Source organism: Notolepis coatsorum (genome assembly GCF_963971535.1).
Source record: "Notolepis coatsorum genome assembly, chromosome: 8".
Classification (NCBI taxonomy): domain Eukaryota; kingdom Metazoa; phylum Chordata; class Actinopteri; order Aulopiformes; family Paralepididae; genus Notolepis; species Notolepis coatsorum.
In genome coordinates this window covers 62093561-62381918 of record NC_140172.1, presented here as the reverse complement: position 1 = coordinate 62381918, position 288358 = coordinate 62093561, and the positions used below count along the sequence as shown (strand labels likewise).

At 45.0% G+C, this 288358-nt stretch overlaps 5 protein-coding genes across 5 annotated transcripts in view; 2 read left to right on the top strand and 3 right to left on the bottom strand.

Moving 5' to 3' along the window:
• ucp2 (uncoupling protein 2) overlaps positions 1–6887 on the bottom strand; it is a 27926-nt gene extending 21039 nt beyond the window's left edge. The window contains exons 1-4 of the mRNA XM_084319613.1: positions 6714–6887; positions 6367–6519; positions 5634–5848; positions 4375–4573 (exon numbers count right to left, since the gene is read on the bottom strand). Coding sequence (XP_084175739.1) covers positions 4375–4573; positions 5634–5759 — 325 coding nt within the window. The 5' untranslated portion in view covers positions 5760–5848; positions 6367–6519; positions 6714–6887. The remainder of the gene's footprint in view (positions 1–4374; positions 4574–5633; positions 5849–6366; positions 6520–6713) is intronic.
• A 3844-nt stretch (positions 6888–10731) lies between these two features.
• On the bottom strand, positions 10732–15165 carry LOC311232809 (dicarboxylate carrier UCP2-like). Its single transcript, XM_084319612.1, has 8 exons — positions 15082–15165; positions 14682–14801; positions 14242–14467; positions 13948–14155; positions 13542–13739; positions 13285–13386; positions 11767–11947; positions 10732–11123 (listed from the first exon to the last, which is right to left on the bottom strand). Exons 3-8 carry the CDS (start codon positions 14365–14367, stop codon positions 11009–11011), a joined length of 930 nt encoding a protein of 309 aa, XP_084175738.1. The 5' UTR covers positions 14368–14467; positions 14682–14801; positions 15082–15165; the 3' UTR covers positions 10732–11008.
• An 89723-nt stretch (positions 15166–104888) lies between these two features.
• itpkca (inositol-trisphosphate 3-kinase Ca) lies at positions 104889–186969 on the top strand (the record flags this gene model as incomplete). Its single annotated transcript, XM_084320441.1, has 6 exons — positions 104889–105181; positions 177499–177723; positions 179570–179774; positions 182041–182142; positions 182734–182805; positions 186763–186969. The coding sequence occupies 6 exons, from the start codon at positions 104889–104891 to the stop codon at positions 186967–186969; spliced, it is 1104 nt and encodes a 367-aa protein (XP_084176567.1).
• An 11683-nt stretch (positions 186970–198652) lies between these two features.
• On the top strand, positions 198653–200362 carry kcnk12l (potassium channel, subfamily K, member 12 like; the record flags this gene model as incomplete). Its single annotated transcript, XM_084319968.1, is given in 5 exon segments — positions 198653–198950; positions 199368–199808; positions 199811–199969; positions 199972–200133; positions 200136–200362. Coding segments are annotated over 5 exon segments (1287 nt in total).
• Positions 200363–205975: 5613 nt separating this feature from the next.
• Positions 205976–224505, bottom strand: ppm1nb (protein phosphatase, Mg2+/Mn2+ dependent, 1Nb (putative)). Its single transcript, XM_084319875.1, has 6 exons — positions 223717–224505; positions 222516–223087; positions 218963–219080; positions 211170–211284; positions 210521–210584; positions 205976–207564 (listed from the first exon to the last, which is right to left on the bottom strand). The coding sequence occupies exons 1-6, from the start codon at positions 224162–224164 to the stop codon at positions 207547–207549; spliced, it is 1335 nt and encodes a 444-aa protein (XP_084176001.1). The 5' UTR covers positions 224165–224505; the 3' UTR covers positions 205976–207546.
• Positions 224506–288358: the final 63853 nt, after the last annotated feature.

Sequence of the window (288358 nt, the reverse complement as noted above, 5' to 3'; positions counted from 1 at the left end):
CCAGGATCTCCCGGGGTCTTGGTGAGCCCGATCTTTTGGCCGGGTAGGGCAGTCGGCGATACGGTGTCCCGCACCTCCGCAGTAGAGGCAGAGACCGGACCTGAGCCTTGCCTGACGCTCCGCCTGGCTCAGATGAGAGCGTCCCAGCTGCATGGGTTCCTCCTCGCGCACCGGACGGGGAAGCCTGTTACCCACAGTAGTGTTGGGGACGGGGCGTCCAGGAGTCCGGGGTGCTTCAGGAGGTGACAGTCGGGCCCTCTCGCGCCTTCTCTCCAGGAGGCGTCCGTCAATACGGATGACAAGGCTAAACAGCTCCTCGAGGGAGTCGGGCACCTCCCTGGTAGCGAGCTGGTCCCGGACTGCGTCACTGAGCCCCCTTATGAAGGTTAGGCGAAGAGCAGGTTCGTTCCATCCGCTCTCCACCGCCGCCAGTCGAAACTCCATGACATAGTCCGTCACCCTGCTGCTCCCTTGCCGGAAGGTCCCCAACCGGGCTCCAGGGTCCAGACCTCGGGCTGGATGGTGGAACACTCTGCGGAGCTCCGCCACGAAGTCTGGGTAGGAGAACAAAAAATCTGCTTCCATTGCCCAGGAGGATGTGACCCACTGGGCAGCATGGCCTGAAAGTAGGTTGGTTATATAAGCCACTCGGGACCCATGAGCTGAAAAACAGCTTGGCTGATGACGGAAAACCAACTCACATTGCATGATGAATGTGGCACACTCCTCGGGATTACCGTCAAACAGCCGTGGGACGGAGAGAAGGGGTTCCCGAGGTGCGAGATCTGCTGGGGCTGCGGGGAATGTTCCTGGAGGGTGTGAGAGATGAAAAGTATTAACGGCGTCGCCCAGCGAGTTAAGCTGGGCGAGAATCTCGGACTGTTGTCCCGCCATAGCGGCCATTGAACCCTGCATAGGCAGGACCTGGTCCCTGAGGTTCTGCACCGCAGCCGCAGCCCGCTCTAGTTGGAGACCGTGATCCCTGGTCAACTCGACTTGAAATGCAAGTGCGGTTCTGACCCCCTCTGTGTCGGCTGGGGTCGTCATGGTTGGTTCGTAATGTTGTGGTTTGACACCGACCCCAAACGCTAACGACACAAGAGAGTTGGATTCAGAGTTGCCAAATACGAGGGCTTGTTTATTTGATAATAGGAATAAGTGAAACAGGGAAAGCAGGTCAACAAGAACAGGTACAATGAACAAGGGGGCAAAGTTCCGCTGCTCTGCAGCTTCTCCCGGAAGGGTAGTCTTGGGAAGCAGGAGCAGACCTCTGTACCGCTCTGCAGACTCTCACGGCGGACCTCTCAGATGTTGTGTAAGACCGAGAGAGGGAGAGAGGGAACGGGTCAGTGACAGAGCAGACTTGAAACGAGCTGGAGGACAGGGTGTTATATTCTTCGTGTTAAACAACACAGTGATGTGCAATATTCCAAAAAAAACCCAAGTGAATATCTTCATGTAAACACACAGTGAGCAAAAATCCAAACACCGTCCAAATGTGAAATACTATCTTCGTGTAAACACACAGTGAGCAAAAATCCAAACACAGTCCAAATGTGAAACAATATCTTCGTGTAAATACACAGTGAGCAAAAATCCAAACACAGTCCAAATGTGAAATAATATCTTCGTGTCAATACACAGTGGGAGGTGGAAGATCCCAAAAATATTATTCCAAAAAAGGAAAGAGCAAAAACGATAATGGCTGGGTGAGTGACTGTCTGACAAAAAGGTGGTAGACTTCAGTGTAAAGGTTTACACACGAAAATCGGAAATAGGTCAAGACAGTCAATCTAGAAAAACTCACCCAGACGAGCTGCGTAAAGGAACAGGAACAACAGTGGAGGCGAGCGCGTGCCACGGAGCAGGTATCCAAGCGAAGGCTTCTAGGAATTCCTGGAGAATAGCACAGTGAAACAGAAGCAACGGGGAAAAACATCCAGCGACAAATCAAGACGAACCAACAACTTAGGGTGGGGAAAACGGGGTATAAATAATGAGGGATCGATTGATTGAAAGGCAGTGACAGCTGGGGAATGTGATTGAAAAGCGTGGGGAAGTGAGGGAACCAATCAGCGACGTCTCAGATGACGTCAGCGGGGAGAAACGTGTGAACGAGGGAATTGAAATACTTGACAGAAAAAATGAATGAAAACAAAGCGAGGGTGGTTAAAGGAACAGAACGAGTGAGAAGGCAAGGACAGAAACCTCACATTTGTATAAGTTTGTTATCTTGGTCATGTGTGGACAGTACACCCCAAAAAACCATAACGTTCACCACAACCTCCTCTGCTATGTTCATTCAAATGTCTTTGCCATGGTAACACATCAGCCTCCCGAGTCTCACGCATAGAACGTGCACCAAACCAACACTGAATTCCATGATGTCATAAGCACACATTCTATGGCAGGCATTTTAGGGGGTGCCATCTTAAATATGTTATTGTTTATTTTGAAAGTCAAATCAAATCAAATCAAATTTATTTGTAAGGCCCGACAACACACGTTAATGTCCCCATGGGCCGTACACGTCTTCTTTAAACAAGTCAAGAAGAAACATCACAATAAGTCAAGAACAAAACAAGAACACCATAAGGTCCAAAATTTTATAAATAAATGCTAAATAAATAAATGCAACACTCCCAGACATACCCCATGCGAAGGTAAGGAAAAACTCACTAAAACCTAGCAATAGGAAAAAATGCACCACAGGCAATGTGGAGGAGAGAAACCTTAGAAGGGCCATTCAAGGGGGGATCTCCTTTCTTAGATGTCGGTGATAGTAGTGTTGCAGTAAAAACAGTTGGTAGGCATGCACTCATGTGTGTAGTGAAACACAGATGAGTGCATGCGATAGCAACTGAACATTTAAAAAAATTTAAGATAGAGCTGATAGTGGATCTATTTGAGGCACAGGGGCGGCGCAAAGAGGGTCTTGATCACGGGAGGACGCAATATTAAAAGCTATATTATCTCATGAATCTTATGATAAATCTCATGATCCTGCTTGGTAAGTTTCACCCTCACCAGATCCGGACCCATCACACTCACCATCAACGACTCCACCATCACCCCCTCCCCCCTAGTCCGCAACCTTGGTGTCCTCCTTGACCCCACCCTCTCACTTGACCCCCACGTCCGCTCCATCGTAAAAATATCCTACTTTCACCTCCGCAACATCGCAAAAATCCGTCACTGCCTCTCCCCCCCCGCTGCTGAATCCCTCATTCACGCCTTCATCTCCTCCCGCCTGGACTACTGCAACTCCCTCCTCACTGGTATCACCTCCCGCTCCCTCCATAAACTGCAAATGGTCCAAAATTCAGCCTCCCGCCTCCTCACTAACACCCGGTCCCGCGAACACATCACTCCTGTCCTCCACTCCCTCCACTGGCTCCCGATCAAACACAGCATAAACTTTAAAACACTACTCCTCACCTTCAAAGCCCTCCACAGCCTGGCCCCCCCCTACCTGACTGATCTCCTTCTTCCCTACCGCCCCACCCGTTCCCTCCGGTCCTCCTCCACTGCCTCCCTCACTGTCCCGACATCCAAGCTTAAAAACTTCGGAGATCGGGCCTTCTCTCGTACTGCACCCCGACTCTGGAACTCCCTCCCCCAGTCCATCAGAGACTCCCCTACACTCTCCACCTTCAAAGCTCGCCTCAAAACCCACCTGTTCTCCCTTGCCTTCAACCCCCCCCACCCTTAAACCCCCCCTCCCCTCCAACCTGATTGATGTCTGTCTCCAGTCTTTTTTGTGCTATCAGGCTGTCTCCCCTGTTCCCCCCATGGTCTCATGTTCCTTTTGTTTTTGTTTCTTTGCTTTCGTTTCTTTGTTTGTACTCCTGCTCCCGACTACTCAATAACCCGACTACTCAATAACCCGAAGTCAGCGACTTCGGGTTATTGAGAAGCGCTATATAAATTAAATTAATTATTATTATTATTATATATCTAAGTCATCCCCCTGTTTAAAGTTTTTTTAACGCAGTCTCTGAAACATGTAAATAATAAGAAAATGTTATCTACCATACATAATTATAACCAATTATTTGGTGATATCTGGTGTACAATCTTAAAATGCTGTCTTTAAAAAAAATCTCTTTAATAATAGTGTTAGACTGTTATTTTCTTGTTTTTGTCTGTTGATCTGTGAAATATAGGATGTCTAACATTGTACCATTTGTTTTCTCAATAAAAATAAATAAATAAATAAAACATTTTAGGGTGTGCCAGTCAGATGACCGTTCATGGATGTAGACAAGAACAGGTACGGCCAGTCTATCAATTCAAGTTATGTGGACACAGTGTGCCCTCCACTGGATCAACAATGCAATGGAAAGCGCCTCATGATCTGGGTACAGTACTTACGGTCGGAGCCTTTAGTGTAGAACTGCTTCACAGAGTCGTAGAGGCCAATACGGACCGAGGCGAAGCTCATCTGCCTCTGGAGTCCTGCCACCAGGCCGTTGTAGAGGCTCCGGGGCCCTTCCGTACGCACCATGATGTTAATGGTGCCAAACACTCCCCGGTACTTTACACCTGCTCTGTTTCCAGCCTCCCCCTGGATCTGTGTGGAGTAGAGAGACATGGAGGCTTAACAGATGCTACAGGAAAAGACATGGGGACGACACCGGGAGAACAGTGTGAAGAGAGTCCAACAGTGGGACCGGTCTGACACAACCTGATAATACAGGCTTCTCCTGAGGAAGATTTCCCTCCATTTAAGGCAGGCAAGTAGACATAATTAGAAGTAATACATTGTGTTATAATGGGGCAAACAGACTTGTATGTTTATACTGATTACAGATGCATAGACAAGCCATTAAACAGCAGACAGTTAAAGAATTGAGTATACTGTGTTTACCACCATTAAAAAAAACTATATACTGGATGCTGTGAAACTACCGAAGCTGCACACTGGGTCTACTGGTTCTACTGAATCTACTTGGTCTACTGGGTCTACTGGTTCTACTGGGTCTACTGGTTCTACTGGGTCTACTGGTTCTACTGGTCCTAATGGGTCTACTGGTTCTACTGGTTCTACTGGGTCTACTGGTCCTAATGGGTCTACTGGTTCTACTGGTTCTACTGAATCTACTGGTTCTACTGAATCTACTTGGTCTACTGGTCCTAATGGGTCTACTGGTTCTACTGAATCTACTTGGTCTACTGGTTCTACTGAATCTACTTGGTCTACTGGTTCTACTGGGTCTACTGGTCCTAATGTGTCTACTGGTTCTACTTGGTCTACTGGTCCTAATGGGTCTACTAGTTCTACTGGTTCTACTGGTTCTACTTGGTCTACTGGTCCTAATGGGTCTACTGGTTCTACTGGGTCTACTGGTTCACCTGGTTCTACTGAATCTACTTGGTCTACTGGGTCTACTGGTCCTAATGTGTCTACTGAGTCTACTGGGCTTAACCCTTTCACTACCACACTACCAAAGTGTTAACCCTTTCACTGCGACAATACAGAAGGTTAACCCTTTCACTGCCACACGACAAAGGGTTAACCCTTTCACAACCACACTACAGAAGGTTAACCCTTTCACTACCACACTACAGACAGTCCCATGGTGGTCAGTGGAGGGGGAGGGACTTGGCCTCTAGAGCTTGTTCAGGTGTACCTGCAGCCGCACTTTGGCTGTATCCAGGGGGAAGGTGAACAGGTCAGCGATGCAGGCTGCGGTCCCAGCACCCACAAACTTCACCGCGGCTGTCGGAGGAACATCGGCAGGTCCAAATCCAACCATTATTAACGAGACTAAGCGAATGTGAGAGTTGACGAGTGCCTCAAAGGGAGACGATGTGTGAACACAAGGCAAGGATCTCTGTCCCAAATCTGAAAACAAGTAGAACAGGAACAGATTCAATAAAAAATGCAGTGCCCTCTAGAACTGAAGGCGCTGGCCCGCGAGTGGCCAATTGTGGCTGTGTGACGTAAGAGTAAACACTTCTTGTCTGGGTGATTAGAACAACCAAGAGTACAGTGTGTTCCCTCTAGACTGGAACGTGAATGTGTGTTCCCTCTATACTGGAACTTGATGTCTTGCCAGAATGTACGCAAACCTCTACTGTCTACCAAGTACACATGTACACACAACACTCTTAACTTACCATCTTTAGATAATAAAGTTTGAAAACACTTTTTGTCTGAAAACTTCAAACTATACCATAAAAGGAGACGTCTGATGCTGAATGAGATAACATAATTTCATTGTCTTCCGAGTCTATAACTGTGTGTGTTAATAAAAAGCCTTGTACACTCAACACAGTGAATAACTATAGAAAGTACATTGTACAGAAAAAGATCTTGTGCAGCCAGACCTTTTGTTTACACTTGTGTTACTTAACTCTTACCTTGAATGGAGAAGCCGGAACTGTGATGCCAGAGATCAGGATTCTCTGAATGCGTCCCTCTGACTGAATTTACTATTAGCTATTGTCCGATTGTCTTGTTCTTCCATAGAAAATGGCTTAAAGACTGTATGTCTAAAAAACATAGTCCACATTCTGAAAGGAACAGGAAACAACATTGTAAGAACAAACAAAAACCAGCTGAACAAGCCAAAAACAATAGCAACCGAAAACAAAGAGAGAGAGAGAGAGAGAGAGAGAGAGAGAGAGAGAGAGAGAGAGAGAGAGAGAGAGAGAGAGAGAGAGAGAGAGAGAGAGAGAGAGAGAAGATTTAAATGCAACAAGCTTACCGTGAATTTACTTGTGGAAGTTGTTGAGTTGGTGCAATGTATTTCTCAGTGCCAGCAGTATGTGGATGTGGATAGTAAACTGAAGACTGGATCCTGGAGGTTTTGTGGAAGCAACAAGCTGCAGCTTTTTATAAGCTCCTTCCTTGAACAGGCTTGTTACGTCACTGCACAGCATCTGTATGTGTTTTCCTGGCACACTGCGCGGCCACACAATGTACAATGTAGTCACAGACAGTACAATGATAACTGGTGGACTGTTCCAAAATGTACGGGCGGTAGAAGTAGCCTAAACAGAACAATATGATAGGAGGCTATAATAATAATAATAATAATAATAATAATAATAATAATAAGGATAAAGTGATTATGCAATTATGTTTTTCTATGAGTTATAGTGAGAAAAAAAAGATGTACGTGTAGGCTTTCGAAGTTAACACGTTATTAACGCGTTAACACCCAATTCTGGAAAACACTTTATAATAACACTCAGTTATAAGACCTTTATATAAGGTATTTGTAGATAATGAACTAATCATGAACAACCATTTATATACATTCGTAAATTATTATTAAATCATTTATAACTATATTTGTGTAACATTTACAAATTAGTTATACATTATTTATGACTCATTATCAACATTGTTTGTACTTGATTTGTTCATCATTAAATAATGTTGTTTAAAGGTACTTTTGTACACTGCTGAGTCATGATAAGAAACCAGGATCCTGCTTCCCCTCAGAATCACATCCAGATGTTCAAGATCTCACCACCAGGTTTTGTCTTCTCCATTGACCTATTATTATTACACATCCTATGACATCTTATGTAAAAAGCTACTGCACAAAGCGCTTTAACATTTTTTTTTTCACATTCATTCACACACCAATGGCAGAGGCGACCATGCAAGGTGCCAACCTGTTCATCGGGAGCAATTAGGGGTTAAGTGTCTTGCTCAAGGACACATCGACACGCTGCCCGGGAGGAGCGGGAATCAAACCGGGAACCTTCCGAGTACCAGGTGACCGCTCTACCTCTTGAGCCACTGTCACCCCTATTTAACAATCAATACTTATAAATAACATGAGACAAAAAGAGTCATACAGAAACGATTACCCCTTAACCTGTTGCTGTAGCCCTATTTTCAGAAATTCCACCTAAAGGTACATGCCCAAGTAAATGGAAGATTGCTCCATGTCTACAAGGTCAATTTGCATGTTCTCGGTATCTAGGAGCATCTAGGGACCTGGGGGTATATATTTCCAGTGTCAGAAATATTGTGTCTGTTACTAGGCTTGAGTAAATCGTGATGAAACAAAGGAGAATATAAATTATGATTTTTTTTGCATCTTTGCCGGTGAATAACACCATGTTATAATTGTGCCGCAGCCGACCTCGCTCACTGAGCTCATTCAGCACCTTCTTGAGATCAAGTGTACAAAATCTAAGCAAATGAATAAAGGGAAGATGATTAAACAGAAGGATTTGTAGATAAAGTAATATATTATAAATAATACATTTGAATTATAAATTCATATTTGACCTTGAACTTGACCTTGACCTTATTATGGCCAAATCATACAGCCATGGATAGGGAAAATGCTCCTCTTTCCAATGGCAGTGGTAAATCTGGATTTAGTCATTTCCTCACGGTTTTACGATAAAAGAGATATAATTCGCATTTCTTTGATCAATTCATATTTTCAAGTCAATGTCAATCTTAAAAACATTGGTAAAAATTTAAGTATACACTTTGACTGCTGTTTTGATAGGGTTAAGGTCTTTGCCGACCTCTAGTGGCTCGGGTGTGCATTTCTTGTATATATACAATTAAAGCCCTATTTGTTGCCTGTCGATTGCCATTTCAGGCGACAAAATCCGTTCAGCGGTTCTCGAGTTACATGCCGATATGTGAGGTGTATGCCAAAGTACACGGCAAAGTACACGACACGTACACGACTCCCGGGGCTCTAGCTCCGTCAATCATTTGGCGATCTCGAGGATTTTTGAACAGGGTTGTAGCCAATGAGTGTGGCTTTCCAATGATACCCCACGTGGGGATCTATTACGGTCTCTATTGATCGATTTATGATAAAAAAAAAGCAGGATCCCCTTATAAGGGGACCTTATAGCTTAACATTGTTCTTTCTTCTTTCTTGAACTGAAAGATATTTGTACTTTAAATAATTCCAGAGTTTTACACCACATACTGGAATACACATCTGCTTTAATTTAACGTACTGATGGTTAAAATTACATTTTCCTTCTATGGTTCTCGCCCTTGGAGCTAAAAACAATACATGTTACATGTGTACAGTATGTGTGTGTGTGTGTGTGTGTGTGTGTGTGTGTGTGTGTGTGTGTGTGTGTGTGTGTGTGTGTGTGTGTGTGTGTGTGTGTGTGTGGGGTATGGGGTTAAGTGCTGTGCTACACACTAGGTGTGGGGGAAGGGAGTTCTCTGTCCGGTGTCAAAGTCATACTTTCTAAAAGCTGTGTTTATGTGTCCGGATGCCTCTGCTACAATGCCATGTCTAGATTTCTCCATGTGTCATTCCAGATCGTCAAGTACCCACCTCATGTTGTGTAAGCCTGGACAGGGAACATATGTAAGCCTAGGGGTGGTGACTTAAAGGTTGAATCTGTAATGACCTCCAGGCAAAGGTTGGTATTGCATTTTGTTAAACAAAATTGTTACTATATAGCTATAATAGGGTACAGTATATATTAATAAACAAAAATATATAGCTATAATATTATGCTATATATAGTAATGTATTATGAATTTCTCTAGACCTTTCTTGGCAGAGCCTGAAGAGGTCGCTGTTTGACAACATTACAGATTCTACCTTTAAAGGGTGCTTGACACTTTTGACAACTGTTTGGAAGGGGTCACGAGAAATGTATCATTTATCCTCTGGCAAAAGATTCTGTCTATCTATGCTAACAAAACACAGAATGTCCCAATTCGCTCCCAATTAGGGTTCGGTGATGTGGAAAAAAAACATCACAACATTTAGAATTACTTTTCTTAAAACTATATCATGATATCTGCGTAGGTATAGAAAATGATGTTTTATATAATCAGATTGATGATCATCATATTGCACTATGGTTATGGGAAGTGTGACGGAAACAGGATTTTTTTCTGAAATAGTTTTGTGTGAAATTCAACTTCATATTTTCATGTATTGTTAATCATTTGGACAACAAATTATTATTGGGATTTTGCAATATTCAAAATATCCCATGATAACGCAGATTAATGATACATTTATTTTAAGATCTTGCGTTGTTTTATCAAGTAATAATACTACTGACAAAAAACTGGTCCCAATGACTTAAAAAAATAAATCAGGGTGCGGCCGGGTAGTGCAGCGGATTAAGCGTCTGTCTACCACCACAGAGACAGTGGGATCGAATCCAGCTGTGGTGCTTCCGGGTTGGCCGACCGTCCATACTAACACAATTGGCAGTGTTAGCGGGTGGGAAACCCGGCAAGGGTGGGTCCTGGTCGTTGTAAAACAGCGACTCCTACAGTTCGGTCAGGGCACCTGCACAGCAAGGCAAGGATCTAAGAGAGGTAGTGTGACCTTCCACACGTTACACTCCCCCAGTGAGAGTCCGCGCTGCCAGGTGAAAAGAAGCGGTGGGCTGGGTAGACATGTGTCTGAGGAAGCATGTGATAGTCTCTGCCCTCCCGGACCGACGGTAGGGGGTAGAGTGTGCAACGACCAGGAAGGGGATTGGGAATTGGCATAACGACTAACATTGGGATGGGAGAAAAACGGAAAAAGAAGGAGGAAAAAGATAATAAAAAAAATAAAAAAAAATAAAATAAAAATCAGATTCAAAAAACTTTATTCACCTAGTACAATAAACACACAGGAATTTGTCTTGACAAACATGACATTTGTGCAGAGATATACAATGACACATGGTAAAGTATAACATTCTATAACATTCTCTTTTATTGCATACAATCACAACTTATTGACCAGCAATAAACCACACGTCCCTACCGATGAATAAACATCTCTGTAAACAAGGAATTTGTAAAGAGCTAATTTCCTGCACCGTAAAAACTGTAAACATCATTTTGCACAGTAAATATAAAAGAGGGTGGGGTATGAGGAGGATAAAACCTCAGACTGTGCACCATTCAAGTGGTCATTACATCACAATCCCTCTGCCAGCACAGCATTCCTTCCTGCTTGAGTCAGAGTCCTCTTGCTGCTCCTCCGCGCCCGCGCGGCCCTGTCCAGAGGTACAGTATAGTGTTTCAAAAGGTCAGAGGTCAGCATGGAGCCTCCCAAGACTGTTGAGCCCTGGTCATGGCCCGTTTAATCTGTTCAAATGACACGAACATCACAATGTTCCAGGACCCCAGTCGCAGGAAGGAGGGCATGAACCTGAGGGAGACAAACCAAGAAGGCAAATGAAGCAAGTCTCCTTAAAGGGGCACTTCACCAAAAAATACAACACTGCTGATTTATTTTGCACATAATCTCACACACATCCAAATAAAACTATAGTGACACATCCAAATAACCAAATAACACATCTCTTCAATCAATATCTGGAGAAAAAAAAAACGAACCTCCTACTGTCTTTTACTATTATATACCTTACCACTATGTACTATCCTTATAGTACTACCTATCATGCTAATATGTCTATACAACTATGCACTCAGAGTGTAACACTCAAGTTCGACACTATTTGACGAACAATACTACTTACCCTTAGCTGCCAGAGATGTACCCCTCCTCTTGACTTGTTGTTCACAATTTGTAAGTTGCTTTCTGATAAAAGCGTCAGCTAAATGACTAAATGTAAATGTAAACAAGGGTTCAATGTCCCCGATGACCTTACTGCCGGTCCTATTCAAACTCAATAACTGTCAAACTAAATGAATGTGTGCAAAACTGTTTTATTGTATTTGGATATATGTGAGATTATGTGCAAAATAAATCAGCATTGTTCTTTTTAGTTTTTTAGTTTATTATGAATATGAATATTACTATAAGTACATCTTGATGATCACATGCTTACCCCTTATAGAAGGCTTTGGGCCCCTCTTTACTCAACATGGTGACAGCGCAGTTTATGGCGCTGCCATACTGTCCCGGACTGGAATTCATGAAGCGTGTCTTGACCACGTCTACCGGCGAAGCCACGATCGTCGTGCAGAAGCCTGCGCCGAACGCAGCCGTGACGTGGCACGGCAGGTTGTCTGTTGGTGGACGGAGACAATGACACACACACTATAGTATTAGCTTATGTTATTTAACTATGCTACATTTACAGGTTATTATAGTTATAGTTATTATAGTTGTTATAGTGGGGGAGCTTATGTTAAAAGTGTAATTGGATTAGATTAGATACAACTGTATTGTTATTATACAGCACAAGTACAGTACAACGAAAAGAGGTTTGGCATCCAACCAGAGTGCAAATGTAACAGTAAAGTGCAATAGCAATATACAATGTACAGGTGATTAAACTGGATATAAAATATATAAATGAGTACTACTGAGTAATAGTGCTAATTAGATGTATGTACAGTATTATTATGTACAGTGATACAGGTATAAATACACTATGGTAGTAATTCATACTGACCAGCAGCGTATACAAAGAGTAGTTAAGGGATATGTACAGATATAGTATCTACAGATATGTAAAAAGGATTATACTATAATACTTTTTACATATCTGTAGATACTACAGACACGACATATTATGCAGGTATATACAGACAGATGTGGATAATATATATACGGTAAATATATATATATATATATTGTGGCAACACCAAGCCACCACTGCCAAGTCGGAGTATAAGTTAAAGTCAGTTAGAGTAAGGAGAACAGTGGATTGTTTTGTTTGATTTGAAAATTAAATAAAACTATTATTTTGGGAACCACAACTCCACTGTCTGTTGTTTTATTCTGCACCCTTACACCTGGAATAGCCACAATATATACAGTAGCTATATACGGTCTATACAGCATTATTGTATGCTATCATACAGGGGGGCAGCTATCACCGGAGCCAGGCCCTCTTTGCTATAGCACCAAAAACTGAATTCGGAAGTGGATTTTGTATATTTAGAAATGCAAATGTACTGATGCAGAAAAAAGGGGAAATAAGACGGAGGAGAAAAATTACAAAAGATTAGGCTACTCAGTGAATTAGCCAAATTTGGTACAAACGTCCAATTAAATTACCTTAAAGTTGCAGTAGGCAACTTCAGAGAAATGACCAAGGGTCAATATACAGTAGGCATTTCTCTGCATCACTTCTCAAGCCCAAAGTCTTTAGACAGACTCAGCTTTAAGCTGAACTTTTCCGGAAAATAATTAAAGTCCATGAAAAACCTTTGTTGCTGGGGATCCCCTGGAACTCCCTCAAGGACCCCTGATGGTCCCGGGACCCCACTTTGACCATATTCTGCATTTATTTCCCTACTGAATGACAATTTGTCTCCGTTTTTTAGGCTAAGCTCCCCTACTAAACACCAGTGTCTAGGATGAGAACATACTTGTTGCATTTGATTAGGCCTCTTACCTGTCATTAAGCCATGCTTCAGAATGAGTTCTTTAAAGATGTCATAGGTCACCAGCTCCGCACAGTTGACGATGGCATTGCGTGTTATGTTTGGCATACAACCTTGAACAACAGCAGAGGGAAGTGAGTGTCAGACTTTCTCTTCAAAAACCAGAGTTAAGAAACATGAACAGAACAAACTTTAGCCCCTTCACCACTATGTCAAGTAAATCTTTTGTCTTTGAACATGTATATGTGTGAATCAGGAGGAGGACTACCTTTCCAAAGCCCCCGCACTCCCTCCTCGCGGGCAATCGTCCGGTAGGCGTCCATGGTGCCGTTGTATCTCCTCACACCATCAGACGGACGTACCTGGGCCTGGAAACGCACCTTGACCACATCCGTGGGCTGGGCAAAAGCCACGGCCATCGCTCCCGTGGTACATCCCGCCATGAGTCGAGTAACAATCCCAGCTTCTGCAGATAAAGCACATTACCTTGAATAACCAAACACATCCGTTTCTGGAGATAAAGCACATTAGTCTGAATAACTAAGACATCAGCAGCTTTTGGAGATAAAGCACATCAGTCACACTGAAGAACTCAGTTCTGAACACATCAGTGAGAGAACGTGTTCAGTCTCTACCACTCCCGTCTGCGTGGCAGAACACTAGGTCCAACTCACTCTCTGAGCCTCTGGCGTAGAACTGCTTCATGGAGTCGTAGAGGCCAATGCGGACCGAGGCAAAGCTCATCTGCCTCTGGAGTCCCGCCACCAGGCCGCTGTAGAGGCTCCGGGGCCCCTCCAGACGCACTATAGTGGTTATGGTGCCAAACACCCCCTTGTACCTCACCACGCTGCCGCCCTGCACCACTTGAACCTCCCCTTGGATCTGGGGAAAAACAGAGACACCCGTGAGAAACGCTGAGCCACAGTGAAGATCTGATATAGAGCTTGGACATCTGTCACACCGCTAACCTGTAGTCTGACTTTCGCGGTGTCCAAGGGGAATGTGACCAGATCGGCGATGCAGCCTGCAGTGCCTGCACCAAAGAACTTGATCGTGGTGGACGGTGCCAGGTCTGTTGGTTTCATGCCAACCATTGCTCTGCCGGAGTCAAATGTACGTACAGAGAATCCAACTCTTTTAATACAGGACCAACATTCCTCCAGGGGCTCTGTGTGTGTCTGTCTCTGTGTGTGTCTGTGGGGACACAGGCAAAAGTCACTAGCCGTTTAGCTCATTCAGACGAGAAGGACAGCAATACAACTAATAGAATTTCCTCTACAGACGATAATGTCAAACCCTATTTTTAGTTTTGTGTAATTGTAATACTTTGACACTCATGCTGCACCCTGGCCTTAAGCAAGCTTTTAAAATATATGCAGTGTTTGAACCCCTCAGGACTTTTTCATACCTGTGAGTGACAGTATAGAAGAACTTCAAGTTTCTTCCAGGTTTTCCTGGTGTTTTCCTATTGAAATGCCTCGGGCCATAAACTCAGCGTGAACTAAGCGGAACAGCATGCCACTGCTACCTGTAAAAATGAACAACAGTCAATTATTTAAACCGCAATAAAAGATGGATTGTGTGTTATGATTACGCTGAAAATTCATTGATACAGTATACCCCCCTTTGTTGCTTTCCATGTACATTTCAGCACAAGGCTGTATAATCACAATAAATAAAAATAACAATCTTATCAAAAGTACTTAAAGATAATTGGGGACTACCTATATTAAAACAACAAAACACACATGCATAATACAAATATGTTTATTAATGAATTAACTTGATTTAACTGAATCTAATTTTACCTGAGTATAGTTTCCAGGAAAATTATAATCCAGTATAGAGACAAATAATCCTGAGGCAATTGGTCCTATTGGTGTGCTTCACGCTTGCTGAATGAATACTGCTCTGTCTCTAGAGGCGTCAGCATTTATAGGCTGCTCTTACGCACACCAGTGTGGCCGCCTGACTACAAATTGTGACTAGAGTGTACACTTGCTATGTTTATCTCCTGTTTACTGACTGGACGACGCAAGCTGTGACTTGAGCAGTTGTTGATCTGCACCCTTAGGATACGGTGTCATAATGGTAGACTAAATATGGCACTTGTTGGTGACCTCTTTCCTCTAGTGCCACCATCAGGCCAAACCTTTGATTTCAGAATTAGTGTATCTTCAAATAGCTTTCATTCTAATATTTTCACATTTGTGATGCACATTCAGTACCCCTATACAATAAAATACAATACATTTTGGTGACTCCATGACCTTTCCTCTAGCGCCACCATCAGGCCAAACCTAACATTTTCGAATTAGTGTATCTCCTGATCCATTAGTTAGATAAATAAAATGAAATAAAATGTATTTGTATAGCCCAAAATCACAACAAATTGCCCCCATGGGCTTTACAGATCAAGAAGAAACGTCACAATAGATCCAGAACAAAAACCACCATAAAATCCACATTTTGCAACACCCCCAGACTTTCCCCAATGAAGATAAGGAACGACTCCCTAAAACAATCAATAGGAGAAAAAAACAGCATAGGCGCCGTGGTGGAGAGAAACCACAGATGAGCAGTTCAAAGGGGATCCCCCATCAGGATGTCATGATATTATAGTGTTGCTATGGTAGATGGATGGAGAATAGAACAAGCAAATAATTGGTATGTGTACGTATTTATTAGGGCTGTCCCCGACTAAGGATTTGGATGGTCGACTATGATTGGCCAAAATTTGCCATTAGTCGACTATTGGTCGAAAAAAAAAATATATATATATAATATTTTTTTTATTATTATTATTATTATTTTATTTAAAAAAAAAATTATCATTCTATTTTGGCTGTGGGGGGTGCTTAATGTCTGAAGGAGTCGACTGAAGGCTTCTTGTCCTCTGCAAAAGCATGCAAGTGGTCCACTGATGGATACATCTTGATATTTGTCTAGTCTAGTGTGTTCATTAGATGGGTGAAATCCTCTTTCAGCGCCTCTGTGCCTGTTTTCGTAGGCAGTTAGCCTCTGGTATGCGTGCCATTAGCGTTAGCCACGCTTCTAGGCCTCTTTTCTTTTGGAAAGAATGATAAAAAAAATAATAATAATAATAATTATAAATATATATATTTTTTTTTGTATTCGACTAAGAGGTTGGCTAGTCGACTACGGCTCATTTCGACCAATTTGTCGACGAATCGACTAATAGGGGTCAGCCCTACTAAAACGCGAGGCACGGCGCTGGGAAAAGGAGCACGCCTGTCACGTCTGTAGCATAGAAATGAATGAGAGAAAGGAGCTGACAACTCCTAAAAACGTCCGCTGTGGACACAAGCCCTAATAGAAACACAAATGTTCTAGAATGTTTGGTTATGACATCATACGTGACATCCCAAAGGTTCTAGAATGTTTGGTTATGACATCATCACAAATGTTCTAGAATGTTTGATTATGACAAATAAGACGGTTCAATGACTTTATCTAAATCCAATCAATATTCCTAATGCCGTTTCAATGTAAGGTTATAAAAATAAACATATAAACATTCATATAATACAATAACCTAAAAAAGGGGTGGCACAGTGGTCAACACTGCTGCCTCACAGCAAGAAGGTCCTGAGTTCGAACCCCAGCAGGGGGCCTTTCTGTGTGGAGTTTGCATGTGCTCCCTGTGTTCGTGTGGCTTTCTCCCCACACCATAAAGAGCTCATTAGCTAATTCTGGCACATTTACATTGATGTGGAAACTGAAGATGTTGATTAATGTGCACTGTCCCTGGAAAGAAAAAGTATAGTATTTTAATTAAACATGTAGCCTATTATTATTACTATTATTATTATTATTATTATTATTATTATTATTATTATTATTATTATTATTATTATTATTATTATTATTATTATTATTATTATTATTATTATTATTATTATTATTATTATTATTATTATTATAATATCATGTGCACCAGTTGGTGGTGCATGGTGGTGCTCCACTTATGAAAATATAACCTACATTAAGCTAACCAACACAGAATTAACCACATCATCAAAACGTCATCATCCCACTATGCCAGGGTGTCCCTTACACACAGAAGTTGTGGCGAAACCACCCCGGCAATTTCTCTATACCTGAAGACGGCATAATGCTGCATCAAATTTGACCCCCCCCCCCCCCCCCCCCCATCCCGTGTTCGTTCCTTTCACACACAATAGCATGCCAGCATAATGGGGTTCAGTTACTGACTTAACGGGCAGTGTGAGAAGCGTTAGGGTTAGATCTGGACTGTGAGGATCACTACTGTGACATTTAAATGTTATTTTCCCAACGTGTCTTTTGCCATGTTCACATTTCACGTGATGGCAGAGGCTCACGTTACCAGATCTACCTCCTGGAACACACACACACACACACACACACACACACACACACACACACACACACACACACACACACACGCACACGCACACGCACACACAGACACACACACACACACACACACACACACACACACACACACACACACACACACACACACACACACACACACACACACACACACACACACACACACACACACACACACACACACACACACACACACACACACACACTCACACTCACTCACCCCAGTTTGAATACCAATGAGGCTCACTTCCTATTCCTATTGGTCTGGGTATATGGCCAATCAGGCAGGGAGGCCTGTCTGGATTCCAGGGGTGTTTTCACAGGGTATCATTCGGGTGTCAGTTTGAGTTGTATACGGTTGCTAGTGAGTGACCCTCACAAAACCTTAGTTGTGGTTATAGCTCTTTCACAATAACAGCTCTGTTAACAAAGTGAACTCAGATTTTGTAATGCAGCTTTTTGCTTTTACATGCAATTTGTTATGGTGGTTTTATTTGGCTTTTTATCTGTGTGTGTGTGTGTGTGTGTGTGTGTGTGTGTGTGTGTCAGTGGCGGCGGGGGGGAGGGGCTAGCAGGGGCTTAAGCTCCCTCTGAAAAAGGCTTAGCCCCCTCTAAGCCCCCCTCCCAGTTATGTTTTTTATTTTATTTATATATAAAATACATTACGAATTCCGTTATATTGGACATTTGTATTAATTATATCAAGCGAAGAACTGAGAAATTTGGCAGAGAGAGACGGCAACATTATCGTGGGTTTGCGTGATGACTAACTCCACCTCCCAACGACTTTCTGCTGGATTTGCGAGAGCATGCAGCTGCAGAGCCGCAGACAAGCAGTGTTTTCAGCACCGGTCTGGGGACCGCTCAGAAGCGCCCCCCACCCAACAGCGCCCCCCACCCAACAGCTGAATTACCAATGGCTGAATTGGAGTATTGCACTGTGCGGGCACAGCTGGTGGGTTCTGTGGCTCTGCAGCTGCATGCTCTCGCAAATCCAGAACTAAGCTCCCGCTGACACATCGTTGTCATTATTATACCTGCTTGGTGAAGCAACGATGAAACAAATGTAATGATTGTTTCGTTCATCGCATAGGCTATTTCATTTTAGCCTATTTTAATACAATTCAAATAATCAAATTGTGCTTAGAGGGAATTATTTTCACCGGACATTATGACCGAAGCTTTATTGGGTTATTGGGTGCTTGCATTGGTAAACATTTAGTAACGTGCATTTTCAATGATGTAGCCTATATTAGCCGTTATTTTGTTTGTTATTGTTTGTTGCATTCAAATTCATTAGCACCTGCTATAAACAATCCAGCCCCCCCAGAGCTCCCCCAATGCCAATTCTCTGGCGCCGCCACTGGTGTGTGTGTGTGTGTATACCACGAAACATGCCTGAAATCCCCCTGTTGGGTTATGAAGTGTGACCGCTGATTCTCACCTCTCAGCCCTCTCTCAAAGCTAGTGGTCAAAGGAAGAGCTGGGAATTAATTGGGCCTCATTAGAATGTGTTTACAGACAACACAGAGCTCAGATCCCTGTTGGGTTGGATCAATCAATGTATCATGCTGGCTCGCGCCTTATATCACCTGTTTTGAACAAGGTGAAGCGCCGCGCAGGGCCATACAGTGAGTCCACTCTTCCCACTCGTGTTATGTCAGAACGACGGGGAATTAGGAATTTAGAGATATGTGTATATATATTTATATGTATATGGTATATTGTAAATACAATTTTCAATCAATATGTTTCATGCTGGCTCGCACCCTGCATCACCTGTTTGGACAAGGTGAAGCGCCGTGGGGCTGTGTCCACACTTCCCACTCGTGTTGTGTCACGACGACAGGGAATTATGGATTTAGGCATATATATATTTATATATATGTATATGGTAGATTGTGAATGGGGTACAGTGGGGTAAATAAGACTATAATGTCTTTCCCTGGTCTGCATCCCCCTACCAATTGTGTGTACCCATTCTGCAATCTGTTGATACGATTTTCAATAATAATAATAATAATAATAATGGATTGGATTTATATAGCGCTCTTCATGACACCCCAGTGACCCCAGATCGCTTACAGAGTCCATTATTCGTTCATACACAGTCATACCGGTGGTGGTAAGCTACAATTGCAGCCAGAGCTGCCCTGAGGAAGCGTGGCGAATAATCATCACCTACGGCCCCTCCGACCACCACCAACATTCATTCACATGCATACACATTCATACGAGGCAAGTAGGTTAAGTGTCTTGCCCAAGGACACAACGGCAGTGGGATGGACATGGGCTTGAGCGGGATTCGAACCACCACCCCTTCGATCATTGGACGACCCGCTCTACCCCTGAGCCACGCCGCCCCACAAATCACTATATCATGATTATCACCTGTTTTGAACAAGGTGAGGCACCGCGGAGCCATGCAGTGTGTCCACACTTCCCACTCGTGTTATGTCATGACAACGGAGAATTATGGATTTAAGCATATATATATATATGGTAGATTGAAAACTAGGCATGCTCGATATTGGCTTTTTTACCGATACCGATATAGCGATATTGTCCAACTCTTAATTTCCGATACCGATATCAACCGATATCACATTTTAATGCCGATATCGGCCGATAATATCGGTAGGCCGATAATATCGGACATCCCTATTGAAAACCATTTACCATGTCTGATGTGGTGCCAGACAATGGGTGCACCACGATTAACTTTTCTCCTAGGGGTTGAAAAGCTAGCTGGTAGGCGTTTTTGCATGTCTCTTTATCAACAGGGGACTGTTGTATGGTAGGTTCGTCCAGTGACCCCCCACGCCTATTATTGTTGTAATATGATTTGATCCCACTGCCTCCTGGCATTTAACCCAGAGAACAGCGAGCAGTGTTTGAAGTTCCATTTTGTCTATTGAAGACTTGGTACTGGCGTTACACTTGGCGGGGGTCCTTTGAACCTAATCATGTGTGTTGTGGTATGACGTTTTAGTCATATCCCCCATGGGAATATGCCTGACATGTCTCTTGTTTTTTCCGTCAGCGGGTCCTTTTTCAGTAAGGAAAAATGACTGTCTGATGTGCTGGATTTGGTCAGTGACCCCGCCATCCTATTATTATTGTAATACGATTTTAACCCGCTGCCCCCTGGCGTTTAGCCCGGAGGACTGCGAGCGGTGCTTGGAGTTCCATTTCTTTCTATTTGAAGACTTGGAACTGGCGTTACACTTGGCGGGGGCCTTGAACTTAATCGTGTGTGTTGGATATGACGTTTTAGTCATATCCCCCATGAGAATATACCTGGTGTGATTCCCGACAGCTTAACGCCATTGTGGGGAGGTACAATGGTAGCGTGTCCTGTGCCTTTTTTCATCGACAGGTCTTTGTTCTGTCTGATGTACTAGATTGTTCAGTGACCCCACAGTCTGTATTATTTATAATAACATTGAAGCCACCATTTCCGGTGGCGCTCAGCCCGGAGGCAGGCGGGCGGTGCCTGGTCCCATTTTTTCAACTTGGGACCAGCGTTATGCCTAAGGGCGGTCCTTTACAATCTATTCGTATGTTACTTGTTATATGACGTTTCAGTCCTCTCCCTCGGGAGGAAGCCTGATGTGATGAGCCGAGCGGAACGCCGCGTTGCCGCTCCTGTGGGGAGAAGGTAGGCGGTGACGTATTGTATGTCTCTCGATTCAGCTGGGTTTTTAACCGCCTGAGTCTGTTCGTGCGTATTGTGATATGATACTGTCTGGACAGAGAAAGCTCTGTAAAAGGGTGTTTCTCTTGGTGGCAAGTGTAACTCAGGTGTCACTTGTATGTTAAACTGGGGAGGGACGTCGCTACGTTCCTCACGTAGTGACGTGTACGTGGAAGTCCCGCCCAGGCAGGATAGCCTGCCGCCGTGTTTGGCGCCTGGGCTGTATTTACATATCTGTATTTACATATCTGTTTTTTGCATAAAGGGGGTTCCCCGCTATCCGTCGGCGGATATATGGGGATCCTCGCTGGCTCTGGCGTTAGCAACCAGGGGAGTTGCGTGCGCACTTCCCTGGTTCGAGTTTTTTACTCAAGGCTCTTTTTCGTCTCGCGCTGTTTCTGGCTCTGCTATGATAAAGCAGGTGTCACAGCCACGACGACCAGACAAAATCGGTTTCATTCTGAATTTTGTTGGCAAAATAGGTCGATTTTCCGGTCCCAGCAATGGGACCTAGTTTGAGGGTCTGCCCCCGTTTTCTGTGAAAACGGGGGGGGGGGTTCAGACCCATGCCACGCATGTCTCCCGATCGGTTGATTTTAAGTGGAGACATAGTGAAGGTTCCCATCCTCGGTGTAGGCAGCCCCCCTCCTGCTGATAAGCGGGATGACGTCTGCCCGCACTGTGGCCCTGCCTGTCATCCGAATATGGGGTGGAAGAACGCACAGTGGTACTGTGCTGTGTTTTTCCCCCTACTCATGTATGGTTGGATGATGAGTAGAGTTTTTAGACTGAGTTCCACATCTCTGATCGTTCTTAACAGTTGTGTGTATTGAGCGTGCGGTGTGGTACCCGTTCTCCAATCTGTTAAGTTAAGAATGGAAAAGTAATTTTCAATTGGTTGGTCACTCATTGATGTGGGACCTCTGCCACTGGGTTGTGTCACATCTCATGTGGCGGACTTCGCCGACTCCCCTTGAACGTGGGGTGCCGGGCCAATACGGTGGGGATAGTGGGCCTATTTCTGCCCCCCTACAGCCTGACGTGTTGGTAATTGGAAGTCAGTGCTTCTGGGTTCCGGGTGTTTGTCAACACTGCCGTTGGGAACCAGGCAAGCCCCCAGATCTGTCGGAACGGCATGAAACTGCGTTTTCTATGCGTACAGATGGGGACGAGTTTTTTTTAAATAGGTTTCCCTCTTTCCAGGCAGACAATCGAGCTCTGCTCTTACTGAGGTATTGGTCAGCCTGTAGGTCTCTGTAACCCCTGGGGGGCTCTGTGAGAGGGCTTGTCTGGTTAGACGCAGCCAGGGACCCCCAAGGGAGGGTAACAGGGCAGGCCTGTGGTCACAGGGGGGGGGGGCCCACCTGTGGGTGGGCCAGTGGAATGCTGCTCTCGGGTGGTCAGTCCCTCTAGCGCCTCTGTGACTTACGGCCGAAACGCACACCCCCTGTCTGTTTTACGGGGGCAGCTGCGTTAGGGGACACAGGACTCATCCTGGCCTCGCCGGGCGGGGTCGGTCTTAACCTAGTGTCCACCAGGTGTCAGCCATGCTCTGCTGTACTGGTCACCTGTAGGCCCCAGCATTCCAGGAGGCTCACTGGCGGCTGCCTCGGCAGGCCTGGCTCAGAGCTTCCGGTGTGGGAATGGGTGGGGCAGGCTTGCCGTCTCTCTGTTTCGGAGCTGGCCCCCGTGGCACCCTCTGTGACTCATCGGTCAAGCACGTGCGCACTCCTTCTCTCTGCGCTCGGCTCGATAGGTAGCGCAGTGGCCCGGGGGCGGGGGGGGGGGGGGGGGGTAGGACGCTGTCATACATCCGGGAGAGGGCCTTGGTCCTCATCGGAACTTTCGGGGGGGTTCTGTCTCGCGGCCGTGGCCGGGGGCCCCGCCTCTGTAAGGAAGAGGTGCGGCTCTTGGAGCTGGAACCCCTTCTGCATCCCGCTGCCGGGCAGCTGGCGGGGTGCATGGTGAGGTAGACAGCGGTTTCTCGCATGATCTACTCACCTTGTGCGTTTTGGGATAACTGCGCCCCACTACGCATGATTGGAGTCCTACCCCCCGCTCCTCGTTAGGAGGGGCGAGGGGGCCGGACCCCACCCGTGTTTTTCTGATGGTCGTGAAGGGGACCTCAGGGGGTGCATTTGTCGGGGCTACACGCCCTGCTTCGCTCGTTGTCCCATAGCGAAGCAGAAAAGCGTAGCCAATTGAAATATAACGAAGGTTATCCGATAACCCTAGTTATATGATTGGGGTAGCTTTACATGCAGCCCTGCTGACCCTTGGCTGTGTTTCGTTGAAATTCAGACTCGGAAGGGGGAGTTGACCGCCACACCTGGGCTATAAGCTGGCCGGAGGTGGCCGTGGTCGGACAGATGGAAGGTGCATGTGAAAAGTTTCAGTTGACGCGCACAGGCGCTGAGTGTGATCCCATGCGAAGCAGAAAAGCTACGCCAATCATAGGGTTTTCGGATAACCTTCGTTATGCTGTGATGGACATCTGGATCTCCCCTCTGGGATAAATAAAGGTTTTCAATTCAATTAAATTCAACGTGTAAAAAAAAAGAAAAGAAAAGAAATGCAATAATTCTGATTAACTAGATGGAGATACCTTTAGATTAAATATATGGCCACTACAGTGGTAAAGCCAATGGAAATAATGGTCCGTTTTTATTCATTGTTCTTGTTTATTGTCTCAGAGGGTTCAATTAAAGGGGCACTTCACCAAAAAACTAAACTCTAAACTGTTTTGTGCACATTCATTTAGTTTGAGAGTCAATGAGTTTGAATATTTCCTCCTGTGATGTCATCAAAGGACAATGAGTCTGTGTGTTAATTACAGCTCCACGGAATTATGTAGATGAAAAAATAGCAATCCCTATTGCAATTATTATCTCTATTTTTCATCTACATAATTTCATTGCTGTGATTAACACTGCACAAGGAGTCAGTGTCCCCCGATGACATCACAGGGAGTAGATATTCAACCTCATTAACTCTCAATAACTGTCAAACTAAATGAATGTCTGCAAAACAGTTTAGAGCCTTGAAATATGTGTGAGATTATGTGCAAGATAAGTCAGTGTTGTCCCTTTAATATCAGTAAAAAGAACACCTGAGATGTAAACAGATACATATAATTTCATTTGGTTGTTTGTTTGGTGTGTGTTTTAATTATTTCCCTTACCTCTGTGATGTATGTATTCTTTTATTTCGTTTTTTTGTACCCTTTCCCTGTTACCCTTCAAGGGGCCCTTTTGTCCTCTCGCCAGGTCGTCATTGTAAATAAGAATGTAAATGGCTGCTTTTTTATAAATGGCTGCTTTTTTATATAACGCTTTTATCCAAAGCGTGTTACAATTTGTTACTCACATTTTACCCATTCCACACCGACGGTGGAGGCAACCATGCAAGGTGCCAACCTGCTCATCGGGAGCAATTAGGGGTTAAGTGTCTCAAGGACACATCGACACGCTGCCCGGGAGGAGCGGGAATCGAACCGGGAACCTCCGGATTGCCAGACAACTGCTCTACCTCCTGAGCCACTGTCGCCCCGTTCTGTTCTTAATTGACCTGTCTGGTTAAATAAAGGTTAAATAAGATAAAATATCTACAGTATTCTATTGCCTGAAGCATCAGCTTGCCCTGTGCTCGTCATACCACAATGCTTATACAATACCTCACCAAAAAAAAAAAATGTAAGATCCTTATTATGAAGTTCGAAGCAAGAGGACTGCCGCATCTCTCAGCCAATCAATACATCGAGTTAGGGTGGGTGGATGTATGGGTGGACACTGGACAGAGCATCTGTATGCAATCAATCAGGCCTCAGCATCTGGCAGGGGAACCTCGTTACAGTGAGGGAGTTGGCTGGAGGGGTGGTGTTTGGTTGGATGGCCTGGAGTGGGGTGGGGTGCCATGCTTATACACGTGTATATATCCCAAACCCATTCTTACTAGTTAATACCACTGGCCAGTATGGCTTACTACATAGTATATTTATACCTATATGCATTGCATACCTATGTACCTGTATCACTGTACACAGGGCCGCCTGGGAGAAATGCGAGGCCCTGTGCAAGATTTAAACGCGAGCCCCCCCCCCCCCCCCTAAAGGTAAAACAAATATATATATATTATATTATTATTATTATTATTTTTTATACAGTCAACATATTCTTAAATAATAGCGCTGCCCGAGGCTGGGCATGATACAGTCAACATATAGCAAGAGAGAGAGAGAGAGAGCGAGAGAGCGAGAGAGAGCTCCCGTTCTACAGTCAATATACAGTGTGTTGGAGCCAAAAAAGCCTTTCTGTTTATTTTATTTTATTTGTACTCACAGTGCAGAGGTGTGGCATTTTCAGTCACCATGGCAACCACCACAGGGGTTGGTTACCTATTTATACTGATCAGTGGGTGACGAGCGGCAGGTGTGCAAGGGGATAGCCAAACAGTTTTTGACCGTGTTCGTGTCGATGTGCCGTATAGGTTGGCGTTCAGTGTTATTAGTAAAAAGAGTTTTTGTATATATTTTTTGGTTGATAATGGTCAATAAAAGGATTGGCATATCGAAAATGATACGAGCTCTCTGGACATTGAATTCTTCAAGCACGCGTCTAACTCAAGCCAGCCCACTTGTCCCTCGCAGTAGGCTTATAGGTAATGGTTCTACATTAGTCAAAAACTAAGGCTCTTCGTTTGAAATGGACAATTGCCTTTGTTATTTATTGGAAGACGAGGATAATCGCGCTGGGCGCTCAAGATTCATTCAAACAGCTGATCAGCGAGACAGCGCGCTCTGCGCTCAAGATTCAACAGCTGATCAGCGGGACAGTGTTTTGATTTTTGAGGCCGCTGAAAGACATTAGTGACAACTGTTTGGTTCACCGTTTCGCTTGGAATTGCGCGGAACGTGGACAATCTGGACCAAGCTGCCCAGCACCGTCGGGGAGCGGACGGACCGGGAGGAGCTGCCCAGCACCGTCGGGGAGCGTACGGACCCGGAGGAGCTGCCCAGCGCCGTCAAGGAGCGGACGGCACCAGCTGAGCTGCCCCAGCACCATTTGGGCGAGCGGACCGATCGGGAGCTGTCCACGGTACCACCGTCAAGGAGCGGACGGCACCACCTGCCCCAGCACCATTTGGGCGAGCAGACGGATCGGGAGCTGTCCACGGTACCACCGTCAAGGAGCGGACGGCACCACCTGCCCTAGCACCATTTGGGCGAGCGGACGGATCGGGAGCTGTCAAGGAGCGGACGGCACCACCTGCCCTAGCACCATTTGGGCGAGCGGACGGATCGGGAGCTGTCCTGCGCGCAAGCAGTTTATTGAATAGCGTTCGGACAAGGAGCGCTGTTTGAAGACTTTTCGAAGTTCAAAAAATTAAGTCAAACGGCCCCGACAGCGCTGCGCAACGAACAGGTATGTAGCGCGCTACCGGTATATCTTATATGGCCATATAAAAAAACAAATGTGTGCACACAGGGTCAATTGAGAAAAATATAAAAAGGGAAAATTCCAATGCATTGGTGGTATATGGTTGTGCAACCCGTTCGTGTGTGTGTGTCAAGGTTTGGTTAGAACGTCATGTGATGATTAACTGTGGGTTTTGTTTATTGTGATTTAACCAAAGGTACCGTTTCATATTGAATCTGTTGGTCTTATATTGCTGATATGAATTCTGATAAAGGTGTTCAGAATCCAACAGAGACCAGCGTTATGGTTGAACAGCCCGCCACGGCTGAAACTCATTGTAAAGAACCTTCATTGGTTGAAAAGTCACAGCCCACACCCACAGTGGCTAAAACACAGTCCGAGGTGGACACAGGTCAAATCACACACAATGTTGATACCGATCAGCAGGTCACAAAACGCAAGAACAAATTAACACCAAAAGCCCTATTGGATAAAATTGACACATTACATAAATTACATAAATCTAAATTTAACAAGGCTTCTAACTTGCAAAAAACTATTTTGGGGTTAATGCAAAGTGGATGCAAACAGGAGGTGCAATGCGCATTTATGCAATATCTCCACATATGCAAGGAAGCAGCAGCAAATAGTACCTCCCGAGGAAAGGGGAAAACATGACATTTGGTTCAAAGCCAAAATGATCAATGTCAATGACTTTATTGATCACATGAATGCATGGACAAAAATGACCAAACCTGTGGAAAGTGTTAATGAGGATGAGGAGGACGTGCAAAATCTAATTAATCCAAATGACAGCATTTCTAATGTGGAAAGTGTTAATAAGGATGAGGAGGACGTGCAACATCTAATTAATCCAAATGACAGCATTTCTAATGTGGGAAGTAAAAAATCTGCTCACAAAGGTCACACAAGGTCTGGTACCAGCAGGTCCAGCAGGTCCAGCAGATCTTCTACCTCAGCAGCTCGCTTACAGGCCGAGGCAGATGGAGCTACACTTGTGATTCGCGCTGCAGCGTTAAAGGATAAACACGCTCTGGAGGAGCAGGAACAGATCCTGAAAAAGGATAAACACGCTCTGGAGGAGTTTAAATACGCTCTGGAGGAGCAGGAACAGATCCTGAAAAAGAAAAAGGAAACGATGGAGCTTGATGCACAACTGGCAGCTAGCAACGCAAGAATAGCAGTATTACAATCCCCCAGTCACCAAGCTCTTTCACTCACACAGTCCGATGGAATGGACTCCTACTACAGGAAAGGAACAAGGTTAAAGGAACCCTCAGTCACTCTCAATCCTCATGCAAAAGAATATACATCACTACCACAGCAACCGTCTATGCAGCCACCAGAACCACAGCAACCATCTATGCAACCACCAGAACTGCAGCAACCATCTGCACAGCAATCATATGTGCAACAACCATCACTATGGAAACCACAAGCTATGCAACAGCAACAAGCACCCATTCAACAACCACCACCCTGGCAAATACCACAAGCTATGCAACAGCAACAAGCACCCATTCAACAACCACCACCCTGGCAAATACCACAAGCTATGCAACAGCAACAAGCACCCATTCAACAACCACCACCCTGGCAAATACCACAAGCTATGCAACAGCAACAAGCACTCATTCAACAACCACCACCCTGGCAAATACAACAACCTATGCACTTGATGCAGCCAACACCCATTCAACCGCCCCCATTTTGGCAAAGACAACAATCTATGCTGTTACAGCCAACGCTCATGCAAACACAACCGCCATCTTTACAAAGACAACATGTGTCTTGGGATGGAGAACAGGACAATACAACTCACATGGACCCTCCTGTGCAGCTAACGACCCCAACTGTAATTTCACCTCAAAGCAATGAAACCTCAGTTGTATGCAACCTATTAAAAAGACAAAATGAGATAACAGCAATGCTAGTGGAGCAGCAAACCACTCACTTACTGCCACCAAGAGAGATTCCATATTTTGATGGGGATCCTCTGCAGTACAGAACCTTTGTCAGAGCCTTTGTTCATTGTGTGGAGAAGAACACGAGAAACAGAGGTGATTGTTTGTACTTCTTGGAGAAGTACACCAGGGGTCAGCCTAAAGAGCTTGTGCGTAGCTGTCAACACATGGCTCCAGACAGAGGCTATGATATGGCTAAGTACCTACTTGAACAAAACTTTGGAGATGAATATAAAATCACAGCAGCTTACATGGAGAAGATGCTCAACTGGCCGCTAGTGAAGGCTGAAGACATAAAATCTCTTCAAGCCTATGCTCTTTTCCTTCGGGAGTGCTGTAATGCTATGGAGAATGTCCAGTACATGAGGGAACTCGATATGCCAGCGAACATGAAAGTATTGATTTCAAAGCTTCCATACAAGCTCAGAGAGAATTGGAGAGTCTCTGTATGTTCGATAATGGAAAAACACCATCGCAGACCACAATTCATGGATATTGTCACATTCATTGAGCGCCAGGTAAAGATTGTCTCAGACCCAGTCTTCAGAGACATTCAAAATACACCACCAAATACAGGAAGTAGACCTATGAACATGAACAGAATGAAATCACAAATTAAACCCAAATTCAAAGGAGACAGTTTTGCAACCACAGTTACTACCATCGAAACCCCTGCAAAGCAAAGAAATGCATCTGCTCACAACACCAACACTTGTGTATGTTGCTCTAAAAATCACACTCTGGATCAATGTCCTCAGATGGAGGAGAAGACACACAGGGACAAGATTACTTTTATAAGACAAAAAGTTTTGGCTGCCTTCGCATTGGACATCTTAGCAGGAATTGCGAGAAGCGCTTGACTTGCAAGGTGTGCAGCCAAAACCATCCCAGTGTTCTTCATATTAATCAGAAGGAGAGAGCAAGCAACACAAACCAGCCAAAGAAACCTTCGGTGAGTAATGCACAGATCTCTTTGCAAACATGTGGACAAACAGGGGCCGGAAGCAGCAATGGGACTCTGTCAATCTTGCCTGTACAGGTGAAGTCCAGCAAGGGAGACAAAATCATCACAACATATGCATTTTTAGATCCAGGCAGCACTGACACATTTTGTTCAGAATCCCTAATGAGAAGGCTGAACCTTACAGGAAGGAAAACACAAATCAGCTTACATACCATGGGTCCAAAGGCATCTGTGTCCAGCTACATACTGACTGACTTGGAGATCTCCAGCCTCACTGGGAAACAGTTCTATGACCTGCCCAAGGTCTACACCCAGAAGCGGATGCCCGTAACCACAAGTAACATCATTAGCCAAGAGGAGTTGGCTAAGTGGCAATACTTAGATGGGGTTGCCCTTCCTCGGATTCAAGCTGATGTGGAGTTATTGATAGGTACCAATGCCTCCAAATTGCTTGAACCTTGGGAAGTTGTGAATAGTCATGGCAATGGGCCATATGCCATTAAGACCCTATTGGGGTGGGTCATTAATGGTCCCCTATCAGGCTACAGTGAGCAGCGGAGTGAGAGTGTCAACCCAGCTGCTATTGTTAATAGGATCTCTATAACAAATCTGGAGGAGTTGCTGAACAATCAGTACAACCATGATTTTAATGAAAGGTCATCAGAAGACAAAGAGGAAATGTCGAGGGATGATATGAAGTTCATGGAAATCATGACTGATTCATGCAAACTTCAAGACGGACATTACACCTTGGAGCTTCCCTTTAAAAGGAAAGAAGTGTCTCTGCCAAACAATCAGTTTGTTGCTAGGCAACGCATCCTTGGACTGAAAAGGAGGTTTGGGAGAGATGAGAAGTTCCACCGAGAATACACCAACTTTCTCGACGACGTAATCAGTAAAGGATATGCTGAACGTGTTCCTGAACATCAAGTGGAATGGTGTGATGGAAAGGTATGGTACATTCCACACCATGGAGTGTACCATCCCAGGAAGGGCAATCTGCGTGTCGTATTTGACTGTGGAGCAGAGTATAGAGGAAAATCTCTCAATAAGGAGCTTCTACAAGGCCCTTACCTCACCAGCACCTTGTTAGGAGTCCTCACACGTTTCCGGCAAGAACCTGTAGCCTTAATGACTGATGTTAAAGCGATGTTCCATCAAGTCAATGTGGCACAGAAAGACAGAGATTTTCTTCGGTTCTTGTGGTGGCCTGACGGCGACGTATCCCAAGAACTGGTAGAATATAGGATGACTGTGCATCTCTTTGGGGCAGTGTCTTCTCCTAGCTGTGCTTGTCATGCCCTCCGAAAGACAGCAGAAGATAACCACAACAGTTTCCCTGCTGAGGTACTTGACACGGTCAACAGAAACTTCTACATGGATGACTGTCTTAAGAGCTTGCCATCAGAAGAGGAGGCTGTTAAAATGGTCAAGGATTTGACAGATGTTTGTCAAAAAGGAGGCTTCCATTTGACAAAATGGATTAGCAATAACCGTGGAGTGCTGCTATCCATTCCAGAGGAAGACCGATCCAAGAATTTGCTTGACTTGGATCTCAACAGAGACCAACTGCCAGTGGAGAGGGCCCTTGGACTTCATTGGTGTGTTGATACAGACACTTTTAAGTTCAAGTTGGCACTCAAAGAACAGCCTCATACTCGACGTGGAATTCTATCGATGGTCAGCTCAATCTATGATCCTTTAGGATTTCTTGCCCCACTCACACTTCCAGCCAAGCTCATACTGCAAGATATGTGTAGGAGGAACTATGGATGGGATGATCAAATTCACCCAATTCTCCAACAGCAGTGGACGAAGTGGTTGAGAGACCTGGAAAGAGTGATGGCATTCAAAGTTGAAAGATGCCTCAAGCCGGCAGATTTTGGAGAAACCATTTGTGGTCAACTACATCACTTCTCTGATGCCAGCAAAAGTGGATATGGCACTGTGACCTATCTGAAGATATGGAACAACAGCAACAGGTGTCATGTCTCTTTCCTGTTAGGTAAAGCCAGAGTTTGCCCACTAAAGCAAGTCACCATTCCACGCTTGGAACTCACTGCAGCTGTTCTTGCTGTTCGTGTGGACACCATGCTCAGAGCCGAAATTCAGCTTTGCCTTGAGAAATCTTGTTTCTGGACTGACAGTACTTCAGTTTTAAAGTACATCAGAAATGAAGACAAGAGATTTCACACCTTTGTGGCAAATAGGATTTCTACCATCCGAAGAACATCTGAAGTCACGCAGTGGAGGTACATTCATACCACTCAGAACCCTGCTGACAAACTCAAGGGGAGTTACGGTGGATGGTTTGCTGACCAACAGAAGTTGGATTGAAGGCCCTGAGTTTCTTTGGAAACCAGAGGAAGAGTGGCCAGATAGTATCTTGGAGTACAACATTGCTGCTGATGACCCTGAGGTCAAAAAGGATCTCACCATCAACGCAGTAACTGTCGATGCACCAAGTGCCACACACCAACTGATCACCTACTTTTCTGACTGGAAAAGGTTGAAAAGGTCAGTTGCTTGGATCCTGAAATTACGAAAGACTCTATTGGAGATGAGTCATAAAAGAAACCAACTGAGTCATGAAGATGCAGACAAAGTGGAACAAGAAATGCAACAAAGTAGAGCTGCATTGGGAAAACAGAACTTAACACCAGATGATCTTTCTACAGCTGAGTCTGCCATCATTCGCTTCACTCAACAGCAAAGGTTCCCTGATGAACTTGCTGTGTTGACATCTGGAAAGGGTGAAGTAAAGAAAGACAGTCCCATCTATAAACTGGACCCCATTCTGGAGGATGGCTTGCTTAGAGTTGGAGGGAGGTTGAGTAGGGCAGCAATGTCTGAGGAATCTAAACATCCTGTTATCCTCTCGAAAGACCTCCATGTATCGACTCTCATACTAAAGCACATCCACGAACAGATGGGTCATGGTGGGAGAAACCATGTTCTCTCCAGATTGCGCCGAAAATATTGGATCACTAGTGCCAATGCAGCAACAAGAAAGGTCCTGTCTGACTGTGTCTTCTGCAAACGCCATAGAGGAAAGTTGGGTGAGCAGAAGATGTCAGACTTGCCTCTAGAGCGAATCGTTGCTGATCTTCCTCCATTTACCAATGTTGGAGTTGATTATTTCGGCCCGATTGAGGTCAAGAGGGGACGTTCCTTTGAAAAGCGCTATGGAGTCATTTTCACCTGTATGGCATGTAGAGCAGTCCATTTGGAAGTCGCTTATTCATTGGATACGGACTCCTGTATAAATGCTCTACGCAGGTTTGTTTGTAGAAGAGGACCCATCTCTCATTTAAGATCGGACAATGGAACCAATTTTGTTGGTGCTAAAAGAGAGTTGAGGGAAGCTCTCGCTGCTTTAAACCACAGCAAAATACAATCAGCTTTTCTGGAAGAAGGAATTCGGTGGAGCTTCAACCCACCAACAGCCTCTCATCATGGAGGCGCATGGGAGCGCATCATATGGATGATTCGACGAATACTAACATCAGTTCTACACCAGCAAATCTTGAATGACGAAGGATTTCATACAGTGCTGTGTGAAGTCGAAGCCATTCTTAATGATCGCCCCATAACTAAGTTGTCTGGAGATCCCAACGATCTGGAAGCTTTCACTCCCAATCACATTCTCACAATGAAAAGAATACCAATCTTGCCACCTGGATTGTTTGAGAAGTCTGACCTCTACCTCAAAAGGAGATGGAGACAAGTCCAATACATCTCAGACCTTTTTTGGAAACGCTGGCTGAGAGAATACTTACCTTTGCTACAGGAGCGGCAGAGGTGGAGTAAGGAGAGACAAAGTCTTGTCCCTGGAGACATTGTATTGATCGCAGACGCTACAGCTCCACGTGGTTCCTGGTTACTTGGAAGAGTCCTGGAGACCTATCCCGACAGGAAAGGACTGGTGCGTTCTGCACGAGTGAAGACAAAAACGAGCACACTGGATAGACCAGTAACTAAACTTTGCTTGCTTCAAGAAGCTGCAATTTAAAGCTTCTAATTCAAATAATTGTTTTTTGAGTTCTTTTTTATGAATATATTGGCTCCTTTACGTAAATATTATTTTGAATTGTTCCTGGCCTCCTGCCATTCTCAATTAGGGGCCGGTGTTGGAGCCAAAAAAGCCTTTCTGTTTATTTCATTTTATTTGTACTCACGGTGCAGAGGTGTGGCATTTTCAGTCACCATGGCAACCACCACAGGGGTTGGTTACCTATTTATACTGATCAGTGGGTGACGAGCGGCAGGTGTGCAAGGGGATAGCCAAACAGTTTTTGACCGTGTTCGTGTCGATGTGCCGTATAGGTCGGCGTTCAGTGTTATTAGTAAAAAGAGTTGTTGTATATATTTTTTGGTTGATAATGGTCAATAAAAGGATTGGCATATCGAAAATGATGCGAGCTCTCTGGACATTGAATTCTTCAAGCACGCGTCTAACTCAAGCCAGCCCACTTGCCCCTCGCAGTAGGCTTATAGGTAATGGTTCTACACAGTGTTATCGCTGCACAGACCCGGCAATGCCCCTGACCAGAGGAGAGAGAAATATAATATAGTTAGTAAAAGCTATATAAGCTCAGAACACAGCTCAGAACACAACACAGCTTAGAACACAGCTCAGAACACAGAACACATCTCAGAACACAGCACAGAACACAGCTCAGAACACAGCTCAGAACACAGAACACATCTCAGAACACAGCACAGAACACAGCACAGAACACAGCTCAGAACACAGCTCAGAACAGAGAACACAGCTCAGAACACAGCTCAGCACACAGCTCAGAACACAGCTCAGAACACAGAACACAGCTCAGCACACAGCTCAGAACACAGCTCAGAACACAGAACACAGCTCAGAACACATCTCAGAACACAGCTCAGAACAGAGAACACATGTAGAACACAGCTCAGCACACAGCTCAGAACACAGGACTAGGTACAGACTCAGCGAGCACAGCCTAGCCATCGAACTCAGAACACAGCTCAGAACACAACACAGCTTAGAACACAGCTCAGAACACAGAACACATCTCAGAACACAGCACAGAACACAGCTCAGAACACAGCTCAGAACACAGAACACATCTCAGAACACAGCACAGAACACAGCACAGAACACAGCTCAGAACACAGCTCAGAACAGAGAACACAGCTCAGAACACAGCTCAGCACACAGCTCAGAACACAGCTCAGAACACAGAACACAGCTCAGCACACAGCTCAGAACACAGCTCAGAACACAGAACACAGCTCAGAACACATCTCAGAACACAGCTCAGAACAGAGAACACATGTAGAACACAGCTCAGCACACAGCTCAGAACACAGGACTAGGTACAGACTCAGCGAGCACAGCCTAGCCATCGAGAAAGGCCGCCATAGGCAGACCTGGCTCCCAAGCGAAGACAGACTATGCACCCACTGCACACAAGATGAGGTGGAAACCGAGCTCCACTTCTTAACAACCTGCCCACTATACCAAGACATCAGAGACATATACTTCCCACAAATTGCAAACACCCAAAGAGACTTTGAAAACATGGACAATAACTCAAAACTCCCATACCTACTGGGAGAAATACAAGAATGTGCAAACACAGCAGCCAGATTTGTGAGCTGCTGTGACAAGAAAAGGACATCCAACGGAATACAACCACCATAAAGACTGTACAAGAAATTCCTTCTGTAATGTACTGATTTCTTTTGTTTTATCTGTTTGATTGTTTTGTTTTGTTTGGCTTTGGCAATGTAAACGTATGTTTCCCATGTCAATAAAGCCCATTTGAATTTCATTGAGAGAGAGAGAGAGAGAGAGAGAGAGAGAGAGAGAGAGAGAGAGAGAGAGAGAGAGAGAGAGAGGTGAAAATGTGACAAGGATAATAACAGGTATTGGAGGTGAACTGAATCCATCATTTGTGACGTGCATTTGTTTTCCCCTCTCTCACCTGGTGATGATGGCCAGGTGGGGTGGAGCCATGTGTGGGATATTCTGAAGAAGAATGTTTCTCAGTCAACCGAGGTTTGGATAATAACAAAGGTTTATTAACCAAACAGATAGAATACATAGAGAGAATGGCTGAGGGCTTCCCCCCAGGTGATCAGCTGAATTTACCCAGGTAAGAAGACCTGGATAGATCTCAAGAGGAGATCTATATAGGTAACAGGGGGGGGGGGGTGTGGTCCCATTTGATAGGTCAGATGGGGGGGAGGGGGTACAGGTTTGGGGGACACAGGGGAGGGGGGTGATTCCACAGAGAGGGGGGGGGGCACAGGTAAGGGGAACATATTTACATGAGGACATATTATACCACAATACTCACTTTTCTTTCTTATAATGTGGGTGGGATTAATGTATAATATACCAGGATTGTTTGGAACAGGTAAAAGTGAAAATAGAAAACAATTAAAATAATGAAATTTTTGGCCAATGTGATCTGGTTGTTGGCATAATAGTTTAAAATAGAATTATTTACATACATGATTCATGACATGATCGACTGGACTGCGGTCTGTGTTATTTTGATATCAGAGATGTGGGAATAGATATCACCCTTTTCTTTTATTAATCGCTCAAAATACCTATATCAATGAGTGGTCCTCATCTCTGATATCAAACAACAATTAACATAATCATTAGAAGCTATCGCTGTGCAAATATCTTGGCATACCTTCAGTCGTTCATGTCGTGACTGACGGGGAGCTAATGTGATTGTTGTGCATACAGGCATCGTAATAAACCAATTAAATACATGCACTGTCTCTGTGTGGTCAGAGTGCACAGGGTGAAAAAACAAAATTGTGTGCATAATTATTAGGAATAGGATTTACACATAAGGCTAATGTGTACAAAAACATTTTAACAACCGTTAACCTGGTGGTTAATAAAACTAACATGATTGATTATGGGAAACTGTTCACAAATATATATATATATATTTGCACATTTTATGATGATTCTTGATGAAATTACTTAGGATCCAGTTGTATTTAATCTGAGTTTGAGTGTCACTTTCATCTGTGATTGCCTCAGTTTTGTTGGTCTTTACTTAGAATCAGGCAATTTTCTCCATTTCTTCTCTATAAATGAGGAGATAAAACGTCTTATGCATCGCTTCTGTATGTAATTCTAGTGCATATACTATCAATGGTTCACCATACAGGTGCAAAACAACGTTACATGTCCTCTTCTATGAGAGAATAAAACAACTGATTCTTTCTTGTCTGACAATACAATTTTGTAACCTAAGTAATTCAAATGTGATGTAATACAGTAACACAGTAAAATTTAAATAAATACATAATAATGTGGACAATGTGGCGTTCAGAAGTCTCTTGGTCCACAGGTCTCTGATGTGTCTCTTCTTGACGATGCAGTCGGGAATATTCACTGGTCGCCGTTCATTCCCTGTCAAGGGTCACCTGTAGCAGTCAACTATAGTGGTCTTGCAGACTCTTTTCCTGGAGCCTGCGTTGTTCTCCATCACCACCACACATCCGCCACTGTGCTCACGCTTGGCCCCCATCAGGCCCAGAGACATGGCGGTAGGGTGGTCTTGAACGTGCTGTGTGGTGGTTGGTCCCCCGCTCCCCGTCATCGCGGTACCAGAGGGGCGAGGGTTTGCTGGTGTAGTGGCCTGTTTGTAGGACGCTCTCTCTCACACGGATGACAATCTTGTCATGGGAATCCATCTTGATGGTCGGGGCTTTGGTTCCCATCTGCAGGTGATGGGTTTGGTCTGCCGTGGTCTGCAGTGCCGGGGTGGGGCTGCATGTCGTCCTTTCTGTCTCTGCTCCCCTTCCTTTGGGGACGTCTGTGTTGTGTGGGCTGGTGGTTCTCCCACGGTTGTTGTCGTCGTCTCTGGTTGTGTCCGCAGCTCCTTGGCGGCGTCCCTGGTGGTAGTATGCTGTCGTGGGTCGCTCAGGTCCCTGGGTTGTGTTCCTCCTTGCCTGGTCGCACCGTCGTTCGTGGTTCAGGTCATGCGTCGTCTCACTCGTCCTGTCCTCTCACCAATTCATGATCTGAGGATGATGAAAACTGCCTTAGAAAACCTCCTCACATAAATGATTCAACGCCTTTCTGCTAAAGAGGAAAATCATTTTGGGATTAATTCAATTCATTGTATAATACCATCATGCATTTGATATCGTTTGGATCCGATATTTGCATGGAATCAGAAAAATTTCTTTTTATCTTTATAATCTGTGATTTCAAATTGAAGTTGACCTTACCTCAGGCCGCGTACGATGGTGTGCTTCTTCAAGATACTTACCTCGCCATGACTTCTCGGTTGTTCTTCACATCTCAGTGTGGCTCATCATAGCATAGGAAAAAAATATAAAACCTAGACAGCCAGTTAATTTTGCATGAAAAACAATCAGTCGTTTTGTCATCTAACCCTAACTAACCTTACTGTCATGCACTCGTCCTAATAAAACTAACCTACACTGTAGCACTCAACACTCTGATGAACATTGTTATTCAGCTGATAGAGTTGTGCCCTGCCTGATGTCCTGTCGCACAGAACCTGTGAGTCGCTTTGGATAAAAGTGTCAGCTAAATTACCAATATTGATGTTTCACTGGTGTTCTTGATAATTGCAGTCATAGAAATGTATTAGTTTGTTAAAAGGAAGTCATGCATGTTATTAGTTAGTGAAAAATAGAATTTCCTGACTGCATTCATCAGTTACCAGTGAATCATGGTGTTTGCTGTAGGCATTTGCATTGATAATATCTCATTCATGCCCTACCATTTGGGTTTCAAGTGCCCACGCTGAATAGCTTTGTTCCTGTAGAACAAAATTTACATGTGGGTGTTTGGATGCAGATTGGTTTTAAATGGTCATGCAGATTGGTTTTAAATGGTCAATCGATTGTCTCTCAGCTCTGCACTGTCTCTCGGTTGACATGCAAATTGTTGGATTTTTTGTCTTTTGTGATACAATTTGGGTGTAGTCATGCACTGTTTTGCATCTCGCCTCAGCGCCAGATCTGTAAATACAAACACATGTTAATTTTCCACTCTTTTCTAAGATTCTGGGTGAATCCTCTTTGACTGTCTGTGTGCTCAACAAACATTAGCTAGTCCTTCTCTATTTCATCATCTCACTCATCAATGTTACTGTGGAAAAAGAGGAGGCATGATTTTGGCCTCATTTAAACATTATCTGCATTTATTCATTATCTCTAAAGAAAGGTTGTTATTCTTTCTTTAGCTTTTAGATCAAATCTATCCAATTGATTAGAATCCTATTTAAAACTAGCTTTATGTGACTTATAACGTGTAAATTAAAGCAACATAAACACTCAAGTGATCTGAGATAGTTGTAATTTACTGTAACTGAGATGATAGTTGTGTATGTACAGTTTTTACGTCAAATGACTCCCTTTTCTTGACTCCTTTTGTATCACAAACAGTACTGAATCTGCAAATCTGGTATGTCATAAATGTATAGATGTAGCAGTACTGACTATCTGTATGTCATGTATGTCATATATGTCCTGGTGAATTGAAAATGGGGGACCCTGATGTAAACAAGTCTGGTATTGAAAATGGGGGACCCTGATGTAAACAAGACTAAAGTCTCTCTCTGGTCTGCATCCCCTTAACAATTGTGTATTGAGCTGTGCTGTATTGTACCCATTCTGCAATCTGTTAATAAAGTTTTCAATCAATCAATCAAAGCATCTATATTTATGATTTTCATACTCACCGGGGACAGCTGTTGTGTTGACGTTGGATCCGTTACGTGTCGTCAATGCAATGTTCGGTTCGTTTCTCCGGTGGTCTGGGATAATGCAACCCGCATCTCGCCACCGCAACTCAACATTTTCCAATAGCAGCGCGCACATACATATACAAATAAAACATATACTACAAGTGGATTTCACGCACCTTCGGCCTTGGGCACATTAAACCTTACCGTTCGCCCAATGATAGTTTCATATCGCACTTTTGTATGACGTCATCAGCCCATGCGACGTTCACGCGTTGTCATTCGCCTCGGAAATAACGCTTTGCAATCCTGCATACTAGTTCCGCGAGCTCTCAATAGCCTGGAATTTACCTAAACCAGCGTTTTGTTACCGAATGAACGCGCCTGTGCATATGTGAAACGTAAACAAACTGAAACGATAAAACTATACTTCCCCAAATGGTCGTTCCTGTGGGCCGCGGAAATTACTATCCTAGTTTGTCGCGTGAACTGCACCTCAATGTTATTCTCTGTATAACGGCACTCGTCTCAATGCTCGGCGCGATATCAGTCGGCATATTGTGCAAATACAAACGAGACTTTAAACAGACAAACAAACATTAATACATATAAGTTAACGTGTGTGAATATCTGACTGTATTGGATCGCTGTACGTTTAGTCGGCCAGCACTCTGCTGCGACAAGGCATTTATACCCTTGATCTATCTATACATCGTTATTAAAGTCATAACGACCGAACCTGACTTCGAAATTTACCAGCGATATATTAGATTATATATACCGTTTAATCATTACTCTCGGTCTCTTTTACTCGCGACTAATGTCCTGTTTAATGTACTTTCCGCGACTGATGTCCCGTTTAATGTACATTCACGTACTCTCGGGACATCGCGTAATCATGTACTACTAGGACATCGCGTGATCATCTTCCCGCTATCTGTATTGATCAATTGGTTAATTTAATCCAAAATACATCGTTTTCAGGAATGGAAGAGATTGTGGGCTTAGTTTGAGGTTGAAACAATGAATATTATGACGCTACTCTGGTAATTTCTAATTATGATTCCATCAGCTTCTCGGTCCTAACTTCCCGCCTCTTTGCAAAGGAATCACAGAACGTTTTTAACAGAGTAGCGTTTTCAAGGATATCACATCATAATAAGCTCACGTATCTTCTTTTGTTGCCTATATTTTTAGTCTGAATTAGACTTGGGTTAGCAATCCGACAACCTTAGCTTTTGGTCGGCTCCGACTCGACCTGGAATAGCACTTCAACCTTTGTGCCTAAACTTTTGGGAATAGCACATATAACCCATCCTTTCAGAACCGCCTGATAAGGACCCAGGTGCACGCGCGCCCTGGTAACGATTCTCAATACAGATCAGATATATTAATGCACATTATTCTTACTCAGCCATGATCTCAATATTTGACAACATTCTGTAATGTTCACCTGGCACAGAGAAAAGCGGGAAGGTTTTAATTCCTTTCCATACATTTTTTGGTCGACCAGTCTATTATACTCACTTTTCTCTGTATAGCTGAAATGATACAGCACGCCGGGAGGACGCAAAAAGGTCCGTCACAAGTTCGTAGACGCCAATTGTGGGATATTCTGAAGAAGAATGTTTCTCAGTCAACCGAGGTTTGGATAATAACAAAGGTTTATTAACCAAACAGATAGAATACATAGAGAGAATGGCTGAGGGCTTCCCCCCAGGTGATCAGCTGAATTTACCCAGGTAAGAAGACCTGGATAGATCTCAAGAGGAGATCTATATAGGTAACAGGGGGGGGGTGTGGTCCCATTTGATAGGTCAGATGGGGGGTACAGGTTTGGGGGACACAGGGGAGGGGGGTGATTCCACAGAGAGGGGGGGGGGGGCACAGGTAAGGGGAACATATTTACATGAGGACATATTATACCACACATGCAGGCTGCCATGAAGAGGACCACGTTCTCGTGCCTCGTCTGTCTGTAGTTCATCACCTCCTTCTTAAAAAGCTTCAGGTGGTCCTGGTTGTTGCCATGCCTAGTTAGCTAGCGTTAGCTAACGCTAGTTAGCCTTTAGCTAAGCTACTAGCCGACATGGCTAGCCCGACTGAACCACACGTTAGCACTCGATAGCTAGCGTTAGCTAACGCTAGTTAGCCTTTAGCTAAGCTACTAGCCGACATGGCTAGCCCGACTGAACCACACGTTAGCACTCCCTAACGTAGCTAACGCTAGTTAGCCTTTAGCTAAGCTACTAGCCGACATGGCTAGCCCGACTTAACCACACGTTAGCACTCGATAGCTAGCGTTAGCTAACGCTAGTTAGCCTTTAGCTAAGCTACTAGCCGACATGGCTATCCCGACTGAACCACACGTTAGCACTCGATATTATAGCGTAGCTAAAGCTAACTAGCTGTCCCTGCCTTTAGCTAAGCTGACATGGCTAGCCTGACTGAACTTTCTAACATGCAACAACTTTCATCTTCAGTCCATCTGCCGAACGACCGTCCTCTTCGTCTTGGCTGGCATAACCTCCAATGCTGCACGCGCAAAATAGTCAGACGCAGCTGACGCACGCCGGCCGACTGTACACATGTAACCCCTCCCTTCGTTGAAACCAATAGTATATCTGCTGCAGAGCCTCAGAGCTCTGTGGTATAATATATTGTCCTCATGTAAATATACTCCCCTCCCCTGTGTCCCCTTTACCTGTGCCCCCCCCCCTCTCTGTGGAATAAGACATTCCCCTCCCCTTTCTCCCCAAACCTGTACCCCACACCCCCATCTGACCTATCAAATGGGACCACCCCCCCCCCCCTGTTACCTATATAGATCTCCTCCCGAGATCTATCCAGGTCTTTTACCTGGGTCATTTCAGGTGATCATCTGGGGGGAAGCCCTCAGCCATTCTCTCTATGTACTATTCTATCTGTTTGGTTAATAAACCTTGTTATTATCCAAGCCTCGGTTGACTGAGAACATTCTTCATCAGGATATCTACAAATATCCCACAATTGGCGTCTACGAACTTGTGACGGACTCTTGCGTCCTACCGGCGTGCTGTATTGTTTCAGCTATACAGAGAAAAGTGAGTATAATAGATGGTCGACCAAAAATGTATGGCAAGGAATTAAAACCTTCCCGCTTTTCTCTGTGCCAGGTGAATATTACAGAATGTTGTCAAATATTGAGATCATGGCTGAGTAAGAATAATGTGCATTAATATATCTGATCTGTATTGAGAATCGTTACCAGGGCGCGCGTGCACCTGGGTCCTTATCAGGAGGTTCTGAGAGGATGGGTTATATGTGCTATTCCCAAAAGTTTAGGCACAAAGGTTGAAGTGCTATTCCAGGTCGAGTCGGAGCCGACCAAAAGCTAAGGCACACAATAAAGGTTGTCGGATTGCTAACCCAAGTCTAATTCAGGCTGAAATATAGGCAACAAAAGGAGATACGTGAGCTTATTAGAGTGATATCATTTGAAAACGCTACTCTGTTAAAAACGTTCTGTGATTCCTTTGCAAAGAGGCGGGAAGTTAGGACCGAGAAGCTGATGGAATCATAATTAGAAATTACCAGAGTAGCGTCATAATATTCCTTGTTTCAACCTCAAACTAAGCCCACAATCTCTTCCATTCCTGAAAACGATGTATTTTGGATTAAATTAACCAATTGATCAATACAGATAGCGGGAAGATGATCACGCGATGTCCTAGTAGTACATGATTACGCGATGTCCCGGGAGTACGTGAATGTACATTAAACGGGACATCAGTCGCGGAAAGTACATTTAACGGGACATTAGTCGCGAGTTCAAGAGACCGAGAGTATGATTAAACGGTATATTCACATCTAATATATCGCTGGTAAATTTCGAAGTCAGGTTCGGTCGTTATGACTTTAATAACGATGTATAGGTATATCAAGGGATAAATGCCTTGTCGCAGCAGATGGCTGGTCGACTAAACGAACAAGCGATCCAATACAGTCAGATATACACACACGTTAACTTATATGTATTATTGTTGTTTTGTCTGTTTAAAGTCTCGTTTGTATGCGCACAGTAAACCGACGGATAGCGCGACGAGCATTGAGAGACGAGTACCGTTATATAGAGAATAACATTGAAGTGCAATTCACGCGACAAACTAGGATAGTAATTTCCGGAACCAACAAAACCGGCCCACGGGAACGACCATTTGGGAAGTATAGTTTTATCGTTTCAGTTTGTTTACGTTTTCACATATGCACAGGCGCGTTCATTCGGTAACAAAACGCTGGGTTTAGGTAAATTCCAGGCTATTGAGAGCTCGCGGAACTAGTATGCAGGATTGCAAAGCGTTATTTCCGAGGCGAATGACAACGCGTGAACGTCGCATGGGCTGATGACGTCATACAAAAGTGCGATATGAAACTATCATTGGGCGAACGGTAAGGTTTAATATGCCCGAGGCCGAAGGTATATGAAGTCCACGTATAATATACGACGTCAACACAACAGCTTTCCCCGGTGAGTATGAAAATCATAATATGCCAGAGGCCGAAGATGAAGTCCACGTATAATATACGACGTCAACACAACAGCTTTCCCCGGTGAGTATGAAATATAAATAAACATAAATATAGATGCTTTGATTGATTGGTTGAAAACTTTATTAACAGATTGCAGAATGGGTACAATACAGTACAGCTCAATACACACAATTGTTAAGGGGATGAAGACCAGAGAAAGACTTTCGTCTTGTTTACATCAGGGTTCCCCATTTTCAATTCATCAGGACATATTATGACATACATGACATACAGATAGTCAGTACTGCTACATCTATACATTTATGACATACCAGAATTGCAAATTCAGTACTGTTTGTGATACAAAAGGAGTCAAGAAAAGGGAGTAACTGTACATACACAACTATCATCTCAGTTACAGTAAATTACAACTATCTCAGATCACTTGAGTGTTTATGTTGCTTTAATTTACACATTATAAGTCACATAAAGTTAATTACAATGTCTGTTTCAGAATTATAATACATCTGTGGGCGTACCGATCATACTGACCAATACGGGGAGCTAAACAAACACTCCCGGTTCCCGGTATATGGCAGTACAGGAATTGTAGTCCACATAAACAGCGTTAGATTAGACTTTATACGCTTTTAATGTTGAAAACTTGGGCACAAACAACATAGATTATGTTTAAAAGTAAGATGTTTAGGTTATATTCACTTGAGTTAATGTGTTTATCTAAAGAACCAATGAAAGATAACTAGCCCTTTCCATTATAAGACATTTTTAAACATGATTCAAAATGTGTGGTTCCACATTCATATGATGCTTGTGTACATATGCGATATGATTGATAAATGATAACACTATCATTACATCCTAGGACGGGATGGATGAGAAATAGCTGATGTTTTGTTAAGCTCACAGACAATCAACAAAGAACCCACTCAAATGGTCTTAGGAGTGGAAAATTAACATGTGTTTTTATTTTCAGTCAGGCTCTGAGGCGAGATGCAGAGACCTACACCCAAAATTGTATCACAAAAGACTGAAACTCCAACAATTTGCATGTCAACCGAAGAAAGTGGAGCTGAGAGACAATCGATTGACCATTTAAAACAAATCTGCATCCAAACACCCACATGTACATTTTATTTTACAGAAACAAAGCTACTCAGAGTGGGCACTTGAAACCCAAGGGGTATGGCATGAGTGAGACAAAACAATGCAAATGCCTGCACTCTGACCACACGCTTGGTGGACTCACCTGACAATAGATAACAGGGAACCACAGAATGAAATGTTTTAAAAAACAAACATCCCCCCTTCATTGGTACCTGATGATTGCAGTCAGGAAATTACTCTATTTTTTCCACTAACTAATAACATGCATGACTCTTCTTTTAACAAACTAATACATTTCTATGACTGCAAATATCAAACCACCAGGGGGGCACAATGATTATCAACATTTACATTTACATTGGTCATTTACCTGACACTTTTATCCAAAGCGACTCACAGGTTCTGTGCGACAGGACATCAGGCAGGGCACAACTCTATCAGCTGAATAACAATGTTCATCAGAGTGTTGAGTGCTACAGTGTAGGTTAGTTTTATTAGGACGAGTGCATGACAGTAAGGTTAGTTAGGGTTAGATGACAAAACGACTGATTGTTTTTCATGCAAAATTAACTGGCTGTCTAGGTTTTATATTTTTTTCCTATGCTATGATGAGCCACACTGAGATGTGAAGAACAACCGAGAAGTCATGGCGAGGTAAGTATCTTGAAGAAGCACACCATCGTACGCGGCCTGAGGTAAGGTCAACTTCAATTTGAAATCACAGATTATAAAGATAAAAAGAAATGTTTCTGATTCCATGCAAATATCGGATCCAAACGATATCAAATGCATGATGGTATTACACAATGAATTGAATTAACCCTAAATGATTTTCCTCTGTAGCAGAAAGGCGTTGAATCATTTATGTGAGGAGTTTTCTAAGACAGTTTTCATCATCCTCAGATCATGAATTGGTGAGAGGACAGGACGAGTGAGACGACGCGTGACCTGAACCACGAACAACAGCAGAGGACCACGAAGGACACCGTCAAGGAGCTGCGGACACAACCAGGGCGACAACAACCGTGGGAGAGCCGCCATCCAACCCAGCCCACAGACGTCCCCAAGAAAGGGGAACAGGGGACCACGAAGGAGACTGACCAAGGAGACACTGACGAAGAGGAGATCAACCTTTGACGGCCTCCACCCCGGCACTGCAGACCACGGCAGACCAAACCCATCACCTGCAGATGGGAACCAAAGCCCCGACCATCAAGGTGGATTCCCATGACAAGAATGTCATCCGTGTGAGAGAGAGCGTCCTACAGACAGGCCACTACACCAGCAAACCCTCGCCCCTCTGGTACCGCGATGACGGGGAGCGGGGGACCAACCACCACACAGCACGTTCAAGACCACCCTACCGCCATGTCTCAAGGCCTGATAAAGGTCAAGCGTGAGCACAGTGGCAGACATGTGATGGTGGTGGAGAACAACATAGGCTCCAGGAAAAGAGTCTGCAAGGCCACTATAGTTGACTGCTACCGGTGACCCTTGACAAGGTACACAGGGAGTGGACGGCGACCTCCTGTAGGCCCCCTCTGAATGATGGACCAGTGAATGTTCCCGACTGCACCGTCAAGAAGAGAGACATCATCATCAGAGACCTGTGGACCAAGAGGCATCTGAACGCCACATTGTCCACATTATTATGTATTTATTAAAATTTTACTGTGTTACTGTATTACATCACATTTGAATTACTTAGGTTACAAAATTGTATTGTCAGACAAGAAAGAATCAGTTGGTTTATTCTCTCATAGAAGAGGACATGTAACGTTGTTGTTTTGCACCTGTATGGTGAACCATTGATAGTATATGCACTAGAATTACATACAGAAGCGATGCATAAGACGTTTTATCTCCTCATTTATAGAGAAGAAATGGAGAAAATTGCCTGATTCTAAGTAAAGACCAACAAAACTGAGGCAATCACAGATGAAAGTGACACTCAAACTCAGGTTAAATACAACTGGATCCTAAGTAATTTCATCAAGAATCATTATAAAATGTGCATATATATATATTTTTGGTTTCCCATAATCAATCATGTTAGTTTTATTAACCACCAGGTTAACGGTTGTTAAAATGTTTTTGTACACATTAGCCTTATGTGTAAATCCTATTCCTAATAATTATGCACACAATTTTGTTTTTTTCACCCTGTGCACTCTGACCACACAGAGACAGTGCATGTATTTAATTGGTTTATTACGATGCCTGTATGCACAACCATCACATTAGCTCCCCTGAGTCACGACATGAACGACTGAAGGTATGCCAAGATATTTGCACAGCTATAGCTTCTAATGATTATGTTAATTGTTGTTTGATATCAGAGTTGAGGACCACTCATTGATATAGGTATTTTGAGCGATTAATAAAAGAAAAGGGTGATATCTATTCCCACATCTCTGATATCAAAATAACACAGATCGCAGTCCAGTCGATCATGTCATGAATCATGTATATAAATAATTCTATTTTAAACTGTTATGCCAACCAACATCACATCGGCCAAAATTTTCATTATTTTAATTATTTTCTATTTTCACTTTTACCTGTTCCAAACAATCCTGGTATATTATACATTAATCTCACCCACATTATAACAGAGAAAAGTGAGTATTGTGGTATAATATATTGTCCTCATATAAATATACTCCCCTCCCCTGTGTCCCCTTTACCTGTGCCCCCCCCCCTCTCTGTGGAATAAGACATTCCCCTCCCCTTTCTCCCCAAACCTGTACCCCACACCCCCATCTGACCTATCAAATGGGACCACACCCCCCCCTGTTACCTATATAGATCTCCTCCCGAGATCTATCCAGGTCTTTTACCTGGGTCATTTCAGGTGATCATCTGGGGGGAAGCCCTCAGCCATTCTCTCTATGTACTATTCTATCTGTTTGGTTAATAAACCTTGTTATTATCCAAGCCTCGGTTGACTGAGAACATTCTTCATCAGGATATCTACAAATATCCCACAGCTCCAATAGTGTATCTGCAGAGCCGCAGAGCCAGGAACAAGTCAGAAACATTCTACAAACGTGTCTAATGTGAAATATATAAGCATATAAGCAAAACTAGATTTTAGATATGTGATGAAAAAGGGCCTCGCGGGAAGGGGGGCCTCGCAAAAAAAATAAATAAAATAAAAAAAAATAATAAAAAAAAAACACACCCCCTGAGGCGGCCCTGACTGTACATAATTAGACTGTACATACATCAGTTTAGCATGTATTACTGTGCTGCGCAATGACAATACATTTGAATAGAATCTAATTAGCCATGTTAGGTCACGGCCCGGGTCATTATTCATGTCCATAGTTATATGGTTGACTATGAACCACACCTCTCAGTAAAGGCATTGTCGTATATTCCTATATGAATATCTATTAATTACAGCACAATGAGGGTGCTAACTAGAGGAAGGGAAAGATCACAGTGTGATAGAAACAATGGTCCTCATCTGGACTCCCAAAAATAGCCAGTAGAGAATAAGTGTGTACAGCCAGACAACCAGAAGCTATGGTCCAATATTCATTTAATTGCAGCGTGGGCCGAGAGTGGAATAATGCATTAGTTATATACAGGAATTGTATTTCATTCAAATGACACATGAGTTGTACAAAAGGATTGATGAGGTAAATCACAATAGCCCTCACACGTTGGCTCTCTACATCAAAGACAGTATTGTACATACATATTAGTCATGTCATATTTACGAAATAAGACCATAGTACTCCTTGTCACCACATGATTAAACCTGGGTCTAAGATAGGCATCTTACTCTAGTTATCACAAACAGTGATTATTCCATATACAGTTTACTCACATAGGGACAAAGTAGAAACCATGGTCGGTGGTGGGTGATGGAGGCGCAGACTCAGACCCCCTGGGTAACGGTCGTGGTGTGTCATGAGCTGGCCTGCCTCTCCTCACCAAAACCCACTGTTTTATACCCTGACTTCCCACATAGTTTCCTTGCCTCCCCACATGGCGCCCCTCCCCAGATGGCCAGCCCCCCCTTGACCTCCCCGCCGGTGTCTTCTTCCAGTTCCCAGCAGCGAGGAGGTCCAACGACCTCAGACCTTTTAACATTCCTTTCTGGGGCTTATTTCTGGGGCTTATCGGTCCCAACATGTCCTTCCTCGTGGGTTGTGGCCCCCTCCTTTTTGGTCTGTGGTTTTGTTTCACCGTTCCCCAACTGTCTTCAAGACTCCTTGTATGTGTCACAAACAGTTTTTAGCATGAGGGGGCTTTTATGACCTGCCCCCGGTGTCTCCAACTGCTTTCTTCTAATTGCCGTTGAGTTAGTCATTTTAACATGGGGGGTTGGCCTGAAGGCTCCCCAGAATGTCACACAACCCTGCTGCCTGCTACTGGTTGTTCCATCACTTCTGAGAGTCCATGTGATGAACTATTTACCATAGATATTTTCAGTTTTCAGGGTTAATCTAACATTTTGATTATGAAATCTTAGTCAAGGATACCACAATTCCTCCCTTTCACATTTTACTAATGTCATATTACAAGTACCTTGACTTGATTTCTATACATACTAGTCATACAATTTAACATAATAACAAAAATCATAAATTTTGAATTTTTCTCAATTTTTCTTCTCAATTTTTTCCATTCTTCTTTGGTACATCTCATCAATTCTGGCCTTGTTCTTCTTGTTTTCCCACCTTTGCCCCTGACTATGATTCCCTCCCGGGAGTCCTGGTGACCCATTAATCCAGATCCCCATTTAACCTATTCTGCCTTAATGAAACAGTGTTTACCACTCTTTCATCAGGCCTTGTTCCTCTGGGCACTTTGAATATGCTAAAAACAATTAAAACAATTTAATCTAATCATTACACATTAAAGTATAATCAATCAATTTTTTTTTTTAAAAACCCAATTTCCTTAAATTACAGTATCCGTTTACATGATCTGGGGGAGACAAGATCCATTAGTATCACCATTTTTTCATTTTACATTCATTCTCTGAAATAATCTCTTCTTTCTGCAAATTTTTTCCTTAAGATAGTACAATCACATTTGCATTTTCAATCAATTGCTTCCCATCTATCCTCCCCCCTTTTATGACACATATAATGGTCATAATCTTACCACCTCATGTTTCCACAGCTCAGACTGGCAGAGGAAAGCAGAATTTCAACGAAAATGTCCTTCCATCTACTCTCCTCACTCTGGCCATAACCCCACTATGTGAATGCATCTTTACCTGACCCTGCGTTGTGTAATTTATCCGCCCTTTGTTTGCGCGTCCTACCAAATCAATGTGCACAAAACAAAGCCCATCAGTATCTATTCAGTCTTGTCCCTGTCTCCTACAGTCCAATCACAACTCCACAACTCCCCAGAGAACCTTGTTCACACATTTTCAGCCAGCCCTCAGACTGGCTCCGCCCCCCCAGGCCAGGTCACATGCCCCAGGTCCAGTCATCTATTATCTTATGACAACCCGTCGTCAGACGACTCCTTTTAGCGTGGAAGTTCCTCCAAACTACGTCTGTTCAGTTTTTACAACCTGGCCCCCCCCTTTCATGGGGTCTGTATAGGCGGGGGCGAATGCATACAAGAATCCTCTCACCACCATTTGTAATTGACCACCATTGGACTGCAGAGTAACAGGGAAAAATGAAATCCTACGTTACCGCTCTAATGTAATGTATTCATGTCTCTCCCACCGTTGATCTGCCTTTCCCCTCCTTTACTGAGCTGTTGAAGAAACAAGCACAGAGCAATTCTTTTAACACCATATGTCAACATACTTTATAAGGGAAGCCATTAATTCCATATGCAAATCGTGGTGGCACTACTCATCTTTCATCGATCTGTTCCAATGCATCCCAGCCTTCAACAGTCCTCTCCCGCCAAAACATGTAAAACAGTTTGGGAAAAAACAAAAACCAAACAATTAACCAAATATTTAAATATAACACATCCTCCTACTACATGTCACGCAACTCCTACATGTGAAATTACCATTCATACCTAAAATAGTAAATCAATAAAATCAACACGCTCCAAACGTCCCATCCAAAGTTATCAGAAAGAAAATAAAAACCATGTTTTCCAAAACCATCCATCTACCCTATCATCAATTCTCACACACACCCTCAAACGGAACAGCATCCTGTCCCTGCGACTCGACACCTCTCAAGTCAGCACAATCACCCCTACCGGTTCCATTCAAACACCTTTCAGTCCACACAACTACAGATCAAAACACTTAGAAAATAAATCTACAAATGTACATTCACGCTCACTCATACATACAAAAATTAAACTTAACTGAAAGCAGTGTATCTGTACCAAACCCACCACTGCTTCCAAAATAAAACTTTAAACCTTGACACTCAACCAAATAATATGACATAAAACAAATGCTTTCATCCAATTTCTCATAGTCTCACAACACATTCAATCTTGACATTAGTCCTCAGAAGAAGGAAAAGCAAAACCCAATCAAACATCACAATTCAACATCTCCCACACATCCTGAGCACACCACAGTGGCTGTTACCTTAAACAAAACAAACTCTTTCATTCAAATGATATGGACTGAAATCAAAAATGACACCCACGCTTCTTCCTCACTCCTGCATCAAAACCCCTTTTATACAACATAATCTCTCAATCCCACAATTAAAGTATAATCAACACTCTCCATCATTCTCAGCCACTCCTGTCCTTTCCAACACACATCCTTCATATTATAAACAAATACTTTCACGCTGCTCCCACACTTGTTAATCATCCACATATATAGACAAACAATGATTAGTTTGTTCCTGCTCTCAACTTTCCTGCTCTCATCCAGCTCGTCCTGCACTCAATCTCTGGCTAACACAATCTAACACTCAACCTCTGCACTCAAAGGGTCTAGCGGAACCCCTTTTTCAACCTGAAGTCACCCCAGCCCGCTAGAACTGTGACAACTCCCGGTTATTCCTTCAATCAAACAGGCCGCCCTAATCAAATGTAAATAACCTCATCTGATTTGGCTCCTATTCAACCGTCTCCTACCCTCTTTTCTTAAATTAGCCGCTTTCTGTCTCAACATCTCCCCTGTTGTAAAAGTAACTGCCAACTGTTTATCTCACTTCACAACTGTCTTCTGCATCTTCACCTCTGACCTCTACTTCCCCTGCTTCTAACTGCCTAGCTCCACTCCGTCTTCCTGTCGTATAACCACCCCTGTAACAGCTGCCCCTTCTTGACCCCCCTTGGGCCGTTCCTAAATTACTTTACCCCATGACCCCCCTGTAACTCAACCAGAAGTTAGTCATCACACAAAATCATTTATAATAACTGCTAAAACACAATCTTACATCAAAGCAGCATCTAAACAAACCCCCTGTCACTAAATTATCCCATTGTGACCCAAGGATTTTGCAATCAATCCTAATATAAAACATCAGCTTATGTAAACCAATGGCATTAAAGATATAACAATCTAACAGTATTTTAACATAGCAATGCAACAAAATACATATGCCAACAAGCCTACATCTAAAGACTTGCAGCAACATTAATCCAACAGTGTACCAAAATCTGACATCCTAACATCAATGTATTCTGTACAAGCATCTTAATTCCAGCTACATTTTTAAACTCCAGTCAAACACAACATCATTATTCTAAGCTTACAATTGTACACGTTACACAGATTTAAACAATTACTTTTTTAACACAACATCATTTAAGTAATAAAATTACAACCTAAGCATCACTCATTTCCAATAAAACAACATTCCCAGAAGTGGTCTCAAACGTTTTTACACCAGGTCTGCCCCTAAAGACACCCTGTACACACATGTTTTTTCGCAGTGCACACAGTAGTTCCCTTCTTAAACAATAGTCACTGATAAGGTTAGTTTTGTGAAATCTTAACCTATTACCGGCAACGTTCATCAAATCTAATCATTATGTAAGCATCACTCATTTCAGAAAAACATTATAGTGGTTAGTTCTCAATACTTCCTCATCCATACACGTATCTCACTCTGTTAGAACATTTCACCCAATTCAGCCCATTATTACTCCCAAACTACCGTTTATCTGTATATCATGTATGCAATAAAAGTTATGATGTATTTAAAACGGGGGACTCCGTCTCTGGTCTGCATCCCCTTAACAATTGAATGTTTTTAGCTGTACTATTTTTAATCAATCAACTACTCAATCCCCCCTGGTTAAAAATATACCCCTACGTATCAAAGACAATAATACAATCTACCCAGTTTAGCCGGTTTTATGAATCCCAGCTTAATTCTGGGCATGTATATCAAATCACCCGACAGGCACACTGCAATGTCCGCAACCTCTTCTCAACTTCCTCCCTTAAACCAACCACTGATAATGTTACATCTCTTCCCCTGCGTACACATACTCGTAGTAATAACAACCATAAACAGAACCACTTCCAGATCACTCATATAACATAAAGCAAAAATATCCACACTTACCACCGTCCCCTGAGCGAAAATGAACGAAACAGCGATCCGCACATGCGCAGTAGCAACCGATGCGTTGCTACGACAACCAAAATCTGTCACGACATCCTAAACATGCCACGACATTCCTAAAAATGCCATGACATCCTACCGCGTCCACTACTACTCCCCAAACATTATTTCCCATATTCTAATCATCCCATATGTCGCCCGCAATCTCACAAACCAGCCGCATGCAAGCTAATAGCCTAGCCAGCCTCAATGCGAGGTTCCACGCGTTCCCGGAAGCCCCAAGTTATGCCACGTCCGAGATCTGTACATTCATTCAATCCGCTCAGCACCAATCTAACCCTAAACAATTTACACATGTCTAAATACCCACTTTAAAAGAACAAACTAACGTAAAAGAATTTAAAAACATTCTCATCTTACCAACGCCGTTACACAGATCAACATTAATCCTTTCTCCTACCCTTCTCTCCGCCTGGCTCCGTAGTACCGTGAACGTCACCCACTCTCCATCCAACACCATGACGTCATCATCATGCGACTTCTCTCATTCACGATACTCTCGTACACAATTGTTACCGCATCATATATAACCACTAAAACGGCCCCAATCACCTCAACGAACGCCTCGACTCGCTTCTTAACAACAATTGCTCTCACAGTGTTCCGTAAATTTTTTCACATCGTCGCCCCAACATCTCTAGAATACCGCAGCTCCCCCACAGAGCTAAGCTAGTTAGCCCCAACTCCAATATGATCCACAGACTAGTATCGATCTGATCCACGTCACAACATAACAACCTTCGTCAAGCTTGCTACTAATCACACACATTTACACAAATACATAAATACAAACAAACCGACCCCCCGTACGAGACATCGATTACATGGCGCAACGCTATCAACCTTGGATTCTTGTGTAAGCCGACTTTCCATCTAAAAATTGATCACTGAACATCCTCTAGTGTCCTTTTCCTAAATACCCCATATTTTCCTAATCTCCCGCGTCATACACAGTACCTCCGAGCGGCGAGCCCAGTCATATACTTAATAATACCAATTTCGACCCACTAACAGGGTATAGAATTCCCACTATCACACACTCATCATACTCCTTTACCTAACCCTACACTACATTCTCTTCTTTAAAGGATAACTCCACTATTTTGGGAAATTAGCTTATTTAACATCTTCCCTGGAGTTAGACAAGAAGATGCATACCTTTTTTGTCTCTGTGCGTGCATTTTAGCTTTGGGAATAGATGCCTTACAGTGTATTGCAAGGTCTGACATTGACCAAACTTGATATGCATGACCTTGGTGGGCTCTAGGTCAACTCCTGAAAAGGGGGTCAATGTCAGACTTTGCAATCAAAAGTTAGGGGGCTAATAACCCTTGCCATAATTTCAGTGCGCCCCTAACTTTTGATTGCAAGGTCTGACATTGACCCCCTTTTCAGGAGTTGACCTAGAGCCCACCAAGGTCATGCATATCAAGTTTGGTCAATGTCAGACCTTGCAATACACTGTAAGGCACTGTAAGGCTACTGTCCTGCCTCACTTCCAGTGATGAAGCTAAGCTATGCTAACGGAGCATCTATTCCCAAAGCTAAAATGCACGCACAGAGACAAAAAAGGTATGCATCTTCTTGTCTAACTCCAGGGAAGATGTTAAATTAGCTAATTTCCCAAAATAGTGGAGTTATCCTTTAAGATATGTCTGACTACCCCGCATTATCCATCAATTTTCTCGTCACTTCTCAGTCCCCCTTCCTGCATCTCTGTGACTCAATCCACGCTCTACCACTCCACGCCGGTCCCTTCAAATATTTTACCTAAATTATCCTATACGCTTTGGATCACCTAAGCTCTTGCTTTCACCAGACAGACATACAGATCCGTATACTTTCCCTCACTTAGGCCTGCTCTTGCACGTAGCCTCCTAACTCGACATCTTGTCAATCATCTCCTCAGCGCCTCCTAACATCAGCCCTAGCTTGTCCCTACAATATGACTAATAACTCTCCGTCAGGCCGCCGCTTCTATATAATCAACAAAAATTCGCAAGTTTCATCCTCCTGCTCACAATGACATGGCACAAACACGCTGCTCGCATTCACTGTAATAAAACTCAAAACAAGCAGGTCGACAGCGGCCTCCTGTTTCTAATAACAACACAACCATCAAAAAGCTCATGATTGCCCCTTCACTGAACAACAAGCGCGCTGCCGTTAATTTTGGACATCCTAAATCTAACATCACCACCAGTCCTGTAAGCAAATAATACACATATCCACCCTGGGTCCTACTGTGGCTATACACGACCATAAACATTCCTATATACCCCACGTTCCCTCATCCTCCAGAGAGCCACCAACCACTGTGTACTGCAAATCCCCAACTTCCCAGCTCTTTTTCTGCGTGCTCATTATGTGAACAAATCAGAACGGGTCTCTACACGGCACCAGATTGTCGTATATTCCTATATGAATATCTATTAATTACAGCACAATGAGGGTGCTAACTAGAGGAAGGGAAAGATCACAGTGTGATAGAAACAATGGTCCTCATCTGGACTCCCAAAAATAGCCAGTAGAGAATAAGTGTGTACAGCCAGACAACCAGAAGCTATGGTCCAATATTCATTTAATTGCAGCGTGGGCCGAGAGTGGAATAATGCATTAGTTATATACAGGAATTGTATTTCATTCAAATGACACATGAGTTGTACAAAAGGATTGATGAGGTAAATCACAATAGCCCTCACACGTTGGCTCTCTACATCAAAGACAGTATTGTACATACATATTAGTCATGTCATATTTACGAAATAAGACCATAGTACTCCTTGTCACCACATGATTAAACCTGGGTCTAAGATAGGCATCTTACTCTAGTTATCACAAACAGTGATTATTCCATATACAGTTTACTCACATAGGGACAAAGTAGAAACCATGGTCGGTGGTGGGTGATGGAGGCGCAGACTCAGACCCCCTGGGTAACGGTCGTGGTGTGTCATGAGCTGGCCTGCCTCTCCTCACCAAAACCCACTGTTTTATACCCTGACTTCCCACATAGTTTCCTTGCCTCCCCACATGGCGCCCCTCCCCAGATGGTCAGCCCCCCCTTGACCTCCCCGCCGGTGTCTTCTTCCAGTTCCCAGCAGCGAGGAGGTCCAACGACCTCAGACCTTTTAACATTCCTTTCTGGGGCTTATTTCTGGGGCTTATCGGTCCCAACATGTCCTTCCTCGTGGGTTGTGGCCCCCTCCTTTTTGGTCTGTGGTTTTGTTTCACCGTTCCCCAACTGTCTTCAAGACTCCTTGTATGTGTCACAAACAGTTTTTAGCATGAGGGGGCTTTTATGACCTGCCCCCCGGTGTCTCCAACTGTTTTCTTCTAATTGCCGTTGAGTTAGTCGTTTTAACATGGGGGGTTGGCCTGAAGGCTCCCCAGAATGTCACACAACCCTGCTGCCTGCTACTGGTTGTTCCATCACTTCTGAGAGTCCATGTGATGAACTATTTACCATAGATATTTTCAGTTTTCAGGGTTAATCTAACATTTTGATTATGAAATCTTAGTCAAGGATACCACAGCATGTTACATGACAAGTGATTTGGGCTTTTATTTCCACAAGTAATGGAAGAAAACAACAAGCTTTGCCTCATCCTCAGCCCTGAACCTGCTCAATGTAGACCACCTTTCACTTCAGTGTATTATTCTCTGTATCATTGACTGACCACTGTTCTTGCTCTGTACTTGCTCTCAGCACACATTCTGGCTACTTCAGCATTTCCCCACATATATTTATTTGTGGAAGCCCACCACAATATCAAATCCACTGTAAGGTCTCCGTGTGTGTGTGGGTTACAAGCAGATAATAAGTTATCCGTGTATGAATAACCACTAAACTGCTTACGCAGACATTAACTCATTGGACGCCATGCATTAGCCTCATCCTGTAGTAGCTACCGCCATCGCTGTAAGCGGTGGGAGTCACTCACCTTGTTTGCAGGGCTATAACTATTTAAATATTATAGCTATATATGCAATACTATGGCCCATTTGACATCGAGCATCTATCGTATCGTACATCCTCGTTTTTATACCGTGGCGAATATAAGTATGGTTTTAGAGTGGTCTGGGGTAATTCCTGGGAGGCTAGTAATAGCCTGCGACGCATATTATACTTAATCCATTGGCATTTCGTCCATACACGCTACAATTAAAAATTCAAATGCATATGATCGGTATATTATGTTCCATCATGCATGCATGAAAGGGGGGGGGGATCGTTTCTGATTAATTGATTGTCAATAACGGCATTCGTTAGTACAACAGCATACGCTGATCAGGGCGATGGCAATGAAGAAAATGCACAACCAAGCTGAAATTGACGTTAAATTGCTCTTACCTGTGGCCGATGATATTCCAAAAAGAATATTCCAATTATTTTATTGCCATCTGCTAGATCGTATGTCCATTTGGCCCATGCCATAACCCCCCACAGCATAATGAATCGGGCGTCCCGAAAGCGATTCAATGCGATCGGGTGAATATCTTGATCCATGTTACAAGAAAACTCCGCCCGGATGACTTTCAATGAAAAGTAATTGAAAGGAAGTGCGACATCGGCCGCATACCACCAGGCGGCAGTATCGGGCTGTTGCGATCTCAGACACATTGCCACACAGTACCACAGCCTTCCAGGATGATTTATGAATGGAAATAGCGAATAAAAGAAATAACGATCATAATAAAGAGTATACTCGTTGTTGGCGTCCAACAATTGGCGGGCTAAAACAAGATAACTCGTCGATGGCGGGGAATGAGTTAAGGAGAAGGGGAAAAATAAAACAAAAAACAACCTTTACAGGTGGAAGCCTCAAAGTGAGTATTTAAGAAAATAAGTAAAGTCCAAAAAACAGGACGACATTCATTAACTCATTCAGCGCCAGTCACGAGTAAAGTCGAGTTAACTCGCCAACCGTTCAGCGCCAATCACGAGTAAAGTCGGGTTTTAATTGTTATTTCTTTTATTAGCTATACATTCATTTTTCATCCATCCAGCCTGATGTTATCATTGGGAATAGGTCTGAGCTCGCAAAAGGGCAAATACCTTCCAGCCGGTATTGCACTCTATTAGAAATGGTGTAGTTTCTTTTCTGGGCCGATCTGAGCCGTGCGGGCGGGGTTTAAATACTCCGGCAGGACTAGCCTTTACAACGTTACATCTGCGATGCTGCCCCCCCCCCCCCCCCATTCATATGCAATGCCGGGTGTCACATGTCACATGGTGGAGGGATACTTACTGTCTGTAGTGCATATTCACATTGTGGTTGTAGTGTGTTGTCACTAATGGGTGGTTTGATTGACACACTGTTTTCTTTCTGTTTTGCTTGTGTTTAAAATGGCGCTTTCTAATTGATCACAGGTGTGGTGATGAGGCACCACGCCCTACAAATGCAGAGCAGAGTGCAGGAGCACCCAGCTCCCCACTATTTTTGTCCATTTAAATTAGCTGTGCGAATTAAATATTGTTATTTTTGATAACTCCTGTCTTGTCCTGTGTCCACCACTTTACGCTCAAGGCCTAAACGAGCCATATTGTAGGATTGAACGTAACATGGGGGCTCGAGTCCGGTCTTTCATGTACGGTTAACATGGTGGCTTGGATCCGGTCTTTCACGTACGGCTGACGTGGGGGGCTTTAGCCCAGCTTTCCATGTGCTGTTTACATGGGAGCTTCAGTGTTCTTTTTTTCCATGTGCTAGTAACATGTGCTTGAGCCGGCCTTCAAACAGGTGAGTATGCTCTTAATTTATCATTTTATTTGACTACTTAAAATATTTAGTTTAGTGGACACCACAAGTAGGTAATTTTTCATTGTTTTCTGGCTGTTGTTAGCTTCCTGTGTACCACTTAACCCTGGGGCGGTCATTGAACGGATTTGTACCATATACTTGAGGGGTTTATGGTCGATATGATCTTTGGCTGGTAGCAGGTGTAGTTGAAGAAAGCTAGGTCTACAGTGCATTAGCTTTCAGTATAGGTAGGTTAGGGGGCCAGAAAATATAATTAGTGTGTTAGACCTGATGTAAGTCTTTTTGTTAGATTAGACATGTGGTGGGCCTAGCAGTCCTTCATTGACTGCAGTGTAGATGTTAGAAGCTATTTGTGGTCATATCAGATTATAAGGAGCACCTGTTTGAATTTGTTTGTTGAATTTGTTTGTTGAGTTTGTTTGTTGAATGTTGCTTGAGTGTAACACAAGAGGTTTTGCCTCACTTTGTTTGTGTTACTGAAGAGTATTTGTCCCAATATTTTGGGATAAATGTCTATATATATGAATGACTCCACAAGGTTGGTCTTGTGGGTGGTTAATCTCAGCAGAGGCCTGTAGCTAGTGTCCGGTAGCAGTGTCTGCTGTGATTCTCTAGTATAGGATCTGTATGCGTTTAGTAGTGGTTCATCTCAGCAGAGGCCTGTAGCTAGTGTCCGGTAGCAGTGTCTGCTGTGATTCTCTAGTATAGGATCTTTATGCAGTTAGTAGTGGTTCACCTCAGCAGAGATCTATAGCTAGTGTCCAGTAGCTGTGTCTGCTGTGATTCTCTAGTTTGACTATATGATCTGTATGCATTATTGAGCTTGACTTTTGATCCAGTATAGGTTGCCGTGTGTCTTAAATACAGTGTGATTTAATTACGTGCTAACATGAAATGCTGTGTGTCTTGAAGTACTGCGTGTGAGTTTAATTACATGCTATAGTTATGCCGTGTGTCTTAAATCACTGTGATTTAATTGCGTGCTAACCCTTTTGTGGATACAGGGGAAATTGGAGTTTGAACCCCAGGTCGTAGGAACGGTGGGTGAGTTACTTGTGTTCAGGATTGAACTATATCCCTTTTGTGCTACACCGTTTGAGTGGTGCACAGTTAATTGTTGTATCTCCTTTTTGTTTTGTTGCGAGGCCAACAGTGGAGAAGGTGAAGAGATGTTCAAAGGATGAATTGGTGCAAATAGCTGCTCATTATTCTATACTGAAGTTTGATGCGAGTCTAGAGAAGGAGAGCTTGCAAATTCAATTGCTTGGAGGTTTGTGTTTGGTCGAGTATCTTGACTTATCCTCATTGCCTATAATGGAACAGGAGGGAATAGCAGCTGCTGCAGAGGCAGAGCACATTGAGAGGAAACGAGAACGCGAGGTAAAAGCAGCTATTGCCAAGGCAGAACGAGAGGCTGTTGCCAAAGAGCCTGAGGCCCAGGAAGCTATTGAAGTAGCCCAGGAAGCTATTGAAGTGGCTGCGTTTAACCATGAGATGGCGCAGCGTAGTTTAAGTAGTGCAGGTGCAGGTGTTGTTGTTGAAACCTTAGGAATGCACACTATGAATGTACCTCTGCATAATATTTTTCTTGATTGTGCCCTAGTGTCAGGCCCGGTGGTGGAACCGGAGGTGACGTGCATGCCAGATATTCAGGTGGCAGGAGATGGTCTTGAGAGGCAGTATCTCGAGGTCTTCCCAGCCTGTACGTGGCTGAGTCCACGAACTAATTGGAGGAGAATGAGGAGGATGAGAATGAGAAGGACGCTGTGGAATAATATATTGATCCCCCAACTCTCATGTAAAGACATTCCCCTCCCCTTTATCCCCTATCCTGTGTCCCCCCCCCCCATTTGACCTATCAAATGGGACCACCTCCCCCCTTTTAACTATATAAGGCTCCTCCCGACAGCATTCCTGGTCTCTACCTGGGTCATTCAGCTGATCACCTGGGGCGAGCCCCTCAGCCATTCTCTCTAATACTATGTGTATAATTCTATCTGTCTAGTTAATAAACCTTGTTATTAACTGAACCTCGGTTGACTGAGAACATTCTTCAGGATATCCACGAATATCCCACAATTGGCGTCTACGAACTTGAGACGGATTCTTTGCGTCCTCCCAGCGTGCTGTATTGTTTCATCTATACAGAGAAAAGTGAGTATAATAGAATGGTCGACCAAATATATGGCAAGGAATTAAAACCTTCTCTGTGCCAGGTGAATGTTACGGTATGTTGTCAATATTGAGATCATGGCTGAGTGAGAGTAATGTGCATTAATATATCTGATCTGTATTGTGAATCGTTACGGGGGAAACGCGTGTACCCCGGTCCTTATCAGACGGTTCTGAGAGGATTTGCTATTACCGGTCGAGCTGGTGCCAACCAAAAGTTAAGGCACACCATAGGTTGTTGGATTGCTATCCCTAGTCGGTGCAGACTAAAATATAGGCAACAAGGCAAGAAACGTAGGCTTAGTAGACGTGATATCCTTGGAAAACGCTACTCTGTTAGAAACTGTTCTATGATTCTTCTGCAAATAGGCGGGAAGAACAACCGAGAGCTGGTAGTATCATAATTAACCAGAGTAACGTTGTACTATTCATAGTTTCAACCTCAGACTAAGCCTACGATCTCTTCCATTCCTGAGAACGATGTATTCGGATTAGTTAAACCATTATCATTACAGATAGGCGGGTAGCTGACTACGGGACGTTCCGGTAGGACGTCAGTCCTACATTAAACGGGACATTAGTCGCGTGTGTTTCGAGACTGTGAGTGATTGGTTAAATGGTATATTGAATCTACAAAGATATCGCTGTTAAATTTCGAAGTTCAGGTTCGGTCGTTATGCTTTAATAACGATGTATAGTTAAACCGAGGGTAACCAAGCCTTATCGCAGCATGAGTGCTGGTCGATTAAACGAACAGCCATCCAATACAGACCAGGGCCCTCATGTATCAACCTGACGTACGCACAGATATGTGCTTAAGCCGTGCGTACGACCATTCCTAAGCAAAGTGTGGGATTTATCTATTTGAACTTGCGCTTGACTTTGTGCGTATATTTAAGCACAGGTCGGACCATGCGTAGTTGGCGCCCGGTGGTAGAATATTTTTACAACGCGGAAATAAGCACTGACTGCGCTCCGCGTATCTCAACTCGTTATTATTTTGCGCATATATTGCAGAAATACGGGAACATTTTGATTATATTTAAAAGGCTTTGCCATTGTTAAACGTAATAAGTGGAACCCCGAAGCTGTAAGCAGAATACAAGACATATGAACACCCACGATATAAACGCATTGCAACGAGAACAGACAGAGGTTATTTGTTGAGTGTATGTGTATACAAAACCCTTGCAATAAATGTGTCTTAAATGAATGAAAAGCATACATGCTCTGGACACAGAGCATATATTGTGTGGGTGATATCATGACTTGTATTCTGTGTCAAAGCCTAAATCAAAATGTCCCCGTATTTCTGCAATCTATGCGCAAAATAATAACGAGTTGAGTTCTAACAAAGAACGTATTACATGCTGGTAGGCTGATAGAGTAAACTATGATATGAATATGATATGATATAAAGGTATACTGGTCCGTCCGCGAGGATATCGAGGACTCGAGTTGGGGGACCCTGATGTAAACAAGACAAAAGTCTTTCTCTGGTCTGCATCCCCTTAACAATTGTGTGTATTGAGCCGTACTGTATTGTACCCATTCTGCAATCTGTTAAATAAAGTTTTCATTCATTCAGCCATTAACTGGCGTGTTCAACTTCTGTATGACCCGTAATTCATTATAGTTCATTGTAAAATAGCGACAGTAGTGTAATTATAACGGGCTCATGCGGGAACAAGAGGTTGGCTTGCTTGTTTGGCACGGGGGGCAGAAGCAGAACACCCACCTCCAAACGCCATTAAATATTGTTTCAAATAAAAAGCGACATACTATTATTTTGTGTCATGTTTCCAAATAAGATTGGCCACAACGGAATGCTTTCTACTTCAATTTGTTGATTAGAATAGATTACCTCGCTCCGTTGAAACTTCACTGAGCTCAGCACACAGACATGATAATAATAATAACAACAACAATCATAATAATAGCTTCATTTTACATAGCGCCTTTCAAGAGACCCATGCAAGGTCGCTTTACATAGATGGGGGGGGGGGGAATAACAAAGTAATAAAGATAGTGGACAGACTATGTAAATATGATGATGGGATTCAAGTTCGCGTTTTTATTGATCATAGGCATGCTGTCATAATCAAACATTCTAGAACATTTGTCGTCACAGATCATGTCATAATAGAACATAGGCTACATGGCATGGTCCATCGTGATATTGTGTAGACTGTTATTACTGTACCACCCATTGTGACAACAGCCTTGTGAGCTCCCGCACACAAACATGATGGAATTCAGTTTGAATTGATCACATATCTGACCACACCTAGAGACTCAACTTAGTATAGTAGAAACGCAATGTTTTAAAATGAACTTATCCTTGTGTATTTATTAGGCCTGTCAGTTTATCGCATTAATTATATTAATTAATTACACAGCAAATTATCACGTTATGAAAATTACAAATCCTGTAATTAATTAGATACATTTTTTTAATCGCCTGACAGCACTAGTATTTATACAACTTAACTTAGACACAGGTAATGATGTTGCAGTCATGAAAAAGTACCTATTTCCCATACTAACAGAATAACTAACCAGTTGTTTTCATCATCTCTCTTTTCAAGAAGGCACACGAATTAGAGATATGATTTCTGAATAAAACCAGACAAAGTAGAAGTGCCCGAGATGAAAGATTAATGATGAAAACAACTTAACTTGCAATCTCCTCCTTCTATTCTCTGCGTATAACCACTAAATCCTTGCTATTTCAAATACGTTCCATGACTGCAAATATCAAACCACCAAGAGGTACACAATGATTATCAACAACATTGATAATTTAGCTGACACTTTTATCCAAAGCGACTCACAGGTTCTGTGCGACAGGACATCAGGAAGGGCACAACTCTATCAACTGAGTAACAATGTTCATCAAAGTGTTGAGTGCTACAGTGTAGGTTAGTTTATTAAGTTTCAAGTTCAAGTTTCTTTAATAGTTGTCATACAGAAGTACAGAATACTTTTATACAAAATGCTTCTTACTGTTACACTCCAGAGACTGTGCAAGACAAGATAAGTATGAAATAAAATAACATAGTATAGCATGTAAATTAGAAGTAAAAAAATGAGGTGTTCAGTGTTCAGTATAGACATATGTACAATGTTTGATGCAGAATAGACGTAACTGAGTTACCATATAATATACAATACTATGCAGTGTACTAATATACAATACTATATAGTGCAAGGCAGAAATGGGATGAGGTGCAATTTAGGTACAATTTACAGTAGGTGTACGAGTTGTAGTGCAAATCCTTTATCAATAAATATAAAGTGTGTTTGTGTGATCTAAAGTGTGGAGAGTGGGTGCTGCAGTGTGTTGTTTGTTTAAGTGAGTGTGTGCATGTGGGTGTGTGTGCTGTGTGCATTTGATGGTTGTTGCATAGTGTTTATTGTTCGTTTAGCAGCCTGATGGCCTGGGGATAGAAGCTTCTTCTGAGTCTTTCTGTGCTCGCCTTAAGACTCCGGTATCGCTTGCCTGACCGCAGCAGTTCAAAGAGGCAATTGTTCAGGTGGCTGGAGTCCTTGATGATTCTCTTAGCCTTCCCCCTGCACCGCTTGTTGTAAATGTTCTGGAGGGTGGGAAGCCCCCCTCCAATTGTGTGTTCGGCTGAACGTGTCACTCTTTGTAGTCTGCTACGGTCTTGTGCAGTGCTATTCCCAAACATGGAGGTGATGTTGCCAGTCAGGATGCTCTCTATTGTACATGAGTAGAAGTTCCTAAGGATCTTCTGACTGACTTGGAACTTCCTTAGGCGCCTGAGGAAGTAGAGGCGTTGTCGTGCCTTCTTCACAACACTGTCAATGTGTGTGGTCCATGTCAAGTCCTCGGATATGTGGGCTCCGAGGTACTTGAAACTGTTCACTCTCTCAACCGGTGCCCCGTCGATTCTGAGGGGGCTGTAGTCCTTGACCCCCGACCTCCTGAAGTCCACAATCATCTCTTTTGTTTTGCTGACGTTCAGGGAGAGGCAGGGAGAGGCAAGTATTAGGACAAGTGCATGACATTAAGGTTAGTTAGGGTTAGATTTATTTTTATCAGTTGCAAAAATGCACATGATATATTATAGGATAATTGAATTAATGCTACTTAAGAGTAGATGAGAAAACGAATGATTGTTTTTCATGCAAAATAACTGGCTGCCTAGATTTTATGTTTTTTCCCCCCATGCTAAATTATGATGAGCCACACTGAGATATGAAGAACGCCAGAGAAGTCATGGCGAGGTAAGTATCCAAGCACAACATCATACGCGGCCTGAGGTAAGATCAACTTCAATTTAACATCACAGACTATAAAGATAAAGAGCTATTTTGTCTGATTCCATGCAAAGATCAGATCCAGATGATATAAAATGCATGTGGTGTTACAGTGAATTGAACTAATCCTAAATGATTTTCCTCTTTAGCAGAAAGGCATTAAATCATGTATATAAGAAGTTGCCTAAGGCAGGTTTTTATCATCCTCAGATCATATTGGTGAGAGGACACAACGAGTGAGAAGGAGTGACTCATGATTGATCTGAACCACAAACGACACCGCCAGGGAGCTGCGAACACAACCAGAATGACGACAACAACCGTGGGAGAGCCGCCATCCAACCCAGCCCACATGACACAGACGTCCCCAAAGGAAGGGGAGCAGAGACAGAAAGGACGACATGCAGCCTCACCCCGGCAGCCCACGGCAGACCAAACCCATCACCTACAGAAAGGAGCTGGAGCCCCCGACCATCAGGGTGGACTTCCATGACAAGATTGCCATCCGTGTGAGAGAGAGCGTCCTACTGACTGGCCACTACACCGGAAAACCCTCGCCCTCCACCAAGTGCCCTGTGACCTTTGACGAGGCACACAGGAAGTGGATGGTGACCTCCTGTAGGCCCCCTCTGAATGATGGAGGAGTGAATGTTTCCGACTGCATCGTCAAGAAGATAGACATCATCAGAGACCTGTGGACCAAGAGGCGTCTGAACACACGAGAAATGCCTAACACACATTGTCCACATTGTTATGTATTTATTTACTTTTTACTGTCTTACTGCCACACGACAGGCTCACAGAAACATCAACTGAATGTACGAAACATTCAACACACATCAAGACCACCACAGAAGGACACACCCCTGGCAGAGAACAGCTTGTCAACAGCGAAGCGACATCTGTCAGATTCATGCCTTCACAAACAAGAACTGTTTCACAAATTTCATATGTATCTGGAAAATTATGAACTAAGAATGTGAATAACAAGCAACAATGGAGTGCTAAAGGGAAGAATGATCACAGAGTCAAAGTGCATCACATTCGAACAGCCTTAAGTGCCAAATTATATTGTTAAACAGGACATAATCAGTTGGTTTATTGTCTCATAAAAGAAGACACCAAGTTTTGTTTATGACCATTGATAGTATATGCACAATATACTAGAACAATGCATAAAACCTTTTATCTAAATTATATACACATATAATAACACGGGTACCATAATCATCTTTTATGTCCGTTTTTATAAAAAAAATAAAAAGTTCTCTTTATACACATTAGCCACTAAGGTAATGTCTATTGTAAATATTACTATGTTTGTATGTGAACAACCATGATCTTAGCTCCCATAGATATTATCATGAAGACACATAGTTACCACTTAAATGTCTGATTCGTGACGTGAATGACTGGAGGTAAGTGCCAAGCCAAGATATAGGCACAACTAGAGCTTCTAACGATTATGTTGTCTGGTGTTTGATATCAGAGTTGAGGACCACTCATTGATATAGGTATTTGAGATTATTAATAAAAGAAAAGGGTGATATTCCCACATCTCTGATATCAAAATAACACAGACTTTAGTCCAGTCAATCAAGTCATGAATCATGTATGTAAATATTTCTATTTTAAACTGTTATGCCTACCACCAGATAACACCAATAATTCGGTAAACCAACAGATCACATTGGCCAAAATTTTCATTATTTTAATAGTTTTCTATTCATTCATTATCTGATAACCGATTGATTACAGCGATCCCATTCTTGTACCATGTCTATTCACTTTTCAATATTTTACCTGTTCCAAATAATCCTGGTATATTATATATTAATCTCACCCACATTATGAAGAGAAAAGTGAGTAACTGTGGAATAATATATTGATCCCCCAACTCTCATGTAAAGACATTCCCCTCCCCTTTATCCCCTATCCTGTGTCCCCCCCCCCCCAATTTGACCTATCAAATGGGACCACCTCCCCCCTTTTAACTATATAAGGCTCCTCCCGACAGCATTCCTGGTCTCTACCTGGGTCATTCAGCTGATCACCTGGGGCGAGCCCCTTAGCCATTCTCTCTAATACTATGTGTATAATTCTATCTGTCTAGTTAATAAACCTTGTTATTAACTGAACCTCGGTTGACTGAGAACAGTCTTCAGGATATCCATGAATATCCCACAATGCTATGAGGAATGTTGCTAATTCATGTGGCACCATTCTGGTTAAAGAGGCTACAAGGCCAGAATTAGGCTGCCAGCCTTCCTACAGTAGCTCTACTGTTCATGATGTCTCACTTGTCAGCAGTGATGATCCCAGTATGTCAGTTGATAATTCTGATATTGATTCACGTGGCCACACTGACTCTCTGACAGGCACTGGGTATGCTAGGTATGCTAGTCAGCCTGGTTACCTGTGACCTGTACAGGAGCAGCCTTCACAACCTAGCCTAAGGTGTGGCAACCATTTTGATCGTGATGGTGTTGATGTGTGTGCCACCATTTTGTGTCATGACAATGTTACTGTGTGTGCCACCATTTTGGCTCATGACAGTACTCATTTTTCTGATGCCATTTTGTTTCATGACGAGGTTGATGTGTGCCACCATTTTGGATCCTGACGCTGTTGCTGTGTGTGACACCATTGTTGCTCATGACAGTGCTATTTTTGTGACACCATTGTTGCTCATGACAGTGCTAATTTGAGTGACACCATTTTGGATCCTGTTGATGTTAATTTGAGTGACACCATTTTGGGTCCTGTTGACGTTATTTTGAGTGACACCATTTTGGATCCTGACCATGTTATTTTTTGTGACGCCATTTTGAATGGTGATCCAAATGCTTTTGTGACCGATGTGTTGCTATGTTCCAGGGACGGTGAGGACGTACCTGAGGCGGTACATCCTACTCTGGATGTTCATGAATCACAGTCTCCTGTACTGACAGTGCAGGGAGGGAAGGAGATGGGCGCTGTGATGGTACCAGGGAAATGTGCTGATTTTTGTTTCCCTGTTTGCTGTCCTGTTAAGCGCAATGAGTTTAATTTTGTTCAAGGAAATAATTCGAGTTTGCTGTCTCCTTTTGACAGGTCGGTATCGGTGGAGCGGCCTGTTGGAGTAAAGTTTGTTGCTCATGACTCATGCACCATTTTGAATGGTGAGGATGTCATGACTGTTTCTATGAATAATGGTTTACTGTGTTCCAGCAGTGAGGATGACGTGCCTGTGGCGGTTCATCCAGCTTTACTATCTCCTGAACTGGTGATGCCAGGAGTGGGGGAAGCGGACTCGGTGGCGGTGCCAGGGAGACATGTTTCTTTTTGTTTTCCTGTTTTCTGTCCTGAGCGCAGTGAGCTTAGCTCTCATGCTGATTCCAGTTTATTGTCTGTTAAAGTAAAGTTTTTGTTTTGTGATGCTCTGTTGGTGGGTGGATTGACTTCTAGGTCTTACGCCTCAGAGGAGGTTGGACCTGCTCCACTCCAGTCAGTTACCGCAGTGGTGGGACCTTTTGTGAGGTCTCATTTGCCCGAGAGTCGGGGAAGTGTTGTTTATATTAAACAACATTGTAGAATGTTATCGAGTAGGGAGCATTTGACAAAGTTAAAGGTCGTGTTCGACAGGGGCCGATCCATTAACACTCTGTGGTAGTGACTCACGGCAGTTCCAAATTTGTGGGTTTTTGTGTGGTGCACAGTTGAGTGTGACTCTTGACCGGGGCTCACACTCAATGCCGTACAGGCACTACACATGTTACACATGTAGTTGCATTTTTGATAGGTAAGGTTGATAAGTATACCCTTATTTATTTTAGTTTATTTGCTTGGTGATGGTTTCTTTGGGCTATAGTTGAGAGAAGAACATACATTTTTGTGTGGGGGTGTTACATATTACTTGCACATGGTGGAGGGATACTTACTGTCTGTGGTGCATATTCACATTGTGGTTGTAGTGTGTTGTCACTAATGGGTGGTTTGATTGACACACTGTTTTCTTTCTGTTTTGCTTGTGTTTAAAATGGCCGCTTTCTAATTGATCACAGGTGTGGTGATGAGGCACCATGCCCTACAAATGCAGAGCTGAGTGTAGGCTGCAGTTGTCAAGTCCTCACTTCACAGAGCTCGTCCTCATCACAGCTCTCCAGCATCTCACCTGCTCTCACTGCTTTATTGTATTTTTGGCTTGTTCTCTTTTTTCCTTTGTGCATTCCTTTTTGTTATCGAACTATGGAGTCTGGAGCACCCAGCTCCCCACTCTTTTTGCCCATTTAAATTAGCTGTGCGAATAAATATTGTTATTTTTGATAACTTCTGTCTTGTCCTGTGTCCACCACTTTACGTTCAAGGCCTAAACAAGCCATATTGTAGGATTGAACGTAACACCGGGCAATGTGGGACGGACCTCCACGAGCAGTATTTGGAATGGCGATCAGATAATTGGATTCTTTCTTTTGCATTACATCAGAGACCAGGTAAGGACTGTTACGCTCTGGTTCGCTGACTGCTGTCTGAGAACCACCCACCATTCTGACACCTGTCACTTGGCTCCTGTCACTTGTCTCCCCTGTCACTTATCGTCTGGGTCTCCTGATTGGCTGTCACAAGAGTGTGTGTGGTATGTCGGAATGTGGCCTATATTTAACCCTTCTCTCTCTGTTTGCTCTTCGTCAGGTCTTCACAATAACGTTCGGAGATAACGTGGCGGTTCCTGTTTCTGGACCCCATTAAGCTTCATATTATTCCCTCTATCTATCTTGCCACTCGGCGACTGTATCGTAGTATTACTCTTTGTGTTCTTTACTATTAAATTGAACCTATTGAAGAGTATACTTTCTCCGTCTCATTGATTGCATACCACAACTGGAACACATCTACCTCCATCCTGACAGAAGACCTGACCATCATCAAGTTCCATGGATGCAATCTTGGAGATGCTCCAGGCACAGAAAGGTGCGCTTGGACGGACATCAACAACTAGTCAGCGCCGAGCTGGTTCGGCTGGGCGGGCTCGCCATTACTTCCCAGGAGACAGCGCATTCGGCGTTGCTCGCTGCCCAGAGGGCGCAAGTCGAGGTGGCAGGAGTGAGGACAACGGTGGCAGAGGCGGCGTCGGGAGAAGCGGCGGTCAGCCGCGAAGATGGTCGGGGAGCTTTTGGTCACCACGAGCGGGTCCAGGAGCCACGGCTATCTCCACCAGGCCACTACGCGGGATCACCGGAAGGATGTCGAGAATTCATCACCCAGTGTTCACTTGTGTTCCAGCTGCAGCCACATTCATTCCCCTCTTCCAGGTCGCATATGTCATTACCCTTCTCACCGGTCGAGCACGCTCCTGGGCTACGGCCGAATGGGAAAGTGGGTCAGTAATCTGCAACAGTGTGGACGCCTTTACCGGGGAGTTGAGAAGAGTCTTCGATACTTCCCGAGTACTCTCGGGCCTCCGCACTGTCTCAGATTACGCCATTGATTTCCGGATCGTGGCCCGGGAGGCAGCTTGGCCGGAGATTCCCTGTGTTGTCTTGTTTGTCCAGGGGCTCTCCGTACGGATGAGAGACGAGCTCTCCGTACGTGAGATCCCGGAGCGGCTGGAAGTGCTCATCAACATGGCCATTCGCATGGACAATCGACATCGGGAGAGAGAACGGGAGAGTGAAACTAGTGCTCAGGTACGTGTACCTTCTCCTCCCGGTGTTGACAGCTTCCTGCGCTACACGGGTGATCCACTGGGTGATGAATCCATGCAGCTTGGGGCGCTGTCGTTCTCGGACGAGGAGCGGCGGCGCTTCATTTAAGAGAGACGCTGCTTCCGGTGTGGCTACGCCGGTCATCGCTTCGGCAGCTGTCGGGGCCAGGCCGGCTCGACTCGGCGCCAGTCGGGAAAAGGAGGAGCCCGCTAGGCCCTGAGAAGGCGCTAGCAGGTGGGCTCACCTCAGCACAACCTAGTGACACACATACTTTTTTGGAGGTGGTGGTTAACTGTGGGGGTAGCATTAGGGGAAACAAGGCTCTCATTGACTCAGGGGCGGCGGGCAATTTTATACATTTGGGGTTGGTGAGGGAGTGGGGGATCCCGGTCGAGGGGTTGGGGGTTCCCATCCCCATCTACGCCCTGGACGGTCAGCCCCTGGGCAGTGGGAGCGTCACACAACGCACTGTTCCTGTTCACATACGGGTGGCGGGTGGGGGGTGGGAGTGGGTACAATTGTTTGTCATTGTCTCCCCCTATTCTGTTGTGGTGTTGGGTCATCCCTGGTTGGCTTCTTGCAAACGTGATATTAACTTGGGCACGGGCGAACTCTCAACGGAGGACGACGTGAAGTCGGTCGTCGGCGAGGGTTTGCCCCCCCCCTCTTCTCTTTTGTCTCCTCCTTCTCTCTCCAGGATTGTGGGGAGCGTCGCAGATTCTGTCATACCCTCTAATCCCGATTTGATAGGTGTTCCAAAGATCTATTGGGACCTTGCGGATGTTTTTAGCAAAACGCGTGCTAAAGCACTACCGCCTCATAGATCATACGACTGTCCCATTAATCTCCTACCCAGTACCTCCCCGCCCCATGGGCGTATGTTCTCTCTCTCGCGCCCCGAGACCGTGGCCATGAACACCTACATTGAGGAGGCATTGCTTGCGGGGCACATACGTCCTTCCACATCTCCTGCCGGCGCTGGCTTCTTTTTTGTTGGTAAAAAAGATGGGGGTCAGCGTCCGTGCATTATAGGGGATTGAATGACGTTTCCATCAAGAACCGATATCCGTTACCTCTCATGGACACCGCCTTTGAGTGCTTACAGGGGGCGCAGGTCTTTTCTAAACTTGACTTAATGCATACAATCTGGTCAGGATTAGAGAAGGAGACGAGTGGAAGACTGCATTTAATACGCCTAATGGTCACTATGAGTATTTGGTCATGCCCTTTTGTTTGGCTAATGCTCCGGCAGTCTTTCAAGCCCTGGTTAACGACGCTGCTAGATTTGATTGGGGTGTCGGTGTTTGTTTACTTAGATGATATCCTGATTTTTTCTCGCGATATGGTGCAACACCAACTGCACGTTCGGGAGGTGCTAGACCGTCTCCTCAAGCATCAACTATTCGTTAAGGCTGATAAGTGTGTGTTTCACACTGACACCGTTTCCTTCCTGGGCTTTGTGTTAACGAAGGGTGATCTTCGCATGGATCCAGCCAAGGTGAGTGCAGTCTTGGACTGGCCACGGCCTTCGTCGCTCAATGGGTTACAGCGTTTTTTGGGCTTTGCACATTTTTACAGGCGCTTTATTCGCAGCTTTAGCGCCTTAGCCAATCCGTTAACAGCTCTCACTAAGTCCTCTCTCCCTGGCTTTGAATGGTCGCCTAGGGCAGAGTCTGCCTTCTGCGATCTCAAACGTCGGTTTACCTCCGCCCCTGTATTGGTCCGCCACGATGCAGAGGTTCTGTTCATTGTGGAGGTGGATGCTTCTGACATCGCGGTAGGGGGGGTGCTCTCTCAGAGATGCTTAAAGGATGGGAAAGTGCACCCGTGCGCTTTTATTTCTCGCCGGCTGTCGTCGGCCGAGCGTAACTACGACGTGGGTAATCGGGAGTTATTGGCAATTAAATTGGCACTGGAGGAATGGAGACATTGGTTAGAGGGGGCGGCACATCCCTTCATTGTTTGGACTAATCATAAGAACTTGGCTTACATCCAAGGGGCTAAACGCCTTAACGCTAGCCAGGCCAGGTGGGCGTTATTCTTCACTCGATTTCGATTTTCCATCTCCTATAGGCCCGGTTCCAAGAACATCAAACCTGACGCGTTATCGCGTCAGTTTGATCTTCCTGGTCGGGAGGAGAAGCCCCATCCCATTATTCCACCGGCCTTGATTTTGGCACCCGTGTCTTGGGGCATAGATAAGGTGGTAAGATCGGCGCTGACACTGGAGTCCGATCCTGGTGGGGGCCCTCCGGGGCGGTTGTATGTGCCCAAGGCGGCACGCTCACGTTTGCTGCAGTGGGCACATGCCTCATCCCTCACCAGCCACCCTGGGGCCACCAGGACCCTGGAGTTTATCCGTAGGAGGTTCTGGTGGTCGACAGTGGAGGGGGATACGTGTTCCTTTGTGGCGGCCTGTCCGGTGTGCTTGCGCAGTAAGACCTTTTGTGTGCACCGGCAGGTGTCCTCCGGCCGCTTCCTATTCCTAAACGGCCCTGGTCGCACATATCCCTGGACTTTATTTCTGGCCTTCCCCTTTCAGACGGGTTCACCACCATTTTGGTGGTGGTGGACCGTTTCTCTAAGGCGGCCCACTTTATTCCTCTTCCCAAGCTTCCCTCGGCCCGAGAGACGGCTGATCTGGTGGTACAGCACGTCTTTCGGGTCTTCGGGCTTCCAGTGGATATCGTGTCGGACCGGGGTCCTCAGTTCGCCTCCAGGTTCTGGAAGGCGTTTGCCGCCGGCCTCGGCGCCTCCGTCAGCCTTTTGTCTGGGTTCCATCCGCAGTCGAACGGGCAGACGGAGTGCGTCAACCAGGACCTGGAGGGGGTCTTGAGGTGTTACGTTGCCGGGCAGTGGAGTAGGAGGTTGGCCTGGGCTGAGTACGAGCATAATACCCTCCTCTCCTCCTCTACCGGTATGTCTCCCTTTCAGTGTCAATATGGTTTTCAACCTCCTCTGTTTCCCGAGCAGGAGCAGGAGGCGGAGGTGCCCTTGGCCCAGGCACATGTGGCTCACTGCCGCAGGACGTGGAATCGGGTCCGAACGGCGCTGCAGAAGGTTTCTGTTAGAACCCAGCGGCAGGCGAACCGCAAGCGCTGTCTGGCTCCGGTTTACCGTCCTGGGCAGCGGATTTGGCTTTCCACCCGGGATCTCCCTCTCTGGGTGGAATCCAGGAAGCTGGCTCCTCGCTTCATAGGGCCCTTTAAAGTGGTGCGTCGGGTGAATCCTGTGGCTTACAGGCTACGGCTTCCGAGCTCGATGAGGGTTCATCCGACGTTTCATGTGTCCCCATGAGCCATTCCTCTCATCGCCCTTGGCCCCGCCACTACCTACGATTCCTGTTTCTGGACCCCATTAAGCTTCATATTATTCCCTCTATCTATCTTGCCACTCGGCGACTGTATCGTAGTATTACTCTTTGTGTTCTTTACTATTAAATTTAACCTATTGAAGAGTATACTTTCTCCATCTCATTGATTGCATACCACAACTGGAACTCACCTACCTCCATCCTGACAAAGGACTCTATATATAAAATCTTGCGTTGATCTGATATTTCTTTCTACCGCTATCGAAGCTGTGTGTGTGTGTGGCTGTTTACCATTGAGTGCAGGAGGTGGCGGAGGGAGCGCCGCGCTATGAGGGCCATTTCATGTATGCATGAGGAAGGATAATAATGATAATCTAGCGTTGATTTCAGGAAGATTCGATAATCAGGTGAAAAGCGTGTTTAGTGTATTCCACTAAAGGGCTATTATCGCGTCTTTTCCAAGAATCACCAAAACTATCTATATCTAGGTCGTCCTCGGACGGGCCCTCCATCGGTGCTTCCAGTCATCCCGATCCTCCATGCATCTGGCTAGCTCGCCGGTGCATTCTGTTCCCGCATCTCTCCTGAGTACGTCCACGTAGGTTAATATGGGACGTCCTCGTGATCGATGCCCGTGTGTTGGTTCCCACAGCACAAGTTTGCTGGTTGGCATCTCATGATGTCTCTGGCAGTGAGCTGCCAGCCTCATTCTCCTGACTGCCACTTTCTCGCTTACCCTTAGCACCCCCCCATACAAGTTTGCATTAGTGACATGCTCATCCCTGTTGATGTTGAGCACCACACACATCATTCTGGTGTAGCACCCATCCAAGGACTTCTGCAGGGTGGGCTTTAAGGTCCAGCATTCACTGCCATACAAAAGGACAGACTCAACTGTTGCATGAAAGAAGTTGAGCTTGATTTGACGGGGATTTGACCAAAACTATACTCATATTCAAAACGGTATAAAACGGAAATGTACAGATGAAAAAAAAATCAGATTTGTGCATGTTGACTGGAAGCAACTCACTGACAATCGACAGGTGTATTAGACCCATAGCTATAATATAAGATATATTTTAAGCACTTGCAAATCTCGCAGTCTCCCCATTGATTAAAGCAATGGCGTTGGCGCTGAATGAGTTAAAGAGGTATTGTAGAAAAATAAATAAGCCACAAAGGCAACTCCTAAAAACAGAGTTAATATTGAAAACATAAAACAATAAACCTCCACCAAGGGACTTTATGTGCAAAGGACAGTGTTGTATCTGATAATGATACTAGGTACCCGCGTTGTTGTCAGATCAGCAATATACTCTTGTGAAGAATGGGATGTCCAGACATGCGCTCCTGACTTTCTTGAAAGTTTATTAACAAAAGCACACAATGACTGCTTTTAAAAACACTTGCTGTCGCTCAAAAACACTGGATGTATACAATAATTCAAGGTTTGAATCGGCGTTCTCCAAACTAATCTAACAAGAATGTCCGCTGATCGTATCCCGTCATTGGCAATGTGGATATAGCTTATCCTTTACCGATGGGGCAGTCCGTCCGACGTAATCTTCTTCTTCTTCTTCTTCATCATCTTCTCTTTCAACTCTCCTCTAGTGTGTTGATGGCCCTGTATTTGTAGCAGGCCTGGGTCCAGCCGATGACATCATAACAGGTTTTCCTCCAATCCACAAACAGTTAGTTTTCAGTTTGAAAATGTAGGTGTGGCTTAACGCTAACTGTCCTGCTGAAGACAGTATTTCTTTCCAACTCATTTTAAGACTAAAACATTGTTACTATTACATTTACAACACATGATATATGAATATTAAGGTACTTCTCTCAAAGACACATAGTTCAACATAACACATTAACGAAAGGTTATGACTATAACCTAGTTATATGAGTACTGGCTGAGCGTCTCGCACCCATGCACTTGACCAGGCCCCGCCCCAGTGTCCCCTATAAGACACCGGACATGGTCATACTCGTCCTTCCTCTGGAAAAAGTTTCCATCATAGAAAACCCAACCAAGGGACCTCAGGGCGCGCTAAGAGCGAGACGCTCAGCCAGTACTCATATAACTAGGTTATAGTCATAACCTTTCGTTATATAGCGTACTGGCCAATCGCGTCTCGCTCTTCGCCATACCGAGATATGGGGCAGAGAGCAGACGCGTGGCCCGACAAATGTACCCCCTGAGGACCCGCAAGCCCTACCACCAGGGGAGAGGGGAGTCCCGTCCACCCACCCTTCCTAGTGAAGAGGGGTCGGCAGTCAACTCCACCAAAGTGCGAAAAAAAAGGGAACTAGAGACCCCTAAAAACGCACAGCACAGGCGGGACCACGTGTGACACATCACCCCGTGGCACACACCCACACACCCCAGCTAACCCACCGAAGGGCGGGACACAGGGGAGGTCCCAGACCTCAGAACCCCCTGGGCGACAGAACCCCCAGTCATGTCCATGAGGTAAAACCTAACGAAGGGACCCGGGGAGGACCAAGAGGCCGCAGCACAGATGTCCTCCACCGAGGCCCCCCCTAACAAGGCGGCAGAGGCCGCCACTCCACGAGTGGAGTGCGCCCTGACACCCCCAGGGGGGGGCCAATCCAGCCAACATGTAGCAAAGGGCAATGCCCTCGCACAACCAATGTGACAGGCGCTGTTTGGACTGTGCCTTACCAGCGCGAGAGCCACTGTAACAAACAAAGAGCTGATCGGTAGCCCTGAAGTCCTGAGTCCGACTGAGGTAAACCCCCAAAGCCCGGACGGGACACGACAGGTGAAGGCTCGCCTCTAACTCACCAGCGTGAGGAGGCGGATGAAACGCCTGAACCACAATATCCCTGGAGCGAAAAGAGCTCAGGATATTTCTTTGGCACGAAGACTGGATTAGGCCTCAGAGTCGCACCGCTATTGAATAGACAAGCACTCAGGCCGCACCGAGAAGGCACACAGCTCACCCACGCGCTTAGCGGAGGTGATGGCCGGCAGGGATGCAGTCTTGAAGACAGCTATTCCAAAGATGCCTGCTCAAGAGGCTCAAACAGGGCCTCAGACAACCGGCCGAGGACCAGTTGGAGGTCCCAACTCGGAGACAGAGAACGTTCCACCGGCTTAAGATGCCGAGCGCCAAGCAGGAAACGCTTCACAAGAGGGTGGCTGAACAACATAACGCCCTCAAACCCCACATGACAAGAGGATATAGCCGCGGCATATACCCTCACCCTCAGACTGAAGGAAGGAAAGGACAGCGCCCAGGGGGCAGGACACCGGGTCCAAGCCCCCCACTCTACACCACTCTTGGAAAATACACCACCTACCCGCGTAAGCCGTGGTAGAGGACGGAGCGTGTGCCGAATAGCGTTAACCACAGAATAGCCAAGACGCATCCCCACCAATTCACACTGACAGCAGCCAAGCCTAGAGGCTGCCCCAGAACAGGAAGGCAGAACAGAGTTCCGCATGCCTGAGAGAGGGCCCACGGTGACCACGGAACAGGCCACGGCGGCGCCACACAGAGCTGAATCAGGGCCGGGGACCAAACAGCTGAGCCCCGGCCCAGCACGACCAGGACCAAGTCCTGCGCTCCCGACGTACCCGCCCCAACAGCTGAGCTATCAGGTGTAAGGGGGGGAAAAAACATACAGAATCCCGGACGGCCACGGAATCTGTCCCAGACCTGCCCGACTATGTCCGGACGTAATCCCCACTCGTCAGGGTGAGGACCGCCCCGCGACATCACACCTGCACCCACATTCACCCTGCCGGGGATGTGGAGAGCCCTCAGGCTGCGCAGATGGAGAAACGCCCATAGCCAGCCGAACGCCGTTTGAGGACCAGAAGGACTGCCTTCAATTCCAACACATTGAATGTAACGCAGATTGGGCAGCATGGTCTTGCCAGCTGCCCCCTACTGCATTGGCCCGACGCGTCCCCCACCCCAGTGAGGGATGCGTCGGTGAATACCGTGACGTGTGACAGCCTGCTGCCCATGGGGACCCCGCTGGTGAGGGCCCCAGGCCCTCCCCAGAGGGCGAGGTCCCCCAGTACTGACATGGGAACCTTAGCAGCTTCCACTTGCCTCTCACCGGGTCTATTTCCATACTGGAAAACCACCTCTGTATCCTCCTCATGAGGTGAAGAGGAGGCCAAGAGGGACCACGGAATGAGCAAATGCCATCATACCGAGCAGGCGCATCACGGACAGCGCCGTCACCGTCCTAGGACGGAACCTCCCGAGCGTGCATTGTTTTCGTTAATGCAGTACAGTAGGTACTGGAGATAGGGGTATATCTCGGTATGGCGAAGAGCAAGACGCGATTGGCCAGTACGCTATATAACTGTTTTGTCCCAGAGTAAACCACAAAGCTGACATTCACAGGAGTTATTTTTAGCTCAGAGTATCAAGATCTATATTACCTTATTCATTAAACTTATTTACCTAGATTTCTTTAAAACTGAGCTTTTCTAAATAATTATCTTAAATGATACTAATTCAACCAGTTACCCTTGATACTGTGGAATAATATATCCATTCCCCCCTCCCCTCCCCTCCCCTTTGTCCCCTATCCTATGTCCCCCCCGCCACCCATTTGACCTATCAAATGGGTCCCCCTCCTCCCCCTTTTTCACTATAAAGGGCTCCTCCCGACAGCAATCCGGGTCTCTACCTGGGTCATTCAGCTGATCATCTGGGGCGAGGCCCTCAGCCATTCTCTCTAAATACTATGTATATATTTCTATCTGTCTGGTTAATAAAGCTTGTTATTAACTGGATCTCGGTTGACTGAGCACGTTCTTCAGGATATCCAAAATATCCCACAATTGGCGTCTACGAACTCGTGACGGACTCTTTGCGTCCTCCCAGCGTGCTGTATTGTTTCATCTATACAGAGAAAAGTGAGTATAATAGAATGGTCGACCAAATATATGGCAAGGAATTAAAACCTTCCCGCTTTTCTCTGTGCCAGGTGAATGTTACGGTATGTTGTCAATATTGAGATCATGACTGAGTGAGAGTAATGTGCATTAATATATCTGATCTGTATTGTGAATCGTTACGGGGGAAACGCGTGTACCCCGGTCTTCCTCAGGTGTGAAGAAAAGATTTGCTGGGTTAATGGTACCTGTTCCCAGACTGAGTGGGGCGGCGTGGCTCAGGGGTAGAGCGGGTCGTCCAATGATCGAAGGGTTGGTGGTTTGAATCCCGCTCAAGCCCATGTCCATCCCACTGCCGTTGTGTCCTTGGGCAAGACACTTAACCTACTTGCCTCGTATGAATGTGTATGCATGTGAATGAATGTTGGTGGTGGTCGGAGGGGCCGTAGGCGTTGATTATTCGCCACGCTTCCGTGAGTCTGCCTCAGGGCAGCTCTGGCTGCAATTGTAGTTTACCACCACCGGTATGACTGTGTATGAACGAATAATGGACTCTGTAAGCGCTCTGGGGTCTCTGGGGTGTCACGAAGAGCGCTATATAAATCCAATCCATTATTATTATTATTATTGTTATAGACACTAGCTAAAATATGTACTGGGTCGAAGTGTACTAAACCCTGACTGAGTTTTAACCAGAGACTAGCTAAAAGTATGTGCAATGGGAATGTAGATTTCCTAGTTAGGACCAAGAGGGTGCTAACTAAACTAATATGTTGTGAACAAGGGCTGGCTGACTTAGAAGATATATACTGTTGGTAAGAGGACCGACTTATTATTATACGCATGGCGTGTTAGTAGTGATATTCTTGGAAACGTTACTTGATTCGAATCCATTCTATGTTTTCTCTGCAAATAGGCGGGAAGTAGGACCGAGATGCTAGTATTAAGACCGTGATAGGATTTGCCCCGAGTATTGTTGTATTAATTCCAAGTTCACACTGACTAGACCTGCGATCATTAACTTCATGGAACCAATATAGTCAGGTTAGGTTATCTATTGTCATTACAGATAGGCGGGTAGAGAAACACGGGACATTTTGGTCGCGTTGTTCAGGGACCGTGAATTTTGACTATAGTATATTGGACCTCTATATCATTGTTAATAACGGATTTCAGGTCCGGCCGTGTTTAACAGTGTTTGATTGCTCAACAAGGTGAGATACGTGGGCTTATTAGACGGCAATAGGCGGGAAGAACGACCGAGAGCTGATAGTATCATAAATAGATTTACCAGAGTAACGTTGTAATATTCAGTTTCAACCTCAGACTAAGCCCACGATCTCTTCCATTCCTGAAACGATGTATTTGGATTAGGTGAACCATTTATCAGTACAGATAGGCGGGTAGTATAACAACGGGACGTTCCGGTAGGACGTTAGTCCTAAATTAAACAGGACATTAGTCGCGTGTGTTTCGAGACCGTGAATATTGGTTAAATGGTATATTGAATTTACAATTTAGCGCTGTTAAATTTCGAAGTTCAGGTTCGGTCGTTATGCTTTAATAACGATGTATAGTTAAACCGAGGGTAACCAAGCCTTATTGCAGCATGAGTGCTGGTCGATTAAACGAACAGCGATCCGATACAGATCAGGTATACACACACGTTATCTTTTATGTATTATTGTTTGTTTGCCTGTCTGTTTACGTTTCGTTTGTATGTGCACAATAGTATAGAACCTTATGTTGCTTTAATATACACGTTATAAATCACATAAAAGCTAATCTCAATGTCTGTTTCAGCTTTATAATGCATCTGCGGACGCAGCGGTTGACACAAAGTTGTTTAGGCAGACTGATTTGCATTGTTTAGACACGCACACAGGCAGTCAAAGATAATTCACCCAGAGGACAACAAAAGAAAATAGTGGAAAATTAACATGTTTTGTGTTTGCAGGAACCGAGCAGACAGCCAAGAAGCAAACAGATTTGGCTCTGGGTTGGGGTGCAGAGCGGTGTGGACACTCAAAATTGTATCACAAAAGACTGAAACTCCAATGATTTGCATCTGAACACAGACAGGACGCGACCCCGGTCAGACGCCTCTGGTTTAGCTCCGCAACGATGTACACACTTTTAGCTATTATGTTTTTTTTTTCAATTTTTTTTATTAAAGCAACACTGGCGGGTACGTCATACGACCGCCAGACACTTATGGACCTAAACCCCGGGCTCAAAGAGGAGTTTGGAGACACTTTATGCCTAGAATGGCCAACAGAGATCAGACAGGAGAACGGCAACAAAGAAAGAACAAAGGAAACGGCAAGAAGAGGCAAAAGAGGGAGACGAGGAGGTACCAGGCTGAGATTAAAAAGAGCCGCTTACCGCCCAGCAATTCCATCCATCTTTCTGGCGAATGCACGTTCGTTGGAGGGATGACTTGAGGGCGAGGGTCCGCTTCCAACGGGAGATGAGAGACATCAACATCATGTGTTTCACGGAAACATGGCTCAAGTCAGCGACTCCGCACAACAGCGTCTCTCCCTCGGACGCCTTCACCGTATTACGTGCGGACCACACGGCAGCCTCTGGAAAGAGCGTCGGCGGTGGGGTCTGCCTCCTCACGAACAATGTCTGGGTTAATCCCAGAGAGGTACATGTTCTCTCAAGTTCATGCTCCCCAGACATGGAACATCTCTCAATCCTGTGCCGCCCGTTCCACCTACCCCGTGAGTTTACCGCGGTCATCATGACCGCCGTATATATCCCCCCACAGGCGAATACTGGCAAAGCGCTGGGGGAACTACATGACCACCTCAATAAACACCAGATCAAACACCCAGACGCGGCGACGATCGTGGCTGGCGATTTCAACCAGGCGAATCTGAAGAAAGTGATGCCATCCTTTTTTCAGCACATCGCCTGCTCCAAAAGAGGGAGGAACACGCTAGACCACTGTTATACCCCGTTCAGAGCCGGCTACAAGGCGGTAGCGGCGCCGCCATTGACGGGGTCTACAAGCTCGAGCGATCACGACTCCATCTTGTTATTCCCTGCCTACAAGCAAAGATCACGTGACGCCGTCGTGTCACGTGAGACAAAGAAGTGGACTGACGAATCAGAGGCCACGCTCCAAGACGTGCTCGCAGACACGGATTGGAATATGTTCCAAGGTAGCGCCAGTGACGTCAGCGAGCTCGCAGACACCGTGGTGAGCTATATAACAACAATAGCTGATAGTATTGTCCCCACGAAAAAGGTGCGGGTTTTCCCAAACCAGAAACCGTGGGTGGACAGTACTATTAGAGCAGCTCTGAACTCTCGCACCACTGCTTACAACCTGGGCAGAGAGTCAGGAAACATGGAGGAGTATAAGGCTTCAGTCTATACTCTGCGCAAGGCTGTTAAACTTGCTAAGAGGACATATGCTGATAAACTGGAGACACAAATGGCACAAAATGACACAAGTGGCTTATGGCGGGAACTGAAGACAATAACTGACTACAAAGTCAGCGGCCCCTCAATGGGGAGCGACGACGCCTCTCTCGCGGACAAGCTCAACTCTTTCTACGCTCGGTTTGGTGTAGACAGTGGCGCTGCTAGCTCTCCGGCTAGTGACGTCACTGGCCCGCCGGCTGTTGTGGAGGGGGGGGGGGGGCAACCGCGGGGGGGGCGGGGACGCTCTCTCGTTGTCGGAACACAGTGTGAGAAGAGCATTTATGCAGGTGAACACCAGGAAAGCGGCAGGCCCAGATGGTATAACAGGACGCATACTTAAGTCCTGTGCCAACCAGCTAGCCCCGGTGTTCACCGCCATATTTAATCAATCCCTGGTGGAGTCAGTGGTCCCTGCCTGCTTCAAGATGTCTACCATCATCCCTGTACCGAAGAAACCCTCCCCAACATGTCTCAATGACTACAGACCGGTGGCACTCACCTCTGTGGTCATGAAATGTTTCGAGAGGCTGGTCAAGGACCACATTTGTGCCTCCCTCCCCAGTGATATGGACCCTATGCACTTTGCATACAGGACAAACAGGTCCACTGACGACGCGGTCTCCCAGGTACTGCACAGCACCCTCTCTCACCTTGACCGTCAGAAGGGGGGCTATGTGAGACTGTTGTTCATTGACTACAGCTCAGCGTTCAACACCATAGTCCCCACCAGACTGGTGGACAAGCTGATCGAGCTGGGTCTGAGCTTCGCCCTGAGTGCCTGGGTACTGGACTTTCTGAGTGAAAGACCCCAGGCGGTCAGGGTGGGGGGTCAGACCTCCAACACCATCACCCTGAGCATCGTGTCCCCCCAGGGCTGTGTTCTGAGCCCCCTGCTGTACTCACTCTACACACACGATTGTGTGGCCAAGTTCAGCTCCAACTCCATAGTGAAGTTCGCAGACGACACAGTGGTGGTGGGGCTGATCTCGGACAACGACGAGAAGGCCTACCGGAAGGAGGTTGAGGTACTGGAACGCTGGTGCCAGGACAACAGCCTGCTCCTGAACATTGGTAAAACCAAGGAGCTGATCGTGGATTATAGGAGAGGACAGCAGGAGACACACACACCACTGATGATAAACGGGGCTACCGTGGACAGGGTGAGCAGCTTTAAGTACCTAGTATAATAACAGTAACAGTGTATTGCACTACCTAAGCTACCTAGCATGTCCTATATGCCCTGTAAATAACTATGTACAGATACCGAGATGTCCCACCATGCTACCCGTTACCTGTTACCTGTTACCTGTTTATTGCACAATGTTGTTTTTTATTGGAATCTATTACATGTTGTACCACTGTATTGCACATCGTTGCGGGCAAGACCACCTGCATTTCATTGTATACTTGTATGCCGTGACAAATAAAACTCTTGACTTGGACACAGAGTGATACCAGCTACAATCATTTAAATTGAGACGCCATAATTTACATGTGAACACGAAAATCAGCTGAGGATGGTTTGGAGCTAAAAGACAACCAATTGACCATTCAAAATAAATCGACATCATGTAAATAAGGTTTAGAGGAACAAAGACGATAGCAAAGTGGGCACTTGAAACCCACAAAGGAGGACATGTGGGAGACAAAGAAATGCAAAAGCCTGCACTCTGACCACACGAAGGGGCTCGACTTAGAGAACACTAAAGTATCGGCAGATGCAGATTTTCTCTTTGTCCCCACCGAGACTCACCTGACAATGGACAACAACAGGGAACCACAAAATTCATTGAATGCAATGTTTTAAAATGAACATGCCCCCTTCATTTATTTAACATGAATTAGACACAGGTGATGAATTTGCAGTCATGAAAGGCTACCTTCCCATACTAACAGAATAACTAACCAGTTGTGTTCATCACCTCTCTTTTCAAGAAGGCACATGAATTAGAGATATGATTTCTGAATAAAACCAGACAAAGTAGAAGTGCCCGAGATGAAAGATTAATGATGAAAACAACTTAACTTGCAATCTCCTCCTTCTATTCTCTGCTTATAACCAATAACTCCTTGCTATTTCAAATACTACCTATTGATTTTCTCACTCACTCACCAACTGTCTCCTGTATTAGCCCCCTCTTGTCTCACCTTCCTGTCACCCCCTATGTCCAGCATGCTGCCTTTGATCATGGTTCACGGCCCTGGTGTAAAAATACCTCCACTGTTATCTCTTCTCCAACTGTTCTCTCCTATCTTCACCTCTGACCCCTACTGCCCCTGTTGTCTGTAACAGGTGTTACCATCCCCCCTTGAGCATCCCGTGACCTGTTTTTAAAAGCATTCCTCCCCCCTTTGCATAAAGGCCCTATCTACTCCCTCCGTGAATATAGGCCCCCTGTAAATCATCAAAGGGTTATACACACATCTCATCCCCCAGAGGCAAGCCGCCCTCAGGGTTGAATTGATCACACATTCCTATACTTCTAGGGAGAAGGCTAATCCCCCTCCCCAACGTTAAAATTAACATACATCTGCCTGGTTCTCTCAACAGCCAATATCATTCATCCTAAGCACAGAAACTTTGGAATGAAAGCAATCCCACAGTCATAAAAACATACATCCAATTATTGTAGACAGTGTCATTTAATCATTTAAAAAAACATATAAACAAGCCCCCACCATTAAATTATCCTATTATGATTCAAGGACTTGCAACCAATCTTAAATAAACCATTATTAGTGGTTAGTTCCAACATGCTAAGACTCAAAGTGTTGTAAACAGGATTTCCTGGGAATGTTAACTCTGTACATATGTGATATGTGATTCTACTGCAGATGTATTAATTAAATATAATGCAAGCAATATGTCCTTTTTAGTGTAGAGCGCTTTCCTATAGCTCCTCTCAAACCTCACTTGGTCAAGAATATACACTTGTGTAAAATAACATTGCCTATTTTACAGGTCCAATGTATATATATATGTGCCTCTAATGTAATGATACAGTTACCCCTAATAGCTAAATTGTGAGTTTTAACTAGATACAAGCAAAGTATTCATTAAATCATTTCACCTTAATAGACTCACTGCATTGTCTGCAGTCTACAACCCATAACGTTAGGTTATAACTATAACCAAGTTCTGTTAACACTAGTGAACGCTCAGCGTCTCATGCATAATCTCGCTTCAGCGTATGCACACTGAATAAATTTCAAATGTACCTTTAAATGCCAGCATTCATCTGGCCACACCCCCATCCGCCTACCTACATAAGCCGGGATGGGCCACACACTCATCTCCTTCCCAACAAATTTCATCACAATGAAAAATCAAGGGCCTGCAGCAGCGTCTAGACGCTGAGCATTCACTAGTGTTAACAGAACTTGGTTATAGTTATAACCTAACGTTCTGTGCCACACTAGCTCACGCTCAGCGTCTCATGCATAATAGGAGCTGAGCGGGAGCTAGAAGCTCGACAAATGTACCCTGCTGAGGCCCCCCACAACCATCAGACCAGGGAGGGCCGAGCCCCCCCGACCCACCCTAATGGAGGGCACCCCCCCTATTGGTGGCTTCACGGGAGGGCGACGGACCCGACCGTGCGAAGAGGCACTCAAGCAACTCAACGCACAGGGTGAGCAGACCGTGGCTTGACCCCACGACTACACACACGCACAACCCGCATGCCACCCGGGAACGAACGGAGGAACAACCTCGTTACTGCCCCCAGAATCACGGGGTCAAGGGCAAACCCAACCCCGTGGCAAGGCCGTAGCAGCGGAGCGCGAAGGAAGACCCAGACCCACCAAAAGGACTGGACTCCCTGGAATGGGGGCCCGGAGAAGTCCATGATGCCAGCATCAAGACCCCACCAGGTGGGCACGTAGTGCCCCGCCCCCCACATCGCCAGCGTATTCGGACAAAGGCCCCTCAGTTACTGCACCTGGTATTCCCAGGCGGAATCCCATCCAAGTACTAACCAGGCCAGAACCTGCTTAGCTTCCGAGATCGGACGAGATCGGGCGTGTTCAGGTTGGCATGGCCGTAAGCCGAGCGGGCCCTGTCCCCCCAATAGTACACCGCCTGGCACACTGACCCTGCAGAACAGGCAGTCAGCATGGCCGTAAGCACACAAAAAAGGTTAACCAACGGAAGCAGGCAGCGCACCGGGGAAAAACCAGGCAACAGGCTGTTAACCCTAGCCTGGAGACTGCGGACAAGACAGGCGCCAGAGGGGACAGCTGAACACAGCCACCCCGGCGGAAGGAGCGTAAGCTGGCGGTGTTGCATGACTAAGCCTCCATTTAAAAACCCCCACCCAGAGGGGTCGAGGCAGAGAAGGCTGACACGATCGGCAGACGTCATGAACGTGCAGGGGCACCCTCAAACGGTGAACCCGGGAGTTGACACTGCTCCAACACACCAGGGAATCAACCACCTCGGTGTTACCCAATGCGGTGGTTGTTCCTATAACCCCTCAAGAAAAAACTCCAAAACACACCTGCGGGTATACACCGGCTATACCGCAGTACAAGTGATTCAGTTTTCAAAAAAGGGTTAACCCAGGCCTACGGGTCGACGAAACATTACTTCGGACCGGGCCTGGCGGTACGGGAAGCACAGGGTCACCAGAGGAGGTCAAAAACCACCCCCACAGGCCCCTCTTCGCCATGCGTGAGAGAGGAGCGAAAAAGAATGGAGAACCAGCCCCTAAGCACACCGTACTTGGTATTCCCAGGCGGTCTCCCAACCAAGTACTAACCAGGACCAACCTGTGTAGCGGCCGAGATCCGACGAGATCGAGCGTGTACAGAATGGCATGGCTGTAAGCCATTACGACAGTGCTGAGTAAAAACGTACTCAACCAGGGTCTCCATAGCGCTTAACCCTGTGACACCCGGACCGACCTGGCATTTTTCCCCCTGAAAAAAGCCCAAGTCCCTCAGGGTACCAGAACAGCAGATCTGCATCCCCGGCGGACAACGGGTTCAACTGATCCGGACCAGCGCGACCAGAACCAGTCCCGTGCCCTAACCACGCCGACATGCCTACTCCAGGAGAAGGGCAGATATGCGTGTCGATCTTAACATGAAAAGAAGGCGCCACCCAGACGTTCGGGCGAACCGCGCCTGGTGGCCCACCCCAAGGGCGTGAGACCCCTCTACATATGTTCAGATCCATTCCATCATCATCCCCCAGACATGAACGAGAATCCGTCGAAAAACCAACCCAGGTCGTGGGATTTGGTCGTCGGAAGAGGAAAAACCCCCATCTCAGTTGCTTTATAAAAACACTGTTTCAACCACAAGCAACCAAGGCGTGCCAGTCAGTCGCCTGTTAACAGCGAGCTAGCACTATACGTGCGTCGGGACACACCCCCATCAATGAACAGGCTATTTAGACCTGTCATTGAATCCCCAAGGCGCCCAGGGGAACGACAAGAGGGGTGTGACACTTCCTAACTCCAACACTTTGTGAATAGAAAAGAAGGAAGCATCAACAGTATGTATCCCAGTCTACACAGCCAGGGGTAAAAAAATTTCACATTTTTACATCCCACCACCCTCCCATAGGAAGGAGACGGGGATCCCCAGAGAGACTTCCCACGCGAGCTGTACAGATTGAAAAGAATATATTGCACCTTGAGCCATGTAAAAAATTGGTTTTAGGGCTCTCCGGGGAAGAGGCACTGAACCCATACACACTCAACAATCGAATTGAATCGAATACATATACAATAGAACAGGACACCTTCTAGAGGGTCCACTCACTTTGACAATCTGAGGAGGAAGGCTCTGTACTCTGATGGAGGCTCCCTCACATGGAAGAAGGAGTCCGAACTCACAGAAGGCCCGAATAGGCGCTTGGTGAGGAGGAGCCCTGACCACCCCCCTGAAACAGATCCATCACATGGACCTGAACAGCACACGGAAGTCCTACCAACAGAGACACGCACGGTGACATACTCTATGGTGGGGGAATTCCTGCGGTGCACACGCCCAATATACCAGGCCGTGGGACCAGGAAACTCCCTCCCCCCCCCCCCCCCCCCCCCGTAACGTGCCGAACCGCCACGTGACGGGAACCTTGAAGGACAGGGGGTGTACCCCTGACCGACAGAAACAAGGGGGAGAGGAAAGGTTACCAGTTCACCCCTTTACGACCCCACACCCATGATACGATGTAATGACAAAAAGAGAATATGACACAGTCATAGTCAGCTCTATGAAGCGTTTGACAGCTCCACACAGCGCATGAGCTAACCTGCTATCTGATTCTTACTAAGGAAAAAACACAGAATAGAGAGGGCTCTAAGAGCCCCGGTCCAACATACACATGTGCTTCTGTGGCCAGTCCAACCCAGTTGTAGGTCACATGACACACACAACCCATCATCACCTACAAAAAATGGCAAAAACACTCCACAGAGGAACGCCGTTTTTCACAATGAGAGAATACATCATTCTCGATTAGTATCGGCCACAGGCCTTGCTAAGCACACACGACAGCGACCAAACCATCTTTTCTTTTAGGAAAATAAAGTTTCTCCAGCAGTTTTAGCACAACCTCAGCAATCAAGCTAAGGGTTACATCGCATCCCTACCACACAAAAGACACAATTAGTGCACAAACATGTCTGATAGGAGGATGAAAAAGTCCCCAGGGAACCGGGGGGAAAAACACAATCCTCTTATTTTACCCTAAATACGGCCAGTTAAAACAGGAAAACCTGTTAATATGTGAACACACTGTTCATTGTCATCACAGGCTGAGAAAAGAACATTCTTTTACTCACTTGTCACTAAGCATAGCTTCATAGGTTAGTTACCTTAGTTGTGAGTACACGGTACATATAAACACACATGATGTTTCTCACACAACAAACAGATCATTTTCACATCTGTAACAAGCCGATTTGCACGGAGAAGCTAACTGCCAGTGACAAAGACAGTTCACACATAACTCGCGCCGTATCCTAAATGCATTGCAGCAACACACGTTTTGGGAAAACATCGTCATTCACAAAACATTTAGAAAAGTTAAACCAGAAGACGTGTTATAAGGTCTGGTCAAACCTGGTCCTACCCGGAACGTAGATCAGCGAAGTGCAGTCACAGACACCGTAGGAACACAGCCGATCCTGTGTTGTTCGAACTGGGCAGCGTCGCCGCTCCAACCCGCACTACAGTCCTCTTTGTTGACGCAACCTCGCCGTCCTGGCTCAGGGCAGGGTCGACGAAACATCCCCTGTCAAGGATGACGTCGTAGTCAAGAGTGCAAAACATGTTAAAATCAAAGCACGTTCAACAGAATAGCATCAAGCTAACGGCCGCTCCAACCGTTCGGGCGCTACTGCCCCTGCTCGCGAGACGCCGAGCTAACGACGCACGCGACCAGAAGCGAGCTCACGGCGGCGCGCGAGAAGCTAAAGCTACCCCGCGCCAGGCCATGGCCTATAGCAGCAAGCTAACGTTACCTAGTGATCACGACATGCTAGCACCGCAGCTAACAGCTGACTGGCTAACAGTAGGCCCAACCTGAGCAGGCCATGCAGCGATCCCAGCAGGCTAACGCAGCACTAACAGCTGACTGGCTAACCGTAAGCTAATCAGCTATCACCTGAACATGTATACAATGACATAACACTCACCCAGACAGGCCGCCGTTCTGAACCTCTCCTCACTTTTTTAGAGAAAAGAGAAACAAGATGTCCACACTGCTTTACAACGGTGATTTTACCAACACCCGACGGAATCAGCACAATACCAAACTGGCCTGTGTAGCTGACTTGAACATGGATCTGCCGCTATCGCACATCCATGCACATATCCCCTCGTGAAGGAATACTCTCATTTGGATATGAAAGAAGGGGCTTAACACGGGACAGAGGGAAAACCACTCGTCCAGAAAACACAGGGATCACCAGTGTTAATGGTCGCGGCCCACTAGTTAACTAAAATGGCTTCAGACCAAGGTCTCCTGTCGTCTAGGAGACTGAACAAAGGACCCTAGCCTGGGCCCGGTTTTCATAACATTGTCAATTAGTCCCCATAGCACTAACAGACAAGTGGAGCCTGCCAGCAAAAACACTACTCACCCAACCTGGAACGCACCGCTTCTCACAACAGCGGCGCGCCACTACAGTCCTATACCACTGATCCACACCGTAGTGACGCATCCAATATTAGATTATATTAACCTAAGCACCTTAAGCCCTATCTGCGCTCTCATTCAGAATCCGTCTGTACAGTCGAGGTCAGAGTCGATCCTTGTGCCCTCCCCGACACAAAACATCCCATCCTGGAAGCGCGGTCTAAACGTAATATGTAATAGAACTCATCCCTGCTCTACCGCCCCACCCCCCTGTACCCAAAAACAACATCCACCCCCCGGGCCCCAACTGGTGGCTACTGGCTACACGACCAAACACACAACCCCGTTCTCCCCTTCCAGACAGCAAAAACTCTGCACTGCAACACCTTAACCCCCGGTCCTTTTTACCGCTTGCTCTCAATATGGGAACAATGCAGAACGGGTCTTACAATGGCACCAATCTGTCGTATATTATCAATATCAATATCTAAGGTTATTTACAGTACAATGAGGTTGCTTATCTGGAAAGGAAGAAGGATCATAATTGATAGAATGGTCTCCTCATCTGACTTCAAATATAGCCATTAGAGAAATAAGCTTGTGCAGCCAGACAACAGCGCTATAGTTTAAAACTCATGATTTATTTTGCCTCGGGGCTCAGAGTGAATTCAGAAGGTTGTTTTACATACAAGGATTATTTCATAGTACATCAACACATGTTGTACAAAGGATTAATAAGGTTTGCACATCAAACCTAGTATGCACATAAAACAGTAGTCATGTTAACATCAATGAAATAGAGAATCTTACTGAGCATTACACATGAGTAAACCTGGTTTCAGATGGATATCTGTATACATGTTTATACTAAACCAACAATGGGTCCATGATTTTACTCACATGTAATCAGCAGTCTGTGGGTGGGCGGTCGAGAGATGCAGAAACCCCCTGGGGTTTCTGGCCTGTCTCTCTAACACCGCGCTCTCTGTTATATACCCTGATATCCACCAATAATAACAGTCTAGTAGTACGTTTTGGTCCAATCAGGTTTGTCTTCTGGGAGGGCGGTCCGCCCCCCCTGTCTTCTTCTTCGTCGTGTGTTCTTCCAGTATATCAACAGCGGGGGTCTTCATGTGACTTTTTGATGACTGGACAGTTTTAACACTAACCTTTTCTAATCTGTACCTTAAATGTAAGAAGTTACATATGTATTCAGCATTAACCCAATGTGGAGTTTGTCTATATTTTAATGCCAGATTTCCTATATAAAGTATACTGAATTAATAGTTCTAATGATTTAGTCTCTAGCAAGCTTTACAACCTGAGTGAAATAGCATTATTACTTAAATAACCAGTTTGACATTCTAAATGATATTCAAATCCTTTTATCTAATAAATTAGATAGATTAATATGATATTGTTTGAATTAGTTTCCATGTCTAACATCCCGTAAATACATTCTGCTCTTAACAAGTCTGGGCTGGTCTGCCCTCTGTTCAGACCAGCTGTCCTCTGCACCCAGTGGGGTGTTATCACCACATTAACATACAGTGGGGGTTTGAAATTACTGTTTTCTGTAACACCAGTATCACCTCCTTACTTAGCACTGTAAATCCACTCTGCTGTTAAAAAGGTACACCTGGCTTTTGCATTATGGTTTTCTCTAATTATTCACACATATTAGTTATGAAATACACAGTCAATGTTACCACACATGCATAATGGTATTACACAATGAATTGAACTATGAATTGAATTAACCCTAAATGATTTTCCTCTTTAGCAGAAAAGCGTTGAATCATTTATGTGAGGAGGTTTTTTAAGGCAGTTTTCATCATCCTCAGATCATAAATTGGTGAGAGGACAGGACGAGTGAGACGACGCGTGACCTGAACCACGAACGACAGCAGAGGACCACGAAGGACACCGCCAAGGAGCTGCGGACACAACCAGGGCGACGACAACAACCGTGGGAGAACCGCCAGCCCACACAACACAGACGTCCCCAAAGGAAGGGGAGCAGAGACAGAAAGGACGACATGCTGCGCCACCCCGGCAGCCTACGACAGACCAAGGCCAACGCCGTGTATCTCCACCATCCGTGTGAGAGAGAGCGTCCTACTGACTAGCCACTACACCGGCAAACCCTCACCCTCCACCAAATGCCCTGTGACCTTTGACGAGGCACACAGGAAGTGGATGGTGACCTCCTGTAGGCCCCCTCTGAATGATGGAGGAGTGAATGTTTCCGACTGCATCGTCAAGAAGAGAGACACCAGAGACCTGTGGACCAAGAGGCGTCTGAACACACGAGAAATGCCTAACGCACATTGTCCACATTGTTATGTATTTATTTACTTTTTACTGTCTTACTGCCACACGACAGGCTCACAGAAACATCAACTGAATGTACGATACGTTCAACACACAGCAGGTCACCACAGAAGGACACATCCCTGGCAGAGAACAGATGGTCAACAGCGACGCAGCAACTGTCAGATTCACAAACAAGAACTGTTTCACAAAGTTCATATGTATCTGGAAAATTATGAACTAAGAATATGATGAAATACAATCAGTAAGATCGCATTAACCAATTTTATAATAACAATAAGGAATGATCACAGAGTCACATTGCAAATTATATTGTTAAACAGGACAGAACCAGTTGGTTTGTTCCAAGACACCAAGTTTTGTTTTGACCATTGATAGTATGCACCACAGCAAAATACTAGAACAATGCATAACGATTATCATAATCACCTTTTATATCAGTTTTTTATACAAACCACTAGGTTAACGGTTTTTAAATGTTTTTTATACATTAGCCACTAGGTTAATGCCTATTTGTAAATCCTATTCCTGATAATTATGCACACGATTTTGTGTTTTCACCCTATGCACTCTGACCACACAGAGACAGTGTTCACATGTATTTAATTGGTTTATTACTATGTCGGTATGTGCGACCATGATCTTAGCTCCCATTGATATTATCATGAAGACACATAGTTACCACTTAAATGTCTGATTCACGACATGAATGACTGGAGGTAAGTGCCAAGCCAAGATATAGGCACAACTAGAGCTTCTAATGATTATGTTGTCTGGTGTTTGATATCAGAGTTGAGGATCAAACATTGATATAGGTATTTGAGCGGTTAAATCAGACCATTATTAATAAAAGAAAAGGGTGATATCTATTCCCACATCTCTGATATCAAAATAACACACATACCTCAGTCCAGCCAATCATGTCATGAATCATGTATGTAAATATTTCTATCTTAAACTGTTATGCCAACCAACAGATCACATTGGCCAAAATGTTCATTATTTTAATTGTTTTCTATTCATTCACTATCTGATAACCAATGGATTACAGCGAGCCCATTATTTTACCATGTCTATTCACCTTTCAATATTTTACTTGTTCCAAATAATCCTGGTATATTATATATTAATCTCACCCACATTATGAAGAGAAAAACGGAGTAACTGTGGAATAATATATCCATTCCCCAACTCATGTAAAGACACCCCCCTCCCCTCCCCTTTGTCCCCTATCCTATGTCCCCCCCCCACCCATTTGACCTATCAAATGGGTCCCCCTCCTCCCCCTTTTTCACTATAAAGGGCTCCTCCCGACAGCAATCCGGGTCTCTACCTGGGTCATTCAGCTGATCATCTGGGGCGAGCCCCTCAGCCATTCTCTCTAAATACTATGTATATATTTCTATCTGTCTGGTTAATAAAGCTTGTTATTAACTGGATCTCGGTTGACTGAGCACATTCTTCAGGATATCCAAAATATCCCACAATACTCAAACTTAATTAGTTTACACAATAGTTTTGCACTTTAGTAAAATCACTTGACCTCCCTTAACACTTTCAGTGCCGGCCTCCGTTTCCTATTTACCCCGTTGAATGCCGCCACCACTTCAATGATAGAGCTCTCATATTTGTGAACGCATAAACTATGTCTTAAATTATGGCTGTGTGTCTAATGCGACCGTCGCTTGTCAATGACTTGTTTGCAGTCAACATTGTCGAAACGGATTGTTTTTTAATCGGTTCATTTCCGTTTTATACCATTTTGAAAAACGCTTGTTTTATGAAAGTTCCAGAAAATTTCAGAAGATTCTGTGATAATCGCCCTTTAGTGGAATATACTGGAATACACAAAAAACTTTGTCATTTTTCGGCCTATTTATGAATCGTTTTCAAATAAATGCTAGATTATCGATAGTATATGTGTACTTATGCACGCTATAGAAGCGGGCTGAAAAATCAAGTATCCATTTCCTGATCAGCACACACACACACACACACACGCACAAACACACATAGATAGGGCCCACGTTGATATATACCTGTAGGTGAAAAAAGTTCTGATTATCCCAAGACTGGTAAAATAGATTCCTTACCTCAGATGTTCTCCAAAAAGATTATTCCAATTCCTGATTGCCATTCCAAATATCGATCGTGTTTATTGATCCAATGCTGGGTACTGTAAACACACATTCTCCGCTGTTCTGCGGCTCGGCAATGACTGCAGTAGGCTCGGGTTACTTGTCTGAGAAGTAAAATGAGGAAGCAGGATAATTTTTTCTCCATGCTTTTCATTCAATCCAATCCAAAGGGGTGCAGTACCTCTAGGAGAGACGATAGGGGGCGGTATTTTCCCAATGGAGCTCAGACATAGACCCAGTGGTAATGGGAGGCTAGATTGATGAAATATGAAAAAAATCGCTAATAAAAGAAAACTATCAGAAACGAGATCTCTCGTCTCGTTGGCACTCAACGGTCGGCATTAACTAACGAGAAATCTCGTCTCTGGCACTCAAAGTGTTAATCCTGTACATTTGGCTATAAACCACTCCAAATTTACTATCAAAATGTTTCCCAAGTTAAACACATCATTTAAGTAATAATTGTAGTTTAATCTGGTTTAAATTGAATATAGAAAAATACATTTCTAATGTGTCCTAATCACTAAACATTATCTCCTCCTGTGGTCTGGTTCCCAGCAGAAGTTGGCGCTTTTCACACATCTGAGAGAAGCAGCTGCTGAGCCTGCTTGCATGCAAATGCGTTTGTCTCCCTTCTTCAGTTCCTCACAGCATTTTCTGATTACTTGCATTAATTACAGAATGAGTTATTCTTAAAAGATACTTTATCCCACATAATACTTTGAAGATGTAATACTTTAAATAACTTTTTTAAAAGGCTTTGTTACGTATTACTTTCACATGGTGGAGGGATACTTACTGTTTGTGGTGCATATTCACATTGTGTTTAAGTGTGCTGTCACTAATTGGTGGTCTGTGATTGACACACTGTTTCTTCCTGTTGTTTTTGTTTTCCATGTAATTAAAATGGCCGTTCTTGTAATTATCCCAGGTGTGGTGATGAGGCACCACGCCCTACAAAGCAGAGCAGAGTGCAGGCTGCAGTGTCTCCCACTTCACAAGAGATTTCAGCTCTCCAGAGTCTCACCTGCTCTCACTGCTTCCCTGTCTATTTTTGCTGCTTGTTCTCTTTTGCCTATGTGCATTAGTTTTTGTTATTGAACTTTGGAGTCTGGAACACCCAGCTCCCACTCTTTTTGTCCATTTAGATAGCTGTTCAAATAAATATTGTTATTTTTGATACACTCTAGTCCAGTGTCCTGTGTCCACCACTTTACATTCAAGGCCTACACAAGCCATATTTTAGGCTTGAATGTAACATGGGGGCTCGAGCCGGTCTTCAAACAGGTGAGTATGCTCTTAATTTATAATTTGATTTGACTACTGGTATGCTTTAAAATATTTAGTTTAGTGGACACCACAGGTAGGTAATTTCATTGTTTTCTGGCTGTTGTTAGCTTCCTGTGTACCACTTAACCCTGGGGCGGTCATTGAAAGGATTAGTACCATATACTTGATGGGTGTATGGTCGATATGATCTTTGGCTGGTAGCAGGTGTGGTTGAAGAAAGCTAGGTTTACAGTGCATTAGCTTTCAGTATAGGTAGGTTAGGGGGCCGGAGAAATATAATTAGTGTGTTAGGACCTGATGTAAGTATTTTTGTTAGATTAGACATGTGATGGGCCTAGCAGTCCTTCATTGACTGCAGTGTAGATTTTAGAAGCTATTTGTGGGTCATATCAGATTGTAAGGAGCACCTGTTTGAATTGTTTGAATTTGTTTGTTGAATTTGTTTGTTGAATGTTGCTTGAGTGTAACACAAGAGGTTTTGCCTCACTTTGTTTGTGTTACTGAAGAGCGTTTGTTCCAGTATTTTGGGATAAATGTCTATATGTATGACTCCACAGGGTTAGTCTTGTGGGTGGTTCATCTCAGCAGAGGCCTGTAGCTAGTGTCCAGTAGCAGTGTCTGCTGTGATTCTCTAGTATAGGATCTGTGTGTAGTTAGTAGTGGTTCATCTCAGCAGAGGCCTGTAGCTAGTGTCCGTTAGCAGTGTCTGCTGTGATTCTCTAGTATAGGATCTGTATGCATTATTGAGCTTGACCTTTTGATCCAGTACAGATGCAGCACTGAAAAATCGAACCTCTGCTGCTCCTCTGCTGCTGCTCCACCACTCCACGGGCCAAACTGATTTTGTGACTCCTATTGTTCTGGACCGGGCCAGATTTCACACCTCCACTGCCTCCCACAGTGTATCACTGGGGAGACTTTTTCATTTTTTTTACTTATCATGCATTGCAACTAGGGGTGTAACGGTACGTGTATTCGTCCCGCGAATTTACGGTACGGCCGTCACGGTGCGGTACGCGCACCCATGCGACGAATACGCCCCACAGCGCAAACACACCCACATGCAGGCACTCATGAGGTCCGTGCGAAAACAGCGCGTGTGGCCGGGCACACCGAGTTCAGACTTCAGAGTGGTGAAAGTGCATGGAGGAGAAAGGCACATTTACAATTGGAACAGCTGCAGGGTTATTACAGTTTTCTTTCGTTTTCTGAGACTGAGACTGAGTCGTGACGCTACCTCATATCGCAGATCTGATTGGTTATAGTAATTTAGCGCACTGCTCTGCTCGTGAGAGTTGAACTTGTGACGCTACCTCATATCGCAAATCTGATTGGTCAAAAAAAACACAACAACATTACAAGCGAACTAGTTCAAGATGGAAAGCAGTAAAAAGAAACGGACCTGCAGTTACAACCAAGACCTGGGCGTGCTCTTTGACCCCGAGTTTTCCTTCAATAGGCAGGTAAACTCGGTGGTGAAGGGGTGCTTTTTCCAGCTCCGGTCCATAGCCAAGATCAACGCCATTCTCTCCCCCTCAGACCTGGAAAGAGTAATTCACGCCTTCATATCCTCACGCTTAGACTACTGTAACTCCCTGTACCTGGGGCTAAATAAATCCACCATAGCCCATCAACAACTCCCCCAAAACGCTGCCGCTAGACTGCTCACAGGTACCCGGAAGAGAGCTCACATCACCCCTGTACTTGCCTCCCTCCACTGGCTCCCGGTGCGCTTTAGAATAGACTTCAAGGTCCTCTTAATGGTTTATAAAGCCCTAAATAGTAAAGCCCCTGCTTACTTAGCAGACCTCCTCACCCCCTATACCAGGGGTGGCCAACCAGTCAGAGACTAAGAGCCACAAAAAAATGACTGTGGTACCACAAAGAGCCACACCATATACCAGCGTTTCTCAACCTTTTTTTTCAGTCACGGCACCCTTCATGTGTTTATAGGTCTCACCCTCTGGCCTCTGAAGTTGCTAATGTCTTTTTTATTTGGGCCTCACAGGGTTAAAAGTACCCTGTGAGACCCACGGTTGCAAAATTACAAAATCACTTTTAGCCATTTAAAAAAATAATGTTTATTTAAATTTTTTTAAAGGGGAACTATTTTACTATTTCTTTCACTATTTGGGCACTTTTACACAATTCCTGTGAGTCTATGGAACACCTAGGTTTTAAAAAAAAAATGCATTGTTTTGTATTTCTAATCAAGTACTAAAAACCGCATTTTTCTACCTCAAGATCTTAAGCCGTTTTGAGGCTGGGCTCCAACCACTGTGTGGCCTGGTGCCAACTGCCACATCAACTGCCACATTATTATGCAGCTGAGAAATCTCTGACATCACAGATATGCACATTTTCAGATGACTCAGTTCAGTGAGGGTGAATATTGTGAGAGGAGAATTGGAAGAATTCGCCAATATGAGAATTAGAGACATATATCCTATTAATATAAGTCCACATAGCTAAGAAACAATGGTAAACACTGAAAAAAGCCATTTATAAGATAGTTCCCCTTTAAGCACATGTATAGTCAATTGGTCCTGTTGTTCAGCCTCACAATGCTATTTGATAGTAAATGTGTTTATATGTCCCACCCTCTGGCCTCTGAAGTTGCTAATTTCTTTTTAATTTGGGCCTCACAGGGTTAACCTCTTAAGCCCGAGATATACAGTAAAAGTGTATATTTTCAGCATTATGTTTGTTTACCAATTATTTTAACTGTTATTAGTGAAATATAAGATTATAGAAATCTCAGGGCATTGAGTCGGAAACCGGCGCATATTGACAGGAGGAAGTGGCACAGCCAAAAGTGAGTGTAGTCTTTTGAAGGAAGAGACTCAGGGCTTTCAAATTTCGAAAAACTACCCTACCCAGCTCACACCAGCCCCTGTCAATCATCTGACTTCTGGATTTACTTTTTAATTTCTCTTATTTTTTGGGATTATCTCCCACAAACCTGAACGTTATTGCCATAAAACAGAACGCAGTTAGTTTCTCTACCTTTCTGTGAACGTCTTGCAAAAAACGGTGTTGCAATATGATGAAAAATGGTGGAGAAATTTACATTATAAAAAAGATGGCAGAATTCAGTACTGTATCTACAAAACCTTCTGTTTAATCATCTTCCCTTTATTCATTTGCTTAGATTTTTCAGGTCTGGTCAATTTTAGCATGGTGTTATTTACAGTCGATGATAATTTTTTTTTAAATAGAATTGATATTCTCCTTTGGTTCATTACAATTTACTCAAGCCTAGTAACAGACACACTATTTCTGACACTGATCCATATATGTCCCTAGATTCAGATACCAAGAACATGCAAATGGACCATTTAAAAAAAAAATTTAAATGTTTATTCTACGTCCTTATGGAATGAGTGACATAAAAAAAAAAAAAAAAAAAAAAAAAATTGTGGATGGAAGAGCCGCACATTGACGGGCAAAGAGCCGCATGCGGCTCGCGAGCCGCGGGTTGGCCACCCCTGCCCTATACCAACGCCAGGGCCCTCAGATCGGCTGATAAGGGTCTCCTAACCACTCGTAGGTCTAACTTCAAGTCTAGGGGGGGACGTGCTTTTGCGGTCGCAGCCCCTGACCTCTGGAACAGCATTCCCATGTCCATCAAATCTGCCCCCTCCATCAAGTCTTTTAAATCAAAACTCAAAACCCACCTATATCGCCTAGCCTTCCCTGACTCACTTTGACTCTTGCCGTACTTGTTGACGTGTTGTTCTGTTTTTCCTTTGTTTATCCGTTGATTTTATTTTATTTTTCTGTTTATTTTATACTTTTCTTTGTACTTAGCTTAGCTATGTGAAGCACTTTGGTTGACAAGCGTCATGTTTAAACGTGCTATACAAATACATTTGATTGATTGATTGATTGAAGACTGGCAAACGACACATGACTGGGTGAGGCAGATGGCAGGCAATCCGCAGCAGGCTTTCTGTGTTTTGTGTCATAGTTCATTTTCAATTGCGCATGGAGGAGAATACGACTTGAAGCGCCACAGTGGACGTGAGTCTCACTTGAAAGTGGCTCACCAAAAAGAAACATCCAGAGTTTCTTTTTAAACCAAACAATGATAGCCAGACGGACAAGGTCACTGCAGCTGAGATAACAAGTGTCTATCACACAGTACAACACTCCCATTCATACAGGTCAGCCGACTGTAGTATGAAACTAGCTCCTGTCATTTTGCCAGACTCAGATATTGCAATGGATGTACTGGCACCTTCCTCAGTGGAGAGTTGTTTGATCGAATTAAAAACCCCAATGGTCCCAGATGACCAAAACACACCATTCTTTTCGGTCGCTTCTGATGCTTCCAATCATGGCACCATAAAACTGTTCCCTCTGTCACTGAGATATTGGACACCCGAGCTAGGTTTGACGAGCCAAATCTTTGATTTTTATGAGGATAGTGACGAATCGTCTGCTGCCATACACTGCCAGATTATGAAAAAACTGACAGAAAATGATCTCAATCCGGATAGGATTTCAGCGTACACTGCCGACAACGCAAGCGTAAATTACGGCAAACATAATTCTGTTTTTCAGAAGCTAAAGGCAGATAACAGTGGCATCATAAAGGCAAACTGTGTTGCTCACATAGTGCACAACTGTGCGAAACATGCTGGAGACAAGCTGGACATCGACATAGAATCCACAATCAACAAAATATTCAGCCACTTTTCATCATCAGCAAAACGCACAGAGGAATTGAAACAGTGTTTGCATTTGTGGAAGAGGACTATATGACTGTGCTGAGGCACGTACCCACAAGATGGCTAAGCATATGGCCAGCTGTGAAAAGACTACATGACAGCCAGGCACGCGGGAAGTAATTTATACTTGGGGGTGCGGTTGGAGTCAGATAAATAATAATAATAACGTCATATTAAATGCATGCGCGAAGCGCATCATTCGTGATTTTCCATTCATTTGAAAGATCAATATTTTACAATACAACAGACAAACTTGAACACCAACATGTGGACAGTTCACACACGAAATGCAGCAGTTTTTCTCTAATCAGAAGACGATTTATTGTCGATTTAGACGCAAGCCGCCCGCAAGCGTCAACAACTAGCGTTTGGAATTTCGTTTCGCACACCGCACAGGATCGTATAACCAATGCAGAGTATAGATTAAACAGATTAATGATGTATATTATATTAATGAATATAGGCTTCCAGTAGCGGCTCGTGGGTTCTTCTCCACTAGGGGCGCTATACCAAACATTTTGCAAACATGTACAAGGCACGCATTGGCGAATATTATCACCATTGCCATCGATCAATATATGATCACAGTCAGTCAAATGCAACCACGTTTCCAATAGCCCAACACAAACACGCACAGCTCTCTCTCTCTCTCTCTCTCTCTCTCGCTCTCTCGCTCTCTCGCTCTCTCGCTCTCTCGCTCTCTCGCTCTCTCGCTCTCTCTCTCTCTCTCTCTCTCTCAGATGATGTCAGATCCATTCAATAATAAACACATTTGTATATCTTGTCATTTTAAACAAGTTACCATTCATTGTCTGAGTGGTTATGCCCCACACGCGGCGAAATTAGAGAGAGAGAGAGAGAGAGAGCGAGAGAGCGAGAGAGAGAGAGAGAGAGAGAGAGAGAGAGAGAGAGAGCGTTAGTTAAGCATTAGCTGAGTGGCTAACAGCAGCTAAAGTTAGCTGAGTTGGCTAAGAGAGAGAGAGAGAGAGAATTAACTCACTTTGTTTAATTGAAACGTGGTCCAGCCGGAGGGCTTAATAAAGTGTATGTCCACACACTGTTGTCGATGTATATCCATTCCACTCACTGCCCTCTGTCCAGACTCCAGACTGAATCACAAGTTCACAACACACAGCTTCGAACATGTTGCAAACTGTGGCTAAGGAAAAAACTGGCATCGCCGCGTCGGCCAATCAGAGAGCGTCTCCGCGAAATGCGGCTATGGAAATTCTAGACGGAAATTCTAAACGCTTGACTAGACCGCTTCAAATCGCGCCCGGATTCCAACATAATAGTCATATTTCAACGCACAACGCGTTACGCACTGATTGGCTGTGACGGATACAGCGATCGAACAGTGACGCGCACTCAGAGCGCTATCGCGTCTAGCCCGGGCCGAGAAATATATAAAAAAAATAAAAATAAAGTGAGTCACTTCCTGTTCCTGAAAACGAGTATTTTTTATTTTATATAGTAACGTTATATTGTGCATTGGAAACACAAACATACTTAAAATGAGTAAATATTATTCATTTTAAACATGTTTATATTATTTATAGGGCTATAAAACAAAAAACTAAAAAATAATTGTTCTTGTTCTCATATAACCAGGGCAGGGCCTGAGGGGGGGCGGCGCCCTAGCGCCCCCCAGTGGCGGCCGCCACTGTAGGCTTCTAACAGTCAGCGCGCTAGTGACAATTTACACATTTTTGTGACAGAATGAAGTAAACAAACAGACACGCAACCATCCGAAAATATTCATTTCTTTATTTGAAATATTTATTTCGAACATGTAATAATAGTATACAAACTAAGAGTAACTGAACTTTGTGTGCGTGTGTGTGTGTGTGTGTGTGTGTGACTCTGTCACAACAGTCGCTGTCCGTGGTGCTGAAACATTAACCAAGTGAGCACGGCGCACTGCGCAGGCGGCAGGAGCAATAATAAACACACATTATCTATTCCAAAGACGGTAGAACACCTGTCTGTGCAGTCTTCTGATCTTTGGCAACAGCTTGTGAGAGCAACGCATTAATTGGTGTTTGTTTTAATGCTGCCAGTTTGTTGATGGCTTCTATATGTTGATGGAACTTCTCGTGCTCCCTAAATCTTTCCCCTGCCTTTCGCCAATTGTTAAACCCTACTTTAACAAAAGTCCCAGGCCTGATCCTGTCTGCACTGATGAGCTTCTTCTCCATAGCAGAGCAACATAAGAAGCACACCGCCTTATCACTTTGGCTTAGATAGTGAAGCCATGTCCAGCGTTTAAACCACAATGAGTTAAATGATCGAGTGAATGTTTCCTTTCCAAACCGCCTGGCAGGGAATTCAAACTGAGTGGACTGGAAAGGCTCTTCGCCGAGTCCGACTCCATTGGCATTGTCAAGGGAGTTGTTGTTGACAGAGACGACAGCTGTCACTGACACTGGCTGTGTTCTCTCCTCCGGAGGCTCCGGGATGCTGCTGGCATCTGTTTCCATCGGCAGGGACTCAGACTCTGAGTCGAGTGTATTTATTTTTTAGCCTTTGGCTTTGGGCTGATTATTATTAAAGAAATCGGATATTCATTTTTGAGACATTTCGAGACACAAGGAAGTAAACACACTACTGTTTATTATTCAAACTCAAGTCCTCATCCTTCGCGCCGAAACCAAGTCACGTAGTCGACGTAGTAGACGTCGGCGCGTCGCCGATGTGTGTGAGACTGTGCGGCGCGCTGCAGCGTCACAGACAGTCAGACTCAGATCAGATACACAGAAAATATCATTAAATAGTGGATTTTAACCATTAAAAAAAAAGCTTTTTTGTAAATCTTCTGACACAGCTTGCAGTTACACTCCCCGCCAGCAGGGGGTGCTGAAGCACCCGTCGCACCTCTAGTTCCCGCGTCCTTGATGACAGCTGGCCAGCTATCAAAAGCTACTTCTTGTCACTGGGAGAGGACCAATGCCCAAAGTTACTGTGGCGGTTATTTGAAAAGGATCAGGACGGAGATGGACAACCCCTTGAGCTACAGGCCTATCTGTCCTTCCTCCAGAATGGGCTGAAGACATTCCATGATGTTGTGCTGCTATTGGAGGGAGATGGTGTGACTGTCTGTGAGCTATATGAGATCATGTCCACTCTCAGGACCAAGCTCCAGCAGCGACAGGTGGATGCATTCTTTGGAGTGGAGACCAGTGCCACTCTCCAAAGATTTCCGACCACAAAGGCAGCAGCAATCAAGCAGGATTTTTTAAAGTTCTACAAGTCTGCACTCACCTACCTCGAAAAGTTCTCTGACGACAACTACCAAAAGCATGTGGCAAGTATGGCACTGAAGAGGGAGGTCACATTCTCCCATCTGTGTGATGCTGCGGAGGCCCTCCAGATCAAACAAAAACTGGACATGGACGAACTCTACGAAGAGTATTGTCTGACACTGCCACGACAGCGAGAAATTGTGGAGAGAAGAGACGGTGTTGTAGTGAAGTGGTCAAGCATGCTTAAAGGCACAAAGACCCCAAATATGACTGCCCTTGCATCCTTTCTCCTCAGCATCCCCGTTACTAACGTGTTTGTTTGGAGGGTGTTTTCCCTGATGGTAATGGCGTGGACCGACCAACGAAACCGGTGCAGTGTGGCGCTGATTAAGGCTGAAATCCAAATCAAGACCAACTTCGGATACAGTTGTATTGAATTCTACAGTTGCGTACTGAAGAATAAGGCTCTACTGGAAGCTGCACGCTCAAACAAAAAATATAAAGTGAAGAACAATTAAGGTAAGATCAAACTTTGTTTAGATTAGAACAACTAGATTGTATTAGGGGTGGACGGTATAAACGGTATACGGTATAAACGGTATGAATTTGCTCTACGGTATGGATTTTGAGTATACCGTGTAACCGGTAGTGCAGCTCTAAAATAGCAATGACGTCATGTAACCACAGCGCGACTATTTCACTGGCATTTGCCCCTAAAAATAGATAGAATTAGTCATAGATAATAGATATGTGCGAACTGGAAAAAGTTATTTAGGAGGCTTCGCGCAGTGGGCGTGCCAGCCCCTACCGCACGCATGTAAACACGGGTCTAGTAGTCTAGTGGGACGGGACACGGGAGCTGTCGGCGTCTCCCTGAGCTAACGTTAGCTTAGCTACCGTTACAAAATGACCCAGTCAACTATTCACTTTTAGTTTAATACATGATGGGGCATTGTCTAACCGAACGGTATCTAGTCGGCCAGCTACCGATAGCTCCTGACATCAACAAACGCTCCACAAAGTCTAGTACTAGAGACGTGTATGCTACCTGTTAGCTCACGTTAACACAAGTTAGTTCACCGTTCAAAACGAAATGTCCCATTGAACTAAATAATTCACTGAGGCGTTGTATTAACGTTATATATGCAGTAGCTACAGATAGCTCATGATATCAATGTCTTATAACACTGATTCGATGCGTATTCGAGCTGAGGGCTTGCTAACGTTATAATACCAATACAATAGGGTCCAGGTGCAGCGCCGGAGAATCCTGGCCGTAGCTCTGCTCGAGGCTACTCGAGTATAGGTCCAGGTGCAGCTCCGGAGAATTCTGGCCGTAGCTGGAGGCTACTAGAGTACACACAGACAGTGGAGCTTGTTGCGTGGTGGCGATGTCTCGCAGATAATACCAGTACAAGTCTAATTATATAATATATATATTTTATAATAAAAAAAAATTATATAAAATAAAAAAAAAAATTTTATCAAAAACGATGATACCGTGATATATACCGTTACCGTCTATGCTTCAAATTATACCGTGATATAAATTTTAGACCATACCGTCCACCCCTAGATTGTATCATAATATATTGTATTACCAATGCAATGCCACGATGCTATAATAATGACTCTGCCGGTGTGTGTTTCAGCCAGGTGCTTTCCATTGTTCAAGCTGGCTGCCAGTACCAATACTAATGTGGAGGGACCAGTTATTCTAATATAGAAACACAATTTATTTGTATTATTATTTTTGTATTATACTACACTGTTTTCCCTAGTTCTGTGTTAACAGGGAATATCAAACACAAGACATTCCTGTCAAGTGATGACGTTTGAATATTTAAAACAGATGTTAGGTGGTATTTAATTTGTATTTATTTTGATTTAACCTTTAACATTTGATTTAAATCTATTCAGTGAAGACCATGGCAGTTATTCTAATAGAGAAACACAATTTATTTGTATTATTATTTTTGTATTATACTACACTGTTTTCCCTAGTTCTGTGTTAACGGAATATCAAACACAAGACATTCCTGTCAAGTGATGAAGTTTGAATATTTCAAACAGATGTTAGGTGGTATTTAATTTGTATTTATTTTTATTTAACCTTTAACCTTTGATTTAAATCTATTCGGTGAAGACCATGGCAGTTATTCTAATAAAGAAATTTACATTATCTATCTGTCCCACTTTGTCCCACCAAAATCTTACTGTTGTCCCACTTTGTCCCACCAAAATCTTACTGTTGTCCCACTTTTGGACTTTTTGCATCTGGTCACCCTAAATGGGGGAGGCGGACTCGGTGGCAGTGCCAGGAAGACATGTTTCTTTTTGTTTTCCTGTTTTCTGTCCTGAGCACAGTGAGCTTAGCTCTCATGTTGATTCCGGTTTATTGTCTCTGTTTGACAGGTCTGTATCGGTGGAGAGGCCTGTTGGTGTGGAGCTTGTGTGGGATGATTTGTTGGTGGGCGGATTGACTTCTAGGCCTTGCGCCTCGGAAGAGGCTGAGTGGGGTTTAGTTGACCGGATGGTGAAGCCTGATCGGGTGGTTCCACCAGCTCCACTCCATTTGGGTCCAGCAGCATACGTGTTGGAGGGGGCTCACTTGCCTGAGAGTCGGTACAGTGTTGTTTCTTGTCTTAAACAACATTGTCGAATGTTCTCCAGTGGGGAGCGACAAAGTTGAATGTCGTGTTCGACAGGGGCAGATCCATTGTCGCTCTATGGTGGTGGCCCTTATAAGTTAATGGGTCACACATTTTTTTGGTGCGCAGTTGAGTGTAAGTCTTGACCGGGGCTCACACTCATCACCGTACATACTCTACACGTGTTTAGCATGTGTAGTTGTATTTTTTATATAGGTAAGGTTGGTAAGTATCCCCTTATTTATTTATGTTCATTCTCTTGGTGATGGTTTCTTTGGGCTATAGTTGGGAGAAGAACATAAATGTTGGGTGTGGGGGTGTTACGTATTACTTTCACATGGTGGAGGGATACTTACTGTCTGTGGTGCATATTCACATTGTGTTTAAGTGTGCTGTCACTAATTGGTGGTCTGTGATTGACACACTGTTTCTTCCTGTTTTTGTTTTCCATGTAATTAAAATGGCCGTTCTTGTAATTATCCCAGGTGTGGTGATGAGGCACCACGCCCTACAAAGCAAAGCAGAGTGCAGGCTGCAGTGTCTCCCACTTCACAAGAGATCTCAGCTCTCCAGAGTCTCACCTGCTCTCACTGCTTCCCTGTCTATTTTTGCTGCTTGTTCTCTTTTGCCTATGTGCATTAGTTTTTGTTATTGAACTTTGGAGTCTGGAACACCCAGCTCCCACTCTTTTTGTCCATTTAGATAGCTGTTCAAATAAATATTGTTATTTTTGATAAACTCTTGTCCAGTGTCCTCTGTCCACCACTTTACATTCAAGGCCTACACGAGCCATTATTTTAGGCTTGAATGTAACAGGCTTGATTCAACCAGAAGCTTTATTTTATGATTATATCTTAAGTAATTTTCAAAGAGCAGCCTAGCTGCTCACATAACACAGCTGTTTATCACATATACATGAGATTTGAAAGTTATCACCGTTATTGGCCGAATCATTGTTTTGAGTCTTCGGGGGTGAATCATATCCCTTTTCCTTCTGTTGTGTGTTGCTTTGAAGTAGGGCTGCACGATTAATCAATTTTTAATCGAAATCGCGATTTGGAATGATGCAATTATCAAATAGCACAAAATAAAATATCGCATTTTTCTTTATTTTTTATTAAATTATAATTTTTTTTAACCAGGAAGTCCCATTGAGATACAAGATCGGTTTTGGAGAGGGAGGTAAGGGGTTTTAGATTGTGTGTTGTGAAGTTTAGACTTCAGAGAGGGAGAGTAAAGTACAGAAAAAAGGTATCGTTGGGTACCGGTATCGATTCCCAGGTAAAAAGAAACATTTTCAGGCTCAGTGTCCCAAAAATACCCACCTCGTAGGCCAGATGCAAGCCGCATTTTACAATAAACCTCTGTGGGGCTGCTTAATTTTTTTTTTATGATAATCGCAAATTTTATCGCAATCGCAATATCTGGCAGAAAAATCGCAATTAGATTATTTCCCAAAATCGTGCAGCCCTACTTTGAAGCTCGCTGAGGTGTTCTGTATACAAAATTGGTTTCTGTGAGACATCCTGGCTCGCGTGACCTGGGACAGCTGGTCCCTATATTGATTTAGCTGTTTAAGGTCACGGGAAGATTTTCTCTAAATGGCTTCCTGAATTCCAAATGGGAGGTAATAGTTATTTAAGAATATGTATAATTTAACAGTCAAATTATACTACAACAGTTCAAAAGGACACAAGAAAACACTACCATAAAGGGCTCAGCCTCTATAAAATAATGTGTAAAATAAGCCAGTAGCCCAAAACAACGATGGCTGCAAAGAAGGCTAAATGCTGAATAGGGCAGCACTACACTTTAACATAATAAGCCTGACCAAAAAGATAGCCAACACAAGGAAATGAAAAAGCAGTTGACACTGCGAGCTCCAAACTTAAATAGACTTAAATAGCCGTAGGCACAATTGCACTGAATCAGGTGCAATCAAGCCCACACACCTGCCGACCCATGAGGCAATCAACCACAGAGGCCAATGATTGACAGCTATCCCTCACAGGAGACGAAATAGACAGCTGTCTCTCACAGAAAGGAAAAATAAAGCAAAAACCATGACAGGACCCCCCCTCTAGGGAGCAGCTCAAGACACGTGTCCGAAATTGCAGAACAAGCTCAGGGTCCAAGATCTCCCTGGCCGGAACCCACGTGCGCTCCTCTGGCCCATAACCCTGCCACTCCACTAGGGTTATACACTGTATACCCCTACCAACCCACCTACTGGACAGGATACGCCGTACAGCAGGGGTCTCAAACTTGCGGCCCGCGGGCCAATTGCGGCCCGAGGGATGATATTTTGCGGCCCCCTACTTGACGTCAACGTTTAGTGTTAATGCGGCCCGCACGCAACTGTTTGCCGAGTCGTTGCGCGAGAGTTGGACGTTTTATTTATTTTATCACTTGTAGGCTACCATAGCGCAGGCTCATGACAGCAACGTTATGTTAGTGACTTGGTTGAAACGTGATTCCGGAGTGATATCAAGTAAAGTGGAAGGAAAATATATCCTCGCTATCTCCTCTGACTGCGAGCAGTGCTCTGCATGTCCGGCTGCACTGCCACTGTCTGTCTGTGTACGAGTCTGGTCCAATCACATTCCGCATCCAGTCAGCGTTTTCCCCCCTCACCCACAGTCTGTGAATCAGATGCAGAGTAGGGCGGGTCTTCACGGAATGCATGTCGTCTCTCTCTTTCAGTAATAGTCAGAGCAGAGTTGACAGCGCATCTACAGTAAACTCGCTCCCAGTTTTATCTCTGTGAGATTAATCATAAATGTAGCTACTAGCCTAGTTTCGCCAGCAGGCAGCCAGCAGAAAAATATGGCATTTTCAAAGATGGTCAGTAAAAGAAAAGTCGACTGCAATTCAAAGGTGAATGGACTGAAAAATATGCGTTCATCCCGAGTCCCAGCACCAAACCAATGTGACTATATGCCAAGAAACGGTAGCTCTTGTGGAGGGTGGCAATTTGAAAATAATGTATGACTGAGTGATGGAGACCATGTATGAAGGCAAACAAAAGCAAATCCCCCTCAGATCGCACAGCAACCAGAATAACTGAAATACTGACTGGTGATTTGATTAAACAGCTTTGTGATAGAATAATAAAAATGCACAGTGCATTTCCATAGCTGTGGATGAGTCCACTGACACCACTGAGAAGCCTATGTTCTGAAGAACCATTCATGTTCTGAAGAACTGTTCATGTTCTGAAATGTTATTGCTAAAGATTGAGAAGATTGGATCAGTTGTACTTTTTTTTTGAATACTTGAAACCCTTTTTTTGTGGAATATTTGATGCGGCCCAGCCTCACCCAGACTCTACCTCCAGCGGCCCCCAGGTAAATTGAGTTTGAGACCCCTGCCGTACAGTATACACAGGTTGGCCATCAACGAATCGAGGGGGAGGTGGAGGTCTCTCTGCAGGAACCAACCTGCTCCTCCGAACCGGCTTATGACGGGATAAGACGGGAAGATGCATCGTGACCGGGTTTATCTTGCGAACAATAGTGAAAGGGCCCACAAAATTGGGAGCAAGTTTGCGCGACTCAACCCGTAATGGAAGGTCGCATGTGGAAAGCCACACCTGTTGGCCCACACGGTAGGAAGGCGCAGGGCGACAGTGTACATCCGCCAACCGCTTGTGCCGGGCTGCAGCACGCACAAGAGCCGAACGCACCCTATTCCATGTTGCCCGAGACCGATGGATAAACGCCTCGGCAGATGGCACCCCCATGTCCCTCTCCTGTTCAGGAAACAGTGGAGGCTGATAACCAAACTGAACCTCGAATGGGGAGAGACCAGTGGATGCATTGCACAATGAATTATGTGCATATTCTGCCCATGCCAGTTGGTGACTCCAAGTGGTCGGATTGGAGGAGGCCAAGCAGCGAAGCGTACTCTCCATAGACTGGTTGGTGCGCTCTGTTTGCCCATTGGTCTCCGGGTGGAATCCTGATTACAGGCTAACCGATGCACCCAGGATAGCACAGAATGCATTCCAAAACCGTGCAGTAAACTGGGGTCCACGGTCCGACACCACGTCCTGGCAGATGCCATGAATTCGGAAGACATGGTCAACCACCAGTTGGGCGGTCTCCTGAGTAGATGGCAGCTTGACCAGCAGAATGAAGTGAGCTGCTTTGGAGAACCTATCCACCACTACCATGATGACACTGTGACCATCAGAAGGAGGCAGACCAGTCACAAAATCCATGGCGATGTGGCTCCACGGACAACTAGGGATGGGCAAAGGATGAAGCAGCCCTGGTGGTGACTGTTGAGACACTTTGTTCCGTGCACAAACGGGACAGGCTGCCACAAATTCCTGAACGTCCTTCATCATACCAGGCCACCAGAACCTTCTGGCCAAGAAGTCATGAGTTCTGTGCACTCCGTGATGTCCTGTCAGCCGAGAGGAGTGGCCCCACTTCAACACCCGGGAACAAATGCTGTTTGGCACAAATAACCGACCCGGGGGAACCCCAAACGTTGTGCCCTCTGCACAGCAGAGTCAATGCTCCATGTCACAGGAGCTAGGATCTGTCCTGCAGGAACATCAGGAGGATGGTCCTCTTCTGACCCATCATATAACCGGGAAAGAGCATCCGGCTTGATATTTTTAGACCCGGGACGGTACATCAGGAGGAAATTAAACCGAAAGCCTGTCAGGAGTTTCTCCTCTGAGCACCCTGGATATATTCCAAATTTGTATGGTCTGTCCAGACCGTAAATGGGTCCAAGACACCCCCCCTGATAAAGCATGTCATGACCGAAGGAAAACACAAATAGCCCGTGTCACACCGCCATGCATGGCGACGAGAATGCCACCCCTGCGGGCCACCTCATCTCACAGTGTGCAGTAAGACTGTGGCTGTGGGTGAAGTGAGTGTTGAGCTGTGCATCAAACCAGTGTACAGTTGCCACAAAGTAATTATACTGAATAGTATAACTTATTTGCGATTGTTTTAGACACAATCCCTGACTTGAAAGTGACATTAAGGCTTGATGTGGAACATAATGTACAGGCAGGCAATGGAAAGTATTGCAAGAATGTGCTTGGGTAACAAGAAGCAAGCCGGCACCCTCTAGGAATATCAGAATATCAAGAGGCTTTACAGATCCAGCTCTTAGAAATCACACCTCTACTGCAAGGGTGCAGCGTTGTTAACACCTGAAAATGGGAAATACAAATAATCATATTGTGTTAGAGTTCATCATTCAGTCTATACTTGACTGTGTCAGGGTGTCGCAAACAGGCACCCCTGTGTTTTTAGGGGCCGCAAACCAAAAAGCTTGAGAACCACTGGGTTAGACACTGTAATGGTCTTTTTCACATCTCCATCCAAAAAAACACATAGGCAGCTCCAGCTCTTTCAGAATGCTGCTGCTAAGAGTTCTAACAGAGACTAAGAAAGGTGACCATTTTACACCAGTTCTCAGCTACTGGTGTGTGTCATAGAACCGACTACTAAATACTGCTCCTCTATAAATAACTCCATGGCTTACAGAGCCCAAATACATCTCTGAGCTGCTTCCATGAATGGTGTAGATCTCTTACGTCATCTGGGAGCAGTCTGCTGACTGACAAAAAACTAAATATGACAGAGAAGCGTTCAGTTGTTATGATGCATCTCACAACAGCAAAACACGTGTATGCTCACCACTGCCTGAAAAAAAAATTGTGAGTGAAAATTACACTTAGACTTTTATTATTTTTCATACTCTTCATAATCTCCTTGTATTTATTTGTATCTTCTTTATTCCTCATGTACAGCAAAGCACTTTGACTTGCCTCTGTGTCACAAAGGTGGGGTGTATGACCCAGGTGCAGGACAAAGGAGGTAGAGGTTGGTTCTTAAGCCAGACGGGTCCAGTACCGGTCCCAAAATGACATCACGTCATAAATCAATCTCTATTTCAAATTGCATGTGTCCGGATGGCAGAATTCAGTACTGTATCTACAAAACCTTCTGTTTAATCATCTTCCCTTTATTCATTTCCTTAGATTTCCTGTACACATGATCTCAAGAAGATCCTGAACGAGCTCAGTGGCAGTTTTTCATGTCTGGACATTTTTTGCATGGTGTTATTCACTGTCAAAGATGCAAAGAAAAATCATTATTTATATTCTCCTTTGTTTCATCACAATTTACTCAAGCCTAGTAACAGACACAATATTTCTGACACTGGGAATACATTACCTGAGATCCATAGATGTCCCTAGATACCAAGAACATGCAAATGGACCTTGTAGAAGTGGAGCTATCTTCCATTTACTAGGGCTTAACAGGTTAATGAAAATTGCACAGGATACAAAACTACACAACTGAAAAAAAGAGTTGACAGCCTGACCAACCAAAAGAAAACAACTACAACATAAAGCTTGATTGACAAGGGGGGGGGGGGGGGGCAGACTAACAATATCTACAGGAAACTGAAACAAGGAATTACAACTATGGAAAACAAGACAGGAGACAAAATACAAGACACTGGTGCAAAACAAGAAAACTACAAAGACGAATACTTAACAGATAACACAATACAAGAAGACTAGACCAAGACAAGAGAAACATATTACATGAAAATACTAAATTAACAGGGGAACATGAATGGGAGGGACAGAGAGAGCAGAGGAGATAGGGGGATAACAGACAGAGAACAGAAATAACACAGAGAGGCAGAATGAGTGGGGGGTTATGAGAAGAAGTCCACGGCCTGGGAGTCCATTGCCTGGCAGGAAGAGCAGATTGTTACACTCAGTGTATGAAATATGCTATACTGTAAATAAATGTGCCTTACCTTTCCTATCGGTCCTGACTCCAACTGTCAAACTGACGCCAATAAAGCAAGATGATATTTCTCATTGCTGTGTATCTGAAAAGTACATCCAGGTATCAAGAGATCAGTCAACCAACAAGAGAATGACAATATGTCTCCATTCCTATTTTTTTTTAATTTTGTATTGGTGGGGTTACCCTTTTGTTTATGTTTAGATTATGGATTGGGCCTTTAAGCCTGAGATGTTTTTTTCTACCGGAATTTAAACAACTCAGTTCAGCTCACAAACAACCCTTTCATATCAAGTCTTTGAGAAGCTAGGCCTGGGGACCGGGGACTTGGCACCTCTGAATGCCTTGTAAGAGTTTGTATCAAGCAGCCAAGCTCTGCTTTTGTTCGTGCTGCTGAGAGCTGGCTGTTCCCAGAGCAAAAACAAAATATGGCGGAGAAGCGTTAAATTTAGGGCTGTCAAAATGAATGCTTTAACTTTGGAGATTAATTAAAATTATTTAAAGCATTACAATAAATTAATCTAGATGAATCTATGGAGTGAAAAATCTTCAACGTTCTGAACTTTCAGCAGTATATTTGCTTGTTCGGATATAAGAAAGAGGTCTAGGTCTAGCTGAGGTTTTGTTGAACATTTGTATTTCACAGGAGAGAAACTGTATTAAAAGAAAGCTATTAAAATAGTCTTTGAATCTAAATTATGTTGATTTTACATTAATTCCATGATTTTACTCAAGTAAATATCTGTTACAAGCTTTGGTTTTAAGTAGAAAAATGCTATTTTTAATCTAGATTAATCTAGATTAATTACAGAAAATTGTGAGATTAATTAGTACTCTTTTTGTAATCTATTGACAGCACTGGTTCAGTTGTTATGATACATTATAGTGGGAACAAACTTCCAGGACATCTCAGATCTGACTCAGTCTCAAAAACACTGCCTTTAATTAAAATGTTGTTATTGTGAGTGACTTTTATTCTTTCTCATGTTTTTTATAATCTGCTTGTATTTATTTGTCATGTAAAGCACTTTGACTTGCCTCAGTATATGAAATGTGCTACAGTACATGCCTTACCTTTCCTACATATAAGGTCCTGACTCGTTTATCAGTCTCTGCATTTTGAATGGAAAAAACTGTCAATCGACAGTTCGATTCCATTCCTTATCTTGGTCCTGACTTGATTATCGGTGTCAGTACGTTTAATTAAACTGAAATGTTTGGGTTCTTGAAATATGTGTGAAAACACATTGGACCTCCTCTGAAATATTTTTTGTATTTATTTATATATTTATACCTACCTACTGCATTCACTGTCTACAACTGTCCTACAGTGTAATCATACACAGTAAATCTTGCAGTCAAATGGGAACAAATACACTCGGGAATAGTGTTAATTTGACACTGCAATATTTAGTGTGTAGAGAGGAGGACTGGTAGAGAGGAGAGGAGGTAGAGTGGAGGACTGGTAGAGAGGAGAGGAGGTAGAGAGGAGGTAGAGAGGAGGACTGGTGTAGAGGAGAGGAGGTAGAGAGGAGAGGAAGTAGAGAGGAGAGGAGGTAGAGAGGAGAGGAGGACTGGTGTAGAGGAGAGGAGGTAGAGAGGAGAGGAGGTAGAGAGGAGGACTGGTACACAGTAAATCTTGCAGTGTCAAATTAACACTATTCCCGAGTGTATTTTTTTCCCATTTGACACTGCAAGATTTAGTAATCACGACTACCTACCTCATACTATATAATAGCATGTACAATAGTGCTGTATATACCATATATATATATATATTTATATTTACAGCATATATATATTATATCCATATTTGTCTGAATATAAATGCATATAATCCATGAATCTATATACCTACTTATACGCATATAACTCATACAACTCTGTATGATAGCATGTACAATAATGCTGTATATATTGTATATATATGTATATATATATTTATTCTTACCATATGTAGTGGCCAAAATCCAAAAAAGTCTGTCTTGTAACTACAATTTGAAGGTTCCTTTTCTTGACCACTGGGGCTGGGAAGCAGTGTCAGACTCGCAGAACAGAAAACCACTGGACGTTTTGGTTGCTCTTTTTGCTTGTTTATTGTCCAGAAAAAAACAAAATATGAAAACAATATTAAACATAGAAATAAACAGGCGATCCTAATAATCTGCCTTGAACATAAGGCTGCGCCTGCGTGTCAATGACGGTATTGCTGCTGCCTGCTGCCTTGCCGTCACACACCACACCTGTGGCTTATAGCTTTAGCCCCGCCCCTTCACCTGAGCAAAGCGCACCTCTCACTGAAATAGAACCATGTACTAGTAAAGGTTCAGAAATCAAAACAAAATTAACTTAAATGTGGCTCCTACAATATATCTATCCACATCTGTCTGTACATACCTGCATATAATCCTTTTTACATATCTGTAGATACTATATCTATATCTGTACATAGGGGTGTAATGGTACGCAGAAGCCACGGTTCGGTACGTACCTCGGTATTGGTGTCACGGTTCGGTATGATTTCGGTACAACAGGAAAAAAATATTTATAATTATTATATATTTATAATTATTATTATAATTATTATTATTAAATAAAATTATATTATATAGGCTTGCCATGGTAGTCAGTGATACTGGTGTCATTCTGTGTCATGTTACACAACAATAGCAGAGGATTTATCAATATTTTGGATTTAAACACAGTAGCAGCAACTGGAGAGGAGCTCAGATGATCAGTCCAAAAGTATGTAGTGCTTTTTTTTTTTATCAGCTGTGACTGAGAAAGTCGGCGTGTGTGTTGGTGACACACCAACTTGGTGTGTGTCTGTGTGTGTGTATTTCCATTGGTTAACATTATTGGGCAAACAAGAAAACAAAAGAAAACTGTAAAATTGTAATGACCGTGCTGTGTTACAAACATGATATAATTAATTCATAGTTTTGTTTTAGGGACACCCGACACCTGTAGTAAGGCAGGGGAGGGGGGAGGGGAGAAACAGCCTGCAGTGCAGAGGGCCAGTGTGCATTGTTTATTTGTTCTGTGCTTGGCATCATGCGGGCGTTTACAAGCTTCAATGTTTTATTCAAATCTAAATTTGGCAATACAAGCTTAATATTCAACGTTAAAGATCAATGTAAGCCAGTGTAAAGTAAAGTAAAGATATTGAGCATAGATTTGTAAAATGTGCAACCCTAGTTTCACCTAGTGATATGAGACGTATTCTTCGTATGGCTGCACATACCGCACCGTCAAGCCTGTACCGTAAATTCGCGGGACGAATACACGTACCGCTACACCCCTAGTAGGCCTACTGTATCCCTTACCTATTCTTACTACACTGCTGGCCAGTATGACTTACTACCATAGTGTCTTTATACCTGTATCACTGTACACACATCTGATTAGCACTATTATTCAGTAGTACTATTTTATATATTTTATACCCAGTTTAATCACCTGTACATTGTATATTACTATTGAACTTTACTGTTACATTTGCACTCTGGTTAGTAAACTTGTGTTCTACTAAAGATGTGTTAAAAGTGAGAGGATATTTCTCATCGCTGTGTATCTGAACGTACATCCAGGTATCAAGAGATCAGTCAACCAACAAGAAAATTACAATATGTCTCCATTCCTATTTCTTTTACCCTTTTGTTTATGTTTGAATTGGAGTATTTTATATGAATTTCGGGAGGAAGCCTGCAATATGACGTGTGCCCCTTCATTTCCGCCTATCCAGCCCAACCAAACCAATCCATTCAATACACGATTTGGCTCCACCGGCATGTTTCTGGAGCGGCTCGCCATTCACCCAATTTCCTGCGATATTCCCTTTAAAATCGCCTCTGTTTCCCTAAAATCCATCAGAGGCCTACGAATACATCAACAATCGATGCAGACCTGATCAAAATCCTGGACGGAATCAAAGGAACAGTGGAAAAGAAACTGGAGAAAATGGGCGATCTGATCTACTTCTACGGAGTAGAAGGTTTGGAACAAAAGAGACAGGAAAGAAGGACATGACACCAACAACCCCTCCCAAGTCCAGAAGGCAAGAAGAAATCCAGTGCCTTGTCAAAGAGAGAAGGGACTTGAGGAAGCAATGGAAGAGAGCCTCATTGGAGGAAAGAGTGGGCATCGACCTCCTGCAAACAGACCTGAAGGGACGCCTGGGAAGACTGCGGAGAGCTGAAAACCTTAGGACTCGACGCAAGAGGAAGGAAAGAGCGAGAACATCCTTCTACAAGGATAATAATAATAATAATAATGCAGGACCTGTTGCAGAGGTCTTTATTCGGCATGCAACGACACTCAATGTTTTAGCGGTACACACAGCGGTTAGTTTTTAGCACACACACCGAAACACACACGCATGCATTGTCTCTTTAGAATCGCAGATGCTCTGCGATTAACCCATCCCGTCGTCCTTCCCCCCCAAGGGCAGCCGGGAGCAGACAGGCGTCAACGTAAGCCGCGCCAGGGGACCAATCCAAGTGCTCCTGTCCGTCTTCGTCAAGGACGCCACAGCGTTAGCGATCTGTTGTTGTAGATAGGGGCCTGACCGTGGAGTGCTCTGAAAGTAAAAGTGAGGACTTTGAAGTGAATTCTATAGTGTACCGGGAGCCAGTGCAGGGATACCAGAATGGGAGTGATGTGACATGATTTTTTTGACCTTGTGAGTAGCCTGGCTGCAGCATTTTGGACCATTTGTAGTTTGTCTGTGGATGATTTGGTGAGACAGGTGAAAAGTGAGTTGCAGTAGTCAAGCCTATAGGAAATAAAAGCATGCATGGACAGTTCTAGTTTGTTGTTAGTTAGATTGCAGAATGGGTAATACAGGGGAGAGAACAGATGGTAGAGTTAAACGGTACTCTATCCCCCCTCCCAGTGAGCTGTGGTGTTCCACAAGGAAGCATACTAGGACCGTTACTGTTCCTAATTTATGCAAATGACATGTCGTCAGCTTGTGCCTGCAACTTGTTCCTGTTCGCGGACGACTCAGCCCTGCTGGTCTCTGACAAGAACAAGTTATAGGTTGAAAAAACCCTCAGCTCAGAACTCGGCAGAATCTCCACCTGGCTCGCTGATAACAAACTATCATTACACCTGGGTAAAACAGAGTGCATTCTCTTCAGATCAAATAACAAACTCAGCAAAACCAACGGCTTCTCTGTTAAACACCTGCTAAACAGGAAAAAGAGGCCTTCATGGCAGGGGACACTGAGCAGGCCAGGGCTGTCCAAAGGGAGCTAAAAAAAGAGCTAAGGGCAGCCACGGTCAGCTACAAGGACAGGCTGGAGGGCAGACTACAGGCCAACAACACCAGGGAGGTATGGGCGGGCGTCAGGAAGATCACTGGGTTCAAACAGAAGGGCACAGCTGTTGAGGGCCCGCCAGAGCGTGCAAACGAGTTCAACTCGTTTTTCAACTGCTTTGACCAGAGTGGCCTCCCCACACCCCTCCCCCACCCATCGACACCAGCACCAGATCACACCTACAAAGCAGCCCCCCCACCCCCCACCCACCCACACCCATCGCACCGGCACCCCACCGCCAACATCAGCAGACTGCCCACCCCCAACCCTGACGATCACAATCAGTCAGGTCAGTAGGCAGCTCTCCAGGATTTGTGTAAACAAGGCCAGAGGACCGGACAACACTAATCCCAGGGTGCTCAAAGTATGTGCGGAGCAGCTGGCAGCACCGCTCCAGCATCTTTTCAACCTCTCCCTGAGGCTGGAGAGGGTGCCCCAGCTCTGGAAGACCTCCTGCATTGTCCCGGTGCCCAAGAAGGGACGACCCAGCACCCTCAACGACTACAGGCCAGTCGCTCTGACGTCACACGTCATGAAGACGTTTGAGAGACTGGTCCTGCAACACCTCAAGCCCCTGGTGCGTGACTCCCTCGACCCTCTGCAGTTTGCATACCAGGCAAACATCGGGGTGGAGGATGCCATCATCTGCATGCTCCACAGAGTGTACACGCACCTGGAGAAGCCGCGCAGCTCAGTGAGGATTATGTTCTTTGATTTCTCCAGCGCCTTCAACACCATCCAGCCGTCACTGCTAGCGGAGAAGCTCTCCGCGATGCAGCTGGAGCACGGCTTGGTGGCCTGGATCAAGGACTACCTCACTGAGAGGCCACAGTACGTCAGACTAAAGGACAGTCAGTCTGACGTACTGGTGAGCAACACCGGCGCCCCCCAAGGAACTGTGCTGTCACCCTTCCTCTTCACCCTCTACACCTCAGACTTCTGCCGCAACTCAAGCGGGTGCCACCTGCAGAAGTTCTCAGACGACTCCTCCATCGTAAGCTACATCACAGACGATGATGAGGAGGAGTACAAAGCCCTGGTGGAGAGCTTTGTGGGGTGGAGCGACAGCAACCACCTCCAACTCAACACCAGTAAGACCAAGGAGCTGGTGGTGGACTTCCGGAGGGGCAAGAAGAGGCCCCCCCCGATTCCCATCTCCATCCGAGGGGTGGATGTGGAGATGGTGGACTCATATAAGTTCCTTGGGGTACACCTGAACAATAAACTGGACTGGTCGGATAACACAGAGGCCCTCTACAGGAAGGGACAGAGCAGGCTGTTCTTCCTGAGGAGACTCAGGTCCTTCAATGTGTGCAACAGACTGCTGCAGTCTTTTTACCAGTCTGTTGTGGCCAGCATCCTCTTCTATGCTGTGGCATGCTGGGGAGGCTACATCAACTCAAGGGACACCAACAAGCTCAACAAGCTGGTGAGGAAGGCTAGCTCCGTGGTGGGAGTCGAGCTACCTAGACTTGAGGTGATGGCAGAGAGGGGGATGATAAGGAAGCTGGCTGCCATCATGGAGAACCCCTACCACCCCCTCTACGACGAGCTAGTCAAGATGAGAAGCTCGTTCAGCCACAGACTCATTCCCCCCCGACACTCAACTAACCGCCTCGGACAGTCCTTCATACCAGCGGCCATCAGGCTCCACAACAGTGGGCAGCGACTAGCAGCCTCCAGGCTCCACAACAGGGGGCAGCGACAGCGACTGCTACCAGACATTGACCTGGGACTTATAGGAACCCAAGGAGGACAACCTACATTACCTTAGGCTTACTGCACCTTAGGTGGATACTGTGATACTGTGATACTGTGAATAATGTATATTCAGTGGATACCGTGATACTGTGAATAATGTATACTCAGTAGATAGTAAATTATAACACTACCTTAGGCATACTGTGTGGCACTGTGAATAATGTGAATATTTCTTCAGCTAGTCAGATAGTAAATTATATTGACCATATTGACCAAATTGTTTACACTGCCTGTGTTGTTTTTACTACCTGTACACTGTGTTGTTTTATACCTGTACCCTCAAGCAGACAGATGTAAACACTGTAATCTGTGTTGCATGTACCTGACAAACTGAACTGTTTGTATTACAGTCATATTCCAACTTAATGCACATGTGTGCATGTGTGTGGACCAGGGGCGGATTTAGGATTGTAGGAGATCCGGGGCTTAGCCCAGATAGGTGCCCGCGTTAGCGGGCACGGATTTTTTTAACTTCGACACCACAATTTTTAACTTATACCACCACCTTGAAAGTGTTAATATGCGTCTTTGTTTACGGTTTGATTATCACTGATACAAAGTAAAATAGTGCAGTGCAATAAAATAGTTGCATGGATCTGGTTTTCAGCGTCCTTTTGATTTATAAATGGCCGTACTTTAGCTATGTTTCTAAGGTGGAAGAATTACGTTTTTATCAACTTGTTGATTGTGATTTAAAGACTTAACTCACTCAAATACAGTTAGCAGCTGGATAGACCACAGATGGAAATTAGCTTCTGCTAAATCTGGTGCAAACATATTTTCATGTAACAATGATGAATTGTCCAAAAAAAAAAAAAAAATTATATATATATATATATATATATATTTTTTTTTGGAAATAGATTAAGGGCTTTTCAGAAAACATTCGGGGCTTGAGCCCAAGTAGCCACCCCCTAGCCCCGCCCCTGGTGTGGACTACTGTACTATTACAGGTATTGAAATGAACAATGCAACTTCCTTATAATTATTATTTTTTAATTACAAATGTCTTTTTTCTTTTTATATAAATATTTAAATATCGATACTTGGAGTCCCTCTATCGATACAGTATCGCCACGCAAAGTATCGCGATACTATTACGTATCGATTCCCCCCCCCACCCCTAGTGACAATATTGTCACAAGGAAAGATGAAATTACATACCTGGGTTCCATCCTAGAGGCAAATCTTTCCTGTGACAAAATGGCATCCAATGTAATAAAAAAAAGTCAACCAACAAACAAGATTTGTGTACCGGATCTCCTCTCTGGTAAACAAGAATACCCTGAAGACTCTAGCAGGAGCACTCATTCAAGGGTACTACGACTATGCTTGCACCTCATGGTACCAAAGCACCTCAAAGGCACTAAAAACAAGATTACAAACATCACAAAACAAACTGGTCAGACTACTGCTTGACCTTACTCCTAAAACCCGCCTCACCCCTGCCCATTTTGACAACCTAGGATGGCTTAGAGTAGACAACAGAGTACAGCAACTTTTAATGGGCCTGGTGTGAGGATTCGCCTGTCCCTGGACCTTTTTCCTGTGTTTTCCCTGTCTACTCTCCTCTACTCTTCACCAGCCCCCACCCTTGCGATGATTTACTCTCCTCTACTCTTCACCAGCCCCCACCCTTGGACATCCTTGATCCTCTACCTTCACGCACCTGTTGGGAGTTTGCAATCACCTCGGGAGAGTACATAGGTTGCAGACTCCCCTCCAGTCCTTGTCGGGTCGTTCTGTGTTCTGGACTCTGTGTTCGTTCTGTATCTGTATCTGTGTACACTCTGTGTTCATGGAGTTCTGTACGTTACCATCCTGTACGTTACCATCACCTGCCGCGTCTCCGGCGTGAGACGACGTGCCAGCCATCACCACCTGTCGCCGTTTGCCTGGAGTGGGACACCGTCTTCGCTCTCTAATTCTCTATGGGAGGTTTTCCAGTGTTCCCACTCCAGACGTCAAGCCGGCTCGTCATCGCTCCCGATTCCACGGGAGGAAGGCGTCTCTTCGTGATCCTCGTTCCTGGGGGTGAGGCTCGTCGTCGCTCCCTAGTATTCCACGGGAGGACGGCGTGTGCCCATCCCGTTCCCCTTGGACCCAGGCTCGTCGTCGCTCCCTAGTATTCCACGGGAGGACGGCGTGTTCCCATCCCGGTCCCCTGGGACCCCCTTTGTTCTGCGCTGCCCGTCTGCAGCATCCGAAGAGGAGGAGGAGGATCTCCGTGCCAGGCCCCACTGTCGGGCCCCTGTTCCCGTGCCAGGCCCCCGCCGTCGGGCCCCTGTCCCCGTGCCAGGCCTCCGCCGTCGGGCCCCTGTTCCCGTGCCAGGCCTCCGCCGTCGGGCCCCTGTCCCCGTGCCAGGCCTCCGCCGTCGGAACCCTGTCCTCATCCCTGTAAGCAGCTCTGGCCCTCGCCCTGTCCAAGGCCTTAACCCTGTTCTCTGTCCCTGTCTCCAGCCCGCCTCTCCGGGCCTCTGTCCCTGTCCCCCTCTCCAGTGCCCCTGTTCCTGGCCCTGACACTTAGCCCTGGTCCTTAGCCCTGGCCCTTAGCCTTAGTCCCTTAGCCTGTTCGCCTCTTAAAGGCACAATGCCGCATTTTCCAGATTTCCTTGACTCTAGTGTTTTTGTGTTTTCCCTTAAAGGGACTGTGCCGCTTTTTGTTCTATAATAAATATTTGCCCTGTTTTGGCTTACTCTCATACCTGTCTTGTGTTGTGCGATTGGGGTCGGTTACAAACCATAACACCTGGTCTACAAGATACACTACACACCACTAAGGTATCTGTTGTTACTATTTTGAGTTTGAAGTCATCTTTGCGGACCCCTATAGGTTTTTGTCGAAGGCTAAGATGTGTTCTACCTCAAAATGCCCTGAGTGGGAGGGTAGTTCTGTATCGTATAGCTCTCGCTCGGCGTCACTCTCTGCACTGTCCTCGCACACGTGCACGCGCACTGAATAAAGACCACAATGTACCTTTAATCCCAATATTTGTCTGACCACACCCCTATCAGCTTACCCATATAAGCAGGGGTGGGGCCACCCACTCGCCTCCTTCTCGCTTTCACCACAAGGAAGTGCCTCGGTAGATCCCCACTTGAAGTGATGTGATGGTAGGAGAAGAGTTGGAAAACAAGGATACGTTGACATCATATCTTTATTTTCTCTCTCACTATTTTCGAGAAAATACGGCGATATTGTCTTCGTACTGGAGTGTCTGGAAGATGAAAAATCCTCCACCGGTTTTCGTATTGGGAGTTCGCGCCGCTATATGCCTTTCCAACTGCAGTCCTTGCTGTGTGCTGGTTGCGGTAAAGACACAGCTGGGCTGTAGGACACGCCGCTGTTGTGAGAAGCGGTGGGTTCCAGGTTTGGTGAGTTATGTTTTGCTGGCAAGCTCCACTTGTCTGTTAGTGTTATGGGGGCTAACTGACAATGTTTACGAACACCGGCCCCAGATTAAGGTCTTTTGTTCAGCCTCTTAGGCAGCAGCGGAAGACCTTGATCTGAAGCCCATTATAGTTTAACTAGTGGGCCACGACCATTAACACTGGTGATCCCTGTGTTTTCTGGACGAGTGGATGTCTCTCTGTCACCGTGTTAGGCCCCATCTTTCATATCCAAATGAGAGTATTCCCTCACGAGGAGATATGGGCATAGATGTTCATTAGCGGAAGATCTGTGTTCAAAGTCAGCTACACAGGCCAGTTGGGTATTGTGCTGGCTCCGTCGGGTGTTGGTAAAATCACCGTTGTAAAACTGTGTTAACATCTTGTTTCTCTTTTCTCTTAAAAAGTGAGGAGGGTTTCAGAACGGCGGCCTGTCTGGGTGAGTGTTATATCATTGTGTACAAGTTCAGGTGATAGCTGCTTAGCTTACGTGCTAGTGGTGGCCTACTGTTAGCCAGTCAGCTGTTAGCTGCGGCGCTAGCCTGCTGTGATCACTAGGTGGCCTACCTGGGTTAGGCTAGGAAACGTTAGCTTGCTGCTATCGCTGCTTAGCTTACGTGCTAGTGGTGGCCTACTGTTAGCCAGTCAGCTGTTAGCTGCGGCGCTGGCCTACTGTGATCACTAGGTGGCCTACCTAGGTTAGTGTTACGACCCCTGTGTGTCTAAGGGTAAAGGGCTGTAACATAACAGTTGGTTGACAGAAAAGATGGACCACGTTTGTAAACAACAATGATATTTATTGAGAGATGCAAAGGAAGCACATGTAGCTCAGGGGTGAGCCCAGGCCAAAACAACAAACAAACACCACTATACTCCAAATAAACCCAATCTAATCTATGGTAAAAGAAATTACATTACCTAAACTACTCTTACCTAACCAAAACAGGAGAAAACAATATCCAAAGGAAATGGCAGCTCACCCCATCTGTGCTTCCTGAGAAAGAGAGAAAAACACATTAATGATACATACAACAAAATGAAAACATAACAAAACAATCTATAGGTAACAATGCTCTCTCTGCGGCCATACAATCACAAAGGCACTTTCACTATTACAAAGGCCTATAAACAAAAAGGGATATTATCAAAGTACAATGCCACAAAATAACACTAGGCCTAGCCTCATGCCAGAGAGAGAGAAAGACTGAAGGGAGAAGCCATGTTTTAACAGGTGTGTGTGGTGATCCATGATTGGGTGGTGTTGATTGAGTGTTGGAGTCTGGAAAACCATCCACCAATCGGTGCTGTGCTGGGTAATAGAGGGCAGGCCTGGCAGGGACCAATGGTGGAGGGAACAATGGCTGGAGGGAGGAAAGAAAAATGGAGAACACACACACATGGAGACACACACTGGGGAATATATACATTGGGATGTAACACCCCCGTACATAAGACAAAAACATGTTTGACACATAACACCAACTAAACATGTTTTTTTTTTTTACAACGAGATCTCCATCTCTGAGATAACATGTACTTCAAAACAAAGAGCTATGAAAAAAACAAAAAATAAGCCGTCGGTACCACAATGAACCAGTCAACAAACAAGTTGACCGCACGAGAGATTTAACTCCGAGATAGAGCATCCGCCAACACATTCTCAGACCCCTTCTTATGCTTTATGCTGAGGTTATAATTTTGCACTATGAGCGCCCAACGCATGAGGCGCTGATTGTGGTTGTACATCCGCGACAGAAAAACCAATGGGTTGTGGTCGGTGTATACTACCACTGGTAATACGCTCGAACCGACATACACCTCAAAATGTTGCAACGCATACAACATAGCCAAAGTCTCCTTTTCAATAGTGGAATAGTTTAGTTGATGTTTGTTAAATTTCCGGGAAAAATAACAAACCGGGTGACTGACACCATCGTGATCTTCCTGTAATAACACCCCTCCAGCTCCCACCCCGCTGGCATCCACCTCCAGCTGGAACGGCAGTGAGAAATCTGGAGCAGAGAGAACAGGGGAACTGCATAAGAGAGCTTTAACACCATCAAATGCATTTTGACAATCAGCTGTCCAAATGAATGGTTTGGACGGGCTACACAGGCTAGTGAGAGAAGTGACGACAGAAGAAAAGTTTCGGCAAAAACCACGGTAATACCCAGCCATCCCAAGGAATCTACGCAATTCCCGCCTAGTAGTAGGCACTGGAAAAGTTGTGATTGCAGATATTTTTGCATCCACCGGACGCACTTGGCCTTGTCCTACCTGCTTACCAAGATAGGTAACCGTAGCCTTGCCGAACTCACACTTGGCAAGGTTAAGGGTCAGGGAGGCTCCAGCTAAGCGGTCAAAGACAGTTTGTAAGGTTGTCATGTGGTCACGCCAGTTGGTCGAATAGACAACCAGGTCATCGAGATAGGCATTACAATTTGGAACACCAGCCAGGACTAGGGTCACCAGTCGCTGGAAAGTGGCCGGGGCATTACGCATTCCAAAAGGCATTACAATATATTGCAAAAAATTGTCAGGAGTAACAAACGCCGAGATTTCCGAGGCACGGGGGGTCAAAGGGACCTGCCAGTAACCCTTTAACAAATCTAGTTTGCTAACATAGGTGGCAGATCCAAGGTTGTCAATACAATCTTCCATGCGGGGCAGTGGGAAGGAATCAGGCACGGTGACAGCATTTACCTTTCGGAAATCAGTACAAAATCTAGGAGTTCCATCCGATTTGGGAGCTAACAAGCAAGGTGAACTCCAGGGACTGCAACTTGGCTTGGCTAAACCATGTTTTAACAAATAGTCAACCTCCTGTTGCATCATGGCCCTCTTGGTGATGTTAACACGGTATGCATGTTGCTTGATAGGCACAGCATTGTTAACATTAATATCATGGGCCAATACAGAAGTACAGGAGGGAACATCACCAAACAGAGCCATGTAGGCCTGAATCAAATTTGCGATGTCCTCTCGCTGCTCCTCAGGTAAGTGTGCTAAGTGAGTGGGCAGGTTCAATAACATCTCAGTGTTGGACAATCTAGCACCCTGATGGGCTGCATTGCACAACTCTAAGCCATCTACATCCTCACCACTAACGTCAGGAGAGTCTGGAACTATTGGAGTTGAGGCAACAGCAGAGACGGCCAGTCCGGCTGTCTGGTCTGAGGTCTTCACCTGCACACTATCTCTGGAAAAATATGGTTTAAGCATATTGATGTGGCAAACACGAGAGTGACGGCAAGAGAGACTGAGTTGACAGCAACATAGAACAAGTCGACAGCAACATACAGTAGAACGAGTCGACAGCAACAGACAACGAGTCGACAGCAACAGACAACGAGTCGACAGCAACAGACAACGAGTCGACAGCAACAGACAACGAGTCGACAGCCTTGATTATTACAGGAGCTGTAATTCTGCGAAGAGGGATAGCCTCAGGGAAACGGATGGCGGTACACATTATTGTCAACAAAAACTGATTGCCGGCTTTGGTCTTTGGCAATGGACCAACACAGTCAACTATGACATGTTCAGATGGTTCACCGACCGCTGGTATAGGACAGAGGGGAGCAGGTGGAATTACCTGGTTTGGCTTTCCGGTGATCTGACAAGTACTACAGGTACGACAGTACTGTGCTACATCGGACTTCAAACCGGGCCAAAAAAAATGTTGAAGTATTCTGTTGTATGTTTTAGTGATTCCCAAGTGTCCAGACCAAGGGTGGTCATGGGCCAAGAACAGTACATGCTGACTATAAACTGCAGGGACAACAATCTGATAAACAGTGCTCCAGTCTGGTACCTGATCTGGTAGCCCTATCTCCGATTGTGCATGCTCTGCCAGTCTAGTACCATGGGACCTCCATGTACGCATCAAAACTCCTTCATCCACAAAATAAGAATGCAACTCTCTCCTCTGTTCTGTTTCAAGAGAAGAGAAACATTTTGCAAGAGAAGGGTCAGCCTTCTGGGCAGTAATTAGCATTTCACGAGTAACGGGTAACTTCAATGCGTCGGAACTAGTTACAGTTGTCTGTGGGGGTACCTTACTATGAGTCGGTGGTTTGTCAGCAGTATCAGAAGTTGGAGCCAGCAACTCCTCCCTGACAAAGGCTGAAGCAAAAACAGAGTCAGACAAATTAATTTCATCACCTCTCTTTTTCAATTGAGCCCGAGTGACAACACTTGCAGAAAAAACTTCAGGGAAGTTCTGTGACAAGTCATCAGGCAGAGAATCTGTGTCTGGGTGATCCAACACTTCCAGCACAGCGTTCACCTGTCCTCCAGCTAAATCATTTCCCATGATAAAGGAAATGCCTTTAACTGGCAAGGAAGGTCTCACCCCTATTTTAAAGAAACCAGTGACCAAATCAGATTGTACATGAATACAGTGTAACGGGGCTGGCACGAAACCCATCTCAATACCTTGAACTAGGACACTAGAACCACAGGAAGATTTCTCAGACAGAGGTAGTACATCAGAGAGGATAAAGGATTGTGAGGCTCCAGTATCTCATAAGATCTGAACCGTACACTGATCTTTTGGATCCCCTGTCAAGGAAACTAAACCCTTGGAAGTAAATGGCCTGAAACAAGGATCGAGAACATCCTGATCATTGTGCATCTGTTGATCGGAATCAGGTGCCATTTTAATCAGACCAACCCCTTTGGGTTGCCTAAAGTTCTGAGAGGACGGTTGCTGCTTACGTTTCAATGTTAAACAGTCAGAAATAACATGACCAGATTTATGACAGTAGTAACATGTCCGCTCCTCTTTTGAGCGTGGAGGTGACATTTTTGGTCGGGGGTGTGTGAATTCTGGATGGTTGGGGACAGAAGGTCTCTGAGAGAAATCATGGGGGAGAAACGAGTCACGCCTATCTACAAACACAGTTTTATGGGTTAGCGCAAACTCATCAGCTAATACAGCAGCCTGCTGCAGAGTGGACACTTTCTGCTCACTCAGGTAAATTACAATACGCTCTGGCAAACGATTCTTAAACTCTTCTAATAGAATGAGTTCTCTGAGAGAGTTATGATCTGAGGCCTTGCTTGCTGCACACCATTTATCAAAGAGAGTTCCCTTCTCTCTAGCAAACTCTACAAAGGTCTGGTTGACAGCTCTCTTGTGACTGCGAAACCTCTGCCTATAAGCTTCGGGCACAAGTTCATATGCACGAAGGATGGCAGCCTTCACAGTATCATACAATAGACTATCTTCTAGGGAAAGTGTTGAACAAACCTCTTGGGCTTTACCAGTCAATTTGCATTGAAGCAACAAAGGCCAGACCTCTCTTGGCCAGCGCAATGAAGCAGCAATACGCTCAAACACATTAAAATAAGTATCAACTTCTGTCTCTCGGAACGGAGGCACCAAAGCAATGTGTTTACTTATATCAAAAGTATGTGATGAATAAGCTGTGGAGGAGGACATACCAGGGCCTTGTGGAGGAGTCGGTGTAGCAGAGTTGGATTCACTCCTTAGGACTTCCAGCTCCAATCTCCGCAGTCTGAGCTCTTTTTCCACTTCATGCTCAAGCTCCAACCTACGAATGTTAACAGCCCTTTCATTTTCTGCCTCAAGCTCCATTCTACGAAGCCGATACTCCGCCTCACGTGCTTGTGCCTTCTCCTGAGCCTCCATCTGGAGACGTGCTATTCTAACCTTGACCTGGGCCCCTTCTCGAGACCCAGTTGACACAGGAGAGGTCAAGTGAAAATGTGGCAATGTGACTTTCACACCTGCCTTCTCAGCACTTTCACCATGAGCTTGCTCCTCAGATACAGAAGGCTGTGCTTCAGTAGGTTCACCAGGAGGACTTGCATGTTCATCAGAGACCACAGGTAAAACAAGCGTCCCCTGCTCCAACAGCTTATCTACCACAAGACACCTGATATCCTGCTTAAGATGCTTCTGTTGAACCGAGAGTTTAAAATGTGTGGCAATCTCCACTAAGTCTGCCTTGCGGCAGCTATCTAGCGCTTCCCAAGTAGGATTGCTCAAGAATTTCCCCAGATCAAAAGTACTAACTGCCATTTTTTTTTTACACAAATGCCATTTTTAGACACAAATCAATTAATTACTATACAAGTGTAAACAAACACAGTTCACCAAATCCATCAACCAACAATTGAACACGGGTTACAAGATCCAGGCAGAGCCCCCATTTATGTTACGACCCCTGTGTGTCTAAGGGTAAAGGGCTGTAACATAACAGTTGGTTGACAGAAAAGATGGACCACGTTTGTAAACAACAATGATATTTATTGAGAGATGCAAAGGAAGCACATGTAGCTCAGGGGTGAGCCCAGGCCAAAACAACAAACAAACACCACTATACTCCAAATAAACCCAATCTAATCTATGGTAAAAGAAATTACATTACCTAAACTACTCTTACCTAACCAAAACAGGAGAAAACAATATCCAAAGGAAATGGCAGCTCACCCCATCTGTGCTTCCCGAGAAAGAGAGAAAAACACATTAATGATACATACAACAAAATGGAAACATAACAAAACAATCTATAGGTAACAATGCTCTCTCTGCGGCCATACAATCACAAAGGCACTTTCACTATTACAAAGGCCTATAAACAAAAAGGGATATTATCAAAGTACAATGCCACAAAATAACACTAGGCCTAGCCTCATGCCAGAGAGAGAGAAATACTGAAGGGAGAAGCCATGTTTTAACAGGTGTGTGTGGTGATCCATGATTGGGTGGTGTTGATTGAGTGTTGGAGTCTGGAAAACCATCCACCAATCGGTGCTGTGCTGGGTAATGGAAGGGCAGGCCTGGCAGGGACCAATGGTGGAGGGAACAATGGCTGGAGGGAGGAAAGAAAAATTGAGAACACACACACATGGAATATATACATTGGGATGTAACAGTTAGGCTAGGAAACGTTAGCTTGCTGCTATCGGCCGAGGCCCAGCGCGGGGTGGCTCCGGCCCCTCGTGCGCCGCCGCGGTTCCCAACTCCCCTCTCCCTCACGGGGAGAGGCGGGGGGGATTCGAAGCTCCCCTCTGGTCGCGTGCGCCGTTCGCTCTGCGTCTCGCGGGCAGGGGCGGTAGCGACCGACGGTTGGAGCGGCCGTTAGCTTAATGCTACTCTGTTGAACGTGCTTTGATTATAACATGTTTTAAACACTCTTGACTACGACGTCATCTTTGACAGAGGATGTTCGTCGAACCTGCCCTGGGCCAGGACGGCAAGGACTGCGTCAACAAGAGGGACCGTAGCGACAGGGTGGAGCGGCGACACTGCCCAGATCGACAACACGGAACGGCTGTGTTTACTACGGTGCCTTGAGACTGCACTTCGCTTGATCTACGCTCCGGGTAGGCAAGGTTTGGCCAGACCTTGTACACTTCTTCTGGCTTTCCCTTCTAAATGTTTTGTAAATAACGATGTTTTCCAAAACGAGTGTTGCTGCACTACATTTAGGATACGACGCGAGTTGTGTGTGAATTGTCTTGTCACTGGTATTTAGCTTCTCCATGCAAATCGGGTTGTTGTTACAGATGTGAAAATGATCTGGTTTGTTGTGTTGAGAAACATCATGTGTGTTTATATGTACCGTGTACTCACAACTAAGGGGGTTAACTAACCTATAAAGCTATGCTTAGTGACAAATGAGTAAAGAATGATTCTTTTCTCAGCCTGTAATGACAATGAACAGTGTGTTCACATATTAACAGGTTTTCCTGTTTTAACTGGCCGTATTAAGGGTAAAGTAGGAGGATTGTGTTTCCCCCCGGTTCCCTGGGGACTTCTTCATCCTTCTTTCAGACATGTTGTTGCACTACATTGTGTCACTGTGTGGTAGGGATACGATGTAACCCTTAGCTTGATTGCTGAGGTTGTGCTAAAAAACAGCTGGAGAAACTTTATTTTCCTAAAAGAAAAGATTGTTTGGTCGCTTTCGTGTGTGCTTAGCAAGGCCTGTGGCTGATACTAATCGAGAATTATGTATTATCTCATTATGAAAAACGGCGTTCCTCTGTTGAGTGTTTTTGCCATTTTTTGTAGGTGATGATGGGTTGTGTGTGTCATGTGACCTACAACTGGGTTGGACTGGCCACAGAAGCACATGTGTAAGTTTGGTACCGGGGCTCTTGGAGAGCCCTCTCTATTCTGTGTTTTTTCCTTAGTAAAAATCAGATAGCAGGTTAGCTCATGCGCTGTGTGAAGCTGTCAGACGCTTCATGGAGCTGACTATGACTGTGTCATACTCTCTTTTTGTCATTACATCGTATCATGGGTGTGGGGTCGTAAAGGGGTGAACTGGTAACCTTTCCTCCCCCTTTTTTCTGTTGGTCAGGGGTAAACCCACCTGTCCTTCAAGGTTCCTGTTACGTTGCGGTTCGGCACGTTACAGGGTGAGGGGGGGGGGGGGGAGTTTCCTGGTCCCACGGCCTGGAATATTGGGCGTGTGCACCACAGAAATTCCCCCGCCATAGAGTACGTCACCGTGCGCGTCTCTGTTGGTAGGACTTCCGTGTGCTGTTCAGGTCCATGTGATGGATCTGTTTCGGGGGGTGGTCAGGGCTCCTCCTCACCAAGCTCCTATTCGGGCTTTCTGTGAGTTGGGACTCCTTCCGTGAGGAGGGAGCCTCCTTCAGAGTACAGTGCCTCCTCCTCAGATTGTCAAGGTGAGTGGACCCTCTAGAAGGAGTCCTACTCTATTGTGTATGTATTCGATTCAATTCGATTATTGAGTGTGTATGGGTTCAGTGCCTCTTCCCCGGAGAGCCCTAAAACCAATTTTTTACATGGCTCAAGGTGCAATATATTCTTTTCAATCTGTACAGCTCGCGTGGGAAGTCTCTCTGGGGATTCCCGTCTCCTTCCTATGGGAGGGTGGTGGGATGTAAAAATGTGAAACATTTTTACCCCCGGCTGTGTAGACTGGGATACATACTGTTGGTGCTTCCTTCTTTTCTACTAAAAAGAGTTGGAGTTAGGAAGTATCACACCCCTCTTGTCGTTCCCCATGGCGCCTTGGGGATTCAATGACAGGTCTAAATAGCCTGTTCATTGATGTGGGTGTGTCCCGACGCACGTATAGTGCTAGCTCGGGGTGTTCTGTAAACAGGCGACTGACTGGCACACCTTGGTTGCTTGAGGTTAAAACGGCGTTTTTATAAAGCAACTGGGATGGAGGTTTTTCCTCTTCCGACGACCAAATCCGACGACCTGGTTTGGTTATCGACGGATTCTCGTTCATATCTGGGGGATGATGACGGAATGGATCTGAACATATGTAGAGGGGTCTCACGCCCTGGGGGTGGGCCACCGGGCGCGGTTCGCCCGAACGTCTGGGTGGTGCCTTCTTTTCATGTTTAAGATCAACACGCATATCTGCCCCTTCTCCTGGAGTAGGCATGTCGGCGTGGTTAGGGCACGGGACTGGTTCTGGTCACGCTGGTCCGGATCAGTTGAACCCGTTGTCCGCCGGGGATGCAGATCTGCTGTTCTGGTACCCTGAGGGACTTGGGCTTTTTTCAGGGGGAAAAATGCCAGGTCGGTCCGGGTGTCACAGGGTTAAGCGCTATGGAGACCCTGGTTGGGTACATTTTTTACTCAGCACTGTCGTAATGGCTTACGGCCATGCCAACCTGTACACGCTCGATCTCGTCAGATCTCGGCCGCTACACAGGTTGGTCCTGGTTAGTACTTGGTTGGGAGACCGCCTGGGAATACCAAGTACGGTGTGCTTGGGGCTGGTTCTCCATTCTTTTTTGCTCCTCTCTCACGCATGGCGAAGAGGGGCCTGTTGGGGTGGTCTTTGACCTCCTCTGGTGACCCTGTGCTTCCCGTATCGCCGGGCCTGGTCCGAAGTCATGTTTCGTCGACCCGTAGGCCTGGGTTAACCCTTTTTTGAAAACTGAAACACTTGTACTGCGGTATAGCCGGTGTATACCCGCAGGTGTGTTTTGGAGTCTTTTTCTTGAGGGGTTATAGGAACAACCACCGCATTGGGTAACACCAAGGTGGTTGATTCCCTGGTGTGTTGGAGCAGTGTCAACTCCCGGGTTCACCGGTTGAGGGTGCCCCTGCACGTTCATGACGTCTGCCAATCGTGTCAGCCTTCTCTGCCTCAACCCTCTGGGTGGGGGCTTTTTAAATGGAGGCTTGGTCATGCAACAACGCCAGCTTCCGCCCCTTCCGCCGGGGCGGCTGTGTTCAGCTGTCCCCTCTGGCGCCTGTCTCGTCCGCAGTCTCCAGGCTAGGGTTAACAGCCTGTTGCCTGGTTTTTCCCCGGTGCGCTGTCTGCTTCCGTTGGTTAACCTTTTTTGTGTGCTTACGGCCATGCTGACTGCCTGTTCTGCAGGGTCAGTGTGCCAGGCGGTGTACTATTGGGGGGACAGGGCCCGCTCGGCTGAGGGGCCTTTGTCCGAATACGCTGGCGATGTGGGGGGCGGGGTCACTAAGTGCCCACCTGGTGGGGTCTTGATGCTGGCATCATGGACTTCTCCGGGCCCCCGTTCCAGGGGGTCCAGTCCCTTTGGTGGGTCTGGGTCTTCCTTCGCGCTCCGCTGCTACGGCCTTGCCACGGGTTGGGTTTGCCCTTGACCCCGTGATTCTGGGGGCAGTAACAAGGTTGTTCCCTCCGTTCCCGGGTGGCATGCGGGTTGTGCGTGTGTGTAGTCGTGGGGTCAAGCCACGGTCTGCTCACCCTGTGCGTTGAGTTGCTTGAGTGCCTCTTCGCACGGTCGGGTCCGTCGCCCTCCCGTGAAGCCCCCAATAGGGGGGGTGCCCTCCATTAGGGTGGGTCGGGGGGGCTCGGCCCTCCCTGTTCTGATGGTTGTGGGGGGCTTTCAGCGGGGTGTATTTGTCGGCCGATGGCTCTCGCTCGGCCTCCCTTGTGCAGAGAGTGACGCCGAGCGAGAGCTATACTATACAGAACGTTAGGTTATGACTATAACCAAGTTCTGTTAGTATAGTGACGCTTGGCGTCCGACGCCGCTGCAGCCCTTGATCTCGCCTTGTGGTGAAAGCTTGGGAAGGAGGCGAGTGGGTGGCCCCACCCCTGCTTATATGGGTAAGCTGATAGGGGTGTGGTCAGACAAATATTGGGATTAAAGGTACATTGTGGTCTTTATTCAGTGCACGTGCACGTGTGCGAGGACAGTGCAGAGAGTGACGCCGAGCGTCACTATACTAACAGAACTTGGTTATAGTCATAACCTAACGTTTATTACCCCATTCAATACCAAGTGCTGATTATCTAAGGGATTGTACTATCTAGTCCTATAAGCTCAACCTTCCTTATTGTATGTTGTGTTTGTGGAAACAGAAGGTACAGTAAGTGTGTCAAATGTCTTTGTTTATATACAATCATTCATTGTCATGTATTATCCGATTCATCCATCTGCATAGTGTATATCCAGAACTTAAGTAAAGGTAAATATTTATATCCTAATGTTTAGAATTACGATAAGCATCGGTAACTATAATTTCCAGTATAATGATTATAAGTTATCCCATTTATCCTCGCTTCGCCATCTACATGTCACTTGTTTAATTATGCTTTCCTGTCATCCCATTCAGACCCGTCCAAATTGGAAAAACAACCCCAAATTGGAAAAGTGTTCATTTTGGCAGCTATTTAAATTCCTTCATTTATTTTTCGTTTAGTCAGTTTTAGTCAACTACAGGTCTGAGCATTTTAGTCTTAGTCAGTTTTAGTCTCGATTTTGTCTTTTTTGTTTTAGTCTAGATTTAGTCGCAGAAAACGGATGACATTTTTGTCTAGTTTTTGTTATCTTGTAATGCAATTCTATGTACCGCTACAGTCAGTCAAATTCACATTAATTCCTATTGGGATCATAGATTCATGTAGACACCCCTCTCCCCACTCCCCCATAACGTAATGAGTTAAAGATGTTAAAGACCTCACCAGTCTTAACACTTTGGATGCCAGCGACGCGTTTTGTCGTTAGTTCATGCCGACCTTTGAATGCCACCAACGCTATATAGCGTTTGTTTGTCGTATTTTTTTATTTATTGGCGATTTGAATTAATATTTCATCAATTGAGCCTCAGGTTAGTGCTGCAGAGTCTCTCTGAGCTCAATTGGGAAGATACCGCCCCCTATCGTCTCTCCCTGTGTAACTGCACCCCATTAGTTTAGACTGATGGGGGGGGGGGCGGGCCAGTTTCCTCATTTTACTTTTCCGTCAAGCCAACTGAAGAGACCCAAGTTGATCGCCGACCCCAGAACAGCGTAGATTATGTATTTCCAGCACCCAACGCTGAATCAATAAACGCAATCGATATTTGTAATGGCGATCAGGAATTGGAATAATCTTTTTGGATAACATCTGAGGTAAGGAATCTATTTGACCAGTCTTGGGATAATCAGAGCTTTTTTCACAGATATATCAACGTGTCCCATATGTGTGTGTGTGCGTGATTGATTGATTGATTGAAATCTTTATTAACAGATTGCAGAATGGGTACAGTACAGTACAGCTCAATACATACAATTGTTAAGGCGATGCAGACCAGAGAAAGACTTTCATCTTGTTTACATCAGGGTCCCCCATTTTCAATTCATCATAACATATATGACATACACGACATACAGATAGACAGTGTGTGTGTGTGTGTGTGTGCCGCTGATCAGGAAATGAAAGAATCGATATTTCAGCCCACTTCTATAGCGTGCACAAGTACACATATACTATCGATAATCTAGCGTTTATTTGAAAACGATTCATAAATAGGCAGATAAAAAGGACAACGTTTTTGTGTATGCCAGAATATTCCAGTAAATGCCGTTTATCACGGAATCTTTATATTTTCCTGAAAAACGAGGGCTTTTCAAAATGCTATAAAACGGAAATGAAGCGATTAAAAAACAATCCGTTTCGACAATGTTGACTGCAAACAAGTCATTGATAAGCGATGGGCAGATTAGACACATAGCCATAATTTAAGACAGAGATTATATGCGTTCACAACGCTATCATTGAAGTGGGTGCTGCCATTCAGCCAGGTAAGTACGACACCCCCTGGTGGCTCTGACAGTGTTAAAATAACAAAAACAGTAAAGTGAACCGAAGGTTTCCACAGCCCATGTAACCACTCTTTTATTATATGGTCATTTGTTACGTGTTGGGTGTCGACAGCGTTATGCTGTCGAGACACTGCCTGGCACAAATTGTTATCCACCCAAGGGCTGTCTACTATTAACCAATCTAAAACATGTCAGCCATTGTAGCTTGCATGTCAAAAACACTAGGCTAACGGGCGAGCTCAACAACCTAGCTCAAAATAACCCGCTAGCCTAAAATACAAACTTGGGGTGAACAAAGCCCAGCTAGCTTATTGCAATACAGTTTTCCAGCCACATGCACATGGTGCACCTAGCTCAACCGAACAGTCCGATGGTCACAAATGGAGGAACTCACCTGACCTAGTTGGCTTCAATATAGTGTATGTTATCCTTCAACCATGAACTATTGTAATTGGAATTTAGTTGGCTTATAGCCAGTGTTAATTTTGTCAGCTATTTTAATTTTTGTTTTAGTCTTAGTCATCAATGTGTGTCAAATGCTCCTTTTTCATTTTCATCATAATAGTCACCTTCGTTTATTTTTCATTTTAGTCTTAGTCAGTTTTAGTCAACTACAGGTCTGAGCATTTTAGTCTCAGTCAGTTTTAGTCTCGATTTTGTCTTTTTTGTTTTAGTCTAGATTTCGTCAGGGGAAAAAGCTTCGTTGACGACCATATATAGTCATCATTTTCGTTGACAAAATTAACACTGGAAGTAACCCATACAATTGATCTCCTTGATTGAAACCCATCATCAGATGAATTCGACACGGCTCACTCCAACCCGGACAAGCTCTGCGACCCAGGAGAAGGGCGAGAGACCCAGGAGAAGAGCAGGTTCTCTCTGCCCCGTACATGAAAAAGCGACTGATCATTGATCTATCTGCCCCTCCGTGCCAAGCATCAATAGCCTCATCCCCTCCCCAGACATTTCACTCCATTACGCATCAATAGACGATGCCATAGCCTTCAACAAAAAGGCGAGGTGCGGGGCGTGCCTCGCAAATGTGGACATAACATCGGCCTAAAAAATCATGCCCCTGAGCCCCAAAGCCTGGCACCTGTTTGGTCTAAGGTGGCGGGAGCTATACTATTTCACCATCAGGCTCACGTTCGGATGCAAAAGCAGACCCAAAATATTGCACACCCTGTCCGAGGCCCTCTGTTGGATACTTCAGAATAACTACCACATTGATTGATTGATTGAAAACATCCACTTTCTCATGCACCTCCTAGACAATTTGCTCACTGTCACACAGTGTTACCCGCAGACAAATTAGCCAGGCTGTCCAGTACCATCGAGGGGTTCCGATCCTCCACCATCCACATGTAGACACCTGAATATGTCTGACAATAATTCAATGTGTCTAATGCTAATTCCTTGCATCCCCTGTGTTCGCGAGGACATTGTGTAACCGGCTGACTGCTCTTGATCCTCCCTATCCTAACATTGACACTTAACTTGCTACCTCTCTTGATCCTCCCTATCCTAACATTGACACTTCATAGTGGGACAGGATACAGGTGCCGCCAGGGGGAGCTGGTGACGACGTTGGGCAGGGAGATACAGGTGAAGAAGGATGGGCTCAGGGCGCAGCACAGACAGAGGCACTTCCTCTCCATCGTTTTCCACAGAGGGAAGAGGACGCACAGAGCTGGAGCTCCGGACCTCGAGCATGCGAGATATAGACCCAGTTACGAAGTGGGTTAGTAATGAGTATGCGATAGCTTAGCTTTTAGTTAATGCGGAAGAGACATTGAGAGCGAAGCAGCAGACGAGCGACTGCCGAAGAGCGTGGTAGATATTGCCCACATTGCATTTTAGCTGAAGTATATGCGTCATGACAGGGGGTTCACCACGACCCACAGCTTAGCTTCAGTTAGGCTAGCACCACAGTTTAGCCCGCGTGTCGCCCCACCCCTTCAGCCCAGCAGCGGACGTCACTACACTGCATGCTCCTCCAGCCCCTCCGAGCCGTTGCCCCAGCAGTCACCTGCCCAACGTCTACCCAGCCCGGCTGCCTGCTATCAGGGGACCTCTGGACGGCCATCTCACCGCACGGACAGTTGGTGGTGGGAGCGGGCCCGCCATTTGGATAAGTACAGCAAGCGCTCAGAGTGCTGAAACTTTATCGGTAGACATTCTCTCACAGCGGCGCGGGCTCTCTAAGGGCGAAGAGAAAACAGTGCTTTGAACTGACGCTGATAACAGTGTCTAGGGGCGCCCGACCATTTATTATTTTGGGGAAAAGCCGGCTATAGATAGGACTTTTATTTGTAACGTGGGCCCACTGTCATTTGGTTTGAGTGTGATAATAACGTGTGTTCTTTTATAAAATTCCCATTCAGTAGCCCTTTATCCTTCTCCCTTCTCCTCCCCTCTCTCCCCACCTATGGAGAAGCGGAACAGTATATAGACCCTTAAAGGGAAGGTGTTATTACTGTGTCTAGCCCAGTGTGGGAAGAATTTTTTTTCTTTTTTGAACAAATGTTTTTTATTTACCCTTTTTTAACATAAAACTAGACAACAATACATTAACAGTAGAAATCCACAATAAATCACAGGACTATGACCGACATACTAATAACAATAATGACAGTCCAGTACTTAAATCAAAATAAATGTAGATTAAAAGATATACACATAATGAATACAATACAATACATATGCTCTCGCTTGCTCTCTCCCCCCCCCCCCCCCCCCCCCCCCCCTCAGGACCCCCTCTTGGACAATCCATCCATTATTCCGTTTAACACCAGGGATTACAAATTCATATGCTATCCTTTATCCTCTCCACCACATCTAACCAGGTTGCTATGCTGGCTTCATTAACACCTAAAATTTGTGCAGTAGATATCTCTAGATAAATCACATCGAGATAGGTAAGAACCCATACCTTTCGGCACATTTTATCCGGTTGAATCCAGCGTGATGCTATCAGCTTTTTGGCAGCCGTAAGACAGGACAAAATTTGTCTCTTTACCTGTACAGAGGATGCTAACTGAGAAACATCATTCAACAACAATACAGAAGGCAGTGCAGGTATGGTCAGAAATAAAAATTCTGATAATTGCGTGGTTACTTCTTCCCAAAATATCTTAACAGGAGGGCATTCCCAATACATATGCATAAATGTACCAATATCACCGTTTAAACATAAGGTGCATCTTGAATGATGTTTTTGAGTTTGCAGTGAATCCACAGCTAAAGAGATTGGTTTTATCGGGTATCACAGTAGCCAAAAAGCTGATCGCATCACGCTGGTTTCAACCGGAAAAAATGTGCCGTAAAGTTTGGTTTCTTACATATCTCGATGTAATTTACCATGAAATATCTACAGCAAGAATTCTGGGTCTCAATGAATCCAAAATGTCAATGTGGTTAGAAGTGGTGGAGAGAATAAAAGCTAGCTTATAATGGTAGTGTCTGGTTAGGTGCGAGGGATAGTGGAGGTACTTCTCAAGGTGGGGTCCGGGAGGGGGGGTTTCGAGCTGAGCATACGTATGTAGGGTTTTTTTTTTTTAGATAACAGGTATTATGGGTATATCTTATATAAAACAACTAACCAAAATGTGATCTCATTGGATGTGCCCTGACAATTAATGCTTGTATATCTTATCGTGTGTTGTCATGTTTGTTTATATGTTTGTTTTAAAAAAGAATAAAAAAATAAAATACAAACATAAGGTGCATCGAGGGTTTTGTTTGAGCCCCATTAGGTGCAAACGTCTAGGAGTTAAGTAAGTCCTATGAATAAAATTAAGATTAATCTGTTGATGATCCGGGTTGCGTGATGACAGCCATACGTTTGCCCAAACTTCATCCCAATCAAAATCTGCTTCCAAGTTTGGTATATCCTTCCTCCATACTACGTCTAGAGGAAGGACATCATATGAGGACGTAAGTAAGTGACGATAAAAGTCAGAGACGAAGCCTCTCGATGACTCCTTTTCATAAAATAATTTGTGATATCTGTGGTGCTCAAGTGGCAACTTTAATGGGACTCCATGAGCCCTTAAAGCTGCTCTTAATTGTAGATAGAAATAATAAGTGGAGTTGGTGAGGTTAAATTTGTTAGATATATCTTTATAGCTGCAGAAACCCCGGTCGTTGAAGATATCCCCCAGTGTATGTATGCCCTTCTTTTCCCATTTGGTAAATCTGATAGGTTGTTGTGCAATAAGGAGTAAATTGTTATTAAATAGCGGAGAATGACTATGCCATTTATGTTGGTTAGTACATTTTCTCTGTGTGTCACGCCATATCCGGATCACATGTGTAATAAGAGGGCCAAATTTCAAGTTGCATTGCTTAATTGATAAGTTGGTGTATACTATATCCTGCAGTCTATGTGGTGCCACTATGTTCTCCTCTAATGGTCTCCAGGATACAGATGCTTGAGAATCAAACCAGGTGATCAGTGGTCTTAAAGAGAAAGCTTTAAAATAGTAGTTGAAGTCTGGAAATGCTAAACCCCCGTTGGCTTTATTTCTCTGTGCAGTGGATAGTTTGTTGTTCCAAATAAATTTATATGCGGCGGAATGTAATTTTTGCCAGTAACCAACAGGGGGGGGGGGGTAACGGCAACATCGAGCTGAAAAAGTTGATTCTAGGTAAAACATCCATCTTAACTATTGATGCTCGGGCCTGTACTGAGTTATTTAGTTTTGACCACCTGCCGAAGTCGTTTGTGATCCTATCTAGGAATCCGGTATAATTATACTTCACCGTTTGGCATATAGTGGGGAATATTTCAACTCCAAGACATCTAAAGTATATGGTATATTTACTGGGAGTGAGGTAGCCTTCGCAGTCACATTAAGTGGAAGGAAGGCCGATTTTGGCCAGTTTATCTTAAATCCCGATAGATTGCCAAAATCATCTATTACCTTGAGAAGATGAGGTAGGGTTTTGCATGAACATTATTACATCGTCCGCATATAAACTGATATGATGCTGTGTGCCCTTAATTGAAATCGGCTCTATGGATTGGGATTGTCTTATATACTGTGCCAAAGGCTCTAGGGATAGAGCAAACAGTCCGGGACTAAGAGGACAACCCTGTCTGGACGAACGCGACACAGGGAAGTTTGGGGAGGCCTCCTTGCTGGCGTCTATCACATGCAGTAACCGTCTAATATTATCCGTGATCAGACGGCCTCTTATGAAGCCTGTCTGATCAGGATGAACTAAAGATGTCATATGCTTTTGAAGTCTGATGGCTAGTACCTTAGCGTACAGCTTAATATCGGTTCCGAGGAGGCTTAAGGGTCTATAACTACCACATTCGGTGGGGTCTTTGTCTTTTTTAAGGAGGACAGATATGAGTGCCATATTAACGTCCCTGGAGAAGTTCCCCTCTTTGATTGAGTATAAAATCATGTCAAGTAATAGGGGTCCGATTACATCCCAACATGAGAGGTACAGTTCTGGTGGGATACCATCCCATCCAGGGGCCTTACCACTTTGCAATTCAGATATAGCCTCCCTAAGTTCCTCTAGTGTAATAGGTGCATCTAACTGTTTAGCGTCTTCCTCTGAAAGTTTAGGTAGGTTAATTTGATCAAGAAATGTATCCAGTTTATTATGATCGAATACCACTTCTGACTTGTACAGGTTGGAGTAAAACGCACTAAAAGTCTTGTTGATTTTCTTGGGGTCTGTAACCAGTCCCTGTTGGTCCTTAATAGCGGGTATATCAGCAAATTGTGCATTGGATCGTATCTTCATAGCTAGTAGGTGACTCGGTTTAGAGCCATGAAAGTAATAATGTTGTCTTGTACTGCATATTTGAAATTCAGATTGTTGTCTTAAAATGGAGTTAATCTCCATTGGGAAGAACTTGAGTCTGTAGTATAGAGCGAGAGCACTAGGTGCCCAGTGTGGAAATAACTTTCATAGAGGTGTAATAATTTGTAACGTGCATCAGACTTCCAGTAAAGGACAAAGTAAATGGGACCACTGTGTGTCCCATGTCTGTTAATGTGCATCTTACCTAACCCTTTCCTTTCCGGGTAATGTTCATTACAATTTAATCCTTTCCCCAACCCCTGCCTATAGTTCATTGTGAAAGGTCTCTACTCATCATTCGGGAAGGGTACTGCTTTGGGGAGCGAATATATCATCCATCTTTACTGCCATCGGGTGTGGGAGGGCCCAGGAAGTATTGGGGGAAGTGTGGGTGTGTGGGGAGCTGCTGTTGATCGCCCTGGAGGGCAAGAAAGACCAGCGCACCATTCCTAGGTTAGTGAATCCTAGGCCCCATCCACTCCCGCTGCTTGACCTCCACTTCAACATTCCTGGCCTACAGTCGGGGACCCAGCTGGACCCAGCTCTGCTGCGTTCTCACTAGCAGGTGGCTGTGTACATCCACTCCCATAAAGCAGGGATAATCCACCCTGCTACACACACAAAACACTACCTCCTTTCCCTTCTTGGCCACCTCAACTTCGCCATGCGCATCATTCCTCAGGGCAGGCCGTTCGTAGCTCACCTCCTGGCTATGGAATCAGCAACCCAGGGCAGTGCCTGCCTCGAGGATCTCCGCATGTGGGCGCTGTTCCTTTCTCATTGGAACGGCATCACTCTATTTTACTACAATCTCATATCCCATCCCCAAGACATAGACCTCTACGCCTACGCAGCCCCCTCAGTAGGATTTGGGGGGTACTACATGGGCAGGTGGTTTGATGAGCAGTGCCCCCCCCCTCCAAGTTCTGCGAGCTCACCCAAGAGTGCTGCATCATTAGCACTCCATGAAATGTATCCAGACATGGTAGCTGCACATCTTTGATTATTCACCTTGGCTCCAAGCGGTTTGGACATTTACCGGGGCCAGTTTCGAATTGTGGCCTCCCGTAGCTGCTCTTTTAGAGCAGTTTTGAAGGTGGGTAGGGATTCACATTATTTTACGGCTGTGGGTAGGGCGTTCCACATTGTTGTGGCATAATTGTGAAACGAGTTTAGTCCCTTGTTTGAGCCGAATCTGGGTTGTACATGATTTGTGGAACTCCCTCTGGTGTTGTGGTTGTGGTATTCACTGACCTTTGGGAAGTATTTCGACACGTACATGGGCAGATTAGATCAGCAGATTAGCCCCTAGCACCCTCGGTTCCTACTGGAAAGACTGGAACACATTTCGCTCCTTCCATGCCTCCCTCTGTCTCCCGTTCCCGTCCTTCGACCTTATCAGAAACATTGCTTTAAACTGGAACAGAGGGTAAACTTTCTAAATCTGTTAGTTAATCTTAAAACTAAACTCAGCCTAGGTTTCAGGTGAGTTCATATTAGGGGGGGTGTTTAAAACTGGCCTTTTGTTCTGCAAATTGGCCATCAACCCCCAGAGTCAGGTGTCACACAGCACACAGGTGTCTGACATCAGTAATTAGTGATAGAGTTTTAAATGCATGCTGGATAAGTGTCAGCGAAGCATCGCGAATGAAGGAGGACAAAGACGAGTTTTCCTACAGGAGTTTTCAGAGGAAGAAACCGACCAGAGTGCAAAAGTAAGTACACCAGTATCCTATTCTTGAAAATGTTCTTTCCCTTCCTTTTTGTAATTTCTCTATCTCTCTTCCTCCCCATCTCATCTGACAACCTCATCTTTCCTCCTGCTACTCACACCTATCCCTTCAACAATGTGTTTCCAACTAATTCCAACACTTTCTTCCACCAGACCAGCTCAAGCCATCCACGCCAGTTTGGGAGCAATCCTGCTAATCTCTCCTGCCCTCCGCCAGCCACAAATATACCTATCACTGTACGTGGAGGCTTATGGAACTGTCAATCAGCTGTCCGGAAAGCAGACTTCATTACTGCCTATGCCCATAGTCAAAACCTCCAGCTTCTGGCTCTTACTGAAACCTGGATAACGGCAGATAATTCAACAACACTGGCAGCCTTATCGTCAAACTATAACTTCTCTCACACACCACGACCCTCCAGACGTGGTGGAGGCACTGTTTTTTTTAGACCCTCATGGTCTACAAACTCAATATCACTTCCAACCCTATCTCCCGAATATCATGCAGTATATCTGTCTCTAATTCATTCCATCTCACCACTGTTACTCTCTATCACCCTCCAGGTCCCCTCGATCACTTCCCAGACGAGCTGGACATGCTGCTAGAAGAGGGCACCCCCTTCCAACCTCGTCTCAGTCAGACACAGTGGTCTCTCTCCTACAATCCTTTGACCTGACTCCCACTGTCATGCCTCCCACTCACAAAGCAGGCAGCTCCTTGAATCTCATATTCTCCCATAACTCAAGCATCATTAACACCACGGTAACTCTCCATCCCAACCCAATCCGTCTCAGTCAGATGCAACCTGTGCTCCCTATCCCCCTCCACCCTCTCTTCTGACACTTTGAGTGAGACTTTCTCTGCTCTCCCCACAGATATGGCAACCTCCACCCTCCTCTCAGCCCTCTCAACCTCCTTCGACAAACTCTGTCCCCTCGCCGAGAGGCTGGCCCGCCATTCCCCACCCAGTCATTGGCCTCACTACTCCTCCACCCCCCCCCCTCCTCTCTCTCTGTCGAAGACTTTGTGATTGAGCATGCGCAGCTGCTTCTCCCAACCCCCGCCCATTCCAAATGCTGAATCAAGAACCTCATCCTTCACCCTGTCATCTTTCTCTCCCATTACAGACACAGAGGCCTTGACACTGGTAATGTTCAATCATCCCACTACATGCCAGCTGGACCTGATACCCTCCCCACTCCAGACCATAGCGCCAAACATCCTCCCATTCCTAACAGCAACCATCAACTCCTCCCTCAACTCGGGAGTGGTTCCCACCTCACTAAAACAAGTCACACTGCTCATAAAAAAACAACCATGAACCCCACCGTCATAGACAACTATTGACCTGTCTCTCTTCTCTCCTTCCTTTCTAAATCACTTGAATGTGCTATATCCAACCAACTTACTGATTATCTCTTACCTCCTAGACCGTAATCAGTCAGGCTTCAGGACTGGTCACTCCACAGAGATGGCCCTCATAGCAGTCACAGAGGCTCTTCACTTAGCATGTGCATCCTCCCCAAGCCGCCTGCATTAGGCTGTTGCATTGTTGCTAATGAACTATCGATTTCGATGGAATTTGTTAAACCTATTCTTTGTGTCTGTTGTCATTGTAAGGGTTGAATTTGTGAATTAGAGCAATATACGAATTTCAGGAGGAAGCCCCTTAATTTCCTCATACCCAGGCCTGCCCCATATTCCCACGGTTCCGCCTATCCAGCCCAACTGAACCAATACATTCAATACACGATTTGGCTCCACCGGCACGGTTCTCGAGCGGCTCGCCATTCGCCCAATTTCCCACGGTATTCCCTTTAAAATCCCCTCTGTTTCCCTTCCTCATTGTCTGTTGTGTTTGTGGAAACAAAAGGTATGTGTGTCAAATGTCTTTGTTTATATACCGATCATTCATTGTCATGTATTATGCACTTTTATCCATCTGCATAGTTTATATCCAGAACGTAAGTAAAGGTAAGTATTGTAATGTTTAGAATTACGATAAGCATCTGTCAGTATAATGATTATAAGTTATCCTGTTTACCCTGGCTTTGCTTGGGAAAAGGTCCCCTTTCCTTTCCCTTCCCTCATCCAAACCCCACTGAGCGCATCTGCCCAGGAGTGCGTGGCTCCATGCATCCTCCCCAAGCAGCCATCAGGCTGTTGCATTCCTGTTAATAAACTATTTAGATGGAATTTGTGTAGAACTTGTGAATTAGGCCTTTAAACCTGAGATGTTTTCCTCCCATGTGAGGGTGTTCTACGGGAATTTGAACAACTCAGCTCAGCTCACAAACAAGTCTTTGAGAAGCTAGGCCTGGGGGCGGAGGACTTGGCACCTCTGAATGCCTTGTAAGAGTTTGTATCAAGCAGCCAAGCTCTGCTTTTGTTCGTGCTGCTGAGAGCACAGTGTTAAGAATGACAGGCATTTAGAGAGAGAGAGGGGGGCTGCTTCCACCTCCGGCTTGTCTCGTCTCTAGTTAGAACTGGTTCCCTCAGCACATTACGTGAGTGACCTTTGAACACACTCTTTCAAAGTCGCTTGTAAACAATTCCGGCGCCCGGCCCATGATCACACGCACCTCCTCCGAAAATGAAACCAAATCTAGGTCTGGCAGTGGTCCATAGATGCTGGTCAACATGTCCCCACGTCACCGTGAAGTGACACAGTGCTATCTGACTCCTTTTAGGCTATAAATAAAAACCATCCAGAGCATAGGTTAATAGAGCACTGACACCAACTGGAAAAATGCATACATGAATAAGTGAATATTCTTAACGTGTATCAGTCCTGCACACTGGTATGTATGTTATGGTATGTGTACTGTACCATACAGTACTTACTGGTATGACTGTAGCGACACTGGCCCTACAGATGGAAATAGTATTTTGGTGGGTGGGTTTTGCACTGCTTTTTTTGTCACACATACACACATTTGTCAGAAAGGGAAAAGTAACCTGGAGGGTAAATTGCTGAGCCATGAACAGTCAGTCCATTGTACTGATAAAGAATACATTAATAGAGGAGGACAATCTGTCCATTGTACTGACAAATAAAACATGAATAGAGGACGACAATCTGTCCATTGTACTGACAAATAAAACATGAATAGAGGACGACAGTCAGTTCATTGTAATGACAAAGAAGACATGCATAGAGTAGAACAGTCAGGCCATTGTAATGACAAAGAAGACATGCATAGAGTAGAACAGTCAGGCCATTGTAATGACAAAGAAAACATGAATAGAGTAGGACAGTAATCCCATTGTACTGATAAAGAAGACATTAATAGAGGAGGACAGTCAGCCCATTGTACTGATAAAGAAGACATTAATAGAGGAGGACAGTCAGCCCATTGTACTGACAAAGAAGTAAAGAGCATGATTTAATTCCCATTCTTGTAGGGAGTAGATGAGGGAGTAGATGACAATCTACTCCCTACAAGAATGGGAATTAAAGATGACAATCTACTCCCTATAGCACCAGAGCTACTCACCATATCTCGCTAGATGTTCTGCACTTCCTTTGCCCAATCCTCCTTCAAATTGTCTACTCCCAGCTGTTGGAACGAGATGCAAAAGTTGTTTACATATGCCTGCAACTGTCACCCAGCCTTTTAACTGTATGAATGAATGAATGAATGAATGAATGAATGAATGAATGAATGAATGAATGAATGAATGAATGAATGAATGACTTTTATTTATATAGCACCCTTCACAGCACGAATGCACAGGGTGCTTTACAATTACACTACAGCTTAGTATATAAAAAACACAACAAAACAAAATCAGAAATAAATGACAACAACAACAACAACAACAGACAGCAGTTAAAAAACAGTGAAACCAGATAAAAAAGTAGAATAAAATAATTTGGATAAAATCATGAGTCACTAATTAAAAAACAAAACTATAGGAACAGTGAGGACAAGAAAGAGTGCCTATGTATGACCAAAGGCCTGTCTAAACAAATGTGTTTTTAGTTGTTTTTTAAAGAGTTTTCAGAGGGGGCAGTTCGCAGGTCCAGGGGGAGAGCGTTCCAGAGCCTTGGTGCTGTCACCTCGAAGGCTCGATCATCCCTTGTTTTTAGCCTGGACCTGGGGACCACCAGGAAGTGCTGATCGGCAGATCTGAGTGAGCGGGTGTTGGTGTAGGGATGGATGAGTTCAGTGATGTAGATAGGGGCCTGACCGTGGAGTGCTCTGAAAGTAAAAGTGAGGACTTTGAAGTGAATTCTATAGTGTACCGGGAGCCAGTGAGGGATACCAGACTGTAAATTGTCTGTTCTGCTTCATGTATTACCAGTGTTGTTGTTGTGAAGGATCAGATTAAACCGAATATATATATTTATTTATGGATATATATTTAATAGTATTTGTATATCGTTTGATATCCCTTGTATATTCCTTGTACATATACACTGAATATCCCTTTAGTCTACTAACAGCCCATAATAGTTTCATTCTACCATTGGACAAGAACCTGGCGCCAGCAGCCAAGCCCCTTGGTTCAAGTTCAATCGTGCCGACGAACATGTCGTTACAAGCCCGGTTCCGCGTAGGAATACGTCTGGCGAAATACGAATGGTACTATTTGTTCACAGCGCATATATATATGGCGCAAGTAAAGTAGAACTTTCTTTTAGTCCATTAGTCCTTTACCCTCCAACCTAGTAACAGACGTGAAGCCTCACCCACGACCCACGTGTGGTGCAGTATGGCCTACTTAGAATAGGCATTGAGACATCGTGTGGATTAATAGTTGAATTGTCATAGTTTGGCACTATACCGTCGAGTGGGACGTATTTCTATTAAGTTAATAATAGTCTATTATGTATGGTGCATCGTTCGGTTAGAGTTATAGAGTGAGCAGTACCCCCATCGTTCCTGGCGTTATCTAGAGTCTTAACCAGGCTGGGCAGACCACGTGTGGTGCTTGCATCCGAGGAGCTCTGGGCCAGGACGAGTGGACCTGTACATTGGATTACTTTACCCGGACGACGACGAGCCCTACACGGCTTGGATTATCTACGTGCTTTGGGTGCTTTGATTATGCCATGGATAACGGCCAACACTGCTGAGTGTTGGAACTACCCCCCCCGAGAGGAGTCCAGGTGAGACGGCGCTCTACCCCGAGTGAGGTCGCCTCACGTCTCTTCGTTGTGGACCGGCAGCTACCGTCTACAAGAGGGCCCAGCTGTATTCATCTGCGGACCGAGGTTCTGTGGGCACCGTGTTCAGCACTCTGAATTCTCCCAAGAAATCGTCGGCCAGATGGGATATCGCCAGCGGCTCTCCTAACCCCCCCCCCCCCTACTGACTTACAACCAGCGGGACCCCCCTTTAGTGTATCCAGCTATAATCATTTAAGTACCATCGCTATAGTTCCCTAAAGAACCAGGTTGTATACTTGCTCCCTGCGTAACCAAAGATTGGACATTCAATGTTGATTTACCTACGAATACTCATTTGCCTTACAAGTGCATTCAAATCATAAATGTCATTAAGTGAACGTTGTATATACCCTTTGCTATATAAAATATTCGATTTATACATTTGTGTGGACTTCGTTTCATCAGGTGGGAAAGTGTTCATCATATCTACATCATGTACTGTGTGGCCAGTATTTAAAGTACATAAAGCAGGTAGTGGTTTAATGATACCATACTTATCAATACAGTCAGGGAATTGTACCCCTCAGTTACAATTGGTCCTTCGAGCCGGAGGGTAACTAGTGTAATATTAATATAGTGTTATTAATATTGAAATGGCCTATGATGAACACTCCACGAAACGGTCCTCCTAACGTAGAACGCCCGCAGCGCAGACGACAGCCACCTCAGTACTTAGAGGATTACGCTGTCAGTCAACTACCTAGCCTTCGACAAACGGTAAACGCGGTAAAAGTAGAAAGTAAAATTATGTCTGACCTTAACGAACAGGTTACCCCGACCACAGAGGCCCTAGTGGGTTCTAATGTAACTGACCAAGCTCACGGTGGGGACCAGGAGGGAGCTGACATGCCTTTACCTCCCGCCAATACCGAAGAAGTAGTCCCCGACCACCCCCGGGAGGGAGACAACCCTACAGAGAGAGAACTCTGCACGGAAGAAGAGGAGGAGAGCGCCGAGGAAATAGAGCTCCGGGACTCCCCAACGAGTACAGCCAGGAGCGGCTCACCTCTACAACCGTCTTCCCCCAGCGAAGCGGAGAGGATACTATCACAGGCGTTCCTCGTCAGCCTGACAGCCTCTACCGAACGCGATCGACTTCAGGGTGAACGCGATCGACTTCAGGGTGAACGCGATCGACTCCAAGCACAGATGCTTATCGAGCGCGAACAACTCCAAGCGCAGCAACGGAGCGAAGAAGAGCGCATACGCCTGGAGATGAGACGCCTTCAGACGGAAGAGAATATGGCAAGAGACCGGGCCGACGCCCAGCGCGCCGCTGCCGGTGCCCAAAGAGAAGCAGATCTCACCAAGCGCGAAGCCGAGCGCGACAAGCTACAAGCGCAACTAATGGCGCAGCTGATCCTCAAGGCAACACCCTCTCCCTCCGCCAGGGGTTCAAGGAACTCGTCGAGACAACAGTCAAGAGCAGCGTCTCCTAACCGAGCAAGCGACCCTGAACTTGACCAACAGACCAAGCCTATACCCCCCGCAGACCCCCTTCCCAGACCGGTCCAAGCGAGACCCAGCTACAAGGAAGGAGCGGCATACACTGCGGAGAAGCTAAATAAACGACTACAGGATCTAGAGGACCTGATAGAAGAAGAAGAGGGAGAGGAGGAGAACCAAGCCCGACGACAGCACAGTACTCCACCGGACCAGGAGGTCCAGTACAGCCCAGGCTATACCCCCGCGGCGCTGCGCTACAGACCCCCGACTCTATTCATGGGTGAGCACGACGCACGACCAGCCCCGAGGAATAGCACCTGGACCAGCGGGCCATGGTACCCTGCCGGTACCAGCCCACAGAGAGGCGCAAGAGGAGACTCGCCTAGGAGGTCTCTCCCCCAACGCTCGCCGATGTATCAGCCATCCACGGCGTCATACATTGCCACGCCGACGTTTCCAGACTTCACCCATGAGAATCGAGCACAGTACACGGAGCTCCGGATGTGCTTAGAGACAATGATGGTGGATGTCGCTGATGAACGCCACAAGTATGCAATATTACTGAAGCACCTGAAAGTACCGCGAGCGCACAATATAGCGCTAGCCTATGCCACCTCTACGACCCCATACACCGCGGCTCTAGCAGCGCTGGACCAGAGATATGGACGTATATGGGATTACGTAATCCAAGAGATAAGGCATATTGATCGCCTACCCCCAGCAACAGACAATCGCTCATTAGACGACCTGTCTATAAAAGTGCAGTCCCTGGTAGGGATGCTGGGAGCGCAACGGGAAAAGGGTATGCACGAGCTATACGCCAACTCTAACGTCGAGAGGATTTTAGAGAAGCTGCCACCCGCCAGACAAGAGCGCTTCAGGCGGCAGAGAGACCACCGTGATCCTAACGGTCCCGAACCATCCCTCCTCGATCTAGCCGACTTCCTGGCGAGAGAAGTCAGCAGCTTACGACTGGATACGTTCGTGCGGAGCACACCAAGCTCCAGAGAGGGACCCAGGAGAATAAACGATGGAAGAAGATCGGTGACTGTCATGCACCAATCAGAATCAGTACCGAGCAGCAAGAACCACAGTACCCCCTCGAGAAAAGAGAAGTGGAAGATGGTGTGTCCGTACTGCGAGAAGGAACACTGGCTGTCACAATGTGACCTGTTCACAAAGATGAATGCAGAAGAAGTGAGTCAATGGATAAAGTCCAACAGGCGCTGTTACCGATGTGCGCGCAGTCACATGGCAGCCGAATGCCGCCTAAAGAAGAGGTGCAGTCGGTGTGACGGAGCCCATCTAGATGTACTACACGACAGTAACAGAAGAAAGCCTGCACCTGCACCATCGAGCAGCACCAAGGCAAGTGTCATGTACATTGACTCCGCCAGCAGCAGCGGCGCCCAAGTGCTCTTAAAGGTAGTCCGTGTAACATTGAGCTACCAAGATAAAGTCATGGACACTTACGCCGTCCTTGATGACGGGTCAGAGAAGACCCTTCTGCTCGCGTCCGCTGCGGCCCAGCTGGGACTGCGGGGGAGCGAGAACCAAATGACGATTCGGACAATAAGAAGAGATTTAAAGACGATAAAGGGCGAGAATGTCTCCTTCACTATCGCAGCAAGCGGGCAGCCAGAGCGACGGTATAGGATTACAAATGCTTTCACCAGCCAAGAAATAGGACTATCGCAGTACACCTACCCCATCGCCAAGCTGATGGATAAATATGTGCACCTGCGTCAACTACCTATCCCGCTCATAGACGGCGCCACCCCGACCCTGCTGATAGGCTCCGACCATGCAGACCTCATCGTCCCGATAGACCGGGTCCATACAGGACCCCGAGGCTGTCCTGCAGCAGTCGAGACCCGCCTAGGGTGGACACTACAAGGCCCCCTCGCTAAATCTCTCAACCGAACAGCAGCCACTAGCTGCCTCCACTCCAGAGCGACAGAAGAAGACACCACTCTCCTGCAGCATGTCGAGAGGCTATGGACACTAGAGACAATGCCCTTTAAGAACGAAAAGAAAGACATTCGTTCTAAAGAAGACATTTACGCCATAAACCTCCTCGAGCAAGGGACAAAGAGAGTCACAGTCGGCGGAGTGATGAGATACGCAACTCCACTCCTGAGGCGAGAGGGAATGCCCACCTTTCACGCAAAGAAAGACGCCACGGAGCGGTATCTATTGAACACAGAGCGGCGCCTAGCCAAAGACCCCGCTCAAGAGAGTGTGTACCGCGCTGAGATTGAGAAGCTAATCACAGCGGGACACGTGACAAAGATTGACATTAAAGAGGCCGATCAGACGACCGAATCATGGTACGTGCCGCACCACAAGGTCCACCACAACGGCAAGGATCGCATTGTGTTTAACTGCAGCTACCAGATCGGATCCCAAAATCTGAATAAAGAGCTCTTGCCCGGCCCCACACTCGGCCCCTCTCTACTAGGCGTGCTACTACGCTTCCGCCAGGACAAGGTGGCTATCAGCGGGGATATCAAAGGGATGTTCCTGCAGGTGAGACTAGTGGAGGAGGACAAGCCCCTGCTACGGTTCCTATGGAGAGAGAGGATCGGAGATGAGCACCCAGCCATCTACCAGTGGGAAGTCCTCCCCTTCGGAACCACATGCAGCCCGTGCTGTGCTACATTTGCACTACAGAAACACGTCGCAGAGGACCCAGCAGCAGATGAAGAGGTCCGACACAGTGTGAAGAACAGTTTCTACGTGGACAACTGTTTACAAAGCGTTTCGACTCAAGAAGAAGCCGAGGCTCTCCTAATCAAGCTACGCGCCTCCCTGATCAAAGGCGGCTTTGATCTCAGGCAGTGGGCCAGCAGTGACCCGCACGTATTGCGCAGCCTCTCCCCCGCGGACAAGGCTGCCAGCAGCGAGACCTGGATGGCGACAATCCCAGGAGAAGCCCAAGAAATGACACTAGGACTAGTCTGGCGCTTCAAAACAGACTCGCTCCACTATAGACACAAACCCCTGACCACGGAGCAGGGAAGGTCGACGGCGATACCGACCACCAGACGGAGTGTGTACAGAACACTCGCCAGACAATATGACCCGTTGGGATGTATTCTACCTTACACCACCAGGGCAAAGATGATTGTACGAGCACTATGGGACAAGGACCAGGGCTGGGACGACCCAATACCCGCACACCTTGCCTCCACATGGAGAGAGTGGGAGACGGAACTCCGCTCACTCCCAGGCGTCAATATACGCCGCAGCTACTTCCCACCCACAGTGAGGCCAGAGACATGCAAGATGGATCTACACGTCTTCAGTGACGCCTCCGAAGTAGCCTATGGATCGGTGGCCTACTTGCGTGCCCAAGAGAAGGGAGGAGAGATACACACTGCTTTCATCCTGGCTCGCTCAAGAATAGCCCCACGAAAGCAACAATCTATCCCGCGTCTAGAGCTCTGCGCAGCCCTAGCAGGAGCGCATCTAGCCACGTTAATCCAACGTGAACTCACCATTCCGGTGCACAGAACAATCTTGTGGTCAGATTCCACGACAGTACTCACATGGATCAAGTCTGATTCATGCAGATACAAGGTCTTCGTGGGAGTCAGAGTCACCGAGATTCAAGAGTTAACAGAAGCAGCGAGCTGGCGGTATGTGGACACCAAACACAACCCAGCTGACGTCATCACCCGGGGAATGTCCCTAGATGACCTCACCCGTCGCAACATCTACAGTGACGGACCAGAGTTCCTCCAGCTCCCGGAAGAAGAGTGGCCTACGCCCACCCCACGGGAAGCGAGTAAAGAGGAGGCTGAGAACAAGAAACCTATGTTCTGTGGACTGAGCACAGTCGCCTCCACAGACCCCAACATAGATGATTGCATTACCCTACAGAGTGCGCAGCTAAAGACATTCCTGTGGCACCACCCAGAGATTCAGTCCACTGCCGACATTTCAGCAGCTGACTACGAAGAAGCAGAACTTCTTCTACTACAACGAGCCCAGAGAGACTCGTTCCCCGATGAGCTAGACTGTCTACAGGGAGGAAAGCCCGTCCCATCAGACAGCAGATTGCTCCACCTGGCACCCGAGCGCGACGCCCATAATCTCATCAGAGTGGGTGGTCGTCTGCGGAGAGCCCCCAATCTACCGGATGACGTTAAGTACCCGATAGTCTTGAACAGCCGACACAAGGTCACAGAGCTGATCATAAAGAAATACGACGAGGATGTACACCACGCAGGAGCAGAGAGAGTCTTCGCGGAGATCAGACGTCGCTATTGGATACTTCAAGGAAGAGAAGCAGTGCGACGCTTCCAGCGAACCTGTCTAGACTGCCGAAAGTGGCGCGCGCAGCCCAGCATACCCCGGATGGCTGACCTACCTCCCTGTCGCCTCCGACTCGGCGACAAGCCATTCCACTCCACAGGCATGGACTGTTTTGGCCCGTTGTATATAAAGAAAGGAAGAGGAACCGAGAAGCGGTGGGGTATTGTATTCAAATGCATGACCACCAGAGCGATACATATCGAACTTATTCCGACCATGAGCACAGACTCATTCCTTATGGCCTTCCGAAGATTCACATCACGGAAAGGAAAACCGTCTACATTGTTGTCTGATCACGGGACAAACTTCAAAGGCGGAGAAAGAGAGCTGAGAGAGAGCTTCCAAGCTATGGGCCCAGAACTTAAGACCCACCTCGCTCCATCCCAGATTGACTTCCAGTTTAATCCCCCGAACGCACCCCACTTCGGTGGAACCTGGGAACGAGAAGTACGTTCTATAAAGACAGCCCTGTACGCCGTGCTTGGGGCCCAGACTGTGGCGGAAGAAGTCCTAATGACAGTCCTCACGGAGATCGAGGGAGTATTGAACTCCAAGCCCCTCGGCTACGTCTCCAGTGATGTAGCAGATGTCGACCCAGTCACCCCCAACACACTCTTGATGGGGCGGCTGGACCCTGCGCTACCCCAGACAATGTACAGGCCTGAAGAAGCGAACGGCCGAAGAATGTGGAGGTACAGTCAAGTACTAGCTGACAAGTTTTGGAACAGCTTTCTACTCCACTACCTACCATCTCTACAGACCCGCCAGAAGTGGGTAAAAGAGAGAGACAATTTGACAGAAGGAACAGTCGTCATGATTATCGACCAGTCACTACCCAGAGCTATGTGGCCGACTGGCCGCGTAAGCAAAGTGATCACCGGTGCCGATGGCAAGGTCCGAGCAGCCGAGGTGCTCGTCCAAGGGCGAACTTACACACGACCCGTGGCGAGGCTAATAGAACTGCCCAGACTCCCAGACACTATCGATGACGACCATGACCCCATGACTTTGTGAGTTGACTGACCCTTACAGCGGACCTTGAGTGGTAGACAGTGCGGTTAATCTGTCTCTGCTTAGCTAATTAGGTGGGACTAATTAGGCGCGGCTGTTGTGAAGGATCAGATTAAACCGAATATATATATTTATTTATGGATATATATTTAATAGTATTTGTATATCGTTTGATATCCCTTGTATATTCCTTGTACATATACACTGAATATCCCTTTAGTCTACTAACAGCCCATAATAGTTTCATTCTACCATTGGACAAGAACCTGGCGCCAGCAGCCAAGCCCCTTGGTTCAAGTTCAATCGTGCCGACGAACATGTCGTTACAAGCCCGGTTCCGCATAGGAATACGTCTGGCGAAATACGAATGGTACTATTTGTTCACAGCGCATATATATATGGCGCAAGTAAAGTAGAACTTTCTTTTAGTCCATTAGTCCTTTACCCTCCAACCTAGTAACAGACGTGAAGCCTCACCCACGACCCACGTGTGGTGCAGTATGGCCTACTTGGCCTCAGAATAGGCATTGAGACATCGTGTGGATTAATAGTTGAATTGTCATAGTTTGGCACTATACCGTCGAGTGGGACGTATTTCTATTAAGTTAATAATAGTCTATTATGTATGGTGCATCGTTCGGTTAGAGTTATAGAGTGAGCAGTACCCCCATCGTTCCTGGCGTTATCTAGAGTCTTAACCAGGCTGGGCAGACCACGTGTGGTGCTTGCATCCGAGGAGCTCTGGGCCAGGACGAGTGGACCTGTACATTGGATTACTTTACCCGGACGACGACGAGCCCTACACGGCTTGGATTATCTACGTGCTTTGGGTGCTTTGATTATGCCATGGATAACGGCCAACACTGCTGAGTGTTGGAACTACCCCCCCCGAGAGGAGTCCAGGTGAGACGGCGCTCTACCCCGAGTGAGGTCGCCTCACGTCTCTTCGTTGTGGACCGGCAGCTACCGTCTACAAGAGGGCCCAGCTGTATTCATCTGCGGACCGAGGTTCTGTGGGCACCGTGTTGAGCACTCTGAATTCTCCCAAGAAATCGTCGGCCAGATGGGATATCGCCAGCGGCTCTCCTAACCCCCCCCCCCCCTACTGACTTACAACCAGCGGGACCCCCCTTTAGTGTATCCAGCTATAATCATTTAAGTACCATCGCTATAGTTCCCTAAAGAACCAGGTTGTATACTTGCTCCCTGCGTAACCAGAGATTGGACATTCAATGTTGATTTACCTACGAATACTCATTTGCCTTACAAGTGCATTCAAATCATAAATGTCATTAAGTGAACGTTGTATATACCCTTTGCTATATAAAATATTCGATTTATACATTTGTGTGGACTTCGTTTCATCAGGTGGGAAAGTGTTCATCATATCTACATCATGTACTGTGTGGCCAGTATTTAAAGTACATAAAGCAAGTAGTGGTTTAATGATACCATACTTATCAATACAGTCAGGGAATTGTACCCCTCAGTTACAGTTGTATTACAAGTGTTGGTAACTGTCATTTTATTACTTTCCCAGTAACGGATAAAGTAAGGTTTTACAATTTCCAAAATAGTAATTATATTACAGTTACAAATACAAGTAACGCTGCGTTACTGCCTTACATCGTTGCCAGAATGCAATGGCTTTTTTTGTCCTCCTATAGCGTTAGATTACATTTATTCGTGGCAAGTCAGAGCAAAGTCACGACAGCTACTAGCCAAAAAGCAGCATGAAGAGTGAAGAGAAGTAATGTTTCACATTCAATAGCTGATCGTTGTAAACAATGTGGGGGAGCAAACATTTTGCAACCACGAAAAATACTAATTTGATTTGACAGTTGACACATAGAAAACCTGATACTGACAGGGAAGCCTCTACCAGTGCCAGTGAAGGATATAAACAAAACAACAGAAACTGGATCTAAGGTCAGGGCTAACAGAACGTCTGAAGAAGCTCATCACTGGGTATTTCCATGGTTGACTCGCCTTCATTTCGACACATCATTGAGAAAATACCCACACAAAACAAGATGCCACAGAGAAAGACGTTTGCTGGCTATCTCGAAAGAGGGAATATTATGCAGTGATGGAAGCTAGGAAGGCCACACTCAGAGAGGTAAACTTTGTTGTAAACAAAAGTGAAGAGTAACGTAACTAGTGACGTACAGATACAGCACTCAAAACTCAAACCTCTCATGCCTCTCTACCACTCTCTACCACTCCTCTATTGTTCTTGACCGGGCCAGATTTCACACCTCCACTTCCTCCCACAGGCTGGGCAGATTTTCATCTTAAATTTTTATTCGTCCCAAATGTCCCAGCCCCATCAGATTTCTTAGCTTTTTTCACTGTTTACTTATCATGCATTGCAACACTAATATATGGTCAGTACCCCAAGTCAGACTGCCCATATAAAAATTATTTTGGGGGTCTGAGGGCAGTAGCCCCCGACCCCCTCCCTGGGGAAGCACTTAAGTTAACTACCCTCCCTTTGTTCCCCCAGCCAACACCCCCGGAAAATTAACACCTGAGTAGACTTAAGTGGCACACAAGCAGCAACAAGCAGCAGACAAGCAGCAGAATTGGTTTGATTTTTGAGCGCTGCGTCTGTAGATACAAAGTAATCAGTAAAGTAATTCTTTTTTTTTATTGACTTTTTCTCCTTATTTTTAAATTTTTTTCTCCCCTCCCCTGTCTTGAACGTTGCTCGCATATGCCCCCCACTGGTCGGTTGTAGGGAGGATAGAAGCCTTGCATCACGCGTGCCCTCCGCGTCTATTCGTAAGGCAACCGGTTCATGCTTCCGCGTTCGCGTTTTGCGCTCTGATTGGCCACTGACCTACGCTGGTTTTGCCCCCCCCCGGTATGAGCGTAGAAATAATGCGTGGACACTTTGAAACGGGTATCACAGTAGTAAGTCCTACTGTAGAACATATTAGCATGACGTCCTACTGTAGAACATGACATATTAGCATGACATCTGATTTATTAATGCCAATACTAAAGATTAGGGACAAACGCAATTGGCACAAGTGTAAATCATGGATTAGTCACTCAGTTTAAACATCAGACTTAGTTCACCTTGTTTGTCTGCTGCCTGTGGATCCTATGGTCACAAGTTCAAAACACTCTTGGTTCAAGTTTTTTCTTTTTTACGTTTAATTAATTTATCCACTCTGGTTGGATGGTGTGTATGTATATGTATGTATTGTGCTGTATAATGACAATACATTTGAATCAAATCTCATTTGTAAATCGCTACGCTGCCTATGGACACGATTGCATTGCACCATGGTGATCCACTCAACAGGTAGCGATTTCAAAATGAGATTCGATTCAAATGTATTGTCATTATACAGCACAATACATACATATACATACACACCATCCAACCAGAGTGGATAAATTAATTAAACGTAAAAAAAAAAAAAAAATCTTAAATTACCTGCCTGGTTAAATAAATAAAATAAATCTTACTAAACTGTCCCAGTGACCAGATCTTTACCGTCTGACAATTAAGTTATGTGATTGAGCTGCAATGGCTCAATGGCTCAATATTGAGGTGAATGAACAGACTAATTATGTAGCGCCCCCCCCCCCCCCTCCCCGCAGGCCAACAGTGTAATTTTGTAAATGCCTAACATATAAATTGTCATTTAGCTGACGCTTTTATCAAAAGTGACTTTACAAGTTCTGTACGACATGTCAGCAGGAAGGGTACAACTCTTACAGCTGAGTAACAATGTTCATCAAACAGTGCTGAAACTTGGGTGCTGCAGTGTTGAGTGCATAGTAGTAAAGACATATAGTATAGTAGGAAGAGTGCATGATAGTATAAGACAGTAAGAAGATTAGTGTTTTTTTGTGTGTTTTCTTTCTTCATTTCAGATATTGATTGAAGAAGTGTGTTTTTAGTTGATGGCGAAAGATTGGTCGGGTTTCGGCTGTCCTAACTGTGGTGGGAAGTTCGTTCCACCATTGTGGAGCGAGTACCGGCGAGAATAAGCGGCTTCTCTTTGATGACCTTCCCGGAGCTCGGATAGAAGTGGCTCTGAGGCGGCCAGAAGATGTAGAGCCCATTGACCGGAGGTAGGCAGGAGCCGTTCCCTTCACTGCACGATATGCCAGGTCGAGGACCTTAAAGCGGATTCGTGCGGCGATGGGGAGCCAGTGCAGGTCCCTAAGAAGTGGGGGTTGAGGGTCCAGACATCTGGACACTTGACTGTCCAGACATAATCATTGTATCTGCTAGGCTAAGCTTATGACTGTCCAGCTTTAACTGTATCTCTGAATGATAGACTCATGAAACCAGGACAAAGAGTACTTACCAATTATGGACGTGCATGGTCATCGTGGTTACAGTGGGGCCCTGGGGAAGATTAAAGGGATTTATTGATTTTTTTCTTTTTTACTTTAGCTGGTTATTTTCATTCACCAGGCACTTGTCATATTGTGGGGAAAAGTTTTCTAAAATGCCACCTTCCTCATTGAAACCAAGGGGCATGACTTGTTGTGACGAGATCGCAGCTTGTTGTATCCCTGTATCCCTGGGGATGTCAGCTGGCCACTAATCCCAGAGGACAGCACTGACATTGAATTCCACATGACTGGAATTCTTGTCTGACTCTTATGTAAGAGTACTTCTTGCCTCATGACTATCACTATTTGACCCTGCATAAGTTCAGAACACAGGATCCCAAAATGGAACATACAGTAACAAGACCCAATGTTGTCGGATTACTTGGATGCGTCCTTTATGCAGCCCTCTCCCCTTATTTCGCTTTTGAAAATTACAGCTTACCTTTGGTGCCTGATTGCTTGAATGGGTTGTGTTTGCGATAGTCCTCACAATGAATGAGTCTGCTCTGATCTATTCTGTTTCCTGGACTCCAACCTTTTCGTAAGAAGTTATCAATTGAACTTGAATTAACTTAGTTGACTACATTTTACATTGTATTACAGTATTGTATTGGAGTGCTCTACACATGTGATGGCAGAATGCACTGTGCATGCAGAGGGTTGCATTTTTCACTGATCTTGAGTTAAAAAGGATGTACATAGTTTGACAGTTTAAACACATTAGCTTGACATTAGTGCAAGATAAGAAATGCATGAATAATTTATGTTAATAGAAGTACAGAAAAACTATTCAGAGCTTTTGCATGAACTGATTTTCCACTGCAAGAGACATTTAAGAAACACAAGTAAAATGTTTCACTTCAGTTATCAATTGAACTTTAATTAAATGAGTTGACTCTTTACATTGTATTGTATATATGTGATGGGAGAATGCAATGTGCATGCAGAGTTGTAATTCTGAATTCTCATTAGATTCCCTGCAAAGTCTTTGAATGAGGAGTCATCCGTATACAAACCTATCTAATCTATCATACAAATCATTGTTTTTCTTCATGTCCACGGCAGAGACACAAGGAGAGAGACACACAAGGAGAGAAAACAGGGGAACACGTGTCCACAGCAGAGACACAAGGAGAAAGAGAGACACACAAGGAGAAAGAGAGACACACAAGGAGAGAAAACAGGGGAACACATGTCCACACAAGAGACAGTGGGAACATAGAGAGAGGCAGCAGGAGGGACAGAATGTTACATAAGCTATTATAGCCCTTTTCTATTATTGGGTGGAGGGGGGACCAGGTGGTGTGCCAGCTCGTTGCCTGTGTCGACCAAAGGGAGACGATGACGAGACAGCTTGTCTCCACCTAGTGGTTATCTTGCGCCAGCCCAGACTGTGGAGGAGGAATGCTATGGCTGTGGAATTCTAACAACGGAAACACTCTCCTCCTACATCAGTGTCACTGTCACCAGAGTGTTTGTCATTGTCAGCAGCACTAATGTGATGGCTTTGGCCAGTAATACGTTGATAATGGAGTCATGGTCAGCACATAAATCTACCAGAGGCTTACGTTCATCAATGTGACTTATACAAGTCTGTAAATTGGCCATCGTTACACTCGACAAGAAATGTATTGGCTTACACTGAGTTACAAAACCCTCCCTGGTCTAAGCCCTCCTTATTTAATATACCTGTTAAAATTGTTATCTACTCCATATAACACCACAGCAGAAGAAGAAGTCTTTATTTGTCATGCAGATGAACACACACATGCGAGATGGGCGACACACAGGAACACACAGACACACACACACTATGCATTGAGTAGCCGATGTCTCTCTGCACTTGACCCACGCCGTGCATCCCGTCGTCCTTCTTCCCAGGGCAGCCGGGAGGCGAGAGCAGACATGGGCTGCTCCTGTTCGTCTTCGTCAGGGACAAGATTTTCAAGATTCAAGATATTTATTCGTCACATACATACACAAGACATGTAGTGAAATGAAGGTGGCCGTGCCCGCCTTGATTGTGCAGAAAAATACAAATAATAATAGAATTAAATAGAATAGATAATAGATAGACATGATAAAAGTAAAAGGTACTACGATAAAATACAATACAATGCTAAGCTTACGAATTAAAGTTAATGAGTCCTATATACACTACTGTACAATATACTATACAATATAGTTATGCTATGTAACTATACAATACAACAAGTGTGTGTGCGTGTGTGTGTGTGTGTGTGTGTGTTCATGTGTGTGTATTCATGTGTGCTTGTGTTCAATTCAATTCAATTATCAATTCAATTATCTTTAATGACCACCCAGCCAGGCTGGTGGAATTTGATTTCAGTGCAGCATGTTACAGCATTGTTCCAACATAGAACATAAAACATATAACATCACTTACATTACGTACATACTACATGCAGTTACAGTAAATACATAAAAAATGTGTTCAGCTGCAGCATTAGCGATCTATTCTGCATGTTTTTCCATTGGGCTTATCTTATCGGGAGGGGAAACCCTTGCGAGCATGGGGAGAGTGTTAACACTTCCTTTGGTCAATCCTCCTTCCAATTAGCTGCTTCCAGCAGTTGGAACGAGATGCAAAAAACTTAGAAAATTTACAAATTGATCCCCCTCACTACTTTCAAGGACTCTATAACACACCTGCAACTGTCACCATGCAGCCTTTTAACTTTAAATTGTCTGTTCTGCTTCATGTATTACATACCTTGTACTTTTATTTGGTTGTTTGTTTGATGTGTATTTTAATTATTTCCCTTACCTCTGTGATGTATGTATCATCTGTCTAATTTCTATTTTATTTTATTATAGTTTTTTGTGTCCCCTTTCCCCATTACCCTTCGAGAAGCCCTTTTGTCCTCTCACCAGGCCATCATTGTACAACAATTATTTGTTCTTATTGACCTGCCTGGTTAAATAAATGAATAAATGTTCATAGCGTACCTGTGGATGTGATATGAATATATTAAAACATTGTTATCTCACAGGCACACTTAATTTATAGATGAGTAATTCATGTGTTATGTTTGACCAATTAATACAAATCACCACCAACCTGATTTATTTTGCTTTATTCAAAACGTCCTCTACTGCTAGCATGCACTCTTTCATAGTATCTGAGTCTGTGAATGTTTTTTTCTTTTCCGCGAGAATCCATGCTACGCAGAGGCTATTTGTGTGTTTTTTTTTTTTTTACTTCTAATTTACATGCTATACTATGTTATTTTATTTCATACTTATCTTGTCTTGCACAGTCTCTGGAGCGTAACAGTAAGAAGCATTTTGTATAAAAGTATTCTGTACTTCTGTATGACAACTATTAAAAAAACTTGAAACTTGAAACTTGAAACAAACATCACAAAACAAACTGGTCAGACTATACTGCCTGACCTTACTCCTAAAACCCACCGTACCCCTGCCCATTTCGACAACCTAGGATGGCTTAGAGTAGACGACAGAGTACAGCAACTTGCAATGGGCCTGGTCTACAAGATACAGTACACCACTAAGATACCCATGTACATGTCGAAATACTTCCCAAAGGTCAGTGAAGTCCACAACCACAACACCAGAGGGAGTTCCACAAATCATGTGCAACCCATAATCGGCTCAAACAAGGGACTAAACACGTTTAGCAATTATGCCAAATAATGTGGAACGCCCTACCCACAGCCGTAAAGGAATGAGAATCCCTACCTTCCTTCAAAACCGCTCTCAAAGAGCACCTACGGGACCTACTGGCCCCGGTAAATGTCAAAATCCCCCCCCCCCCCCCCCAACCCCCTCCAATGTACAGTTTCTTCCCCTTCGGATGTATATATTTTTTAAGGCTGTCAAAGTTAACGCGGTATTAACGCGTTATCGCCCGATTCTATTAACGCCACTATTTTTTGTAACTCACGATTAACTTAAAAAATATATATATATATATATATATATATTTTTTTACTAGACTTCACTCAGGTGTATTATTGATGCTCTCATTGATACTATGTTTGTTTCTGAAGTGTGTGTGTGTGTGTGTGTGTGTGTGTGTGTGTGTGTGTGTGTGTGTGTGTGTGTGTGTGTGTGTGTGTGTGTGTGTGTGTGTGTGTGTGTGTGTGTGTGTGTGTGTGTGTGTGTGTGTGTGTGTGTGTGTGTGTGTGTGTGTGTGTGTGTGTGTGTGTGTGTGTGTGTGTGTGTGTGTGTGTGGGTGGGTGGGTGGGTGGGGTTGTGTGTGTGTGTGTGTGTGTGTGTGTGTGTGTGTGTGTGTGTGTGTGTGTGTGTGTGTGTGTGTGTGTGTGTGTGTGTGTGTGTGTGTGTGTGTGTGTGTGTGTGTGTGTGTGTGTGTGTGTGTGTGTGTGTGTGTGTGTGAGATATAGAGAGAGGGGGGGGTGAGAGATGAGGAAGGGGCAAGAGAGAAAGAGAGCTGGGGAGAGTGTGTGTGTGTGATTACTCAGCCCTTGTGTGGGTGAATGTAATAAGTTCCTAACGTTTTCTTTCCCCTATTATTTCATATACACTTTATTCATTATTTTAAATTATTATTTTCTTTTAAGTTATTTTGTGCATCACTCTGTTTTGAATTTGATGCAAATTTGCAATGCATGAGGGTCATCCTTTTGTGTTAAATGGCTGCATAAAGCAAGCATTTGTTGACTCGCATGTTGATAAGAGTATTAAAACTTGGAACTTGAAAAAGATCTGTTTAAGGTAGAAGAAAAAAAAGAATGCGATTAATTTGTGATTAATCGCGAGTTAACTATGGACAATCATGCGATTAATCGAGTTAAATATTTTAATCGATTGACAGCACTAATTTTTTTATGATCTCTTTTTCTTACACAGTAGGCCTACTGTATATTTGTATGTCTTGTATGTCATAAATGTCTTGATGAATTGAAAATGGAGGACCCTTATGTAAACAAGACAAAAGCATTTTTCTGGTCTGCATCCTCTTAGCAGTTGTTTCTATTGAGCCGTACTGTATTGTACCCATTCTGCAATCTTTATTTTCTTTTATCTACTTTTTTCTCCACATTTTCTATTTTTCTCCCATCCCAATTTTCGTATTATCCAATTCTACCCCCCCCTGTCTCGAACGTTGTTAGACCATGCCTCCCACTGGTCGGCTGCAATGTGGACGAAGCCTTGCATCACGTGTCCCCTCCGGTACACAAGGAGGCAGCCGTCGCATCTTTTCACCTGCACAGTGGCGAGGAGTAATGCGTGGGAGGCTCACGCTGCCCCCGATACTTCCTGATTCTGCTGTACAGGCGCACCAACCGACCTGTAGGAGTCGCTGTCCACAACGTCCGATCCCCACCCACCGGCTTTCCCACCCCCTAATACTGCCAATTGTATTAGTATGAACGACCAGCCAAGCCGGAAGCAACGGCGAGAGCTGGGCTCGAACCCAGCATCTCCTGCGTTAGTGGCGAGCGCCTTGCCCACTGTGCCACTTAGCCGCCTCCCATTCTGCAATCTGTTAATAAAGTTTTCAATCAATCAATCAATTGTAGTCCTCTCTTGCTCAGAACATGACCGGGCCATGATAGCTCGTCTCTGCTCATAGTTCACGGTTAGGCTCTGCTCACGGTTGTTTGCTAGTTAGCAGCAGCAATCAGGTTTGCGCCGCGCAATGAGCGTCAGGAGCAGTTAGGGGCGGGACATAGCGGATAAAGCTGTCTCCCATTGGAGGAGATTGAATGGGAGTGCATTCTTGCCCCAAAACAGATTTTCTTCGGGGGAAATGCATTATAATTTTTCATGTTCTAATAAAATGTATCAAAGGGCCAGATAAAATTGTAAAATTGCCGCCAGTTGACTAGGCCTGCTATAGACAACCGCAACACTTCCGGTATTCTGAAATCATGGGAGAGAGAGCGGGGGGAGAAAATAATTGAATGTGGATGAGAGCCTTGACATTAAGTGGTTTTAGCTACGGCTGTGGGGGTTCTGGAGACATGATCCACTAGACTTGTATACGCCTGAGTCTCCTGAACACGGAGAGACCAATCCCAAGTCGATCGACACTTTCTCAGCAGAGTTATAGTCACTTTTCCGCACCTACTCCCGGAAGTGCAGTGGTCTAGTGTCTAGTCCAGGGGTTCTCAACCTTTCTGCTGCCAAGGCACCCCTGTGTCCAATAAAATATTCCAGGGCACCCCTACATACGATAAAGACTTTTCCGGTCCTGTCTTTTTTGCTACAATGATGACAAAAGTGCTTGCTTTCAAAATAAGGTCTAAATGGCGTTTCAGGTCTAAATGGCTTAGTACTGTTGACATTACTGTTATGGTTTGACACCGACCCCAAACGCAACGACACAAGAGAGTAGGATTCAGAGTTGCCAAAAACAAGGGCTTGTTTATTAAGACTAAATAAACAGCACAGACTTGGAAGAGTTCAAACAAAGACTGGAATACAAGCAAGGATGAATGTTGCTGCTCTGCAGCTTCTCCCGGGATGGTAGTCTGGGGAAGCAGACGCTGACGTCAGAGCCGCTCTGCAGACTTCTCTCGGCAGAATCTCCGAGGTGGTTGCGGGACCGAGAGAGAGAGAGGGAGCGAGTTAACTCAGGGTGCAGGTGGAACAGAGCAGGTGAACAGGAGAGGTGACTTGTACCCGAAAACAGAGTTATCCAAGTGACTGAATCTTCGGTGTAAATACACACTGTGAGTAACGTTCCAAACACAATCCCAAGTGATAGATATCTTCGGTGCAAAATAAACACTGTGAGCGAAGTCCCAAAATACAAATCCAATGTGATAATATCTTCGGTGTGTAAACACACAGTGGGAGATGTTAGGCCAAAATATTATCCCAATGAAACAATCCAAAAAAGGCTAAACGCTGGGTGAGTGACTGTCTGATAAAAAGCTGGAAATCTTCAGTGTTATGAAAACACACGAAAACGGAATTGGATCAAAGACAGTCATAAAAACTCACCCAGGCGTTGTGCGTAAAGAGCGTTGGAACAGAATGGAGCGAGCGCGTCGCCTTGGGGAAAGGGTGTCCAAGAGGAATGCTTCTTGAATATCCTGGAGGCAAAGCACAGGGAAACAACAGCAGGCAGCAGGAACGGCGAATGCAACTGAAATATCAAAACGATCCAACAAAACTTGAATGGGGAAACGGGGTATAAATAATACGGGAATGCTTAATTGACAAGCAGTGACAGCTGAGGGATGTGATTGATAAGCGTGTGGACGGGGGAGAACCAATCAACGACGTCTCTGGGAAGAAGCGTGTGAATAGGGGAATGAAATGATTAACAGAAAACAAATGGAAACAGAGCGAGTAGGCTTAAAGGAACAGGGCGAGTAAGTGAGCAAAGGACAAAAACCTCACAGTACCCCCCCCTCCACGGGAGCCACCCGGCGACCAGGCCGACCCGGCTCGTCAGGATGGGCACGATGGAAGTCAGTGATCAAGCCGGGATCCACGATGAGCTGCCGGGAGACCCAGCTACGCTCCTCAGGGCCGTAACCCTCCCAGTCCACCAGGTATTGGAACCCCCGGCCCCGCCAACGAACACCCATCAACCGGCGGACCTGCCACTGGGGGTGACCATCCACCAACACGGGAGGCGGAGGATCAGGAGCTGGAGGCATAAGGGGACTGAGGGAGACGGGCTTAACCCGGGAGACATGGAACACGGGGTGAATGTGCATGGACGCAGGAAGTTTCAGGCGTAGGGCCGCCGGACTGAGTACCTTCAGGACCTTGAAAGGTCCGACGAAACGGGGGTTGAGCTTCTTGGCCGAGGACCGAAGCGGGAGGTCCTTTGCGGAGAGCCACACCCTCTGCCCAGGGAGGTAAGTCGGCACAGGAACCCGGCACCGGTCGGCACCACGACAGGCGCGCTCAGATGTCCGGAGCAGCGCGGTCCTGGTGATCTCCCAAACTCGTCGGCAGCGGTCGAGGTGGTCCTGCACGGAGGGAACTGCCACTTCCGCCTCCTGTGCGAGGAAAAGAGGGGGTTGGTAGCCCAGGGAAACCTCAAATGGTGAGAGGCCGGTGGCGGAACTGACCATTGAATTGATGGAGTATTCAACCCAGGGAAGGAAACGGCTCCAGGATGCCGGTCTCTCGGCTGCCACACACCGAAGAGCAGACTCCACGCTCTGGTTCATCCTCTCCGTCTGTCCGTTAGTCTGGGGATGATAACCAGAGGAAAGACTGACCGTCGCCCCCAATCCCTTGCAAAAGGCCCGCCATACCTGGGAGGTGAACTGGGGCCCCCGGTCAGAGACGATGTCCTGGGGAAACCCATGAAGGCGGAACACGTGGTGAGTCGGGAGGTCCGCCGTCTCCGCCGCCGAGGGAAGCTTGGAAAGGGCCACGAGGTGAACCCCCTTGCTGAATCGATCCACCACGGTCAGAAGGCAAGTGTTCCCCTGGGAGGAGGGAAGACCTGTGATGAAGTCTAGCGCCACATGTGACCAAGGACGGCTTGGAACGGGAAGTGGCTGTAAGAGCCCGGAGGGTGCCTGGTGTGAGGCCTTGCTGCGGGCACAGACCGCGCAGGCCAATACGAACTCCTTGACGTCGTTCCGCATGGTGGGCCACCAGAAACGACGAGCCAGGAAGGAGAACGTGCGATGGACGCCAGGGTGGCAGGCGAACCGGCTGGTATGGCCCCAAAGCAGTACCCGGGACCGGACAGAGTCGGGGACGAAGAGACGATGAATAGGAACGTTGCTTGGAGCACGCTGGAAGCGTAGGGCACGTCTAACCACACCCTCGATGCCCAAGGTGATGGCTCCAACCACTCGGGCCTCCGGGAGGATGGGAGTAGGGTCCTCAGAGGGTGGAGCCCCCTTGGAGTGTAACCGGGACAGGGAGTCGGCCTTCGTGTTGCGGGAACCGGGGCGGAAGGTCAGCGAGAAGTCGAACCGACTGAGGAAACTGGCCCATCTCGCCTGCCGACCGTTGAGGCGCCTGGAAGCGCGGATGAACGTCAGGTTCTTGTGGTCCGTCCAGATGGTAAAAGGCTCCTCGGCCCCCTCTAGCCAATGACGCCACTCCTCCAACGCAGCCACGACCGCCAGCAGCTCCCGATTGCCGGTGTCGTAGTTCCTCTCGGCAGGGAGGAAACGACGCGAGTAGAAGGCGCAAGGATGTACCTTCTGGTCCGAAAGAGAACGTTGGGATAGGACAGCGCCCAGTCCAGTATCCGAGGCGTCCACCTCCACAATGAACTGTCTCTTGGGGTCAGGGTGGAGCAGGATAGGGGCGGAAGTGAACCTCTTCTTGAGGGAGCGGAACGCAGCACATGCCGCTGGGGACCAGTCGAACGGCAGAGCGGGGGAGGTCAGCTTGGTAAGTGGCTCCGCCACTTGACTGTAGTTCCGGATGAACCTTCGGTAGAAGTTGGCGAACCCGAGGAAACTCTGTAACTCCTTCCGAGTGGTGGGTTCAGGCCAATCCTCCACAGCTTGGATCTTGCGAGGATCCGCTCGGGTCAAGCCCTTCTCAACGATGAAGCCCAGGTAGTCGACGGAGTCGGAGTGGAAACGGCACTTCTCCGCCTTGACGAAGAGCCGATTGTGGAGAAGGCGCTCCAGCACACGGCGGACATGCTGGATGTGTTCCTCGAGGGTCCTGGAGAAGATGAGGATGTCGTCCAGGTACACCACCACGAACACCTCCAGCATGTCACGAAGGACGTCGTTCATGAGTGCCTGGAATACCGCCGGGGCGTTGGTGAGGCCGAACGGCATCACTAGGTACTCGTAGTGGCCCCTGGGGGTCTTGAAGGCGGTCCTCCATTCATCGCCCTCACGGATACGGACAAGATGGTAGGCACTCCGGAGGTCCAGCTTGGTGAAGACGGAGGCCTGGGTCAGTGGCTCGAAGGTGGAGTTCATGAGAGGTAGAGGGTACTTGTTCTTGATGGTGATCTCGTTGAGCTGGCGATAGTCGATGCAGGGTCGCAGGTCCCCATCCTTCTTACCAACAAAGAAGAAACCGGCCGCTACCGGGGAGGAGGAAGGCCGAATGAGTCCTGCTTCCAATGACTCAGAGATGTAGAGATCCATCGCCTTCTTCTCCGGAACGGTCAGACTGTAGAGGCGGCTGCCGGGAAGGGGAGCCCCTTGGCGGAGGTCGATGGCGCAGTCATAGGGGCGGTGAGGTGGAAGGGCCTGAGCCCTGGATTTACTGAAAACCTCCAAGAGGTCATGGTACTCGGGAGGTATGGACGAGAGGTCCGGAGGCGACTCACCAGCAGGCCTCCGGGGCGGGGGACAGGACGCCGCCTGCAGACACAGGGCGTGACAGGAGGAGCTCCAGCCCTTGATGGTACCGGAGGACCAGGCGATGTGGGGCTCGTGCAGCGCGAGCCAGGGCCTACCCAGGACCACCGGGACAAGGGGGGATTTGGTGATGAGGAACTGGATTCTCTCGACGTGGTTCCCAGCGATGGTCAGCACGACTGGGCCGGTGCGTTGAGAGATGTCGGCCAGGCGGTGTTGGTCCAACGAAAAGATCTCCAAGGGCCTCACAAGGTCCTCAAGTGGAATGTTGGCTCGGGTAGCAAACTCGAAGTCGAGGAAATTCTCGTCTGCCCCAGAGTCGATGAGGGCCTCCACCGTGGCTCGTTGGTCCCCCCAGGCCAGGGTGACGCTCATCAGATGGTCAGGTGGTGCGCGGCTCTGGGAATGAGAAAAACGGCTCACCAGGATTTCCCGGGGTCTCGGCGAGCCTGATCTTTTGGCCGGGTGGGGCAGTCGGCGATTCGGTGTCCCTCCCTTCCGCAGTAGAGGCAGAGACCGGACCTGAGCCTTGCCTCACGCTCCGCCTGGCTCAGATGAGAGCGTCCCAGCTGCATGGGTTCCTCCTCGCGAACCGAACGGGAGGACCCGCTACCACCAGTTGTGTTGAGGACAGGGCGTCCAGGAGTGACGTCATGCGTCCGGGGAATCCGGGGTACCTCAGGAGGTAACAGTCGGGTCCTCTCGCGCCTTCTCTCCTGGAGGCGTCCGTCGATGCGGATGACGAGGCTAAACAGGTCCTCGAGGGAGTCGGGCACCTCCCGGGTAGCGAGCTGGTCCCGGACTTCATCACTGAGCCCCCTCAAGAAGGTTAGGCGAAGTGCAGGGTCGTTCCATCCACTCTCCACCGCCGCCAGTCGAAACTCCAGGACGTAGTCAATTACCCTGCCGCTCCCCTGTCGGAAGGTCCCCAACCGGGCTCCAGGGTCCAGACCTCGGGCTGGATGGTGGAACACTCTGCGGAGCTCCGCCACGAAGTCTGGATAGGAGAAAACAAAATCTGCATCCATTGCCCAGGAGGAAGTGACCCACTGGGCAGCATGGCCTGAAAGCAAGTTCGTCATATAGGCCACTTGGGACCCTCTAGCAGTAAAACGGCTTGGTTGATGACGGAAAACCAACTCACATTGCATGATGAATGTGGCACACTCCTCGGGATTGCCGTCGAACAGCCGTGGGACGGAGAGACGGGGTTCCCGAGGTGCGGGATCTGCTGGGGCTGCGGGGAATGTTCCTGAAGGATGTGAGGGAAGTAAAGCATTAACGGTGTCGCTCAGCGAGTGAAGCTGAACGAGAATACCAGATTGTTGTCCCGCCAGAGCGGCCAGTGACCCTTGAATAGGCAGGACCTGTTCCCTGAGATCCTGCACCGCAGCCGCAGCCCTCTCTAGTTGGTGGCTGTGATCCTTGGTCAACTCGACTTGAATAGCAAGTGCGGTTCTGACCCTCTCTGTGTCGGCTGGGGTCGTCATTTTGGTTGGATCGTAATGTTATGGTTTGACACCGACCCCAAACGCAACGACACAAGAGAGTAGGATTCAGAGTTGCCAAAAACAAGGGCTTGTTTATTAAGACTAAATAAACAGCACAGACTTGGAAGAGTTCAAACAAAGACTGGAATACAAGCAAGGATGAATGTTGCTGCTCTGCAGCTTCTCCCGGGATGGTAGTCTGGGGAAGCAGACGCTGACGTCAGAGCCGCTCTGCAGACTTCTCTCGGCAGAATCTCCGAGGTGGTTGCGGGACCGAGAGAGAGAGAGGGAGCGAGTTAACTCAGGGTGCAGGTGGAACAGAGCAGGTGAACAGGAGAGGTGACTTGTACCCGAAAACAGAGTTATCCAAGTGACTGAATCTTCGGTGTAAATACACACTGTGAGTAACGTTCCAAACACAATCCCAAGTGATAGATATCTTCGGTGCAAAATAAACACTGTGAGCGAAGTCCCAAAATACAAATCCAATGTGATAATATCTTCGGTGTGTAAACACACAGTGGGAGATGTTAGGCCAAAATATTATCCCAATGAAACAATCCAAAAAAGGCTAAACGCTGGGTGAGTGACTGTCTGATAAAAAGCTGGAAATCTTCAGTGTTATGAAAACACACGAAAACGGAATTGGATCAAAGACAGTCATAAAAAACTCACCCAGGCGTTGTGCGTAAAGAGCGTTGGAACAGAATGGAGCGAGCGCGTCGCCTCTGGGAAAGGGTGTCCAAGAGGAATGCTTCTTGAATATCCTGGAGGCAAAGCACAGGGAAACAACAGCAGGCAGCAGGAACGGCGAATGCAACTGAAATATCAAAACGATCCAACAAAACTTGAATGGGGAAACGGGGTATAAATAATACGGGAATGCTTAATTGACAAGCAGTGACAGCTGAGGGATGTGATTGATAAGCGTGTGGACGGGGGAGAACCAATCAACGACGTCTCTGGGAAGAAGCGTGTGAATAGGGGAATGAAATGATTAACAGAAAACAAATGGAAACAGAGCGAGTAGGCTTAAAGGAACAGGGCGAGTAAGTGAGCAAAGGACAAAAACCTCACAATTACACTGCTTGTAGTAGTAAATCAAATAGCATATTTTTTAAAATAAAATTACAGAAAATTATCACTAAAGTGCTATCTGTTGCAGCTGCACTGTTTTCCATTAAAATTGCATATTTGGATAAGTGTGACCATTTCTCAAAAACAGAAAATCATGTATTTATTTTAAATACAGAAAAGGATCACCAAGTTACCATTTCTCAAAAAATATAAATAAATACAGAAGATAAGCACTCGTTCACTCAGTGGACATTTCTAGCTCAATGCGAGGTCTGCTGCTGCTGGCTAATAATACGGTCAATACGTGGGGAGATCTTTGACAAGGCAACACGCATGTCATCCTCAAGGCTCAACTTGGCCCTATATTTTGTTTTCAGAGCTGTCATGGATGAAAAGCTAGCTTCACACAGATATGTGGTGCTGAATGGTATCAACACCTTAACTGCTGCATCATGAGATACTTGGTACTCAGCACCACACTCAGACCAACATGTTTCCAGGGGCACTTCACTGAAACGAGCTCTCCAGGTGGTATCAGATGAGATTTCAATGAGTTCTTCCAAGAGTTTGGATGGAGATGTGTCAGGAAGCTTTGTCTCAATGTTGTCTGTAAAGGGGTTCTTTATCCAGAGTAACTTGGTGATCCTTTTCTGTGTTTTATTAAATAATGATTTTCAGGGTGCCAGGGTGGTGCACGGCCGTCCCGGGTTCGACTCCCGGACCCGGCGACCTTTGCAGAATGTCTTCCCCCATATCTCTCTCCCATCCTTCCTCTCTGCCGGACTTGTCCAATAAACAAATTAAAAAGCTACCAAAACATATTAAAATTTTTTTTGATTTTCAGTTTTTGAGAAATGGTCAAACTTATTCAAATGTGGTATTTTCATGGAAAACAGTGCAGCTGCAACAGATAGCACTTTAGTGATAATTTTCTTTAATCATATTAAAAAAAATATATATATATATTTTTGAGAAATCTCAAGGCAACCCTGGCAGCCCTCTGAGGCACCCTAGTGCTGTTGAGAACCGCTGGTCTAGTCTGTGCTGAAAGTGTTAACATTACCATAGATAACATTCAGCCACTAGATGTCGCACTAGAGCAACAACATTTAATTTATCCAATCAGATGCATTCCACGTGGGGAAATGGGAAGTAGGTAGGGGGATACATGCATGCAACATGTAAACAACAACATTAATTTTAAATTCATCAAAAATTTATTTTGGGGGAAAAGCAATACTTTTATTCTGCACCTTTCTAAAAGCTCATTTCAGTGTCCTAGAACCACTTACTCTCTACCAGCTCTCAGACCTGCAGTACTAAGATGGACCATACAGTAAATCATCTAAGACAGAAATGTGGTTGAGCGGTTTATGGATCGATGGTTGTTCTCATGCTCATTTTCCACAAGTAGGAAGGATCAATGAGGCATAAAGGGTAAATCTAGGCCACAGTTCACATGAAGCGTGAAGTGGAGGCTAATAGATGTTTCAGATGATAACATGAGCATTCTAAATGGTCAACCTGCCATGGCTGGACTATGCCCCTAGGGGGCTTATTTGTGCTTATTTCAACAAAATTCCCATTGAGCTTCTCTGACTGGTTAGAAGGAGGAGCCTCTCTGTGAAACTTTAGAATGGAATATCTCTGCACTGCTGCTGCTACACTGGTCAATCTAACTCGCAGTAGACACAGTGTTGTGGCCCCTTGTATTTTAAACAATGTGCTGCTGGGGTCCCTTTCAATTAAAATCATTATTATTCCAATTGAAATTAGAGAAATGGTGCGATTAATATACCACAAGAATCCTCAAGCTCTCAGGGCCTTTGGTGGTCATCTGGGGCCCCTGATGGTCCAGGGCCCCAGGGAATTTTCCCAGTACGCCTGGTCAGTAATCTAGACATAGTTGTTGACATTAGCAAACACTGCAACAGGAAATGAACTACAGTCCAAGCTGTTCTCTAGCAATGCAACTCCACTAAATGTGTCTATGCCACAGGAGAGCAAACGGAAAAAATGGAAGGTGAGTTCTTGAATACATTTAGAAATCAATAACTATTTCCACCATGTGTTAGTCTATTGTGATCATAGCACCACCTGTTAAAAGTGGTGAAAACTTGTTAAAAAGACAAACGTCTTTAGATTAACTTTGATTCCATAATTTTTTGTTGTTGAATGAAATCTCTTCCATCCGCAATTCCAACTTTTCTCCACACTTTTCTAAACAACACATGCCTGGTGTACTCTCTCATTTCACTGTGTGGGTTATAGTAGCTTTGGACAAAAACATGTCCAGCCTGTAAATGTTTGATCAATGTATGCGCCAATTGCGTAACATGGGAGCCGAAACCCCTCCTCCTACATGCCCTGGCTGTGAAGTGGGCAATGGCTGTTTCCATGGAGACGTGCACCCATGAGACAGGAATTGTGCGACCGGGTCTGAAGTCTGAGGTCCATGTCTGTCAGAGGAGACACAGGGAGGAACAGGGACAACAGAGGCCTGCAACCAGGAGTGTATATGTATTCTGAAGACTGTGCGATATAACATGCACCTTTCCTCGCCCCATGCAGAGTGCCACATCATGGGAGCAACATAACAGCCCAGGGACACCGTCATCCCTGCCTATGCCCCCCAGCAAGCCACACCAGTGGGTACAAGTGGGCGGACATTCAGGTTTGTTCAACCTTTGCTCGCCCTGTTCTGTCTGTTTCTTTTGTCTGACAATGCCTTCCTCGCTGTGTTACAAACCTCCCTGGATTAGACACAAAAAAATGCTCTCTTCCTTCCCCTTCCTGCCCTGTCATGAGGGGCTCTGCAGGAAGCTTCCTCGTGGGGGAGTATGGCATGCTGCTGAAGAGGTTTTGTGACAGGGAGCGACAGTGCCTCCAGAAGCTGATGGCGGACACACTGAAGCCTTTCGTGCCAACCTACCATGGTGTGGTGCAGCGGGGGGGGCACGACTACAACATGATGGATGACCTGCTGACTCATTTCAACACTCCCGCCATCATGGACTGCAAAATTGGCAGCCGGTGAGTGTTAAGATTGGGCCTGATTCACGAAAATCCTGATTTACAATCAACTGTGCTGCTTACTACTACTAACAATAGCGTTAATAATAGCTTGGATTTATATAGCACATTTACAAGGCAACAAAAGAAAGACAAATAAGAAATAAACTAAATAAATGATAATAACAATAAATGACAGGGAGACAACTAGAGTTTGTTAAATAGGTGGGTTTTCAGGGCTGTCTTAAAGGAGTCCAATGATGTGACAGAGCGGATCTCAGCCAGGAGAGAGTTCCAGAGGGTGGGGGCCGCCACGCTGAAGGCTCTGTCCCCAAAAGCTTGTAGGCGGGTGTGGGGGATGGAGCGCAGATCTGTGTCTGAGGATCGCAGCCTCCAGGAAGGGGTATAGGGGTGGAGGAAGTCAGATAGGTATTGGGGGCATGGAGGGATTTGTAGGTAAGGATGGGGATACTACTACAAACTGTGAGGTGGTGAGATAATGTGCTGTGATCGCAGTCTGCATGGATTTTGCGTGCAATTTACAACGGCTGCAGCTAATCAGCGTGGGGAACTGTCTCCTGGTGGCATTTTTTAAAAGTCAGTTAAACTGACCCCTCGCACTTTTGATTTAGGCTGATCGGTAGTGCTGTTGCCTTTTCGTGCTTGCAAGTGTAACTCACCTGAATTAGAAACAATGTCCCCTGCATGGAAAACATCTGCCGATCAACCACAGGGGAATCATCCCCTGCATGGAAAACATCTGCCGATCAGCCACAGGGGAATCATCCCCTGGCCAAGGAAGCTTACTATGCTTCAGGGAGGGCTACTATATCCACACTCCTTTGACCTCCTGGGCCCTCATGGGAGACCCGTCCTGGACACCACTGTAACCCACTTGGATTCAAGCCTGGGTCCCCCACAACCAACTCTGCTTGGAGGGCATTCCATTCCTGACCTCTTTGCTGAAGGTCCTTCCTTTTTTTGCTGCATTTAAAAGTATGATCTCCAACAACTGTGTGTCGTCTTGTAACTGTCTTCGCTGATTACATTTATTGTTTATTCTTATTCTTATTTATTGTACAATATTTGCTGATAAACTGTGTCTTTGTTTTGTAAGCTCATCGTCGCTGTAAATGAGGATAACCTCATTGTCTTACGAGTTGAAATAAAGGTTTGAAATGTAATTGCAAGTTTGAGGCAGTGCTGCTGGTGGGGCAGAGCAGCAGCCGCAGCGGACGGGAGGTCCTTTGTCCCCACAGCCATCAGACTGTTCAACAGCTCAGTCTAGTGCGGGGGACCTTGACCTTTGACCTGTGGCTGTTGGTTGTTTGTTTCCTGTTCCCCACACCTGTTTTTATACACCTGCTTTTATACACCTGTTTTTATACACCTGTTTTATACACCTGGTTTGATTTGATCATGTTTTTATTATTATTACTGGTAGATATGATGTACTTTTAAATTGTTATCATGTGCTTACTTTTTTAATTCATGATGCGGACATAATTGTGAACGACTGAGAAACTGTCATTGTCTGTATATGTCTATTGTGTCTGTCTGTCTGTCTGTCTGTCTGTCTGTCTGTCTGTCTGTCTGTCTGTCTGTCTGTCTGTCTGTCTGTCTGTCTGTCTGTCTGTCTGTCTGTCTGTCTGTCTGTCTGTCTGTCTGTCTGTCTGTCTGTCTGTCTGTCTGTCTGTCTGTCTGTCTGTCTGTCTGTCTGTCTGTCTGTCTGTCTGTCTGTCTGTCTGTCTGTCTGTCTATCTATCTATCTATCTATCTGTCTGTCTGTCTGTCTGTCTGTCTGTCTGTCTGTCTGTCTGTCTGTCTATCTATCTATCTATCTATCTATCTATCTATCTATCAACAGGACATACCTGGAGGAGGAGCTGCAGCAGGCACGGGAGAGGCCCCAGCCTCGCAAGGACATGTACGACAAGATGGTGGCCGTGGATCCCAAAGCCCCCACAGCCCAGGAGGAGGCCCAGCACGGAGTCGTCAAAGCCAGATACATGCAGTGGAGGGAGACCCTGAGTTCCACCACAACGCTGGGTTTCCGCATTGAGGGGGTCCGAGTAAGTGCAAATCTGTCTGCTCAAATCAAATCAAATGTATTTGTAGAGCCCGAAATCACAACTAATTGCCTCGATGGGCTTCACAGATCAAGAAGAAATATCACAATAGATCCACAATAAAAAAAAAAAAAATTAAAATAAATAAAAAAATGTGCAACACCCTCAGACTTTCCCCAATGAAGATAAGGAACAACTCCCTAAAACCTAGCAATAGGAATTAGGGGAGAAACCTCAGATGAGCAGTTCAAAGGGGATCCCCCATCAGGGTGTCAGTGATATGGTGTTGCTATGGATGATAGATGGATGGAGAATAGAACAAGCGAATAATTGGTATGTGTATGCAATGCATATATACAGTACAGGTAATATAAACACATATACATACATACATAGTAGCAATAGTATCTAAAGTATTTAAGAACATTTTGAAATTAAAATAATAATAGAACTAAGAACAAAAAAGCATAGGAATACAAGCGCTGGTATGAAAGATAAGATGATGGCTCAAGGTTACTCGGACCCCTGAAATGTATTGTTGATAGTTGTTGTTTCCTAATAGTGTTTCAACAATAGGTCATTATGATCATACAGTATGTTTTATAAGAGCTGCTGTGTTGGGGGAAAAAACAAGGTAACACTTATAATACAGCCCACGTTGTACAGTGTAATTATCCGTAACTTACTGTGTAACATCCTCATATGAATCCGTACATATACAATATGTAATTGACTGATTCCTACTAGTACTTAAATGTAGGTACAGCAGAATTCACATTATATTACATTACATTTTGTCATTTAGGTGACGCTTTTATCCAAAGCAACTTACAAGTTTTGTATGACAAGTCAGCATGAGGGCACAACTCTATCAGCTGAGTAACAAATTGGGCCTCATTCAACAATACGCTCTTATTATTTTTCTTATATTCTTGCTTACCTGTCTGTTATGAGAACAATAAGAAAAGCCACCGCCACATTCATCAAGCCATTCTTAACGTCGAAACCGGTTCTTACCGAGGTCGGTTGCATGATGAATCCCACTCATTCTTAAATTCAAATGCACGTTTGTGCTAAAATCATTTGCACACAGACACGCCCGCTAGATCGCTGTCTGATGATCCATTCAACAGGAAGCGATTTGCGACTGATCTCAAAATGACACACACACACAAACACACACACACATCTCACGACTCGCGACTCAGTGCATGTGTGTGTAACTTCCTGTGGGTTGCTCATCGCATGTGTGTGTGTGTTTGTCTGATGACAAATAAAGACGTATACTTGTACTTATACGTATACCGCGTACTGTATAGTGCGAAATAAATCGTTCCAGCAAAGTAGGCTTTGTCAACACTGAACGACTTGACGACGCTTGTCAAGAACCAATTGCGCAGTAGGTTGGGAAATACTGGATCTGTCACCTGTCAACTCTCTCTGAAAGGTCCCTGTGGCTAAAACCCAGAATTCGCTCAGAACTTGTACGAGCAGAGAAGAGAAGAGAGGAGAGGAGATGTTGTAAATATGCATTCTATGCATACTGTTCTAACTGTTCTAACAGCAATATATAATCAATTTTAGAAGAAGAACGCGCGCAATAAGTTATAATAATAATTATTATTATTGAAAAGTTCTGGGTTTATAAAGTCGTATTTTGGGGCAATTGACCATGGTTTGCTTTCAACCCATGAACTCCTTCCTCTCTCACCTTTTTATATATTTTTCTTTATTGTATCTACTAAAACTGTATTGTATTGTTTGTTTTGTAAAGTGTCTTTGAGCATTAGGAAAAGCGCTATATAAATCTGATGTATTATTATTATTAGGAATGGTAGGCTTTTTTTATGTTTCTCATCTGGGTAAGAGTTTCTTATCTGGGTAAGAGTGCTCTCGACCACTCTTAGAATTTAGTCTTGCCTGAGAGAAAAGCAACAATAAGAAAACATTGCTGAATCCCAGGTAAGAACAAAATAAGAGGAAATGCTAGTTATCATCAAAGTGTTCAGACTTGAGTGCTACAGTGTTGTTGAGTGTAATGTTAGTATATTAGGAAGAGTGCATGGTAGTAGAAGATAGGGTAAATGTCAGGGAAATTACAATATTGTCTTTGTTTGTCTTGTTTTTCCTCTGCTGTACCTATAAGTACCAGTAGGAGCCGGTAAATAATGAATAGTTCTGGTTCTGTGTAATTACAGTGTAAGTTCTGGGTAATTACACTGTAAGTACAGTAGTTCACACGTCATCTAAAGTTGAAATCTCCATGCAGAAGGCGGACGGAGCGTGTCACACAAACTTCAAGAGGACGAAACACAGAGAGCAGGTAACGGAAGCATTTGAAGACTTTGTCAACTCCAACGTCGACATTTTGGTAAGTGTGATTTACGGTGAGTCTTTCCAGTTCTTTAGGTGATCTGCATGTGGACTTTATACTCGTCATATTTTGAATCAATGTATATCTTTTTTAACTTTGTATTATATTTCTGCAAATATTTCTGAATGTATGTTTTTTTTGCATTACACCTTGTTGTCCTGGCAACCTGTTTCATGTATTATTGCATATTATGCACATGCAAGATTTGTTAATGGAATCATTGTTAATCATTCAACAATTCCCTACTGCTTTTGTCATATGCTTCTGATTTGCCTAGTTCCTGTCAAGTAACACGGGATATGCATGCATTTTTGTTTACAATTTAAAGGTGCTATATAAAACATTCAGTCACTAGATGTCGCACTAGAGCACCAGCATATAATTTATCCAATCAGGTGCATTCCATGTGGGGAAATGGGAAGTAGGGAGGGGATGCATGTAAACAACAACATTAATTTTAGACCCGCCAACATTTTTTAAATGATGAATTTATTAATCAATAATATTTTTGAGGGGGAAAAGCAATACTTTTATCAATTTTTCTGTTCCCTCCTGCCTCCTTTGTAAAACACCCATTTTCCCCCTCAGAGAGGCTATTTGACAAGACTGAAACAACTTCGTCAGGTTTTGGAGACGTCGGACTTCTTCAGAACGCACGAGGTCAGGGGTTTCTCTTCGACCAGAACCACAATGTACCGTATTAGATGTTGTTTCAAACCTTCCCTCTGGAATCGTAGAACTCAATAGTCTTCACATGACCGGTAGCCATTGTGACATCATCATCAGTTCTCAATCACACTGGCGTGATCATGCACGTACGAGGTCTCACGGGTTTGAATGTGTTGCCGGAAAGTCATAATTTGTTCAATTTAGTTAAGCCAGCTTAGTTACAATGTGCTGTAAATGTCATTCTAGAAATAATTTCATTCGATGCATAATTAGTAAACTCCCCTGTGTGCAGGATGACTCATCAAAATCTTTTTACGGTCTTCCAGGAAATGACAAACTCTAAAATACTATTAAGAAAACGGGGCGGCTGGGTGGCGCAGCGGACAAGGCGCTCGTCACTAACGCAAGAGACACTGGTATCGAATCCAGCTGTCAGCGTTGCTTCCGGCTTGGCCGGCCGTCATACTGGCTCGATTGGCAGAATCAGCGGGAGGGAAGCCGGCGGGTGGGTCTGGGTCGTTGTGGACAGCGACTCCTACAGTTTGGTCGGGGTGCCTGCACAGCGAGGGAAGGATCTAAGAGAGGTAGTGTGACCTTCCACACGTTACACTCTCTCAGTGAGAGTCCGCGCTGCCAGGTGAAAAGAAGTGGTGGGCTGGGTACACATGTGTCGGAGGAAGCATGTGATAGTCTCCGCCCTCCCAGACCGACGGTAGGGGGTAGAGTGCGCAACGACCGGGAAGGGGATTGGGAATTGGCATAACGACTAACGGGAGAAAAACGGAAAAAGAAGGAGGAAAAAGATTAAAAATTAAAATTAAAATTAAAAATAAATAACTTTTTGCCATTGTTGGGACAGATACTGGCGTACTGTTACGACTGAGGTAGGTGTGTTGAACCCAAATGCGGTACAGAAGAAAGGTGCAGAGACGGTAGTTGCTCTTCTCACCAAAAACAGTGTTTCCTTTTATTTTTGAAACATCAAGAGCGATACTGGTATTATACAAAAGAAAAACAAACTAAATAATAATTAAACAATATCAAAAACATGGCAGCCGCATCCTCCAGGCCTGGAGCGACACGACTCTCCGTAGACAACTACTCACGGTAACGTTAGATGAAGAACTGACAAATGAGAGAATAAACACAAGGCCATTATAAAGAGAGTCAAACACACAGCAGGCGTCAATCAGCAATCAGGACAACCTGGAAGAATAGAGAGGGTGAAATACTCCAGGGCCCTCATTCATCAACGTGTTCTACGCACAGATCTGTGCTTACCCTGTGCGTACGATCATTTCTAAGCAAAGAGTGGGATTCATCAATTTCAACTTGAACTTGACTCCGTGCTTACATCTACGCACAGTTCAGACCTGGCGTACCTAGCGCCCAGTGGTAGAATATATTATTACAACAAGGAAATGAGCTTCTGTGCATAATAACACTGGCATGTTCTGTACGAACCGTAGTTCATTATAGTTCATTGTAAAATAGCAACAGTAGTGTAATTATGGTCAAAACCCTATAAATAGCATTTGGAATAATAGATCTTTCTCTCAGAATGAATGCAGCATGGTTTATATAGCGTTATCGGAATATACGGGGTGTAGGCTACTGACTGACTGCGCTCCGCGTAGCTTGATTGATTGATTGATTGAAAAGTTTATTAACAGATTGCAGAATGGGTACAGTACAGTACAGCTCAGTACATACAATTGTTAATTGGGGATGCAGACCAACTTTCGTCCTGTTTACATCAGGGTCCCCCATTTTCAATTCATCATAAATCATAAAGCTCAACTCGTTATTATTTTGCGCACAGACCGCCGAAACACGGGAACGTTTTGATTATATTTAAAAGGCTTTACGTTAAACGAAACAAGTGGAATTTCGAAGCTGTAAGCAGAATAAGTCATATGAATATAGTGTTCTTCCCCCTTTTTACTGTACAAGAAAGAATAGAAAACGCATTGCAATGACACCATGCAGACAGATAGTGGACAGACTGCATGCTGTCAGAGTATGATATCTTAATCAAACATTCTAGAACATTTGTCGTCACAGATCATGTCCTAATGGAACATAGGCTATGGCATGGATCGTGATATTGTGTGGACTGTTATTATTACTGTACACCGGTACCACCCATTGTGACAACAGCCTTGTGAGTCCTGCACACAAACATGATGGAATTCAAGTTCATGTATTGAAAGGCAGGCTATCATACATGCAGTGAGATTCATTGTTCTTGTATATGCTCTTGTATTATATTGTTTATATAGGCTACCCAATACTGACATCAAAATAGATTGTAGTATGCCTCTAGAAATCATATGCAGCAGGTAGAAAATTGACGGGAGATCCATCGCGATTTGGAATAGAATTGAGGAGAACTTTAATCCGTGGGTATTAATCAAACAACACGGGAAAAGGCAGTCATATTCCAGCGCGGTCTTTATTAGCCGACAACAAAATAGATGCCTCTAAAAATCATATAGCCAATCGAACACAACTAATAAAGGCATTCATATTACAGCACGGTTATAATGACACACAACCAACGCCAAACAGTGGTCAACGAACGGTCTTTATTAGTATTTTGAGCTGTCCAGGCAGAATTGCAGCAATGGTCTTAGGGAGCCGTTGATATCTGACATCACCGTTTACAAGTCCGCCTTTTATTTATCCCATAAATCATAATACGCGATAGTGTCTTCTTGGTTCGACAGCAGTGAACAATCTTCGTGGAGTTTCTCAGAGTCCCGCTCGGGTCAGTCCATTATTTCACATCCCATGGGGGGTGTTTCCTCATTTTCATGACCATATATGGATAATCATGCACGAGCATTGACGGTAGAACAAAGTGGTATTCATCAACACGGAGGAGCATAGAGCCTGCTTACGCACCGTGTGATGAATCCCGACTTCCCTGTGCGTACACTAGTTCTACATTCCGTGCTTACGTGTGGAAATAGAAATGTTCTACGCACACTATTGATGAATGAGGGCCCAGGAGTGGCGCTAGGAGCTTTTACTCATAGGAGAGAGTAAAAGACCCAAACGTTACAGTACTGTATGTGATCAGACATACCGTATGTGATAAAAGAACATAAACATATATTTCGATTTCATGGGGCGTAGAAGTAAAAAGGGTGTTAACATGTGAGTATGTATAACGATGGCCACTGACACTACACGCTCACGAGTGCAAGATGCCTACCTCGCGTAAGCGTTGGTGCACATCCTCAGACATTAACGCTACACGTGCAACGATATACAATCCGCCAGGTACATGAAAAATACACAAACAATGGATTACAATTAGGCTACCATGTTCTGAAATCATGATGAGATTACAGCAATTTTATTTAATTTGTTACTCCCCTATCCTTACCTTGCTACATAATGATACCAATAAATGTAAAGGTGCTGTAAGTGGTACAGTATACTGTATGTTTGTTAAAATAAGTGTTAAATAGCTCTACATTCCGATAGCCATACACTGATATAGAGTGTTTGGTCAGTAACATGGGTCTCCCAGTCCTTCCGCTTTGCAGTAAACAGAAAATACATTTTCTGGTATCCCTTCCCATTTTATCCAATCAGGAGAGAGAACCCTAGATATATTTTTTTCTTATTTCAAGAAATCTAGCTAAAGCAAATTAGATTAATGCATTGGCAGATAATTTTTTACTTATTTCACTGGGACTGGGAGACACATGTTACTAACCAAACACTCTATATCAGTGATGGCTGTCAGAATGTAGAGCTATTATTTTAAGATGTAGAACACTTATTTAATGTAGATACAACGTTCGTTAAGCAAACAAATAAATACAACAAGATACACACCCTGTGCTTATCCCTTGCTGCTATCTTGATGACCTAACTTCTCCGTTTGTCTGACTTTGCAGATGACACTACTCTAACACTGGTTCCTCTCCACAGGTAGTGGGCAGCTCTCTGCTGTTTGTACACGATGGAACGGGAAAGACCGGAGTCTGGATGATTGACTTCGGGAAGACGGTGGCCCTGCCACCACCTCTGGCCTTGGATCACCGCACTCCATGGGTCGAGGGGAACCGGGAGGACGGCTACCTGTGGGGTCTGGACAACCTCGCTGAGATCCTGACCAGTATCCTGACCCCCACCTGAACCCCCCACCCTGGACAGAACTGGACCTCGTTATCTTCAGTCTTCGATTGTTCTGTATACTTGTACTGTGGAGGGCTGTGACTCCGGATGGAGAGGTTGTGGGAAGTTACACTTATCAGGATCTTGGACTTGAACTCTGAATTTGGGGAATTTGGGGTACAGTAGATCTTATTATGCAGTTGATAGTATGAAAAATGGAAGACCAATGGGATGGAAAAATCAAGTAGAACACAACTTAAAAATGTATCCAATACACTTCCAATAATTTTTTATCAAAATCACATTCATTATGTTTCTGATCAATGCATGAGGTATAATAATCCATTGCATTTGAACTAATCATGATTTGGTACAGTATGCTTAAATGGTATTGTGAGATGGGTTGTGAGACCAAACGGTGCCATTCATAGTTTGTTCATTAGGTTGTGAAACATTTTGTACCTGTCCATAAGGTGTGTGTGTGTGTGTGTGTGTGTGTTTGTGTGCAAACCTTTGTATTTTCAAATCAAGTGTAATGTTAGGCACTGAATCATAGACAGACAGTAGGTGACACTCCCCTGCTTCCAACACTGGTAGAATTTTTTTTAATAACACCTCTTGCCATCGTTTATAAAGTAAATCACAGTTCCTTTTTAGTAAGTGCTGCTGGCACAACCTAGTTTTCTGATATCAGAAATGGTACCTTCACTGATAGTGTCCTCTTAACTCCACTTATTGGTTGGAGATGGCAGTTCTTGTATTGACCTTCACCACCAGAGCAGTCAGACAAGTCAGAATTTATTATTTTATTTAACCTTTATTTCACCAGGTAAGAAGCTTGAGCTCAAAGAGCTCTTTTTCGAGCAACACCTGACATAAAACAACAACAAACAACCATACAGGACAGTAAATGAACATAGGCAAAGGACAAAAAGATAAAGATAAAAAGAGCAAGCAGCAGCACGGGAGAGCAAATGCTTAACCTGAGAAGCATTTGCACACTCCCATATCGGTCATTAAAAGGTCAGTAATTAGTGTTTTTAAACTGTGCAAAGTAATAAAAGCCTGGGCCCTCATTTATCAACAATTATTAGAAAGTGTTCTATTTTAGTACTTAAGCACATAATTTAGAATGTGTGTACGCACAGAAATATCGGGATTTAACAACCGTGCGTACACGGGTCCTACGCACACTCCGTATTGATAAATACCATTCGTCCTTACCGTCAATGCTCGTGCATGATTATCCATATATGGTCATGAAACACCCCCATGGGATGTGAAATAATGGACTAACCCGAGCGAACTCTGAGAAACTTCACTGAGAGGGAGATTGTTCACGGAGGTCTAAGCAACTAATTTAACGCGCTGGCGAACCAAGAAGACACAACGCGTGTTATGGGAGAAATACAATATATTTTGTTGTCGGTATTAGGTATAGCCTATATAAATTATATATGCATAGCCTACATTATGCAACAGTAATTTGCACATAACGCAGCATGGCACAGACATGTCACACGGAGCCCCGCGATGCCTGCATTGTCCTTGTATCTTATATCTTTACATCTCCTCGCTGACGGACCCATGTATAGCCTATATCATATTCATATATGTCTCCAGGGAATCGTGGGGCTCGGAAAAGAAAGGGAACCCCTGCTATAGCCTATCTTTTATAAGCTATTTTATTTACAGTAGTCTATTTATGATTTGTTTGCATAGCCGGTCTCAGTTATGCTGTGGCTGGATGGGTCGGGATTAATGAAGCTGATAGGAGACTGCTTCTCGGCTATACGAATTAAAGCCACGATTGAAAATAATGTACTTCCTTCTTGACAATAGCATATACTATGACAATAATACGAGAGCATATACAAGAACAATGATTCTCACTGCCATGTATGATGTAGCCTACGCCATGTGTAGCCTGCCTATATGTGATCAATAAAAACGCGAACTTGAATCCCATCATCATATTTATATGTTGTGTGTCCACTATGTTTGTTACTTTGTTATCCCCCCCCCCCCCTATCTATGTAAAGCGACCTTGGGTCTCTTGAAAGGCGCTATATAAAATGAAGCTATTATTATTATTGTTATTATTATTATTATCACGTCTGTGCGCGGAGCTCACAAAAAAAAAAGGCTGTCTTTTGTTTGAGTCTCAGACTAGCTTCAACGGAGGTAATCTATTCTAACCAACAAATTGAAGTAGAAAGCATTTCGTTGTGGCCAATCTTATTTGGAAACATGACACACAAAATAATAGTATTTAGCTTTTTATTTGAAACAATATTTAATCGCGTTTGGAGGTGGGTGTTCTGTGTCTGCCCCCCCGTGCCAAACAAGCAGGCAGGCCAACCTCTTGTTCGCGCGTGAGCCCGTTATAATTACACTGTCTCTATCTTACAATGAACTATAATGAATTATGGTTCATACAGAAGTTGAACACGTCATTGTTGAAACTAATGCACGGAATCTTATTTCCGCGGTGCAATATTAAATATTCTACCACCGGGCGCCAGCTACGCATGCTCCGAGCTGTGCGTATATATACGCACAAAGTCAAGCACAAGTTCAAATTGATAAGTCCCACACTTTGCTTAGAAATGATCGTATGCAGGGGTTACGTTTAAGAGATTTTTGAAGTCCATTCCATGTAAACGGAGCAATACTCTATGATGTCAAAAAGAGTAGTGGATCAGTGGTGCTCCATCAGGGCTGGACTGGGACCAAAAATCGGCCCTGGCATTTTTGGCCCAGACCAGCGCACCATAATCGGTCGGACACCACTCACCAGTACACCATCCTTGCGGTCCCCTTAAATATGCGTACATACTGTACTATACCCCCAACCCACTACAAAGCTGGGTAGTAAGTGCCATGGACAAGTGTACCAGTGTACTCACTCACTCTTGGCTGAATCTGAGTGGTGATGTAAACATCTGCATCATAGCAGTCTCAGGATGGGCAAAGTAGTCTATAGCCTGTTCATCCCTGTCTCTCTCCTCCACAACCTGGCTTGACTAGACATAAGGAGAGAGGGATGATTACAATTAACTGGTACATTCAGGTCCAGAATTGTTGGAATTCCCTGACAAAGATGTGCAAAAAGCTGTACAATTTAAACAATACCATACTGGTAATGAGCAAATAGTTGTTTATTCAATGAATGCATGGAGCTGTTCCATCTTATTTCATTTGATACTAACTACTCAGATCATACAGATTTCAAGTATTCAAATATCAATGATGAATATTGCATAAGGTTTACACAGTTAATAGATCACCTTCTTGTTTTATATTCATGTTCAGAGAGGAGTAATAGTTAGATCTTTGTATGTGATTTACATGGCAATTAAATCAATGGTGTGCTTGTTTGTTTGGGGAGTTTGACCTACAGTTAATGTGCCTACCATGTGAAGGTGCATGCTCAATGTACAGCACAAAAACAATGTGTGTAGGTGGAGACTCACAGATAAGTAATAAGTTATAAGAGTAAGTAATCCATTCCATATATATCCTAATAGTTACCGTATTACCATACTTGGCTGAAAATAAACTTTGCTGCCTGTTGTGAATGTGTTTTTCCCTGTAGGCTAATACATAAGTAGGCATACATTTTTGCAGTTGAGCAAAAATGTGCAGTTGAGTAGGCTATATGTGCTGTGTTTTTATGTCTTCCATCGAGGACCACCTTGGAAATAACTGTTTTAATGAATGCTTTTAGGTGATATCCTCAGGAATACAAATTGGTTTTTAATTTTTAATTCATTTTAATTTTTTTATTTCCATTTCCATCAAATCAAAAAAGCAGTTTTTGCAGTTGAGCTACAGGTGTTGTATATTATACAGCATTTTCATGCATCTTTATCAAGGGAACCCTTATCCTAATGATTTTTAAAATAATATTATGATGATACGATATGGACCTAGTAGTTGGGTCATCTCTGGCACTTCGTTTCTCAATGGATTTGTGAGGGTTAATAAACTAATTTAGCCCGGGTGTATTTATAAAAAAAAAAGGCGGGGACAATTTGTGAGAGTCATGTATACCAGCCCCCCTCTCAGTCATGTACCAGCCCCCTCTCAGTCATGTACCAGCCCCCTCTCAGTCATGTACCAGCCTCCTCTCAGTCATGTATACCAGCCCCCTCTCAGTCCTGTATACCAGCCCCATCTCAGTCATGTACCAGCCCCCTCTCAGTCATGTACCACAGCCCCATCTAAGTCATGTACCACAGCCCCCTCTCAGTCATGTACCACAGCCCCATCTCAGTCATGTACCACAGCCCCATCTCAGTCATGTAGGCTACCTGCACGACTGGCGGGGAGGTGCTTAGTAAGAGATGTGATTGGGCCAGCCCAGTGTCAGTCAGTACCAATGGGGCGCTGTCCCAGCCTAGTAGTGGGCCGGTCGTTGACCAAACTAAAAAAAAAAAAAAAAAAATGTCGGGTTCACACTGGAATTGGAATTATTTGATATGCGGTTGCTTATAAAATAACTGAAAAATAGATATGATTAGATTAGATTAAAATGTATTGTCATTATACAGCACAAGTACAGTACAACAAAAATAAGTTTGGCATCCAACCAGAGTGCCAATGTAACAATAAAGTGCAATAGCATTAGCAATATACAATGTACAGGCGATCAAACTGAATATAAATATATAAACGAGTACTACTGAGTAATAGTGCTAATCAGATGTATGTACAGTGTTATAGTATACAGTGATGAAGGTTTAGAGACACTGTGGTAGTAAGTCATACTAGTATGAGTAGATACGGGATATGTACAGATATAGATATAGTATCTACAGGTATAGATACTTAACCTACTTGCCTCGTATGAATGTGTATGCATGTGAATGAATGTTGGTGGTGGTCGGAGGGGCCGTAGGCGATGATTATTCGCCACGCTTCCGTGAGTCTGCCTCAGGGCAGCTCTGGCTGCAATTGTAGCTTACCACCACCGGTATGACTGTGTATGAACGAATAATGGACTCTGTGAAGCGCTCTGAGTCAGAGAAGAGCGCTATATAAATCCAATCCATTATTATTATTATTATTATTATTATAACAAATGATTAAGATTATATACATGTATATAAAGACAGATACATACGTGTACTGTGTTAAATATAAATATAATATTATGGTATATACAGCATTATTGTACATGCTATCATACAGAGTTATATGGGTTATATGTAGGTATATTCAGACAGATTTATATACGGTAAATATACATATATATACACAGTGTATATAGCCTTATACTATAGTTTGGGGTAGGTAGTTATTACAGCAGTTTTAAGGCAGTTGTAGACAGTGAAAGTGGTAGGCAGGTATAAATTGAGTATAGGCAACAGTTCAAAGTTTGTATGGGTAACACTGAAAGTATAGCGGCTAACACTGAAAGTAAAGATAAAAACAGGTATTACATCATCCTGCTTGTGTTTTCATTAACATCTGATCAAGGGCCTTTTGTAGGTGGGATGAAGGCAGATGTCAATCATCCACACACCTGTCCACTTCAGTCATTCAGCCATCACCTGCCCTCACCCCACCCCCCACCCGGCCAAGATTAAAGGCATGAAGAGACACGTTGTGGTCCCTGACCAAATCCTCCCACACAGTCTACAAGGAAAATAACAACTCTGGAAGTCATGGTGGATCCGTGGGTGGATCCAATAGAGCTGCAATTACATAAAAATAGACCTGTCTACCTTTTGCCACCTTTTGACCACGCCCCTAATTCCAGGAATAGTAGAATTGTTGAAAGGGGGATGTTGAGATGCTAGTTTTTTTTTTTATTTACTTATTGTTTTAATATCAAGACAACAACCTGAGATAGGAGCCTACATGCGGTCAGCACAATCACAATCTAGAAGCCCACTTCAGAAAGTGTTACTTTTAAGCAAAGAAAAGGTTTACTTTTTGTAATGTTTAATTTATACACACTTGGTAGTAAACATGTAAATGAATACAAATCTAAATTCAGGGGGGGGGGGGAGATTGTATTGGGTCCCATTGTTAGAAGCCTTCATTTGACACACAACACTGACAGACTTAATTGACCCAACAAACTGAGCCAAATTGAAACATTCATCTGAGAATTCCATCGATATTGATGATACATGATAAACAGAAAATAATCATAATTGAGAGACGAAAATTGTAATCCCATTGGGGGTAGGGGTTGAGGGGGGTGTTATGGATCATGGATATTAGATAGGGGGGGCGCTGACCCAAAAAAGGTTGAGAATCACTGTTCTAAATGATACATTTGAAGATGTTAGTCCCCGTATTTTGTTTGGTGAGAACATGCTACGGGGAGTAGAGAAAAAAGGGTTTTTCCAATCATTCAAGATGTTGGAAATGTAATATAGCGGACCTCATCTTTATGCCAAAGGTGTTTGAGTAGATACATCTCTGGATACCATATCTGTATGACTAACTGATTTGAAAATGGAATGTTCAGCCTGATGGTGGCGCTATAGGAAAGGTCATAGGGTCACCAAAATCAACCGGCTTCTTCTAAGGGTCCTGATTGCGCACAACAAACTAGAAAAGGTTTGAACTAGGGATGTTCGATATTGGCTTTTGGTAACACTTTATAATAACACTCAGTTATAAGACCTTTATAAGGTATTTGTAGATAATGAACTAATCATGAACAAACCATTTATATACATTCATAAATTATTATTAAATCATTTATAACTATATTTGTATAACATTTACAAATTAGTTCTACATTATTTATAACTCATTATCAACATTGTTTGTACTTAATTATTTCATCATTAACCCATTCTCTGCCACGACTTTGATCATCCTAAACCATCCTCTGCCAGCGCTATTTGTCTATGGAGATGTTCACCTTCTTTGCAGGGCTATAACTTTTTAAATTGTATTGCTAAATTGACATTACTATGGCCCATTCAACATCAATTATCTATTGTTCAGGATGTAGGAACGTTTTACTTTTTCATTCACACATTCATACTAAAATACTGCCTAGAGTATAAATATGTTTTTATCGTTTTCTGCAGTATTTCATAGAACGTGAGATATAGGCATAAATGCATATAATATCAAATGCAGTTTGATACCGATCCATGCTATATTAAAAATGTCAACTGTACATGGTCCTAAACGTCATGACTGATCATCTGCGGGTGAACGGAGGGGGGGGGGGTCGTTTATAATTCAATGGCCGACGTTAAATGATTTATGTAGTATGGGTGATATATTGATCAGAGCAGTTTGTATCGAAAATGATAAAGAAAAACGCTGAAACTCACCCCAGTCTCCTCGTAGCATTGGGCGATGAGAGTGGAGCAAACAGATCCCAATTATGGGATGTTGATCGATGCGATCCATTTCCGGTTTGTATATTACTAATACACGTCCAAATCATGTTGATTATTGAGTTATGGCAAAGATCCATATCGACGTGTCTGTATTGAGCCCCGGGACGATAAACGAGTTGCCGGACGAAAATAGGGGACGGACCGAGCTACAATGGGCACTTCCGGTTTGGCAACTCGCCGATCGGCCACCAGGTGGCGGTATTGAAGCGTTGCAGAGTTGTGATGGCTCAGACAGCATCAGCCAAGACACCGTGGGTGAAATATGAATACCATGACGAAAATATGAAATATTGATCTCAAACACGCCTTACGGCGTGATTGGCAGACAACGCATGGCGGAGAAACCCGCCTTAACACGTGATTGGCGGAAAAAGGGTTAAATAATGTTGTTTAATGTGTAGTAACACATTTGTAGATGCTGGATGGATATGAAAAAACAACTATACTGTACCTCCATTTATTTGTTCATGTTCAACAAATGATTTGTAAAGACATTCATAAAACATCTATATAAATCATTTACAGATGCTATTGTTTGCCCTAATCTAAAGTGAAGCATATTCATCATTAACAAATGTCTAATACAGTTAATTATTTGTTCACTTTTTCCTCATCTGTTACAAATGTTGTAGACAGCTTTCGGATACACCCTTCTTTGTGGCATCAAACAGTGACATAATTAGGACTATAGATAAATGCAATTTTATTAACATATAAAATACATGTGCACACATACTGTAACATATAGTGTAACTTGGGGGGCACTAGGACCCCCCAAAAAAATTGTTTAGCCTGCTCATACCTTAAAAGCATGGGGCATCACGAATAACTTGGCTCTGCTAATGTATATCGTGCTTCCATTCAAACAGACGGCAACAAGCGTGAAGTCAAGTCTCACTCGCGTGAGACCTCCTCTACATACTCTGGCAATACCTGGCCAGGGTACTCCTGGGTCCTAGTACCCCCACGTTACACTATATGTTATGTGTGCACTGCACATGTATTTTATATGTTAATAAAATTGCATTTATCTATAGTCCTAATTCTGTCACTGTTTGATGTCACAAAGAAGGGTGTATCCAAAAGCTGTCTACAACATTTGTAACAGGTGATGAAAAGTCAACAAATAATGAACTGTATTAGACATTTGTTAATGATGAATAGGCTTCACTTTAGATTAGGGCACACAATAGCATCTGCAAATGATTTATAGATGTTTTATGAATGTCTTAACAAATCATTTATTAAACATGAAAAGACAAGTCTGGTAATTGCTTCGTGTGTATTCATAAAAGTCCACAAATAAACAAACTATTAGACATTTGTTAATGATGAATAGGCTTCACTTTAGATTAGGGCACACAATAGCATCTGCAAAAGATTTATATATAATTTATGAATGTCTTAACAAATCATTTGTTGAACATGAACAAATAAAGGAGGTACAGTATAGTTGTTTTTTCATATCCATTTTTCAAAGCATCTACAAATGTGTTACTACACATTAAACAACATTATTTAATGATGAACAAATCAAGTACAAACAATGTTGATAATGAGTTATAAATAATGTAGAACTAATTTGTAAATGTTATACAAATATAGTTATAAATGATTTAATAATAATCTACGAATGTATATAAATGGTTTGTTCATGATTGGTTCATTATCTACAAATACCTTATAAAGGTCTTATAACTGAGTGTTATTATAAAGTGTTACCTGGCTTTTTTACCGATATCCGATATACCGATATTGTCCAACTCTTAATTTCCGATACCGATATCAACCGAAACCGATACCGATATATGCGGGGTCCCTTTTTTTTTGACAATAAAAGTATGCATTGATGCCTGGGTTAATTTCACTGGATGCATTCAACAAGGCATTCTAAATGTAAACATTATCTGTGCATCTCCCCTTTTCTTCTCTCTCTCCCTCTGGTTCTCACTCTCCCTTTCTCTTTTTCCCTCTCTCTCTTTTCTTCTCTCTCCCTTATTTATTGTAATTTTCCTTGTATACTATTGCTACTGTAATTTAGCATTTTATGTACATATGTATGTACATAACCTTGTTTTTGTATCGATACCGATAATTTCCAATATTACATTTTAATGCAGATCATTTCCAATATTACATTTTAATGCCAATATCGGCCGATAATATCGGTAGGCTGATAATATCGGACATCTCTAGTTTGAACAAAAAGTATTTGAGATTATACTCCTTCTGAAATTGAACATTTAGCCTAATGGTGGTGCCAAAGTAAAAGTCATGGGGTCACCAACATCAATATAGTTCATAATGGGGTCCTGAATGTGCACTGCAAATGAGAAAATATTGGAATCAAAGCTATTGAGTTATCGCGTTCACATATAGGATATACATTTTTGGCCTGATGGTGGTGCTAGAGTAAAGGTCATGGGGTCACCAAAATCAGGTGACCCCAGGTGCTAATTACTGGAAGTAGTAACAACTAAAACGCACGTGTGCAGCCTTAACAAATAAACAACACAGACAATACACATTTTGGCTAAATTATCTTTTTTTTTTATCTACTTTTTTCTCCCATTTTCTATTTTTCTCCCATCCCAATTTCGTATCATCCAATTCTACCCTCCCCTGTCTCGAACGCTGTTAGGCTATGCCTCCCACAAGCCGGCTGCAATGTGGACGAAGCCTTACATCACGTGTCCCCTCCGGTACTCGAGGAAGCAGCCGTCGCATCTTTTCACCTACACAGCGCGATCTCTCAGCGGCGGGGGTCTGCGTGGGAGGGACACGCCGCCCCCGTCGCTTCCTGATTCTGCTGCGCAGGCGCACCAACCGACCTGTAGGAGTCGCTGTCCACAACGTCCAATCCCCACCCATCAGCTTTCCCACCCCTAACACTGCCAATTGTGTTAGTATGAACGACCAGCCAAGCTGATAGCAATGCGGAGAGCTGGGCTCGAACCCAGCGTCTCCTGCATTGGTGGCGAGCGCCTTGCCCACTACACCACCTAGCCGCCCCTTGGCTAAATTATCTTGACTTTAATTGCCCTGCAATTCAGACCACAATGGGATTTAAGGGATTAATGGGATTTTTTTATTTAAGATTCAAGATATAACTGCACTAATGAAGGTTGCTTAAATACAGAGAGAGAGAGCGAGAGAGAGAGAGAGAGAGAGAGAGAGAGAGAGAGAGAGAGAGAGAGAGAGAGAGAGAGAGAGAGAGAGAGAGAGAGGGGGGGGGAGGGAGAGTACAAGAGAGAGAGGTAGAGTACGAGAGAGAGTGAGAGAGAGAGAGAGAGAGAGAGAGAGAGAGAGAGAGAGAGAGAGAGAGAGAGAGAGAGAGAGAGAGAGAGAGAGAAGAGAGAGAGAGAGAGAGAGAGAGAGAGAGAGAGAAAACTAGAGTGGGGGTGATGTCTACATCATAAAAGAGAAAACATCAGACAGCCTCTTACTTTATATAGATCCTCTCGCTGGTCATTGGTCATCAGATCCTCGATACTCGCAGAGCTGAACAGCTATATTTAGCTATCTTATCATCCTATCATCGGAAACAGGTGGTAATTTTTATTACTCCTCTTTGCTATGCTTATGTTGTTATGTTATGTTATGTTGTATTTCAAACTGGGTTATTGACCAAAATATCATGTTGCATGTGAGATGTTTATCAGTGATCATCATTTGAGGTAAAATATTGAGAGTACGGTATGAACTTATATGGAATGTAGCAATCAAATATATCAGCCAATCATATTTTCATAACCTGGTTTCATACTTGGTTTCAGATAATAATATTTCCATATTTTGTATTGTTTTAATACTGTATATACAAGCTCATTGTTTTATTTTTTATTTGAACCATTATTTAAAGGCAATGAAATAGAAAAGTATATTGTACAATTAAAATAAACATACCGGCAGCCCACTAGATGTATCTCTCATTTATGTTTTAATTTATTTTTCTTCTTTTTTTATAGACTACAGTGACTTTGGAGTCATGACCCCCGCTTTACCTCAGCACAGCATGACCTCACAATGTGAAATTGTATGAGATACAGTGAATCGGAGGACTTCATTACATGAGCTTTACCACAGCTGACATACAGTATAACATATAGCTGCTGGACATATCTTCGTTGGCCTGTCCTTACAGAGATACACACTTATATTGTATGTTGGCATATGCGAGTGTGGTTTGACCAGGCACAGGGGTAGTACAGTAGATGCTTGTGCGGTGGTGTGTCTGTGGTGCCGCGGTCATGCCTCAGAGGAGAGGTGGTAGCGGTGGTGGTGGGGATGGTGGTGGTGGTGGCTGCTGCCTGCGACCATCCATGAACGAAGACAACGCCCGTTTCTGCCTGCTGGCCGGGCTCATCCTGCTCTACCTGGTATGCGGGGCGGCCATCTTCTCGGCCCTGGAACATCCCTCCGAGCTCCGCGTCCGGCGTCTTTGGAAGCACCAGCTGGACAACTTCACTCAGAGACACGGGCTCAGCGCGGCTGCCCTGCGTGCCTTCCTCCGTCAGTACGAGGAGGTGATGGGAGCGGGCATCAGGGTGGACGCCTTGCGCTCCCGCTGGGACTTCTCTGGAGCCTTCTACTTTGTCGGCACAGTGATCTCCACTATTGGTACGGATCCACATGTTTTTCTCACCACAGACTGAACATTTTATGGCCTCGTAAAGTCAGAGCCACATTCATCTTATATGGAACAGCCCCAGATTTTATATCTCAGTTACATCACCAATTGGACCAATTACATCACTGATTTCTAGCTTTAGGAGAGAGTGGTGTGTGGTCACAAATACTGACTGAACTGTCCTGGGGCACAGCGGAATTCCTAAATGGGTGCCCCCTTAAGTTCTTGAAAGTCACTCGATAAAAAGCTTAGAGCACTATATAAAAACGAACATCAGCTGTGATAGAATGGAAACGTGTATTATGTGTACTTCATGTAATCATTACTCTTGAATTTGTGTCTCTATTCCTCTCATAAATCCCTCACTTGAAGACGCAGCATTAACCCTCTTTTTTCCTCTCCCCAAGGCTTTGGAATGACCACCCCGACCACCATATATGGGAAGATCTTCTTGATATTCTATGGCCTGATCGGCTGCGCTGCCACCATCCTCTTCTTCAACCTGTTCCTGGAGAGGATCATCACCATGCTGGCATACATCATGCGCTGGTGCCATGGGCGTCGGATGAAGCGAGCCGGGGAGGGTCCGTCGGAGCCCCGCGGTGAGGAGGACAACAGCCTGGAGGGCTGGAAGCCGTCCGTCTACTACGTGATGCTGATCCTCTGCGCGGCATCAGTGGTGATCGCCTGCAGTGCCTCGTCCCTCTACTGCACCATGGAGGGCTGGAGCTATGTGGACTCGCTCTACTTCTGCTTCGTGGCCTTCAGCACCATTGGTTTCGGGGACCTGGTGAGTAGCCAGAGGCAGCGGTACGAGGCCCCGGAGGCCTATCGCCTCGGAAACGGCCTCTCATCCTAATGGGCGTCTGCTGCATCTACTCGCTCTTCAACGTCATCTCCATTGTCATCAAGCAAACTCTTAACTGGATCCTTTCCAAGTTGGTTTGTCTCGGGTGCCGCCGCCCCTGCTCCTGTTCCACGGCAGGCTGCTGCTGGCTTTGCTGCCCCTGCTGACTCCAAGACAAAGAGCCCGGCGCAAGGCGTCCGCCGGTGCGACGGCGTCTCAAACACAACGCTGTGTGGCCGGCACCCTCGCAGCACCCGTGGGTAGGCACCGCTACACGGACGCGTCGGCTGAGACGGCGTGCGCCAGTGAGAGTGACCCCGGGGCGGCAGAAGGGCACATGCGGGACTGGCGTCTGTCGGGGAGATGATCTCTGTGAACGAATTCAGAGTGTCCAATAAGGTGTCTCTGGCGCTGTTGCAGAAACAGCTGAGCGAGACGGCTCACCATCAGGGACGACCACAGCAGAGCTATGTCCACCAGAACCTGTTCGCCGGGGGCGTGGGTGCCTTCGCCATCATGAATAACCGTCTGCAGGAAACCAGTGTAGACAGGTAGTAAAGACCATAGATATATATAAAGACTAGATGACTCACCCGCGCTGCTGGTCAATGGAGATCGACGTTGCCACATGGCGGCCATCTTGCTACAAGGTAGCACACCCACTAATAACATGAATGTCTATAGTGCATGTACTCTTGAAATAACCATAGCTTGCTCAATTTGCATACTTATAATGGACTTTTATATGATTTTGTTTTTTATTTAAAATGTCTTCGAAGCAAGAATCATAGCCACGTTAATAATGTTTGTAATAAACCAAACCGTTTGTAAATCCGTCAAGATTTCAGCCAGGTTAAGAGTCTTTTTGTTTGTGCAGATCACTCACCTTAACACATTGAGCGGCAGATGGCGCTGTGGGCGTATATGGCCGTTTGTGCCAGCTATGTAATGCAATGGGGGTAGATGCCGGTGTTTGTAGTGCTAAAACTATATTAAATAGTATAGCTATGGATCTAATAACAACGTCGATTGTCAGTGAGTTTCTTCCGGTCAACATGCAAAAAACTGATTATTTTTTCATCCATACATTTCCGTTTTATACCGTGGTGAATATGAGTATAGTTTTCGAGTAGAAACTCTGTCAAACAGTGCTTTACTGCATATCATTATAAATCGTGCCATTTCTCACCTGATTATTGAATCAATCTGAAATCAACGCTAGATTATCGGTATTATGTTTCATCATGCATGCACGAAAGTGGGGGGGGGGGGGGAAGCCGGCCCTCCGTGCTTTGATCGCAGCCAACGGGACACGGCCCACACACACACCACAGACACATGCTGCGATTGCGGGGAAAAAATTATCGGATCAGCGCAAGATTGCTAATATATAGTCCTTACCTTGTCTATGATGTACTGCAAAAAGAATAATCCAATTATCTGATCGCCATTCCAAATACTGGTCGCGGTCGTGTGTCCAACATTATCCACCAAAGAAAATGAACAGAGGGGGGGGCGGGGACCCTCGTCGATGCCATCCCTATAAGCGATTGTCTTGCTGGAGTGTTTAGACCCCGCCTGCACGCTGCAGCTCGGCCAGGAAAACAAACCACATCGTTTCAAATGGAGTGCAATAGCGCCCGCAAGGCATTAGGTGGCGGTATCGGACCGTTGCGGTCTTAGACAGAGTGCCACACATTCCCACAGCACAGCAGGATGAATTATGAATGGAAATAGCGAATAAAAGAAATAACGATCTAATAACGAGTATACTCGTTGTTGGTGTCCAACGATTGGCGGGCTATAACGAGTTAACTCATTTTTGGCGGAGAAACGGTTAAAGCAGTAGTTAACTGTAGCAAGATGGCCGCCGGTGAACTACGCGGGAGACTCCGCCTTGCGCCATCTAGTCTTTATATATATCTATGGTAAAGACACCTGTACAGTAATAACCCCCGGCCAGAAAAGAAAGCCCCTTCATTTGGAGAATGACAATGCATTTTTTGGGGGGAAGACAATGTTCTTGGATAATAAGAAAAAGAAGAAGAAGAAGAAGAAGAAGAAGAAGAAGAAGAAGAAGAAGAAGAAGAAGAAGAAGAAGAAGAAGAAGAAGAAGAAGAAGAAGAAGAAGAAGAAGAAGAAGAAGAAGAAGAAGAAGAAGAAGAAGAAGAAGAAGAAGATGAAGAAGAAGAAGAAGAAGAAGAAGAAGAAGAAGAAGAAGAAGAAGAAGAAGAAGAAGAAGAAGAAGAAGAAGAAGAAGAAGAAGAAGAAGAAGAAGAAGAAGAAGAAGAAGAAGAAGAAGAAGAAGAATAGCTTGGATTTATATAGCGCCTTTCAAGAAACCCAAGGACAAGCAACAGGGAGACGACTAGAGGCCATTTGCCTTCGTGAACAGGTGGGTTTTCGGGGCTGTCTTGAAGGAGTCCAAAGATGTGGCAGGGCAGATCTCAGGTATATCAGTTTGGATTCCATAAACTGGAACCTGAAAACTAATTATCTGCTGATTACTTTTTATCTGTGGTAAATCACTATGGTTTGTTCCCTTATTACCATATGATGAAATGAAACAGAGGGAATAGAGTGATCTCATTCCAATGGTAATTTGTTCACCACGAGGCACACTTCCATAAGAGGAAGTAGACCCCAGAGAGAATAGCTGTTACTGTGGAAATAACCAACAAGGCTCTGTATAAAGGTAAACAATAGTCTATTATAGTAGCAGATCTCTAACATGTATTCTGAGCATTCACCAATTCTATTGAATGTCAGTGTTTAGTATTTTGTTCTGTGGGGAGAAAAGGAGAGCAGACGCATGTCGTTTAACTCTTGTGTGGTGTTTCATGCTTTTGTTACTCACCCAATATTCACAGGTCTGGTGGACCCACAACATTATTGGGATTTTAAAACAATAAAGCCATAAAGGTTCATGTAAAAATACTTAACAGATGTTAACTTTATCTCAATTACAAGCTAACTAGACAGCATACAGTATGGTTCATATTTGCCATTTACCTCCACATTTATCAATAAAAGTGCTATTCGTTTTTTGTGATACAATGTGATGTCTGTAAAAAGAAAAATATAACAATAATCCATTATAATCAAGACATGAATGGCAGTTATTCATGTTTATCTTGAAAAATATAAATGAAACAACGTGGTGGAAGCAGACAGCGAAGGTACACAGTGAATTCGTTTTCACCTACAATTTCCACACTTTCAGGTCCAATGAATGAAATATAAATACGTGGGGGGGGGGGGGGGGGGGGGGGTGCATAGTGTGCGCTCAATGACAATTTGCTCTTTTACATGTTCTCCACAGAAAATGAGCCAAGATCAATGAGTCTCAGGTTAAAAAAAATTATTCATTGTCTGCCTTGAAAATGGACACCACACAAGGGTTAAAGAAAATAACTGTGAAATGTGATATCCTCAAGTGATTGCCTCATTGGGTAGACAATCAGATAGGGGGAAGTGGTGAAGCACAACTTGAACGGACAGGCTGATTTAAGAGTGGCTCCACATGTCCCCTGAGCTCTAGGAGTATAGCTACAATCACTCACACCAGAGTGATTCGAATTCTGAGAGCTGAACATTCTAATGATGACAATGGCTACAGTGGTCGTCAAGAGTGCTAGAATTCCAAAATAGAATTCTGAAGGAAACATTTGAATATACTCACACCTCAAAGGGTAACAAATGTGGCTGTAGGTGTGTGGTGATAGACTAGTGAACATACATATAAGCACATCATTTGTGTATTTACATCCTTAGTCACTTTAAAGGAACACTCCAACATTTTGGGAAATTAGCTTATTTGCCATCTACCCTGGAGTTAGACAAGAAGATACATACATTTTTCTTCTCTGTGCATGCAGTAGGAGTAGGAAGATGTTGGGAACTAGGCTAATGGAGGAACCTACTTCCAGTGACTGACGCTAAGCTAGGCTAATGGTGCACGTCTTCCTACTCCTATATGCACAGAGAAGAAAAAGGTATGTATCTTAACACTCCAACATTTTGGGAACCCTGGAGTTAGACAAGAAGATGCATACCCTTTTCTTCTCTGTGCATGCAGTAGAAGTAGGAAGACGTTGGGAACTAGGCTAATGGAGGAACCTACTTCCAGTGACTGACGCTAAGCTAGGCTAACGGTGCGCGTCTTCCTACTCCTACTGCATGCACAGAGAAGAAAAAAGGTATGTATCTTCTTGTCTAACTCCAGGGTAGATGGCAAATAAGCAAATTTCCCAAAATGTTGGAGTTTTCCTTTAAGTCTACATATCATGTTAGACAACCAACCAAACATGTACAATACCATGCATGTTTGAATTGTGTTTCTTAATTGAATAGAACATCTCCAGAAGCTAGTATGACAGCTGCAAAATAAATATGTAATTTTTACAATTCAGGCATTTACACTTTGTTATCCAGAGCGACTTATATTAAGTGTAATCACTTGTGTTAAATATGTCTGCCCCCATATTTGATGTCAGGAGAGACACCAGGGATGTTCTGGATGAAAGCGTGTGATGTCACCCGTGAGTTGAACAGCCCCCAAGATTATTGATTGGTGTAAATCTGTTCTTTTAATCTATACGTTATGCTTATATCCCTGGTTGATGATGACCAATTGAAATATGTAATTGTATACAATGCTGATGGTTGTTTTAGCTACTGTTGGTAATGTTATCAAGAAATGTCCATTCATATACTGTTCATTGTGTATTGCCATGGCACTTATAATTTTATGTTTACTTAATTAATATAGAATAGAATAGAGTAGAAATACTTTTATTATCCCGTGGGAAATTTGACACTCTAGTTTAATTAATTAACCTAGTCTGCACATTCAATTAACTGAATTAACTAGTTTACACTGTTTGTTAAAGTAGTTAATGCATATTAATAACAATTTAGCTTACAAAATAATGTACTAAAACATTACCTTAAAGATTCCCTCTACACATGTTTAAACATTTTATTTCTTTCAACAATATTCAAACTAAACTACTGAAAATGGCTTAGCAGAATCCCTACACCTTTGCCATAATTGAAAATGCAAGGATCTATGGTAGTACATTCCCCCCTGCAGTGAAAGGATGTTAAAATGGCGCTCTGGTGACACGTTCTGCACAAATAATCTGTATAGTCATGCCTCCAATAGGAATTAACTGTAGAAAAAACACAATGTTTTTTCTACAGTTAATTCCTATTGGAGGCATGACTATACAGATTATTTGTGCAGAACTTGTCACCAGAGCGCCATTTTAACATCCTTTCACTGCAGGAGGGAATGTACTACCATAGAGCCTACATAGACAATGTACTACCATAAAGCCTACATAGACAAAGGTTTGCCTGAACATAGTGTTATATCTTTGCCAATTCAGTATCAAGTGTTATACCTTTTATGATTCAAGGGAACCTATATCATTTATTTCTGGGGCAGTGTAAAGTCACCATCATACACCTTTGTGAGCATACAATATTTGACATGAAAAAAAAAACGCCCAGTGAAAAAACCTTCTGTTTAGTTGAATAACTCCCTAGTTTACCAGGGAATTATTGTTTTTTTCAACATGGAACGTTCTATTTAGGTGTTTCAAACCTCCATGTGAAATTTGGTACAAATACACCTTTTCCTCAGTGAATGACAGCCATTTATTTGGGTGTTTTTTCTAGATCCAAACACACGCTGCTTGTGCACAACAGAGGATAGAGAGAGGCGCTTGTCCCTGGTTTTATAATAAAATGGCAAAAAGACAAAGAGGTATAATGTTTACAAAGCACTGGAACTTGTTGTGGATGTTGAGTGCACATGCTACATGAATCTCTAATGCTTGGTGTCAATAAGCTAAACATTTAAAATTCAACTGCATGGGTCACATTGTACCTTTAAGATGCTTTTGTTTAAGTTTGCCTGTGCAACGTCACTGCCACGCGCTATGCGCCCAGGTTAGTTGAGTGATACACCTGCTAAATCAGCGTTCTTAATCTGTGGGGTGCACCTACAGGGGGGGGGGGGTGGGGCGTGGGAGGATGAGAAAGTAATTTAACTGGTAGTCAGACTTCTCCTTCCTCTGGACATGCTTGGAAATGGCAAGAGCACAATGGAAACATCATTTTTCAATCTTGAGTTATAGTAAATATTAGAGGTTGCAGGCATCTGTTAAATAATCTTTATTTAGGCTGAAAACAATTATGACTCTTAAATTAACATGACTTCTATACATAAAATATGAGGATAGCACTTTAAATGATCACGGTACAGTGAATGTTAAACCACCTTCTCACAAAACCTTCTCTTTCTGTCCCACAAAATCTCTCCTGGTCATAACACTCTACTGTCAAAGAGATCAATAAGGCAGCACAGTACAGATGATCTAAACCAGATTAAATACAAGACTGAGAGAGGGATTAGGATTTTAAACGTTTTTAGAGGAATATCTTTGACATGTTGAATTGTATTATTTAGTTTATTTTGTGCCTTGCTAGATTGTTGGGCCGGTTTCTACATTTTGTTAAGCTACCATGAATGTGGCTTGTTAGCATTTGTCATTTAAAGAGGACCTATTGTGGAAATAGCCTTTTCCTGTGTGTTGCATTGTTTTTACAGAATGAGGGGTTGTCCCAACACTGAATTTCTTTTAAATTGTGGCTTTTCTGCAGTTCAGCTGTGACAAGAACCCTCCCTCTTCAAACGAGCCATTCAGAATTGCAGCCACAATCGCTGTAGTTACTAATGTGCATGTATGTCTATATCTCTATAAAATATGTGTGTACAAGATGGTGGTTCACGCATAGATCTTCTATTTTCTACCTAAAGTTGCACCTAAAGTATGTTTCTGACAACAACATTGCTGTGCTATTGCTGGATCTTGAGGCAAATTGACCTGGAACGTCTAGTCTGCAAGTTGTATCTGAATTTCATTCAACAATATAGGCTACAGGCTTGTGCTGCTAGAGATACAATAAAATCAGCTCATTCGTTACAGGCACAGAAACAGTCCATTGAGAACGGGACTGAAACCGAGAGGTATAGAGGCTGCTAGAATACATCATCAGGACTAAAATATGTCCCCTTTAATAAACAAATGAGTTGGCCTACCGTTAGTGGCAAGCTAGCATGTTGGGTTGTGGTTAGTGGTACCCGTTGTTTTGAATGAGTAATGTCTTGCCAACATGGTATGCATTTATCGGGATGGCAATTCAGAAAAGGTTTCCCTATATGGTAAAAAGTGCCTGGCAATGTCAGACCAAAATAGACTAGAATTCGAAATGGCAAAGTATCCCTTTAAGGTTAACACTCGCTAGGCTTAAATCATCTACCTGATATTGAATACATAGCAATCTTCCTCATCACATAATGTATACAACGGAATACTAATAAAAATACAATTCCATATTAGGTCACATTTATATTACCAACATATCAATTTAAATTATCTCCATATCATCTCTTATTTGAATATGAGGCAGAGGGTTGTTGCTGGGTCATGTTTCCAAGCAAGATTTACAAAATGTCCTTCTCATCATAGAAATATAAACATTTTCCAGAGTTCATTACACCTATATTTGCATTGTATTTGTTAAGATGTTGATTGACTGGGGCATCGCGAGACAAAAAAAGGTTCCCTCCCTGCTTCACTTTTTGTCAAACCACCACGTGAGGAAACGTTTCATTTTGACACTGGTTCCATTCTGCCTATGGATCCACAGAGAGAAACCATAGCTTCTCAGGACTCTGCAAAACCCTAGAATGTGAGAGAGGAAATCATTGTTGAGTGTACTATACTATTACTAAGATCACACATTTTTGTGGGGATATTTGGACATTAAAGGTGCTATAGATAACATTCAGCTACTAGATGTTGCAATAAAGCACCAGCATGTGATTTATCCAATCAGGTGCATTCCATATGGGGAAATGGTAAGTAGGAAGGGGATACATGCCTACAACATGTAAACAACAACATTCATTTTGGACCCGCACATTTTCTTTTTGATAAAAAAAATATTTTTGGGGAAAAGCAATACTTTTATTCCACACCTTTCTAAAAGCTCTATGGATGTATTATTATTTTTAAATGATTACTCTATATAAACATTTGATCTATAGCACCTTTAAGTTCTGGCCGGATTCCGAGTGCACCGAAAGCAAACAAGGTCTTGAAACCAAAAGGTTTTAATCCACATGCAGGCCAAAGGGTTACCCATTTCTAATACAAAACCATCGTCCTCCACCACTATGGATTTTGCAATCACTTGGCTATTTTGTTTCTTGGAAGAAGCCGGTGTATTAATTACTACACGCTGGAGCCGTTTCACTGGTAATGCGGCCTGTCATCTGTTTCAAAATGCTGGAGGACCATGGTTTTGTTTTGTAGGTGGCTAACCCTTTGCCTCCATGTCGTGGTGTGCATTACAACGCTTTGTTTTCGTAAACCCTGTTTATGCTGTTTGCTGCTTCTCTAATTATCTGCATTTATTTATTAAAAAAATTCTGAATTTCAATATCTGAAAAGAGAAAATTAAAATAAACAAACCCTCTTACTGTCTTTTACTATTATGTATCTTACCACTATGTACTCTTATTATACTACTATCTATCAATCATGCTAATATGTCTATACTACTATGCACTCAGAATGTACATACACATTTACATTTAGTAATTTAGCAACTTACAGGTTCTGTACGACAAGTCAGCAGGAAGGGTACAACTCTTTCAGCTGAGTAACAATGTTCATCAAACAGTGTTGAAACTTGGGTGCTGCAGTGTTGAGTTTCAAGTTTTGTTTTATTTGTCACACATAAGGTACATTAGAGTGAAATGATTGATTCTGTATGAGTCTCCTGAGATTGTGCTTCATACAGTAAAAAAGTAAAAAGAATAAAGACCAAACACTATGTTACCAGTCAGGATGCTCTCAATTGTGCATGAGTAGAAGTTCTTCTCACTTTGAACTTCCTTCGACGCCTAAGGAAGTAGAGATGCTGCCGTGCCTTCTTCACTACACTGTCTATGTGTGTGGTCCATGTCAAGTCCTCAGATATGTGGACTCAAAGGTACTTGATTGTTCACTCTCTCGACCGGGGCGGTGCCCCATAGATGCTGAGGAGGCTGTAGTTCCTTGCCCCCGACTTCCTAAAATCCACAATCATCTCTTTGGTTTTGCTGACGTTCAGGGTGAGGCTGTTCTCCAGGGACCACAGCGCCAGGTTCTCCACCTCTCCCAGGTAGGCCCTCTCGTAATTTGCAGAGATCAGGCCCACCACAGCTGTGTCGTCAGCAAAGTTGATGATTGTGTTGTTGTTCCGCTGTGCCATACAGTCATGCGTGTAAAGCGAGTAGAGGAGGGGCCTCAGAACACAGCCCTGGGGGTCACCTGTGTTGAGAGTGATGGATGAGGAGGTGCAGTTACCTGCTCTCACCACTTGGGGTCTTCTTGTCAGGAAGTCCAAGACCCACTGGCAGAGGTCGTAGTTCAAGCCCATGTCTCTGAGCTTGATGGCGAGCTTGGAGGGGCTATGGTGTTGAATGCTGAGCTGTAGTCAATGAATAGCATTCTCACATAGTTCCCCTGCCTCTTGTCCAGGTGTGATGCTGCCGTGTGCAGCACATGGGCGTCACTCTGTCATCGTTCTGATACCTCTGGAATCAGCCTGTTCCACCATATTCCTGTACCACCCCTGGCTTTGCCTATAACAATTTTCTCCGTAGGTTGTAGCGCGCCACCGCCTTGTACTCATCCGTGTTGCCTGTAACGAGCCCAACGTTGTAGGCTGAGGTGCATGCATTCAGAGCTTCGCGGACCGATTTGTCTACCCAAGGCTTGAATGAATGAATGAATGAATGAATGAATGAATGAATGAATGAATGAATGAATGAATGAATGAATGAATGAATGAATGAATGAATGAACGAATGAATGAATGAATGAATGAATGAATGAATGAATGAATGAATGAATTAATGAATGAATGAATGAAAACTTTATTTAACAGATTGCAGAATGGGTACAATACAGTACGGCTCAATACACACAATTGTTAAGGGGATGCAGACCAGAGAAAGACGTTTGTCTTGTTTACATCAGGGTCCCCATTTTCAATTCATAGTGACATTTATGACATACACAACATACATGACATTTATGGCATAGGGACATACATGACCTACAGGTATTTAGTACTGTTACATTTGTGACATATACGATATTCAAATATACAGTACTATTCAGTACTATTCATTCACTTTTGGTTTAGAAAACTTTAATTGAGGTAGAGGGGATTATTTCTTCTACCAGAGTACCAAGTGCATAGTAGTAGAGACATATTAGTATAGTACTAGTAGGTAGTAATATAGGCAAGGAAGATTATTTAGAGGAAGAGTGCATTATAGTAGAAGACAGTAAGAAGGTTAATTTTTCTTTTTTTAGTGTAACACTCAAGTTCAACACTGTTTGACAAACAATACCACTGACCCTTAGCTGCGAGAGATGTACCCCTCCTGCTGACGTGTTGTTCACAATTTGTAAGTTGCTTTGGTTAAAAGCTAAATGACTAAATGTAAATGTCTAAAGCTCCCCAACTCGCTCGGAAGAAACGTTGACGTCAGAACTTTGACGTTTCTCTCGATGATTCATAACATAATGTTGAAGAATCCCAACTATCCGGTATATAGAGGCCCGTGCATCAATTACTTACATTGGGCGGTGGGGTATTGTGCATCTCTTTCTGCTGATAGTAAGCAGAAATTATACAGTTCCTTCTGTAAAAAAAAAAAAAAAACATGACCTTAACTTCCCATATGTCTTGATTATGATTCACATTTGAACTTTCACACAATACTAAATGCATGCATATTCATAATATACAAACATTTTCAGACTTTCATTTGAAAATGAGAGATTCAGAAGTTCACTGTTTTCATTGTCAAGCTTACAATATTGTACCATTTACAAGGATGTGATCTACATTTGAAATATTTAACCATACTGGATATTTCAGGGGACAATTTAACCAACCAACTGATATAGATAGTATGTGTATGCGTATGTATGTATTGTGACTTAGAAATATGTATATTCACAATCACTGAGTAGTAGACAAGAGGTAGGATTAAATATGTTTATACTTCATCCTACTCCTTTTCAGACATGTTCAGACATTAATATTGTTTATTTGTTTGAACTATTTTGGTTTGTTGCTACTTTTTATTATTTTGTTTAAATTGTGTATGTATTTACATTTTAAAATGTTCACATGTTCGAAATAAAGATTGAATTCAATTTGATTCAATATACTGTGTGGTTATACTGATTTTGAATGACACCCTTCATCTGTATCGACTTACTTGCTCTGTATGCCTCCCCCTGGAGGTAAACCAGGGATAACCGCGGACGCTAGGACCGTCAGGACAGACAGGAGGTCAGGCTCCTCCCCTTTGGCACTCAGCTCCTCATAAATCTCTGTCAAAGGTTAACACAAATACAAATACAGTCACATGTGGCAATTTCAGTCTTTGAAGTGATAGGGGTACATAAAACATCTTTGAAGTGATACATTAAAAGTATTTGAAGTCATAGGGGTGTATTATACGTCTTTGAGGTGATAGGGGTACATTAAAAGTCTTTGAAGTGATAGGGGTACATTAAAAGTTTTTGAAGTGATATAGGTACATTCAAATCTTTGAAGTGATAGGGGTGTATTACAGCTAGCTTGGCATCACAGCTAGCACCCTCCAGTAATGTTTTCCCCAAACCTCTGATGTTGACTCAAACAGTGGCGCCGTCTGGGGAGTTCCCTGACCCTGTTTTCCCGGAGGACAGCCTGGAGGTAAATTTCGCTGCACGGCGGGTTATGACTGCGACAGCACGCCGGGCCGTGTGTGGAAATTGTGGCTCCTCATCACACCCCAGCCGAGCTCCAGTTTGCCCTGCTAGGGGACAGAGGTGTCAACGCTGTGGCAGGCAGAACCATTTTGCCCGGGTCTGCCGCTCTGCTCCCGGCGCTAATAGCACGCCGCCATGCTCGCCACGTCCACCTGCGCCGACAACCATCCATTCAGTGGACGCCACCTCTCGAGCATTTAAATGGTGCACGGTGGAACTGGACGGGGTGGTTCTCCCACTCCTGTTGGATACGGAGGCCTCCAAGTCACTTTTGAACGTTTCCACGGTCCGACGACTCTTCCCGCTCCGGACGCTCACCGCCAACGCAGAGGACCTATATGGGTATGGACACTCTAAGATAGGAATGGCAGGCACAATCACCTTCACTGTGTGCTATGGGACCCAGGCCCTTCCCTCATTCACTTTCCAAGTGTCTCGTCAGGGAGCCAACCTCATGGGCTACGATTTGTTTTGTGGGCTTGGGTTCTCCCTTGTGGACAATACAGGGGCTGACATTCTGTCTGTGGGTTTGCCCTGGCACCAGCGCTGGCCTGCTCTGTTTAGTGGGTTGGGCTGCCTCACTGCGTTTCACCACCAGCCTCTCCTCATCCCGGAGGTGCGTTCGGTGATCCAGCCGCTGCGCCGCCTGCCCCTTACCCTACGCGACGAGCCGAGCTGCAGACGCTTTTGGATACGGGCATCATCGAACACGTCAACGCTTCGCCATGGATTTCCAACCTGCCGGCATCCCGGGCGTGGTAGTTTTTTTGGATGACATAGTGGTCCATGGTGCAACATCAGCCGTCCACGACGAGCGCCTGGCGAGGGTGCTGGACGTCCTCTCCAGTCACAACCTCATGCTGAATGGGGACAAGTGCACCTTCGCTGTCCCAGTCATCGAGTTTGTGGGGTTCTGCCGATGGCCTCAGCCTGCTCCATTTTTTTTTTTTTTTTTTTTTTTCTCCTTTTTCCTCAGATTTTCTCCCATCCCAATGTTAGTCGTTATGCCAATTCCCAATCCCCTTCCTGGTCGCTGCGCACTTACCCCCCACAGTCGGTCTGGGAGAGTGGAGGCTATCACGTGCTTCCTCCGACACACGTCTAGCCAATCAACCGCTTCTTTTCACCTGGCAGCGCGGACTCTCACTGAGAGGGTGTAACGTGTGGAAGGATCACACTACCCCCCTTAGATCCTATCCGCGCTGAGCAGGCGCCCCGACCGAACTGTAGGAGTCGCTGTTTACAACGACCCGGACCCACCCCGCCAGCTTTCCCACCCTCTAATACAGCCAATTGTATTAGTGTGAATGGCCAGCCAAGCTGGTGACAACGCCGGAGCTGTGAGCTGGATTCGAACAGGCGAATCTAGCGTCTCCGGTGTTGGTGACGAACGCAATCTCCACTACGCCACCTGACCGCCCCTAGCCTGCTCCATTCTAACGTGGAGGCCGTGCTGCGCCTGCCTGAGCCGTCCTGCCCAGCGCAGCTCTTGTCGTTTCTAGTGATGACAGCCTACTACCTGCGTTTCCTTCCCCAATACTCCGCGACCACCACCCCGCTTCGTAGGCTCCTGAAACAGGACGCGGTATGGGAGTGGACCTCAGCCTGCTCTATCGCCGTTCGCCAACTTAAAACGCAGCTCACCACACCACCGGTGCTCGCGTTCTTCGATCTGGCGAGCCCGACGTTTGTCACCTGGGATGCATCCAATATGGCGATCGGGGCTGCGCTGTCTCAGGTCCAGCGGGGTACGGAACGCCCAGTGACGTTTGCCTCCCGGTCTGTCTCCCCAGCTGAACAGAATTACTCGGTGGGGGAGCGAGAGGATCTGGCCTGTGTCTGGGCATGTGAACAGTGGCACATGTACGTGTACGGGAGACATTTTACACTGCGGACGACCACCAGGCTCTCACCGCCCTGCTCGCTACATCGGGGTTGGGCCACAAGCCGCTGAGGATTCACCGCTGGTCAGAGAGGTTCCAGCCATATAACTTCACCACAGTGTTTACTCCCGGCAGGGAGAATGTAGTGGCTGACCTGCTCTCCCGTGCCACCCCCGGCCCGGCACCCAAAACGTGCCCGGATCCAATGGAACCGGAGCTTGTCCTTATGCTTCATGGCCCGCTCCAGGCCACAGTCTCCCTGGAGGACCTCCAGCTTGCATCGGAGGAGAACTCCACGCTCGCCCAACTCCGCACCTACATCAGGGGGGGGTGGCCCGCGAAGGTCCCGGAAGTGATGGTGCCTTTTCACCAGGTCAAGGATGAGCTGTCCTGCTGGAGCAGTGTCTGTGTGGCCCGGGGGCTTCGCACAATCATCCCCAGTACCTCAGAGCGCGCATACTGGCCATGGCGCACGAGGGGCACCTGGGCATCGTGAGGGTGAAGCAGTGCTGCAGGGATCTGGTGTGGTGGCCGGGCATTGACCGGGATATAGAGACAATGGTGAGGGACTGCTCAGCCTGCCTTCTCAGCGGTAAGACGGGGCCGCGGACCCCAGCGCCTCTGCAGCCTTTGCCATGGCCACCCGCACCTTGGAAGCACATCCAGCTGGACATCTCTGGGGAGCTCCATCATGGCGTCCCACACCACCAGCGTTTCCTCCTGGTTGCCTATGACCTCCATTCCAAGTGGCCAGAGGTGGCCGCCTCGAGGTCTGTGACTACCCGTGTGGTCACGGATTTCCTCTCCGCCCGGTGGGGCATTCCAGACACCCTCACTACGGACAATGGGCCGCAGTTCGTCTCTGCTGACTTTGTCACCTTCATGGAGGCCAGGGGGATTAACCACGTTCGTACGGCTTTCTACCACCCGGAGGCAAACAGGGGGGTGGAGAGATTTAATCAGACATTAAAAAACGGGATCAGAGCGCACCTGACGGATGGTCTGCCGTTCTCAGCCGCACACAACTACGGGCAGTTCCCCAGCCCTCCTGATGATAGGACGCGAGTTACAGCTTCCCCTGGATCGGCTGAGGGTCCCGGCAAGCATCACACGGGCAGTGGTACCCTGCCAGGGCACCAGGGTCGCAAATGCTCAGCGTCGTATGAAGCAGTGGTTTGACAGGAGGCGGAGGGTGAAAGCGCCTGCCTTCACAGAAGGAGACTGGGTCCGGATTTGTCGTCCCAACCGGGACCACAAGCTGCTCTCCTTCTGGTCTGCACCAATACGGGTCACGGCCCAGCTGGGCCCGGCCACCTTTCGTCTGGCCGATGGATCGCGGTGGCACGCAAACCAGCTTCGGAAGGTGGCAAACAACCCCATCTCGGACCCAGAGTCCAGGGAGGATTTAGAGCTGGATATTGAGGACTGGCCTTTGGCCAATGAGCCGCAGCGGGGCCCGCCATTGCCAGCCGAGCCCCAGGTTCACCTGGAAGCCTCTCCAGTCCGCGCCCAGGGGGGCTCGCCATTGCCATTGCCAGCTAAGCCCCAGGTTCACCGGGAAGCCTGTCCAGTCCGCATCCGGGTTAGACCGGCCTACTCGAGAGACTATATTACTTGAGAGACTATATTACAGACTAATTATTCATTAAATAAAAAACCAGATCAACACCAAAAAATATGTAGAAAGAAATATATATATATATATAATAATAATATATATAATATATAATAATAATATACATAGCATAATATATAATAATAATATATATATATATATCATTATATATAATAATAATAATTCAATTACATTTTCTTTTAAATAATAATAAAATTAAAAAGATATGTATATGATATATATATATATGTGAATAAAAGAAAAGATAAGAAATAAAAAGGTTCTCAGAGTATTTCGTGTTACAGAGTCGTTCCTATACAGTGTCCTTGTTACAGGAGGTGAGAGACGTAGTAAGAAGCTTCCTCTGAGTCTCTCTGTGCTTGCCATGAGACTCCGGTATCGCTTGCTTGACCGCAGCAGTTCAAATAGGCAGTTGTTTGGGTGTCTCGAGTCTTTGATAATTCTCTTAGCCTTGCCCATGCACCGCTTGTTGTAAATGCCCTGGAGAGTGGGAAGCCCCCCTCCAATTGTGCGTTCGGCTGAGCGGGCCACTCTCTGTAGTCTGCTACGGTCTTGTGCGGTGCTATTCCCAAACCAGGAGGTGATATTGCCAGTCAGGATGCTCTCTATTGTGCATGAGTAGAAGTTCTTAAGGATCTTCTGACTGACTTGGAACTTCCTTAGGCGTCTGAGGAAGTAGAGGCGTTGTCGTGCCTTCTTCACAACACTGTCAATGTGTGAGGTCCATGTCAAGTCCTCGGATATGTGGACTCCGAGGTACTTAAAACTGTTCACTCTCTCAACCGGTGCCCCGTCGATGCTGAGGGGGCTGTAGTCCCTGACCCCCGACCTCCTAAAGTCCACAATCATCTTCTTTGTTTTGCTGATGTTCAGGGAAAGGCTGTTCTCTTGACACCATCCCGCTAGAACCTTGACCTCCTCCAGGTAGGCCCTCTCGTCGTTTGCAGAGATCAGGCCCACTATTACTGTGTCGTCAGCAAATTTGATGATTGTGTTGTTGTTCCGCTGTGCCACACAGTCATGTGTGTACAGGGAGTAGAGGAGGGGACTCAGAACACAGCCCTGGGGGGCCCCTATGTTGAGAGTGATGGATGAGGAGGTGCAGTTGCCTGCTCTCACCACCTGGGGTCTGCCCGTCAGGAAGTCCAAGACCCACTGGCAGAGGTCATAGTTCAAGCCCAGGTCCCTGAGCTTGGCTATGAGTTTGGAGGGGACTATGGTATTGAATGCTGAGCTGTAGTCGATGAACAGCATTCTCACATAGTTCCCCTGCCTCTTGTCCAGGTGTGATGCTGCTGTGTACAGCACATGGGCTATGGCGTCCTCCGTGGACCTGTTGGGGCGGTATGCAAATTGCAGGAGGTCCAGGTTGATGGGGAGGGAGGAGCAGATGTAGCCCTTTACTAGCTTCTCAAAGCACTTCATGACTATGTCGGTGACTGGCAGTCTACCCGGTTCACCTAGGTAGGTTGCAGAGACTGTTAATATAAATGAAACTTTATGGGGATGTTCTTCTGGGTTCCCTTTGGGGGGGGGGTATGTTGTGTATGTGTATCACAACGGTGTTCACCGTGCCTTTAAGATGGCACGGTGGTGTTACGACCAGTGCTGTAAAATACCGTGAAGTGTTGTGGTAACGTGAGTGGGTATGGTGTGTTGTTGTGCACTGGGGGAGCATGTAATAAAACGTCTAAACGTTACGTCGCAGTTCGGTACGTTTTTGGATATATAATAGTATCCATCATGGCTAACTTTGACAGTTCAAGAGGAATTTTTTTTAGCAAAGATGGGGAACCAAACTATAACCCTTTACACATAACTAACATGAGGGAGACGGGTGTGTAATAAGAAACCCGATAATATGTATACCCAGGGCCGCCTCAGGGGGTGTGCGAGCAGTGCGGTCGCACAGGGCCTCGCGGGAAGGGGGGCCTCGCAAAAAAAAAATAATAATAATAATAATTATTATTATTATTTCTTTTATTTCTTTTGCGAGGCCCCCCTTCCCGCGAGGCCCTTTTTCATCACAGACCTAAAATCTAGTTTTGCTTATATGCTTATATATTTCACATTAGACACGTTTGTAGAATGTGTTTGACTTGTTCCGGGCTCTGCGGCTCTGCAGATATACTATTGGAGCTCTGTGGCTCTGCAGATACACTATTGGAGCTCTGCGGCTCTGCAGCAGATATACTATTTGTTTCAACGAGGGGAGGGGTTACAGGTAAGGTACAGTCGGCCGGCGTGCATCTGACTATTTCCACGGGAGCGCGTGCAGCATTGGAGGTTATGCCAAGACGAAGAGGACGGTCGTTCGGCAGATGGACTGAAGATGAAAGTTGTTGCATGTTAGAAAGTTCAGTCAGGCTAGCCATGTCGGCTTAGCTAAAGGCAGGGACAGCTAGTTAGCTTTAGCTACGTTATCGAGTGCTAACGTGTGGTTCAGTCGGGCTAGCCATGTCGGCTAGTAGCTTAGCTAAAGGCTAACTAGCGTTAGCTAACCTAGCTAGCTAGCGTCAGCTACGTTATCGAGTGCTAACGTGTGGCAGATAAACAGGAGAACAGACTCCCAAGTTAATCCCAACGGGGAGGACAATTTGGGGTACAGGTAAGGTACAGGCGGCCGGCGTGCGTCTGACTATTTCCACGGGAGCGCGTGCAGCATTGGAGGTTATGCCAAGACGAAGAGGATGGTCATTCGGCAGATGAACTTCGTCAACTCCACGGTTGTCTCCTTCCTCTTGCACGTTTGGTGAGTTTTTAATGCACTCTATTCTATTCCCGCCGTGGATCTCTCTCTGTCTCTTTTTCTCTCTCTTTCTCTCTCTCTCTCTGTCTCTCTCGCTCTCTCTCTCTCTGTTGCTCTCGCTCTCTCTCTCTTGCTCTCTCTCTCTCTCTTGCTCTCTCTCTTGCTCTCTCTCTCTCTCTCTCTCTCTCTCTCTCTCTCTCTCTCTCTCTCTCTCTCTCTCTCTCTCTCTCTCTCTGGCCTTGCTCTGGTGGAGGGTGTGCCACTGTGTGTGTGTCATCATGTTAACGTTAGCCTCAGTTAAACCTTGCGACGCCTCGATAGATGAAGCTGTGTTCTGAGGTGTCCTGTGTTCTGAGCTGTGTTCTGAGCTGTGTGCTGAGCTGTGTTCTGTGCTGTGTTCTGCATGTGTTCTGTGTTCTGAGCTGTGTTCTGAGATGTGTTCTGAGCTGTGTTCTGTGTTCTGAGCTGTGTGCTGAGCTGTGTTCTGTGCTGTGTTCTGAGGTGTCCTGTGTTCTGAGCTGTGTTCTGAGCTGTGTGCTGAGATGTGTTCTGTGTTCTGAGCTGTGTTCTAAGCTGTGTTGTGTTCTGAGCTGTGTTCTGAGCTTATATAGTGCTTTTACTAACTATATTATATTTCTCTCTCTGGTCAGGGGCATTGCCGGGTCTGTGCAGCGATAACACTGTATATTGACTGTAGAACGGGAGCTCTCTCTCACTCTCTCGCTCTCTCTCTCTCTCTCTCGCTATATGTTGACTGTGTATCATGCCCAGCCTCGGGCAGCGCTATTATTTAAGAATATGTTGACTGTATGAAAAAAAAAAATATATATATATATAAAGATTTTTTTTTTATATTATATAAACTTTTTTTATTATTATAATTTTTTTTTACCTTTAGGGGGGGGGGGGGGGGGGGGGGGGGGGGGGGGGCTCGCGTTTAAATCTTGCACAGGGCCTCGCATTTCTCCCAGGCGGCACTGTGTATACCTGCTACTTTGGATTCCAGATAGTCTTCAAGCTCAGCCTCCTGGTGCAGTGCCTCTGCTGACAGCTGGGGGGCGCCAGGGAAGCATACCAGGATGATGCTGATGTTATCCAAGCTGCCCTGTGGAGCGGAGACAGGGACAGTGATTGCTACTGGCTGGGACTGGATGGTGTCATGGATCCATGCAAAGCAGTGGAGGTTTCTCTATGACAACACGTGAAATTCAAATTCACTCATAATTCATAATTATTATTAATTTACATATATATATATATTATTTTTTAATTATTATTATTATAATCTTTTTATTAGAAATGTTTTCCTCTGTAAAAAAATGCCAGTGCATTTATTTTTTCTTCAAAAATGGCCAAAATTGACAGCTCTGAGCAGGCCTGCACTGCAGTAATGATTGCAGTAATATTCGTGCAGAATATCTGCACAGGTTGACCCAATTTAAATAAATAATAGCCAATCAAAATAGGCTATTAACTTCATCTAAGCACGGTCTGTGCAGTTAAACTCTTGCCATTGAATGGGGGATTGAATGATTGACAGCCTTGACAATCCAATAATAAACAGAGGATGAATGATTGGCAGCCTTTAAAATCCAATCAGAGATTGCTGCATCGCACAGTCAAAACGGGTCCAGCTGCAGGTTCGGAGGTTAGGTTTAGCTCGGGCCAATCTCAAGTTTCTCAAGTTTCTTTATTAGTTGTCATACAGTAACAGAAGTACAGAATACTTTTATACAAAATGTAACAGAAAGAAGCATTTTGTATAAAAGTATCTGTACTTCTGTATGACAACTAATAAAGAAACTTGAGATTGGCCCGAGCTAAACCTAACCTCCGAACCTGCAGCTGGACCCGTTTTGACTGTGTGAAACATAGCAAGCTAGTAGTTTAGTAAACTGTACAGCTATAACAACACAGGCTAAATTAAACTTTGCGCCAACATTAGGACCGAAGTATAAACCAGCAACTGAGCAACATGAAGAAGTGGACTTATGCATCTGGATCAGAAAAAAAAGTTGTGGATGAAAAAGTAAGTAGGCTACAGTGTTTGTAAAAGCTTGTATGCTAACAGTAGCTAGCCAGCTTAGCCTACATCACAATGATGATCACCAAGCTAACTTACTGTACACACTGTAGGGCTGGGCAATTCATCGAAACAGAATCGCGATATCGATTCATAGACCTATGCAATCTCATTTCTAAGTTATGACGATTTTTCTTTTATTAAATTTTTTTTTTTTTTTTTTTTTTTACTTTTTAAATTATTTGATCTGGGTTGAACATGATTTGTGGAACTCCCTCTGGTGTTGTGGTCATGGTATTCACTGACCTTTGGGAAGTATTTCGACATGCACATTAGTGGTGTAGTGGGGATCATCTCTATGTTCCCCAGGTCCTATGTTCCCCGGGTTCTATGTTCCCCGCTTTGATTGATTAATAGATTGAACATTTTATAAATTTTTATTATTTTATTAATTATTAATGTCCGCCTTGTTTCGAACGGTTAAGCTTAGGCCCTCTTTCGAACTGGTTAAGGTTAGAGTTTGGAATCAGGGCTGGTGGTCTAAAATTTGTAATCAATCAATCAATCAATCAAAGCGGGGAACATAGAACCCGGGGAACATAGGACCCGGGGAACATAGACATGCTCCCGTGTAGTGTATCTTGTAGACCAGGCCCATTGCAAGTTGCTGTACTCTGTCGTCTACTCTAAGCCATCCTAGGTTGTCAAAGTGGGCAGGGGTGAGGTGGGTTTTAGGAGTAAGGTCAAGCAGTAGTCTGACCAGTTTGTTTTGTGATGTTTGTAATCTTGTTTTTAGTGCCTTTGAGGTGCTTTGGTACCATGAGGTGCAAGCATAGTCATAGTACCCTTGAATGAGTGCTCCTGTTAGAGTCTTCAAGGTATTCTTGTTTACCAGAGAGGAGATCCGGTACAGGAATCTAGTTCGTTGGTTGACTTAGTTTTATTACATTGGATCCCATTTTGTCACAGGAAAGATTTGCCTCTATCGGATGGAACCCAGGTAGGTAATTTCATCTTTCCTTTTAAGATAAGATAAGATATTCCTTTATTCATCCCCTTGGGGAAATTCAGGCATCATAGCAGCATGGGGGAAGGGGGGGTACAGGTAGTGAAAACAACACAAGCAGTGTAAACAAATAGGTCAATATAATTTACTATCTAACTAACTGAAATATATTTTCACAGTGTCACATAAGGTGTAGTATGCATAAGGTATTGTTATAATTTACTATCTAACTAACTGAAATATACATTATTCATTATTCACAGTATCACAGTATCCACATAAGGTGCAGTATGCATAAGGTAGTGTTATTGTCCTACTTGGGTTCCTATTAGTTCTAGGTCGATGTCTGGCAGCAGTCCCTGCCCACTGTTGTGGAGCCTGATGGCCACTGGTATGAAGGACTGGACTAGTTGAGTGTCGGGGGGGTATGAGTCTGTGGCTTCCTTGTCACCTTCACCTAATATGTTTTGATCTGGTCAGGTGCGCTGTTACCTAATATGTTTTGATCTGATCAGGTGCGCTGTCACCTAATATGTTTTGATCTGGTCAGGTGCGCTGTCACCTAATATGTTTTGATCTGATCAGGTGCGCTGTCACCTAATATGTTTTGATCTGGTCAGGTGCGCTGTCACCTAATATGATTTCATCTGGTCAGGTGCGCTGTCACCTAATATGATTTCATCTGGTCAGGTGCGCTGTCACCTAATATGTTTTCATCTGGTCAGGTCCGCTGTCACCTAATGTTAATATGTTTTCATCTGTGTCCACTGACACACAGTGGGGGATGTTTTAAAAATATAATTTAATATATAATATAATATAATAATTTGTGCTTCACCTAAAAATTTGGTCAGCAGCCTCCACTGATGCAAAGGTATGGATTTTTACTATACCGTTGTCTATGATACATTGTAAAATGTACTGCTCTCCCAGTCTCAGCATTCAGTTAGAACCAGTGAGCTGACCTCACTTATGAGTAGTAATAGAAGCTATCATATAAAATCATATTAAAATATTTTTTAACGGTAGTTAAACGGTATAATGGTGTAACAGTATTTGACAGTAGTTTTCCAGTACAAATTGCATTGTAATATGACATATTTTCAAAGTATTTATCTTGTAATACAATTGTTATGGTGCTATTTCATTCAAAATGATATATTTTCTTGTAGTTTTTAATACTGCTGCAAGGAATCTTTTTTGTATTATCTTAGAAATATACATAATTATACTGTATATTTTTTAAATAATAAAAAAGCAGGTGGTTTGGTAATTGGAAGGTTCCCGGTTTGATTCCGGCTGCTCCCGGCAGTGCATAAAAGTGTCCTTGAGCAAGACACTTCACCCCTGCTTCCGGTGAGCAGGTTGACACTTTGCATGGTTGCCTCCACCATCGGTGTGTGAATGTGTGTTTGAATGGGTGAATAAAGCATACGTTTGAAGTTGTAAAGCACTTTGGATGTAAGTGCTTTATAAAGGCAGTCCATTCCATTTACCATTTAGGTACTAACCTTATAGAGACAGAGGTCAATGACCTGAGCGCAGACGTCCCTCAGGTCGGTGCAGACCTGCAGCCGGCTGTGGATGAAGGCACACAGCTCCTCGTTGGTGACCGTGTCCCAGACGCCATCACAAGCCAGCACCAGGAACTCATCCACGGGCGACCGCTCCACCACGAACACCTCCGGCTCTGGAGAGACCATCTGCTGACTGGCCGACCGGTTCTCCGCGCCCTTGTAGCCGAAGTCCCCCAGGGCGCGGGAGACGGCCAGGGAGCCGTTGATTCGCTGGATGGTCACGGAGCCGCCGGCACTCTCGATTCGCTCCTTCTCCAGAGGGCTGTAGGGCTTGTGGTCCTCGGTGGAGAAGCACACCTGCCCGGATCGGCACAGTACGGCGCGCGAGTCGCCACAGTTGGCAAAGTAGATGTAGCACGGCGAGACGAGAGTGCCCACCACCGTGGTGCCACCCCGTTCCCAGCCCTCCCGTCGGGCCACGGTGTAAAGGTGCTTATCTGTTTGCAGGAAACCCTCTATGATGCCCGCTCTGACCCTCTCTGGGTCGTCCTCTGGCCCCATTTCACCTAAACATGCAAGAAACAAGTCATACATTAGCTAGAGTGATTGTTACATTATATAACAGTACATTTTTACAGAATAAAATAATGATGGATAGTGAAGTTAAGTTGAGCCTTTATTAATCCCCTTCTGGAAATGTGTCCTCTGCATTTGACTATTTAGGAGCAGTGGGCAGCCCCACCTGGGGGCCCAGGGACCAACTCCAGGGGTAATGCCAGTACCGTGGTCAAGGGCAATGGCAGGAAACCTAGCATGCATGACTTTTGGTGTGGGAGGAAACCACGCAAACACAGAAAAGCCCCCCTACTGGGGTTTGAACCCAGGACCTTCTTGCTGTGAGACAACAGTGCTAACCACTGCATCACCATAGTGCCGGATAGGTCATCAATTATGACATCATTGTCATCATAAGGAATCTCCACCCTCTCTAACATTCTAACAATTATACACAGAGCTTCCTTATCAGAGGAGCTGTAAGAACAGCACAGTTGAAAGCCACTGATGATCAGACAGGGATCTCTGTGATATTACAACAGATATGCAACAGAAACTCTTCCAAGAAACCATTGCCAAACTAAGAGTCTGGGTTGCAAAATAAAACACAGAAATCTATATCTGTTGTAGAAGGGATCACCTTGGGACAGGATCTGACTCAGGAGATGCTGGGAGCAGTACTGTGCCACGTTGCTGCCCGCATGCCCGTCGAACACTGCAAAGAAGCTCCAGCCTGCCAGCTCGCCTCCCAGCTGTGGCACGCAGTTATGGAAGTCCTCCATGCTGGCCCTCCAGCCCTGCATGCTGCCCAGGGCGTATGTCAGGCCCCAGCGGGAGCAGCCGTCCTCCGTCAGCTTGTCCAAGATGGGCCGATCCAGGTAGGGGCTGGGGATCACCTCGTCCCCTTCCCCTTCCCCTTCCCCAGGCGGGTGCTCCCCCCCGTCTCTTCCCGGTCCTCCTACCCCTGCTCCTCCTCCTCCTCCACGGCCTCCGCCTTTGAAGAAAGAGCTGACCCTCTTCTCCGTCTCCTTCACCAGCTGCCGCATGAATGCTGGCATCTCCACACTTCCCTTCCTGGCCGTTCTCATGGCTCAGGCACACAGGCTGATGCGTGGGAATCTCCCCTCTCCCGGTGGACGTCGGCGGTGGAGGAGTGCTGAGCGAGGGGCCTGGTGACGCTGGGCCTGTGTGTCTGCGTTTAGCCCCTACTGTCGCTCCGGGGCTTTGAGCATGGCTGCCCAGGCTGATGGATTTTCTCTGTGTCGGCTGCTCACCCCCCTCCTCTTGCCCATTTCTCTTATCTCTCCTCTTTCTCTCCCTTTCTTTTTCTTTCTTGAGGACTCACTGAGATGCACTCTCTCCTTTTATCATCCTTCCGCTCTGCTTTGTTGTGGCTCTTCTCCTCTTCCTCTCTCTCTTGTCCTGTTTATTTCACCTTCTCCCTCTCTTTTTTTCATACCTCTTCCCTCTTTCACCAGCTCTCACCCTCTAGCGTTGTTATTGTCCCCCTGCCTCCGCAGTGATTGGCCGGCTATTTGTGTGCACCAATCCCCGGGCAGCATAGATCTCCTCTGAACTATCCCTCACTCTCTCTCTATCTCCCTCCCTCCCTCCCTCCCTCCTATCTGCAGCTCTGTTTATACCTCCTCCCCTTCCATTCGATCAACCAGGATTAGCGGGCGTCTAACTCCTGTGGATTAGGGGGCTGTCAGGCGCTTAGCACGTAGTACTACGGTGTACTGTGGTGTGAGAGTGAGAGGAGAACAGGTGAGAGAGTGAGAGGAGAACAGGTGAGAGAGTGAGAGGAGAACAGGTGAGAGAGTGAGATGGCAAGAAAAGGAGGGAAGACAAACTCAGTTTTCATCTACACGGACGTTCCCTTTAAAAGCCTCCACCACCAAGTCACATGGTGCCTTTCTAGAGCCTGGCTTTACGTAACACATGTTCGCCTCCAGCCATTTCTCATCTCATTTAAAGCAGTCGTTGCTGTGTTTTATATATTTATTTATAATTGTTTCAGTCTGTGCAAATTAGGCGAGGTGTGAACTGAAACAGGCAGATTGGAAATATAGGTTGATGGTGAAAAATCTCAGCTTTTTATGTATGTTGTTCTCTTCTGTAGTGGCTTTACGATAATCAAAACAGTATATCCGTCTATTGATAAAGCACAGTGTTGGCTTGTGACTGGAATGTTGCTGGTTCACATCCCAAGATACATGCAAGGCACTTTACTCCAACAGTAGAAGATTGTAGCTCCCAGCTCCGGTGGCGATGTGTAACTGCTGGCTGCTTCTGAAATACTCAAGCATAGTGTGGAAGATGTGGAAATGGACAAATAAAAACTAAACGAATTCGGGACCAATCCACCCCAGTTTTATGTGTTAGAAAGGTGCTTTTAGAAAGGTGGAGAATAAAAGGTTTGCTTTTCCCCCCAAACAAATATTGATGAATGAATTTATCATTTAAAAAAAAAATGCAGTTCCAAAATGTACGTTATTGTTTACATGAATCCCCTCCCTACTTCCCATTTCTCCACATGGAATGCACCCAATTACATAAATTACATGCTGGTGCTCTAGTGGCTGAATGCACCTTACCGTGTTCCTATTTGTTTAATTACCAAAATATTTGTTTTACTTTCTAGAAGTTTCAGTGCAGCAAGAATGGAGCAAAAAAATTATTCAGACTAGAGTCTGGATCTTTAAATATTTCTATGTTTTATTTGATATATGTTTTATGTATATTGCAGGGCTGTACAGCAACTGTGCAAACATTGGCCTTTCCTCAGTGCAAACTGAGCCATGCAGGATGACTCACCCTATATGTGGGTTTCTACAGGATCTAGGGCTTGATTGAACACACATGAAACCAACTGCCAGCAGGTCAGATCATTACAAAAACATTACAGTAATATAATATAATTCCATACCAACACATTCTCATATATTCTGATATATATACATACAGATGTTAGCATTTACACTGGAAATGAGACCACAATAAGATACGAGTCACAGAAAACAAAGGTTATCCTATAACCCTAGTTATGTGAGTTCAGGCAAGGGTTATAGGATAACCTTCATTATGATTCAAGTTTCTTTAATAGTTGTCATACAGAAGTACAGAATACTTTTATACAAAATGCTTCTTACTGTTACGCTCCAGAGACTGTGCTAGACAAGATAAGTATGAAATAAAATAGTATAGCATGTAAAATAGAAGTAAAAATAGAAGTCACAGTGTTCAGTATAGACATATACAATGTTTGATGCAGAATAGAAGTAACTGAGTTACCATACAATATACAATATACTATGCAATGTACTAATATACAATACTATATAATGCAAAGCAGAAATGGGATGAGGTACAATTTAGGTATAATTTACAGTAAGGTGTACGAGTTGTAGTGCAAATCCTTTACCAATAAATATAAAGTGTGTTTAGGTGATCTAAAGTGTGGAGAGTGGGTGCTGCAGTGTGTTGTTTGTTTAAAGTGAGTGTGTGCGTGTGGATGTATGTGCTGTGTGCATTTGATGGTTGTTGCATAGTGTTTATTGTTCGTTGAGCAGCCTGATGGCCTGGGGATAGAAGCTTCTTCTGAGTCTTTCTGTGCTCGCCATGAGACTCCGGTATCTCTTGCCTGACCGCAGCAGTTCAAAGAGGCAGTTGTTTGGGTGGCTGGAGTCCTTGATGATTCTCTTAGCCTTACCCCTGCACCGCTTGTTGTAAATGTTCTGGAGGGTGGGAAGCCCCCCTCCAATTGTGCGTTCGGCTGAACGTGTCACTCTCTGTAGTCTGCTTCGGTCTTGTGCAGTGCTATTCCCAAACCAGGAGGTGATGTTGCCAGTCAGGATGCTCTCTATTGTACATGAGTAGAAGTTCTTAAGGATCTTCTGACTGACTTGGAACTTCCTTAGGCGCCTGAGGAAGTAGAGGCGTTGTCGTGCCTTCTTCACAACACTGTCAATGTGTGTGGTCCATGTCAAGTCCTCGGATATGTGGGCTCCGAGGTACTTAAAACTGTTCACTCTCTCAACCGGTGCCCCGTCGATGCTGAGGGGGCTGTAGTCCCTGACCCCCGACCTCGTTCAGTACAGCGTTCTGCTCGCTCTATTGGCCACAAGGAGCGGAGCAGGACGCGAAGGCCCGATAAATGCAACCGCTGAGGTCCCCTTTACAACCATCAGAACAATGGGGAGGGTCCGGGCCTCACACCCGTCCTAGTGAGGGGTGGAGGGATAGAACACCGACTGTGCAAAAAAAGGGTGCAGCACCCAAAAAGATGCACAAGGCGAGTAGACCGTGTCTACCCCACTGCGCATCCCACTCCCTATAAGTGAAAACGTATGCAAAGCATATGTTCGCGTTACCGCTTCCACATCTCGTGGGGTCGGGGTTTCGAACCCTGACTCTGCCAGCGAGGCGTCTCGTGGGGTCGGGGTTTTGAACCCTGACTCCGCCAGCGAGGCCTTAGCGGCGGGACGCGGAGGAGGGCCCAGCCCCATGGACCACCCAAGGAACAGGGCTCTCTGTCGAGTCCAGGAGCTAGGACCCGACCAAAGGGACCTGGTGAGGACAACGAGGCCATGGCATCGAGACCTCCCCAGGCGTTTGCTTGTGACACCACCGGGGGTGTCTGGTACGCTGTGCGATCACTGGCATACCGGGGAGACAACCACTCCTCAAAAGAGGGTTGCTCCTTTAACCCAGGCCGAGCATTAGCAAGAGCATGGCTCGACCCATGCCTGGAGGACCACGAACTACACAGGGGCGCATAGAGGGGCTGACTGCTAAAAAACAGTACCTCGATGGCCCACCCGCTGAGCGGGGGAGGAGGGGCACCTGTGACGTCAGGTCCGCCCCGGTATTACCTCCAGGAAATGCACAAGGCCTTCGGGCTGACAGAGCTCGACTGTTACCCGGCGGAACACCGGGCTGGACTGATCTGGTCGAGTCATGGGTCCCCAACGCTGCCGCTCCGCTTTTAAAACCGGTTACCCCAGGCGCGGGGGGGGGGTACACGTTTTGATCAAAAGCTACAGGGGGCGCCACCGAGACTGACTGTAAAAACAGCTCCACGGTGGCCCACCCGCTGGGTGTGAAACCCCCTTGTGACGCTCGATTTGCCCCGTCATTTCGCTGATATCGGACCCTAAGTACCAGGCGCTGATATCGAAGGATAGGGAACAGACCTTTACATTATGCCCATTCAATGGGCTGTAACTGTCCCGATTCGAAAAAAGAAAAATGGTCTCTGATTGGCCGGGGCTGTCGAAGCTGCGGCCCCGATAACAGCGCTAGGTTTGTAAAACCTGAGAATGGTGTTGGGTGAATTTCAATAAGAAAAGCTACAACCCATCGTCTCTCCCCCCATTCGGGTAAAAGGAGGGAGACCCCGCAAGGGCCCTTGACACGGGAATTATACACAGAACCTGGGAAAAACCACCTGTCGTTACCTCCGCTCTCTTCAAGAGGGGGAAGACGCTAGTTTATCCCGCAGAGACATCTTTTGACAGCATGAGTTGGGATCTGAACTACGCAGGCCCCAATTAAGGGCATACCCCTCGGGCCAATTAAAAACTGGAAACCTGTGACTTTGTTATGGCAGGGGCCCACCCCAGGCCCACTCTTCTGAGTCAGCGGGCATGGGAACCCCCCCCCCCCCCCTCTGCGACGAGCAGGGTATGTTAATGTCTGTGAAGTAACAATTTATGTTCATATGGTCAATAGAATTGATATTATCGTGTATTTATGATTAATGGGTTATTCAACATTATCATAGCATTATTCAGAATGGCTAAGCTGAAAACAGACAATAGTTGGCTTGACCGTTGTAACCAACTGAAGTGATCACACACCCACACACTATCTCACCCCCACACAGAAACCAGTTTTGTTGTATACCTGATGAACGAGAGACACACACACACACAAACACACTCTCTCATGTGACATTTCAGTGATCACTTAAACTAACAAGACAGACTGGTTAGGTTAAGTGGACCACACACACATCGTCCCAGCTTGATGAATGACACACACACACTCACACACACCCAGTATTGCAGGTGACTGAGATTATAGCTCACACCCCCTCACCCATTAGAACCTCACGCAGACAGACCAAACCAGTTTACCAACTATTGGCAGGGGAGGACCAGACCCACTTGTGTATTGGAGATAGGATTTAAACAACTTGTTGAGAACAGTAGAGGACTCAGTCTAGTCGAGGCTGGGTCATGGATGGACGTCTTGTTACTATGCTGTGGAAACCATGCTTGTATGCTGCATTAAATCACCTTCTTCACCAACTGAGCCATTGCCTCTGAAAACCATCTCCAGTCTGAATTCTTCTTGAAACCAGCGCCCACTCTCATCAAATGATACTTCAAATTAGGGTTCGAAATTAACGGGGGCTTGGGGCATAATGCCCTTGAAAATGGACAAAATGCCCTCGAAAATCAGTTAAGGGGGGCACTTAATGCCCCAGACAGTTTACTAATTATATATATTTATCCGTTAATGGAGCGTCTGTGTATCGTACGGTTCAGATGACGCGCAAATAAAAAAAATCATTTGGCGGAGCCGGTGTTCTGCACTGGCTGCAGGCAGCAGCAACAGCAGCACTGCAGCCAGGTGCTAGTCAGTTTGTGTAAAAATGGCACGCACAATATAAATCAATCTTCATTACGACTTTAAAAACATAGCCATTAACATTACATAGGCCTACACACATCTTGCCATAGCGTTAGCAGTTTGTAAACACAACGCACGTTTTAACTATGGTAGCCCGACGCAGCCCGCAAGCTAATACTGTACAGTCAATGAAATGTCACCGTAGCTACTAGCTACTGTAGCAGAGGAGGAAATGGGAGTCTGAGAGGCGGGGTGTTTAAAGACAATGATAGGCGTTTATTCAACATCCAAGAAGGCTAACATACAACTGTGTTTTACTAACTCCAACCGGGACTATTGCCGCTTTCGCGCTGCTTGTTGATGTTATGAACTCCTCCTAACGTGACCGGAGCTGAAGGTGCCACACGCTAAAATGTCCGTGGGGACCCGGCGCCAACCCATAGATAGTTCCAACTCACCGAATTACGTAATCCACCACAGTTGCACTCAATATTTAAATAATGTTAGTCTAAATAAATGTAGACAGAAACATAATAATTTCAAGCAGAAAACGAATCTTTCCATTAAGAACTGACAATCAGGGAATTTAAACATGGTTGACATTGTTTTTGTGTGTTTATATTAATTAAAGAAAGGAAAGTCTAGTGCTGGCTGAGCATATTGTTTGTTTGCACTAAGTTAATACTTTGACAAATGTAGCCTATATTTTTCAGTCAGTTCGGTCTTTGTGTGCCAAACATTATTTAAGGCTGTAAACACTGTAAACCTTTTATTTTATTTTTAATAAATGAGAAGCATGTTTAGATTTGAGTGTTAATTTTTTTTTTAATAAAAATGTACGTATATCGAACTGAAAACTGTGACCCCAAAATCGTGATACGAACCAAACCGTCCATTTTGTGAACCGTCCCACCCCTACCGTTTATCATAAAAATTCAGTGCCCCCGAAATACAAAAAAAGCCCCCGAAAATCAATCAAGGGGGGCAAAAAAAGCCCTTGAAATTTTTTTTTAATTTCTAACCCTGCTTCAAATGGTATCGAAAATCCAGGGACGCAAAAAGCAGATCCTGGTTAACTTTTTTATTCACAAACTTGAGAGGGTAAGTGGAGAAATTATGTTAAACGGGAGATGGTGGCGTGATTCAGGGACAATCAGAAAATGGAGGAAATACGCTGATTTCAAGAAAGAAAAACCAGAGGAAAAAGGTTGGTGTATTTTAAAGCACACAGAATGAGTTAAAAAAGCACAGTAAAAGTCTATCTTTAAAGTTATCTCGTTTTAGGCGTTTGGCCAAAATAGTAAGCAAATAGTATAGGTTAATTGCAATTGGAGTGTTTCGCAGATACGTTATGCAATTATGCGTTGTTAAAAAATAAAACAAAGTATCTAAATAATTACAATTGGAGTGTTCCGCAGATGTGCGCTGTTAAAAAATAAAACAAAGTATTATAAATAATTACAATTGGAGTGTCGCTTATGACTAGCATAGGTAGTTAATATAGATCTTACTATGAAAATGAGGGAAATAACATTGCAATTCCCATGTAATGTGTAATCTGCTGAATTTAGGAAGTGGATTTTTAGCGATTTGGAAAATTATAGGCATCACTAGGGTGGCTTGAGAAATTACGTTAGATACATGCATAAGCCTGGTAGCTCCGGTAATGTATGTATTCAAATGTTTAGGGAAATTGGCTAGGTTAATTACAATTGGAGTGTTCCGCAGATGTGCGTTGTTAAAAAATAAAACTCATACTATGATGAATGAAAAAATCACATTACAGGGCGAAGGAGAATGAGAAGAGAATTGAGATCCGGATATTGCTATACTTGTTGGCCAGGAAAAGACGTTTTCTTGGGTCAATAAGAATGTTGTGTGTATATGAGAACAATGTGTAGAGACGGCAGCTAATTACAAGAGTTGCTAGAGAGCCCGCCATGCTGCTCAAAATCATTGAGGAAATTTCGTTTTTCACCACAAGGTGGTAACGAATCACAACAAGTCATTTTAATCCAATACAATGGCTTGATTTTATAAGGTATTGTTTTTTATTGATATTTTTACTGTATCAAAGGGGGCATTAGCTGATATTTTTACTGTATCAAAGGGGGCATTAGCGCTTTAGAACTATGTAGATTTTTGCTTATAAAGAAATTCCTTTGCTGTTAAATACACACGTTTGGAAAATATGAAATGAAAATGCACTTCAACTCATAGAGGCCTTTACTACAATTTAACAGAAATAGGGAAAAGATTGTTAGCAACGTCTGCTGGTAGGGTATAGGGTAGGATATTGTACTAGTAGGAGGAACTTTGGGGATTTAGTCAAATAAAATGGTTGCTTCTATGAAAATCAAGTGTTTAGAAGTGTGTTTGAATTCCATAGCTTCAGGAAAGACTTAGATTGGTTTATATTATATGGTTAGAAGTGTTTTTAAGATCCAGTCTCAGAGTTTAGGGGTGGGGCGAAGAAGGATTTGTGAGTGGTTACTAAGCTTATAATGTTAAGTAAGGTGAGAACAGAAGAATGGGGCAACTTGCATACTTATGAATGACTGCGGGAGGTGTGACCTGTTGAGGATGCAGGCGCTAACAGAAAAGAATACTGATGTGTTTAGATGTGTTTAGATTCAATAAGTGAATAATGAAGGAAGAAATTATTCTGTGAGTGAAATCGGTTAATGTTTTAATGAGAGACAATGGTTTATACCAGTATGCTAGTTAAGACGACACGTTTTTTGAAAATTATATATTAAGGGAATGTTTGGAATATATTTAATGCAAATGTAGGTAATACACTGCATTAGAACATTTTAGATATACTCAGTACGTTTGACTTTGTGCATATACTGTAGGCTAACAAATCAGCTTGATAGAAGTAAATTTACGTATTAAATACATACATTAAATACATACATACACATAACACCCATATTTTTATTTATAAAACACAAGATACATAAAAGTGTACTCCCCTTCACTTCATCAGTACAGTTAAAAATCAGAGCTACCATTGGACACACATAAACACATAGAAACGCGTGATTTTGTAAAGTATAAGTGAGTGGCATTTGAATAGGAACCAGAAGCGATTGAACATATTCTATTTGTTTTTATTGATGGTTTAGATAATGTGTGCTCTTGTTATTTGACTATGTTGTTGTGTAACAGTGTGTTGTGTAACTGATTTAGTGTTATTTTAATTTTAGATATAATTGTTAGTACTGGAGCAAAGTAAATTGATCAATGCAACTATTTAGTTTCACTAAGCTTGTAATGATAGGAGACAGTTGAGACAGACACAGACTCTGCTATGGCTTGAAAAATATTCCACCCAAATTGTGAAATAACCCTCACTTGTAAATGAACGGATAGTCCAATCGGGTCTTCACCGAATTAACTTCTATATCTGACTATATTCAATATCCAAACTGTCATAGTTATCATAATCTATGAGGAAAAAACATCCTCCAAATGGTTTATTGGATGACTGTTGTGAGTCCACATCAAATTATGGCATTCAGTTTAAAACAGTAGATAAGTACTGTACAGAGATTGCGACTTACAAATAGATGGAATTATAAATAGATAGATAGACACATAAGTGTTGATTGCAATATTATAATACAGAAGAGATAGAAAACAATCACACAAGTGGCGACTGAGTTGAGAGGGTAACCAATTTACATATATTGACAATAACTACTCCTAGAGGTGTGAACACTTATATGCCACGGTTTGGCTTGACAGAAGAGAGGAGAAATTACTTTAAGGAAAACTATATGTCAGATGAAATGGTTTATGATGTGTTCAATAATGCTGTGCTGAATATATACTTGTGACTGCACTAACCAATTATATTGTGCTGATTATGTGTCTAGGTGAAGTAGATATGTTTGGTTTACATTGCATGTCAATGAAGATAATATGCTCAAAATTCCGATTTCTGTGCTCATCAGAAATATAATTCATTTAGAAAAAGATTGTTTTGCATATAGTAAACAATAGTTTAGGTCAGTATAATGTTTTCACAGTAGGAACTTGTGGCAGGATTGACCATGCAAACTATCTATGTGTCATTTTATTGTTAAATAACTGCTATGCATTCATTTGGCAACATTGTATACCTTACGATTATTATTTTAGATGATTGGAAATGTTTATTTCACATTATAACAGAAGCAATTCTGGCTTTCTTTTAAGTAATATAATACTGTATATTCATATTTTTAAGTCTAGCAACAGAAGTGTATACATGACATGAATGGTGTGGAAGTGGGTATTGGAGTTTCAAATGTTTTATTGATGTGTTATTGGAGTTTAAAATGTTTTTATTGATGTTATAATGTATGATTGTTTATCCCACTGTGCTAATTAAGCTGGTCTTGATTTGTTTAGTGGATTATAGTATTCAACAAAAAAATGGGGTTAATGGTCCTATGGGATGACTGTTCTTGTTTTGTAAAATGATAATATTATGAGAATATTATGATCAATGCTATGTTTCCAGGTACACTTTTCAGGTGTGTTGGGTTGATAAGTTGGTAAGTGGTTGTGACATCGACTTGAAGTCAACCAGGTGTAGACCCCGGACATTTTATTTTTTAACTGAATATTAAGATCAAATCAAATATTCCCAGTAGGGAAATATAGATACTTGTGTAAGGTAGTAGCCCATTGTGCAAACTACCAATCATGGATTTTCCTTTTTGCTACAGTGTTTCTGATCAACTCTTGCTGTGGCAGTAAGGAAAACGTAAGAGAGAATGGTATGGTGGTTGGTGGACAATTTTGATGTCTCTCACCTGTGCAGCCTGGCCAAGCTGCACAGATGGGAGAGAGGAAAATTGTCACCGCAATGGCTTTTGTTGTCATGTGGACTCTGAACTAGACAGAGTCAAAGAGAGGATATCAAAATGGACGGTTGATTAATCCGGATGCTTACAACCTGTAAAAATTATGATGACTAATAGACACAGAAGAAATGCAGATGGGTCCAAATAATTTATGCTAAATCATTCTAACCTTGAAGAGGCCAGTGAATGGTTTCTGAAACAGGGTAAGGGGAGCCACATTGGTAAATGGACGAGGTGCTATAACCTGCCAAAGTTACGGCGACAATGCAAGATTGCACACAAAATTCCATGGGCAAAAAGTGAGAGACTATATTAAGAATGTTATGAATAACCAAAACATGTGAATAATTTTGTAAGGTTTGGTTCTTTCCCCACCACGGGCTTCTTGAAGTACTGTGATGATTGGTCCGCTGTTCACCCACTCGCTCTGTTCCTTTAAGTTTTCAGTTAATTAATTGCATTCTCTTCTTCACACGCTTCTTCCTGTAGACGCCGTTTGATTGGTGCTTCCCCAACCACACGCTTGTCAATCTCATCCCGCAGCTGTCACAGCTTGTCATTAAGCATTCCTTTTGATTATATATACCCTGATTCCCCATCAAGTGTTGTTGGATCGTTTTGATATATTATCTGCATTTGCCGTTTCTTCCTTGCCTGCTGTTCCCTGTGTTTGCCTCCCAGGACACTCAAGAAGTATTCCGCTTGGACAACCCGTTCCCCGTAACGACGCGCTCGCCCTGTTTGATTCTACTCTCTTTACGCACAGCGCCTGGGTGAGTTTTGCAAGACAGTCTTTTGACCCTATCGTTTTTCGTGTGTGTAAACACTGAAGAGATCCTGCTTTTTGTTCAGTCTGTGTCTCACCCTGTGCCTGCTTTTTGGATTGTTCATGTGGGATGATATTTGCTTGAACTTTGCTCACTGTGTGTATTCACACTGAAGATAATATCACTTGGATTATTATTGGGACATCGCTCACTGTGTGTAGTCACACCGAAGATATAATCACTTGGATTATTATTGGGACATCGCTCACTGTGTGTATTCGCACCGAAGATTCTATCACTTGGAAGTTGTTGGGACATTGCTCACAGTGTGTATTTACACCGAAGATTCAGTCACTTGGATTATCTGTTTGGGACAAGTCACTTCACCTGTCACCTGTCTGTTCCCAACTGTTCTCTGAGCTAACCCGCTCTCTCTCTCTCTCGGTCCCGTTACCACCTCGGAGAGCTGCCGAGAGGATTCTGCAGAGCGGCTCTGACGTCACTGTCAGATTCCTCAGACGAACCTTCCCGGGAGAAGCTGCAGAGCAGCAACATTCTTCTTATGCTTGTATCCCAGTCTTTGTCTGTTTTCAACCAAGTTCTTGCTGCTATTTTGTGAAATAAAACAAGCCCTAGTTTTTGGCAAACTCTGAAACAACTCTCTTTGTGTCGTTAGCGTTTGGGGTCGGTGTCAAACCATAACATTACGATCCAACCAGTATGACGACCCCAGCCGACACAGAGAGAGTCGTCACCTTGGGCATCGAGGGGGTGGTAAGGCGTGCCCTACGCTTCCATCGCGCTCCAGGCAATGTACCGGTTCATCGTCTCTTTGTCCCCAACTCAGTCCGGTCCCGGGTCCTCCAGTGGGGCCATACCAGCCGGTTCGCCTGCCACCCGGGCGTTCATCGCACGTTCTCCTTCCTGGCTCGTCGATTCTGGTGGCCCACCATGAGGAACGACGTCAAGGAGTTCGTACTGGCCTGCGCGGTCTGCGCCCGCAAGAGAGTCAGCACAGCAGCGGCAGTCCAGTTAGAGTCAGCCAAGGAACACAGCCTACAGCTAGATGCGGCTGCAGCTGCTGTACAGGAACTCCGAGAGCAGGTCCTGCTTATTCAAGGGTCCCTGGCCGCTCTGGCAGGACAACAGTCAAGTATACTCCTTCATCTTCACACGTTGAACGACACCGTTAACGCCTTGCTTGTACCCCCACTTCCTTCAGGAACATTGGCAGGAGCATCCCCCGCAGCCCTAGCAGGCCCCGCGCTTCCCGATCCCGCACCTCGGGAACCCTGTCTCTCCAAACCACGGCTGTTCGACGGCAACCCCGAGGATTGTGCCACATTCATCATGCAATGTGAGTTGGTTTTTCGTCATCAACCCAGTCGTTTCACTTCAAGAGGAGCCCAAGTGGCCTATATGACTAACTTGCTCTCAGGCCGGGCAGCCCAGTGGGTCACTTCCTCCTGGGCAATGGAGGCAGACTTCTGTTTCTCCTATCCAGACTTCGTGGCTGAGCTCCGCAGGGTGTTCCACCATCCAGCCCGTGGTCTGGACCCTGGAGCCCGGTTGGGTACCTTCCGGCAGGGCAGCGGCGGGGTTACCGACTACGTGCTGGAGTTCAGACTGGCGGCGGTGGAGAGCGGTTGGAACGACCAAGCACTTCGTCTTACCTTCGTGAGGGGGCTCAGTGACGCAGTCAGGGACCAGCTCGCGACCCGGGAGGAACCTGATTCCCTCGAGGACCTGTTCAGCCTCGCCATTCGCATCGACGGACGCCTCCAGGAGAGAAGACGTGAGAGAACCCGACGGGGACCCCCAGACGTACCCCCCGAGGACCACGACCTCGAGGAGGATTTCAGTACCCCAGACGTACCCCCCGAGGACCACGACCTCGAGGAGGTTTTCAGTACCCCAGACGTACCCCCCGAGTACCACGACCTCGAGGGGGTTTTCAGGGAGTCCAGGGCTCAGGTCTTTCCGCCTCGCCGGCCTTACGACTGTGCCATCGACCTCCGCTCAGGGGCTCCCTTTCCCGGCGGCCGCCTCTACAGTGCTGACCGCCCTGCCCCCTCCGTGACTGGTGGGTTTGTTCCCTCCCGAGCCGTGACCGAGGAGGAACCCATGCAGCTGGGACGCAACCGCCTTAGCCCGGCCGAACGGGAGTCCAGGCTCTTCTCCGGCCGTTGCCTCTACTGTGGCCGGGATGGACACCGTGTCTCTAATTGCCGTGCCCGGCCAAGAGGACCAGGCTCGCCGGGACCCCGGGAGATCCTGGTGAGCCGTCTTTCCTGTTCCCCCACCCGTGCACCACCCAACCGTCTGGCGGACGTCACCCTAGCCTGGGCGGACCAGCGGGCGACGGTGGGTGCACTCATGGACTCTGGTGCTGATGGGAGTTTCATGGACGTTGGGTTTGCCACCCGGGCCAACATTCCACTTGAGGACCTCGAGAGGCCCTTGGAGGTCTTCGCAATGGATCATCGCCGCCTGGCTGACGTCACTCAATGCACCTGTCCAGTCCTTCTCACCGTTGCTGGTGACCACGTTGAGAGGCTCCAGTTTTTTGTCACCAGCTCTCCTCTTGTCCCTGTGGTCCTGGGCAGGCCCTGGCTCGCGCTGCACGAGCCCCACATCGCCTGGTTCTCCGGTACCATCAAGGGGTGGAGCTCCTCCTGTCGTGCCCGGTGTCTTCAGGTGCCGTCCAGCCCCCTCACCGGGTCCCAGTCCCCGTCTCCGGCCTCCCTCGCCAGTCCTCTGTCCCCGTGCCCGGCCTCCGCTGTCGGGCCCCAGTCCCCGTCTCCGGCCTCCCTCGCCGGTTCTCTGTCCCTGTGCCCGGCCTCCGCTGTCGGGCCCCAGTCCCCATGCCCGGCCTCCGCTGTCGGGTCCCAGTCCCCGTCTCCGGCCTCCCTCGCCGGTCCTCTGTCCACGTCTCCGGTCCCCCTCTCCGGGCCTCTGTCTTTGTCCCCCTCTCCAGTGCCCCTGATCGCCGGCTTCCTTCGGTCCCGTCCGGGCAGGCCGGGGCCGAGTGGGTCGCCGGGTGGCTCCCGTGGAGGGGGGAGTACTGTAAGGTTTGGTTCTTTCCCCACCACGGGCTTCTTGAAGTACTGTGATGATTGGTCCGCTGCTCACCCACTCGCTCTGTTCCTTTAAGTTTTCAGTTAATTAATTGCATTCTCTTCTTCACACGCTTCTTCCTGTAGACGCCGTTTGATTGGTGCTTCCCCAACCACACGCTTGTCAATCTCATCCCGCAGCTGTCACAGCTTGTCATTAAGCATTCCTTTTGATTATATATACCCTGATTCCCCATCAAGTGTTGTTGGATCGTTTTGATATATTATCTGCATTTGCCGTTTCTTCCTTGCCTGCTGTTCCCTGTGTTTGCCTCCCAGGACACTCAAGAAGTATTCCGCTTGGACAACCCGTTCCCCGTAACGACGCGCTCGCCCTGTTTGATTCTGCTCTCTTTACGCACAGCGCCTGGGTGAGTTTTGCAAGACAGTCTTTTGACCCTATTGTTTTTCGTGTGTGTAAACACTGAAGAGATCCTGCTTTTTGTTCAGTCTGTCACTCACCCTGTGCCTGCTTTTTGGATTGTTCATGTATGTGGGATGATATTTGCTTGAACTTTGCTCACTGTGTGTATTCACACTGAAGATAATATCACTTGGATTATTATTGGGACATCGCTCACTGTGTGTAGTCACACCGAAGATATAATCACTTGGATTATTATTGGGACATCGCTCACTGTGTGTATTCGCACCGAAGATTCTATCACTTGGAAGTTGTTGGGACATTGCTCACAGTGTGTATTTACACCGAAGATTCAGTCACTTGGATTATCTGTTTGGGACAAGTCACTTCACCTGTCACCTGTCTGTTCCCAACTGTTCTCTGAGCTAACCCGCTCTCTCTCTCTCTCGGTCCCGTTACCACCTCGGAGAGCTGCCGAGAGGATTCTGCAGAGCGGCTCTGACGTCACTGTCAGATTCCTCAGACGAACCTTCCCGGGAGAAGCTGCAGAGCAGCAACATTCTTCTTATGCTTGTATCCCAGTCTTTGTCTGTTTTCAACCAAGTTCTTGCTGCTATTTTGTGAAATAAAACAAGCCCTAGTTTTTGGCAAACTCTGAAACAACTCTCTTTGTGTCGTTAGCGTTTGGGGTCGGTGTCAAACCATAACAAATTTGTTCTTTTTTTGAGAAAATACAGGTGGAAGTGGCCAGTGGACTAGAAGTATCTTAGATTAGTTTAGAAAATAGGGAACGAAATCCAGGTGCAGAACGAACCAGCATGCTATATGAACGAGAAGACGACAACGAAAACAAAACAGTATCTTTATAGTTCTATCACAAATTCTCTCAATAAAAATAATGTTAAAAGAACAACATTTGTAGCGGCAGCATGCCGGCGCCGCTTCCTGGTGTAGACGGGGAGTGAATCCATACGCGCTCAACGTCCAAAGAAATCGTTTTCCACACATTAAGCTCCGTTATCAGACACCGATGTGGTGACCCGATTTAATTAGAATAAGTAGGTTACATGGGAGGGTTGATCACAGTGATCCTAAACGTCATATAACCTGGTCTAATTGCTTAAAGTGTAATCTAAATAAGACTAATCTAAACAGTTTCCGAAAGCGTCCTGAAGCGCTGAAGCGTTCTAAGCGTTCTAAAGCGTTAAGCTTCCTAAGCGAGCGGTAAGAAAATCATATGCCTTCCCCATCGGCTACCGCCCACAGCTGATTCCTATCACCTATTTAATGATCTCCGCTGCGCTGTGGCCGATCACCTGACTGGCTGCAGTTGATCCACTCACAGCGCAACAGAGTCCACCCAACAGGCTACACAGAATCATAACATTCCCCTCAATCATTACATTCCCATAAATCATTACATTCCCATAAATCATTACATTCCCATAAATCATTACATTCCCATAAATTGTAACCTTCTAATAATGATAATAATAATAGTAATAATGATAATATTAATACTAATAATAATAATAATCAATGACAAAAAACACTCATTCGGCATTTACACCGGCCCCTAATTGTGTTTACACAATTACAAAATAAATAACATGGCCAGGTGAGTGTTCATTTACGGCTGGCAATCCTCCTTTTGGCCCCAGTAGTAGGCACTGGTTGAACCTTCGTCATTTGGAAAGGCTTCCTGGATCCGTCCGAGCGGCCAGGGTTCCTGGGCGCTGTGTAGTCCACTATAATGGCTAAGGCACAGTCCTTACCGGCCCCATTATCTTCACCAAGCCTCACCTTTGGCTCTTTAACCGGTGTGGCTGATGCTCCTGCTCGTGTTTGCCATCCATAATGGATATGATAATGTTCATTCCGAGTCCATATTCTGGTCTTCTGGACATTCCATGTTACAAAATAATAAATCTTCATAGCGATGATTAATTCATAACTTAAAAGAGTCCATAATAAACTTAAATGTCTTAATGATGCATATTCCTTGGTCTTAATTGGGTATTATTGTCGTGTGATCAATACACCAATGCATCATGTTCACATTCTTGTGTTTGTGTTTCCTTTTCTCAAGGTCAAGGCCTTGTCAGGACCTTGGTCAGCCTCCCCTTTACCCTACCAAAGTGTGCTGAAATGGGGGGGGCTTGAGAGTCCACAATCCACCTCACTCCAGAGTTTGCCATGGTGGTGCCTTGGAATGATGATGTGAATCAAGCACCACTCATGTCGTCTTCTCTTTCTTCTTTTATGATACACCTTGTACCAGACATGGCTATCTTCTTTGTTTAGCTCTTGAAGAGGTACATTCTCTGTGCTGTTAGATATGCCAGTCTTCTCTTTGCACTTAGATCTTCCAGAGTTGTCTCTGCTCTGAGATCTTCCAGACTTGTTTTTTCTCTTAGATCCTCCAGAGTTGTCTTTGCTCTGAGATCCTCCAAACTTGTCTTTTCCCTCCACCACTACTCCTCTCTTGTTCTTAGTCTTCTTGGGCTTGATGTCCTCTTCTTCATCCCGTTTACTTTTCTTGACCTTGTTTTTAGTCTTGATTTTCCTAGGTTTGAAGTCGATTCCTGTCACGTCATCTCGCTCCCTCTTCAGAGACTTCTGGTGTTTAGGAGAGTGGTAGGGGTCCTCTTCATGCTCAGACTTCATATTCTTCTTACGTGAACTGTTCTCTTCCAATACAGAACTGTTCTCTTCCTTCTTAATCTTGCCGTCTGGTGACTTCACTTTCTCCTTCTTTCTCTTGTTCTTGTACTTGTCCTTGTCCTTCCGTTTATCCGTGCCGTCATCTTTGCGCTCTGCATCCTTCATGAGCTTATTTTGCAGGTGCGTGGAAACCTGAGCCACCTGTGGCTTGGTGGCGGCTGTCTGCTGCTGTTTCAGCTGTTGTCTTTGTTTGCCGTCAAGGGACTTCACTTTCACCTCTGGCTTCTTCTTCGGCTGAGCCTGGCTGGCTGCAGACTTCGGGGTTGGTGCCATCTGGACTTGGTTCTGTTGCTGGTTCTGCTGAGCCTGGAGAACCAGGCTCTGGGCTAGCTTCTGTTGTTGTTGCTGTTGGTGTTGCTGCTCTTGTTGCTGCTGGCGTTGTTCTTGCTGCTCTTGTTGCTGGCGTTGCTGCTCTTGTTGCTGCTGGCGTTGTTCTTGCTGCTCTTGTTGCTGCTGGCGTTGTTCTTGCTGTTGTTGCTGCTGGCGTTGCTGCTCTTGTTGCTGCTGGCGTTGTTCTTGCTGTTGTTGCTGCTGGCGTTGCTGCTCTTGTTGCTGTTGGCGTTGTTCTTGCTGCTCTTGTTGCTGCTGACGTTGTTCTTGCTGTTGTTGCTGCTGGCGTTGCTGCTCTTGTTGCTGCTGGCGTTGTTCTTGCTGTTGTTGTTGCTGGCGTTGCTGCTCTTGTTGCTGCTGGCGTTGTTCTTGCTGTTGTTGCTGCTGGCGTTGCTGCTCTTGTTGCTGCTGGCATTGTTCTTGCTGCTCTTGTTGCTGCTGGCGTTGCTGCTCTTGTTGCTGCTGGCGTTGTTCTTGCTGTTGTTGCTGCTGGCGTTGTTCTTGCTGCTCTTGTTGCTGCTGGCGTTGTTCTTGCTGTTCTTGTTGCTGCTGGCGTTGTTCTTGCTGTTGTTGCTGCCGTTGTTGCTGTTGTTGCTGTTGTTGCTGTTGTTGCTCTTGTGGCTGTTGTTGCTGTTGTTGTTGCTGTAGTTGCTGTTGTTGTTGCTGTAGAGACACGAGGTAGGCCCTCTCCTGTTGAAGCTGTCTCTGCAGCCGCAGAAGTTGTCGCTGATCCTCAATCCGTCTACGATTGTACTTCCGCTCTCTCTCCTCTCTTCTCAGCTGATCTTTGCAGGCAGGCATGTCACTTGGGTTGACAGAGTCAGAGTAAAACTGTTTCTTGTCAGCCGGTCTGGCCTCCTGTTGCTGTTGCTGATGGCTAATTAGCTGGAGCTGCTCCTGCTCCTGCAGCCTTAATTTAACCTTTAATTCAGCCTTTAAATTAGCCTCCTGCAGCCTTAATCTATCCTCTAATTCAAAATGCTCCATTACTTTGATTTTGGCTTTTGATACAGAGATGTCGGTATCAATTTCCAACATCTCCCTCTCTGCCTTTAATGCAGCTCTCTTTAGACTAAATTCAGCCTTTAAATTAGCCTCTAATGCAGCCTCTACTGCAGCTCTGTTATGGCTTAATTCAGCCTCTACTGCAGCTCTCTTTAGACTATATTCAGCCTCCATTTCCGCTTGTGTCAAATCCATGTTCTCTGTTTCAATATCTGGCATCTTGTGTCAAATCCATGTTCTCTGTTTCAATATCTACCGCTTGTGTCAAATCCATGTTCTCTGTTTCAATATCTGACATCTTGACATCAGTGGCGTCGTTAGCCCTGGGCTTCCGGGGCTTTAGCCCCGGATGTTTTTCTCCTAGCCCCGGACCTAAAAAAAAAATTTTTTACATTTTTTTTTTTTTTTTTTTTATATGTCAGCATTCCCATTGACTGTGCTGAATGTTTGTTAGTGTTTGGTATTTTTTGTTGGTTTTTAGTACTTTTAATCCATTTTTAGTAAGTAGTTTTCATTTGATCCTATTTCTTTCATTCACCGATTTGTGGACTTGAAGATGTGCACTTTAACACAGCAGCACCTGGAGCCATCCATACCCATGTCCAGTGTCCACTGACAAAGACATGCTCATGATACTGTGATAAACTATAATAAGCTTTAATCGAACCCTGGTTCATTTCCTCGGATAGTCCGGTTGGTTTGGGGTGGTGTGAAAGCTCATTCACTCTTGCAAGTGAACCCTGCTACGGTTCATTTGAGATGTGAATGCAAAGCGGACCAAAGGCAGGAAAATACCCAAAAATCGAATATTTTTTTTATGAGAAGACTGAAACATAATTATAATGAAACACACAATAGTTTTTTTTCGATTGCTTAAGCATGATTTTGAAAACGGGGCCCGGTGTTTCAAAACACACAATTAGCACAACCACACACACAATTATCAGAACACCTCAGATCCTTTGCTAAATTAAACACTTGTCAAAACCATACACTAATTTATAAAAACTACATTTTGTTACCATATGAAACACACGTTTCATATGACTCAATTCTGTTTGAACCAGTTACACACACTGCTGTGCTTAACCTAAAACACATTTAGCAATTCTACTTCTCAGTGATTAGAGTACTGTAAGTGAAGTACGCAGAGAATGTGCAAATATACAATAAATTCACCAAACACTACACAAGACCAATGCTGTAGAGTAGACTGATGAAAATATAATTTATTTATCTACATATACCCAAATCAATGATGCAATCAGTCAACATTTCAACATGGAGAATCACAACAAAACATGTCCCAGTTTTCATGCTACTATGTGCATAACACTGTAAGCTCAGCAAATATCAGACAAACATAAAATACTGTATCCAGTATTTTCATCAGTCTGCATCATTGGTTGTCTTGTGTAGTGTTTGGTGAATGTATTGTATATTTTCACGTTCTCTGTGTACAGTACTTCACTCTCTTTCCATTTTGGTTGAAGACAGGTGAACTCACCTGCTGCATTTTTATAGTGCTTAAACCTGATTGGTGTATCTACAATTAAGCAATGGTGTTTGTGCATCTGATGGCTGTGTTTAACCAATTGGCTCATATGTGTGGTAATTTGACATTCTGTGTCTAATGTAATGGAAGTGTGTTTAGTGTTTTGCAAATCACTGTGTGTATTGTTTTGCAAAAAGTGTGAGGCTGACATTGTGCTTATAGGGGTGCAAATCTGGGCCTACGTTTTGCTCCTTGAGTGTAAGGTTTTGATAATTGTGTAATACTTTTGATTTGAGTGTTTATGCAATTGAAGAAAACTGTAAAGACTAGAGATGAACTGTTTATTTCTTTTGTACATAGGCTGTGCATAATGTTTGTTTGTTTGTTTATTTGCTTATGTGTATGATTCTTAACTGTTTTTATTTTGTTATTGGTGTATATGTGTGTATGTACAGTATATGTATATATATTATATATGTATATATATGTGTATATATGTATATTTGTACTCCTGTTGGGGCCTCTTGGACCAGATCAATGTTTTATCTGGCAAAATAAAGGTTAAATAAATAAATAAGAAACTGATGATTTGGTCCTGTTAACTTTGAATTTTCTATGGGAACTGCCCAGATCCCTCTCATGGACATGGACCTCATTTTGAGAACCTCTAATGATTCGAGTTCTTCAGTATTCATCTCTAATTACTCTAAAATTGCGTATTTCTGTGTTTAAAAAAAAAAAAAAGGGGGGGGGGGGGAACCCCCCTCCACCCCCCGGGCTGAAGCCCCCAATGTTTTCTAACCCTAAAAACGCCCCTGCTTGACATCTTGTATATATTTATCGACCAGTTCTTAAGACAGCTTTATAATTTGGCTTATATTCCACGGCGCCGTTTGCGCGCGCCACGTACGCAGTAGTGTCTATACCATTCATACACTCTACTCACGCACGTTCCGTTTGTTGTCCTCGAGCCGGGAGGGAGGATCCTCCCCTCTTGGTGGTGATGCTTTCGTTGATCGATCCTGTTGCTGATCACAGGCAGCGATGTCCTCGGGCTGTGATCATTCACTGTGCTGGTGTGGATCGATTCCTTCCTGCTGATCAATGATCTTTGATTGTCTCTCACAACAATGGCTGGATCCTTGTTGTCAGTCCTCTTGCGAGTCCTCCTCCGGTGTTGTCCTTATTGACGCGCGCCTCTGCCTTGGGTCGCGTCAATATCTGCGGCTGCAGAGACAGCTTCAACAGGAGAGGCATATGATTTTCTTACTTAATGTAGCGGCAGCATGCCGGCGCCGCTTCCTGGTGTAGACGGGGAGTGAATCCATACGCGCTCAGCGTCCAAAGAAATAGTTTTCCACACATTAAGCTCCGTTATCAGACACCGATGTGGTGACCCGATTTAATTAGAATAAGTAGGTTACATGGGAGGGTTGATCACAGTGATCCTAAACGTCATATAACCTGGTCTAATTGCTTAAAGTGTAATCTAAATAAGACTAATCTAAACAGTTTCCGAAAGCGTCCTGAAGCGCTGAAGCGTTCTAAGCGTTCTAAAGCGTTAAGCTTCCTAAGCGAGCGGTAAGAAAATCATATGCCTTCCCCATCGGCTACCGCCCACAGCTGATTCCTATCACCTATTTAATGATCTCCGCTGCGCTGTGGCCGATCACCTGACTGGCTGCAGTTGATCCACTCACAGCGCAACAGAGTCCACCCAACAGGCTACACAGAATCATAACATTCCCCTCAATCATTACATTCCCATAAATCATTACATTCCCATAAATCATTACATTCCCATAAATCATTACATTCCCATAAATTGTAACCTTCTAATAATGATAATAATAATAGTAATAATGATAATATTAATACTAATAATAATAATAATCAATGACAAAAAACACTCATTCGGCCTTTACAACATTTATGTTAAATCTAGAAGAAATTGTATCTGAAATTACAGTTGTATATATAGTAAAACATGTCTCTTTTTGCCTTGTTCTGCTTCACAGCGTCTCGCCGGGAGAATGGAGTCTGTGACAAACGTCCATCGAGTAAAGGCAACAACAGGGTCACCTAACTGAAGGTTTGTGTAAGAGAGACAAGAACTATATTAGAAGCAATATAAAAACATGCATACATACACACATACATATACACCACACACAAATTAGGAGTTAATTTTTTTTTCTTCTGCCGATGACAGAGGAAGTCTCTGAAAAACAATCTGAACAGTAATTTGAAAAGGAAATAGGAGAAGCATACCTAGTGACTACATCACACTTCTGGAGCAAAAAGGAAAATGTTGAGAAATCTCAACTCAGACAATGACAAAGCAGGCCATTAGGCCTCCCCCCAACAAGCGACGCGGTCCCAACGGGTACGCTGAAAACAGGCCGGTATGGAAGAATGATAATGAATTAATTCATTATATAGCCAAAGACGGGTAAGACTGCACAGGAGCCGTAAAAATCACTGTGAGCAAAGACTCACTGAAAGAGTGAACACAGAGAAGGGGAGGTGAAGAGAGTGAAACACAGAAATTGCAATAGGCATTGAGGACACTATCAACACCGAATAAGTGACATCTCCAGACTCATATCTCTGGACTAATAATGCACAGACAAAGTGAATACAAATTCAAAGATCTTGTGGGAGTGAAAAAGCAAAAAGTCGTCCTGCAATTAGGTTAGCCCAAAACTGGCAAACTATAATCATATTGACTGAACATTTTTAATGGCAGGAGAGAAAAAAAGAAATACACAACAAACAGAGAGTAAGGCCACTTGCGATTTGACACACATAAGAATAGAAACATGACACAGTGAGAGTTGATATAAAAACAAAGTGAACATATAAGACAAGTTAATGGAATAAAACAAATCAAGGATATTTGTCGCCGACCCCGTTTGCCTGGTGGGAGCTGATGGAAAAGAGTGCACAGGACAAGAGAGGTAAGTACGAAAGTGAAATAATAGAAAATTAAGACAAGTTAAAGGAAATTAGGAAATATAAACTAACTTAAATAAAAAGACACGATAGACATAATATACAATTCAAAATAGAGTTAGTAATAGGCCAGGTCTGTGCAACTGAGCTGAGGTAATCAAACAGACACTAGAATACACTAATCAGAATAAAATAACACTACAGTGAGAGTCAGCGTCCAGGATGAGTGTGTTAACAGATGGACCATGTATTGTTGAAGACAGGTACAATTAATTTTAGAAACAATAAGTAGGAAATAAGAACGTTGAATCAGAAACTATTCTATAAGCAAACGGACAAATTATTCAAAGTGATGGAGAAATAACAAAAAATATAGAATAATTAGCTAAAGAAATAGTTAAACAGGGCTGAGAGAGAAACAGAAACAATCTGGAATAAAAAGTGAAACTATAAAACTGAATATTTAAGAAAGGAAAATTAATTAAGAAAAAGCACACACACAAGGTTGAATCAGAATATGAAATTAGCTGTACTATAGTTAGTTAAGTATTGTTTTTATGAACATAGAGTGAGAGTAGATAGATTAGGGAACAACTAACATGGCCAAAGAGTTTCTACAAATTATGTGTCCACAAGGAAACTACACAGAGCAGAGAGAAGGCGATCCTCCCAGGCAACCATGCACAGAGGTTCAACGACCCAACACGCCAACAGGGGATGACAAAAGCGTGTCAAGAGAGGAGGAGCCAGTGACAAGAGAGGTGGAGCTATATACCACATCGCATCAGAAACTCTGGGGGGCCGAGACGACCTGGTGATCCTGCAACAATTGACACGATCGCCCACGTGGTCCCAGGGTGGCACACTGCACCAGACGACGGATGACAGCAAAGAGGCTGTCATTGAGAGCAGCCCTCGGCCATCGGCGGAGAACAACGGTGGAGATCGAGGACATGGCAGAGAGGAGACACCTGACCGACAGCTGTCGGGAGAAAGAGAGGAGGAAAACGAGGGCTTCACTACATTGGATTCTGACGACATACCTGTCAGAGTGCAAAGACATCGAGAGGCCATAGGCCACAAAGAATGACAACTAGACCCAAAAGATACAGCGAGCCTTAATGAAAAATCAAGGAAGCCTCTATCCCGATTGATTGGGGGGTAAGATTCACCTCTCAAGAAACAAGAGAGGTAAAAAAAATTATAATAATAATAATAATATTGTTATGAAATTTCATATTTCATTAAAAAATAAATTATAAAATGTATATACTCGCCACTGACATTCCAAAGCGCCAGTCAGGGCCCAACAATGGGGTACCACATCGCCACATCGGGTACCAAGGGACCAGCGAATCGAGAGCTCCGGCCAACACACTGGCCAGACGGAGGAATCAGGGGGAGGCATCACTGAGGCCTGCGGTCATCCAACCGAGGTTCCGAGCCCCGCCCACAACAGGCTGTCATCCGACCGGGATTCTGAGCCCCGCCCAACATCAGGCTGACATCAGACAGAGGCACCGCACCTCTCCCACCTGCCCCAAGAGAGGAGGAAGTTTGTGGGCCATGAGACGGTGATTGCCTGCATGACAAAACACAATGTAAGAGAAACAAAATACTATATTTCTCTTAAAGAGAGGAGATGGACAGATGAACTACAAACACTACAAAATGAACGACAGATGACCAGCAAGACCAGATCGTGAAGAAGACCAACGGCAAAGATCGACCACCAATTTAAATTTTTAATTTGTACAAATTCAAGTTATGACAAATGGACTATAATTCGTTTACTAATTTCTTGGACTATCATTTCTTATATTATTTCTATTGTTAAACATTATTTCTTTATTTCCTTTCTTTATTATCTTTCCCGATAAAATTCTTAGTATTATTAACTTGATTGGTAGTTCCTTCTGTTTATTTTTTATTATTATTATTTCTGTTATTATGAATTTAGAAATTACTCTTCTGATTAATATACATTTTCATTTAAAAAATGTCTAGGAAAACTGAATATAAATGGTATCTTACTATTTGATAGGTTACATACATTGAAAGATATTAATGGTTTAATTTAGTTAAGCTAACTATAGGAATAACTTAAAAATAACGGTAACCAATATGGAAAAATACAAATTAGGATATGAGATTAAAACATAAATAATTCTGCTTGTGTGGATCCTATTGATCCACAAAAGAGGAATGAAGTAACAATTTATGTTCATATGGTCAATAGAATTGATATTATCGTGTATTTATGATTAATGGGTTATTCAACATTATCATAGCATTATTCAGAATGGCTAAGCTGAAAACAGACAACAGTTGGCTTGACCGTTGTAACCAACTGAAGTGATCACACACCCACACACTATCTCACCCCCACACAGAAACCAGTTTTGTTGTATACCTGATGAACGAGGGACACACACACACACAAACACACAAACACACTCTCTCATGTGACATTTCAGTGATCACTGTCTAAACTAACAAGACAGACTGGTTAGGTTAAGTGGACCACACACACATTGTCCCAGCTTGATGAATGACACACACACTCACACACACCCAGTATTGCAGGTGACTGAGATTATAGCTCACACCCCCTCACCCATTAGAACCTCACGCAGACAGACCAAACCAGTTTACCAACTATTGGCATGGGAGGACCAGACCCACTTGTGTATTGGAGATAGGATTTACTTGTTGAGAACAGTAGAGGACTCAGTCTATTCGAGGCTGGGTCATGGATGGACGTCTTGTTACTATGCTGTGGAAACCATGCTTGTATGCTGCATTAAATCACCTTCTTCACCAACTGAGCCATTGCCTCTGAAAACCATCTCCAGTCTGAATTCTTCTTGAAACCAGCGCCCACTCTCATCAAATGATACTTCATCTGCTCTGACGCTGAGGACGCCAGTCCAACCTGACAGCACGGAATCCCACGTACGTACGTCATTACGCTGGTACGTACAAGGGATCCCCTAGTGATGAGAGCGCCTGTCTCAGGCTATTGCCCTATTACACGCACCTGTCAGAATTCCACCAATTTGATATAACACACCCAAAGAAAAAGGGTTTATATCCCCATATATATACGAGGTGAAAAGAAGTAGTGTCTTTAGCCCTGTGTTGATTTATAAGTGAAAGCATACGCAAAGCATATGTTCGCTTCATCGCTTGAAAAGCCAAACATGACAGCCAGCCACCATCCGTGGGCTCTGGGTCTACGTTTGTTTAAAGAACGTGTCCACACGAGTCCCACGGCTCCATTTCATAAGACAAGAATTTACTTATCAGAAAAAGGTAGCGGAGCCCTCATCGTTGAGGCATACACAAAACACATTAGTGAAATGACTGCACGTTGTTTCAACAAAAAGATGCCACTCTTAAAGGAAAACTCCAACATTTTGGGAAATTTGCTTATTTAACATCTTCCCTGGAGTTAGACAAGAAGATACATAATTTTTTGTCTCTGTTTGTGCATTTAGCTTAGGGAACAGTCGCTCCGTTAGCGTAGCTTAGCTTCATCACTGGAAGTGGGGGGGTTTTAAAACCTGACGTTCCCTACAGTGCCCTACAGTCACCAAATACACTCCAAATACAACTCCAAAACGTTCCTGTAAACATGTTTTGACCTGTGTATTTACCACGTGGAGAAATAAAAAATAATTGAATTCGACAATTAATTACGTTTTCTAAGTAGATATACTCTGAACTATTTTTTGCCGAAGGACTCCTCTCTGAGCGCAGTCAGTGATTTCTACGTGGAAGCCGTGTTTGTTTACATTCTCATTCATTCAAAGGATCCGAACCGATTGAAGTTTATGGATACCATGACTTAAAATCCTCTTACCTTGATGATTAAAAGACTCCCCAATTTAGAAAACAGTAATCCAATGGCTGGTATTGATAATATACTACTAACTACTGCACGCTCGGAGCTAACCGGAGCTAACACTAAAGCTAATATAATGACTTCCTTTCTGGGGGGTTTCAAAATAAAAGAGCGACGTCTATAGCAGCGGAATACGTTTATTTTGTACATTATCTAACGTTAACACGAACCTAAACTAACTTTAGGTTAGTTGTAACATTAGTTTAGGTTCGTGTTAACGTTAGATAATGTACAAAATAAACGTTTTCCGCTGCTATAAACGTTGCACTTTTATTTTGAAAACCACAGAAAGGAAGTCATTATATCTGCTTTAGTGACCATCCGGTTCTGTGTTAGCTCCGGTTAGCTACGTGCAGTAGTTAGTATTATATTATCAATACCAGCCATTGGATTACTGTTTTCTAAATTGGGGAGGCTTTTAATCATCAAGGTAAGAGGATTTTAAGTCATGGTATCCATAAACTTCAATCGGTTCGGATCCTTTGAATTAATGAGAATGTCCACAAACACGACTTCACGTAGAAATCACGGACTGCGCGCAGAGACGAGTGCTTAGGCAAAAAATTGTTCCGAGTATATTTGCTTAGAAAACGTAATTGTCTAATTCAATTATTTTTTATTTCTCCACGTGGTAAATACACAGGTCACAACATGTTTACATGAAAGTTTTGGAGTTGTATTTGGAGTGTATTTGGTGACTGTATACACTGTAAGGGAACGTCAGGCTATTGCCCCCCCCCCCCCCACTTCCAGTGATGAAGCTAAGCTACGCTAACGGAGCGACTGTTCCCAAAGCTAAATGCACGCACAGAGACAAAAAAGGTATGTATCTTCTTGTGTAACTCCAGGGAAGATGTTAAATAAGCTAATTTCCCAAAATGTTGGAGTTTTCCTTTAACTCTTCTGCCCCCTTAGCGACTATTTTGTGTTTTTTTGCCTATATTTTTTTGTGTTTCTGTGTACAACGATGGCTGTGTTGATTATTATGTCATGAAATTGTGTCCGTTTGCTTATTTTCCATATATTCACAGAATTTGAAAAGATTAGATTTTGAAACCCTCTAACACAAAAGTTAACAATATTAGCTTTCAAACCGTCCATAGTGGTTTATTTCTTGCCACTAGGGTTAGGGTTAGAGTTAGGGTTACCCAGACAGAAAGATTAGGAGAAGGTAAACTCTCATCCCTGTGCCTGTGCCCACCCCAACACTTGCTCAACAGTCCCCTAACCTAACCCTAACCCCAACCCTAACCCTAACCCCAACCCTAACCCTAACCCTAACCCTAACCCTAACCCCAACCCTAACCCTAACCCTAACCCTAACCATAACCCTACAAACCGAAATATTTGGAATCTTTGATAGATATGTTGAGTTAGGTTCATAGTGGTATTCATAAAAAAAGAATTGGAACGAAATATTACAAATTAAGTTTTTTATGACCTTGAACGTGATGCAATCTTTTCATGCACTAAGGTGACAACTCTGCAAAATCGTTAGGGGGGCATAAGAGTTAAAAGACACTACTTTTTTGAGCGGGTTATCGGCCTGCAACATTTGTCCTTCTGACTTATTAGTTACCATGGATGTGGTCAGTCTATACCCCAGTATTCCACATGTAGACGCGTTAGACGCACTGAGTTTTTATTTAAACTCAAGGGAGGAATTACACCCCTCCACAGACGCGCTAGTTAGCCTAGCCGATCTAGTTCTAACAAAGAATTCAGATTCCAAGATATATTTCTTGCAAAACAGAGGTCTCAGCATGGGCTCGCCGGCCGCTGTGAACCTAGCTAACCTGTATATGTCCAAGTTTGAAATGGACCATATTTTTAATAATAACCCGTTTGTGAAATATGTCAAATCCTATATGCGCTACATTGATGACTTGTTTTTTATTTGGTCTGGTTCATCGATTGATCTTCATGCCTTCCTAGAGTTCCTTAACACTCGCAGAGAAACGATAAAGTTGACACTTAAGTTTGATATGTACACTCTATCTTTTCTTGATGTTTTAATCAACAAAGCCCCAGATGGTATTTCATTACACACAGAGGTCTTCAAAAAGGAGACAGACCGCAACTCGTTCCTACATTATTCTAGTTACCACACTCCTGCATTAAAGAATAGTCTACCCTTCAGCCAAATCCTACGTTATAGGAGAATTTGTGACACGGAAGACAGAATTATTGCTCAAGCAGAAGTCCTCCGTGGTAGTTTCCACGACAGAGGCTATAGTGATGGCATATTCTTCAGTCCGATCCCCTTACTGGGGCAGCGTTTCAGCACTCGCCTAATTATTTTTATAAACGACAAGCAAATCTTTCTAATCTTCTAGTCAAAACTGATTTTCCCATAAAGAAACCCACACATTTTATGTCCAACATACCAGATGGTAATTTCCCCTGTCAGGCCTGTGTACAATGTCAAGGCATGATCAAAGATAAATTCTACACACACCCAAAAACGGGCAAGCTTATACCCGTTAAAGGACGCATTACTTGCAATTCCTCAAATCTGGTGTATCTGCTGAAATGTCTGTGTAATCTTTCTTATGTGGGTAAAACAACTAGAGCCTTTAAATCGAGAATTAGTGAACATAAATGTTCAGTTAGAAATTCAGATGTCAAGTCTTCGGTAGCTACACATTTTTCTAAATGCAAACATGCCGTCAATGATCTTAAATACATGGGACTCGAGTTAGTCCATAGGCCCTCTAGAGGGGGTGACAGGCATAAGTTATTATTGCAACGTGAATGTTATTATATTCATTTGTTCAATTGCATTGAACCAAGGGGAATGAATGAAGAGAACGTGTTAACCTCAGATTCAGATTCAGATGACTTTATTCGCCATTTTATACAGGTACAAAATGGAACGTGATTTGACATTACAGTGCATGCTTTTTTCACAAATTAAGAACAATACAACAGTAAATAAATAATTATAAGTAAAGTGCAAGATGGGACAGAACAGTGAGACAACAATAAGACTGTGAAAGTGCGGTGGTTGGGGACATGGATACAGTGCAACACAAAGTTCAAGTCCAGAAGTCCAGCCGTAGCAGCTCGCCATAGAGGGGGGGGGAGCAGGGGGACACCTGACTCGTTTACCAGGCGAGCCGCTGAGGGGAAGAAACTCAGTCTGTGGCGGGACTTTAGTGTCTTGGGCAGCCGTAGCCTTCCTATAAGTGCCTTTCACCACCATTATTATGATTTCATGATTATATTATTGTTTTTTTATGTATGAGGAATTGTTTTCTAAGGTTGCTCATAAGAGGATTTTCGTTTTGCAAATATGGCAATGGGCTCATCTATTTAGCCCTAGTCAGTGGCGGCCGGTGGGTGCTTCGCCACTAGGGGCGCTATACCAAACATTTTGCAAACATGTACAGTACAACAGACTCATGGCAAGACGTGAGCGATTCGACTCACGCTCACAGCAATGAATCGGCTCTTATGAACGAGTCGCTCAGCTGTTACTACAACAACACACAACCAGTCAAATAAAGTATAGTCTAGACTCTAATTCACAACTTGAAACACAATATATAAATAGAAAAGTTAGAAACAAAACTCGCCCCGTCTCCAAACACAGGCAGATCTCTCCCTCTCTCCTTCTCTTTCTCACACACAGCGCGACGTGGAATCGATTCGTTACACAATCAGACCTATTATATACCAAGAATAACTTCAGTATGAGTACAGGGCTGTACACAAATTTTGCATATTGTTAAACGAGCCAAGGCTAGCTATTAAACTATCGATATGAATCGAAAATCTGGGACCCTGATGTAAACAAGACAAACGTCTTTCTCTGGTCTGCATCCCCTTAACAATTGTGTGTATTGAGCCGTACTGTATTGTACCCATTCTGCAATCTGTTAATAAAGTTCTCATCCATTCATTCATTCAAACATAGACGATATTGAACAAGCCATAATCCATGTATTTTCAATCCGAGAGAGCTGCAGTAGTTAAATCAATGAGCCATCGACACAGTCAGTGTGGTAACGTTATTATTGCATCCAAGATTGATACACGGCTGGCTAGGCAGCTGGTAGTCATAGTCTTGTGTTATAAAATAAATAAACAATCAGCAATGTCTCGCTTCATGAATGGCCAGCAGTAGCCTAACAGTACTGCTCCTAAAAAAACTATTTACAAACGTTAACGTTAACCACAGAGAGAGAGAGAGAGAGAGAGAGAGAGAGAGAGAGAGAGAGAGAGAGAGAGAGAGAGAGAGAGAGAGAGAGAGAGAGAGAGAGAGAGAGAGAGAGAGCGAGAGAGAGAGAGACTCACTGTTTAGTTGACACGTCCAGGGCTTGCCTTGATAAAGTGTATAATCCACTGATGTATTCCAGACCACTGTCCACTGTGTCCAGACTGCATCCGCCATATAGCTTGTTAGCCAAGTGTTAGCTTGTTAGCAGCACCACACAACAGTCACAAGTACTTCATTCCTTTGTCCATTTCCGCTCGAACAGACTGCAAACTACCTGGCGTTCTATCGCCATGCTCTAAGACAAACTCTAACCTTAACCAACTTTGAAAGAGTGCCTAAGCTTAACAGTCTAAAGAACTTGCAGTCACGGCACGCTCGTCTAAGACAAACAGCTGCCTGCATCATTCTCACAACAACACAACTATCTCCACCGACCAACCTAGGAATAACCTAGAATTGGAACATTAGAAATTGGATTCGGCCAATCAGAGATCGTCTCTGTGAAATTCTGCTACGGAAAAAAATACTGGCGTCGGCCAATCAGAGAGCGTCTCCGCGAAATGCGGCTACAGATATTCTTGACGCTACTGGCTAGACCGCTTCAAATCGCGCCCGGATTCCAACATAATAGTCATATTTCAACGCACAACGCGTTATGCACTGATTGGCTGTGACGGATACAGCGATCAAACTGTGACGCGCACTCAGAGCGCTATCGCGTATAGCCCGGGCAGAGAAATACAAAAAAGAAAAAAAAAAAAAAACGTGATGTCACTTCCTGCTCAGGAAAAAGAGTGTTTTTTAATTGCGATAATAACGTAATATTGTGCATTGGAAATACAAACATACTTAAAATGAGTAAATATTATTCATTTTAAACATGTTTATATTATTTATAGGGCTATAAAACAAAAAACTAAAAAGTTTTATTTTCTTCTTCTCTGATTTAACAGCAGGTCACCTGCAGGTGGGTCGGCGCCCGTGCGCCCCTAGTGGCAGAGCCGCCACTGGCCCTAGTAACTAGGGGTAAGATGTATTTTGTTTCTGGTATTTTTGTATTTTTGTATTTATGTATTTTTGTATTTAGGAATTGACTCTATATTTAAATGTCCTTCCTAGGGTCAAAGTTGACCAGTAATCCCAGGCACACCTGTGTTTGATGTAATTTCCTGCCTACCCTGTTATATAACCACCATTTTGTCTAAATTAATACTGCTAGCCATCAACACTGAAGAAGGAACACATTGATTCCGAAACATGTATGTTCCAGGCTGCAATTAAAACTTTGAATCTGAGAGTGCTGGTCCGGCGTCCTGCTTTCTTCTACTTAATCTTCGGGATTTCAGCACCCAGTGTCAGACATTGTGAGCGCGGTCTAACTTGACAACAATTATCAATATACATTCGTGCTGTCTGCACAACTTAATCACACAACACATGTAACCAGAAAATTAAGTGGGACCACAGTTGAAACAAAAAGCCTATCTAAGCCGGCATTACCCAAAACAACAAACGTTGGGGCGCCCCTAGTCAGTGGTGCACGTGCCAGCTCAAAGTACTTATTCTCTTCGCCCTTAGAGGGCATGCTCTCCAAAAGGAGAATGTTCGCCGATAATGTTCCAGAGCGCTTGGAGCGCTAACAGTACCTGGTTGACTCCAGTCACCCGAACAACTGCCTCTTTGAACTGCTGCGGTCAGGCAAGCGATACCGGAGTCTCAAGGCGAGCACAGAAAGACTCAGAAGAAGCTTCTATCCCCAGGCCATCAGGCTGCTAAACGAACAATGAACACTACACAACAACAACCATCAAACGCACATAGCACACACATCCACACGCACACACTCACTTTAAACAAACACACTGTAGCACCCACTCCACACACTTTATAGCACACACTCACTTTAAACAAACACACTGTAGCACCCACTCCCCACACTTTATATTTATTGATGAAGGATTGCACTACAACTCGTACACCTTACTGTAAATTGTACCTAAATTGTACCTCACCCCATTTCTGCTTTGCACTATATAGTACTGTACATTAGTACACTGCATAGTATTGTATATTATATGGTAACTCAGTTACGTCTATTCTGCATCGAACATTGTACATATGTCTATACTGAACACTGTGACCTCATTTTCTACTTCTAAATTACATGCTATACTATGTTATTTGATACTATCTTGTCTAGCACAGTCTCTGGAGCGTAACAGTAAGAAGCATTTTGTATGAAAGTATTCTGTACTTCTGTATGACAACTATTAAAGAAACTTGAAACTTGAAACTTGTACCAACCGAGTGCTGGCCTGCTCCCGCAACGAATGTCTGTGACGCGAGATGGCCGTCGAACGGTCCCGTGGTTGTCACCTGTGATAGCAAGGGGGCTGGCTGGGCTGACGTTAGGCAGGCGAATAGTTGGACTGGCGGTCGGCTAGGAGAATGCTGGAGGCGGGTGCGGTCCAGCAACGTCTGCTGCGGTGTCCGCTGCGGGGCTGGGAGACGGTGGAGCGACGCGTGAGCTAACTGGGCTAACAGGCCGCTAAGCTTTAGTCAGTGCGACCCCCTAGACTTTCGCCTATACATTCCTAAACGCAGCACGTGGAATATCCACAGCACAGTCCGGCAGTCGAGCGTCTTCTTCTTGGTTCAAACAGAATGTACAGAAGTGGAACAGCAAATACATGTCACTGTTGAAAAGGAAACACATGTCACTACTGAAGGTGAAAGACTGAGTGATGTAAATTCTGATGATATTGGACCTCATGACAGTGTATCAAATACTTCAAAATCAAGATCCACACACAAGGCCAGATTAAGAATTCAGAGGCCCCCGGGCCAGATTCTTGTGGAGGCCCCCCCCCCCACACCCACACACAGTGGCGTTTTTATATGTCACTTAAAAAAAAACTGTAACATTGTCCAACCAATCCTCCTGGTTTTCATGTTCAAGCACCGCCGGCGGCGGGCTGTCATCATCGCGGTCTGCCTCAGAGTCAGAGTCATTCGTGTTGGTGTTGGGGCTGGGCTGGGGAGATGCGGCGGGCGTATACAAACAGGTGGCAGCCACTGGTGGTGGTGGGCCGGCTGAACTAGAGGCTGCCGCTGCCTCTTCTCTGTCGCTAGCATCAATAATAATAACGTTAGCATTCTTGTCCTCTCTGCCTGCGGCGCCTGGTTCAGCCTCTTTAACGTTGCTGCTACTACTAGTGCTAGCCAGGGGGCTATCCTCCTCCTTACCTGACGGGGTGAAAAAAGTAGAGATAGTCGGTATGCTTTGCCGAAGTAACGCGCTCTTTCTGTCCCTTTCCTGTTTAGATTACTTAGCAGCTCCGCTTTCCCACTTTTTTATCCATGTTTTTTGAGTCTCATATGATCATACAGTACTACTCGAGTCTTAGCCTACTTGATCAATTTGCAAGTGCAATTCTCGCGGTCAGTGGTCACCTGACCTGACCTGACAGTGACCCCTGGACCTGGACGTCAGTGTCACGTAGACTTAACGTCTCTCACCCCTCATTATCAAACAATCAATCATATTTTTATTTGCAATACAAAAACCTTAACCAACTTCGAAAGAGTGCCTAAGCTTAACCGGTGAAAGAAAGAGGCGTCACACGATTGGCGCTACCAGAAACGTCAGTGGCCAATCAGAGCGCAGAACGTGAACGCGGAACTGGAAATCCGTTGGTAAAAGTATTCAGGCGTCGGGGCTGGGATGTGGAGATTTTTTTTTATTGCTGTTTTGACCTCAAACGGAAAACCTCAAACTCTTATGAAGAGGAGAAAAGATACTCAAGATTAGCCACTTGCAGACGGCAGGGTGTGACGTACTGTATATTTTAGTTGATGAAATATTTTTGTTGACTAAATATTTTAGTTGATGAAATACGTTTTCATTTCAGTGTCACAGTATGACATCGATCTCCAAAATAAGCAAAAAAAATTTAAAATAAAATGTGGGGCCTCTAGTGACGAGGGGCCTCCAAAAAAAATTTAAGTAAAAAAAATAATAATTATAATTTGGGGCCTCTAGTGACCAGGGGCCTCCAAAAGACCTCGAGTGATGAGGGGCCTCAAAATTTTTTTTAATTTATTAAATTTAAAATGTTATTTTTTATTTTTTTTTTGGAGGCCCCTCATCACTAGAGGCCCACGGGCCGCGGCCCGGACGGCCCGGTCGTTAATCCGGCCCTGTCCACACACAAATCCATTGCATCAAAAACATCTTCCACCTCATCTGCTCGTATTTTAGCTCAGGCCGAAAAGGCAGCTATAATGGAAAAGGTTGCTGCCTTAAAGAAAAAACATACACTGGAGGTACAACAAGAACAACTTAGAAGAGAAAATGAGGCACAACAAGATCAACTCAGAAGAGAAAATGATGCACAACAAGAGCAACTCAGGATGCAACAAGAACAACTCAGAAGAGAAAAAGAGGCACAACAAGATCAACTCAGAGGAGAAAACGAGGCACAACAACAACAACAATTCAGAATGCAACTGGAACAACTGGAAATGGAAACACAGCTGGCAGCAGCAAATGCAAAGGCCCATGTACTGGAAACAATGGGATCAAGGAACAGTTCAAGAGTGTCAAGTGGGAGGAGCTCAGACTGGCAAAAAGGAGCTGCTGCTCCTCAAAGGAAAACAAAGCCTCCCTCCCTGCCACAGGCTGTGAGGCCTAAACAGCCTATTTGTGATACACCTGCCAAAGCTCATTCTATGACTCCTCCAACACAATATTCTCTCCCCAGCCAACATGTTCAAACTGAAAATATACAGGTTCATTTGGAAAAGGATGTTCAAGGTCATGTCATTCATACTACACCCCCTGCCGGTGATATTTGCAATGTGCTACAAAGACAGAATAACATAACTGCTTTACTGGTTAAGCAAAATCTGTATTCCACTCTACCACCAAGAGACATTCCTGTGTATGATGGTGATCCATTAAAATATGAAGGTTTTATCAGTGCATTTGAGGGAGGAGTGGAGAAAAGAACTGATGATGACAGTGACTGCTTACACTTCCTAGAGCAGTGATTCCCAACCTGGGGTCCGCGGACCCCCTGGGGTCCGCCAGGGGGCGCAGGGGGTCCGCCAGACCACAGATGATTTGAGGTCTTTTTTTTTTGATTTTTTTTTTTTTTTGATTTTTGATTTTTTTTTATCATCAGAAGCATGAATAGTCTTTCCACTACAATAAAAAATAAAGATAAATAAATAAACATCTAGACATGATTTTTGAACGTTAACAGTAGGCTACCGGGTAGCCGCTAAAACGCGAATCAGTTGACTGTATCACTTTCTGTAGCTAGCCTAGCACGCTAGTTAACTTTCTCGGCTCGTCTGCAGTCAGCCGCCAGAGGCGAAAATGTGTGACAAACGAAAAGGAGATGACGGCAGCTCATCTGCAAAAAAAGTTAGGACCTACAGCAATCGCGAAAATTACATCACCATGGGCTTCACTGAGGGACCAGACAAACGACCTGAGTGTGTGATTTGTGGAGAAAAGTTGGCAAACTCAAGCCTGAAGCCCAGCAAGCTGAAGAGACATCAGGCGTCTAAGCACCCAGAAACCGTTGGGAAGGATCCAGACTTTTTTCGGAGGAAAGAACAGTCTCTCAAGGCGAACAAGCCTGTTGATGTTAGAGTAGCGTGGAGCAGGGGTGGCAGTGATTTACAGAAGGCTACCGAAGCCTCCTTTGAGTGTTCGCTTTTAATTGCAAAAGCAAAGAAACCGCACAATATTGGCGAGCAGCTCATCAAACCAGCCTGCATCAAAATGGTTTAGAAACTGTGCGGCCCACAGGTGGCGGATAAACTAAAATCAGTACCACTCTCGAACAATGTAGTGAAAGACCGAATTGATAAGATGTCAAGTGATTGCGAGCAGCAGCTGTCAGAAAAGCTTAGAAAGGGTCCATTTGCCATACAACTTGATGAAACTACAACTGTCGCAGACGAGGCTGTGCTCATCGTTTATGTGCAATATATTGAAAATGAGGATCTGAAGCAGGACATTCTCATGTCAGTCAACCTTACTACCAGGATATTTTTACTGCAGTGGATTCTTACTTCATTCAACATAAATGCAAACCGTTCACCATTAGGGCCTGATTTGAGAGGATGAATACAGGATTTGAATATTGGCCAAAATTTTGAAATACATATGGTGCAAGATTAGATTTGTTGATTGAAGGCACAAGTCAAAGAAGCATAGTGGGTCTAATTATGATGCATATGCCTGTGTATAAGCAGTTTGTTATTAAAATGACAAAAAAAAGGTATTAAACCCAGCTAGGACAGATTCTCTCTGCTACTGATTGGAATTTCCTGTCTCATATTTAGTTTAATTTGTTGCATTGATTTGTTCCATAAATGCAAACCGTTCACCATTAGGGACTGATTTGAGAGGATGAATACAGGATTTGAATATTGGCCAAACATTTTGAAATGCATATGGTGCAAGATGAGATTTGTTGATTGAAGGCACAAGTTAAAGAAGCATAGTGGGTCTAATTGTGATGCATATGCCTGTGTATAAGCAGTTTGTTATTAAAATGACAAAAAAAAGGTATTAAACCCAGCTAGGACAGATTCTCTCTGCTACTGATTGGAATTTCCTGTCTCATATTTAGTTTAATTTGTTGCATTGATTTGTTCCATAAATGCAAACCGTTCACCATTAGGGCCTGATTTGAGAGGATGAATACAGCATTTGAATATTGGCCAAACATTTTGAAATGCATATGGTGCAAGATGAGATTTGTTGATTGAAGGCACAAGTCAAAGAAGCATAGTGGGTCTAATTGTGATGCATATGCCTGTGTATAAGCAGTTTGTTATTAAAATGAAAAAAAAAAGTATTTTATGGTATCTTATTAGGAGGGGGTCCGCGAATTTCATCAGAGATGTTTGGGGGTCCCTGGGGGGAAAAAGGTTGGGAACCACTGTCCTAGAGCAATACACAAGAGGACATCCAAAAAACCTGGTCCGCAGCTGCCAACATCTGCCTCCATCACAGGGCTATCAGAGGGCAAGACATCTGCTCAAAGAGCATTTTGGGAATGAGCACAAAATTGCAACAGCATACATAGAAAAGGCCTTTGCTTGGGCAGCAATCAAGCAGGAGGATGTGAAAGAATTGCAGGCATTCTCTCTCTTCCTCAGAGGCTGTTGCAATGCAATGGAAAATCTAGCCTATATGGAGGAGATGAATGTTGTGTCAAACATGAGGACCATCCTTATGAAACTACCATACAAGATCAGAGAAAGATGGAGGAACAGAGCATGTGAGCTACAGGAGCTTGGACATCGTGCTATTTTCTCAGACCTGGTAAATTTCATAGAGAGACAGGTGAAAATACTGTCTGACCCGCTTTTTGGAAACATCCAGGATGCTAAACAGAATTCAACTGTCAAAACCTCAACCATCATTAAACCAAGAGAAAGGTCAAGCCCAAGAAGCAGTTCTGTATCATTAGTGGATCCGCTCGGCATCACTCATGCACTGTCCTCGCACACGTGCACGCGCACTGAATAAAGACCACAATGTACCTTTAATCCCAATATTTGTCTGACCACACCCCTATCAGCTCACCTACATAACGCTGCTGTCGGGACAAAACCTCATAACTCCAAAAACCCAACTTTTCAGCAGATGAAAAAAACTAACACAGATTTGAGGGTGAATAGAGTTAGGAGGTTTAGACAGATGATCGGTTTAATGCTTTCCCATTGTTTAAACTTTGTAAAACCCACACACACATATGGAGGATGATCTACGGAGTTGATTTATATAATAAAAAAAATATTCAAAAAATGGAGTTATGAGGTTTTGTCCCGACAGCAGCGATAAGCAGGTGTGTGGTGTGAAGTGCCACAGAACAACAGTGACCCTTTTGGAAATTGACATCCTGTTCGTTCCTTTATAACCAGTATATTCTTTATAGACTTTAAAACTAAACTCTGGTTGGAAGATAGTGAAATGATTGTTCTGCTTAAAAAAGAATTGCCTGGTCTGCATAAGAGGTGTCTGTGAGAGCAGGCCTGCAGTAGGGAGTTAACCCTAAAGAATGTGACCCTGAGATGCAGCAGGAGAGGAGAGTAAACTGTAATGTTAACCCTTACAGGGAGGAAGCAGAACAGACATGCATTTATGTTCTGAGGTGATGGGGCCCCAGGGGAGGTAAAGGCTGAGGTTGTGAAATTTTAGAGTAAAGGAAACACCCGTCATGTATACAGAGTCTTGAAACGATAGAAAGAATCTTAAAAACTATATAACAATTAAATGTTAAATGTTTACAGTAAAGTTTTCATAATGTCATGCTTATAATTAACTGTCAGTAGAGAATAATACTAAATGATGTGTAAACTGTTTTTCTGGAGGAGGGCATCTCTGAAGATTCTCTGCTATAACCTCTAAGGAGTCTTGATAAGAAATCTTATGGATGGCCTCCCCCGGTACTGCCTGGTACCACATGGTTACCACAGGCAAACCCTTTGTTTGTTCTGAAAAATGGAGGGACTTTCTCTTACTTAAAAACACTAGGTAACTAAAGGTAACGCGAGTGAAAGGAGGAGGAGAGTTCATCCTCACTACGTATTGTATTTTGGTTTGCTAAGCGAAATGACATCCCTGTGACATCACTGTTTTTAGACCAATCGGAATATGATACAGGATCAATATAAAAATGACTGTTGCCCATTCAAGAGGCAGACTTTTTTGAGAGACTTTGTGGAGATGACTGAATCCTGATACATTGTAAGCTGAAACCTGTGTACTTATAAAAATGAAACTGAGCCTTTAATGTAATCTTATACTGTTAAAAAATAAAACAATCTTCTTTTGGACCAACACCCTTTTGCTTCCATTCTTCCCAAAACTGAAAGACGACTGGTAAGCATGGAGATGTTTTTTTGCATTATAACTTTACCCGTAATGTGCCTGATTTATGATGTAAAAAAGCGTAGAAGTGTGGCTTTCCCCAGACGGAGGCCTAAGGAGAAAAATATATATGTATATGGACTAAAGGTGGGTTCGGTATAAATGTGATTATCAAGTAAAGCCATACAGTGGTAATACGTGTAACCGAATAAGTGAAATGGATATCCTATGAATAGGAAAAGTCCTTCTCAGTGCAAAATAGAATAAGAATACTCCGCAACTCCAATCAATCAACCGCATGACTGGAGGGGACGGAGGGGTGCGTGTGTGGGCTTGGGTCGGCTGGGTTTAACCCCTGCAGTTTGTAGACGCATTGAGTCCTGGACATCACAGACGTCGCAGGACGCTGCTTGAAGTTGAGATGCGGACCAATGAGTTATGGGGTTATCAATCTGACCGGGGCTTATGCCAGCACTTATCATGGCGTCCCTACGTTGGGCATTTATACTAACTAAATAGGTGCTAAACGGCCGAAGAAAACAGGACTACTGTCAAAAGCCTCTGGAGTAAAATTAAATTACAGATTTGGCAAAACCTAAAGTAGAAGGTTCTACTCAAAGAAAGAATCACACTTAAAGTATATTTTTGTGATTGCAGTAAAAAGGTTTACTCATGACTAAAAAGTTACGTAATGTTTACTTACAGTCAAAATGTAGAAGGTTCTACTCAAAGAAAGAATCACACTTAAAGTATATTTTTGTGATTGCAGTAAAAAGGTTTACTCATGACTAAAAAGTTACGTAATGTTTACTTATAGTCAAAAACGTAGAAGGTTCTACTCAAAGAAAGAATCACACTTAAAGTATATTTTTGTGATTGCAGTGAAAGTTCACTCACGACTAAAAAGTTACGTAATGTTTACTTACAGTCAAAAACGTAGAAGGTTCTACTCAAAGAAAGAATCACACTTAAAGTATATTTTTGTGATTGCAGTAAAAAGGTTTACTCATGACTAAAAAGTTACGTAATGCTTACTTACAGTCAAAAACGTAGAAGGTTCTACCCAAAGAAAGAATCACACTTAAAGTATATTTTTGTGATTGCAGTGAAAGTTCACAATGCAAAAAACAATTTCGTGCTTTGCCCACAGGAAGTGAACTGGCCCTAGCCAGATGAGAGCTAACTAGCTCACCATTGGCTACCTAGCCCAAGGCTAAGTGACACGCAGCCAAAACGGCCGTTCACAGGAATGCAGGCTAACTAGCCACAAGCTAACTGAATGCTAACTGGATGGCTACCTAGCCCAAAGCTACGTGACACGCTGCCAAAACGGCCGTTCACAGGAATGCAGGCTAACTAGCCACAAGCTAACTGAATGCTAACTGGATGGCTACCTAGCCCAAAGCTACGTGACACGCAGCCAAAACGGCCGTTCACAGGAATGCAGGCTAACTAGCCACAAGCTAACTGAATGCTAACTGGATGGCTACCTAGCCCAAAGCTACGTGACACGCTGCCAAAACGGCCGTTCACAGGAATGCAGGCTAACTAGCCACAAGCTAACTGAATGCTAACTGGATGGCTACCTAGCCCAAAGCTACGTGACACGCAGCCAAAACGGCCGTTCACAGGAATGCAGGCTAACTAGCCACAAGCTAACTGAATGCTAACTGGATGGCTACCTAGCCCAAAGCTACGTGACACGCAGTCAAAACGGCCGTTCACAGGACTGCAGGCTAACTAGCCACAAGCTAACTGAATGCTAACTGGATGGCTACCTAGCCCAAAGCTACGTGACACGCTGCCAAAACGGCCGTTCACAGGAATGCAGGCTAACTAACCACAAGCTAACTGAATGCTAACTGGATGGCTACCTAGCCCAAAGCTACGTGACACGCAGCCAAAACGGCCGTTCACATGAATGCAGGCTAACTAGCCACAAGCTAACTGAATGCTAACTGGATGGCTACCTAGCCCAAAGCTACGTGACACGCAGCCAAAACGGCCGTTCACAGGACTGCAGGCTAACTAGCCACAAGCTAACTGAATGCTAACTGGATGGCTACCTAGCCCAAAGCTACGTGACACGCTGCCAAAACGGCCGTTCACAGGAATGCAAGCTAACTAGCTCACCATCGGCTAACAAGCCAGTGCTAACACCCATGAGCTGGCCCTAGCCAGACGGAAGCTAACTAGCTCACCATCGGCTAACGAGCCAGTAACAACACAATGTCTCACAATCATTCCCACATCATGGAGGAGGAATTACCCTCGGATGAGGGATTGGGAGTTTTTATACCCGACCTGGGTCTGGACTACCTAGGAGAACGGGAGGAACACCCAGAGTCCCCTGATACGTTTGCGGGAAGTGAGGAATTCACAGAACCAAGCGAATCCCTATACCCAGAGCTGCCAGCCATACAGCAGGCCGTAATTGGAACACGAACGGTCCCGACAGCTACGGCCCCTGCATACTGGCCCGAAGGCCTGGGACTTCAGGGACAGTGGAGCCCCCTGCCCCAAATCCCTACATCAAACTCTACGCCAGAGGAGCAGACCATGCCCCCTGGCATGTCAAGGTTGAATGAAATCTCATGTACTATTAAACCCAGATCTCAACCAGGAAACCCTAAGCATATACAGCACCTATGGGTCTGCTCCATATGGTTACAAAACTTTGTACCAAAAGGAAACCACACATTTGTGGTTAACCCGGCCAACCGAGGCCTACGTAATGGAGGGGGAATGGCAAAAACCATACAAGACATGGCAGGACCCGGCTATGCCGACTGGTGTGCAAGAGAAGTGGCCAGACAACCTCATAACCTCCTTAAGGATGGCACAGTGCTGGTAGGAGTCCCCTACCTACTTAAAAATAAAGGTTACGAGGGGATACTGACAATTGCCATGCAAGACATACTGCCCGGAACAGACCTTGAAGGCCAAACCCGAGTACTCCTGGCATATTACAGGAGTATTTTCAGACAAGCCCAGAGAGTAGGCATAACAAGCCTAGTCATGACACTGTTTGGAACAGGGATTTGGCACTATGATGTCAACACGAGCATATGGTGCTTCTTGGAAGCCTACCAAGAAATACCAGCTGCATCAATGGCAGTGGTCTTGCTAGTCCCGGACAAATACCAAGCAAACACAGTGCGCAGAGCTCAAATGGAGGCATGGCCATCACATTACCGTAATGGCTGGGGAAATCTGTTCGAAGAAATTGAGCCCACTATGGTCGGAGACCTCACACAGGTCATGAACGAACTGGCATACAGAAACCAGACATGGTCTGGTCCTCAGGGAACACCGCGGGAAGCGAGTCACTCAGAACAGAGGGCCCAAATTACGTGGCCCCCGTCTGGACCCGGGAGGATGTATGAGGAAACACCAGACACTCGGCCTCCCAGCACGGAGAGAGAAGGCTCAGGGGGTTTCACTAACCCTGAAAGCCCTGCGCTCCAGTTTACCGGTGCGAGACACACCCAGGAGGGGATGACACAGGAACGTAGTCAGGACTCAGGAGCAGACACAGACCGAGCACGGCCTGTTCCCCCTCACAAGTACATCGGCCAGAGGGAACCCCGCTCAATTAGTGACCCCTCTGGATGTGAAATGAGGGAATTTACTATCGGGGGACAACTACAGACGCTGGGGGGATCAGCTACACCGATGGCTACATCAACCCCAGGGCGAGATTACTCCCTGCGGTGCTTAAGCCCAGGACCACGTGTTCACGAGGAAGTGAGACAAGCGAGAGCAACCTATACCTCTCGCCGTGGTGAACACTCAGGGGCGAGAGGAACATCTACAAACTCTCACATAGAAACACCAGACATAACAGTCACTAACTACCCAGTCTGGACCGACAACTCTGACGCACCATGGTCAATTCTCACCTTCACTGGACCATCTTTGACGAGCTATGGTAGATGGGAAACAAGCATGGTAACGGCAGGAGGCGCTTATTACCGGAACCTGAGGAAACAGGTAATGGAAATAAGGACCAAAGAACCCCTGAAACCGGGCAAGGCAGTAATCACTGAGTGTGATTATAATGTGTTTCACGCAGAGAAAGTTGTCCATGTGACCCTAAGCCAAAACCGGTACAATAAAGTACAGTCCTCACAAAAGAACTGGGACAATCTGGTGTCCCGGATGAAGGATCTACTGCAAAAAAGAGAAATCTATGCTGGCCATGGTACCAAGGACATGCCCTACCGACTAGCCATAAACCTGATGTGGGGCAGGTCTCGAGGATATGGCCAAAGAGGCATATGGTTGGGGGAGGCAGTAGTCAGCGCAATCTCAACCATAAGAAGTGCAGAGCACACGGAAATCTGTCTCATGGTAGAACCCAAGGACCATGAGGGAATAACCCGGGCCTTGACTGAAGCAGGGGAAAGTGAGGAGGATGAGGACAGTGAGCCGGCATCGGTACCTCTCGATCCCCCTCCAAACCCTAAGGGGTCGGGAATTGTACCCAGGAAGGAAAAGTCCAATTCCCAGAACTCCTCCCGAACAACAGAGAGAGGGAGATCATCCACTCCCCGGAAACCGACAGTACAGTTCGAACCAGAAAGGGGCGGACCTGCCAGGTCCCAGGCCAGGAGTATTCTTAGACGACTAGGCTGTCCCCCGGAGTCAGGGGACGACCCAACAGATAGCGGACCGGAGTATACTGATCCAGATCAGGACTCAGAAATAGAGGAAGACCGGGATCGGTCAAGCTCCAGAGCCTCCTCAATGTCCTCATCTCGGTCAAGATCTAGGGAGAGAGTTCGGTACCTAAGGGGCGAACCTCCTAGGCCTCGGAACAAGAGAGCCAAACCGGTCAAACTGAGACCTATAGGCCCAGGGCCCCCCCTGAAGGGCACCGCCTTCCAGTCACCCTCAGGCTTGACCTGGAGCTCAGGATTGGAGGACGTATCCGACGAAAGTGAAGGAGAATTGGCAGGAGAAGAAACAGGGGATATTATGCCAGCATATCCCGTGACATGGAGGAAGGCTCGGGCCTTAGCACGGTCACCTGAGGCAGAGAAAGTGTTGTCTCACCCGGGAATAACGGAACCATACAAGCATGCATATTTACATGCTGGCTATGACGTACTACGTGAACAGGTGTACAAACGGGACAGGGCCATGGCCGAAATAGCCAGGAGAGAAAGACACTGGTTGAACAAAGCCCTGTCCATAAGCCCAATCCGAGCCCTGAGACACAGCACAGAGGAACACCGCCTGGAAGTAAGCCCTCACTCCATACTGGCCCAATCTCCCGGAGACATATACCGACCAAGAGGAAAGAGTTTACATACCGGCAGGAGTCTGTATGACAGCACCCAATATGGAGAAAGCAACAAAGCACAAGAATTATTGAGCAAAACCCAAGTGCTCAAAAAACTGGCCCCAGAAATGATTCAAGGGGAGACCCAGGCTGCTTATATCCATAGGATTGCTCAGATTTTCCATGGGTCACCTCTCTACGATGACCCGGATGCCGCTCGCATTTTGAGACACCTCAAAGGACTGGAGATCCCCGAAGGGGCGTCTATGGCCCAAATGATGGAAATAGAATTGAGAACCCCCGGTCAAGATCCAGGGGAAAATATGGTGGAGAAACTAATCCCACAGGTGCGAGACGGGAGTGTGTCTCTCACTGTTGCAGCGGAATCAGTCATACGTGGAGGACCTGTGCAAGGATCAGGCTTACTACTTGAAAAACTATTCATAGGAGTACCAGGGGGTAACCGTCTTGCAGCCAAATGCGCAGCATGGTCCCGAGACCAGTTACGGACGGAATGCATGCTGTATGACCAAGTCAAAATGCTTTCTCAACACAAATACAATAAAAGTGAAAGGAAAGGGGAGAACCCACGAGAGGAGAAGGCTCAAATTCGGCCTCCCAGAGCCCAGCAACAGCCAGCGGCTAACGTTAAACCTACCTACTCAAAAAACGACAAAAGGGGGGGCTCCCAGGAGTTCCCCCCGAGGATAACCAAGGACGGAAAAGGGAATAAGAATTACCTATACCTACCTCCAGACGAGTGGGCCGCATTAACCCCAGAACAGCAAGCAGAAAGGAGGGCAACAAGGGAGGAATTCAAATCCCGGAAGGAGAGAGAATAGAATCCTTGCCTCCTGGGGATGTGACACATGACACTCGAACATGGGAAGAAGACAGAGTGACAGAGAGTCTATTAACCCTCAATATAGATCCCCAGGAGAGGCCCCTACTGAATGCTATTGCACTCAAAACGCAGGAGACTGATGGGAAGTTAACGTGTCAAGTGGGAAACGACCAATACCTAGTAGACACCGGGGCGGAAATTTCCCTGCATGTAAATACACCCATTACCGGATCCATAGAAGTGGAATTAGGTAATGGGACCAGAGCCCTCATGGGTACAGGAGAGAAGCATGGGATATCAGGAGTGGTAGGACCACCTAATTCGGAACCCCTGTTATCCCCAAAAGACTTGATGCTACTGTACGAAAAGGAAAAATTCATACCCAAGTGTGACCCGAGAAGGCCACAGCAAAGAGTCCGTGTCAAATATATGAAGCCAGTGGACATACGGGACGAAATGGAAAAGGTTGTGGAAGAGTCCGAAAGTCACGAGAAAACCCTCATACGAGAAATACTCAAGAGAGGCTTGTATGCTACCCACAAGAACGACGTGGGAAGAGTGGACCCCAAGTATACACACACTATAAAAGGGACCATACCACCGAGACAAGCACAACACAGGGTGGACCCGAGGTGCAAAAAGGAACTGACAGAAACCATCACGGAATTGGAAGAAATGGGCGTATTGACTATGTTGGACTCTGCTCTAACAAATACCCCTGTAATGGGAGTCCCCAAACCTGATGGATCATGGAGATTAGTGCACAACTTAATTGTCCTGAATGCCAGAACATGCTCAGATACCAGGACAATGATAAACATAGCACAAACAACCAGGAATCTGCCCAACAAACGTTGGAAGTCTAGCATTGACCTGGCTAATGGATTCTGGTCAGTACCTATCGACCCCCTATCCACCCAAAAGACGGCGTTCACCTGGAACGGGCTGTCCTATGGATGGACAGTATTACCACAGGGGTATAAGAACTCCCCGAATGTGTTCCAAGGAGTCATAGAGGACATCCTAAGAGGTCTGGACGTCACCATATACATCGACGACGTGTATTAGACCAATGACTCGGAACAGGAACACTTGGAACTACTGGACCAGGTAGTGACCCGCCTCTCCAGGGCCGGGTTAAAGATAGGCCTCAAGAAGTGCGAGATCGCGAAACATACCCTGAGGTATCTGGGTTTCAACATCACGGACACCGGAAAGTCAGTCAGCAGGGAATACCTGGATCAGGTAGCCGCCATAGAGAAGCCTGTGTCCCTGAGTCAGCTGGACTCTGCCATGGGAAAATGCGGCCACATTATGACCCATGTGCCTGGCTATGCGACCAAAGCATCCCCGCTCCACAAACTGAAAGGCAAAGCTCTCGAGGGAAAAAACCCTAGGAATAGGAACATCCCCATAGAGGAAGCGGACCCAGGCTGGACGGTGTTCAAGACCCATGTGCTGGAAAACTGCAAAGATCTGGAAAAAAGAGACCCCACCAAACATCTGGAAGTATTCCCACAAGTGGAGGGTACGCAAGGGATAACTCTGAAATGTCAGAATAGAAAGGGGAAGACCCCTTGTCTACTTTTATCCATGCAGTTCACCAATACGGAGGAGCGGTATACAGAAGAAGAACGAATCCTATGTGGAGTATTTAGATTCTGGAATGCCCTGAAGGACTTGGCTCAAGACAAAGATATAATAGTAACCACAGAGTTTCCTGCCCTGCAGAGTGCCTCGAAGGGAACTATTACAGGCTCAAGGGCCATGACATCACGATGGGGACATTGGTCAATGATGTTAACGGATCCTAAAATGAGATTTATCACAACAGGAACCAAGTGTCCCCTAGAAACGAAAACCAAGCTCACAGAACCTGAGGCCGAACCCAACTGGGTACTCTACACAGACGGAAGTCAGCACAAACAGGACGGAACAAAGGCCAAGTGGGCCTATGTTCTAAAACACAACAATGAGAACATCAAAACAGCAAGTGGCTGGACCGATGGATCAGCCCAAACGGCGGAGGTAACAGCTATACTGGAGGGCATAATAATGGCCAAAGGGAAGCACATACCGAAACTACTTATTGTAACCGATAGCCAATACTGTTACAACGGAGGAACAGAGAACCTGGAGTACTGGGAAGCGAAAGGATTTGAAACCAGCACAGGCAGACCAATGGCCCATGGTGACCTCTGGGCCCTCATAGTGGAACAATTCCGAGGCATGAAAATAGCTTGGAAATGGCTAAAAAGCCATACGGAGGAAACCGGGGTCCACTACCAGGGAAACAAAGAAGTCGACACCCTGGCCCAAAACCGCCGTGAGGTCGGTGGGCTAAAACTCAAAAGACTGGCCTTAGTCACGCCCACAGCCTGGGAAGACAAAGGCACGGTGAGAGTACCGGAAGACGAGGCTACTCACATGATCCGACTGGTACATGATAACCTTGGACATGTTGGAAGTAAGAGGATGTTGGTATACCTAAGAAGCAACCACATTCACATACCTAAAGCGAAACAAAGGGCGATAACAGTCCGGAAGGCCTGTGAACGATGTGCGCTGGTAAGGGGGACAAAACCTGAGCCTGTGCCACCGGGACAAATAGCAGTATCTGAAGCAGGGCTGCATTTTTCCGCCGACGTGTTTGGACCCATGTCAGAGGGGACGAAAAGGAAACACAAGCAGGGACTGGTGATAGTGGACAATGGGCCAGGTAGACTCAGAATGTACCCTATCCCCACTCCGACGGCTGCAGTTATATGCAACTGCATATCACAGTTCCTAAGGGAAGAGCCAAAGGCTGCATCGCTCAGGATGGATAATGCCACCTACTTCACTCACGGATCAGTGAAGACACTACTGGAGGAAGCGGGTGTAATGGCCCAATACTCGGTACCCTACCAGCCCAATACGAACGGAGTGGCCGAGAGAGCTGTGCGCTCTATAAAAGAGCAGATAATCAAGGAGGATATGTTGCGATCCTGGGATGAACCAACCTCCCTCCTTAGGATACACCAAGCTGTGAACTTGGGAAGAGAGGATAAGAGATGTGTTTCAAAAGATAACACGGCTGTCTCCTCTCCCTTCTCCTTAGGTGAAGCCGTGTGGGTGCTCCGAAAACCCCTGGCAGGGAATCCCAGCAAGAAGTGTGAACGCAAAGATACCATCGTTGAAATACTTAGTCCCAGGCGACTTAGATTGCAGGACCTAGGTATAGTGCACATAAATCAAGTCCGCAAAACCAGGTGAAGAACGGGGGAAATGGCTGGAGTCTCAAGCTCTACACCACAGGAAACGGGAAGCAAGATGGCCCAAAGGGGTGTTCCGGGACTTAGAGAGTCCATGCCTTTCGCCTTGGAGTGCGCCAGGCACAAAATATTGATCTGTATGGCGCCAGGATTGTCCCCTTTGAATGGGGACGCTGGAAACATAAGAGGCGCCAGTGTTTTTATGGGCGTAGCTGATGGAGCAGTTAAGGCGGCAAAAAAGGGGTATCTGTCGGATAACAGATCACTAGTACGTCACCCCGACACCCCGGAAGCAGAACCGGTGGAGGGACCAGGAGGAAGCATAATCAGATGGACAAAATGGGGACACAACCTGGATAAATGCACCTTGTGCCTCGTCCAGGTGACTAACCTTCTGTGGCACAGACCGTCACGGAATCGTCCAGAACAGGTCCCCACGGATCACAAACCTCTATATCGCCCAGGCGATGATACCTACACCTTTGGGCCAAAGGAGGGCCCGAGGGGATGCAGAATAATTGTCTGCCAAGCATGTTATATTGAATACGGACCCCGTATAGTACTGGCAGCGTACCCTCCTATGACCCCACAGTTAGCATCCAAGTGCGGGTGCTCATGGCTGGGTTATGCTCTAGCCAAATGCCAAGACCATACGGAAGTGAAACTAGGTTCAGGAATATACCTGACAAAGGGCAGAGGATACCTGCAAGATGGGGATGCTCCAGTCCGCAAAGGGGCCGCGGGCCGAGGAGGTATAGCCTTCAAGGGCAGCACGGAAAACCTGGCCAGCCTGATGGAAACCTATCTCGAGAAAACCATAAACACCTGTTTCCCCAGGGCAATGCCTTCAAGGGGTGACAAGATGTTCCCGGTGAAAGGACCAGACACATTCTGGGTAAAGGATACGGAGGAGAGGTCAAGACTGTTCACCAAGGGACAGGAGGTCATGACCAATGATAGACTAAAAGGAAATGACCTTCTACTGGATGTAGCCAGCCTGGTGCGCATGATGCTGGCTAAAAGGGCTGTGCTACTAACCTCGGGACTGATCTCCTTGCCCTTCCCCAGCTCTGCACACAGACACGGTGGTGAATTCGATTGGTTGACCACTATAAGTGGAGAGCTCAGAGAAGGGTTCCGAGAAACCCTGTCACTAGAACTACTGGTGAGGGACGGGCCTGGAATAACTAAAACGGGCACGAAAGGGAAGTCTATATCCCCAGGAGATACAGAGAGACCCGTGAATGGGAAAGAATACCAATGGGTGATACTCTCTGTCACGCTGAGTGTGGGGCATATGCCACACCCTATCAGAGGCCTCTCTGTGGAGATTACCCCGGGGAAAGACAGTCCTGTGATCGGAAGCATTAGGAAGGGGTCCATGATCAAACCAAAGAGGGTACACTACCCCGACGGCTTGGGACCAGGCTCGAGGGCGCCCAGTATATGGGATCGCATCAGGCGAAGATCAGAAGCCTTGACCAAGTAGTACATGCTCGATGCGCACAGGCGATAACCGTCTCACCTTTTCTTCTCAGGCAGCGAAGGGAAGGCGAGAGGGGGGAATATGGCCTACCTGAAGAAAACCACAAACACCTATAACCTGGTCGCCCCGGAGTACGAGGAACAACCCATACCCATGCGCAGTGGGCCTGGTCGCGTGAATATTAAAGGCAACCAACTTGTGTTCAGCTTTTCTCTGATTGGCCACGACGCCCCGCCCCCTTTTTCCGCGAGCGCGGCAGAGGTCCCTGCAAGCGACAGAGGTCCCAAATGAAATGAATGAAGCGCGGAGCATAATGTATAATGTTATTTCGCGGAGCATAATGTATAATGTTATTTCGCGTTTGTAACGTCATAACATCAGTGGAGGCTGCTGACTGATTAATAATAAACTCTCTTTATTTCGCGGAGCATAATGTATAATGTTATTTCGCGTTTGTAACGTCATAACATCAGTGGAGGCTGCTGACTGATTAATAATAAGCTCTCTTTATTTCGCGGAGCATAATGTATAATGTTATTTCGCGTTTGTAACGCCATAACATCAGTGGAGGCTGCTGACTGATTAACTCGTAACGTAATATAAAATACAATGGTGAGTGAGAAATGTATCTCCAGTGATAAAACCCAGTGCTCTATGATACACAGCGTGGATGGGCTTTCAGGTGGAGGGAGAGGCATGCATGTACATAATTTCACCATAATCAAATACAGACATAATTGTGGATTATTGTACAATGGTCTTCTTACTGGCAGCAGAAAAGCATGATTTGTTTCTATACATATTTTTACTTTCAACTTTTTAGAAAGGTGTTCCACATGGCCCATGGGTGTAAAAAGAGAGCTTATTATTAATCAGTCAGCAGCCTCCACTGATGTTATGACGTTACAAACGCGAAATAACATTATACATTATGCTCCGCGAAATAACATTATACATTATGCTCCGCGCTTCATTCATTTCATTTGGGACCTCTGCCGCGCTCGCGGCAAAAGGGGGCGGGCGGTCACGTGGCCGTGTGGCCAATCAGAGAAACGCTGAACGAAAAGCTGAACACAAGTTGGTTGCCTTTAATATTCACGCGGCCTGGTCCCGAAGACACACTGGGACCCGGTACCCCGACATCAGAATATTGGGCACCACCCAACCCACCATACCATGACCTGCCAGTCATAATCAGACAACCAACGCATATGGGCAGGGACTATATATATGAGCACATGACCTGTCTAAACAAAGAGGCATATGCGGTGCCCCGCCCAAATGATGAATCCGCTCGAAAAGAGATCATGACCTGCTTGACAATGGATATAGACCGGGAATGGGAGCAGTCAGATTCTGACAATGAATCCGAGAACAGGGCCGCTCCAAACATAGAAGAGATATCACCAAGCCTGGCGATTCAACCCAAGAAATCCGCCAAGGCTGTGGCAGTTAAATGGATACTAAGAGTGACTCTGGTAGCACTCGCCATCACACTAACCCTGGGATTTATAAGGGCAATTGATTACCCCAGGACTCGTACTGAATGGGAGTTTGAAGAACCAACGATTAAGGAACATAGAGGAATACCAGTGACCCACTATAGAATGGTCACTCAAGTCCCGTGTGAACCAAGAAACGCATCAGAGAGATGGGAGGCCTGGTCGGACTATATATTCACCTCTTTTAGTGACACGGGTCAGGCCAAGGAACAATTCCCTGACTGCTCACTGCTTGATCCGGAACCACAATGCTGGTTACTAAACCCAGAGGAGGGATGTAATCCATACATGACATGGAAAGACTTGGCCGCTCAGAGGGACGAGATATGCCTCGGTGCGGCAGGAGCGGAGATGAAAAGGGTCACAGCCTGCAAGACCCAAGATCGATGACCTCTCGACCCGGGGGGTCACGACAAGAGGTCCCCAGTACAAGTACTTCACCACCACCAACCAGAGGCTGGGCGGAGTATGAGAGGCCAAAGAAAACTAGAAAGCCAGCCAAGTATCCAACCACACCTTACCAATAAAATAAATGTTGGTAAAAATATAATCAAGAAAAGCAAAGCCCTGTTCTCTAAAAAAGGACAGTGAAAATATAGGGGGGTGAACAGTGATTTCTGTTCTACATTTTTTTGTTGTTGTTTATGTAACAATAGCTGTATAGACCTATTTTTCACATGTAATTATATGCTTCATTATTCAATTATATGCTTCTGCGTAGAGAAGAAGGAATTGACGATGGACAATGACCTACCAGGATGACAGAGAGGGTGTGAAGTGCCACAGAACAACAGTGACCCTTTTGGAAATTGACATCCTGTTCGTTCCTTTATAACCAGTATATTCTTTATAGACTTTAAAACTAAACTCTGGTTGGAAGATAGTGAAATGATTGTTCTGCTTAAAAAAGAATTGCCTGGTCTGCATAAGAGGTGTCTGTGAGAGCAGGCCTGCAGTAGGGAGTTAACCCTAAAGAATGTGACCCTGAGATGCAGCAGGAGAGGAGAGTAAACTGTAATGTTAACCCTTACAGGGAGGAAGCAGAACAGACATGCATTTATGTTCTGAGGTGATGGGGCCCCAGGGGAGGTAAAGGCTGAGGTTGTGAAATTTTAGAGTAAAGGAAACACCTGTCATGTATACAGAGTCTTGAAACGATAGAGATAATCTTAAAAACTATATAACAATTAAATGTTAAATGTTTACAGTAAAGTTTTCATAATGTCATGCTTATAATTAACTGTCAGTAGAGAATAATACTAAATGATGTGTAAACTGATTTTCTGGAGGAGGGCATCTCTGAAGATTCTCTGCTATAACCTCTAAGGAGTCTTGATAAGAAATCTTATGGATGGCCTCGCCCGGTACTGCCTGGTACCACATGGTTACCACAGGCAAACCCTTTGTTTGTTCTGAAAAATGGAGGGACTTTCTCTTACTTAAAAACACTAGGTAACTAAAGGTAACGCGAGTGAAAGGAAGAGGAGAGTCCATCCTGACTACGTATTGTATTTTGGTTTGCTAAGCGAAATGACATCCCTGTGACATCACTGTTTTTAGACCAATCAGAATATGATACAGGATCAATATAAAAATGACTGTTGCCCATTCAAGAGGCAGACTTTTTTGAGAGATTTTGTGGAGATGACTGAATCCTGATACATTGTAAGCTGAAACCTGTGTACTTATAAAAATGAAACTGAGCCTTTAATGTAATCTTATACTGTTAAAAAATAAAACAATCTTCTTTTGGACCAACACCCTTTTGCTTCCATTCTTCCCAAAACTGAAAGACGACTGGTAAGCATGGAGATGTTTTTTTGCATTATAACTTTACCCGTAATGTGCCTGATTTATGATGTAAAAAACCTTAGAAGTGTAGCTTTCCCCAGACGGAGGCCTAAGGAGAAAAATATATATGTATATGGACTAAAGGTGGGTTCGGTATAAATGTGATTATCAAGTAAAGCCATACAGTGGTAATACGTGTAACCGAATAAGTGAAATGGATATCCTATGAATAGGAAAAGTCCTTCTCAGTGCAAAATAGAATAAGAATACTCCGCAACTCCAATCAATCAACCGCATGACTGGAGGGGACGGAGGGGTGTGTGTGTGGGCTTGGGTCGGCTGGGTTTAACCCCTGCAGTTTGTAGACGCATTGAGTCCTGGACATCACAGACGTCGCAGGACGCTGCTTGAAGTTGAGATGCGGACCAATGAGTTATGGGGTTATCAATCTGACCGGGGCTTATGCCAGCACTTATCATGTGGTCACCTGCTCTCCTCCTTTCTCGCTTTCACCACAAGGAAGTGCCTCGGTAGATCCCCACTTGACGTGATGTGATAGTAGGAGAAGAGTTGGAAAACAAGAGTTACGTTGACATCATATCTTTATTTTCTCTCTCACTATATTCGAGAAAATACGGCGATATTGTCTTCGTACTGGAGTGTCTGGAAGATGATGATCATTCTAAAAATCCCCACCGGTTTTCGTATTGGGAGTTCGCGCCGCTACATGCCTTCCAACTGCAGTCCTTGCTGTGTGCTGGTTGCGGTAAAGGCACAGCTGGACTGTAGGACGCGCCGCTGTTGTGAGAAGCGGTGGGTTCCAGGTTTGGTGAGTAATGTTTTTGCTGGCGAGCTCCACTTGTCTGTTAGTGCTATGGGGGCTAGTTGACAATGTTTATGAAAACCGGCCCCAGACTAGGGTCCTTTGTTCAGCCTCTTAGGCGACGGAAGACCTTGGTCTGAAGCCCATTATAGTTAACTAATGGGCCACGACCAATAACACTGGTGATCCCTGTGTTTTCTGGACGAGTGGATGTTTCTCTGTCACCGTGAGGCCCCTTCTTTCATATACAAATGAGAGTATTCCCTCACGAGGAAATATGGGCATGGATGTTCGTTAGCGGAAGATCTGTGTTCAAGTCAGCTACAGGCCAGTTGGGTATTGTGCTGGCTCCGTCGGGTGTTGGTAAAATCACCGTTGTAAAACTGTGTTAACATCTTGTTTCTCTTTTCTCTTAAAAAGTGAGGAGGGTTTCAGAACGGCGGCCTGTCTGAGTGATTGTTATATCATTGTGTACAAGTTCAGGTGATAGCTGCTTAGCTTACGTGCTAGTGGTGGCCTACTGTTAGCCAGTCAGCTGTTAGCTGCGGCGCTAGCCTGTTGTGATCACTAGGCTAGGAAACGTTAGCTTGCGTGCTAGTTGTGGCCTACCTAGGCTAGGCTAGGAAACGTTAGCTTGCTGCTATCGGCCGAGGGCGGCCGTTAGCTTAATGCTACACTGTTGAACGTGCTTTGATTATAACATGTTTTAAACACTCTTGACTACGACGTCATCTTTGACAGAGGATGTTCGTCGAACCTGCCCTGAGCCAGGACGGCAAGGACTGCGTCAACAAGGGGGACCGTAGCGGCGGGATGGAGCGGCGACGCTGCCCAGGTCGACAACACAGAACGGCTGTGTTTACTACGGTGCCTTGTTAGAGACTGCAGTTTCGCTTGATCTGCGCTCAAGGTAGGCAAGGTTCTGACCAGGCCTTGAGCACTTCTTCTTGCTTTCCCTTCTAAATGTTTTGTAAATAACGATGTTTTCCAAAACGAGTGTTGCTGCACTACATTTAGGATACGATGCGACTTATGTGTGAATTGTCTTGTCACTGGCGTTAGCTTCTCCACTGTTTATTACAGATGTGAAAATGATCTGGTTTGTTGTGTTGAGAAACATCATGTGTGTTTATGTACCGTGTATTCACAACTAAGGGGGTTAACTAACCTATAAAGCTATGCTTAGTGACATATGAGTAAAGAATGATTCTCAGCCTGTAATGACAATGAACAGTGTGTTCACATATTAACAGGTTTTCCTGTTTTAACTGGCCGTATTAAAGGATAACTCCACTTTTTTTTTAAATTCGCTTATTTAACATCTTCCCTGGAGTTAGACAAGAAGATGCATACCTTTTTTGTCTCTGTGCGTGCATTTTAGCTTTGGGAATAGACGCTCCGTTAGCATAGCTTAGCTTCATCACTGGAAGTGGGGGAGGACAGTAGCCTTACAGTGCCTTACAGTGTATTGCAAGGTCTGACATTGACCAAACTTGATATGCATGACCTTGGTGGGCTCTAGGTCAACTCCTGAAAAGGGGGTCAATGTCAGACCTTCCAATCAAAAGTTAGGGGCGCACTGAAATTATGGCAAGGGTTATTAGCCCCCTAACTTTTGATTGCAAAGTCTGACATTGACCCCCTTTTCAGGAGTTGACCTAGAGCCCACCAAGGTCATGCATATCAAGTTTGGTCAATGTCAGACCTTGCAATACACTGTAAGGCACTGTAAGGCTACTGTCCTCCCCCACTTCCAGTGATGAAGCTAAGCTATGCTAACGGAGCGTCTATTCCCAAAGCTAAAATGCACGCACAGAGACAAAAAAGGTATGCATCTTCTTGTCTAACTCCAGGGAAGATGTTAAATAAGCTAATTTAAAAAAAAAAGTGGAGTTATCCTTTAAGGGTAAAGTAGGAGGGTTGTGTTTTCCCCCCGGTTCCCTGGGGACTTCTTCATCCTCCTCTCAGACATGTTGTTACACTACATTGTGTCACTGTGTGGTAGGGATACGATGTAACCCTTAGCTTGATTGCTGAGGTTGTGCTAAAAACTGCTTGAGAAACTTTATTTTCCTAAAAGAAAAAAATTGTTTGGTCGCTTTTCGTGTGTGCTTAGCAAGGCCAGAGTTTCCTGGTCCCACGCCCTGGAATATTGGGCGTGTGCACCGCAGAAATTCCCCCGCCATAGAGTACGTCACTGTGCGCGTCTCTGTTGGTAGGACTTCCGTGTGCTGTTCAGGTCCATATGATGTATCTGTTTCGGGGGGTGGTCAGGGCTCCTCCTCACGAAGCTCCTATTCGGGCCTTCTGTGAGTTGGGACTCTCCTTCCATGTGAGGGAGCCTCCTCAGAGTACAGAGCCTCCTCCTCAGATTGATAAGGTGAGTGGAACCTCAAGAAGGAGTCCTACTCTATTGTGTGTGTATTCGATTCAATTCAATTATTGAGTGTGTATGGGTTCAGTGCCTCCTCCCCGGAGAGCCCTAAAACCAAACTTTTACGTGGCTCAAGGTGCAATATATTCTTTTCAATCTGTACAGCTCGCGTGGGAAGTCTCTCTGGGGATTTCCGTCTCCTCTCTATGGGAGGGTGGTGGAATGTAAAAATGTAAAAAAAAATTACCCCCGGCTGTGTAGACTGGGATACATACTGTTGGTGCTTCCTTCTTTTCTTTTAAAAAGAGTTGGAGTTAGGAAGTATCACACCCCTCTAGTCGTTCCCCTGGGCGCCTTGGGGATTCAATGACAGGTCTAAATAGCCTGTTCATTGATGTGGTTGTGTCCCGACGCACGCATAGTGCTAGCTCGGGGTGTTCTGTAATCAGGCGACTGACTGGCACGCCTTGGTTGCTTGGGGTTAAAACTGCGTTTTTATAAAGCAACTGGGATGGAGGTTTTTCCTCTTCCGACGACCTGTTTTGGTTGTCGACGGATTCTCGTTCATATCTGGGGGATGATGACGGAATGGATCTGAACATATGTAGAGGGGTCTCACGCCCTGGGGGTGGGCCACCGGGCGCGGTTCGCCCCGAACGTCTGGGTGGCGCCTTCTTTTCATGTTTAAGATCAACACGCATATCTGCCCCTTCTCCTGGAGTAGGCATGTCGGCGTGGTTAGGGCACGAGACTGGTTCTGGTCACGCTGGTCCGGATCAGTTGAACCCGTTGTCCGCCGGGGATGCAGATCTGCTGTTCTGGTACCCTGAGGGACTTGGGCTTTTTTCAGGGGAAAAATGCCAGGTCGGTCCGGGTGTCACAGGGTTAAGCGTTATGGAGACCCTGGTTGGGTACATTTTTTACTCAGCACTGTCGTAATGGCTTACGGCCTTGCCAACCTGTACATGCTCGATCTCGTCAGATCTCGGCCGCTACGCAGGTTGGTCCTGGTTAGTACTTGGTTGGGAGACCGCCTGGGAATACCAAGTACGGTGTGCTTGGGGCTGGTTCTCCATTCTTTTCGCTCCTCTCTCACGCATGGCGAAGAGGGGCCTGTCTTTGACCTCCTCTGGTGACCCTGTGCTTCCCGTATCGCCGGGCCCAGTCCGAAGTAATGTTTCGTCGACCCGTAGGCCTGGGATAACCCGTTTTTGAAAACTGAAAGACTTGTACTGCGGTATAGCCAGTGTGTATCCGCAGGTGTGTTTTGGAGTTTTTTCTTGAGGGGTTATAGCAGGGCTATTCAACTAAATTGTTCAGGGGGCCACATTGTCAGAAACCCAAGGGGCCAGGGGCCGGACTGCCACGGCGCCTCCCCGTGCTATGAATATATGTACACTTGACACAACACGCAACCACATTTTCACAACTTTTATTTAACTACATTGCAAAAGTAGTATACTTTTCAAAAAAAGTGCTTCATTTATGTGCCACATCTGCAACATCTCCTGCAGAAAGTGCTTCATTTATGACTGTGCAACAACTGCAACATCTCCTCTTCAACATTTCAATATAAAAATAAAATAAAAAACAAACAAGTGCATGATGTGCATCTGAACATTCTAACATCAACACTTGAACAAAAAAACACATTTATAGTGCAGCTGAGCTTATGAAAAAGTGCTTCATGTCTGTGCAACAACAGCAAATCACAGCATCTTATTAGCACTTATTGTCCACTCTTAACTCTCAAACATCAGGGGGGTGGGGGGCAGACAGGCCTAGCCTACATACACACATCTAATGAGAGCGATTGCACTTCTTTGACTGGGCAATGGCAGAGAAAGAGGGTTCATAGGAAGTGAGGGCTACCCGCAAACAGTGATGCAAATGCTCATTTGTCAAGGAGGCACGTTGCTTGTTTTAATGGCATTCATGTGAGAGAAACTGGATTCACAGGTGTATGTTGAGCCAAACATTGTTAGCACAGATATTGCCAGCGTTTTTATTTTGGGGAATGTCTTGACATGAATACACTTTATCCAAAATGTTGTGGTGGATTCATTCTCAAGTGCCTGCTTCAGAGCAGATGATGCTTGCATGTCAATTATTTAAAGTTGCAGGAGACCTTCATCAATGTGAAGTGATGCAAGGAACTCTTGTCCTTTTGTGGAAATAGCAGCTACATTGGCAAATGGGTTGCTCACAAAATGCATCAATTCTCTGGAAATGTCAAATTCATCAAATCGACTTGCAAAGTTTTCCCTCAATTTATCAATGAAATCTGTCATTAATTGAGTGACTTTAGGCTCAATTGTGCGTGTTAACGTTGACATAAAAAAAATATATATATTAAAAAAATATATTTATTTTAAATTTTTTTTATTTTTTTTTATTATCATGTAATCTTTGGCGGGCCGGTCAGAATCATCCCGCGGGCCGGATCTGGCCCGCGGGCCGCCAGTTGAATAGCCCTGGGTTATAGGAACAACCACCGCATTGGGTAACGACAAGGTGTTTGATTCCCTGGTGTGTTGGAGCAGTGTCAACTCCCGGGTTACCCGGTTGAGGGTGCCCCTGCACGTTCATGACGTCTGCCAATCGTGTCAGCCTTCTCTGCCTCAACCCCTCTGGGTGGGTTTTTTTTAAATGGAGGCTTGGTCATGCAACAACGCCAGCATACGCCCCTTCCGCCGGGGCGGCTGTTTTTCAGCTGACTCCTGTGGCGCCTGTCTCGTCCGCAGTCTCCAGGCTCGGGTTAACAGCCTGTTGCCTGGTTTTTTCCCCGGTGCGCTGCCTGCTTCCGTTGGTTAACCTTTTTTGTGTGCTTACGGCCATGCTGACTGCCTGTTCTGCAGGGTCAGTGTGCCAGGCGGTGTACTATTGGGGGGACAGGGCCCGCTCGGCTGAGGGGCCTTTGTCCGGATACGCTGGCGATGTGGGGGGCGGGGTCACTAAGTGCCCACCTGGTGGGGTCTTGATGCTGGCATCATGGACTTCTCCGGGCCCCTATTCCAGGGGGTCCAGTCCCTTTGGTGGGTCTGGGCCTTCCTTCGCGCTCCGCTGCTACGGCCTTGCCACGGGGTTGGGTTTGCCCTTGACCCCGTGATTCTGGGGGCAGTAACGAGGTTGTTCCCTCCGTTCGTTCCCGGGTGGCATGCGGGTTGTGCGTGTGTGTAGTCGTGGGGTCAGGCCACGGTCTGCTCACCCTGTGCGTTGAGTTGCTTGAGTGCCTCTTCGCACGGTCGGGTCCGTCGCCCTCCCGGGAAACCTCCAATAGGGGGGGTGCCCTCCATTAGGGGGGGTCGGGGGGGCTCGGCCCTCCCTGTTCTGATGGTTGTGGGGGGCCTTCAGCGGGGTGTATTTGTCGGCCGGTGGCTCCGCTCTGCCTCCCTATGTGCATGAGTGATGCCGAGCGGATCCACTAATGATACAGAACGATAGGTTATGACTATAACCAAGTTCTGTTAATTAGTGGTGACGCTCGGCATCCAACACCGCTGCAGCCCTTGATCTCACCTTGTGGTGAAAGCTTGGGAAGGAAGAGAGCAGGTGACCACACACCTGCTTATGTAGGTGAGCTGATAGGGGTGTGGTCAGACAAATATTGGGATTAAAGGTACATGGTGGTCTTTATTCAGTGTGCGTGCACGTGTGTGAGGACAGTGCATGAGTGATGCCGAGCGTCACCACTAATTAACAGAACTTGGTTATAGTCATAACCTATCGTTTTGCAACAACAGTAACACCCATGGAGCCAGCAGTGGAGTCAAATGGAGTGAAAAGAAATGTATTCATCAGTTCTTCTTGTCTGTTCTGCAATAAAAGTGATCACACATTGGAGCGGTGTCCACAGATGAAGAAGAAAAAACACAGAGAGAAGATAGACTTCTTAAAGGAAAAGGGAGTCTGTTTTGGCTGTTTGAGAAGAGGACACTTAAGCAGAGACTGCAAAAGTCGTTTAACGTGTGGTACATGTAAACAAAAACATCCCGATATACTCCACATTGAACAAATGGCACAGGAATCATTAGGAGACAATGCTGTCGTCTCACCTCACACCTGTGGTCATATTGGGGCCGGTGATGAAACCATCCCTCTTCTCCATAGTACCAGTACAGGTAAAGAGCCACAAGGGGCACACAGTATTGGAAACGTATGCATTCTTGGATCATGGATGCACATCTACATTCTGCACTGAAAGCTTAATGAGAAGGCTAAACATTCCTGGACAAAAAACTAATATTCTTCTCCGTACCATGAACCAAGTGAAGCCTGAGACCAGCTACCATATTACCGGTTTGGAAATAGCTAGGATGGACAGTGACAGCTTCATTCAACTGCCTGATGTGTTCACTCATAAAACCATGCCAGTTTCACAACACAATATTCCAAAACAACAGGACTTGTCACCATGGCCATATTTGAACCATATCACAATACCTGAAATAGACTCTGGCATTGACCTCCTCATCGGCACAAACGCCTCAAAGGTACTGGAACCCTGGGAGGTGGTCAATAGCCAGGCAGATGGACCAGACGCTGTGAGGACCCTATTGGGGTGGGTCATCTATGGTCCCTTAAGAGGAGACAACACCATCAGGGATGAGAATGGCTGCCCTGCTGCTGCTGTCAATAGAATATCTATTCTAAACATAGAGGAGTTACTTGTCAAACAGTACAACAAGGATTTCAGTGAAAGAGCCAGTAAAGAAACAGAGGAAATGTCAAGAGAAGAGGTAAAATTCCTTGATATTGTAAACCACTCGGCAAAGATTGAAGAGGGACATTACTGTCTAAACTTGCCTTTCAAACAAGAAGATCCCATCATGCCAAACAACCGTTGTATCGCAGAGCAACGCATCCAGAGCCTGAAACGCAAGTTTAACAAAAAGGAAAAGTTCCATGATGAATACACTTCTTTCCCCACAGATATGATTAACAGTGGCTATGCTGAATTGGTGCCAGTGGACCAGCTGAATCGAGGTGATGGAAAACTCTGGTATATCCCACATCATGGTGTGCATTACTCAAAGAAAGGCACCTTGAGAGTCGTCTTTGATTGCAACATCACTAAACTGTCAACTGCTTCAGGGTCCCGATCTTACCAACTCACTTATTGGAGTCCTCATCAGATTCAGACAGGAACCATGTTCCATCAGGTTAAGGTATCTGAAAAACATGTTGACTACCTGCGGTTCTTATGGTGGCCTGATGGCCTGAGGTGAAACGGCTGTTTTCTAGTCAGAATCCCCGGAAGGCGGCCGGCCCGGACTCTGTCTCCCCCTCTGCCCTGAAGCACTGTGCTGACCAGCTTGCACCGGTGTTTACCACCATTTTTAATGCATCGCTGGAGCTGTGTCACGTCCCAGCATGCTTCAAGGCCTCAACCATCATCCCGTCCCCAAGAAGGCCAAGCTCACAGGCCTTAATGACTACAGACCTGTCGCCCTGACCTCTGTGGTCATGAAGGTCCTGGAGCGCTTTGTCCTGGCCCACCTGAAGCTCATCACAGATCCTGTGCTGGACCCGCTGCAGTTCGCGTACAGAGCCAACAGATCCACAGAGGATGCTGTGAACATGGCTCTGCACTACACGCTGGAACATCTGGACTACGCGGGCAACTATGTCAGGATCCTGTATGTGGACTTCAGCTCGGCCTTCAACACCATCCTTCCACCCATCCTGGAGCACCAGCTATCCCTGCTGCAGGTGCCGGCCTCCACTCGCAGGTGGATTACCGACTTCCTGTCCAACAGGTCTCAGCGGGTGAGGCTGGGGAAGAGCATTTCCAGCTCTAGGTCCACCAGCACCGGTTCCCCGCAGGGCTGCGTTCTATCCCCACTACTGTTCTCCCTGTACACCAACAGCTGTGCCTCTCTACACCCCTCGGTCAAACTCCTGAAATTCGCTGACGACACCACCCTGGTGGGTCTCATCTCCAGGGGGGACGAGTCGGCCTATAGGAGGGAGATCGAGAGGCTGCAGAGCTGGTGCAGCTGCAACAACCTGGAGCTCAATGCTCAAAAGACAGTGGAGATGGTAGTGGACTTCAGGAAGAAAGCAGCCCTGCCCCCTCCCATCATACTGGGAGGCACTCAGGTGATTCCTCGGCATGACCATCTCCCGGGATTTGAAGTGGGAGCTCAACATCACGGGCCTGCTCAAGAAGGCCCAGGGGAGGATGTTCTTCCTCCGGCAGTTGAAGAAATATAAACTGCCGAGGACCATGATGGCCCAATTCTACACGGCCATCATTGAGTCCATCCTCACCCACTCCATCATCTCCTGGTTCCCCGCTGCAGCGGCAAAAGATCTTGCCAAGCTGCAGCGGGTGATTCGCTCCGCGGAGAGGGTGATCGGCTGTCCCCTGCCCTCCCTCAGGTCCCTGCACGACTCCAGGGCGCTGAAGAGGGCGAGGAAGATCATGGCCGACCCATCCCACCCCGGTCACAGCCTCTTCACCCTGCTCCCCTCTGGGAGAAGGCTGAGGATCCCAAAGGCTGTGAAAGCTCGACACAGACTGAGCTTCTTGCCCTCAGCCGCCAGGCTGATCAATGCCTCAGGTCCCCCCCCCCCCCCCCCCCTCGGTACCCCCCCCCCCCCCCCCTCCTCTGCCCCCAAGTGACACTGGCACAA

Coding starts and splice junctions, on each gene's coding strand:
- ppm1nb (XM_084319875.1), bottom strand. CDS start 224,164: ATGAGAACGGCCAGGAAGGGAAGTGTGGAGATGCCAGCATTCATGCGG. Junction 223,088..223,716: donor GAGTCAGATCCTGTCCCAAG/GTGATCCCTTCT, acceptor TTGCATGTTTAG/GTGAAATGGGGCCAGAGGAC. Junction 211,285..218,962: donor TCTGGAATCCAAAGTAGCAG/GTATACACAGTG, acceptor AACCTTTGACAG/AGATTTATGAGGAGCTGAGT.
- LOC311232809 (XM_084319612.1), bottom strand. CDS start 14,367: ATGGTTGGCATGAAACCAACAGACCTGGCACCGTCCACCACGATCAAG. Junction 11,948..13,284: donor GAAGCATGGCTTAATGACAG/GTAAGAGGCCTA, acceptor GTCCACCAACAG/ACAACCTGCCGTGCCACGTC. Junction 11,124..11,766: donor CCCAAAGCCTTCTATAAGGG/GTAAGCATGTGA, acceptor TGTCTCCCTCAG/GTTCATGCCCTCCTTCCTGC.